The sequence below is a fragment of the Xenopus laevis genome, chromosome 2L (genome assembly GCF_017654675.1).
Source record: "Xenopus laevis strain J_2021 chromosome 2L, Xenopus_laevis_v10.1, whole genome shotgun sequence".
In the NCBI taxonomy this organism is placed as follows: domain Eukaryota; kingdom Metazoa; phylum Chordata; class Amphibia; order Anura; family Pipidae; genus Xenopus; species Xenopus laevis.
This window is the reverse complement of record NC_054373.1, coordinates 95,423,053-95,711,410: the sequence shown is the minus strand read 5'-3', so window position 1 is coordinate 95,711,410 and position 288,358 is coordinate 95,423,053. Positions and strand designations below refer to the sequence as shown.

General features: G+C 37.5%; 4 protein-coding genes and 1 long non-coding RNA gene across 16 annotated transcripts; 2 read left to right on the top strand and 3 right to left on the bottom strand.

Moving 5' to 3' along the window:
• Window positions 1-51,046: 51,046 nt before the first annotated feature.
• Window positions 51,047-180,466, bottom strand: brip1.L (BRCA1 interacting helicase 1 L homeolog). Of its 6 annotated transcripts, XM_041580919.1 has the most exons (21): window positions 180,286-180,404; window positions 178,350-178,447; window positions 176,598-176,709; window positions 174,171-174,332; window positions 172,791-172,924; window positions 172,079-172,231; window positions 147,333-147,614; window positions 142,580-142,801; window positions 142,180-142,379; window positions 141,172-141,304; window positions 140,468-140,622; window positions 139,483-139,648; window positions 137,115-137,255; window positions 134,580-134,741; window positions 88,759-88,918; window positions 86,997-87,118; window positions 63,604-63,716; window positions 55,385-55,464; window positions 53,087-53,422; window positions 52,174-52,356; window positions 51,047-51,195 (listed from the first exon to the last, which is right to left on the bottom strand). In XM_041580919.1, exons 1-21 carry the CDS (start codon window positions 180,350-180,352, stop codon window positions 51,167-51,169), a joined length of 3,210 nt encoding a protein of 1,069 aa, XP_041436853.1. In that variant the 5' UTR covers window positions 180,353-180,404; the 3' UTR covers window positions 51,047-51,166.
• A 15-nt stretch (window positions 180,467-180,481) lies between these two features.
• On the top strand, window positions 180,482-186,507 carry LOC108708287. 3 transcript variants are annotated; one of them, XR_001934433.2, is made up of 5 exons: window positions 180,482-180,559; window positions 180,889-181,002; window positions 181,796-181,921; window positions 183,203-183,301; window positions 184,884-186,507. It is a non-coding gene; the product is annotated as an uncharacterized LOC108708287 (long non-coding RNA). The 3 variants fall into 3 exon arrangements; XR_001934432.2 differs by having other exon boundaries at window positions 180,526-181,002; window positions 183,203-183,297; XR_001934431.2 differs by having other exon boundaries at window positions 180,527-181,002.
• A 4,583-nt stretch (window positions 186,508-191,090) lies between these two features.
• LOC108708286 (Fanconi anemia group J protein homolog) lies at window positions 191,091-209,719 on the top strand. 3 transcript variants are annotated; one of them, XR_005965461.1, is made up of 6 exons: window positions 191,095-191,250; window positions 192,883-192,987; window positions 193,082-193,179; window positions 194,449-194,560; window positions 200,006-200,171; window positions 209,581-209,719. XR_005965461.1 is itself a non-coding variant. In XM_041582220.1 (4 exons), the coding sequence occupies exons 2-4, from the start codon at window positions 193,087-193,089 to the stop codon at window positions 195,586-195,588; spliced, it is 279 nt and encodes a 92-aa protein (XP_041438154.1). In that variant the 5' UTR covers window positions 191,091-191,250; window positions 193,082-193,086; the 3' UTR covers window positions 195,589-195,950. The 3 variants fall into 3 exon arrangements, 1 of the variants encoding a protein (XP_041438154.1); XR_005965460.1 differs by having other exon boundaries at window positions 192,859-192,987; XM_041582220.1 differs by lacking the exons at window positions 192,883-192,987; window positions 200,006-200,171; window positions 209,581-209,719 and adding an exon at window positions 195,515-195,950 and having other exon boundaries at window positions 191,091-191,250.
• Window positions 209,426-210,659, bottom strand: LOC121400001 (DNA-dependent metalloprotease SPRTN-like). The gene is made up of 3 exons (XM_041582219.1): window positions 210,534-210,659; window positions 210,275-210,397; window positions 209,426-209,752 (listed from the first exon to the last, which is right to left on the bottom strand). The coding sequence occupies exons 1-3, from the start codon at window positions 210,657-210,659 to the stop codon at window positions 209,555-209,557; spliced, it is 447 nt and encodes a 148-aa protein (XP_041438153.1). The 3' UTR covers window positions 209,426-209,554.
• Window positions 210,660-223,730: 13,071 nt separating this feature from the next.
• Window positions 223,731-285,230, bottom strand: med13.L (mediator complex subunit 13 L homeolog). Of its 3 annotated transcripts, none has more exons than XM_018246834.2 (30): window positions 284,149-285,230; window positions 281,060-281,294; window positions 267,868-268,036; window positions 260,252-260,397; window positions 259,934-260,131; window positions 257,564-257,761; window positions 256,184-256,346; window positions 255,121-255,225; window positions 254,322-255,005; window positions 250,716-250,926; window positions 250,216-250,300; window positions 249,561-249,682; window positions 248,163-248,250; window positions 242,238-242,449; window positions 241,620-241,816; window positions 239,706-240,631; window positions 236,954-237,121; window positions 235,480-235,703; window positions 234,095-234,284; window positions 232,938-233,373; window positions 232,588-232,807; window positions 230,933-231,124; window positions 229,897-230,120; window positions 229,664-229,806; window positions 229,380-229,538; window positions 229,107-229,292; window positions 227,482-227,630; window positions 226,925-227,098; window positions 226,719-226,819; window positions 223,731-225,025 (listed from the first exon to the last, which is right to left on the bottom strand). In XM_018246834.2, exons 1-30 carry the CDS (start codon window positions 284,212-284,214, stop codon window positions 224,893-224,895), a joined length of 6,504 nt encoding a protein of 2,167 aa, XP_018102323.1. In that variant the 5' UTR covers window positions 284,215-285,230; the 3' UTR covers window positions 223,731-224,892. The 3 variants fall into 3 exon arrangements, with proteins under 3 accessions (XP_018102323.1, XP_041438152.1, XP_018102324.1); XM_041582218.1 differs by having other exon boundaries at window positions 257,567-257,761; XM_018246835.2 differs by having other exon boundaries at window positions 257,570-257,761; window positions 284,149-285,229.
• Window positions 285,231-288,358: the final 3,128 nt, after the last annotated feature.

The window sequence follows — 288,358 nt, the reverse complement described above, 5'->3', positions numbered from 1 at the left end:
GTAAATTTGCCCCTAAGTAAGCATCAAAACTATTGACCATTTAGCGGCCGCTAACATCCTCTCCTCTAACAAAACATATGGTTACAGGTATGAGATCTATTATCTGGAATGCCTGGGACCCAGAGTTTTTTGTTTAATGGATTTTATAAATTCAGGCTACTAAAAACATACAAATGATTAAATAAACCGAGTTGGGGTTGCCACCAATATGGATTTATGTTATTGTTATTTAATGAGCGCCAACATTTTTTGCAGCACTTTTCAGAGATTATACAGTGAATCTTATAATAGGAACCAATGAACTTTTTTAAAAAGTTAAAAATGGTCCACTCCTAGGCTACCCGCACCGATCGCATAGGCCCTAATGATGACTGGGTCTCCTATAGCTGTACCTTAGAAAGGGATTCTAGCCAGCGGGAGGTAGTTCAGGGAGATTAGTCGCCCTTAAGAAGAGGCGATTTGTCGCTGGGTGACTAATCTCCTCGAATCTGAGCTTGTGTCTTTGCCCTTAAATTGCAAAGTGGAATTTCATTTTTTGGGGGGGGGGCACAGCACTCAGTATCTCAATGTATATGAACTCAGCATGAAAAGTACTTGTTTTATTATTTTATTGATCCATTTGATATATATATTTACTTAAACACTTTAAGCACTTTTTTGGGATATAGTCCCAAATATAAATTGTATAAAGTTCCAGTTTTGTTAGGTACAGGTGTGGGACCTGCTATCCAGGATGCTTGGGACTTGGGGTTTTCCGGATAATGGATCTTTCTTTAATTTGGATCTTCATACCTTAAGTCTAAGATCAATTACAAGGTACTGTTTTATTATTACAGACAAAAAGGAAATCATTTTTAAAAAATGTGGATTATTTTGATCATATAGGGGCAGATTTACTAAGCCTGAGTGAAGAATTCAAATGGAAAAAAATTCGAATTTTGAAGTATTTTTTTGGGTACTTCGACCATCGAATTGGTCAAATTCGATCGAATCGAATGATTTGAACGATTCGAAGTAAAAATCGTTCGACTATTCGACCATTCGATAGTCTAAGTACTGTCTCTTTAAAAAATACTTCGACTTCATCCTTCGCCACTTTAAACCTATCGAGATGCAATGTTAGACTATGGGGACCTTCCCCATCAATTTTCTAAGCTTTTTTTGATCGAATAAAAATCCTTCAATCGATCGCTTAAAATCGTTCGATTCGAACAATTTTATCGTTCGATGGAACGATTTTTAGTTTGAAGCATTTGCGCTAAAATCCTTCGAATTCGATATTCCAATTCGAAGGATTTTACTTCAAGGGTCAAATTTGAAGGTTTATTAACCCTTGAAATTCGACCCTTGATAAATCTGCCCCATAGTGTCTATGGGAGATGGCCTTTCTGTAATTTGGAACTTTCTGGATAACAGATCCCACACCTGTATTATCTTTTGCACATGAGTGAAATGCCTTTCTCTTGCTCTTACTTCTGGACATGGCTTTACTCTCCTTTTGGTGGATGCCATAGATAAATAAATATGCATCTAACCCCTTAAAGATATTGAGATATGAGTACAAAGTAAAGTACATCTGGAGTGGAATATACACATGGTATGTTGTATTAATACATGGAATATCTATACATAAAGTAATTTGAATTGCTGGCTCAAACATGGATTCCTGAAGTTCCATTTTTTTCATTAATAAGGTTTAATCCAACAACATCTCACATTACATTACTTGACCTGATTTCACCATTTCCTCTGGAAGCAAATGCTATATCATGGTTTAATTACCTTCTGAATAAATCATAAAGCTTTTTTTGTCACCAGCTCCAGACTTTTGGAAACCAGTATATTTTCCAGGCTGATATCACTATATATTATACATATACACATTTAGATATACATATTTAAAATAAATAGCATAGATGGGACACATTTCATGGGTTTGCAGTAAGACATTTTTGGGAAATACAATGTCTAAACACTGGGGCTCATTTATAAACACTGGGCAAATTTGCACCTGGGCAGTAACCCGTAGCAACCAATCAGTGATTTTTTCAGCCAGCTGCACGTTGAACACTGAAAGCAAGCTTCTCATTGGTTGCCATGGGTTACTGCCCAGGTGCAAATTTGCCCAGTGTTTATAAAAGACCCCCACGGAATGAGCAGAACCCAAGTGGCATTAACTCCTTAAAAACTTTAGGGCCTATTTATTATGCCGGAAAAACATTGTAAAAAGCTGTGTAAAATAAATGGTGAATTTATCAAGTTGTGTGATATTTTGCGCCATGCAAACGCCAGATTTTCCTGCAATATTTTACACTGCTTTAGACTTTTGAAAGTATGTTCTGGTGGCAGTTGCTCAAAAAAAAAAGCTTGTAAAAAAATTGAGCCATTGTTATGCTTTTTTCGTTACACCACATAAATATAATAATAAAGCTCCCCCTTTAAGTAAAGGGTATACAATACAACTATAACGTACATTTCAGGATTGCACTAGATTTGTTAACAATTACAATACAATACTGCACAACTGAATGTGAATCCTAAAATTCAGGTGACAGCTCTGGATAATAAACCCAGAAAACTTTTTGTTCACAATTGATGTCATTTTTTTTTTTATGCAGATTGGGGTTCAGAATCAGTTCAGTATTTGGTGAAAACTTTTATGGTGTATTTAGCACAAATGCAAACATTCTGGCTTTTGGCAGAGAGCCCAGAACAGCCACCAGGTGCAACTAAGATACTTTTGTAACAATTTTGAGATAAGCAAATAAGTAATTGTAACAATTTAGATAAACAGGTCTCTTGGGAGAAGTTAGACTCACAGCTTAAAGGACAATTCACCTTCATTAGGAAAACTGTAATAACTGAAAACAAACAGAAATATGTCCAAACTTTCATAACCTGCCAAATTTTGTAAAATGAAGATGGTAATTAGGGGGTGTGGCTACAAAAATAGGAGTGGCCAAAAAAATCATTACGTTACTTGTGGCCACTTTTTTTGTCCCTCTTTTTAGTTCCGAAATGTTGGGAGGTATGCAATATTAGACATTCCATGACCATATAAATACACAAGGCCACAGGATGAGAACTTTTACACAGGCCATGGAACTGTACTGTGCGTGCAGCTGGTTTGCCCTCTGCATACTTTGCTTATCCTGTCCTGGTGGAGTAAATTAGGAAATGGTTTTGTACCAAATACCTCTTACTATACTTTACTACATGTATGGGACCCCTTATCCGGGGAAATCTCAGAATTGCAGGAAGGCATATCCCATCTCCCATAGAGTCCAGTTTAAGCAAATAATTCAAATTTTTTAAAGTTATTTAATTTTTCTCTGCAATAAAACAGTACCAGTAACTAAGCTAAGCTGCATATTAATGGTTTTCTTTAACAATTAATGGGGGGGAATGTAATAAAAGTCAGTAACGGACAAAATATTCCCGATGCGAAAAGTTATGCCTTTGTGCGAACAAATTTGCCTTTGCGCGAATTTAATATAGCTTTTACGAACCCGGAAACTGTTTAGCGACCACTTCCGACAGTGGAAGAAGGTTTGCGAATTTTATAGTTAGCATCAGTGTGCAGTGAATGTAATAAAACTTCTTACTGAAAAAGTTGTTACATTTGCTCCAAAAGATTAGGACACTTCAAGCACTTCTTAAGTGGGCAATGCGCAATTAAACTTCGCAATGCAATTACAGTTTAAGGAAGAGTATTACATTGCAAAATGCAAATTTTAATTCTTATTTGTGCAAATTGTTTTGCTCTTTGCAACTTTTATTACATAACCCCATAAATCTTTTTTAGCAGACTTCGGGGCCGATTTATTAAGGGTCGAATATAATATTCGAATTTTGGAATGTTTTATGGTCAAAACTGACAAATTATCCAAATTATCGATTAGAATTTTTTAAAAAAATATTTTACATTTATCATACTCTGGCCCTTTAGATTTAGAATTTGACTATTCGCCACCTAAAACCTGCCGAATTCATGAATACGTTAATGGGAGAGGTGCAGTGACCAATTTAAAGATGTTTGTAGCCTTCCTGACATTTGGGTTTTTTTCTGAGAAAAAACTCGAATTGAGTTGGGTCGAATTCATATCGAATTCGAGTTTTGGGGTCTGTAAAATTAGTCTGAGTATTCGATATTTGATTTTTTTTCTTAAATAACCCCCAGTCGAATTTTTAGTATATTCGAAATTTAAGGAAGTTTAAAAAAAACTCACATGAATTCGATCGAAATCTGGGAAACTCCAGATCCCAAGTGTTCAGTATAACAGATCCTATACCTGTTGTTTTACCAACATATTTTTATTTATTTTTATTCTGTTCTTTTTCATAGTTCAACTATATTTGTTTTATATTGTGTCTTTTTCTCTACGTTTCTTTTTAGTTCACACTGTTTTTATTATCATAGCATTACTGACTGACAATGTAAATAAGTTAGTTAAACTGCAGTTAGGTTCAACTGCAATTATTGTGCGATGAAAGAACAGAGGGTGTGCTGCTCTCAAGTTTTTGCAGGAGGCTGCAAGAGTTATTATTTTAATGTGCATTATTCAGAAATATGGCTTTTTAGTTGATCGTGGAGCTGGCTTTTATTGGAGATGTGCACAGAGCGTTTTATTAGAGAGATGGCAATTCAGGAGGATGCTAATTGCTGAGATAGCAGTTGGGGTAGAAGGCTGTTTGGAAGGAAGTATATTATGAGAATATGCAATTGAAGAAGAAGCACATCTATTTCTACTTGCTTTCATTCATGTAATGTAGCAAATGAATTTGCATGAGTTATAGCTAAAAGAATAAATATATTTGGGGTCATTTACATCCACACATGCACTGTGAAAAGTGCAATTTCAGATGAAATTCGGCCTGTTTTCTACCCAAAATGTAGTGTTCTCCTTCCACAGTTGCAGTGTCATTGTGGATGAGAGCAGAGTTTTGTCTGCAACAGTGTGTCAGAATGGTGCAAGAGCACTTGTTTTCATGGAGATCAGATGCAAGAGCCAAATTTTCTTCCCTACCTTATAACTTAAAGGAGAAGGAAACCCTGTACCCCCCACCCCACGTAGAACCCCCACCTTCCCCAGGCTAACTCCCCCCCAGAGAAATGCCCCATACTTTATATTTACCCTGGGAGATCGGTATGTCGGCGCATGCGCAGTTGGAGCAATTTGCCGGTTTTCGACAACTGCACATGCGACGAAATTGATGGAGATTGCCAATCTCCCAGTCATCTTACCGAGGACCCGGAAGATGGATGCCGTGAAGTCTGCGGCCAGAATCTGCGACGAGGGGTAAGTATAAAGTATGGGGCATTTCCCCAGGGGGGGCAGTTAGCCTGGGGGGAGGAGGGAGGGAGGTCTACGTGGGTTGGGAGGAACGGGGTTTTTCTCAAGGGGTTCCTTCTCCTTTAATAAGGTCTGTCATTTGCCATCAGTTGCAGACATAAATCCCAGCATTCCTCATTGAATATGCTAGATACAGCACAATTGAAATGGCTGGAGAATTTAGAAACATATTGGCTACTGAGGTTGGGAAGGTCCATTTATCATTATTCTCAGTTTAGTGGCTTTAGAGGTTCTTGAAACCATGAATAATCTCAATTTCTCTAAAACCATGAAGACCATGTCATTTATTAAAGGAGTCGAATATAAAGAGAATGAATTTAAAAAAAGATTGCTGATTCGCTAAAAAAAATGCGAAAACCTCTTTTTTTAGACAATTTTAGACAATTACTAGCAAAACAAAATCCAAAAAACCTCCGAATAGCTAAATAAAAGATCCAATAGGATTGACCATTGACTTCTATGGGACCTTGACTGCTTTTACTTGGAGAACTTTTGCAGCAGATTTTTGTTGTGGTTTCTACTCTTTAGAAATCTTGATTTTTAGTTTTTGTTTTTAAATTAATTTTTAAATTAATTTTCAGAGAAAAAATACCATTTGTGAAAAAAAATTGAATTCCACATTTTAGTAAATCAGCCCCTGGTGATAAATGCAAAGTTACCCTCTTCTGTAGAAATAACAACTAGGGATTTTGGATTCAGTTGAATCCCCGAATCCTTTGTGAAAGATTCTCCAAATACTGACTCTGAATCCTAATTTATTTCTGCAAACTGAGGCAGAAAAGGAAAATGTGGAAATAATTTTTACTTCATTGTTTTGTGACGAAAAGTCATGTGATTTCCCTTCCCACCACTAATTTAAATATGCAAGCACCCATTGGTAACCCTATGCATTTCTGTATTTTGGATTGGGGTTAAGAGTGTGACTGTTTATGTCAAGAATTCAATGATAAGCCTCATGGAGGGTAATATAATAAAAGATGAATCCTTTTTACCTTTTTGTCTAGTAACTTATAACAACCAGACAATGGTTTTCAAACAGGCTACATATGTTGTATGTTCTTTTACATTAGTTCCTAAGTACAGGTATGGGACCTGTTATCCAGAATACACAGGACCTGGGAATTTATGGAGAAAGGATCTTTCTGTAATTTGGATCTTCATACCTTAATTCAACTAGAAAATCCTGTAAACATTACATTACCCCAATAGGCTGGTATTGTTTCCATTAAGGATTAATTATATCTTAGTTTGTATCAAGTACAAGGTACTGTTTTATTATTACAGAGTAAAAGGTAATACTTTTTGAAAATTTGGATTATTTGGAAAAAATAGAGTCTATGGGAGACAGCCTTTCCGTAATTCTGAGCTTTGTAGATAACAGGTTTCTAGTTAACGGATCCCATACTTGTATTATTCTACAAGCAACATCTACTACAAACAGAGGATTGGGGTGATGAGTATTTCAGTTCTAGAACATACTAAGGAATGGGGATCAAAATAACACTTATAGAATATGTTTATGTTATTTTTTTGTAGTCGATTCGTTCCACATCTATAACCTCCAAAAAACACTGGGAAATTATGAGTCCTCATATAAATTTGCTTTTTACCCCTTTTCATTGATAATTAATGTGAATTGCTTCTGCAGTGCCGTAGTGAAGATTTTGCTGTAAAATAAACAATAGCAATACAGCCGCATTCTAATAATATGAATTTATATATTACATAACCACTTCTGTTCATTTATTTTTCTTCTTGGCTTGATGAGTGATCGTGACACAGTAACGTGAAGGGGAAAACAACTTAATGCATTAAAGCCAGATGACATCTGATAGTTTGCTGTTTTCAGCCATATGTATGTACTTTCTATCATTACCTTCTTCCAGGCTCTATTATTTTTCTTTGGGGAGTTAGCAATAGGGAAACATTTAGAAAGGGCATCAGCTGTTCTGGAATATTTGATATACTGCTAGTCATTCCAGCCTGCTAATAACATCCAAAACATCCACTAATTGAACCACTGAAGACAGGAAAATATTTTTATTAAGAGAAATGCTCCCTTTGGACAGATACAAATTTTCTAGGCTAAAAAGGAATTATATTCGGCGCAAGAGCGTAGGACACCTCACATTTGCTTCAATAACATAGGTTTATATTTAATTTGTTATCCACAGAAAGCTTTTCACCCACCATGCACATACTCTGGCAAGTGATTTTACTGCAGAATAACTGGAATTACTTATATTAATCATAAATATAGAGATGGGACTTTAAAAAGCACACTCAATAAATTGTTCAGCTATAGATTAAGAAGCCTGGTTTTTCAAATGATTTTTTAATAAGAGAAATGATACAAACATATAACGTTTGTGAAATGATTTGCATTGCCTGTTTTGCCTTGGTGTGTTTCCATGTGTCCAGGCAATTCCTTCCTTCATTGATTTGGTGATATGGGAATCCTAAAATCAGACTGATGCTTTCCAGATCTGAATGCTGTGCCCAGCAGCGTTAAATTGCTGTCACAATCTCTTACATTCTTACTGTAAGAAGAACGCAGCATAATGAGACTAATTAGGATGTCATTTGGGATTAATAGAGGCTAAGCATCTTGTTAAAGTTTTACCGGCCAAATGCTATTACGAATGGAACTGATTTATCATACAGAGCAACTTACTGCATAGGACCTAGTACTGTACTAGTAAAAGTCCTATCATATATCTGCAAAACTCAGAATCCATATGATTTTTAGTTGCCTGAAGCCAATAGACCCCCTAGGAAACCATCTTAGAAAAGCTTACGCTCAGGGATGACCAAATAAATAGTAATAAGAGGTGTGGTAAATAAATGACACATGTGGTAAGTAAATGACCGCATAGAGATCGTATCCCACCATAGCCAGCCTTTCTTCATAAACTAAATTATTTTTATTATTATCCTTAAGTAAAACATAAAAGTGGCTTGCCCATTACAATTGCAGCTCCAGTCACTGCACTATAATACGAATGATATGTTCATAGAAATATTAACAATACTAATATAGTAGGCACATACAGGGTAACACAACATGGCAAGTTTGAACATATTTCTGTGTTTTTTTTCCAGTTATTACAGTTTTGCTAATGAAGGTGAAATGCCTTTTAAGCTGTGAGTCTAACTTCTCCCAAGAGAGCTGTTTATCTAAATTGTTAAAATTACTTATTTGCTTATCTCAAAATTGTTACAAAAGTATCTTAGTTGCACCTGGTGGCTGTTCTGGGCTCTCTGCCAATTGAGTTGGAAATTTTATATCTTTTTCTGACTGTTCAGTGCAGAGAAAGTTTTAGTACAAATGCGGGACTGCGGGTTCAGCTGTCCTGCTGAAAACGGGACAGTTGGGAGGTATGCCATTATCCCAAGTCTCAGTTTTAATATTATTGTTTTTAAACTTATAACCTCTATCATCTTGCACAGCACTCTTACTAAAGGGGAAACATACCATAATATTTTTCACTATTTGGGAGTATATGATTGTATACAGTACTCTTGATTTTAAAGAAATGTTGTTTTGACCTTATCACAGAATGATTTCATACAGGCCACTGCCATAAAGCCATTGCTGCTGCATTTTAATTTAATCCGTCTATTTCGTTGGGAAGCTTGTAGACATTTTTAGAACCTTATATTTCTTTAAATGTGAACTAAACCCTAAAAATGTATTTGACTAAAATGCTGTATTTTGTATACTGAACTTATTGCACCAGCCTAAAGTTTCAGCTTCTCAATAGCAGCAATGATCCAGGACTTCAAACTTGTCACAGGGGGTCACCATCTTGGAAAGTGTCTGTGACACTCACATGCTCATTTGGTTCTGAGCAGCTGTTGAGAAGCTAAGCTTAGGGTTCATCATAAATTATCAAGCAGAAAATTAGGTGTGTCTGTAATATAACTGATGCTACAGGGCTGATTATTAAGTTCTAATGCTAATTGCACTGTTTTCTGTGCTGCCATGTAGTAATTATCTGTATTAATTACTTATCAGTCTTATATTTGTATTCTTTATGTACTGTATATTGTGAGTGGGTCCCTGAGCTCAGTAAGTGACAGCAGCACAGAACATGTGCACTGAATCAGCAGAAAAGATTGGGAGCTACTGGGGCATCTTTGGAGACACAGATCTTTACTGCTAAAGGGCTGTGGGTTGCCTTGGGCTGGTACAGATTCCCAAAACAAAATTCATAACAGACGCAGGTGCAAGTTCCTATTTTGAACAATGCGCCAGGCGCAAATGCGCCTACTGTATATCAAAGTAGACATCTAATTGTTTGCTATAGGTTACTGCTGCACATGGGCAAATATGGGGGTAAGGGCTATACCAGGACTTTAGCCTATCCCTTCCCACCTCTACCCAACCTCAACCCATCCTTTATGTTCAAATGTAATTATATATATGGGTCCCATTATTCTTAGCCTTTCAACATGGTTGTGTAACCTCCAAGAGTTCTACCAACAGAGTACTGGCTAAGAATATATTTATTTCAAGAGGACACTGCTAAAAGCATGCACACAAGAAGAACTCCATTGCAGACAAACATGCACTTCTAATTCCTGGGTCTCATGAGCACTGCTAACAGAAAGAAACAAAACCATAAAAAAGGGAAAAAGAAAGACATGCTAACAGTCTAATATGAAACCCTAAAGCTTTGTAGAAACTGGAGCAAGTTGCTATTCAGTTAAAGAAAGGCACACCTGCTGAAATATCATCTCATTGTTTGTCAGCAACAACGGGCCTATTAAAAAAAATGTTCCATGACAACATTTTATTACATTTAGGCTTTTAAAATGCTCAGTGTTCCTCTATTGACCAATGCTTGCTCAGGGCCTATTGTTCTATTGCTTACAAGAAAAGCGCCCTTTATTAGTGATGTACTATTGGTTCAAGCTGCGAAAAGTTCACTAGAACTGCCAATTCCCACAAAACATTGCAACTTTTGTGTTAATGGGTGTAACCCTGAGCAAGTATGATCTTTAATGTATTATGTCTGCATCCCATTAAGTACAAAAGCAAACATCAAAAGTAGGCTCACACAAATCCAACATCCCTTTAATGTTCCAGGTATTATACATTAAAAAAAATCTGCACAATAAAAATAACAACAATGGTAAAAACAATGCAGGGACTGAATAAACCAGCACAAAGGAATGGCGCTTCAGAACTCAGCCTCCTTGTGTCTGAATGATCTGGAGGGTTTCCAAAGGGCAAGGTTCACCATTCTTTAATCATCCTGATTCTTTTTTATTTGTTGTTATTTCCTTTGTACAGAGTTGTCCCTTAATGCACCATTTAAAGTACAACATGGTAGTTTTCCAGCTTTCTGTGTTAGTGGGATAATCACCTGAAAAATATTTGTTTTGTTATGTAGGATAAAGTAATCGAAGCAGCTTTACAGCTGGTCTCTATGTTGTTTGTTTTACTGATACTGTTCAGTTGAAGGCTTGAACTAAATATGTGTGTCCTTTTTTGAAGCTCAGCTACTATGTCCCAAATTTTTCTCTCTCCAAACTAAAATCGGAAACATATTCAAGACTGCTATTCCGAGCCCACTTGTCAGATCCTAGCAGAAAAACATGTATTTTACTAAAGCGCAAATTAAAATTAAAAAATTAAAACAATACTTAAAAATTCATTAAACACCCCAAAATAATAGATAAGTCAGTAAATAAATAATGGTAAAATGTTGTACTTTTCTACAATGTTGTAAAAGGCAGGTTAGAACACTTCTGCCTAGATTTTTATACAGCCGATCACTATTAAAAATATTAGGATGCTGCGTGTAACAAAAAACCAGAGCGCATCTAGTATAGCATAGAAATCAGCGTAGCTCTTCCTGTACACTTCAATGGACTTTTCCAAATACAATCTTGCTTAGCACTGGTGTGCACCAAAAGGAGAAGCTAAGGGGCGGATTTATCAACATTTCAGTTCTACTTTTTACAGCAGCTGTTTTGCTGCACAAAATGCACAGATGAGTTTCTGAAATCAGCATTTTTGTCATTTAATAAGTGTAAAAAAACTGAAATGTAAATATCTGCAATCTACATCCTGCCAAATTTATGTAGAAGTCAATGAGATTTGTAATAGCAAAATTCTAGCTATTTTTTGATTACTTTTTTGAGATGAATTTAAAATCTAGCAGACACATTTTATGAAGGGTAGAGTGTGATTGCACTTCATTCCAGTTGTTTTATAAATAAGTGGTTTTTTATTAGAAAAAAAAAACTTGAAAATATGGTTTTTGTTGCTATAAACTCCAAAGCTTTATAAATAAGGGTTTTAATGTTACACAATATTTTTGGTGTAAAATTGTATAAATATTTTTAGTATTCTGATTACTTTGAACTGTTCACCATTTACTTTGAAACATAATGACGGCAAAGCAATGGATGGCAAGGGCACACTACAGCGGCATTTGGGGGCGGATGCTCTTTGCTTATACTGTATATTCTCACAACCATAACAGGGTAAGTGCCATGATTATGTTTTCAAAACTAGTCCTGAGCTATATATAACCTTGGCCACATTTTTGACCGCAGAGGGAGACTTAAAGCCAAGAAGTCTATAAAGCTTTTGCAGAGAATATCAACCCCAAGAATGAGTCCTAAAAGCCAAATACAGATATGGGATCAGTTATCCAGAAACCAGTTATCCAGAAAGCTCAGAATTAGGGATAGGCAATCTCCCATGGACTCCAGTCTATGCAAAATACTCCACATTTTTAAAATGATTTCCTATTTCTCTGTAATAATAATAATAAAACAGCACCTTGTACTCGATCCAAACTAAATTAAATTATTATTGGAAGCAAAACCAGCTGATTGGGTTAATTTAATGTCTACATGATTTTCTAGTAGACTTAGGATATAAAGATCATAATTACAGAAAGATCTGTTATCTAGAAAACCCCAGGTCCTGAGCATTCTGGATAACAGGTTCCATACAGCTAACAAATACAGGCCCGAAAGTCCCATACACAAAATTCTATACTTTTCAATGTTTCTTAAATTCCAGAACAATTATAACAGCCTTCCTGCAGAGGAACATAGAGAAGAAGGAAAGAAATTCGCATTGCCTCTATACATCCAAGTTCAGAAAACAAATAAACAAGTTAGCAATTATGCAGGTTTCTGACCAAAGAGTAACCTTTAAAAAAGAAATGGAAAGCCACGGATTTGTGGTAAAACAGACTCCAATAAAATGCTGTGAAACGCATATTCTTGTTAAAAGAAAACATTTTCCATGCAATAAATCAAAACACATGCAGGAACAGAATAGATCCTTGGTAACATAATGCAGGATAAAAGAAAATACAGGGGATCAAAATAACAAGCATTGTGCCAGAAAGTAAAACATGACAAAATTAAAAAATCAGATGCTGGACAGTTTTCTTCGTTTAAAACATATTTTCACAATAAGGGGTATTAATGTCCATACATATAATGCTGATTTAAAGTCATTTCATTGTAACGTTAACCTTATTTCCCAAAATCCTCCAGCAATGAATCCCAGTAAAGGAAATCAATGCAATATTTCTATGTATAAGCCCAACCCATAGTTAAACAAAGCAGTGCCCAAAAACAAAATTGACAAGGACTTCAACATTTTATAAATATATTTATATATATAAATTGTTATATATGCTAGCATGATTAATATACCAAAGAACCAATGGTTTTGTGTTCTAGTCAGCTGTACAACCAGGTATGGAATTATTTGTGTTCTACTGCCACCTACAGTCACATATTTTACATGACAGGAATGTATTTGCAAAATCTGTAAATTCATTATACAATGAGCACTTTCCCAGTTTAAGATTTGTTTTCAGATTGTTCCTAAAAATATCACATTTTGGGTCTTTTATTAGCAGTAACATAAGTATTTGTGAGAGGTTCACCTTGTCTATAATAACATGGGATATGGCACATGTGTATTTATTTATATAAAGGGGCGAATAAGTAATGAATTTCCTATCCCAATAGCTTGAAAAACACACACATATATATTTATATATATTATTTTCTTTATATATATTTCCCATGCTTCCCATTTTGGGTTTTGGCAACTTTGACCAGGAGAAAGCCATTCTATCCTATAGGCCACATCCTTGCAATTCTGCTACAAATTCAGCCGAAAGAAGTAAAAACCTTTTATCACCACAGGGAAGTTTATGGCAGTGCGAGTATATAGGAAACAAAGACAAATTAAAAATATTTTAAGATTTATTGAGCATTTCTTTATAACTTTTCTTTTTCCATTTTAATAACAGATCTTTAAACCACATAAAGTTACAAGTAACAACATTTTGAGCATTTTTTAAAATATCCCTTTTTCACAGAATCAGTAGCAAGCATTATTTTCTTTTACATTTTCTTTGCCTCATACTGTATGGTTTTTATCTGTAAAGACATTTCTTGGAATTGAATTTAAAAAATGACTTTTGCATTTGAGATATGGGGAATAACACTTTTATTGCTACTAACATCAGTGGTGGGTGGTACTGCTCCAGGAAATAATAGAACTACGGATTTTATGTCCCCTGGTTATGAAAAGTTAATAAAGGCTGCTAAATCCCATGCTATTATAAGCCTTGTACTTTGATAAATAAATAGATTTAGAAAAGAGCATTATTAGCTACTTTATGTCAGCTCATAGAGCCCCGTGAACCTGACAATGACATGTTTTTTCTAACACTGTAAAGACACTTGTCACATTTGTTAATGGGCTGTTCTGTCTTCACAAACTATTTAAGTATACAGACTGTTAATTCTAACAAAGGCAGATTGCTCCTCTCCCCCCCCCCCCCCGCAGTTCTCCTTCAGGGCTGTTGGTTTTAAACCTCTATTAGGATCTATAAGGAATGCATTTTCTTCAAGTGACCCAAGCAGAGCAAAACAAATACTCCTAAGGATTATATGAACTCTTCCCAACCTCCGTCTCTTTCAGTGCGCTGATCTTTTTTTTCTAGCACTGTTTCTGCAAACACAAACTAGCTAAATATGGAGATTGGAGACTAATGAAATAAATGAAAGTCTCTTATCCGTAAAATAACCGTCACTGAAGCTACTCGTTATTATTGTTCACAAAATGATCCAAGCCCCTCTTAAAGGAGAAACAAACTCCTTATTAGAAAAAAACCCTCCCCACATAGACCCCCTCCCTCCCCGGCATAGCTGCTACCCCAGGCAAACGACCCTAACTTTTTACTTACCCCTCGGTGCAGATTCAGGGATCAGAGTTCATGGCAGCTATCGTCTGGGTTCTTTGTGTCTTCTTCTGGCGCTTCAGCGAAATTTTGGGGGCATGCGATGTTGTCACAAACTGGGAAATTTCTCCAACTGCGCATGGCTACCCTAGGCCCACTGCCATTCATTGCCCCCCTCCCCATTTATTCGCACAAATTTTTATCTGGACCGGACCAATGGGGATTGGTGCATGGGAAATTCTAAAAACGATTGTATCTCCTGCCTATCCCCATTGTTTCTGAACCAATGTGGGTGTGGTTGGGCAGCATGCGGCCCCCTAAAAGTCTGCTGCCCTAGGCCCAGGCCGTGGTGGCTTTTCAACAAATGTGGGCCTGCAACTGCGCATGCGCCGTCACGCCTGTCTCATTTTCAGATTACTGAAGACCTGGAAGATGGCTGCCGTGAACTCCGATCACGAGGTTATTGAAAGTTTGAACACATTTCTGGGGATTTTACAGGAATTACAAGAGGTTGCATAAGAATGTTTTGAATTCTGGACTTGAATGAAATTGAGGCAATCTTTGGAGACTCTCTAACTGAGTGTCTATAGGTCATATAATGCAATTCTCCTGTGATACCCTAAGGGTCCCCATAGACGCAAAGATTTCTCTTGCCGAACGACTGATTTTAGCGAAGTCCGACCAATCGGTTAGTGGGATTCGAACGATCGTACATGTTACGATTTTCCGGCCGACATCTGTCGGTCTCAGTGCAATCTATCTATGTTTGCAGGGCCAAGCAGGCAGTTACACTTTGTTTTCCTGGCAAATTGGTCTTTTTAGTTGATGGACAATTAGTTTCGAGATAATCGTGGTCTCACGATGACGATCGGATCTTTTAAAAATCTTTACATCTATTGCCAGCTTTACCCCATCAGTTAAAACAGATTGTATTTACAAGGATTGAAGGATTTACAAGCACACTTGTAAATGTATGTGTATACATTTTTTTATTGTAATAATTGTGTAATTGAAAGGAAAACATGATAATCTAACCATTTCCCAACATCCTTTAGAATCATAATTTAATGAAACCCTTCCCTCACCTTGTTCCACTGATGGATTCTGGGATTTGAAGTCCCTCTGCATTCAGTAGAGTGTGGTGCCCATATCAAAATGGAGAAAGGTAAGGTTGGAGTTGTATCAAGCTAGGAGGGGGATTAGGCACTAATCATGGACTCATCATAAACTATCATGGTTTCTTTTCAGCCTATGAAATCATGAAAATCAGGTATGTTTATGTGAAAAAAATATATTTTTATACTTAATTTTAGAAATTCAGGTGGTGTTTATGCACCTTTTCTGCCTAGGCCCAACTGAATAAGATCATGTCAAAAAGAGGGGTATATTTTCCCCATTTTTGGCACAAAATGCAAAATTATCTTCCCAGAAGATAGGCATTGGGGTTTTTTTTATAGATAATTAATTTAGAATCACTCAAAAAAACAAAGTCTTTAATTGCTTGAATGTATACCTTTTTATGATTTAAGTTGCATGTGATTCCCATATACCCATGTTTCTAGTTGAGTAGAGAACTGCCTTCAATAAATATCCACCTAAAACTGAAGCATGCTACCATAAATATACCCAATAGCTTTATCCCTCAGAGACTGCCACCATAAAAACTGAACCTTTATTCATAAATGACCAAGCCCAAAAACAACAGTCACCGTTAAACTCAGTGTTGAGTGTCCTACCCATAGCTGTACTTGCATTTATATTGTTTGCAACTCTCTAGTATGTGAGCTCATGCCTTCCATAATCCTCCGTCCATAAATGACACAGCATACAGCCAATGTGTCTGGTTTCCAGCAATGACTTACTTTTTTTTCCATTTTTCCAGCTCTTAAGATAACAATAAGTGCACAATGGGGAATTAAACAGACCTTGTTTTTGTCAAGTAAAATCTGTAACAGCAAAAATTACACTCCAACAGGATGGAAATGGATTAAATGTATTTGCTTAATAACCATCCCTGCAAAATATTGGGGCGTTAGGATACAAAGTCTGAGAAAGTAACTAACAAAGTAGTAATCGCCACTGTCTGTTTCTGCAGATGAGACAATGTATCCGTTGCAAGTCCAAGCCCATGAATCCAGCAGGGAGCCCTTCAATCATAAAGAATGTATTTCCTAGAATAAAGATGGGTGTGTCTAAAGCCACAGTCTCACTAACCCATATTGACATTTTTCCATTTCTTTTTACCATGTATTCCCACGAAAAATGACAGTGTTTTTCTTGGCCTTTTTCTTACTGACTTCAATATATGAGATTTTTTCAACATGACTGAAGAACTGAATCTTGGGTCTAAAATGGCTAAAAAAAAAAACATTCTGAATATATAAGTAGGCATTTAATTTTTTTCCTAGATAATGCACTTTACCAATGTAATTTACTTTACAAAAGCCTATCTACATGGCATCAAATTGTTGATTGTGTGGCATAGCCAGGGCTGGAACGAGGGGTAGACAGAAGAGGTATGGGCCTAGGGTGCAGAGGTGGAGAGGGGCACTAGGCATGCACTTCATAGGCATGTACTTCATACTTGCAAGTATGCACAATCACGGGGTGGGTGTTGGGAGAAGAGGCCAGCCAGGTCACTTAAAGGGGAACTAAAGTCTAAAACAGAATAAGGCTAGTAATGCTGTATTTTGAATACTAAACATAAACTTGAACTTATTGCATCAGAAGCCTAATTAAACAAATAATTTATGCTTTCAAAGTTGGCCACAGGTGGTCACCATCTTGTAACTGTTAAAATTTTTGCAAAACCAAGACTGTGCACATGCTCAGTGTGGTCTGGGCTTCTTTTGGGAGGTTAAGCTTAGGGATCATCATAAATTATCAAAACAGCACAAGTCAAATAATATCTGCCATAGAAGCCGATACAGCAAGACTGATTAGTAATCAAAATATGCAGACTGCATTGAGTCTGTGGATACAATTCTCTGCACAGTCGCCAGCTGCTCTTCAGGGAAACAAACAAAGCTGCTCCTAGTCAGGGTATGGTAGGGCTCCCTCCTGCTGTTTGAAAGTATGACGGTTTCCCTGCAGAGCAGTTAGGCACCGTCTGAAGTTTCCTATCTGCAGCAGTCAGAGCAAGTAAACGAGAGGGGAATATCACTGCATACAGTCAGGTTTATTATAAAAACAGTATACATTTTTTATTTAAAGTATATTGGAGATAGATTCCTTTTTCATTAAAGAAAGTTAAAATGGGATTTTATTTTTTTGCCTTTACATGTCTTTTAAGGCTCCTAGCCAGCTCGACCAACCACTGGGCATAGTTGTGTTACTGTAGGGAGTGCTGTGGTATCTCATTTGAACAAAAAGTTGAATGCAAAGGACAGCTGGAAAGGCTAGTAAAAGCATATACAATATTCTTCTTGCAGGGGCCGAGACAAAAAGTTATTTAAGTGGTCATGTACTATTGCTAATGCAGTTGCAGAGGCACACAACCTCTCTGCACCTCTATAGTGTTGTACTTGTTGCCTTGTGGCTGCACTGCAAAAAAAATATCTCCACGACTTTAGATGCAGAAGTGACTTCTCCATAAATTCACAACAAAACACACTGGACATCGCTGGTGACGCTTTTGTACATCTTCATCTAATAACAATTCTAAAGTGTTCTTCGGGTCTGGTAACCCACATCACAACCAGTGAACCCTACTTGTTCATTGGTTGCCATGGGATACAAAAAATGCATCAGGAGAAAAATGAGAAATGATTTACCCCTCAGGTTATAGACTCCTTTACTTATGAATTAGCCTCAGCCATTAGTACTGCTCAGCAAGATACTATATAGAAATTGTTCCTCTAAATCAGGGTATTTCATTTCAGAATTGTATGCAGTGTTAAGTAGACTTGTGGAGTTCTCTGTTACTATCTAAATAAATCGAATATGCGGGTTTTCTTTTGTCCTGCATAGCTGTCATCTTAGGGCTCAGTATTCTGCAAATCATGAAAACAAGGGGATTCAGAAAGAATAAACAACTGTTTATAAATATGTTCCAGTGGTGGAACTACCAGGGATGTTGGGGTTGTGACAACAAATGGTACCCCCCCTCATGAAGTCCACCAGGAATACTATGGAGGTGCTGTGAAGCACAGTAAGCAGGATGGCAGGTGCAGGCCCATAGGGGTTTAATTACTTTACTGAAACAGGTATATGATTCATTATCAGGAAACCTATTATCCAGAAAATTCCAAATTACTGGAAGGCCATCTCCCATAGACATTATAATTCAATATTTTACAACATATTTTCATTCTATAATAATAAAACATTACCTTGTACTTGATTCCAAGATATAATCAATTCTTTTTGGAAATAAAACAATCTTATTGTGTTCATTACATGTTTAAATTATTTATAGAAGGAGATCAAAATTATGGCAAGACCCTTATCAAGAAAACCCAAGATCCCGAACATCCTGGATAACAGGTCCCACACCTGTACTGATATTGTTAGAAATATAGTTACATTCCCTATGCAAGTGATTGTAGCATTAGCAACGTGCAAATTATTAAATCATTTAAAAAACAGCTCTTGTTTTCGGGTTGAAATACAAACTTTTGATGTTTTTATGAAACTTCCTTCAGTGCTGCAATTTACCCAATGTATTTGAAAATGGAATAACACAGACATTTGGACTTAGCTATAGGCAGCTCCAATATATTTCATGCATATTTTAAATGTACACAGAGCCTGTTTTACAGGTACCCATTTCCTGAAGTAATAGCCCATTTACAGACATATGCAATAGGCATGTTCAGCAAATGCATTTGGGCAGCTGTGGTGGCTATTTATTGGCAAAACAAAGACATGGCAGATTTTATTAAATACAAAATTTATGGATTGCATTAATTTTTATGCTCATTTTTACAGCTAAGATAAAGAGACCAGGTCAACAGCCAAGGTTTCTCCCAACTTAATAAAAGTACTAAACCTATATAACACATGGCCTTTGCAAATATTAATAAATGACAGTGTAAAAATGTAATATAGCAAGTTCTGTGTCTTAATAACCTTCGATGGCTGGCATAATATAATATGGGAAAGTGTGATACTGAAGCAGAAATTTTACCATGCTTGGAAGATACATGTGGATCGCAAGCAAGTGTGCTATATATATAAGGGGATATTTGGAAATCATTTATTCTTTTATACTTGGGTGGCCTGGCAGCAGTACAACCCAAAAGCAGTGCCAGAAACAAGATTGACAACACTTGCAGGCCTGGATAGGAAAGAAAGCCCGGAAGTTTAAACACAGGAGATGTTTAAACAGAATCTCATCATAACCGAGCAAAAGAAAAATATAAACAGGTTGGATGTTATCACTGCACAAAGCAGCACACATATACAGTCTATTTGCATTCACTTTATTCACTTTCAAATGTAATTTGATTCAGGAAAATTGCTGAATCTGATTTCAAAAGTCCAAAAGGGGTCTGTGTATAAACTGGCTGATCAGATTAACATATTGAGGGGGAAGTATAGTAAAGTATACAAGATCAATGGAGGGCACATTAATATAGCAAATGTAAATATATACAGTATAGATCAAAACAAGGTGCAATTAGCCCAAAAAGCAAAAAAAATATTAGAATTATCAGACGTTTCCACATAAAAAGGCAAATTCACTGAAGGGTGAATTTTCAGCAGTGAAGGCTTCGCCACACCTCATGCCACTTTTCAAATTAAACATGAAATCCTAATTATTTTATTTATTTAAGCATTCATAGATATATTAATGTTTTTAAACAATTTATTACAAAAGTATTTTTAATCTTAACAGGTGGGCATTTATGCGTTGCCATGGACTTTATACATTACATTTTTGGCTAACTAACTATATTAGAAACATGTTTTATTTTGCACATCCGATCCATTTACACAGTTTTATTTTTACACTGAACTGTTCCTTTAATAGTTAGAACTTTTTAAGGCAATCCTGCTTTCTTTAAAATATGAAAAAACGAAGCATTTCTTAGAACTTTTAGGACTTTTTTTTTAGCATACAGGATATGATGTCACGGACATAAGATTGAGGAGGATGTAGCTTCATCTTATCAGATTGCCTGGTCTAAGGTGGCAAAGGAAACTCTGGCGAAAGAGGTAACGTTCTATAAAATTCGCACTTCAGTGAATTTGCAGAGTAACGATCATTCACCTGGCAATAGGGCACGAAGCTGCACTATCAACGGTCTATTTCACTAGTGAATTGTCCTCTACGCCTGTTAGAAAATTGGCAATGTGCCTATGGATTGGATTTTCAATAGCAATGGCCACTTCGCCCTTTAGTAAATCTGCCCCAAAGCCTTTTTCAAGGAAAAGAACTAAAGTGTATTAAAGAATAAGGCTATAAATGCTACTGGACTGGTCCCAGACTACCACAGCTTTAGCAGTGAATCTCCACCTCCATAGATGCCCACAGCAGTTAAACATCTTTTTTGTGTCTGTGTCACACCAGCTGTCAGTTTTTTCAGGTTTCAAAATAATTTCTACTTGAACATCTACTAAAAACACTGATTTTACTCTAAATAAGTGTACAATAACACAGCATTTCTGTTTTTATGGTGGCCTACACACAATAGACAGGTTCCTGCGTAGCAATCCGGAACACCTAATTGCACTTCTCTGGCAAAATCCAAGATCTCCAGCAGTCTGGAGAAGCTGTAGATCAAAGTATATGTACTTTTCATGCATCTAGCTTTAAAAAAAAATATTTACAGTTTAAGTCATGACATTTTTATTGTATTTAATCATCCTCATTTGCATCCTGTAAGATTCAGTTGGAGCACAAGATAAAAGACCTTTTTTTATTGCTAAAAACAGAATAAGGCTATTTAACAGCAATAGATGTGTCATAATACCTCTTACAAGCTAAGGCATAGGAAAGTGCGAAGGGGTTGAAATACCACCCAGATTTATAAGCATATTCATTGTTTCCTTAAATCTTCTTTGTATTGTTCCATCTGCTAAGAGCTCAACTGTTATTTTATGATATTGTGATCGTGTGAAATCAAGCAAGCTCCCTGCTCAAAACAACAGAGCACTTGGCATGGAAAGTTACGAGGTATTAGGTATTAAGCATCCCTGCTTAACTCTGCTAAAAGGCATCTTTCATCATAACCTTAGTATGACTTCTCATTTAAAAACACTTGAATGAATAGATCAAGGAGCAGGCATGGCAAGCCTGGGCGACAATCATATTTAGTAAATTTATTTTGTTCTTACTGTTTTTTGAGTTTAAAATCCATCTACAGTCAGCCCTGCTGTATGCATGCCAAATCTAATCCTACACAAACAACGTAGTAACAGATACAAAAGGCACATCTCCATCAAGTTCAAACTTTTGCTGTTATAATTCTAATTCCTTTTTATTTAATCCTGAAGTAGACAAAAAAAGTATTTTAAAGTAGTCTCCTATTTGCATCAAAGGATTATAAAAAAACAATACTCCTGCCTACAAAGTGACCATAATACAGATGGCTGGTTGAACACACAGCAACATATTTTTAAATCACATAAAATAATTGTGGTAAATTTTTGGAGAATGGCTTGATCTATGCCAGTGTTTTTCAACCTGTGTGCCGCGGCACACTGGTGTGCCGCAAACTAATGTTAGGTGTGCCGCTATCAATTTGAAGGCCGAAGTGCGCGGACCTTTCACGTGACGTCACGTGACCTGAGCGGGCAGAAGAGCCGTGCCTGGGTTGGCTGATCAGGGAGGTCGCTGGCTGCACTGCGCGCAGCTTCGATGTGAAGGCAGAATGCAGAAGTGCACGGACTGACAGGTGAACGGCTAGTGCTGTTATCAAAATATTAAGGAAGCAGACCCTGCGGCTTAGCCATGCTGTAATAAGGAGAACCATATTTCTAGCTGTCTGGCTGCAATGCATGAGGCAGAAGGTTGTCAGTAAGAAAGTAGAAGGAAACATATATGAAAAGGCCAATTGAACTTTTACCTGATAAGATTTTCCAAAGCAGGGTAGCGCTGCCCTCTATTTAAGATGGTAGGGGCAATAGCGTGGGTACCCGGCATAGCAAGCTTACCCTGGCCTTGAATGATGAATGTGAGAATTCTCTCACGAACACAGAGATTAAATTATTTTGTTATTGTGTTTTTTTGTAATAACAAAATAATAATAAGTGACCTGCTTCTCCCTTTGCACAGTTGCTAGCTGAAGCACCAGATCTAGTTAGTTAGATTTGAGATTTGATTATCAGTATTGTTTATTTATAAAACCCCAACGGTCTTGGCAGCAATTATAAAATATTTGGGGGAGTGTTATTACAAAAAAACACAATAACAAAATAATTTAATCTCTGTGTTCGTGAGAGAACTATTGCCCCAACCATCTTAAATAGAGGGCAGCGCTACCCTGCTTTGGAAAATCTTATCAGGTAAAAAGACTGCAGATGATATAATAAAGTTCAATTGGCCTTTTCATATATGTTTCCTTCTACTTTCTTACTGACAACTTTCTGCCTCATGCATCAATGTTTAAAAAAAAGCTTACATTAACAATAGCACTTATATTGTTAATATAAGCTTTTTTTCACATTTTCAGCTGGTGGTGTGCCGCGGGATTTTTTCAATGAAAGAAATGTGCCTTGGCTCAAAAAAGGTTGAAAAACACTGATCTATGCAATGTCAAGCCATTTGAAAAGTCAGGAGACATCACAATTTTCAAGATAAAAACACATACCCTGAAAGCAAGCCCAAGCCCAAGAAACGAACACTAATTTACGCCATTTAGGACAACAGGGTGAAGTCAATCTATACACATTAAACTCTATGGGTTTGATTTATTAATGTTTGGGTTTTTTCTTTAACGATTCAAACTTTTTGAAGCTAAAATCATGCATGTGAAGAATGGATTGAAAACTACAATTTTTTATTATTTCTTGAGTGTAAAAAACATTATAAATGACACGGCATCTAAAAGCTGCTACGGTCATGTAGAAGTCAATGGGCCCTGTCCTAAGCAAACTGTAAAATTTTTATTCACTTTTCGAGTTTCTTTTCGCTTGTAAATGCAAAAATTCTGTGTAAATGCTGATTTTGAGGTATTTGTAATGCTATTCCGATTCATTCCACACTATTATTTCTTTTTGCTTTTTATATTTCATACCTCCCAATTTTTTTGACCACACCTCTTTCTGTGGCCACTCCCCTAATTACCATGTTTGTTTTACAAAATTTGGCAGGTTATGAAAGTTTGAAAATATTTCTCCTTATCTAAATTGTGTTTTTGTGTCTCAAAATTGTTACAAAGTATCTTATTTGCACCTGTTACCTGTTCTGGGCTCTCTGCTAAAAGCCAATTAAGTGAGAAACTTTGTTTCTTTTTCTGGCTGTTCAGTGCAGAGAAAAGAGGGACTTTCCAGTACAAATGAGGGACTGCGGGTTGAGCTGTCAAAAGAGTGGCTGTCCCTCCGAAAAAGGGACAGTTGGGAGGTATGTATATTTGGATTTTTTGATATATAAGGAAACAGTCTAGTTCCCAATATACCCCCATGTGCCATTGCCCTAATACTGTTTATTTAGATCTTACATTGTAGCAATGGAGGTCACCATGCTGATGACATATTTAGAAAATAATGTTTTTTTATACTGGTGACAAACAGGTGATAAATGCCCTTTTTGTACAATATATATATATATATATATCCGGAAACCCGTTATCCAGAAAGATCAGAATAACGGAACGGTGGTCTCCCATAGACTCCATGATACTCCCATAATTCAAATTTTTAAAAATGATTTAATTTTTCCTTGTTGTAATAAAACAGCACCTTGTACATGATCCCAACTAAGAAATAACATACGGTAATTATTATAGGGTGCAAAACAGTCCTATTGGGTTTAAGATGTTTAAATTATTATTTAGTAGATTTGAGGTATAGAGATCCAGATTACGGAAAGATCCCTTATCCAGGAAGCCCCAGGTCCTGAGGATTCTGGATATATATTATATAGAATATATATAACACTCCTGAAGAAGGCTCGCGTGTTAGAGCCGAAACGTCGGAATAAACCCACTTTGTTTGCACTAACAAAAGTCCTGTGAGTGTGTTTTTTTGTTTTTGATTTTTGATTATATAGAATATATATATTATTCAAAATAGGACTGTTGCTACCATGACACTGCTTTATTCATAGGCTTTATTCAGACAAAAATAATTTAAAAATGTAGATATCATTTACCCTTTAATGAGATATAGTAGGAAAATACGGAACATTTGCAGACACCTGATATTTAGTACAACCTGTTTATATAATGTTTATGTACATCAGTCCATTTGTGTAAATATACATTACGTATACGGCAAGCATTTGTGGCAGCTCTTGAGATTATTCAAGATATTGCAAAGGTTGAACTTTTCTACAAGAAATAATAATAAAATAAAGCTGGAAGGATTACAGTAAGCTTGTATCACTAATCTCACATCTGGCTGGTAAAGGGCAAGGCCTTACCACTGGGACCCTTGCGTCAGGAATTCTTATAGGCTTGTCATTACCAATACAGGCACCATCTTAACCAAGACAATGCAAAGGGAACACTGAGGAAAAGAGAATGAAAACATGATTTATTGTCTTCAATTATCATCTTATTCCTCTAGGGCACAATCACATCATTATATTGCATGTTTCATTACCTGCAGCAAATAGAAAATATATCTGAAATATGTAATTCCTCCATCTTGCTTACTAAAATAACAGCTAGCATGTCAAGACAATCATTTGATGGATTAAGTGTGCTTTGACAATGTAAAAAAGATATTAAGTTTAGTACCTGGTTCCTAGCAATACTATTGTGTTTTATAAAGCCGCACTTCCATGGATGGATGGAAAACGGACATGTTCCCGCCACTCATATTCCAATTTAGGACAAGTGAACAACATAATAAGATTAAAGTAATACCGACACGTTCCTATAAAAATCATAGGAATGTGTCCATATCGAGGAGAGTATGAAACAGTTTTATCTTGGCCTGAGATAATTAAGTTTGGACCATAAAATATTTGCCAGCAAACCTCAAAATTTATATCCAAAAGTTTTTGCATATGTTCCTGGATATTAATATTAAGGGCTCCTAAATTTTATAAATTTAATGGGGTTATTTATCAAAGGTCGAAATTTACAGCTTTGTCAGGTTTTTTTTTATACCTTGAATGAACTCACAATTCGTATTTTTCCGATTTAAGAAAAAACTCCAATGGAAAAAACTTGGATCAGTGAATTCAAGGTGAACACCCCAAAAACACAAATGAATCAAGTTTTTCGTGGGGAAAATAAACTAGAATTGCTCAAATTAATCCAGTTTTTGAGCAAAACCCACTGTAAAAACTCGAACGTCATGATGGCTATTAGCATCTTCAAATGGTTCAAAGGAACTCTGCCATTCTACATGACGTTGACAGGTTTTAGCTAGAGTCTTTTCAGATTCAAGTTATTTCTAGTGTCACAGTATAATAAATCTCAAAAAAATTGAGTTGTTTTTTTTATTACAAAACCTCCAAAAATTTAAATTTTTTAACAGGTAGAGTATGGCACACACAGGCAGAGTAGGACACACACACAGTCAAAGTAGGGCAGGTAGAGTATGGCACGCACAGGCAGAGTATGGCACACAATGGTAGGGTAGAGCAGGCACAGGCAGAGCGGGGTATGAGACAGGGAAAACTATCAGGACCACTCTCATATGATTTTTTTCTAGCTTTTTTCATGTTCTTTTTTCTAAGATCGCAGGAGTCCATGCATAACACAGGGTTGGGAAAAATAGGACCTCTTGGTAAGTTTGACACTAGCCACAGAAGAAACCTTTATAGCACACACTTTTTTTTATAAACAATAATGATTAAGTTGGGTTGGATATTTCATACTTCTCTGAATGAACTCTCAAATGCTTAAAGGAAAACTATACCCCCCAAACAATGTAGGTCTCTATTAAAAGATACTGAGTAAAACAGCTCATGTGTAAAACCCAGCTTCATGTAAATGAACCATTATCATAATAATATACTTTTGTAGTAGTATGTGCCATTGGGTAATCATAAATAGAAAATTGCCATTTTAAAAAATAAGGGCCGCCCCCTGAGATCGTAAGATTCACTGTGCACACATACAAACCACATGTAAGGTCACATGAGCCAATTAACAGACAGAGTTGTGTCTTTTGCTTCCTCACTTCTTCCTGTTACAGTTAGTGTTGTAGTATTTCTGGTCAGGTGATCTCTGAGGCAGCACAGATAGAGTCACGAAATGGTGGTTCAAGGCAAGAGATGTAAAAGGGCAATATTTATGTAAATATATATTCCAGTTTGGTAAGATTCTTTAATATGTCATTCAATTTGATATAAACTATCTGTTGCTTAAGTATTCATTTTGGGGGTATAGTTTTCCTTTAAGGAAACATCATTATGTTAACTGATCTAACTGTCAAAAGTCTAGAGAGATTGCTGTTACATGGTTTTATCCTTACCTACTAATGCGGATTACAAGCTATTATCTGGTAGTGATCACTTTATCTGTTGAATGTCATTGCTAATATTAATCATGTCTAATACCTAACATTGCACTTTTCAGTAAGAAGTTTGACTAAAAATTGTATTATTTTTGTATTATGAAATATAAAATTATACAATTTTATCATAAAATGTGTTATTTATTATTATTCCAATTGTTTGAAAATAACTACTTTCATCGACTTTGCACCTGCAATCTACATAAAGGGCAGATTTATCAGATGTCAAAGTTCAATATAGTTTTTTTCCCTTCTTTCTTACTTTTTAATCCTTCTAAATTAATTGTTTGCTTCACTTGACTTGTGTTGTTTATTTTGCATTTGAAAATCGTTTAATAGAATGCTTTTCAAAATTCGGTGTTTCTCCTGCAGGTCCACTTATTTCACATTGATGAAAATGTTTAATTTCCCAAAAGTTACACACATTTAAACAATCTGATTTTCCCCACTTCTCCCAGTTGGTTTTAAACTAAAATTTGTTTCACAGGGTTGACCTGTGAAAAACATTCTATCTTGTCTGTGCCAAATTCAGTCAACTGAGGTGAAAATACAGAGAGTTTATGGTAAAGCGGGCCAAAAGGAGCGCCAAAAAAATCCCAATAAAATGCAGGTCGTTGTAAATTTAATACAGTGAAAACCTGTATTCCTATGTCTGAATTATTCAGAACGAAATGTTAATGCAACTTTTCATACTACAATTTTATACTACAAATACACATATAATCAGAGCCAAAGCCAGGCCAAAAGCTAGAAGCATCCAAGACAAACCCACAACCATCCTCACCTCCCCCCACCCAATTTGAGTGCTTAAACTAAATTAACATACATTAAGGGGCAGATTTATCAAGGGTCGAATAAAAAATTCAAATTTTTAAATTCGAATTTCGAGTTTATTTTAGTGTAATTCGACTAGAAAATAGTGCAAATTTGATTTGAGTTAAAAAAAAAAAATTAATTATGACATGTACTATATCTTTAAGAATTTGCATTTGACTATTCTTCATCTAAAACATACCGAATTGGTATTTTAGCCTATGGAGGGCCTTCTACAATCAATCTGGAGTCGTTTGGTGGACTTTTAAAAAAAAATATATATTTAATATAAAAACATTTTTTTGGTGAAAAAACACGAATCGACTCAAATTTGATTTGAGTTTGCAGGTCGCTCATTGTCACCCTAATTTAAAAAATTCAAATTTTTTTTATAAATTTAAAGTTTCGAGTTTATGGGAGTTTTTATAAACTCCCATAAACTCTAATTTCGACCCTTGATAAATATGCCCGTAAATTTGTTAAACTATTGCCTGGCTGCAAAGTGTCAGAAAAGTGTTATTAAATTCGGAAGCTCACTTGTTTTTTAAAATTGAAAATAAAAACACTATAGTAAATATTTGTGACCCATGAAATACTGAGGCAAATAATTCAAAGTCCTAATGTATTTAATTGTGTCTTGCAGTCAGCTTTGGTTTCAGGCTCACTACTCCACTTGTTAATGACAAAGAGTGCTTTGTTGCCTTTGATTAAAAGTTCAGTGACATTGGCAGATGTGCTTAGTGTAAGAGACAATCACTATTTAGTACTGACTTCCAACAATAGCTATAACAAAGGAATGCTCAATGCTTGCTTCAGCAGCTGCCGTTCTCCACTTAACTAATATTTGAGAGTAAATTGCTGGAATAATAAGATGGGGATCAGGTGTCAAACCCATAAAGAGTTTACAGTAGAAAAAAAAATTTTCAGGGAAAATCAAGTGGATCAAATATTATATTGTATATTAAAAACCCAACTGTACCCAAGGTGTAACCATTCTGAAAGCTCCAAATTACGAAATGTTTGTCTCCCATAGACTCTATTATAATAAAATAATCCACATTTTTTTAAATGATTTCCTTTTTCTTTGTAATAATAAAACAGTACCTTGTACTTGATTCAAACTTTGCTTACTGGAAGCAAAACCTTTGGGTCTATTCAATGTTTACATGATATTTTTTGTAGACTTAAGTTACAAAGATCAAAATTACAGAAAGATCCATTATCTGAAAACCCCATGTCCAGAGCATTCTGAATAACAGATCCCATACCTGTACTTTTAAAACATTGTTTTGGGAACCAACTGTAAAACAGGTTTTGTCATCAGAATGTTTTTCGTTTTTTTTAAACCTGGAAAACTGTGTTTACATTTATTGAAACAGAGCAGGGCTGGAAAACGTTCACATTTGTGTTTCCATGAGGGAAGTGTTTTTCATGGTTCTTGTGCTGGTACATCTACATGTTGTCATAAAATGGTAATATGTGTATGGTTTATTTCTAAAGTTCTAGTTATAATGGGGCATAAATTGAAATAAAAATGAATGTACAGATTTATTAAATATGTGAACCGGGGAATGGAAAAGTGTTTGAACTAATTGGTACATGTATAAATGCGTCGACTTTTAGGGGCAGATTTATCAAGGGTCAAAGTGAAAATTCAAATTTGAATTTCAAATTTTGAAATTCAAATTTTCGAGTTTATTTTAGTGAAATTAGACTAGAGAATTCGACTTAAACCTGCCGAATTTCTGTTTTAGCCTATGGGGGATGTCCTGGTATCAATTTGGAGTTGTTTGCAGCCTTCCTGAAATTAGACCCTTGATAAAGATGCCCCTAATTGAATTATTCAACATTTACTGAATATATATGAAACCTGAAAAAAGAAAGTGCATTGCATTAATAATAAAAACCTAAACTGGTATGTTGAAAAACTGCTGGTCCCATTAGATGGCTATTTAAGGGTGTGACACTGTAAACGCAGATAGAGATAAAGAGACAAGTTCCATTTTTCAGTGTATGAAAAATAATTGTGGTTAACAAAATAGCTGACCTATAATTACCTGCAGATTGATATGTAGTATTATACCCTATATCATAAAGCCACTCCTTTTTTAAATATATAAATATATATATATATATATATATATATATATATATATATATATATATATATACACACTTATTCAATGATATTATTTAATTTCAGCTAGGTAAAGAAAAAAGTTTAAAAAAAATCAGATGTAGAAAAAACATTCCCTGCGCAGATTATATCTTAGAATAAATCGGTGGTATCCATATGCAGTTGCCCTTGGGTAACTTTTGTCCTTGATGTGACTATGTTAAGTGAAGATTTATAACAATCCAGTTAAAAGGCATAGAGGCAGGAGTGTATGAACTGGATTAGCTTTACGTGCTACAGATCTATCATCGGGAATCCTTTAAGCTTTCTAAATCAACAATCAATGTTTTAGCAACATTACTCATTCCAGTGAGAATATAATACAATAAATGATGGCACACATTTAAGGTAAACTCATTGCATAAGCTTATATGGCATATTAAAGATGCTTTACCGCTTTACCCCTTTTTAAGAAGACTTTTAATAACTAAAGTTTCACATTACTTTGTCAATGACTGTTGGGCGACTGATGTAATTAGCACAAGAGTTAATAACAACCTGCAAGGGACAAAGTATATGTAGAAGAAAAAGTCAGCTGCAGCAACGCTAAGAGCACCAAAGCTGATCCAAGGATAAATGCCGTCTCCTTTATCTGTCTGCTCACATTTCCTAAACCAAATGTTAGGAAGTAATCCCACAAGACCCTTACTGGATCAATACTGTGGTCTGAGTTTTGCAAAAACATCAGTTGTGGCCAAGTTTTATCAGCTATAGTGGCAGACAGATTACGGAAGATGTGCGATGGATAATCTTGGAGCTTCTTTGTCTCAGACCAATTATGAGATTAAAGAAGAGTTGTCAAACCTTACATCAGTGCCAAAGGAACATGTCTTTTTTTTTCTTTAACCACAGATTAAGTGAAGAAGAAGGAATGGTAGTTGTTTTTAGCGCCAGTTGACATTACATTTAATTAGCTCATGAACGAGGGTGGCCGCGACTGCTTAATCACTGTAGCGTTAATGTTGCTTTACTGTTATATAGGGAAATTGAAGTCTAAGAGCTTCTGTGACCATATAAAGGCACCAGGCTGCAGGCTGAGTTATACAGGGAACTCTGAATATCACTCATTTATTATAAGGGATAATGTACCCACCTACTGTAAATGATAAGGATATTAGAAGTCACTGATGGGTTGTTCTGTGACCATATAAAGGCACAAGGCTGCATGCTGAGTTATACAGGGAACTCTGAGTATCACTCTTATATTATAAGGAATAATGCACCCCCTATTGTAAATGATATGGAGATAAGGAGAAGTCTGAGGGATTCCGTGACCATATAAAGGAACAAGGCTGCAGAATCTTTAACATATTTTACATAAATTACACTTAAATGAGAAAGGCAGCACATCATTTTTTGCAGTTTTACCCCGATATACTGTATGAGTGGATGTGTACAAGATCATTGCGTGTTTACATGTGGTCGGCTTTTTTTTGCCCCGGCTGCTTTTTAACCCCAGTCTGGCCCTGTCTGTATATACTGTGTATATTCAAATGTGGATTTAATATTTAATCAAGAACATATATGCATATTAGTGATGAGCCAAATTGTCCTGTTTGGCTTTGTTAAATAAAATTGCAAAATCAAAAAACCCCCGCAAAATTGTGACATTTTGCCAAAATGTCACCATATACATTAGCCAATGGATCCTTTTTCATCTCCAATGCATTGGTGTTAATGGGTGTTTTTTTACCAGCAAAATAAAAAAAGAACAATGCAAAACTCTAATACTGCCTTTTCTGTAAAAAAAAAATTGCAAATATTTTGACAAAACCGTGAATTTCCCGCTAATCAGAATCAGGTGAAAAAATTTGATCATCCCTACTGCCTTCATATATTTATGTATACAATCTGCTCATTAATGCATACATTCATTTAATTACATATAAGCAAAATAATATCTAGAATTTGGAAAAGGTATCTGAGCACAAAATAGCAGTAAAGGAATAAAGTCTTGGTTGAAAACACCTGTCTGTACAACACTAATATATTTCAGAGCAAATATTCCATTTCACGAGGAAACTTCGGGAGACTTCGGAAAATGAATCGCCGCGTGTGCTTAGCGCCGGCAATTTTTTTTTTCATTTTAGCCAGCGCAAGAGTGAGGGAAGATTGGTTGCCGCAAAGACGAGGAGATTAGTCGCCAGGCGTCTAAATCGCCCCGAAAACGCCCGGTGTGACCTTACCCTTAGGATCCCATCCCCTATTGTTGCGTTGTATTTGACACAGAGATCTGTATCTATTGCTGTGCTAATGGATATCTTCCTTTAAGTAGATTCAGTACTTAGTGAGAGGTCCAGTGTTTTTTTTAAACGACAGGCTCTACATTGTGTTAGTTAAATGACAAGCAATCATATCCCACTTGTGCAATGGAGTGAAACGGAGAATTACTGTCTTGTCACAACAGTTGGTTGTGAGACGGAGAAAAAAATGTTCCTGTGAACGAGTCTCGTCCTTGACATTGCAGCTTGTTTGTAACTCACAGTTTTCCAATGGCAAATTCATGCTACAAAAATACCCATTGAAAAGTAAGCAAAAGAAGGACACTATGTTCAGTTTACTGAATTTGCTGTAATTAGCAATTGTTTGGTGAACTTTTGACAATCTGTAGCAATTATTAACCTGGAGCAAGAAGAAGCAATAATGAGCTTCTTTTAGTGCAGCCGTGTGTATCGTGTTTGCATAATAATAACAAAAGACAATAGTCTGCTGGAAAATACATAAATGGTAAATTAATAAAGGTTGGCATTTTTTTGTTTAGACGCGCCTGATGGAGTTTTAGCAGTCTGCTCAAGACAAAAGACAGTCACTCAGACACAGTCGATTATGTATTCGCGTGGCAGATGAATCTTTATTGGATAGAATGAGGAGTCAGATAAACATGCGACAACCAACATACAGTCTGTGGACATCACCATGCCCATCTCCCGCCACCAAGAAAGCCTTTTTAAAGATTGAGGTCAGAATGTTATTCCCAAAAAGAGCATTAAGGAGGATGCAACACCTCAATGAACAAAAGCCATCCTGCCTATAAAGCCACTGATTGACTAATCAATACTTTGTATTAACAAAACCTTAATCGGGAAGTAGACTGAAAGAAAGCACTGCTCAAGACTGCAGATTAACTGCTAATTACACAACATGCACTGCAAGTTTAAAAGGATGCCACTTTGCTCAGAGACTAAGAAATACAATTCTAAATTAGAGTCTTTAGTCGTATATATTGATTTTTAACAGAGCGGTGATAATCTATTGATCGTATGTGTTTAGCCACTTAATTCCTTTTGCTTATTTCAAATTAATTAATTTGGTTAAACCAAATTAAAGCTGAATTAACTTTATCTCAGACCAAAATTCAGTGTTGGAATATGAGAGGGGAAATCATTAATATTATATAAGCCTTCCATAGTCACTTGATGTTTTAAAACATTAACTTAACCATGAGAATTCAGTAACATTTTGCTACTTTCTATTGTTACATCTACATGTCAACATGTCCTAATTTTCATGAGATTTTTTGTTGTTTTTAAAATAGACAAAGTATTTCAAAGTAGTAAATATTAATACTTTGATGCAACTTTAGAATTAAAGACCTTACTGTCATTATAGAAGCTTAGCTCTTGACAGTTTTTAGACTCTGAACTGAATGTTGCTTTAAAGGTATACTGCCATGTACTTTATTACCCTAGTTTTAGCTCCATTCTATATTTACCAAAGTTACTCAAATCATTTTTATTTTTAAAATAGTTTATTTTAAAAATGCTTAAAATACTAGTACTGAAAGTGCTTAGCTTAGCTAAATCCATGCTTTGCTATCCTCAGACAAATAATGATATTTACTGGAAAAAAATATATAAAAATATAGATATATAAACAACTAAACCCTAAAAATTAATATGGTTAAATACTGAACTTATTGTACCAGCTCAAAAGCAGCAATGATCCAGGACATCAAACTTGTCACAGGGGGTCACCAATCATAAATTTACAAGCAGTAAATGAGGTTGGTCCGTAATATACAGTAAGATGATGTACAAGACTGATTATTGAATTCTGGTTCTAATTGCACTGGATTATGTGCTGCCATGTAGTAATTATCTGTATTAATTACTAATCAGCCTTATATTGTGACATTTATATTCTATGTGTACTGTATATTGTGAGTTGGTCCCTAAGCTCAGTAAGTGCCAACAACACTGAGCAGAAAAGAAGATGGGAAGCTACTGGGGCATCTTTGGAGGCACATATCTTTACTGCTAAAGGGCTTTGGTTGCCTTGGGCTGGTACAGAAGCACAAAACATAATGTACAACATTTCTAGCTACTTCTTTAGTCAGGCTTTAATTCTTCTTTAAGAAAGGTGCCATTATAGTGTCAATAATACAACAGAAGCAGAAGATGAGAGGTTACTTATGGAAAGTCTGCTACAGGGAATTAGAGGAAAGGGTCAGGTTGGGCTAACGTTATCATTGATTTCAGTTCAGTGGCTGGGCTAGGTGGTTATGGTTTGTTGCTGATAACTGAACAGATCCTGGGAAGTAAAGGGCTGTTAATAAAAATCAGAGAAAATCCTAGGGTGCTGGTCAGGTTAACAGTTTAATTTCAGTAATGGTGACCAGAGACAGGAAGCAGGTGCCACAGGTTGTAGACAGGGCAGCAAGGATGACATACAAAGTTCGACGCTGGTCTGAAAAATCTAAACTTTCTTAGGGGTCGCAACTCCTGTCTTTTATAGCTCTGGCTATCATAGGGCTGGCAGAATATGGCAATGTTTGTCCCTGCTTGGACTTTGACCTGAGTGACAGTGGAATTACTTATACTTACGAGTTTTGGAGGTTTTCTGAAGCCTTCCCCACCGGGCACCGGGCATTCACGTTACGGAGAGCCAGGGTGTGCAAGCTGGTAATACTACGTTATTATACACACACAGGGAGCATAGGACAGGCAAGTATGGAAAAGTTTGGATTTGAGCTATTTCCAGGGTCAGTTTATAAAAAAATGTTGACAAATTCTATTTTTTTTTTAAAAAAACTCCAGAAATATGAGTTTTTTAACCCGAAAAATGTATTTTGACCAAAAAGATAACCTCGAAAAACTTGAATTTTCATGGAAAGCACAATTCAATCTTTAATAAATCTGCCCCAAATGTCTATTATACACTTTGTGCACTTTGCATTACTGTAATGTGTTTTCTAGACCCTAATTCTTCATTCAGCATGCCACATATAAATACATTTCATGGATGGCTCATCAAGTACGGTCATATTTTCCCAAGAGTTCTACACTGTAAATTTAATGCATCAAATAAACCTCTGAAAACAAGGTTTGTTATGGTTTCCTACGCCAGTGTAACTCTCCTGAATTCATATTATTATTATTAATATAAATAATTTAAATCATGTATTGAGTTTTATAATTTCTAATAATAGTTCATTTAAACCTGTCAGAGTTCTGGTCCAGACTCTAAAAAAGTCCTATTATTTCAGACCTGTTCAAACATATTTTTCTTTCAGAAACTGTATTTCTTTTGAAAAGTCAGCAAAATAAGAAAGTTTTTTTTTATGTTACAAAATATATTAGATGGCATTGTGGAATTGCAGTCTCTAAAGCCATAAAATTGGAATAAAGCATAGTTTGTATTCTAGGTAATTGCAGTCAAATATGTAGACCGGGATGCTGAAGATGTAAGTTAATGTATGCAGCATCACATGCTACATATATTATTATTACATTTATTTATAAAGAGACATAATGTTCCACAGTGATATACATAAGGCTAATTAATGACGGACATACATGCAAACTGATACATTAGGTAATGAAGGATCTGCCCACAGGGGCTTACAATCTATAGGCAAGATAATTGAGATACAAGGTTATAGAATATCATAGGAATAAACGCTTAAGTGGGACTGTGGTAAGGAACAGCAGAACTAAATTGTTGCAAATAATTACACTTTGGGGTTAACTGTCTCAGCAGAAATAACATACATGTGTCTAGGTATATTACAATTTTAACATTCTTGGCATGTAATAAATCTTAAGCTATTAAAAATACCTTAAAGCCAAATGTGAACTACCTAAAAAAAGCCACCAGGTGCATCGGCACATTTCACTAGAATTCTGGGACTGTGGTTTGAGCTGTCAAAATCGCAACTGTCCCTTGAAAAACGTGACAGTTGGGAGCTATGTACATATGATAAACAAACCTTTAAGGCTTGCATAAATACTGGATGCTAACATAGTACGTTAGGTTGAAAAAAAACCACATCCATCATGTTCAAACTTTTATGTTTATATAAAATGCGTCTAACGCAGAGGGGGAATAAATTCCTTCCTGACTCCAAAATGGCAATCGGACTAGTCCCTGGATCAACTTGTACTATGAGCTATCTCCCATAACCCTGTATTCCTTCACTTGCTAAAAAGCCATCCAACCCCTTCTTAAAGCTATCTAATGTATTAGCCAGTACAACTGATTCAGGGATGAAATCACTATAAAAAAAATCCCTTTCTGAATACTCTCCAATTAAATAATAACCAATCCACAGTGCTCTGGACTCAATTATGAATATTTGCTCATGTGCACATATAAATGGTAGGGGACAGGGGCAAATAACATGTGGCAGGGGGCCTAGGGGTGCCCACTATGTAAATTCGGCCTTGTTTCCCCTTAATGGATTTACCTAGTGCAGTCCGATTAAGGGTATAAGTGGCTTGGATATTTTTACATCCCAGGTGCATGACTTTACATTTATCAATATTGAATCTCATTTGCCCCTTAGCTGCCCAGATTGCCAGTTTGTCAAGATCATGTTGCAAGGATGCCACATCCTGGATGGAATTAATTGGGCTGGATAGTTTTGTGTCATCTGCAAACTCTCATACATTACTTACAATACCCTCCCCTAAGTCATTATTGAAGTGGGCCTCAATGCAGAGCCCTGAGGGACCCCACTAAGAACCTTACTCCAAGTAGAGTATATACCATTAACAACCACCCTCTGTACCCATCTATCTATGTGCAAACAACTTCATTCAGCCCAACAGCCCTTGGTTTAGAAATGTGTCTGATATGACCTACTGTATTTAACACTGAATAGCACAAGAATTGTTTCTTAACCCTTCAGAGCAGAAAGCCTTTTGCAAACGCATGATTTTTTTTCTTACCAAGTCCTATAAGTTTAATTAGTGGTTAAAAATATCATTGCCATAAGAACCAGGCCTTTTATCCTGTATTCAGCTTTATTATAAGGACAGTTTCTCGAATGGTCTGATCCTTATCTATATAACACTTTATTGGCTGGTTACATGTTCATAACATATGGCAGACACTGACAATTTTAAATGGTGATTGCATGGGCATGGTTACCACTGAATGGAAATGCCTTTTAACCATAGGGCACCTGACATGGTCAAAACCCCACACGTGCCACAGGCCTAACTTTTCTATGAGATTGTAACAGTGGGGTCCTGTGTAATGTTTGACCCTTATGGGGAACTAATGAACAATGGATACTGTTAATTAATGGCTTCTTGGAAAACAGATAACATATTGCTATTCTCCCTCTTAGGGCTCTTACACACGGCCGTGTTTTCCTTCGCTCCCCTGCATTGCACTTTCTGCCGTTCAGCTGCAGGGGAGCGCAGTAGTAGATGCACTCAATTATTGTGAAGTGTGCTGTACTCAAACAGACGCATGTATGCGCCAAACGCAGATGAAATGCTTCCCACCTGCGTTTGGCGCTTACATGCGTCTGTGTGAGTACAGCACACTTCACAATAATTGAGTGCATCTACTCCTGCGCTCCCCTGCGGCTGAACGGCAGAAAGTGCAATGCAGGGGAGTGAAGGAAAAAACGGCCGTGTGTAAGAGCCCTTACCGGGAAAAGTAAACATGCACGAGCCAATGTTGCTTTAGCCTTCTTTGTATAAAGGCTCCTTCCATGTATTTTTTATTTTACTGTAGCCTTAAAATGTTACACTTTGCAGTTTGTTTCCTCAGTCACCTGAGAAGTAATTAAAAAGTAATTAGCAGCTCTAATTGCCCACCACTAAGCAGCTAATAGTTCTAGACTTTCCATCATCTTACTATGTGGCGACTGATACTGCACAATATCAAGGCCTTGACAGCTGAACCTTCGCTAGACAGAGTATGCGCTAAATCACTAGAAATATTTGTATAATTTCAAACTCACACTTTTAGCTAAGAAAGCACTCCAGGCCCAATTTAAACATTTTTTGAAATCCATGACGACACAAAGAAATGGAAAGAAAATACACGTTTATTCTGCAAGGTGTCTCTGCATTTAAGATTCCTGTTCTTTTTCTGCTCTCTTACCACCTGTTTGGTTTTCCATCCATGAGTAATGAGTACCACTTGTGGTGTGAAAATGTTCATGCAAGTGTAATATGTTCTTTTTGTATGATAATGAACGTTAATGACAGTTTTACGGAGATACTCCATTTCAGTCCAGTGTCTGCTAAACTACAGCTCCCAGATAGCTACGGGGGAGTCATCCATGCTCATTGTAAACTAAAACAAAGCTCAGTTTCAAAATCAGCATTTGCAATTGCTCTCTGATATATAAATATAAAACTGAACCTGGTTAGGGTGAGATGGGCTAAAAGGAGCCAAAAAGCCCTTCAAAAGCAATTACATGCAAAGTGAAACCTTCTGAAAACAGGAGGCATTTACTGGTCTCATGCAATACACACAGCACTGCCTCGATACCAAAAATTTGAGTTTTAATTCTCCCATAAGGCATTATGGTTGGAGACATGCAAATCACTCCTTTATGTCCCTTTGACCAACTATGCAGCCAGAATTGCTGGTTTATAGCACAGATACAGCCTAATGGTTCAGATACCATATATCGTTCTGGATGCATAGTTGGCCATTATATACAGTATATATATATATATATATATATATATATATATATATATATATATATATATATATATACACATACAGTATAAATATATACATATATACACACACACACACACAATATTATCAAACCAGACATCCACCTATAGTGCAGATGTTCAATGCAGAACAGCAGATTTGCTGAACGTTATTCTGACTGTTCCATGCCCACTTATCCACTGTCTTAAAATCTCTGGTATAATGTACTCAAAAAAAAAAAATCACAGTTTAATATATAAGATTTATGGGCCACAGGGGCTGACAATAATGGTCAGGGATGTCCAGGAAAGACAGAAACTAGCCTTCCTTCTTTAAAGGGGTAGTTCCCCTTTAAGTTAACATTTAGTATGTTGTAGAATGGCCAATTCTTAGCAACTTTCCAACTGGTCTTGTTGTTATATATTTTTTATTGTATTTGAAATATTTTCCTTCTTCTTCTTCTGACTCTTTCCAGCTTCCAAATGGGGGTCAACCCATCTAAAACAAATTCTCTGTGAGGCTACAAATTTATTGTTATTGCTACTTTTTATTATTTATCTTTCTATTCAGAGTGCCTTGCATTCATATTCCAGTCTCTTATTCAAATAAATGCATGGTTGCTAGGGTAATGTGGACCGTAGCTACCAGAATGCTGAAATTGTACAAATAATAAAAAAAATTTGCCCAAATAATAAAACCCAATTGTGTCAGAGTATCACTCTCATATTAAAAGTTAATTTAAAGGTGAACAACCCTTTTAACATTAACAGTGTCTGCCATAGGCACAAAATATCTTATGATTGTGAAACAAGAGGGAAGGGAATTTTGATTGAATCTGTTCTCTTTTGAAAGCACTGTTGCAGTGGCAGTCAGGAAGTGTGCAAAAAAAAAATATTATATAATATGACTGAATTGGAAATATTTGGTTTTGGTCGATATTCCTCTAGAAATAACTGGTTAATATTTCACTCAACAAAATCTCCTGCATATATGTACCAAAAGCTTGTGAGTATATCAACTTATTTCTGTGCAGACATAACCATGTAAATAGTTCAATACTGTTCCTTCTCTTCCAGGAAGAATAACCTTTAGCAAGTAAGTTTACTGATGTCCTACTTCATTCAAAAGAAACTACAATTTAACAAGAGAGAGACCAGCCATGCATATCATTTATGAGAGAATCGGTGGGGCAAATAAGCAAATGAAATCATACAAATAAAGATCTTTCAGCAGCTCCAGCGTAGCCAAGAAGGTAAGAACCTGGAGTAAAGAGGTGTTTGAAAGGCTGTGATTAGTAATGGGAATCTACAGGAAAAAAAACTTGTCAGCATTGCATGCCAAGGTGTTGGAATGAATTTCTGTACTCACGGTGGATGTAAATATTTTGAATGTAAAACAAACAATTGTCCCCTTTTTCCAAGAAGGCTTATTCATACAAGTATTGTTTGTAGACCACTTAGCCTTACATTTGAATTGTAGGAACTCTTTAATGCAAGATTTCCCTTTTACTGAGGTCATTGTAAGAGTCTCTGCTATTTTTTTTTTACAGGAAAGTTGAATGTATCACAGTCACTATGTACGACTTTCCGGATGCTCTCTAGTATATGTCCACTATGTAGCTGCAATAGTCCTTTTTGCTAACTACTCTTTTCTGCTTATTTGGCCACAAGAAGAGACTCATGTGTACAATCTATGGAACTTCAAGGTTTTTGATCTCTGTTACCTGTAGCAGTGATAAAAATGTTATATTGCTTAGCCTGTCCCATCAATGGAAATCACTGGTGCCTTATTACAAGCACCGGCATGCTTTCCCTGTGACAATTTTGAGTTTTGAATTGTATTATTGTCAGTCTGCTCAAAAAAAAAACAAAATATTTGCCTGTTTATTTTGTAATTTATGATTCAACCACAAAGTCTAATTGTGCATCACATTCTGTGGCTGAAAATTAAATAGGTTCAAATAATCAATTATAAAAACCCTCCTTGTAAACCACCACATCATTGTTTTTTTTTCTGTCCTTCCAGACAAATAGGATAGTTAGAAGAAAGAAGAGCATTCTCTCTGTGGTCCCTTGTGGAAGCTAAAACAGGTGAATGTTGTGCTTCGGAGAAAAAAAAAAGGCCTGAAGGATTGTCAGGTTTGTTTTTATTACACAATTAAAGACAATACAGGGTATGTAAATCTAGTGGCAGCTGATCACACAATCCATGCATCATGCACCTGGCGCAGCAACAATCAGCACCTCTTGCACTCATCAGCTTTTCTTTGCAAAACCACATAAAGATTGCTGACATTAGCTATACAAACTGAACTCTCACTGGTAATAATACAAAGATGAAATGGCACTTTTCTTTACACACATAATACTTCAGATCTTCCTTAAGAGAACATCACAGAACATAAGAGTGATTTGTCACAGGATAGACAGCAAAGAGAAAGTAAGGAAACCTTCTAAATAAATAGAAAAACAAAACAACTAAAGCTGCCTACAACCTCACCCATATGTAAGATATCCATACACTTACTGTGAACTAAATATAATCCATTTAGTTTTTTGCACACATGAGAAGCACCAGTCACAGTTGTTTTGACACTTTGGGCCCAGTTGAAGCAATGAAAGCAGCAAGATCATTAAAATGCATTGGACTACATTGTACAGACTGCAGATTTCCTTGCTAGACATCTAAATAGGAGTAGGACTGGGACAGTTGTTTTAATTAAAACAAGTACATCTATCTAAGGCACCCAATGGGTTAATAAGTGTCCATTGTTAGATCTGAAGCCTCACACTAATTTGTAATTTAGGTATGGGAAATCTTTTCTCCATGAGACTTCCCAGAACACAGTGTGGTTAAGCCTCAAGGCTTGTAGCAAACTCCACCAGTGAAAGAATACCCTTTTTAAAGCATGTTGTATTGAACAATAGTGGATTCTGAAAACAGGAGTATACATGCTTTTTCATGATAATGTAAAATACATTTTTAATCAAGTTACTGCTTCATGAAATCAGATCTTTTTTTTTGATAATTTGGCCGCTGGGGCTCAGCAATTAAGCTTAAGACCCTGGGAAATACAATATTAACGGTCAGTTACTTTGAAAAACTCATGCATTCATGTTTGCACCGCAAGATTTTCGGAGACATATAGTGTGTTTTCTGGTGCCTTTTCCCATTGTCCCAGCGTAATAGAAGAAAAACCGGCACTCAGAGCTCAATGCATGCGGGCAAAGCCCTGCGTGTTTATTACAACGTAACGTTTCGGGGGCGGGCCCCTTCGTCAGACAAACACGCAGGGCTTTGCCCGCATGCATTGAGCTCTGAGTGCCGGTTTTTCTTCTATTACGCTTACTACAATTAGAGTTGCCGATCCCCTACAACTGTGCACCGGGCAGCTTGTGCTTGAGAGGCCAGGGTGTGCTGGTGGGTTCTGGAATTTTTTCCCATTGTCCCACCATCCCTTAGAGTGATTCTACTATAAGTTACGCACAGGGGCGGTCCTAGCCCCTCCACTGTCTGAGGCAGCTTGCTGTTGCTGCCGCCCCCTCCCCCATGGGCTCACCTTTTTCATGCCAGAGGGGGTTTGGGGGGGTCCACGAGGGCGGTGGATAGGGCCAGAACGCTAGCGCAGATAGCATAATTAAGCTCTCTGAGCTAGGAGATCCGAATTTCTGAAAACCGTAAATTCGCCTCTTAAAGTACCCGGAGCAGCATTTTTGCCGCCGCTGGAACCTAGAGGGGCGCTGTCGCCTGAGACGAGCTTCTCAACTCACCTTATTGGCGCAGCCCCCCTGGTTACCCAGGGTAAGTCAGTTCCACTTTGCAACATAGGACGCAAGGGTCAAGTAATATAAGGCACTAAGTTTGCCCAGGAGCAGTAACCATAGCAACCAATCAGCAGGTAGAATTTACTGGTCACCTGTTTAAAAACACATCTTATTTGTTGCTATGGGTTACTACTACTGGGCAAACGTAGTACCTTATATTACATACGGGGTATATTTTGTACATATTTACAGCAAAGTGGCTATATTCCCTGCATGCAATTGCATTTCAGTTCCAGCCCTCAATTTCTTCCTTGCGGTTGAAAGCTCATATATAACAATTGCACAAGGGTCTAAAGCTGGCCATAGACGCAAAGATCTGATCGTACGAATCGAGGATTCGTACGATTTTCGGAACGTGTGTGTAGAGTCCTGACATTTTTCGTCCGGCGGAGATCGGTCGTTTGGTCGATTGGACAGGTTAGAAAATTTCTGTCGCCTGCTGATAATATCTCTGCGTGTATTGCCGATCGTACGATTTTCAGTGGGAGACTGTCACTAGCTTTGGTTGGACATAGATATCGTACGATTGCTGTCAGGGGCAGAACATTGCTGATCTGTTCTTTAACTAATCTGACTGGTAAGACTTTGATCTGAATGGTTAGTGGCGGGTCGGGAGATGGGAAAGTCCGATCATACGATGATTCGTACGATCGGATCTTTGCATCTATGGCCAGCTTAAGGGCCCTGATTTGCAGATTCCTTTCTTTTGGGGCAGGGAATTCTACTTAAATTGTCTTGCTACCCAACGGGTAATTTCTCCCTTAATGAGTTATTCCCAAAGGTACCAATTGTGTAAGAGATGGATACCATCCCATCAGCTCCACATTTATAAAATACCACCAGCATATGCTGCAGCTCTTTCGCATAGATCATTCACATCAGTTAACCAACTGGAGTTTACAATGTAATATTCACACACATTATGGTAAATTTTATCAGGAGGCACTTATCCCCCCCGTATGTTTTTGGAGTGTGGGAGGAAACTGGAGTACCTGGAGGGAATACACACAAGAACATTTGTGTGTTTGGCTTTGCACACCTCCCATTTTCATTCATATGTAAATTCAAAAAAGTCCACTGGAAAGTTCTCGATCTGTGAAGAAGGTGCCCTGGGCATTGTATTAAACTACACATGTATCAAGTCACAGACACAAAGCTGTGTATTTTTAACAGCTAATTAAATAATTTACCTTTCAGGTTTTTAATATTTTACTAATGTAAGGACGACAAGATCAAGCTATAAGTTATTAACCAAGATATGTCTACCTTGTTTAACAATCACAACTGTCGGCTCTAGAAAGGTTTAAAGGAACTCAAATTCGGAAATTCTAGAAAACAAAACAATGAAAAACAGGGAGACAATATTTGATTCAACCTAGATCATACAGGTATAAGATCCGTTATTTGGAAACCCGTTATTCAGAAAGCTCTGAATTGTGGAAAGGCCATCTCCCATAGTAAAAATGATTTCCTTTTTCTCTGTAATAATAAAACAGTAGCTTGTACTTGATCCAAACTAAGATATAATTAATCCTTATTGGAAGAAAAACCAGCCTATTGGGTTTAATGTTTACACGATCTTCTAGTAGAAAAAAGATCTGTTATACGGAAAACCTCAAGTCCCGAGCATTCTGGATAACAGGTCTCATACCTGTATAACAATTTAGCAGTTGGGTTATTTAATTGAGTTAAAATGTATCAGGCTACAATTGTCTAAAATGAATATGCTGTAATAAAATATTAGTTTAATCTTACATAAACTAGAGGTGATTGTTTGTACCCAGTTAAATAATAATCTAATCATCTGCACTGGCTCAGATTTGCCCAACATTGGTGAATAAGCTCCACTAAGTTTTTACCACTTAAATCGGTATATGCAAATACAATGTAGTTAGTTAGTTCCAAATCTCCATGAAGGAACCTTTTTTACTGACACTCACTTTCAGCACTGAGAAATGTCACCTTTATTGTATGCCTTCTTTGAAAAGAATCAGCCTAACATTCAGCTCCTAAATTGTGTTCCCCATGTTGTATCATGGATACATGTAGGTGTATATAATTCTTTTCAATATAGAAGGAATGTGCTTTAAAAAGTAGTGTTTCTGGCTGATTTATTGAATATTTCTGCATAAACCCTAATAATCCCTCCCTTCTCTTCCTGTACCCTGAATTCTCTGGCTGTGCAGGGGAGCCGGTGGCACTGTAGGATAGGAACCAATCAGCAGCTAGCATGACCTGATAAGGAACTAAAGCCTTTCTTTGCTTATGTGACTGCAGGCCTGTGATTGACTGTACCTCTCCTACTTTGCTTTTGGCAGGTACCTTTGGGACACACCCACCCCTCATTTGAAACTAGTACAGAGACCAGAGAGCTCCAATAAAGGGGCAATTTTCGAAGACAAATTAATTTACAGCCAAAAGTAAAACCAACACCATATAGTATACATTATTGCCTACAAAATTAGGGGGGGGGGGGTTTCCTTTTATCCTATAGGTCTCCTTTAACACCAAACAAATATTAAAACTCCAAGGCTGAAATTGGAACTTGCACTGCAAAATAATATTAATACAAAAGCCAACACATATAAAATGTTATTCTTAAGCATCATAACAATTAGTAGAGACAGAAACTTAAGGGGTTTTGCAACAGTACCTGCTGCTGCTCTTGTATAGTACTTGTTCTTTAATGTTTTGACATTATTTAAATATTTTCAGTGGCATACATCATCTAATGCATCATACAATTAGATTTATACAGTTTTTTTTCTTTAGAATATTGCATTTAATACTAACACAGCATGGACTTTGAAGGCTTCTTATAGCTAACTATTTGCAGTTGCCAACTTTCTCTGTTTTTTTTTTTGAATAACATTCAGGGGGTAGTTATTTATCAATGGTCGAGTGTTAGTTCCCCCCCCCCCCCCCCCCGAATATACTTGAAACTTGAATGGTATCTTATTTAAAGGGGTGGTTCACCTTTAAAGTAACTCGCATTATGTTATAGAACGACTAATTCTAAGCAACTTTTCAATTGTTTTTCATTATTAATTTTTTATAGTTTTATAGTTGTTTTTTTCTTCTGACTCATTGCAGCTTTCAAATGGGCGTCACTGTCCCCTTCTAAAAAAACAAATGCCCTGTAAGGCTTCAAATGTATTGTTATTGTTACTTTTTATTACTGATCCTTCTATTCAGGCCTTTTATATTCCAGTCTCTTCTTCAAATCAATGCATGGTTGCTAATGTAATTTGGACCCTAGTTACCTGATTGCTTAAGATGCAAATTGAGGAGCTATAAAAGAGAATAAAAAGCTAAATAACTCAAAAACCACAAACAATAAAAAATGAAAACCAATTGCAAATTGTCTCAGAATATCATTCTATACATCATACTAAAAGTTATCTCAAAGGTGAACAACCCCTTTAAGAAAAACTCGAATGTGAAAAACCAGATTCTGCAAGTCCAAGTCCCGCAACCTGAGAACTCGAATTGATCGAGTTTGCGGCGAAAAAAAAAACGTCATATCACTTCAAAACCCTCAGAAAAAACCACGAACATTAAGCAGGTTCATCAAATGGTTCAAGCGACCTCTGCCATTGACTTCTACATGACCTTGACAAGTTTTAGAGGATGTATTTTTTGGATTCAAGTAATTTCAAGGGTAGGGTTATAATTAATCTCGAAAAACTGAGTTTGTTTTTAACCTGATATGAATTTTGACCAAAAATACAACACAAAAAACAAATTTTTGAGGAAAACACAACCGAACTTTAAAGGACAACGAAAGTGAAAAAATATATCAATCTCCGTAAATAACACTTATTGTTCAAACACTCTGTAAATCTGTTGTCCCTGGTCTCTAGTAGTAGGTAACGTGGGCTGCCGAGAAAGTAATCACAGGACGTGGGCGACGTCACGGATTTTGCACTGTACTTCCTGCTGGCTGCCAAATACAGGCTTGAATTGCATTACACTCAATTAGTTTCCATTGCGCATGTTTGTAAGACACTTCGTTTCTCCTTCTAAATTTGAGCTGCAATGACAAAAGTGGGCGGGTATTTTGCGCATGCGCATTACCAATCGGGGGGAGAAGGGAGCAGTTAATCCTTAAAGGGATACTGTCATGGGAAAAAACATTTTTTTCAAAATGAATCGGTTAATAGTGCTGCTCCAGCAGAATTTTGCGCTGAAATCCATTTCTCAAAAGAGCAAACAGATTTTTTTAATATTCAATTTTGAAATCTGACATGGGGCTAGACATATTGTCCATTTCCCAGCTGCCCCAAATCATGTGACTTGTGCTCTGATAAACTTCAATCACTCTTTACTGCTGTACTGCAAGTTGGAGTGATATCACCCCCTCCGTTTTCCCCCCCAGCAGCCAAACAAAAGAACAATGGGAAGGTAACCAGATAGCAGCTCCCTAACACAAGATAACAGCTGCCTGGTGGATCTAAGAACAAAACTCAATAGTAAAAAACCATGTCCCACTGAGACACATTCAGTTACATTGAGAAGGAAAAACAGCAGCCTGCCAGAAAGCATTTCTCTCCTAAAGTGCAGGCACAAGTCATGACCAGGGGCAGCTGGGAAATTGACAAACTGTCTAGCCCCATGTCAGAATTCAAAATTCAATATAAAAAAAATCTGTTTGCTCTTTTGAGAAATGGATTTTAGTGCAGAATTCTGCTGGAGTAGCACTATTAACTCATGCGTTTTGAAAAAAACATGTTTTCCGATGACAGGATCCCTTTAAGCAATATGGTGTGGACGTTCTGATAAGGCAGCTGCTATTATGAGACATGAAAAGCTGCTTGATGGTAGATTTAGGTGAGCAGTACTGCAAGTTGGAGTGATATCACCTCCTCCCCCCCCAGTAGCCCAACGACAGAACAATGGCAAGGTAATAAGATAGCAACTCCCTAACACAAGATAACAGCTCCCTGGCAGATCTAAGAACAGCACTCAGTAGTAAAATCCAGGTCCCACTGTGACACATTCAGTTACATTAGTAGGAGAAACAACAGCCTGCCATAAAGCAGTTCCATCCTAAAGTGCTGGCTCTTTATGAAAGCACATGACCAGGCAAAATGAACTGAGATGGCTGCCTACATAACATTATTGCAACTAAAAAAAAATAAGTTTGCTGGTTCAGAAATTAAATTTTATATGGTAGAGTGAATTATTTGCAGTATAAACAGTGTAATTTTGAAATAAAAACGACATCATAAAAATCATAACAGAATCCCTTTAATAAATCTACCCCCAATATTTCCTAACCATTGGAAACCATTCTTTCAACAGTGAACAAGGGTTTATACTATGATATTCTTATGAATTTTAAAGAATGTGTCTTTCTATCCTGCCTCTCTCTCTCTCTCTAGCCTAACTGGTTGATGGGGTAACTGACCCCAGATGATGGTTAGAATTTATTATAATACCCTATTGTTCTGTTTGTGCCCTCTCCCCTATATGTGCCAGTCTATCACATAAACCACTGCCTGGTTGGTATGGTATTTGCAGCTATATGGCCTGTACCACATCATAAGCTTAAAAGAGACATATAGCATAAGTGAAAACCCTCCAGTCTTGTATGCAGTAATACTATATGGTGCTAGTTTCTCTCTGGGCTAAAAATTATTATCTTTAAAAATGAAACCTTAGGAGGGGGCAGCCATTCACATACAAAGACAGGCTTCAGCTCCCTATGAGGTCAGCCTAGTTTCTGCACAGCCTGGAAAGGAGGCAGCAGAAGTGGAACGGATGGGTGAGACTAGACTAGACATTTTCAATAAAGCAAAAAAAAAAACAAAACACTACTTTAAGCACATTCTTTCTACATTTAAGAGAGTATAATGCACTGGCACATTCTAAGTTTTTTGTCAAGGGTAAGTTTGCAGGCAAATCTATAAGCACCTGCCTACACAATATAAGTTAGGGGTTTTTCTTAGCTTTTCACTTATTGTGTTCTACTATTGCAACACAGATAAACGCCATGTTTCGACATTTGTAAGTCAGAAAAAAGTTTAAAAAGGCATTTATTCAGGGTGTGGCACTGCAAAAAATGGAGACACAGATGCAACAGATGCTTCACATTTGCACTTTAGTTTATGAATGCCAGTTTGTTATTTGTAAAAAGATATTAGCATTAATAGGCCGATAGATGTGGTTCAATATATAAATGTGGTTCACTGCAAAAATGTCCAGCTCTTCATTTGTGATGTGAAACTATTTCTGAAACAGAAAAAGTTCAACAGGAAACACTTTAAAACAGTTGATGGAACAATTATGAGCCAAAAACTTACATATAGTTTTTGTGGGCATCCGAAATATATGTTACTATAAAGCTCTGAGTGAGACAATAAACTTAGTGCAGAAAAATCAATAGTCAGAATAAGGAAATCAGCTTATGAGCAAAGATTAGTCAGATTAGTTTTGTTCAGGGAAAAAAAGGCATGCAAGGTCATTGATTTAATTCCAAGGACAACCCAAGACATCAAATATTATGTCGTTTTAGTGTTAGAAATGGATTCACAATGAGTTATACATTTTTTTAAAGGATGGTATGTTATGTGCATTACTACAATTCTAACCTCTTCCCAAGTTCTATGAACATATTCTGCTGCACTGTACATAAGGGTACATCACATTTGACAAACAAACCAACAAAGCAGGTAGTAAGGGTCCTTCCAGCAAGGGCTTAGACTATATAAAAAATGGGAGACACAAGGTATTAATATATTTATCTGTATTGGGAACGGGGGGCTTTTGTAAGGTAGCTGTTAAAGGTTTACAGGTTAGTGTGTAAGCTTGAAGGAAGAGCTGAGCTTTATTAAACTATCAATCCCTTCTTTGGTACAGGTACGATTTTAAGCAGATCATAGCATATAGCAAATAATGCCTTGTGATTATAGGGCACCTATCATAGTAAAAAATGTAACCCTGTCGGAGTCACTGGTCAATAGTCTAAGCTCAGGTTGGGGGAAACAAATTTTATTTTGGCAAAAAAATGCTTCTAGCGTGTCTTAGATCGATCTGCATTGGAAGGGAGCTTCCCAACATGTCTAAAGTCCCAACATGGCCACCCAAACTGGGAGATCCCTCATGGTGCAGGCAGCATAGCATTTGCTAGGGGTATTTTCTGGCCAAATTATATGTTCCAATGTTCTATATGTTTCCCATGCATGTTTGCATTTATTATTCAATACCAAATCTGTAAGAAGGCTATCCAATGTATTTATAACTTGTGATGATCAAATGTTACTGTTTTGCTTATATGAAAAATTTGTGAAATGCATTGGTCAATGGGCATTTTTCCCAAATGCATAAATTAAAAAGAAAAAAAACCAATAACTTTACAGTCTATGGGGGATTTTTCGCAGCAGAACTTGGCAAACAATTTTGTTCATCACTATTGTAACCCATTCTGTAAAGAAGTGTTTCTTTATTTTACCTCTAAGTTCATCTTTTATCCCTTAAAGGAGAAGGAACAACTTTTTGCACTTGATGGTTCCAAATGTTAGCACCCCCCAAGTGATTATATTTACTTACCTGAAACCCCGGGCCGGTGCTCCTATCAGCAGAAATCTGCACTGGCCTGGGGTTATTCCAGCGAGCACCACCGAGTGATCCTCTTCCAGCTTTTTCTTTCTTCAAATTTCCCGAGGGCAGAAGCATGCGCAGTAGAACAAAATAGTTGACTTTTTAGTTAAAGTTTGGCTTTTTATTCTACTGTGCATGCTCAGCTGCGCGAAGAAGGAGGAAGACAGAAGAGGATCGCTCTGTGGTGCTAGCTGGAATAACCCTGGGCCAGTGCAGTTTTCGGCTGATAGGAGCACCGGCCCGGGGTTTCAGGTAAGTAAATACAATCACTTGGGGTGCCAAATGTTAGGCAACCCCAAGTGATTGTATTGACTTACCTGAAACCCGGGCCGGTGCTCCCATTTGCAAGTCCCCTTCCCCTATTTACATATATCAGGGTAATAATTGCATTCAGGAGTAATCACTTGTATTGTACTACCTCATTATTTTAATATATTTATAAAAGAAAGTGTGAAAGTTTTGTAAGTCATATCCCATTAACCAATATAAAAAGGTATATGTATGAACTCAAGTATGTGTGGAGAACACAAGAAAAACAAGAACAAAGTTGTGTTTATTAGAAACAAGTTTTATAATTCAAAAGATCGAAAATATAATATCCATTTTTATTTACAGTCAACAATATCTTGTTTTACAGTAAGAGCTACATGAAAAGTTTGCTGTAGCGTGCCATTAAACAATGTCCAGGCACTCATTTATATCTAAAAAAACAATAAAAGAATTGTAAAATAAAACAAAAATATCTGTCACTGACATATATAATGGTGAAACAAACATGATTTAAGAACTGTTTATTATCAAAGAGGACGTGTTATTTAAGAAATGTTTATATTTTAAGGTTATTTTATGTACATGACGCCTTAGATTCCCGTTAGTGAAATAAATGTATTATAATAACTGAATATAATGTTTTATACTGAAAGATCTTTAACTTGCGGCATATAGTGCTGCCAAACTGTCAAAAAATGGAACATAGTGGCTTAGAGAAACATAACTTTGGTCTAAGAAGTGACCAAACAAGGTGAAACGTCACTTACTTAAGCAACACAAGTGTATTTTTACTTGTATGTTATTTTAACTAATCTCATACACTTAGTCTAAAAAAAAGGAGGACACTCCTTTATTTCTAGACCGCGAAAGCCTGTTTTCTCTGTTCTTTTGCTCTGTTCCTTTATTTCTGCCTATATTAAATGCGTTTTCATTGCCTGAAACATTTAGATATTCCTCTTTGTGGAACAGATTCTCTCTTTTAACAGATGTGTCAAGAGCACATGCATTTGTATCTTTGTCTGCTCTGCCGCTGTCTATTTTGTTCTCTTTTTCTTCATTACATTTGTCTTCCTCATCAGAAACAAGATTCTCTTGGCCATCATCATCGTACAGTTCAGGAGTACAATGTATTGTAATATCAGTGTCAGTGTTATCCTCAGGTAGCATAGAAACTGAGGGTTCCACATATTTACGCGGTGGACTAACACTTGCATGTGTTTCTTTATTTGTGCAATGGAACAGGGGTACAGCATTGCACAGGATTTCTTGACAACTTTCATTAAGGCCTTCATCCTGCTTTCTAGAAACATTATTTTCTCTACCAAATCCCTGTGATAAGGAGCCTGAATTTGCGGAGGCACTATAACCACTTGCAAGTTCATTACAACAGATCTCTAAGTTAGACTCACGTGTTTTTGAAGAGGATTGCCGTGGGGTTGAAGTGTGTGCGTTGCTTTTAAAATAATTATAGAAAGACGTTCTCTGTTTGGAGTAATTCGATTTAGATTTCTCAAATGATTTCATCAAGTTTGTTTTGATTGATGTGTTGCTTTTGCGTCTTTGCTCTTCTTTCCAATGAGATAAAACTTCTGCTGCAGGGGAAAAAAAACATAAGTGAAGCATAAACATCTGTACGTTTTTATCGTATCTGAAAGCTAACATAAGTAATACAGAATCATAGTATTTACAATTATTATGGGAGGGCACATTTTTCTGTCCGCACTTATAGTAATGACAGTCACAAATGCACAAACAATTTGTTCAATGGGACTTTTTTTTATAGAAAGAATAATGTCAAGAAACATAGGGGCTGGAATAGGCTGCTCCATATACACATTACTATTTGAACTGAACTGTTGGTATAGTTGCCAAACTTCCAAACTTTACATACACTAACTGTCCATGGAAATGTTCCTAGTTTTTAGAACTGATCAACTGCCACTGATTGGCCTCACTCATTCATTTAGGCAACTGAAAACGGCATGCAGAATATATAATAGAACCATACATATGGCCATTAAAATAATGCAATTTATGGCAAGAGTAGCAATCTCACAGTAGCTCAGCACAGGGTATGTCACATGGAACTGTTAAAAGAACACAACCCTACTTAAGACTAATGTCAGATGTGTTTGGCAGAAACACTTCAAAAGCAGATTAAATCCTCAGACTGTCATGATCCATAACTAAACACTAAAATTTAACTAAACACTAAAATTTAAGATGCAGGAGCATTGTTACTTCCAAATATTGTGACAAATGACGCGCATATATTTGTCTACATTTCTGCTCAACAACATGCATAGAACTTTGTATACTTACCATTATCTCTTGGAGCAGTACCACCAAGAGATGCTTGAATCGGACTAAAGGGAATTGCAATCTCTGGAGGTGAGGTTACTGAACTCTGGGTTGAAGATGTTGGTTGTGTGAATTCACTGACACTTTGTGTAGGATGAACTGTGAACTCCAACAATGAGGAGGTTGGAGAGGTGTTCTTGGAAGAAGAAGACGTTCCCTGGGAAGGCTCGTCATCACAGTTTGTGCTGGACATTTGCATTCTCTGTTGCTGATTCTTTGAGAATTCAGTTAATGACTCAAGTGCTCCATTAAAGGTGGAGTGGTGCTGCACAAGCTGGCGTACCCATTTTGATAGCCCTATTAAAAGCAAGACAATTAAACAAATGAGAACAGAAATGATAGACTCATGGACATAAGATACAGTAGCTTCCACAATTACATAGAGTTGCATGGAAGTATTTCTGTATGCAAATTATTTCTGACTTTATTGGCCCTTACCATATTGTTCTTCACTTGACATAGAATACAGAGAACATGATTACAATCTTTTTTAATCATGGGTTTTCTATGATTGCTTTTTAAAAAATATCACCACCTAAAACCAGCTGAGATTTTTTTAAATTTTATCACAAACCCAAAACTATAACCATGGAAAAAATATCCATATTCCTAACCCTCTATATACAGTGAAACCTAAATTTTACATCGCTTGATTTTAAGCTCTCCTCAGTTTACACTCTTTTTGTGGTCCCAGCAACATAGAACACATAACACATGATTTTAAATTTTCCTGGATTTTACACCAATTTTTTTTTTCTCCTGAAACACATAAAATGGGGGTTTCTACTGTGTCTATATATCTCTGAGTGTAAAAGCACAAGGCTTGTTAATTGACATAGAAGTGCTGACTTCTATCTTATAAATGATTAGATGGTGATTACATAGGCAGGTATGGGGGAATTACAAAAAAAAGTATGGAAGTGACCGTTTAAAACATGAATATTAGTATTCTGCAATATTATTTGTTGCACTAGCACATACTAATACCGACATCTATACGTATATAGCAGTGTGTGCCTCTTTTGCAAGTGTACAAGACAAAGATACCACTATGGGAAACAGCTATTGTAAATCTCTCTACCCACGTACAAATTGTATGGCATTTCTTTTCTCACAGTGGAACTTGAGCTCCCCCTGCTGAATTCTAAAGCAAAGGCCAGCTTTGTTTGCTATTCTTTTTCATTTTTGTTAAGCTTTCTACCCGCTTTTTAAAAGAACAAACGCAAGTATCCAGCATTTTAAATGGTCAGTTTAGGGAAGTATTCCACATGGTTTTTGGATACTGATGTGTGCATATTGTAACACCCAAGGAAAATTCAAAGTGAATGTGTCTTTCATAACCAATAGCAATAAAGAGGATTAACTCAAAGTTGTCTTTAATATTTATAAAATAATTTTACTACTATGATTTTATTGTTACCTTTAAGAAATATGTAGCCAGATTTTGTCAGCAAGAGGGTTTTTGATCACAGCAGTTCCCTGTCCAGTTCAGACCTAATCTAACTAAGCTGCTTTGAGACCTTCCTTTGCAGTTTAGCCCTGGACTAAGCCTGATAACTGGATTTTAAGGTTTGCTTTTTACTGCTTTTTAGGGGTGTGGTTGAAGAGAGTGAAGTGGGAATCAAGTAAATTAATTTGTAAAGGGGTTGTTCAACTTTAAAGTTAACTTTTAGTATGTTACAGGTTGGTTAATTCTAAGTAACTTATTTTGAACTATTTGCCATCTTCTTCTGACTCTTTACTGCTTTCAAATGGAGATCACTGACCCCATCTAAAACACAATGCTCTGTAATGAAACAAATGGATTGTTATTGCCACTTTTTATTACTCGTCTTTCTATTCCGACCCTCATCTATTTATATTCCAGCATGGTTGCTAGGGTAATTTGTACCGTAGCAACCAGACTGCTGAAATTGCAAACTGGAGAGCTGCTGATTAAAAAGTTAAATATCTCAAAGACCACAAATGATAAAAAAACATTTTAAAACCAATTGCAATTGTCTTAGAATATCACTATCTACATCATATTATATGTTAATTAAAAGGCAAACAACACCTTTCAAGAACTTCCACCACTCAAGTATAAAATTAAGACCAGAAGACATTTAACTATTTAAATGACTCTGCAATGTTAGAACTGTTCTCCAGAAAGACAAAGCACTGCTTTTAAGGAAACATGTATGTGAATACATTCCAATCCCTCTGCACTATTTTCTAGCTTAACTAATGAAAAACACAATGTAGATTTTCTTTCCCTACCAGTGATGTATTTAGGATTGCTGCGGAAACGATCATCAACCAGAATTAAGGCACCCCAATCATTCTTATGGCGGATACACCTGAAAAGAGAATTGAGATTGTTTACTCCAAAGAGCTTCTCAGTAACAAGCCTTCATTGTATTTTCTTTCCATCTCTGAATGAAAACATTTAATATCAATTTGTTTATAATATCAATTAGTTTTTTTCTTTTTGCTTTTTGTATCTGCTGCATGCTGCCACTGTATAAAAGCTTTAGTATCAGAGTGGGTGAGCTGCTCAGATCTAATGCACTTTGTATCGAGGTAATGGGCCTGTTAAAGAAAGTTTTTTTCAATAAAGAGAATCAGACAAAATAAAAGATTCTCTAATGTCAGAACAGGTTTTTAAAATGTTTCAGTAACCTTAATGCATGGCTTTTACTTTTTTTTGTCAGGAAACACATTGTAAGCATTAGGTCCCATACATATAAATTTCCCTTTAAAATGTCTAAAAAAAAAACATTAGCAGGAACTTTCAAGATTCCAAATAAAGGCTTTTGTGAAATATTAACTTCAATAATCGCAAGCACAAAATTCTAAAGTGGATGCAAAATAGAGCATGTATTAATTCCATTAACAATGCTACCCAAAGGACATGATTTGTGACCAAAAAAAGGCTAGAAATGTGCATCTAAAATCACTTAAATAGATGGAGTGTCAAAAGCAAATATAAGGCCTGCACCCCATGTGTATGAAGCTGTATTTATATGGAGCTACATGTATACTATTTTATGATACATTAGAGGGTTACGGTAATAAAGTGGGTGGGTATGAATTTTCTAAGTGAAAGCAGTCATATTGATAGTAATAGTGGGGAAATGAATGTTACTCAGATGCTACTGGTACACACTAATGAAACAGTGCCTTGAAGCAAAATGCTTAGATGGCTTTACCAAGCAACGGCATTTGAACGTGCTGCCGACAACCTGGAATGGATCAATGCAGTAAGCTAAACCACAAGCTTTTACATTGCTTTTGCAGCAGATACACCATTCTAACTTATGACCACCATGGAGATATTGTTGTGCAAGAGCAGAGTACACAAGCAAATATCTTGTCACAGTGGAGTATTTAAATGTCATGCAAAAGTCACGCCTCCGGCATCCTGCATAGAGATATTGAATGTTCACTAACTGAGCTTAACATTATAATGGGCTGTAAAAGCAAAAATAAAACTTTACATAATGAAATAACCAGTCATTATAAGCAACTTTTCAATCTACATTCATGAAACATTTTTATTGGTTTTAAAGTTATTTGTAAATGTAACTGAATCTGATCGGATTCTTTGACTGTAAGCTCCAAGTATTGGAGCAGACTTTCCTTTTAAATGCTACTTTAAATAGTAAAGGTACTGTATGGGATCCCTTACCCAGAAACCCGTTATCCAGAAAGCTCAGAATTACAGAAAGGCCATATTCGATAGTTGCATAGTTAGTTACAAAGTTGAATCAGATTGAAAAAAGACCATCAAGTTCAACCACTCCAAATGAAAACCCAGCATCCATACACACACCCCTCCATACTTTCACATAAATTCTATATACCCATATCTATAATAACTATAGAGTCTAGTATCACAATAGCCTTTGATATTAAGTCTGTCCAAGAAATCATCCAAGCCATTCTTAAAGGCATTAACAGAATCAGCCACCACATCACCCAGCAGTGCATTCCACAACCTCACTGATAGGCTCCATTTTATCCAAATAATCCGAATTTTTAAAAATAGTTTTCTTTGGTAATAATAAAACAATACCTTGTACTTAATCTATACAAAGATTTAATTAATCCTTATTGAAGCAAAGGCAGACTATTGGGTTTATTTAATATTTACACAATTTTCTAGTAGATTTAAGGTACGAAGATCCAAATTAAGGAAAGATCAGTTATCTGGACAATGCCAGGTTACAAGCATTCTGGATAACAGGTCCCATACCTGTATAAGTATGACATCATGTTCAGTGTAATAGGCAGCAAGGTGCCGTTAACAGGACAAGTCATTATAGAAGCTTCCAAAAAAAAAAATTAAAAGATTTAAAAACTTTTTTCTGTTGTTGAATGATTCAGCCTTGCGGTCATCACAGGAAAGTGGCAGATTTAAGCCTTTTCTGCTTCTGTTGCCATTAATGTCCGTAGTACACAATTGCCATCTAAAATGCGACCACTCTCAGTCACTGTCACATCTATGATATATTGGTGATGGAAATCTTCATGTAAAAGGTCACTTGTCTGCACTGACTTTCTTTCCCTTTTCATGGCCTTTAAGTGATGTTTTAAGGGAGGGGGCAAATTGCAATAAAAAAAGACCAACAAAGTTTCCATTTTCTTGGACTCTGCAAGTGCCTCCAGCCAAAGCAAATACAATATATAAATAAAAACAGAAAACATTTTATGTGCTGTTGCAACTGCACTGATCAGTAATTCCAAGTTACATTTTACTACCTTATAATGAGCAAATGGAATCTATTTAAAATTTGTGTAAATCAAGATATGCTCCATTTTCAAGCATCACGATAATGGTTTTCTTGTTAACTCATACCAGTACAGTTTTATTTTTATAGAAAGTGTTATGTTTTGGGTAGCCGGGAATGAGTAGAGTATAACAGTGCTTTATTACCAGACTCATGCAGCATTACACAACAGTAACTTTCACTTTTAAGCTGACCGGAAGTATGCACAGATAAGTCTGAGCACAGTGACATCTACAGGCCATTTGTAAAAACACCACATATTCCCCCTATAGCAGGAAAGCATTTGGATGACTATAATAAACAACAACAATGCATCTTAAAGCAATAATATACATTATTCACATCACATAGTGCTGGGTCCATGCAGATAGTTTTCTGATTCTCTCAATACGCCTCATAGGCTCACTTTCTTCAGGCCTATTGCAGTGGACATCAGGTGTAGGAAAATGTCCTTCATCAAATGGAGCTTCTCCAAAGTCATATCTAACAGGAGCAAGACGACTTGCATTCCAAATGCGTCCATCAGACAGTTCATATGTGTATGGTCCTTGCTGGCGTCTCACTTCAAGTGGTGTAGTAAATTTAGATTGTCCTTGTTTAAGTATTCCTGGTTTCTTAATTCTGACTAAAGATCCAGGCTGAAAGTGCACTTCACTTACACCACATTTTCTGTCAGTACAAGCCTTGCATTTGGCTTGTTGACATTTCACAATGTTAGCAGTAGATGATTTTGTAGGCACAGTATTTTGTAGAAGTTTGATGTCTGCAAAATGTAACGTAGTGTGCACCTGTCTGCCATGTAATAATTCAGCTGGAGATGGCACGTTGCTCTGTAGTTATGTAGGAACTCTGTTGTAAATACTTTCCAAGATTTCCCAGTAAGATTTGCTGTCTGTAGTGCTTCGTTCAGACTTGTTGAATCACTCGATTTCTCCATTTGCTTGTGGGTAATACACTGAAGATTGCACAAAATTCCTCTCTCTCGGAAAGGATTCAAACTCCGATGAGACAAACTGTGGTCCATGTCTGATATTAACTCCTTTGGATTACCTTCTCTGCTGAAGACTGTAGACAGAAATGTTATCACTGTAGCTGATGTTATATGAGAAACAAATGCAATTGCAGGCCATTTACTGTAATAGTCCATCAAGGTTATAGCAAATCTGCAGTCTATAGGAGCATCTGTAAAAGGACCGACAATATCAATAGCAAGTTTTTCCCATGCTGAATCAGGAAATGGTACTGGTTTTACATCTGGTCTCATCTTAACTTTATGTACTCTTTGCACAGCCCAGTGAAGTGTTGCTTTGTGGTGAAATTTTAGACACTGGCTGTGTGGCAGGCACTGGTGCTGTAGTAATGAGACCATCAACTAATTGTAGGTTTAATGCAGCAAAGAGATCCCTTTCAAGTATAGTAGTACCCTTATTCACAATGTAAAAGTCACATTTTGCAGTATTTGATTCAAATTGTACAGTCACTGGCAAGCAACCAAGCACAGGGATTGGATCCTTTAAGTAACTGACCAGTTTCATGGCAGATGCAACAAGCGGATATTTTGCAAAGTATTTCAAGAAAATATCCTTCGGTAGTATAGAAACAGCTGAACCTGTATGAAGCATCAGGTTAATGGAGTGTCCCTTGTCAGCAGAAGCAGTACTGACACTGACATGTAAACTTGCCTGGAATAATGTACCAGCTTTATCCACACTTAATACTGTAACATTTGTAGTAGTGACTTCATGAAATCTTTAGCAGAACTACGTCAGATCTTAGCAAAATGTCCTACTTTTGTGCAGTTGCGGCACCGTTTAGCTTTTGAAGGACATGTAACATGATTTGCAGTGTGTTGTGTTGAACCACAGCGAAAGCAGTATTTTCTATTTGCACTGTATTTTGCCTGTGACTGAGCATTATTAGGCCACAGTGTTAAATTTACAATCTGTACATTCCCAGCAGTTCCCTGACTGAGAGTTTTAGCCTCTGCCACTGCTGTTTCAATTTGGCTAGCAACTGTAATAGCCTTTGCAAGGGTTAAATCCTGCTCTAGGAGCAGTCTCTCTCTAATGCGAGGTGAGTTTGTTTTTTCCACTATTTGGTCTCGTAGCATTTCATCTGTTAGATTCCCAAACTCACAGATAACAACCAGCTCTCTCAAAGCTGCTACAAATTGTTCCGTGGATTCACCATTATGTTGTCCACATTGGCGGACATTTATATCTTTCAGCGCAGTGGCGTAACTAGACCCCTAAGGGCCCTGGTACGGAAATTTAAAACTGGCCCCCCCCCCACGCATTGGGCTGGAATACAGCATTACTGGGTTGGGAGAGCAAGTAGTAGGGTGAGGATAAGTGTTGCAGGTGCTCGGTCAGCTCCAGTTCTGTAAAGAGGGACTTGGTGGCATTGCGAAGAGGAGCTGTGCACCTTCTACATAGATACGCTTAATGGGGACAGCAAGGTGTGACTATTGTCCTACTGCTACTATAGGCACCATCTCTCCCTACTATACCTGCTATCCCACAGTCACACTCCCTTCCCAGAGACTATTATCCACTGTTACTATAGGTACCATCTCTCCCTACTATACCTGCTATCCCACAGTCACACTCCCTTCCCAGAGACTATTATCCACTGTTACTATAGGCACCATCTCTCCCTACTATACCTGCTATCCCACAGTCACACTCCCTTCCCAGAGACTATTATCCACTGTTACTATAGACATCATCTCTCCCTACTATACCTGCTATCCCACAGTCACACTCCCTTCCCAGAGACTATTACCCCACTGTTAGTATAGGCACATCTCTCCCTACTATACCTGCTATCCCACAGTCACACTCCCTTCCCAGAGACTATTATCAACTGTTACTATAGGCACCATCTCTCCCTACTATACCTGCTATCCCACAGTCACACTCCCTTCCCAGAGACAGTCATCCGAGTCAGCCATGTCTTACCTCTGCTGATAACAGACTATTCACATGATTCCTATGACAACATGCCAAGTGAAAATATGGGCAGATGGGCAGTGTGTAAACAGAACATTTATGATGCCCCTGGTGTTTATATAGTTTTATATCACCCTGTAGCACTTGAAATGTTCTGCACTTTTAGCTGATGCTTATAGAGGGCAATCAGAGCTTTTTAGGCATTTTTAACAACACATTTTAAGTGAGGAGCAAATGCTGGGAAAACAATTGGAATCGTGGTTACCTTTTTGTATCATAGGCCTAAGAGTATTTGTCAGATGCTGCTTGCTTTGGCAATATTAGCTGCTGCTTGGTCCAGTGAGGCAGGAATGCAGACAGAGCTGCCTGTATATTCCTTGGGGCCCTTAAATTAAACTAGGAAAATTACTTCCCAGGAAGAATAGGTGACAAACTGCCGTAAAGCACGTTCTTCGTATGTTTTACACACTGGAATCATAGGGGGTTGTGCAACATATATGAAGTCACATACGTTGTTTAGCCCCAAAGTTGGTCTAATTGCTGATCAGCAATTCAGAAACCAAGATGCTGTTTTGGCTAAGCAGATGAACCCCCCCCCCAAGTCAGGTAATGCATTGGGTGCCCCAAATCTTCAGGACGATTGGCCAAACTGGCATAAAACATCTGACAAGTGAGAAACTGTATAAAAGAGTCAATGGCCTGGTTAAGTGGGTTGAAACAATTTCCAACTCAGGCCTGTCCTTAGTGATGCGATGGTCCCGAATATTTATAAAGCGCCCCTGCATTTATAAAGTTGTTGCTCAACTAAAACTTTATTGAGGCTGAATGCTGGCAGTTGCAGTAGAATGAAAGAATAACAGACAGAGAAATGTAGACTGGACAGCTCTGATGAAAACCTGTGGGGTTGCAATGTACAGTCTCTACCTGCCCCTACATTTGCAGCTCAGTTTCAGCTCACCATATTCATTCCCATTATCATGGGAATCATCAAGTGTTTCTGCAGCAGCTCAGTCTGACAGGCACTTACCTCATCTATAGCTACGACCGTGTTCCTGCACTGGCTCAGCCTGTTGGTGAAATTGGAGGCAGTGGGGGACTTGTAATCCTTATTGGTCTCACACACGAAGTCCCACACACACACACTGATCAGATCTGGCATAGTTAGGAGGAAGTGGCAGCCTGGCAAGTCAGACCGTGAGTGACCTGGGAAGTGAAGGGTTGGTGCGCCGCTCCTCTAGTCCACGCGATACTCTGTCCTCTTCCAGGCAGACGCAGACTGCGGCAGGCGGGGCTTCCTTTCCCTCGCTGGCCACTTCCACTTCAATGGCTGGGGGGGTGCAAAGTGGATCAGACGGGGGAGGAAGCCCCGCCCAGACACACCAGCGCAAAAAAAAAAAAAAAAAATTCAGTGGAGGAAGAAAATTCTAGAGGTGTCACGGCCTGGGGGCACACGGCGCAGGATGTGGAGTGATCTCTGGGCTCAGGCGGGCCCCGAGGGGGAGCAGGCCCTGGTGCAATTGCACCTCCTGCTCCCCTGGTAGTTACGCCACTGTTTCAGTGACCACATTTACTCTTGGCACGAAAAAGTTCTTTATAGCAGTAAAAGCAGTTTCATAAGTATCATCAGGTAATGGTAATGTATAGAATATACGCTGTCCCTCTGCTCCCAGGCAGTGAATAAGTAAAGCACATTTTCTAGCAGCAGAAATCTCCCCTTGGTCAGCACCAATAATGTAATTTTCAAACATACGGATCCCAAGCAGTAAAAGGTATGGTAGGCTCACCAGGGTTTGGAAGAAAAGCTGCAGGCTGCTGCAGAGGAAGAAGAGCCATCCTTGTCGCCATTTGTTATGTCTTAGGTAGCCGAGGATGAGCAGAGTATAACAGTGCTTTATTAGCAGACTCTTGCAGCATTACACAACAGTAACTTTCACTTTTAAGCTGACAGGAAGTATGCACAGATAAGTCTGAGCTCAGTGACATCTACAGGCCATTTGTATAAACACCACAGAAAGACTATATCAGCAATTAAATTATAAACTCATCCCAGATGCCAGCTCAATTTCCAAAGCGAACAGATGAAGAACAAATTGTTAACAAAATTAAGTACAAATTATTTACAAAAAAATTTACATTGTACAGGTATGGGATTGTTATCCAGAATGTGAGGGACCCGGGGTTTTCTGGATAACGGATCTTTCCGTAATTTGGATCTCCATACCAACATATCAACTAGAAAAACAGACTGGTTTTGCTTCTAATAAGAATTAATTATATCTTATTTGAATCAAGTAAAAGGCACTGCTTTATTATTACAGATATAAGGGAAAACATTTTTAAAAATTTGGCTTATTTGGATAAAATTTAGTCTATGGGAGACGGCCTTTCCGTAATTCTGAGCTTTCTGGATAGATACAGGTATCCAGATAACGGATCCGATACCTATACCATCATTTTATGGTGCGCATCCCTTAGAACAAAAATTAGAATTAAACATATCAACATTCAAAAATATTTCAATAAATCATCAGATTCTAACTAATTTTAAAACAGAAATTACTCTGACCTTATGTAAAGGGTACTATATCTAAACAAAAAACTTCCAGTATATAAACTTGTATACGTGCCTTAGATTTAATCTATCATCAATACAATATGATGGGAAACAAGTATGATACAGATAAAAATTTTCATAAACACATTGCATTCTCACTGACATGATTCATCGCTGTATGGTTCTTAATGGAGATCTTACCTTCCCAAGGCTTGGTTGAGAGCTCTGTATGCTTGAATTTCATACCACTGGCTGCCAGGTAAAAGCCCCCTGTTTTTTGCATGTTGATCATTATACTTTCGCTTTAGCTCAACCTAAGATGGAAAAAGGATATCAAACTATAACAAAATCTATTGGTGTAAAAATGACCGTGCGCAGGCATTGAGATCTTTTTATGGACGTCATATTATAGAAGAAAGGAGCATGGGATTAAAGCTGTTGTTACTGGTAAAAACTACAATCCAGGCAGTGCTCTGCATTAATTTACGGACACCTAATAAGGGGAGGGGGTTAAGTGACCAACAAAAACTTCAGTAAAAATCCTGTAACAGTTGCTTGCTTACATTGGCATGTTTCCTAGCTGCAAAGAACGTAATATTAATAAAATGCTATGTCTGGTACTCATATTATTTGGAATGGCTAAGCAGACTTAACATCATGGTAATGTACTTTATATTAGCACTCAGAAGATCTAAAGGAAAGATTTTGCACTATTCAATCTGGCACGTTGGCACCGTGGTTTAGTTTCTTAGCCTGTGACATTTTTAATTGGGTTTGTGAGAACTAGGTCATATAACATACAGAATTCATTTTCCCCTTTTATTGCAATTCGAAAGATGTCACTAAGCTTATGTGAGGGAAATAACTCATTCAAGCACACAGTAAGCTGAGAAATGAATATGAAGCTCAAAACTATGTTTTGGGGTGACCTACTTTGTGGTGGACAGCATGCATAGCTTATAAAATGGCACTTTAGAAAAGTTCATAACATATCAAGATTTTTTTTTACTAATTTAAAGGGGTGGTTTACCTTTAAGTTACCTTTTAGTATGTTAAAGACTGGCCTACTCTAAGCAACTTTTCAACTGGTCCTCATAGTTTTTTAATTATTTACCTTTCTTTTCTGACTCTTTCCAGCTTTTAAATGGGGGTCACTGACCCCATCTAAAAAACAAATGCTCTGCAAGGCTACACATGTATTGTTATTGTTACTTTCAATTACTCATCTTTCTATTCAGGCCTCTCCTATTCATTTTTCAGTCTCTTATTCAAAAAAGGGTAACTTGGACCCTAGCAACCAGACTGCTGAAATGGCAAACTGGCAAACTGCTGAATAAAAAGCTAAATAACTAAAAAAAAAACACAAATGATAAAAAATGAAAAGCAATTGCAAATTGTCTCAGAATAACACTTTCTACATCATACTAAAAGTTAACAAAAAGGTGAACAACCCCTTTAATGATACATAATATTCATAAAGACCCAGCACGCATAATATAATGTTATTAAAATGTATCATAGAAAAAATAGTTTGGACACAAATGATATGTGATATAATAAAAAAGTTTCTCTCTATATTCATGCTGTTATAAAAATATGTTTATTGCATCATATTTAAATACATATCCATAACCACACATTAAGCCTAATGCGTTTCATGCTTACCCAGCACTTAATCATAGGCAATCCAAATTATATGTGAAACATTATGGTAAACATCACGAGCTTGGACAAATGCGATACTTAGGGGCATGCTTGACATAGACTAGTGATGTGTGGGTCAAGAGAAACCCGTACCCAACCCATGCCTGCCGGCACCCGCCTCCTCCCCTCTATTTATAGGCCAGCGCCACCTTGCGGTTGACGTCACAAAAGGGGTGGGGTGTCTATAAAACTAGAAGCCGGCATGTAAACCCGCAGGTCCAGTAGGTATCGAGCCGGCCCGCACATCACTAGCGTAGACATTATTTTAAAAGCAAATAATTTTATTTTCTAATTGTAGCAGTCACTCAATTTAGGGAATAATGGAGAGCCATCTTAACGAACATGGGGACTGGTTTTTGAATGCCTGTATACAGGATAAGAATATACATAAGATATTTATCAATGAAAGACTTGTATTTTTCTCTTTATAGTCCAAAAGCGGAAATATTTTGGACTACAATTTTGTACAGGGTTAACCTTTTTTAAACTGAGAGATGATGGGTCACGCTTCAGGAGATAAAGAGCAGGCTTCTAACTATTTTTGACAGGTAACTTTTAACATGGGTAGGGGTAAAAAATATATATTTTTTTTGTTCCTCTGCCCTTTACAACAAACTGTCAAATTAACAAATTCCAACTTTAAATCCAGACAGCAAATTGAATTTGATTCTGTAGATTTAATATTTGCTCCAGACAGTTAAGGAGAGCATGATGGAAAAGAAGTGGCACATTTCTTTTTGCAAACAGAGTTTTCCTGTGACATTTCAGGCCATGTGAGATAGATGAAAGTTTTAAAGAGCAAACACATTTAACTCAATCTAGATATAACAATTCTAAATAGCTGTATCTTCGCACCACATTATTTTGCAACTACTTCAAAAATGTGGCATTTTAAAATGTTATACAGTGGCCTATTGTGAATGCCTCTGTCAAGGGAAGCAATAAACCAGCAACCTCTTGGGGGTGGTTTCCTAAAGTAGCAGAGGGAATCTGGCAGTCAAAGCTTGGAAACCTACAAAGAACATCTCAGATTCACTGCAAGTAGCTACCCCAAGGCTTGCTTTGTGAGATCAAGGTACATTAAGATTGTATCTGTTTTTCATACCATATTAAAGACTTGCAGAGAATAAAAAATAAAATTAAATATAAGAAAATTAAAGAAACATTCACAATTGACCTTTTTTAGCCACATTATGAGAAACAGAAAAAAACCCAGACTCACCAGAAAATAGGTGGGGTTTTAAGATAGACTGGGGTATGCCTAGAATGGATTTGGGGCACTGCCCGGAATGTCTGGATTTTCCATTTGGTGGCATGCAGCATAAAGTGGATGCCTGTGTACAGATTGGTGGATCCCAAACTGTAGAGCTGACCCCCTGGGGGAGCTTGAGGAGTGGTGGGGTTTTCTGAACTGTAACATCAAAAAACTAAAGTGTTTTGAAGGAATGATAATATAATGTACTGGTGCCTTGCATTGGTAACAACGGCGTGTTTGCTTCAGAAACACGACTATAGTTTATATAAACAAGCTGCTTTGTAGCTATGGGGGCAGCCATTCAAGCACAGGACACAGTAAATATGATATGTTTGAAAGAATCCCATTGAATACAATGCTTTTAAGAGTGGCTTGGATGATTTCTTGGACAGGCATACAATATTCAAGGCTTTTGTGATAATAAATTCTATAGTTAGTATAGATATGGGTGTATATATAATTTATGTGAGGTTATGGAGGGGTGTGGGTATGGATGCTGGGTTTCATTTGAAGGGGTTGAACTTGGACTTTTTTCAACCCAATTTAACTATGTAACAGAGCTTATCCAATATCTGCTGTGTATCCTGTGCCTCTTCTTTTTCAGCATTAAATGGCTGCTCCCATGACTACACAGCAGCTTATTTATATAAACTATGATAGAGTTTCTGAAGCAGACCCAGAAGTTTTGCCATTGCAGCACACAACAGTATATTATATATTCTTTACTTTAAGACATTTTAATTTTTTGGTGTTACTGTTCCTTTAATGTAAGATCCAGCAAAAAAAAAAAAACTATTTGTACACCCAAAAGCCCAGTTTCATGATTAATTAGGGTGAGATTAAGGGTGAAGACTTATTTGATCCCTAGATATTGTTGAAACTGTGGCTGAATGGCCGATGCACACATTGGTTCATACAACTATAACCATGTTATGAGCGAGGGGGTCCTAAACAAAGCTTGGAGCTCCAAGGGAAACTTGAACTGAAAGTTCAACAACCACTAGTATACAGGGGCGCTTCGTCAATGAGGCGAGTTGAGGCTGTCGCCTCAGGCGGCAGCACCCCACTGAGTACCAGGGGCCGACAAATTTTCGGTTTTCAAACCGGAAATTCGGTTCTTCTAACGCAGAGAGCACAGTTGGGCTCTCTGCGCTAGCGTACTGGCCCTCTCTGCCGCCCTCGTGGACCCAAAAAGTTAAGCGCACAGGGGAGGGGAGGCGGCAGCAACCCAAGGATTGCCCCTGCTAGTATAGTTTGCACATTTGTGTTTCAACAATAATGCCAATTCCGAAAAAGGTTTGATTCATTTTAATGCATTACTTTACTATGTCTAGAAACAATAATGCACCATTAGTTGAAGCTGAAACAGGTTCTGTTTAAATATGAGAGACTTTTCGTATATAAATCACATTTTTTAGCTACTAGTTAGCAACAAGTGGACATACTTTGGGAAACAAGCATTAGACCATTGTAGCTCAGTAATAAGACTATCAAGCAACAACTACAGGTGTGGGGCCTGTTGAATGCTTGGGACTTGGGGTTTCCAGATAACAGATCCGTAATTTGGATCTTCATACCCTAAATCTACTAGAAAATCATGTAAACATTAAAATAAACAATAGCCTGATTTTGTTTCCAGTAAGGATTAATTATATCTTATTTTGGGTCAAATCAAGTACAAGGTACTGTTTCATTATTAGAGTGTAAAAGGAGATAATTAAAAAAAAAATTGGGTAAAAAATTATTTGGATAAAAAGGGGTCTATGGGAGACGGCCTTTCTGTAATTCAGAGCTTTCTGTATACCAGATCCCATACCTGTATATACATTTTTAATTTAATGTGTAATGAAATATTAGAATTACTTTTCTGCTCAGACTAATAGAAGTACTTTTGTGACAGATCATGAAGTTATAAGTAATAAAAAGAAAATCAAAACAAAAGAGTGATTAGCAGAAAAATATACTAATCACTTTTTCACAGCAACAAATTTAAGGAATAGAACAGTTGTGTCAGAAAACAAGCTATCCAGTGCACAGATATGTCATTTTTAATTTGCCCATAAAAAAAAAAAAGAAGAAAAGTGCAGGCAGAGGAATTAACAGGAGTGCCAATAAAAGAAGCGTGTCTAACTACGTTGTTTAATGATTATCTGTAGTAAATGCATTCTGTAAGTGAAGAATAAAATGGAATAAAATGATTTAATAGAAATTCTATTACCCACAAACAGTGAGCGATGATTGTGCTCTAAACTCACTTGCCATTCATAATTATAGCTTTAGGTAGATTTGTCTCTTTATAGAGTCCCCTAAACACCAGATCCCAGAAATTAGCACTATTCATTTAAGATCCAGTCTGTAAGCATGCTAATTATTGCAGACTGACATGACACAGACAGGTTAGCAGACACATGTTGGTACTTAAATACTGGGGAATGGATGTTGCACCTAACACGGATCATGTTTCTGCACGATATGACTGCTTGGGTTGCCGTGGGTTAAACATGCATCAGAAGTCTGGCAAAAGGTTAAAAATGTCTCATGTCAGTTTAATGCAATCAGAGTCCATTTCATCACATAACTACACATTAGCAGCCATCAAATAAAGGTGCAATTCAACATGACAGGTTGCATATGTGAAAAAGCCACTTGGCCCTGCTAGCAAATATCCTCAATGTGCAATAAACCACGGGCTAGAAGGGATTAGTTAAAATGTCAGAAGGCAGGCTTTTACCTGATCATCCTTAAAATATAATCTTAGCCATCAGGCATGCTTTACAGACAAAGTGAATCAAGGAACGGCAGCGGAAAGCCTGTAGCAATGTCTGCCATCTTGTAGCTGTCACAGAGACTTAGACTGATCTTTCTAGGAGTAAGGGAACAAGCTGTATTTATATTAGCGTAGTCTAATACCTGTTAGCCTTTGGATCCTTTTATGCATAATTAGACAAATATCTCAAGCATGTGGAAAGAATACTAAAGCCACCCAAAGCCATCCATAGAAATGTTAGTCATTTTTTTATTAACTGGTATTAAAAAATAGAATAAACAAAGTTGCATGAACTATGGATATAAATAACAAAATCTTAGAAATAATGGTGTTTTAGTTAAAGCAATGTCAGCTCAGTATTTGGAATGGTTATTAATTGACCCTGGTACAAAGCAATTCAGGCTCTGCTATGTACAGGTACAGGATCAGTTATCTGGAAACTAGTTATCCAGAAAGCTCAGAATTATGGGAAAGCCATCTCCCTAGACTCCATTTTATCCTAATATTTAAAATTGATTTCTTTTTTTTCCTCTGGAATAATAAAACAGTAGCTTGTACTTGATCCAAACTAAGATATAATTAATCCTTATTGGATGCAAAATCAGCCTGTTTATTTAATATTTACATGATTTTCTAGTAGGAAGATCCAAATTAGGGAAAGATCTGTTATCTGGAAAACCCCAGGTCCCGGGCATTCTGCCTAACAGGTCACATACCAGTATTTAGGAGAAAAAAAAGGGTACAGTGTAGGCAGTGTGTTGTATCACTATTCAAAATGCAAATCCTTCTATTAAGGAGAATAGACATTGCCTACATATCCTGGTTATACAGTGAATTCTTACTCAACATTAGCAGCAGAACACTTCTGGAACATTATTAAGTTTATTTAGACCTCATTAATACAATTAAGATTTGACTTGAAAGAGCAAATTATTCATTTTATAATTCTGTTTCTTGTGGAAGAAGACATTGTTTATCCTATGAATGTAAAAATAGATTTGTTTAACTCAATGACTCAGTTACAGTACATGAAAGTTGTCCTTAGGTCACTGTCAGAATGACACCACTCTCCTCAAATTGGTGCAAGGCAATTAAACTCTAAACAAACCACAACATATCTAATGTGTATTGCCTCAGTATGAAACATGGGGGATTTCTAAAAACTCTCTGTCGCTGCTCTTTGGAGATAATTAAAATGTTAAGTATTATGGTAAAAACTATTCAAAGAAACCACAAAACATGGCATTTGTTATGTTTTGGGTAGCCGAGTATGAGTAGAGTATAACAGTGCTTTATTAGCAGGCTCATGCAGGCATTAAACAACAGTAACCTTCACTTTTAAGCTGTCAGGAAGTATGCACAGTATAAGTCTGGGCACAGTGACATCTACAGGCCATTTGTATAAATAAAACATTTTCCCCCTATAGTAGGAAAGCATTTGGGCAAATGTAATAAACAACAACAATGCATCTTAAAGCAATAATATACATTATTCACATCACATAGTCCTGGGTCCATGCAGGTAGTTTTCTGATTCTCTCAGTACGCCTTATAGGTTCACTTTCTTCAGGCCTATTGCAGTTGACATCAGGAGTAGGAAAATTTCGTTCATCAAGCGGAGCTTCTCTAAAGTCATATCTAACAGGAGCAAGACTACTTGCATTCCATATGCGTCCATCAGACAGTTCATATGTGTATGGTCCTCGCTGGCGTCTCAATTCAAGTGGTGTAGTAAATTTAGATTGTCCTTGTTTAAGTATTCCTGGTTTCTTAATTCTGACTAAAGATCCAGGCTGAAAGTGTACTTCTCTGGCACCACGTTTTCTGTCAATATAAGCCTTGCATTTGGCTTGTTGATGTTTCACAATGTCAGCAGTAGATGATTTTGCAGGCACAGGATTTTGTGGAAGTTTGATGTCTGCAACATGTAACTTAGTGCGCATCTGTCTGCCATGTGATAATTCAGCTAGAGAGGATTGAGTTGTTCAAATTGTACAGTCACTGGCAAGCAACCAAGCACAGGGATTGGATCCTTTAAGTAACTGACCAGTTTCAGGGCAGGTGCAACAAGCGGATATTTTGCAAAGTATTTCAAGAAAACATCCTTTGGTAGTATAGAAACAGCTGAACCTGTATCAAGCATCAGGATAATGGAGTGTCCCTTGTCAGCAGAAGCAGTGCATATAAACTTGTCTGGAATAAATGTACCAGTTTTATCCACACTTAATACTGTGACATTTGTAGTAGAGACTTTTGTGCATTTGCGGCACCGTTTAGCTTTTGCAGGACATGTAACACGATTTGTGTTGAACCACAGTGAAAACAGTATTTTCTATTTGTATTTACTGTATGGTTTTGCAGTGTAGGTGAATCCCTTTCCTTAGCACTGTATTTTGCCTGTGACTGTGCATTATTAGGCCACAGTGCTGAATTCACAATCTGTACATTCCCAGCAGTTCCCTGACTGAGAGTTTTAGCCTCTGCTACAGCCGTTTCAATTTGGCTAGCAACTGTAATAGCCTTTGCAAGGGTTAAATCCTGCTCTAGGAGCAGTCTCTCTCTAATGCGAGGTGAGTGTTTTTTCCACTTTGGTCTCGTAGCATCAGGGGCGATCCTGGCTCCTCCGCCACCTGAGGCAGCAGCAGTTGCTGCTGCCCCCCCTCCCCTGGAAATTCGCTCTTAAAGTACCAGTAGCAGCATTTTTGCTGCCCCTGGTGCCTAGTGGGGCGCTGCCACCTGAGGCAAGAGCCTCAACTCGCCTCATTGGCGAAGCACCCCTGCGTAGCATTTCATCTGTTAGATTCCCAAACTCACAGGTAACAACCAGCAATCTCAAAGCTGCTACAAATTGTTCTGTGGATTCACCATTATGCTGTCCACGTTGGCAGAATTTATATCTTTCAGCAACCCCATTTAATCTTGGCACGAAAAATTTCTTTATAGCAGTAAGAGCAGTTTCATAAGTATCATCAGGTAATGGTAATGTACAGAATATAGCTGTCCCTCTGCTCTCAGGCAGTGAATAAGTAAAAGTGCTTTCTAGCAGCTGAAATCTCCCCTTGGTCAGCAGCAATAATGTAAATTTCAAACATACGGATCCAAGCAGTAAAAGGTATGGTAGGCTCACCAGGGTTTGGCTGCTGCAGAAGTAGAAGAGCCATCTCGTCATCAATCTGTTATGTTTTGGGTAGCCGAATATGAGTAGAGTATAACAGTGCTTTATTAGCAGGCTCTCATGCAGGCATTACACAACAGTAACTTTCACTTTTAAGCTGTCAGGAAGTATGCACAGTATTCAGGCCATTTGTATAAACACCACAGCATTTTACAGCAGTGTTAAAATGCCATTCTAAGCACAGAAGGCAGCCAGGAAAGAAAAGCATATACTTTTAGGGGCATATTTATTATCCTGTGTAAAAAGTTGTGTTAAATAAATGGCAAATTTATCAAGGTTTGGGTGATTTTACTCCATGTGAATGCCAGATTTGTCTCCGTTATTTAACATTGCTTGCGGGGGATGTGTCGTGTATTATCCCGCAGTTTTTTTACACAGCATAATGAATATGCCCCTAATAGTAGTTTCTGCATGGAGAAAACGCACTCCTGTTACATCCCACATTCCTACATTTGGCCACACAGCCTCTTTAAAATAAGAGCTTTACATATAGCCTCATAATAACTTCCCTTTTACCACATTAAAGGGGATGTACACAATCACCATATTTTTCACCTCCACAATGCACTGTTTTTTCCCCAGAATTGCAGTGTCATTGTAGTTGCGGCATAGCTTCCAGTATTGTGCAAGTGACGTCTGTGCCCTTTCTGTAGGTGCAAGTGTGCAGCACCTATTGACACTGGGAGTGAAAGGAACCCTGGGGCTTTCACCTGGTCAGGAGATGGTGGTAGCTTCCCCTGCTTCAATAGTCACCACAGCGCTTAACTGAGCGCAACTACATGAAAGTGCAAGGATCACATTTTGACACAAAGTACCTTTAATAATAGGGCTTTAAATGAGAACTAAACCCTAAAAATTATTGCGGATTAAAATATAATTTTATATACTGATCTTATTGCACCAGCGTAAACTTTCAACTTCTTAATAGCAACTATGATCCAGGACTTCAAACTTGTTGCAGGGGGTCACCATCTTGGAGAGTGTCTGCAACACTCACATGCTCAGTGGGCTCTGAGCAGCTGTTGAGAAGCTAAGCTTAGAGGTTGTCACAAATTATCAAGCAGAAAATTAGGTTGGTCTGTAATATAAGCTGAATCCACAAAGCTTCCTTTTTTTCAAGTATATCAATCACAGGATATACAAGTCTTTGTGGGGATTGGAAATATGGCTGTATGAGATCTGAGTACGGATGCAAGGAACAAGTAGTCAGAAAAACATGGAGAGAATAGTAAGAGACTGCAAGCCATTAAATGTAAAAAGCACTTAAAAAAATCACTGAAAATGCTAAGCGTATATTGAAAATTTCTAGGCTACTTTTTAGGAAAATATAAATATTGTTAGGGCATCTGATTCAAATGTATTTTTTTTTCCCACGCAGACTAGAGAGATAACATTTGTAAGTAAACTCCCTTTGAAAAAAGAATGCCAGGATTTCCCTAAGCCCAATCTCGAAATAGAAACAAGGCAGATGGGCAATGGGAGGAGACTGATAAGATCACAGGGCTGTTCTGCACGTATTTTTTATTCTGGGTGTAAAAATTAGGTTTAGTGCCTGGAATTAGTATTATTAACATGTATTTTACAAAGCGCCAACATTTTTGGCAGCCCTGTATGATAAATGGGATACAGAATTACATACATACTGACCAATAACCGATGCAAGAGGTGAAAAGGGCCTCCCCAAAAGAGTTTACAATCTAAAAGAAGAAGAGGTTGAGCCACAAGGTGTGGGAATCTGAGGATGTCAGTACAGCTTACATTACTGATACCATTTATGGGATCACAAACATCTCGCCTCAAATTCTAGCTGCTTTAAATTAGATATGTGGAGACCATGTGTAAAGCTAGAACAGGAGAAAATTTGTAGCAGACAGAAAAAGTGAGCAACTTATTTGTAGAATTAGCTTTACAGCTAATTACCAAATGCATTAATATTCTCTTACTGAACTAGTTAACTATGCAAATCTGGGAAACTAATTAGCTACTTACAGTTGTCTCATGTCAGCCATTTGTTTCCGGAGCGGTTGTTAAAAACACATGGAATAAGAAGGCGTGTAGACTGGAAAGGGTTAACAGTTATGGGAAACCAACAAACTAGTCTAAGGTCAAGTTCAGGGTCTCTAGGAGCCACATTATAGAAAAACTACTCATTTGTACTAACTTGGAGAATATTCATATTGCGTTAAAATCAAAGTGAAATCTACATAAAATGTCTCCAGCACTCACTATTGCTATATTATTTGGGACACAGCAACCTCTGGGCACCACAATTAGTAAAAAAAACCAAAAAAAAAAACCAAAATAAATTTTAAAATATAAAAGTATATTTAAAAAGGAAACTTTATTTCATCATTCTACATTCTTAATTTTTTGCCAGACAAAATGGTTTTAAACTTAAACAGTTTATAAAGTGACACAGTCCGTGAATGTATGTTAAAATGACATACTGCCTAATCTAAAAATGTAAACAAAATATGTACCGTTTTTATGTTTTTCGAAATCCAGACAGAGTATAAAACACTAATTTGTTTGCCGATAAGGCTTTTTTTTCCTAATAGAAACGCACCAATAACCATTATAGAGTGAATTCAGTGAGTGATCTAACATTTTAAGGAATTGCTAAACAAAATAGTTACTGGGATATAAGCAACGCAAAAATGGTAGTTTGAGATGAAATGCTTAAATTCTAGTACAAGGTCTAGTTTATTATTCACATTTACATCAAAACCATGCTCTTGTGTGGACAAGTTATTCAATTATTCAATTGAAAAACAGAAATATATTGGCATTAACCATCCCCTGTTGGGTTAGCTATACAGAGGGGTATAAAAAAACCCAAAAAAACCATACAATCAGTTCTCATTGTCTGCCTTAAGCTCCCAAAATGTGAGGTGAAGCAAATGAGGAATAATGACGTCTTGTATTCTAGAGGAGGTTAAATATCACTGGTAAAGCAGTGGCTATACAGTCTGTAGCACTTCTCCATTGCACTGTATGAATAAATTAGTGTTACTACTACAAGCTATTTAAAGGGGTTGTTCACCTTTGAGTTAATGTTTAGTTTGAGTTAGAGTGATATTTTTAGACCATTTGCAATTTGTTTTCAATTTTTATTATTTATGTTTTTTGAGTTATTTAGCTTTTTTCCAGCAGCTCTACAATTTGCAATCTAGCTCTACAATTTGCAATCTGGTTGCTGGGGCCCAAATTACCATAGCAACTATGCACGGATTTGATACTGCAATATGAATAGTAGAAGCCCTGGATAGGAAAAGGAGTAATAAAAAGTAGCAATTACAATACATCTGTAGTCTTACAAAGCATTTGTTTTTTAGATGGGGGGTCAGAGACCCAAATTTCAAAGCTGGAAAGAGTCAGAAGCAGGCAGCAAATAATTAAAAACTATAACAAATAAATAATAAAGACCAGTTGAAAAGTTGCTTAGAAGGGACAATTATATCCCATACTAAAGGTGAACTACATGTTTAATACAAGTGGATTTTTAAATGTTATCCTTTTTATGGACATGATTAGACCATAAAAATAGAGCAGAACAATTTTCACACATATTTTCTAGTATATATCATATTTAGCATTTGAGCTCTCTGGGTAAGTGATTAACTGTAAGGAATTGTGCAAAGCATTGTGGGAAGTGTTGGCTGGAACAGTGCTGGCATCTGCTACATCAACAGCAATTATGTATATAAATACCTTTTAAATAACTTAAATTCCTTATATCAAATTCCTTATATACTTTCTCAATAGAGGTACAAATGAATACATAGCTGAAAACTTAATGAAACAAATTATCTAGTAATAGCTTTACAAGGAGAGAGAGAGGGAGAGAAAGTACATGTATTTATATAGTGGATAATGTACCTAATATTGTAATTTATAAAGATATTAGAAGTCACTCAGAAATTGTGTAGCCATATAAAAGCACAAGGCCAAGTTCTTTTAAACAGGTCACGTAAGTCTTTATAAATTTAAGTAGGGGGTTACATTATTCATTATCAGCTACAGCTTTGTGGGGGTCTGGTAAAAACATGCAAGATCTTCTATCACTCAGAGCACAACCTCAGAGGAGGTGCAGTGGTTAACAGACTTGTGCAGAGCCAACAACCTGTCTCTCAATGTAGACAAAACAAAGGAGATGGTTGTTGACTTTAGGAATACTAGGAGTGACCACCTGCTGCCACTGTACATCGACGGCTCTAATGTGCAGATCGTCAAAAGCACCAAATTCCTTGGTGTCCACCTGGCGGAGAACCTCATCTGGTTCCACAACACCAGCTACTTAGCCAAGAAAGCCCAACAGCGCCTCTACTTCCTGCGCAAGCTGAGGAAATCCCATCTCCCACCATCCATACTCAAAACCTTCTACAGAGGGACTATCGAGAGCATCCTGAGCTGCTGTATCACTGTCTGGGCTGGGAACTGCACTGTCATGGAGCGCAAGACCCTACAGAGGATAGTAAAGACAGCATAGAAGATCATAGGTGTCTCTCTTCCTTCCATCACGTTGCATATTTCTGCACTTGCACTTTTTGCCTGTTGTCCGGTACATCTAAGTTGTGTGTAGCACCATAGTCCTAGAGGAACGTTGTTTCATTCCACTGTGTACTGTACAAACGTATATGGCTGAAATTACATTAAACTCACTCTTGACCTGTGTCAGCTCATCGACAGCAAACACACTGGACAGGAAACTTATGTGTAAGGTCATACAGGTATAGGATCCATTATTCGGAACCCTGCTATCCAGAAAAGCTCCAAATAGACTCCATTTTATCCAAGTATTTAAACATTATCTCCTTTTTCTCTGTAATAATAAAACAGTAGCTTGTACTTGATCCAAACTAAGATATAAGTAATCCTTATTGGAAGCACAACCAGCCTATTGGGTTTATGTAATGTTTACATGATTTTCTAGTAGACTTAAAGGGATACTGTCATGGGAAAAAAAAAATTTTTCAAAATGAATCAGTTAATAGTGCTGCTCCAGCAGAATTCTGCACTGAAATCCATTTCTCAAAAGAGCAAACAGATTTTTTTATATTCAATTTTGAAATCTGACATGGGGCTAGACATATTGTCAATTTCCCAGCTGCCCCAAGTCATGTGACTTGTGCTCTGATAAACTTCAATCACTCTTTACTGCTGTACTGCAAGTTGGGAGTGATATCACCCCCCTCCCTCCCCCCCCAGTAGCGAAACAAAAGAACAATGGGAAGGTAACCAGATAGCAGCTCCCAAACACAAGATAACAGCTGCCTGGTCGATCTAAGAACAGCACTCAATCGTAAAAACCCATGTCCCACTGAGACACATTCAGTTACATTAAGAAGGAAAAACAGCAGCCTGCCAGAAAGCATTTCCCTCCTAAAGTGCAGGCACAAGTCACATGACCAGGGGCAGCTGGGAAATTAACAAAATGTCTAGCCCCATGTCAGATTTCAAAATTGAATATAAAAAAACCTGTTTGCTCTTTTGAGAAATGGATTTCAGTGCAGAATTCTGCTGGAGCAGCACTATTAACTGATTCTTTTTGAAAACAAATTTTTTTCCCATGACAGTATCCCTTTAAGGTATGAAGATCCAAATTACAGAAAGATCTGTTATCCGGAAAACCCCAGGTCCCCGGCATTCTGGATAACAGGTCCAATACCTGTATATGAAAACGGAAAGATCTTTAGGTGTTCTCTTTTTAAATAGTTTACATGTGCTCACACTTTCACCCCAAACTATATGCCCATGACAAGGGCTCCTTTACAATATATTCAGTTGACATTTTTAAAAGCTGTCCTTTTATTTCTTGAACTACTGACTGGCTACAAGATTTCAGCTGTTCTTAAACATTAAATACAATGTATATATTTCCCCATAAGTTAGACGACATTCTGGTAACGACATAAAGAAACAGGAAGCAGCAATGTAACCATTCTTTCTAATGAGGTGGCTGAATAAAGAACATTTCAAAAAAGATGGTTGCTGACAGACGTGCTACTCCTCTGAGCAGAGTCCTTTCACACTTCATTAGTTCCTATCTACATCCAAATATTGATAACAAAATGCAATAATATCAAACGTTCAAAGAAAGTTCTAGTTCAAAGCACATTCTGGAAATACTCATGTAAAGTAAATTAATGTTAATTTGCTGTCTTGAGTGAATAATAATTAAAAAAAAAGTCTACAGGAATGGGTTGTTTTATGCAATTGCACTTGAAATGTAAACACACTTAGTTTGGGATTTTAATAAGCAAAAGATTGGGTACATATTTGAAGGCAGAATCTGCACATAATTCTGCATTATTTGAAAACCTTTTCAAAAAAATTATGAAAAGTATTTACTGTTATGTTATGCTTCGTGAATATACTACATGGTTTCCTCAACTCCATACAATTGCTATGAAGGTTTTACAGGCTCAGTATCCAGTTTTACTCTTGCTTCGGCTGCTACTGTCTCCTGTGCTAGTTAGTCAAAGGCTTTCTCATCACTGCCATCAACAATTGTAATATAGAATGTTACTGGTAGGCAAAATGGACAAGGTTTAGCCAAGAAGGAGGTGCATTAAATCAATGAAGCAGCTGAACTGTGATGAAAATCTCTCTATAGCTTCCATAGAGACTTTCACTTTGCTAACATACTCATGCTGTAGGAATAATTTAGAGTGTAAAATGGATGTAAATGAATGGCTGCAGTTTACATACTGTAAATGTCAAATACCAGCAATATGACATCTTACAAAAGTAAGCACAAAACATGAAATTAACCAAAGTAGCATACACTTGAACACACATATTTCCCTGTCATTTATTTTACCCATGCAGGCAAATTCCATATCTCTATATTGTAATATTGTACATGCCATTTTCAGCTGCTTATAATTGGGTGCATATATGAAGCTGCGTGATATATTGATTATGTATTTCTACTGGGCTCTACATTTTTCTGTGCTTAAAGAAATTGTTCAGTGTAAAAATAAAAACTGGGTAAATAGATAGGCTGTGCAAAATAAAAAACATTTTCAATATAGTTAGTTAGCCAAAAATGTAATGTATAAAGGCTGGAGTGACTGGATGTCTAACATAATAGCCTGAACACTACTTCCTGCTTTTCAACTCTCTTGGTTTACACTGACTTGTTACCCTGGTTACCAGGCAGTAACCAATCAGAGACTTGAGGGGGGTCACATGGGTCATATCTGTTGCTTTTGAATCTGAGCTGAATGCTGAGGATCAATTGCAAACTCACTGAACAGATATGTCCCATGTGGCCCCCCTTCAAGTCGCTGACTAACTCAGAGCTGGAAAGCAGGAAGTAGTGTTCTGGCTTTTATGTTACACATTCAGCCACTCCAGCCTTTATACATTACATTTTGGCTAACTAACTATATTAAAAAATGTTTTATTTTGCACAGCTTATCAAGTTATTAAGTTTTTATTTTCACAATGAACTGTTGCTTTAATGCAGCACATGCCCGGAAAGGTACTATAATCAAATAACTTGGCCTTTGGCAAAAAAAGAACCACTTTCTTTACTGTAATTATATGACATGCCATGACCCCCAAATGAGTATTTTGTTATCCAGAAAGCTCCAAATTACAGAAAGACAGTCTCTCATAGACTCCATTATGATCAAATAATTCAGATTTTTAAAAATGATTTCCTTTTTCTCTGTAATAATAAAACAATAGCTTGTACTTGATCCAAACCAAGATATAATTAGTCCTTACTGGAACCAAAACGAACCTTTTGGGTTTATTTAATGTTTAAATGATTTTCTAATAGACTTAAGGTATGAAGATCCAAGTTATAGAAAGATACATTACCCAGAACACCCCAGGCCCTAAGCATTCTGGATAGCAAGTCCCATACCTGTACTACCTTTTCATAAAATGTAGTCCTTTATTTTTTTTAATAAAAGGAAAATTTTACGTTGACTTACCCCTCTGATAAGTATGTACAGTATATGTGTTAGTGCCTTAAAGGATAAACAAAGCCATAATTATAAAAAAAAAAAAATTACCCCCCATAGACCCATCCTACCTCCCCCCCAGCCTAGCTGCCCCCCCCAGGCAAATGCCCCTAACTCTTTACTTACCCCTCCGTGCAGATTCTGTGAAGCGGAGTTCACAGCAGCCATCTTCTTCTGTAATCTTCGGAATGAGACCAGCGAATCAGTGCATGCGCAGTTGATGAATTTTCTGTTTTGCGACAACTGTGCATGTGCCGAAACTCACAAAAATTGCGAAGCAACTATAACATTTCGAAGATTACTGAAGTGGCTGAAGATGGTGCCCATGAACTCCGCTGGACAGAATCTGCACGGAGGGGTAAGTAAAGAGTTAGGGGCATTTGCCCAGTTCGGCAGCTAGGCTGGGGGGAGGAGGGAGGGTTGTCTATGTAGGGTAGGGTTTTTTTTTTTATTAAGGGTTTAGTTTCACCTTTAAGGACAGTTAAACCTAGCCTATGGGCTAAGACCCAAAACTGTGTTCCCATTCTGTTTGCAGCAAGCAAAGCTTCATGTGGGGACTGTATCTTTGTAGTAAAGAACAATTAATAGATTTGAAAACAGGAATACACACCTTACTGAAAGGGTCAGGAATTCTGTAGCTAAAAGCAGTACACTCCCTGTGTCCAGTTCTTGACATCAAGGTATATCCCAATGAGAGGGGAAAGTGAAAACTGTTGGCAAAAGTATTATGTAAACTATGTTTCATACTTTTTTTCATACAAAAGGCCCTATAAGGGTAATAGAAAAATATGGCTAAATTTGTGAGAATAAACTTGGATCCAGTTCTACTAGAAAGATTGCGGTTTTCATAAACATACACTTTATTAAAGTGGACCCGTCACCCAGACACAAAAATCTGTATAATAAAAGTCCTTTTCAAATTAAACATGAAATCCAATTTTGATTTTTTATTAAAGCATTCATAACTGTTGTAAACTCATTTAAAAATCTCAGCTGTCAATCAAATATTGTCTGCCCCACCTCTATGCCTAGGCATAGAGGCGGGGCAGACAACTGCTTTCACTTTCCATTCAGCACTTTCTAGATGTCACTGCTCTCCCCACATTCCCCCGTTCTCTTCACCGTTTAATTGTGTAGCCAGGGCATGGGGATGGACTTCAGGTCCCCTATTCTGGTGCACAAACAAGATTCTGAGATGATACAAGGCTTGTCTTAATAACAGTGTCCACAAAATGGCTCCTGCCTGCTTGTTATAATTATGAATTCCCAGACTGAAGGAAACAAGATTCTAATAATTTATATAGTGTAATTAAAGTTCATTTTGCTTGACTAATGTGATAAAATAGGATTTTGAATAATTTTTTTGGGTGACGGGTCCACTTTAAGCCAACTTTCTATTGGTTAACTACCATTTATGATCTAGGGCCAGCAACCCATGGCATTCACCTTTTACCATATGTACTGCATTTTGCAAATAATAATGCAGGGTCCATGTCTGTGATTCTATATACTGTATATGGCTATTCAACTACTGCTTAAAAATGCATGGGATCCCAATAGGGTTATCTTTATCCCTACCAGAGAGTAAATATACAGGTGACCATGTTTATTTTTACTTCCATTAATTATCTATGTTACAGTTGTTAGTACCACAATAAGGTTATACTGCGATTAATCTGCCACTCCCCCCTTTATTTTTTTAAAAAAAAGCCAGATTTGCCATTAGTGGGGATTGTAGCTTCCAGTGAGACACGTAGCAGCTTGATTATACAGTTACAATGGCCATGTTGTTTCATTGAAACACTCAATGTGGACTTTTGGCTATGATCACCTCTTGTCACAAAGTGCTGTGCTGTTTTCCAGGGGCTCAGGGAAAAAAAGTGTTACTGCTAACATTTCTCCTTAATCTGTCAATTATGGAGTAAGAGTATTACCATGCTTGAATGTTACAAGCTGCCATATGAGCTAAACAGTTTTTCCTTTTTTTTCTGTCACTGTTTTCAAAGCATACTATACTATAGAGAGAATGAAACAACAGAGGCAGTAGACCCTGCAGTTGCTGGGAGGCCCAGGAATGTCCATGTCACTGTATAATGAATACTAGGTAGAAATAGCAGGCTATGTCAGTAAAACAGCCCTGATAATCATATATGGCAATTGTATGCTTTATTCACATGTTTTGGCACACAGTTGTAAGGAATGGCTTCCTATTCTGCCTTTCTGAACTGAAAATGCTTTCTACAGTAACTGACCTCAAACCTTAAATTCATTTTTAATTTTTCAAATTTCTCAGCTGTTCTAAATATTTATCTTTCTTTCTGAGTGCAGCATCATTGCTAGGGTATTTAAACCGAGAAAGCAGATAGATGTCAAAATGCCAAGTTTGAACATCCCTGAGACAAGTGTAATATTGCGTGTTTGCTTTACATGTCTAAAACTAATAAAAAATTATTACCTATAAAATGCCAAACTTGACAGATAAAGGGTAAACTACCCCTTTAAAGGACAAGTCAACTCCAAAATAAAAAAAGAAACAGTTTTTAGCACTAAACATTTTCAGTGCTTTTAAAGTTATTTGTTGATACCAAAAGCAGAATTTTCGTGGTTGTTACTTTTTAAACAATGTTGCAAAAGTCTTAGTTCACCAGCAAAGAGCTTTTCTTTTAATCGGCTGGTTTGCCTTACATTGTATCTGAGTCTGATACCACCAGGGCAAAATAGAAAGGGTCAGACAAACACTGCTTTCAATAGCAATACATATCCAAATACCTTTAAAAAAAAATTATATTGCAAAGTTGCTTAGAATTATTTCTTTAATGAGGCAATTTTTTTGGGTTCACATTCCCTTTACGGTATAGGATCCCTTATCCGGAAACCCGATATCCAGAAAGCTCCGAAATACGGAGACACCATTTTATCAACATTTTTAAAAATGATTTCCTTTTTTCCTCTGTAATAATAAAACTAGCCTGTACTTGATCCCAACTAAGATATAATTAATCCTTATTGGAAGCAAAACCAGCCTATTGGGTTTATTTAATGTTTAAATGAATTTATGGTAGACTTAAGGATCAATAATATTGCAAAGTGTTTACAAAACCAGCACCAAACACAGCAATTTTGAAAATGTATTAAAGAAATCAAAACGCTAACTTCCATATGTAATAAAAGACATTAAGTTTGCTCAGTAGCAGTAACCAATAGCAACCAATAAGATGTTTGCTTTTAACCAGGTGACCAGTATAGTCTACCTGGTTGCTGTGGGTTACTGCTCCTGGGCAATATATATTTATACTACATAACACCATTTGTAATTTGATTTTAGGAACTGTTGCCCCTTTAAGATTATCTGCACAGAAGGGCTTTGTCAGTTGGGCAGAAACTAAAGGAAAAACACACACACACACACACATATATATTTATATATATATATATATATATATATATACATATACATATACATATACATATACATATACATATACATACACATACACATATATATATATATATATATATACACACACACACACACACACACACACATATACATATATATACATTTTTATATTTGTATGCATTTTCACCAATTTCTGGGTGCTGTTGGTAAGGAGTGATGTTCCCGTGTCCTGCAATCCCCCCTTGCATATAAAGGTTATTTAGTGGGAAGAACAAGGGCGATTAAAACCAGAATTTTATCTCTCAAAGTTACCACGAGCAGCTTTATGTCGCAGTGCACGTCTACTAGAAAATCATGTTAAATAAACCCAATAGGCTGGTTTTAGTTCCAATAAGGATTAATTATATCTTGGATTAAATCAAGTACAAGGTATAATTTTATTATTATAAAAAGGAAATCATTTTTACAAATTTAGATTATGTGGGTAAATTGCAGTCTATGGGAGATGGCCTTTCCATAATTTGGAGCTTTCTGCAGAACAAAATAAACCATCTTGTTACATGGAAAACATTTTTTTTTATTATTATCCAGTTTATAGCTTTTAAAAATGAATAAGGTAAAAAATGAATGCATATTGCACATCTAGAATGTACTTCAAGATGCGCTTTTTTATTGGTTAAAACGTGCTTTTTATCACTTATTTTATGCATTTTTGTTTTAATACAGCTAATATTGAACAAACTGCAAAAAAATGCTCTCTCACTTTAGTTAGGACTTATAAAATGTTCACGTACGAGATTGGTCACAGTGCACAAACTCCCTCCTTTGCACAGAACTTTAGCTGAAAATCCCTGACAAGCAGGACATAAATGGCTTACATGATAACAGAACAACTGCACAGTTTGAGTGATGTCAATTTCAGCATGTGGCATCTAAGAAAGCTTTACAGTTCAACAAGTCGTGTATCAGATTCACCCCAAGCCCATCTACTCATCTCTGAATTATAAGCTTTGAGGGACTGTGAACAAGTGACTTGATTAAAACCTAATGTGACCAAAAATTGTACTCTAAAGAGAATATTCAATCCATGTCCTGCGAGGCAGAAGGAAAAATAAGAGAGAGAGCTTCCCTTGAGGTCCAACACTGCTCCATACGTTCACTGCCACTGCGGTTTAGGTAAACTACTAAGTGTCACTCAAACTGACAAATCCCCAAGGTGATTGCTTCACTTTTAAAGCCTTCAACATACTTTGACAGTGTTGTAAAAACTTAAAGGTCAGAACTGCTTGCTGAGGACAGGGAAAAGCTAACACAAATCACTCAGGAATGTTTTATGGATTGGAAAGGGAAGCTAATAAAGGAAAACAAAAAAAAATGTTCAGCTATCAAGAACAGCCATTTAAACTGCCTTAATAAAAAGAATTCTGATTAAAATCTGGCTTTGGTAGATGAATAACACATGCAAGCAGCTAATTTTTCACCTGAACTGAAACAAAAATGACTAAATACATAAATATGCATTTTGTGAATGGATTGATTCAGTTACATACCATGGAACTTTTTTTTAATAAAATATTTTTTTGTTTTAGATAGTCGATACTTGATTATTTTGCGCTTTGAGGTGGCAAAAAAACATTGGGGAGATAAGTTTCAAATGCAAACTGATTAACCCATTTGGAAACCAATCAGCAACAGAGAGGTTGATTCAAAACAGGCATTTCCAGAAGAAGAAAGCAGCTCCTTGTGTCAAATGAACAGCAAACAGAATGCTTTGGTGCCTTTACTAACTGAGAAGATTGTGTATTTGACCCCAATTCACGAGTAGTGGGTTTACTGAAAAAATATAATTTGGAACTCTGGATTGGTGATTAGTAAAACTGTTCTATTGATTTTGTCCTATAGCTGCCTGTGGAGGAAATGGAAGCGCTGTCCTACTTTATGCATGATAGAAGCTCAATAAACGATATGCAATGTATTTCTGTCCTTGATTATACAATGCTAATGCTATGAGGCACATAGCAATTCTGGGGGCCTAGGAATGTTGTGGAGGGAGCACTGACTTCCATTTGGACAGCCCTACTATAAGGCTATTGTTTGCTGTTCAATATACATGTTGCAGCAGATGCTGCTGAACAGAGAGCTGTCATACGGCAGAATGACACAGGTTTCAGCTTTGAATTGAAAGACTGGATAAATATTAAAATAGAATAAACCACTTTAAACCAACAATATTAAAATAGAATAAACCACTGGGAAGCCTTCCAGAACAATAATAAACCTGTCCCATATTTTGTGTTCCCCTTTAAGCAATCCAAACACTAAAATCTTGCATTGTTTTATTGAGGATCTATAACATATCTTTTTGAAAATATGCCATAAAAAGTGAGGTAGATTTCTTCAAATATGTGTCAGAGATAGCTTCCATAGATTTCCCACTAAAGTAGTCTTCTACTGTATGTCCATTTTCATAGTGTAGGCAATATACATCTCTATTAGGAGAAACACATCACACCTGGTTCTCTATAGAAATCACACTTGCCTAGCTATATTTTTAGATCCCGGAGGCAGCCTGAGCAGGAAATCCCAGGCAGAGCCAAACCCAGTAATTTATACTTCTTTTTTTTAGTTTAAAAGGATGCATTTGTCACATAATTTTCTCCTTTTAAAAACTATTGTACATAATTTTTGATAATTTTAGATTTCATGTAGTCAGAGCTCTTTTTCTTTTTTTAATTGAATTGAGAATATGAGTACCTAAATTGTATACTGGGTAAGGGCTTTGCGGTCAGATGAGACCAAGGTAGAGCTTTTTGCCCATAACTACATTAAAATATGATAGTGGAGGTGGCAGCATCATGATATGAGGATGTTTTTCATGAGAAGGGATTAGCAACTTGTTAAAATAAAGGGAAGAATGGATGTAGCAAAATAAAGGAAAACACTGCAAAACAAAAATAAGCTTTCAGCAAATAAGAGAATTGACAATGAAATGGGGAAATCGAGAGAAATTCTCAGAAAACAAAATTTTGGTATAATGAAAGAAACCCCCACATTCATTGCACACTTCTGCAATTCTTCTTTACAGCTCAGTATTTCACAGAACACAAGGAATTGTGGGAAATATGTCCTGCAGGAGGCGATCTCATTTTAAATTTCAAAACAAGCATTGCAGAGAAAAGCAAATGGTAGATACAGTACATTCAAGCAGGATGAAACTTGCCCAGACATTTAATCTGTTGGCACATATTAGAAATCAGATTAAAATTGTATCATTTAAAAATGTATAATTTATCATTTAGTTTTTTGAAATTTACCTGTAAATCTTTTATGTTTGGGAATGGAATGCCTACAGTAACAACAGCACGTGCATTGTTATCAGAGAAATCCAGTCCTTCACTCACTTTCCCTCTGCACACAGCAATTAGAAGAGCCCCATCTGTAAAAATAAACAATTACTAGTGCTCAAAAGAATTTATATTCAACCACATTGATACATTGAAAATCAAGTGGATGGGGGAAGGGGTCTAAATTGTTAGAGGCACCCCAGTGGTTCTAGTTGCTTTCCTGCTTCCCCAGGCCAATAATCTTCTATGGAAGATTTATCATTGCCAGTTTGAATCTGCACCTTAATTTGCAGTTTAAAAAAATTGATCAGGCAGGTTTGATTTTTCCTGCGATTGAGGACAGCATCAGCTAGTTGATGTGATGATGACCCGTCGGCACCCATTCTCAGATTAACCCTACCGTTAGTGTGCATATCGTGTTAAGATTTGCTCATTTGGCGACCTTGCCAAACGAGCGGATCATATTGTGTATGGCCGCCTTTAGTCTTCTGTGAAAAGAGCCAACTTGTTACTTTCCTCCTATTCTTTACACGTGGGCTTGGTGTCAGATTTCCTTTTCACTGCTCAAGCCTTATGCTTTTGGCAGTGGTACCTGCACAGTTCCTCAATACCCCTCCCTTCTCCCTCGCTCCTTCTCCCATCCTTTGCACTAAACTGAGCCTAGAGAGGACCCAGTAGCTAGACGCAGGCATGGAAGTATCGTCACACAAAACTGATATGTCGGCTGCAATCTTAAGCAAACAGAGAGAACTTCTATGGCTGGTTACTCAGTAGGATGGAGCATTCTGCAGAATAATGCCCCATATAAAAAAAATATATCACTGGTATAAATATATTTTGGTTTGTGCAAAATTTGCCAAAATCCAAATTCAATAAAAGGTGCTGGGATTGTTCTGAATCCTGGATTTTGAGCACCCCTAAAAAGTAGTAAGAGGTTAGCTACCCCTACAACTAGATAGCATCATTATACATCATAGGAATGATGTAAAATAAATCTAATAAATATCAACTGCAATTGGCTGAGAATGATTTCATCTGTAACATACTAAAAGTAGGTATAAAATGAAAATTCCGATCTGTTGTCTAAGGTACATTGGAGCAAAGTTTTAATACCTTTTGGCAAATAAGGAATTATAAAACAATGCCACAGCAATAGGGTACGGATGCCTACTTTTGATATTTTAGACAGACTTCATTGGTTTCTTCACAAGAAGTAAAGGTAAATGCCTTGTGTCTGTTTTATCTGGTGGGAATTAATTTAATATCTGTAAACCAAAGTTTGTCATGTTCAGTTATCCAGTTTTGAAGTTTAAACCTGATCCTGCAAAACATTTTAATTGTGCTTGAAACCCTGAACAGAATCAGCACCATGGATTTGGTGCATCCCTGCTTGCAGTAAATAAGCACTGCATTGAGCAAAAATATTAAATGCAATGGCAGTTTACTGGGAAAGACGTTTTAAATCTAAAAGCCACATACACATAGGCCAGCTTGCTCATACAAATACTAAACAATTTATACTGTATGATCACTGTTCTGTGTGGGGGTATCCACAGAAAGCATTTTGGTTTGGCTGGTGAAACTCCTGTACAATTATACAATATAATTAACTCATAGCAACTAGTGAACTCACATCTCACTGCATTACTTGGGGAAAAATAATTAGAACCATGTTTAGTGTGTTCTTTTTTTATAAATGGACTTTATGGCAATGTTTGTTTGCTACATTTACCTTTCTCGCCCTTATAACGAATTGCATCGTAGTACATTTGCAGCAATTTGTCAAAGTCAGTTTTATCCCCTCCTTGCGGTTCCTTAATGACGGTCTTGATCCTCTCCAGATTTTCCCATAACCCAGTGTGCATCCACCTGTCTTTCAGTTTCTCCAACATCTAAAATAAATATCAAACAAATAGTTTCATATTTATTATAAAGCATACACATTAGTTATTGCAACATAATTGTAGGCAAAAACTGATTTACTAAATAACTGCACTTTTTGGTAAAAATACCTTATTCATCTGGAAATGTGTGACTAGCAGGCCTGGACTGGCCATCTTTGAGTTCGGGCAAACGCCTGAGTTTCATTTGCCATTGAATTTGACAGACTTTGATCTCTTTTCATGCCAACGTAATTATGCAACTATATACCTCTGTGCATAATGCACCCAGGCAGTTTGTTATAAAAGTGAGTGCAGCTATTTTTGTTCGTGTGTGTGTGTACACACACACACACACACACACACAAATATATATACTTATACAAATATATATTTATACTTTGAAAGACCTAGTGAGGGTTGAAACGTCAGTCCTTTTGCTCTACAATAAAGTGACGTTTTTTTTAAGTCCTGTGAGTGCAGATCTTTCTGTGGAGGTATGGATAAGTTATGATGATTTTGCACCCAGGCACATCAATGAACTTTATCGAGAGTGTCGGTACCACTATGGAATATATATATATATATATATATTTAAGGGGAAATAGCTCAATGAAATAGCTCAATGATTGGGAAGGTTAAATAGCAGATGTGTGGCACTGACGCAAAGGACAATGCCCTGACAGGGCGCGTCGGCTTATGTTTGTACAAACAATGTGACAAAATGTGTGGCTTTTTGCAAATGTTTAGCACTATTTTCATTATTAAAATCATTTGCTGGCAAATATTACACCTGCTCTTGAGTTTAGTTAAATATTTCGTCCCCAAGTGAGCTTTGTGATTGCAAATTTTTATTACATACACTGCGAATGTTCCCAAAAGCCATTTGGTCACAAACTTTGCGAGGAAGTGTTGAGGTCTGTAATCAGTCAAAAAGGATGCAAACATGGTCACTAACATTTATAATGGTCTTTGTGAAATTTTTCGTGCTAGAGAAACACATTACATTTCTCCATGTAAGTTTTTTCAAATGCTGAGAAAGTTGAAATTGCATATAGTTTAGCAAAATTTGCTTTTATACTACTACAAGATGAGCGAATGGCATTACTGCTGAGTGAGTATATATATATATATATATATATATATATATAGTGAAAAAGGATTGCGGCACTCACAGGGTTTTAGTGAAAAAACAAAAAATGTTTTATTATTAAGGCTTAATAATAAAATTTTTTTTGTTTTTTCACTAAAACCCTGTGAGTGCCGCAATCCTTTTTCACTGCTTATTTCCCATGCTGGCACCCAGGTATTAATTTTGTCTACGGAGTGCACCATTCCTTTGGTTTTATATATATATATATATATATATATATATATATATATATATATATATATATATATATATATATATAAAATATATGGAAGTGGTTTCTCCTTTTAATGTTAGCTCTCCCGTTTAATGTTAGCTCTCCCGTTAATTCTGCCCCTTTGAGGGTTGTCCAACAGAAAGGACACTGCCTTGACTGGACGACTGTGTCTCTTTTTAACTTGAAAGCAGGTATTTCCCCTCTTTGCCTGTATCACTGGCAATTCACCTTTCTCTCAACATGCATATATGCCACTTGACGTGTGAAAAGTAGTGATGTGCAGGTTGAGAAATACTCAACCCGCGCCAGTCTTCCCCCTTCCATTTCCAGACCCACCTTGCCGATGACTTCACAAAAGGGGTCAGTGGGGCAGAAGTCAGCCTATAAAACAGAAAGCCGGTAGTCGGTAAGCCGGCAGTCTAAGGTCGCAGTTGGGGAGACCCGCCAGAGGAGCATCAAGGTTGGCCCAAACCCACAAGTCCCGCACCAGGCCGAACATTAGTAGTGAGAAGCTCTAGCTGTTAAAATGTATCAAACTGTCCAGCCTGAGCCTGCTGAGGAGGGGAGTGGGCCAGAATAAAAGAACAGAACAGTAGGGAAGAAGCAAAACTTTCACAAAATGTAGTGTCAGGCAAAATGCTTCCCATTTCTATGCCACTGTTGGCATAGACCCTTGCTGTGTTTGTCTATAGTTTTCATAGGGCTAGTAATGTATACTTACTTTTACTGATCACACTTTCTAATCAAACAGACTTTGCAGTTGCTTCTGTTGGTTTAATTATGAAAACTATTAGTTTGTTAGCCTTTGTCTCTAACTGGCAGTTGGTTTCAATTCCCAGCATTTTAGTAACATGTGAGAGCTTTTTTGCAGTATTGCTCATCAATTTACTGTACTCAATAGGCTGCTTATCCTTTTTTTTAGACAAGTGTTAATGAAATTGACTACTATTTATATAGCCACTTATGCAGGTTGATGGCGAAGGCTTCATAATTTAAAAAAAATATTACATTTTGTTGAACATGCAGACCTATGCAGGCCTGGACTGGGAATCAAAATAGGCCCTGCCATTCCAAGTACACAGAGGCCCTAAACAGCCCCCTACCGGCCCACTATATGGTGACTTTCTATGGAACCATACAGCAGCCCCTCTGGCATTTGTCAGAACCCACAGATTGCCAGTCCGAGCCTGGACCTATGAATAAACTGAGGCTTATCTATTTGTATAGTGTCATGTGTAAATGTATTGCCATTTCAAACCCATGTAAATAGACACTGAGTGCAGGCTTGTGCATGCGGCCTGCTTAGAATTTTTTGCCAGGGCTGCTTTTAACTCTCAGTCTGGTACTGGCAGTAATAAAAGAAAATGGACATGTGCAAATTTTAATGCATTTAAATTTAGGTGCAGGTTTATTAAAATTTAAATTGGTGAATCCTAACTGATCACAGCTTTTCACACTTTCTGGGACATATTCGTTAAGCCATGAAGATTAGAAAGTGTTGTTAAAGCATGTAAATGGGAAGTTTAATGATTTGGGAAAGATCTTTTCTGCACTGTAACAAATCGTGACAGAATTTTTTTTAAAATCCTAATGTATTTGTATTTTGGTACAGAGTATTACCGCCATTTGCTCCTGGTAATAGAATACAGACTTTTAATAAATTTTTATAAAGACAAAAAATTTATAGATCTAATCAAAAGCAATGCTTAAAAAAGCTCAAGAATTATTACCAGACCTCTGTAGTTTTCTATGATCAATACTAGAAACATAGCAACCAATATTGGTGGTAAAGGGGTGGTTCACCTTTAAAGTTACTTTTATTATGTTATAGAACAACCAATTCAAGCAACTTTTCAATTGGTTTTCATTATTTATTGTTTTATAGTTATTTGTCTTTTTCTTCTGATTCTTTCAAATGGGCTGTAAGGCTACAAATGTATTGCTACTTTTTATTCCTGATCCTTCTATTCAGACCCTCTCCTATTCATATGCCAGTCTCTTTTTCAAATCAATGCATGGTTGCTAGGGTAATTTAGGCCCTAGTTACCAGATTGCTTAAAATGCAAATTGAAGAGATGCTGAATAAAAAGCTAAATAACAAAAACCTTCAATAATAAAAAAATGAAAACAAATTCCAAATTATCTCAGTATATCACTCTCTACATAATACTAAAAGTTATCTCAAAGGTGAAAATCCCTTTAACTACAATAGGCAGAATGCATTTTTAACCAGCCTGCCACATTACTCCGCCCCCAGGCATGGGCAAGCAAATGTGCGCATGTATGAGTAAATGAGCAAGCGTGCATGTGTGAAGAATCGTGCACTTGTTTTGCCGATGGGGGTGGTGGGAGAGAAAAATTTGGACTGGGGTAGGCTACATATGAGGTATGTGTCTGTCACCCCACCAATCAGCAGAAAACTGCACCGGCCCGGGGTTATTCCAGTGAGCATTACAGAGCGATCTTCTTCCGTCTTCTTCTGTCTTCGCACGCCTGCGCAGTAGAACGAAAAGCCGAACTTTAACTAAACAGTCAGCTATTTCGTACAACTGCGTATGTGTTTGCCCCATGAAATTTGAAGAAAGAAGAAGCCGGAAGTGGATCGCTCCGTGGTGCTCAATGGTATAAACTTGGGCCGGTGCAGTTTTCTGCACCGGCCCAGGGTTTCAGATAAGTCAATACAATCACTTGGGGGTGCCTAAAATTTACCACCTCCAAGTACACCAAGCCTTTCCTTCTCCTTTAAAGTGGGTTCTACTAGGGTTATTTGTCTGGAAGTGGTGTTATTCTGTAAAATGAAAAAAATATTTTTAACTGCACCTTCAAAACAGAAATCAAATCAGTTACATTAATATTAGCCTCAATAATTTCAAGTTCAGCAATCTGCACAACTACCCCCCCCCCCAGCTACCTTTTTCACTTACCAAATGTAGTTTTTCATCTGTAGCTTACAGGTCTTGTATGACTATAAGTTATAAAGTGTGACATACAACAGACCTGCATTTAAAAAGCAAAGGGTAATAAAATGTTTCTGGAAATTATATTCTCGACTACATGCTTGCTAAGCTGCCAATGAAGCTGTTGTAGCACTAATCATTCAGAGAATTTTATGTTTGCTGTGAGACTACAAAATTAGCACTTAAAATAGGCTACAAACATATTAATATCTAATACCACAATGGTAGGAAAGCTGTGAAACCAATGAACCATTTCTGTTTTGTTGTGAAGGATGGTAAAACGAGTTACTGATGGGCATGTTCTGAAGTATATTTTTATTTTGTTTTGCCTAGAAAAAACATCTGGGATTTTTTACCAAATTTCAGTGTACATAATTGACTCCAATTTTAACAAAAAAGATAACAGTGGTATGTCTTTAATTTCCCAGGAACATCTGATTAATGGGGTGTTTTCTGAACTAAGATTTTTAGTGAAGCATATTCAGTAGTATGCTAATTTGAATGCATGTAACTGTTCAATACTGATTACTGACAACACCAAATTGGTTGCATTAGCTAGTTACACCTTGAACTTCATAGGCAGGCGTGTCCAATCATGAGAAAAGGTATTTAAGGTGGCCAATTGCACGTTGTGCTTCTGTCTGACTCTCCTCTGAAGAGTGACAGCATGGGGTCCTCAACAAAAACTCAAAAGAACTGAAAACACATATTGTTCAGTATCATGGTTTAGGGGAAGGCTACAAATCAGTTTTTGTCAGTTTTAACTATAAGGAATGTAATCAGGAAATGGAAGGCCACAGGCACAGTTGCTGTAGAACCCAGGTCCGGCAGGCCAAGAAAAATACAGGAGCAGCATATGCGGAGGATTGTGAGAATGGTTACAGACAACCAAAGATCACCTCAAAAGACCTGCAAGAAAATCTTGCTGCAGATGGTGTATCTGTACATTGTTCTACAATTCAACACAATTTGCACAAAGAACATCTGTATGGCAGGGTGATGAGAAAGAAGCCCTTTCTGCACTTACGCCACAAACAGAGTCGCTTGTTGTATGCAAAAGCTCATTTAGACAAGCCACAGTCATTTTGGAACAAAGTGCTTTGGACTGATGAGACAAAAATGGAGTCATTTGGTCATAACAAAAAGCACTTTGCATGGCAGAAGAAGAACACACAATTCCAAGAAAAACATCTGCTACCTACTGTCAAATTTGGAGGAGGTTCTATCATGCTGCGAGGGCTGTGTGGCTAGCTCACGGACTGGGGTCCTTGTTAAAGTTGAGGGTCGGATGAATTCAACCCAATATCAACAAATTCTTCAGGATAATGTTCAAGCATTAGTCACAAAGTTACACAGGGGTTGGATATTCCAACAATACAATGACCCTAAACGTACTTCAAAATCTACAAAGGCATTTATGCAGAGGGAGAAGTACAATATTCTGGAATGGCCGTAATAGTCCCATGGGATGATTTGAATCCATAACAAACAAAGAAAAGTTGTTCTCACCACTAAATTTTAAAACCATTAGGCGGGGGTGCAATGAAGCTGTGACCACAAAATACATATAGACAAATACAAGAGGTTGCAGGTAAAACTTAGTCCCTTAGTAAAATGTATAATGAAGCAATAGAATTCTTAATGAATCAGATGAAGATTGAGCGTAGGACTGCCCAGATATGGGATGACTTTGATGCAGTTGGCCAGCTTAAATATATTGCAATTTATGGACAAACAATCCCTGTTTTGTTTAAAGGGCAAGTAACACAAACTTTTTAAGTAAAAAATCCATTCCTCCCCCCTACAATAATACTGCTATCCTGGACAAAGTTAACTCTCTTTAATATCTAATACATAAATAAAGCAACGAAATCTCACTTCCGGTTTGTTGTAAAACGCTGATGTGGCGACCTGCACTTACGTGCGTGCTCCAATGTCCTGCTAACCGCCTTCTTTCTAAAACCGGAAGTTACTGGTGATGCTGATGTTCAGCCGGTGACTTTTTATTAGCTTGTCTCCTTTGCTGTCGAGCTTGGTAGCTGCTCACTCCCCCCTCCCCTCTTCTTTCCCAGCCACCTCGTTCCCCACACGGACTAACACAGAGCAGGCTCCGCCACAGCACCACATATCGACTCGCTGCCGGAAGTTGCTGGGTTAGCTGCTGTTCTGCCTCTCTCTCTGCACACACACCACGTAGCGGGCAAAGTTCATCACAGACTGTTCTGTGGCGCCATTCTGTGCACTGAGCAGAGGCTGAACAGCAGCTGCCCTGGGAACTTCCGTCACTATGTGATATGTAATACTGTGGCGGAGCCCGTTCTGCTCTGTGTGAGTCTTTGTGGAGAACAAGGTGGCTGGGAAAGGAGAGGGAAGGATACCAAGGGAAGGTTTTACCAAGCTTGATAGAGAATGAGACAAGCTAATAAAAAGTCACCGGCTGAACAGCAGCAACACCAGTAACTTCCGGTTTTAGAAAGAAGCCGGCTAGCAGGACATTGGAGCGTGCACGTAAGTGCAGGTCGCCACATCGCCGTTTTAAAACAAACCGGAAATAAGATTTTGTTACTCTATTTATGTATTAAATATTAAAGAGAGTTAACTTTGTCCAGGATAGGGGTAATATTGGAAGGGGGAGGAATGGATTTTTAGTGTTACTTGTCCTTTAAAGGGTAAGGCATTTTTCAGTCTCTGTTTTAAATATATTGATAATTGGTTGAGTGCAGAGGAACTCTTGTATTTGTCTATATGATTTGAATCCAGACACTCATCAAAGGCTATAGGAGGCATCTAGAGGCTGTTAAATTTGCAAAAGGAGGCTCAATTAAGTATTGATCTAATATCTCTGTTGGGGTGCCCAAATTTATGGACCTGCCTAATTTTATGATGCATATTTTCTGTTAATCCAATAAATTTATGGAACTGCTGAAATACTAATGTTTATATATTAAAATTAAGTTTCTACTATCTATCTATATATCCTTTCAAATGAGTATCCGCACTCCAAGGCCAATAGCTTCAGCAAAGGGAGGGGTGCACGGTAATTTTGTATACACCAATTATTTTCAGACCAGCACTCACTGTTTAATAAGATGAAGCAATTGGTTTCCGGGTATCCATAGAGTGCTGAGAAACGTTTCGGAAACCAATTGCTTCATCTTATTAAACAGGGAGTGCTGGTCTGAAAATAATTGGTGTATATATATATATATATATATATATATATATATATATATATATATATATATATATATATATATATATATATATATATAAAAAGACCGACCGCACTCCAAGGACTTTATAAGTGAAACAAATAAAGTGATTTATTTCTACGTTTCGGCTCTTTTACTTAGGTCGTCATCAGGATGTTTTGTTAACTGTATGCATACTATTTGTTGACCTGCACCCAGGCAGTTGAAATCCGAGTGTCGTGAGTGCACCAGGTTGGACTGATATATATATAGCACAAGGGGATTACCAACACTCAAGTCTGATAGAGTTCTCAGTGCCTGGATGCAGTGTCAAAAAAGTCGGAATGTAGAAGGAGAGTCCGCACACACAGGACTTAAAAATCAATAAATGGTGTTTTATTCAAATGAAGTTAGACCTGATGTTTTGATCAGCAATCTGACCTTTATCAAAACTTTTGATAAAGGTCAGATTGCTGACCAAAATGTCAGGTCTCCCTTCATTTTAATAAAACACCATTTATTGATTTTTAAGTCCTGTGTGTGCAGACTCTCTCCGCACTCGCAGATCTTACTAATTAAAATGTAATTTTTATTTTTAAAACGCGGTCTGACGTTTCGGCCGACCCACGGCCTTTCTCAAAGTGTCACATAAACAATGAACAATGCCGTAAATCTGTGTATTTGGCGGGAAACAGCAGCATCATCAGTGACATATAGGCATCATCATAATGGAGCGACCACCCATTCAGCCTGTCATTGTGAATACAATAAATCCCCAAGAATTAAAAAGATATCAGTCAATAATAATTTAATATAATTCATCCATTAGTAACATTTGTTTGAAAACAAGACAAAATAGCAAACTCAGATGTTTCTATATTATAACTTTTCTAAACATTGTTGCTACTTAGTCACTCTCTGAGTAGTTGTTTCTTAATTTACAAAGCTCAGCCATTCAGTTGAGTTTCTCTTTACTATGATTCAGGACATCCTAATCCCTTTTCTTTACCATGGTTTTGTATCCAATTAATTTACTTTATATAGACTTTAACTAATAGTGTTTTTCTAAGTTACCTTTAATTTAACATATCTAAACCCTCTATGTGTTTCTCATGGGGCCAAAATAGTGTTATTTTAAACTCTGGGGTTCTGTCTCGTTCTAATTTTCCAGTTAGAATGAGACAGAACCCCGGAGTTTAAATTAACATACATTCATCTTAAATGGTACCTAAAAGTTGTCACAGGTTTATCAGGATGTGCTATGTAAAAGTTTGATATAACATGCATTATTGATTAGGCAGAACATTATGAAGGCCAGGAGAGGCAACTAGGTGCTGACATAATAATAATGTGATTTCTGCACAGAATGGCTACTGTTTTTCAGTGTAGGCTGAAAATCTTATAAATTAGTTATTTAATCTGGGCAGTGTTTCAGGATGAGTTTTCAGGAAGAATTCTACATGGTAGTCTAACGTCTTTTTGTTTTTTTATGGAGTGAGTTAGCCTTACTGGGAGTATTATGGTTTTGCTTTTTGGGGTTACCCCAGCAGACCTTTTCCTTTTAAAGATTTATTTTTATATCCAGGAATAATTTCAGTGTCTTTTTTTAACTTTGCATTTATTAAAGTTTTTACACATCATCTGACAGTATGTATTTTTCATTTGCATGTCAATACAATGAATTAAGTTCATTTCTGTTATATATTCTTTGCCTGTTTTTTGTATATTGTGTAAAATTGTATTTTGTTTCAACCTGGACTGTAGGCCAAACTTGTAAATGGGGGGGGGGGGAGGTTTCAGTGGTTGAGATTTTATCTAGACATATCCTTACAGCATATGTTTCAGTGCATTTTTTAAGAGCAGTTTGTGTATTTAAAACCATTAACGTGTGGGCTGGCACGAATGGCATAAATATTACAGTTATAAATAAATCTAAAAAAAAGTTAGCTTATTTTTTAGCTTTTTTGGTATTAACTGCAGCTGTAGGTTTTTCACAGAGGTTAGAAATTTGGTGAAATATACATAATCTATAACAAATGCCTCTGATTCACTGGCATGGTGCATTGTGTAAACATATCTCTTTATCAGAGGTGCAATGATAAAAGTATAAGCTTCTCTATTCTGCTCCCATCCCACCTTCCCCTTATCATATACTCTGTCTCTTTTCATTGTGGCATCCCTTTTGACTTACTGTAAATCTTCATTTTTACTCTGCTTCCTAAAACACACGATTGCACCAAGAAGAGAGCCACAAGATGAATAACGCTTAGATGCAACATAGTCATATACTTAACACCAGTTGCCACCACTTTTACTGCTAGGCCATTTACTAACTGCTGAAAATTTTTGCATGTAAGTTATGCTTGACTTCTGGGGGAAAACATTGTACTGTGAGTAGAAACCTATTTTTGAACATACACTAAGGCCCCATATGTGTTATAAGTTGGCCAATGTAGTATAAAGTAATATAATTTTATACATACTTAGTCCTAACAAAATAATAGCTATAAATTTTGTAGGATTATCCAGTTTGTGGAATGTTTGTTTTTTTAATTAATAATTTTGGCCAAACAATTACTACTGTCTTGACAGCAAACAAATTTCTTAATGTCTCATCAGAATAAGAAATGTTTAAAACATATACTATGATACTTGCTGTGCACCAGACTTCAAAAATCACCATATAGTTATAGAATATTAGATCAAATTTTATTATTTTGACAGAAAATTCTCGAACCCCATTTACAAAATGATCAGCCTAGTATCTTTGCTAGGCAACAACCCTATGCAGGCAATCACCAATGCTGTGTAGAAAACCAAAAATTCAGTGAGCTCATTAAGTTGAATGGAAAAAGATTGTACAGGTATGGGACCTGTTATCCAGAATGCTTAAATCCTGGGATTTTACAGATAAGGGATCCTTCAGTAATTTGGATCTCCATCCCTTATGCCTACTAAAAAATAATTGAAACATTAAAACCAATAGGATTGTTTTGCCTTCAATAAGGATTAAATATATCTTAGTTTGCAGCAAGTATAAGCTATTGTTTTATTATTACAGAGAAAAAGAAAACACTCTTCAAAAGTCTGAGTCTATAGGAGATTGTCTTCAGAGCTATTCTCGATAATGGATTTTCAGATTATGAATGCTATATACCTGTTCATAAATGAGATACAGAAATACTTTCTTGAAGCATAAATGGGGGTTTCATGGGAGCAAAACCCCTAAAACCTAACCTTAGACACACAGGAAGTAGGGTATTGCATGGTCTTAATTCTCCCTTAATGTCAGAAGAGACAAGGGGAAATGTACTAAGAAAAAATATTCCCAATGCGAAAAGTCATAGCTTTGAGATAAATTTTCCTTTGCGTGGTTTAATATAGCTGTTGCGAACCCGGAAAACTTTTAGCGACCTCTTCCGACAGTGGAAGAGAGTTTGCAATATTTTTAAGTTTGTGCCAGTGTGCAGTTTATAAAACTTCTTCCTGAAAAAGTTATGTTTGCTCCAAAAGATTACACCTTAAAGCACTTAAGTGTGCACAAATGCACAAACAGTTTAAGGAAGAATGCTATTTTTTCTTCTTTGTGCAAATTGTTACTCTATTTGTGACTTTTATTACATTCCCAAAGGAGTTTTTGTTCCAGAACATATTTCATTTATTAGCAGGAAAACGGCCTGTTAAACAGTAGTAGTATGGTGTTTCATAACTATTGCAAAGGAATAAACCATTAGGATAAGTATTGCCATTTTCATAAACCAAATTGTTTTTTATTTAAAAATTCCATGAGTGGGGCAGGGTTAATATATCATGTTTAGGGAACAGCAACAGGTTTACGGTCATAGTCCCCACCTACCCAAAAACTACAACTTATGAACACTGTAAAGCCCATAATGGCAATCCTTATCCTATACAGACCTTGACCTAACAAGCGATTTTGTGACAAACATTAATAGTTTGTAAAGTTTGTTTAAATAATGTGCAAAGAATACATGACAGCTTTTGTTTCTGACAACGGTGAACTGACTTGACCTGCAGGTTTGAAAGAACTGGTATGAATTATAAAAAATAAAATGGTGATTAAAATTAAAAAACATTGAGTGAGGATAAAGCATAGTATTATGAACAACATTATACACACTTTATGAGCACAAAAAACACAATAAAAGGTAAATCATTTATTTTCACATTTTGAAGACAGTTTGCATCAGTATGTTCCCAGAGCAGAGGACTTTTCTGGTATGATTTCTCTTCTGGGAAAATGACAAAGTGCCTTCCATCAGCAGAACACAGAAGCAATGAACTGTGTCCTCACTGCCATAAATCAACACTGTGGCCTACAGGATGTCTCCCTGGTATAAACATGCCATCAATTTTTCAAAAACCTTGTTAAATAATGGAGAGTCTGAACAGTGACAACAATAATGAAATATGAAATATTTTGCATGCCGATGGCTACAAAAAAACAATGTTCTTATATTTCACCTAGAAAAAGATCGTAAAGGGAATAAAAAAAAATATTACAGTTTGTAGGTGTGTATAAAACGAACATGGAATAAAAAAAGACCAACCTATTTTCTCTGTTCGGTTACCGTATGAAGCATCACTGGAAGTAACTTACAGTATGTTTATGCAACCATAAGAACCATACTAAGCTACTTATCTTTTCAAATTTATTGTTGGGCTATAGTAGCCCTGTAGCTCCCTTCTGAAAATGTGCCCTTTAACATTTTATATAAAAATAATCTTTGGTTTGCTATTTCCCTTTCTACTGTGATATTTGACTATACAAAATGAAGCCTGCTTGCTGTTTTATATTGCTTAGTTCTTTGCTCCAATTTAAATGTGCATCATATTCCTACATTCAATGTTAATCCTATGATTAGAGATTGGTTTTAAAAATTATACTGACTATAAAGCACATTAGACTCAATAAAGAGTGTTAACAAGATGTGAAGTACAATAAGCCCAAAATCACAATGGCCAAAGCTAATTGTTGACGGACTGCTATGGCTATACAGGTAGGGGACCTGTTCTCCAAAATGTTTGGAACCTGGGATTTTGGGAATTAAACCCAATATAATAGTTTTTCAGAAGGATTCATTATATCTTCGTTAGAATCAAGTATGAGGTAACAATTTTATTATTACAGAGAAGGGAAATATTTTTTAAACACTTGAATTATTAATTAAAGTAGAGTCTATGGCAGATGCCTTTCTGTAATTCAGAGCTTTATGGATAACGGGTTTCTGGATAACATATCCCATGCCTGTATATAGGCTAAGTTTTATGAAAACCACACAGAACAATACAATTGAATGGTCATAGATCTGAATAAATGAATGAAAAGGTGTGAGGGATTGAATACATTTTTTTAATAATTGCTTGCCCTCCCAACAAGAACACTTGGGGACAACACAAAACGACCATAGCTTACTGCTCACATACATATTTAGTCAAGAGAGTAAAATACTTCATCTCAAATGCAGAGATAAATCTTCTGCAACTGCTGCTTAAGCTGTGGGGAAAATGGCTACAGCAAAACTTATTAAAAGTAATCAAGGTGGAATTCAAACCATGTGTTAAAATAAAGTGCAGCAACTACAAACAGCCTCACAAGGAAGTGAGCAGCAACAATGGAATTTGTCTTCATTTCCCCAACTTGCTGTAAATTAAGGTATCAATATGAAATAATGGAAAATTATATCTTCCATGTGCAAACCCAATGAAATATAGTGATGTTTTACAGCAGCTCTGCAAAATGACCTGCAAATGCTAAAAAATAATAATAACGTAATACATAAATAGATCCGTTATTTTATGCACAGGTCATGTGTTCCAACCTCAAAGTCACAAGTAACACTGGACTGCATCACAGCCCAATGCAATCTAGTTAGGGGTATTAATGTCTGTGTGTACAACACATTTGATAAAGTGCTTTATTGATCATTTTACAGTAGAAAACTTTGTAGTGTGCAAATAAATTTCAGAATTGTAGGTTCTGAAATATCACTTCGGAATTGTAGGTCCAATGAGAGGAAAAACTGCAGCAAAGCTGCCTTTTGCCAAGGAAATTCTTATCAGATTTCAGTGTGTCTCTAAGAACCATTACAAGATAAACAATAGAATGTCATGAAATGGGTAAATATGTACTATGTTTTCATAAACAAACAATTCTTAATTTTTGGCATTTTTCACTGCAGTAAGAAGACAATACAGCTATGGGACTTTTTATTCAGAATGCTCGAGACCTGGAGTTTTTCGGATAAAGGAGTTTTTAGTAAAATAGATCACCATATATTTAGAGGCCCATTTACTAAAGGTTAAATTTTAGTGGTATTAGAGTTTCTGAAACCACGATTAAACTCTATTTCTGTAAAATGAAGATCTGAATAAAAAAGTCTTAACAAAAATGGATGTTGAAAAAAAAAATTGTTAACGCCGAATTTTAACTAAAAAGTTGTACAACAAAACATTCTGATCTCCAAAAACCTCAAAAACCATGAACGAAAGGCTGATCTTTGCAAGAAAAGAAAGGGAACGTGTATTGACTTTGACAGCTTTTAATTGCTGTCCTTTTGTATTCATAGATTTTATGATTTTTACGCTTTATAAATTACAAAAAAATTGTGGATTAAGCAAATATAAAATGTGTTTGTTTGCGCTAAGAAGTACGACTGAGAAACGAACATTCAATAACTTTCATAAAATGGCCCCTTAGTCTGCTAAAAAATAATTTAAATATTAAATAAACCCAGTAGAATTGTTTTGACTTCAATAAAAATGAATTAGTCATTATGTGAATGATTTCTTTAAAATGTAACTATGGAAGATGGCAGTGCCATCATTTGGGGCTTTCTGGATAATGGATCTGATACTGGCACATAAATCCATGTAGATATATCCTGTTTCTTTTTAATGTTTAATTCTTAGTATCCTAGTGCTCTACATTATCCAGGAATAAATCAACTTGTGTTTCTTTAGAAGAAACAAAAATAAGACATCAGTCCTAATAAAGTAGTAAAAAACATGGCATGGAATTTAATGCATAGTGTGGACATCTTGTGTAGGATTTCCAAGGATATCTTGCATCTTTGACATCATGAACTCTTGCATATATTTCAGCAACTTTTAAGTCTGTAGGCACAACCTTTTGGTAAAGGAGCAGTTAAAACTGCTCTTAAAGAAGGAAAGGTTAAAAAGTAAGCTTTATCAGAAAGGTCTAGATAAATACACCAGTAAACCCTCAAAGTAATGCTGCTCTGAGTCCTCTGCAAAAGAAACACAACATTTCTTTCCTTCTATTGTGTACACATGGGCTTCTGTATCAGACTTCCTCCTTTCAGCTTAAACCTCCAAGGCAGGGCTTGAGCATGCTCAGTTTGTCCTCTCTCCCTCCCTGCTGTAATCGGAGCCCAGAGCTATGAGTGAGCAAGAAGTGATGTCACACCAAGCTAATATGGCAGCTCATATCCTAAACAACCAGATAGAGCTTCTAGAGCTGTTTACTAGGGTATGGTAAAGCATTCAGCAGAATAAATATGATATAGCTTGCACTATTGTGGCTAATATATTGGCAATAAACTGCCTCAGTAACTTTCCTTCTTCTTTAAGAGACTTTGCTACTAGATTAGGCTTAACTGAGCTTGTATTGATACATCCACATTTCTATTATTTAATGCCAGAAACTGGAACAGAGAACCACTAGTCTCAGTCTTGCTCTTGTCAGGTTTTACATGCTTACACATACGATTAGGTCTGGGAGTAAAGTAACACACATAGGAACATCTTAAATACAGTACTGGCCATCCTAAACCAAACATTAGCACAGGGTTGCACATTTTTGTGCCATTCTTCTATGGGCTCTATAGACCTTTTGTATGACACACAGTTTAGGAAACACTACAGTTGGACACACAGTCAGACTGTAATTTTGTGTTTTAGCAGGTGGGTTAAGACTGCAGTCAAGTTGAACAGCACTGCACGAGGTGAATTTAAATTTTTTCCACTACATATAGTATTGAGTCCATAACCAAAACACATTTCCTCATATGCATTACTGTTAATATACATTTACTAAATCATTACATTACATTATTAATCATTTTCAGAATTCAAACCCAGTAAACATTCTATAACTGCCTTTCAGTTCACCCCTCAGAACCCCTTCCTGCTTTGTAATACACTCAAAGTTATTAGGCATTCGGAACATTTTTGGGCAGCAGCAACTTGACAGAGGAAACTATATTTTATCTTAGAATGGATTAAGGCTTTACACGAAAGGAAAAGAGGGATGCATAACAGATAATGCTCTTACATTCCTTGCGTTTCTGCATTTGGGAAATAAGTAAAATGTAGATTTAGGGACTGATAGCAAATAAAAGGTTTCATACAGCAAATAACTGCACAAGGGGACAAAAAAAAAATACACAACCCTCTGAGCTCCTATAAAACATAGCTTTTATTGTAATAAAAATTGTTGATAAATACCAGGATGTGAAGATCTGGAGATATCCAATTCCCAGGTAAGGATAGTACAAATCAGCTGTCAGGTTTATAAATTATATGGTAATTGGCAAAACACAGTGAGATTCCGATTAAGGATGCAAAGAAGGATTTTATAGTGGACAATACATGTTCATAAAGAGTAATAACCAGATATAGAAAATATTGCATATGTACTTAGTTTGTAGTTGCAGCAACCTAGAAAAGCACCAAAAGCAAGATATACTAAACTGGCCAAATGTGCACCTGGATAGTAACCCATGGCAACCAATGAGAGAGTTTAACTTGCATCTTGCCATGGTACTACCCAACTGCCAAATGCAAATTTGACCAGTGTTAGTTAGTACATGGGTTATGTGTTAAAATGCAAATGCAAATCTAGCCAACCAATCAGTAGTAAGCTTTTAGCAAAATTTCACTGGTTGCTATTAGTTACTAAGCCAAACTTTGTGGCTTTTATTAACCAGCAGATGAGCAAATACAATAATTAAATAATAGTGTATCGAAAGACAATAAGTTGGATTTCACATGTCATTCACTTAAGTCTAATAGCAATTATATCAGCTGCCTGTCTAAGCCTTAATGGGAAACAGCATAAATATAAGTCATATAGTTGCTATAGTGGAACATATTGAAAACACTGAATACAATAGCATATATTTCAACCGCCGTTGACTGAAAAAAAAGATATTGAAATCTTGATAGCTTTATTCTAATAAGAAATTTGTTCTCGATATTAAAGGCCTTAAAGAGTAACAAATTCAAGCTTTCAGTCACATTCAGTCTTAACCCACCTGCTAAAACACAAAATTAGTCTGTTACATCTCATCTGACTACAACGAACACCTGACTGTGTGTCCAAGACAAAAGTTATGCTTCTGTAGCATAGCAGCCATAACACAGATTTTATAGGACAAAAATCCTAGAGCTGTCAGCAAGCAGAGAAATTACTCTGCACAGAGATATATAAGGGCCATAAAAAAATAAAGATGGAAAATCAGGAATGCAGAAATAAGACATAATGGTCCCAAAGGCCTAAGTTTCTAGCATTTGTTATGCTCTCATTATTATGCAGCTGGTTGACTGAGAGCATTAAGCTTGTACTTCCTATGGAAGAGAAAGAACCCTCCCACTGGAGTAATGAACGAAAAGTAATACAGAAACTCAACACCATCATATCATTTTACTCTTTGTTTATTAGTCTATTTGGTGCACTTTCTTGAAAAGTCACCCACTTGTAACTGAGCACCTTGAGTGAATTCAACAGTTAACAATGGTACTTAGCATCCAGTATACAGTTATAACCTTTAAAAAGACTGTGAGATAGCCACATGCAAATATAATTTGCTGAATTTTCAGATGGTTGATTTAACAGCAGACCCTGAGGGTGCTTCTTGTAGGACATGTTGATAACTTTAGTCCTGGCATAGGGCCCTAATAACAATCCTATTTCTATCTACATAAGGAAAAGTGTCAAAAGGAAGTTGTTCTGGGGGCAACCAATTTTAATGAAGTTATTAACCCTGCTTAGGACATGCAATGACCCAGGCATCCAAGAACACTCCAGAAACAACTCACCACTGAGATCAAGCTTTTTTCCATTCAGATGGAAGCCAAATTATTTTCTAGTTATAGGATCACCAAATAAAAAAAAAATACAGATTGATGATGATCTTCCTAATGATTCCAAAATAACGAATACTCTGTTGTAAATAAACAGAATATTCTACTAACACAAGTATATATTGTATACACAAGTATATATGGTATATTATATTATGGTATATTATATTTGCATTGACAAATTATTTACTACAATTTAGTAAATTTATTCCCTAGCCTCCAATATCTGCAATGCATTGTATAATCTGGCATTAACTGGCATGTAAAGACCAAAAATTACAGAAGTGCCTAAGATATTGTGGAATTTAAGTCTTGGTCAGAGAGAAGCTGACAAATACTGTACGTTTCAAAAGGTTCCTGTAGTCAAAAGGCAGGAGTGCAGGGGATATAAAATGACAGATACAGGTTTACATTAAAAGTTTGTAACTGATCTATAAAGCTGGCCATAGACGCAAAGATATAGTCGTACAAAGCAAAGGTTCATCTGGAGTCAAAATAATTGTCCAGAGATTTTTCAGACCATGGCGATCAGTCATTTAATCAACTGGACAGGTTAGAAGATTTGTGTGGGCCAACGATAATATCTCTGCATGAATTGCCTGAAGATATCAGTGGGTGACTGTCATTACTTTTTCTCTGACATAGCTTTCCTATGATTGCCGTCTGTCAATTAATGGCATCGTCTGATTTGTTTTTTTTACTACTTTTATTTTATATCTAGAGGCGGTTACATTTGCAAAAGGAGGCTCAGCTAAGTATTGATGTAATTTCTCTGTTGGGGTACTCACATTTATGCACCTAATTTTGTTATGATGCATATTGCATATTTTCTGTTAATCCAATAAACTTTATGTCACTTCTGAAATACTGTTTCCATAAGGCATATTATATATTAAAAGGAAGTTGCTACTTTGAAAGCTCAGCCAATGATAAACAAAACTCCAAAGAATTCAGAGGGGTTCCCAAACTTTTTCATATAACTGTATATGGTAAGTGTTTCCTAAAATCAATTGCTTTTGACAAGGGTATGTACATATACTTAGAGCTTACTTCTGTTATGCCTGCTAAAATGGCGGAAGCTTTACTAAACAAACATTTAATAGAACTTGACATATAAAAACACAGGTCATATATTTTCATTGCCCTCAAGCAATGTATAGCCCGAAGTCACTGAATTTCTGATTGATTAACAAAGACTTAAAAACTTTCTGGAGAAACAAACATACCTGTCAGCTGACCAAAAGCCTTTAATGTCTGGGACCCTTGAATAAGTAACAGGGTTGCAGAGAACCACCGACCAACTGTGTTTTATGAGCATCTTAATTTATTTGTAATTGTCTTGATTTGATGTACTAGCTTAATGGTCATCCCCATCTTGTCACACCTGGCTCTTTTACTCTTCCTCCCACCCCCACACTTATGTTTTTATTCGTGACTCTTTTTTTTTTTTATGTACTGATGTTATTCACTTTCATTATGGCAGTTGCTTATTTTAGCAGTGCCTTAGAAAATATCTGTAATCTCGGGGGAGGTTGCAGAACTGAATTTTTCCCTGAAGTCTCAAGAACTGTTAACAAAGATGAGCGAAATGTATGGGTTGTCTTCTAGATGTTTACAATGTTTCTTATTTGCAAATCCTAATAAAAGATTTATGTCAGGAAAAATAGGGTACAGAATTTGGGGAATTGGCTTTTTGCAGAATTCAGAGAAAACAATGTTGTATGATTTTAAGGATAAATTAATGCGAAAATGTTAAAATGGAAAGGTCTCTTTGGAAAAGTTCTAACCATGCATTTGTACACTTACATAAGGATGACAGTTTAAGGTGGCCATAGACTCCAAGATCCGCTCGTTTGGCGACATCGCCAAACGAGCGGATCTTTCCCCGATATGCCACTAAACTGCGTGGCTATATCGGGGGTAATTCGAACGTTCGGCCGTACGGCCGAACGATCGAATTACGATGCGCCAAGCGGCTCAGACGGGTCAGTCGGGTAAAAATCCAACCTTCCCGATCGATATCGTGGCCAGATATCGATCGGGAAGACCCGTCGGAAGCCCCCATACACGGGCAGATAAGCTGTCAAATCGGTCCAAACGACCGATATCGGCAGCTTTATCTGCCCGTGTATGGCCACCATTAGTAATCCCTGGGCCTACAAAACACAGTACATAGCCTGCATCTTGCACCCAACTAGGGTGTTCATATTCCAAGATAAAGCATTGAAACCTAACTTCAGATAAAACAATCATCAGAAGAATTTGCCAAAGCATCATTTTGTAACAAGTTGAGGTGAGCAAATGAAATTAAAACATGAATACACACTACATTTATGCTAACAAAATGGAATACCACTTTTTAAAAAAAGATTTCACAGTCTCTTTATATGGTTTTTATGCAAACAGCATCTTGTGCTATTGCACTTATGGATGTCTTCAGTGTAGAATATGTACAAACTATCTGGATATTGTCATTGTGCTGTCTAAAGGCTTCTGAAAACAAGCATTTCGCTAGGGAGGAGAGAAAGGCAGGCCTAGTGGGGAAACACTGCACTTGCTCAATGTCTATGGCTTTTACACACTTCCAGATGTGCAGCCCATTAATAATGCACTAACTGAAAACCTCTTTTTGAAACTTAAGAATGTGCAAATTGCATTAAAACCTCTTTGCCCTCATTAATGGCATTGTTACAATCCCAGTCCTCTGGAAAATGTTTTTTGGCATTTGTTTAACTTTTTTAATATTGCCACTTACTCATTTTAACTGCCATTCTTTCAAAACCTTATGTTTTTAATAGGTCAGGAAAAGCAGCATGCCATCTTTGTGATCATTTGAAACAATTCCTAAAACAAAAGAATGCTGAAACATTTTGGTAGCAAGTATTTTAGCTTGGTCGTTTTGTTGTGCAGATTGGAGTACGGCAGCAGATGCAGATTGGCTTTTAGGACTTTTGTGGTTTCAGCGTTAAAGCTAAAAACATAAATCTGTAACATCCTGTCCACCAAACAATGCTACAGTAATATGGTTATTATGTTTAATGTTATCATGAAAAGAACAATAAAATCACCAACATATGTGCATAAGCATTACAAACAGTGGCGTAACTAGATGTTGCTGGGCCCCACAGCAAATTAATTTTAGGGCCCCCAACATATCCAGTGTATGTTCAAACTGCTCATCAATGAGAGCCTCATGGGGCCCCCTGTACCTCCTGGGCCCCCCTGCAGCCGCAGGGTCTGCTTCCTCTGTAGTTACGCCCCTGATCACAAAGTAAAACAGCAAAAGTAACTTTATAGCTACTTGTATTCCCCTTAGCATTAGGCGGCATCTACAAGAGTGTCTCCTCAGAGTCTCTAAGCACAATGGGGCAAATATTTTCACCAGGTCTGGTAAGCCATCTAGTATCTGATAAGATATTTCCCTGTGCTTCTAAGAGTAAACAGTGGCCAACACTCGGCACACAGAGGTTATTAAATGCACTGCTTGTGCTGCATGCCTGTGCAAGATAGTAAGCAGCACTGCATGCTCTGGCTTCTGTGTCTAGAGCAGGCACCTGGTTCACAACGTGAATGCACTGTGCTTACAACATTCCCCACATACAAAATGCACACAGCAGTGAAATAACCTGACGGGCCACCTGTGAGCTAACAGTTGGGAGGCATTCATAAGAATGTGCCAATATACACATCATACTATAGGCACAGCCAGAGACATGGTACTGTGTGTTCATATGTATTGGATTTCTGTCTGTAAACTCAAAAATAAAGAAAAAGTAAATGGAGGCAAAAAGGCTGAAGGGTCACTGTTCTTTTTTCTTCAAGATGAGAAAATAGGTTATACATAATAAGGCTTTCCCAATGGTATAGTGCTTCAATTCAATCGCACACATTCCCTTTCTCAAAAGTTGCTTGATAAACTATTGCAAGCCAAAAAACTGAAAAAATAAAAGAGGAAATTCAAAAGCGTATCTCTTTTTAGTTTGCTTTTTCCCATGACAACCAACTACTTACAACACCACTGCAACATTTTTAAGGATGAATTGTCCCTTGTAAGCAGTTATATATGTATGTATAACTTAGTTTAACTTATTTTGTAAAGTGCTGTTAAGGAGCTGCAGCACTGTACAGTGTATAAAAGTACAATATATATATATATATATATATATATATATATATATATATATATATATATATATATATATATATATATATATATATATATATATATATATATATATATATATATATATATAAAAGTATAGTATCCAGCCAGATCGCAACACCTTGGTAAAACGTAGCATTTATTGTTGCTATTAAAACATTCAAATGTGTACTTCCATTTGCAACATTATTTCAACTTATCTGTACAAAGTCCAGCATTTTTTAAGTCCAGCAATCTCGCCACATATTCAAGCGCCCATGCGACGTTTCGAAAGTCTCCAAGTAAGATGATGTTTTGGGGCCCCAAAAAAGAAGGTATGTACAGATGTAAAGGTTGTGCGCAATGTCGATATGTCCTCACAGGTCCAGAATTCGAGCATCCATGTACAAACAAGAAATTTAAAATCAGGGGATACAACACATGTGACACCAATTATATGGTGTACATGTTGGTGTGTCCATGTAACTTGATCTACGTTGGGGAAACCACACAAAAGGTGAGAGATAGGTTTTCCCAAGATAGATCAACTATAAATACAGGTAATCGATCATTGCCTGTATCAAGACATTGTTTAGATTATGGACATTCATCTGAGGATCTAAAATATAGCGTTATTCAACATATTCCACCACTCAAAAGAGGGGGAGATCGAACCCTTATATTGAAAAGAGCAGAAGTAAAGTGGATCGATAGATTGGGGACCCTGATCCCACAGGGATTAAATCGTGATTTTGATCTACATTTATTCTTGTGATATGTTTATGGTTAATTGTAAATTGAAATGCTGGCTTAGTATAGTTGTCCATATAGAATGTAATAAGTTCCATATAACACGAAATTAATACTTTTACAAATGTTCTTTCTAAATATTTCGTAGTTAAGGAATCTTCATAGCAACCAAGAGGTGGGGGGCATGTGTCCGCTTATGTGCAGACCCGTCTCCAATATGAAGACGCGTCATCACAGTGATCGGCCACGTTACTTCCGCCTCGCATAGAGATGCATTGGATGCAACAATGGAGTCCTAGATGCCACTGCACGCTGTAAACGCTTGAGAAAGGGAAGGAGTATTTCCCGAAACGTCGCGTGGGCGCTTGAATATGTGGCGATATTGCTGGACTTAAAAAATGCTGGACTTTGTACAGATAAGTTGAAATAATGTTGCAAATGGAAGTACACATTTGAATGTTTTAATAGCAACAATAAATGCTACGTTTTACCAAGGTGTTGCGATCTGGCTGGATACTATATATTTATTGAAAGCGGAATTACTCACCGCTACACGGATCAGCACCCGATGTACATTGTAATTCAGTTTAATTGATTGGTGCATCATAATTGTTGGATACAATATATATAAAAGTATACATGGGGGAGACATACAGAATCATAGGACAAAGAGCTTAAGTGCTATGTGGTAAGAGACATAGTGGGAAGGAGATCCCTGCCCCGTAGAACTTACAGTCTAAGTGGATGGGAGGCCAACATACAGGTACAAATTGGAGATAAAAAAGTGCACATAGTCAGTAGGGACAGGACTAGGCTAATGTTCTAGTTGTCCAAAAGGTAGACACTTAGTTTGTTCTTGAAGAGATTAAGATAGGATTCCTTACAGAGGAATTTAGGGACGGAATTCCAGAGGTAAGGAGCAGCAAGATAGAAGGGTTTGAGATGGGAGATGGCAGTGGATGTGGAAGAGAAGGTGGCTCTGAGAAGAGTGGAGAAGACGACCAGGAAGTGTAGTGAGGAGCAGAGGAGTGAAGGGCTTAGAAAGTTAGTAGAAGGGTTTTATATGCTATCCTTTGCTTAACAGGCAGCCACGCTAAGGATTTTAGTTGGGGTTGAGCAGGTTCCCTTTTAGGAGAGAGCAGAAGGATCCTGGTAGCAAAGTTTAAGATTGATTGGAGGCAGGCCCGGACTGGCAATCTGTGGGTTCTGGCAAATGCCAGAGGGGCTGCTATAAGATGCCATAGAAAGTCAGTATTTAGTGGGCTGGTGGAGGCTGTTTGGGCCTATATGTGAGCTGATTGGGCCTCTGTGTACCTGAAATGCCAGGGCCTATTCTAATTCTCAGTCCGGACCTGATTGGAGGGGAGAGAAATGGGAGTCAGGAAGACCAGTTAGGTGACCAGTGTAAATGTGTAAAAGGAAACTAATCTGTGTATTCAAGTAGAAAGCAAACCCTACTCCATGCAGTCTTGTACCATACGGAGCTATATAGACCACCTATTTTAAAAAGCTATCCGAAATGGAAATAATTCATATTTCATTGTGCCAAGGCATCTGTGCATTTATGATTGCACATAACCTGTAATATATACTTCATATTAAAGTCAGCCACAACTTTCTTAAATGAATGATAATCGAATTGTAATTATCATAAAAACCTTATTTTACAATTAATAAACCGCCATGTTTATGGTGTTCTTTGCAAAAATTGTTCATCATTTCCTAGTGTACCTTACAGTCTAAAGTCCCTCATATTTACACACACCTGTATGTTTTAGGAGTAGAGGAGAAAACCTATGCTGCCACAATATTGATAAAGTCAGAATCAAACTTATGGGCCCCAGTTGTACACGTTTTTATCTCAAAAATGTTTGTTAGAAAAATGAATAGGATTGATTCGCTGCCAATATTGTTGCTAGCTTAGTTACCATCATATAAAAGGTACTTAATTATTACAGAGAAAGGGGAAATCATTCACTGAACTCATTGTCCTGTCATTTGTATATTTTCAAGCTCTCTCTGATATTCAGGATATTTGATCTAATATCTGTAATACGATTTTCAACGTGTTGTCCTTTATTTGTCCTAAAGCAGGGTTGCTTGATTTGTAATAAAATAATGTAACACAGAAAAAAAATCTGTGTGTACCTAGTATTTATTGACATGGAATGGAAGTATAAGCCTTTCCATTCTCCTATTCGAAAATAGAGACAGAGGGGCCCGGACCAAGGGGTCTGCTGAACTGAAACACTGTGTGCGGCGACCAAGATTGTCGCTTGCCACAAGTAATTTAGCGGCGGAGCGGATCTGAGGCTTTCCGAAGGGACAGGAGATGTGCGAGCGCTGAAGGAGGTCAGCGGATGCGTGTATGCGCATGCAGGTGTACGTGCGTGCAGCTAAGCTGGGGCCCCTGAAGATTTTTTTGCAGGGGGACCCGGTAAGCTGTAGTTACGCCGCTGGGCGTAACTTTAGAGCCCACACATTGGCGTCTCCTTCCTCTGCAGTTACGTGGAACCCCCCTCCCCAGCCACACCCTCCCCTTTTGCCGGGGAAGGGGGATGCAAGGTGCTCTAGCACTGGGTGAGGAGTAGGTGGGCATGAGGCTGGAGTAGGCAGCCATGGGGTTTTGGGTGGATTGGTGCAGAAAGCTTGGGAAGTGCAGTGCGTCAGGCCCCCAAAGATATTTTTTTTTTTGCAGGGAGCCCTGCGCAATGTATTTACGCCACTGTGTATCACTAGAATAATTATGTTTCCATTTAGTAAATTTTGCAACATTACTAGACGAATTAGATATCGATTTAAGGCACTTTTAATTAACAAATTTTGTGTGAAGATGGTAAATACCAATTTATTGAGCCAAGGAACAGCAGTTTTGCGTTGCTGTAAATACTGTGTCTTGGACACATGCTTCATCCATGATAAAGGCCATAATCATGCCTTGACACACAAAGACATTATGTCTAAAGTTAATGGGGGCGCCTGGGGAAAGAAATTAGAATTTTTTTACATTATTTTAATTTTACTTTAAAATAAAACTATGTTCTCCTGCTTGTTTAGTCATTTAATTGGCCATCAAACGTAATTTCCTTAACAATCCCTTTCATTTCTCTTGTATTTTGGAATATTACATTAAAGCTAATAACATGTTGCTCAACAGCGGTACAAAAAAAAAAAAAAACAATTTTAAAAAATGTATGTCATCCATCATGTGCTTTTAATTTACAATAAGACTTTTGTTTTGAAGTTTACAAGATATAATGGAATAAATGAAAAATAGATGTGGGCTGTGTGTCATTAATGCTTACAACAATGAAAATGAAGTTAGCATCTTTAAATATGGCTAAAAAGCCAAAATAACACATATTCTAAATTCATATATTTAATATAAGATTTAAAGACAGACATCATATGTTTTCATGCTGTATCATAGACGGTATAAAAGTGTCATTTTTAAGACACAATTGGGAAAATATGGAATAACGGATCCCATGGGCTTAAGTGGATAGGCCATGGGGTGGAACAAAGGGTGTTACAAATTTACTGTCAAGTACATTGCTGGTAAATATACAATAGAGGCCCTTGCAAATTTACCGGTATTGTTCTTAAAAATACATTTGATTTACCCGCTAGGCTGGTAAAATAGTGGCCAGATGCCAACCCTAATCTTAAACTACAGCCCCCAAACTCTTGCCACCAATATTTCCAGTTGCAGTGCTTGGTCTCCTTACTTCAGCATGGGTATGAATTCAGCAGAACTTAGTCTTGTGCATCATGACTATGCAGGCAGTTTACAACAAACTAGAAAAAAAGGCAGATCCAGTTACACAGAAGATATAAAAAGGAGAGGTAGGTGTAACTTAAGCTGCATAAGTCTGAACTGGTTAGAAGTAAAGACTACTTTTAAAATAAAGCAAGCAAACCCAAGCAAGTGTTTGCTATTCAAAGTGTACTTTGCTCCTATAAATGCTCTTTATAATTTACCACTGATTTACCAGGTGGACAGTAATTTGCATCTGTATTGCTAAATTATGTGCAGATTGCATTGCATGCTATTTCTGGGCGCTTGCTGCAGTGTGGGTAAAGTAAACTTGGCAATTTGTATAATTTTGAGTACTTGGAACTTGCAAATTAGCCTTTTATTATATATTGTGCTATTCAAATACGAATAGGGTTGTATTACTGTATAGCAACAGTATATAGCCTGAATTTCTATTATACGGCTCTTACATCCTTTGTCTAAAAACTCACATAGGTAATAGATAATGTCCAACCCAATGAAAAAGTGTTCTCAGTCGTTCTGGATAGAAATCTATCCTAAATAAAATACTTTGTATAACAGATGGAAAACAACTTGGATGAAATGTTGCTGTGTGTACCAGTTTATGGCACCCTATAGATTTCTTAGTTTGCAAGCTTTGCACTGCATAGGTAAGTGCTTTTATGACAGTATACATCAAGACAAATTAGATACTTATGTTAGGAACATTTACACTTCTACTTCGCTGATAGTAAAAACTTGTAGTAGAACTCAGACTTTTATTCCTGAGATAAATGTATTTTTCAAATGCTTTTTTTCCCCCCAAACTTGTTTTTTTAGTGAAGTCAGAAAATGTTCCATTATCCTAAATGGCCTTTAAGCTATTTCATTATGTATGTAAATAACGTATACAATATTGTAAACATGTAAACTTTGCATCTCCTTTCTATATTTGGTAAATAACATTGAATTTATCTCTCATGAAACTATATTTATTTTATAGACCTATTTGAACAAAATTTCCCAGTTTTCTGAACATAAGCCCAACATAGAGACAATCCGCCCAGTGCCGGGCCAAGCCGGCTGGGCGCCCTAGGCAACCCAGTCGGCTACATCTCCCCCTTCTCAGGCGCAAGGTGCATGCACGTGTGCAAAGGTGCGTGCTCACACACGCACCAAGGACACCATAGTTGCTGCCGGGGAGTATAAGCACAGGTAGAGCACAGGCACGCGCTGAAGAGATACAGGGAGCTGAGAGAGAGAGAAACAGAAGCGCCACTCCTTTTGCGCCCTAGGCACTTGCTTCTTCTGCCTACCCCTAGTTCCGGTCCTGATTCCACCACAAAGAAATATTCCTTATTTACCAGGATCAATAAACTTTGGTCACACTAAAGACATAAACCTTTTAGCCTCCCAATGGCAGCCTTGTGAAAGAATATTTATAAGATGGAGAGCCATATTGATTTAACTTGTTCAAATTGCAAGGTATACAAGCTGAAATTAAAAAAACATAACTTAAGAAAAGTAAACACAATTTCAAGCTTTTGCAATATACATCATTTGTAATGGTTTGGAATAGTTTCCTAAGCCTATCCCCCCTGCCTGACTACTTTGCTGAGCTGGCTGACTACTGTTACTTTGTATCAACAGCAAGCCAGGCCCAGATTTGTGGCGAGGCCACAAAGGCCCGGGCCTAGGGCGGCAGAATAATAGGGGCGGCATGCCACCCAGCCGCTTACCGGGAAGCACAGCTCCTCAGTGCAGGCACCAGAGGGGGGTATACAGGCGGGCCGCCCACTAAATCTGGCCCTGCAGCCAGCTGTCCTCAGCCTGCATCCTTCAAACCACACAATTCCCTGCACCTGTGATTTCAATAACATCACTGTGCAATGCATTGTGGGTTATGTAGTTCCTGCATGCTGTCTGTAAGCTGTGGAGAAGATGTTACAATTTGCAACATCAGTGTTTTAGTCCCTTCTTCCCTGCCAGGATTTCAAATGATGCAGAAAGAGAACTGTTAAACAGCTGGATTGCAGCATAGAAAATGGCATTTATTCATACTTTTTGATGAAACAGGTGCTGTGTGGGCCTCTTTATCAAATTTTGGTTGGAAGCCGGAGTTACTATAATTACTACACTATACTATAATATATATACAAATATATAAATATATATATATACACACACACACACACACATATATTACACACATACACAAATATATATATATATATATATATACACAAATATATTATTTTATATAATATATATTATAGATGTTGTTGAATTCAGCATTGTTTAGCTCTTCAGAAATGGTAATATTTATTTTTCTGAGCTAGAAAACAAAGGTCAGATAGATCGGAAGAAGAGACATCGCTCTCTTAAACAAATAAGCATTAGCATTTCACTCCACACTGGACTGGTTGACTTTGATATGACACATATTGAATGAATCATCTGTTATCAGGCGCCAAGCAAGATACATCTTAATGCAGACAGGTCGGCGACATGAACCCTAATGATCCTAATCTTAATCTTGTTTAAAAGCATCTTGGATTTCTATGCAATCTTTTTTACTTTTTGACATTTATTTTCAATGCCTTTGTTTTATTTTCAGATTGAATGAGCATCAATTGTCCAAGGCATCTTTGCACTTAAACGTTTATGTCTTTAGGCTAACATTAAATTTATAATACTACAATAGTGATATTTAATATTATTGCGAAAAGTTGGTATATATTGTCAGAAAAACACAATTTACGCCTGTAATACACTTTTGGACAAAACAGTGGATTTAAGGTAAAGGTCAAAATTAGAAAAAGTATTGCTTTCTTACATTTCCTGTTCTATTTTTATTGCTAGTATGTTTACTGAAGTTTGCAGGCTGTCACCCTATTTGCCCTTTTCCTTTAATGTTCTAATGAGGGAAGAATACATGTGGGAAGGTTGTTTATAATAAAACAACCAATAATAGTAAGGATGTAGCGGACATGTACTTTTCAATGGTATCCATGGCATGTTCCTTTAAGCCAAGGTGTGTTAGCGTGACATGTGAAGCATATCAGTCTGAGGAGAAGACAATCTGAATGAAGATCCAGCATTAGCTGGGCCTAGATTTGTTTTTCGTTAATTGTGAAGGCACATCAGAACTATGCATGATTTCAATTGTTTGAAATTAACATATTACAAAACTGCTGTGCCAGTTGCATAAAGCCCAAATGTTTTCCCCCATAGCCTCCTCTTAACCAGTAATAAAATATTTTTCGGGAAATGGGTTTATGTTAGGTTTGAATGGAGTCCTATGGAAGAATTACTCTATTCACACAGCAAAGTAGACATCTAACATTGAGTTGCATTATACATTCATCAAACATTACATCAGATTTTTTTCCAAGATGTAAAACATCAACCACTTTTAAAAGGCCTTTTTCTGTCCGTTAACAGAGTGTATCAAATTCACGTCAGTTACTTTAGAAAGCTGGAGCAATTCTCAGAAGGTTACTGGTGATACAAAGGACATCAATAATTCATACAAAGTACATACCACTGTATTTATCAGTGAGATAACAAGGACATATGATCTAGAGAAAGCCCAGGTTGAACACAGAGAATGCTGTGATCCTACAGAAGTATAGATACAAACAAGAAACACAGAAGACAGGTGGCCTAGACGCACAGTATATAATGGCGGCCAAGCCAACAATAAAACATGTGCGTGCTATAAAATGATCAGCTCTTAAAATTAACATTTCAATGGTTAAAAGGCGAGAAATAGTAACAGCACCGATTGATTTGGTGATAATCCTGCAGTACAAACAAGCAGCTGGATTTTTTTAAATCCTCACTGGTATACAAGAAAATATTAATAAGCACTGGTAATATACACAGTTAAGACTGTTGATGCTGCTTCATACATATTTTCTAAATAGTTGCTGATTCAGAATGCAACACATTTTATTATAGTGAAGTGCAGAATTTTTGAAGCTCTTTGAAATAACTTTGGGACAGAAAAGAGACTTCTGTTTTGAATAGGCACCTGCTGCCATGCTGGACCAGTGTTGTTAGTGAGTACCACAGGGGTTTGTTCATGACCATTTGCATACTGTATTAATGATCTTGAGGTGGGCATTCTAAGTGCTGCCTCTATATTTGCTGATGATATGCAGAAAACTATTATTTCCATGCAGGATGCTGCCACTTTGCAGAGCGATTTGACCAATATGAAAAACTGGGAAGCAAACTGGAAAATGAGGGTCAGTGATAATGCTAGGTTATACAGTAACCTAAGTGGTAGTGTGTTGGGGGGTTTCCTTAATTGTGGGGATTATTGTGGTTACCAAGCTGTAACTCTAGGCAGTGTCATTTAGTGGCTGCTAAAGCAAATAAAAGTACTGTCTTGCATAAAAGAAGACATTAACTCAAAGGATGAAAACAAAGGATCGTTATTACTGGCATACTTTACCATCAATATTATCAACAATAACGACTGATGGGAAATATATCCAAGCCATGGGTGTGACACAAGGCTCAAGGTCTTTTTACTTGTCATTTGTCAGAAATTGTACAGTGTGTTTCATATAACTGTTATACAAAAGGCAGAATAACGCAGACGCTGAAATAAAAAGTCCATGAGATACCAAAAATTATAAATTAACTCCAAGATGAAGTTACTGCTTGCTGGAGAAGTGGATGAAAGTTATTAGGAAATTATATTTTAAAATGCTACAGTTAATATCATCCAATAAGACCAGGAGAAAGGCAGATACAATGTATATATTCAAAATGTAAATTTTGTTTTTAACATGGAAAAATATTGCTATGGTACGGAAGATATTTGTATGTTTTTGAGAGATCATACAGAGAAGTAATTGAAGTATAAAAAATGTACACCATTGGCTTACTAAACTGTGTATTTGTCAGAAATCTGACTGTTTTGCAAGAACACCTTATACTGATAAGTATTTAAATGAGAAACATACGTAAAAAAAAATAGCTATTGTAAACTCTTAAAGGAAAAAAATGAAAGCTCATCAAAAATGAATTAATATCCTAGTTTTAAGTGCAGTTTACATTCATTCGCAATCATATTGACATACAAAGAGTTGTCTAAACCTAAAATGCTTTGTATGTTTGACTTTTTTAGGTTTTTAATTATGGTGTAAAAAGTACAAATCAAAACACAAAGAGCTATATATATATATATATATATATATATATATATATATATATATATATAGATATAGATATAGATATAGATATAGATATATAGATATAGATATATAGATATATATATCTATATATCTATATCTATATATATCTTTATATATATATATAATATACAAAAGCCATGAATATCTTGTAAATTATATCCTTATAAACGGTGAGTTCTGATGTCATCAGTTATAAACGGTGAGTTCTGATGTCATTTCTGTCACATGACTCACCGAAATTTGTGTATTATAATAAATAAAGTACCCCCAGTTGCAAATATGAGGATATTAGAAGTTACCTTGGAGTTCCATGACCTGTATAAAAACACTCGGCCTTCGGCCTCGTGTTTTTATATGGTCATGAAACTCCTCGGTAACTTATAATATCCTTATATTTTACAAAAGGGGGTACTTTATTCACTATATATATATATACATATATATATATATATATATATAGTGTACAGCTGGAGCTGAAACTCAGTCTCACAGTCTCCTACCTCAACTGCCCCTTCCTTCACCGTCTTAAATTGGAATACATGTGCTACCGACCTCCCAGCCCAAGTTCACTCCCCCTAGGCATTTATCCAATCATGATACCCTGCGCAATGAGTTTAACCACATTCTCTCTTTCTTCCAATTTTTGCGACCGCTGACCTGTTGCTTCTTCCTACACAAATAGTGGCAAAATCCTTCACAAGCAACACTTATCCATGCCCTCATCCTATCCCACCTAGCAACTTGCTATTAACTGGTCTCCATAACTCATCTCTGCCCACTACAGCCTGTATTAAATTCTGTTATTAGAATCTCCTCCTCATCTGAAAGAGAACAGGCCCCACCACTGCTGAATTGTTATCTTACAAAGAATAAATTATACTTAAACTTCTTTTCATGACTCTTAAAAGCACCTGCACCTGCACCTCACTGCATCTCTTCTCTTAAATCTCCATATGTTCCTGTCCTACTCCTCATTTACTCTCAGAGCAATTTCTTGGTTGCACCACCCACTACCACTGTTGTCATTTCAAAAACAAATACAAAAACTCCATATTGGAGCACTGGTATAACATCCAAATCAGTCACTTGTGAGGCAGTAACAACCTCTGTAAACTGCAGCACATACGGTATTAGGCTCCTATGTGTGTGTCTTTAAGTTCTACTCACCTACTTAGATTGTCAGCTCGACAGGGCAGAGACTCCCTCTCATCTCTTTCACAATTAGCACACAGTTTTGAATTTAACTGTGTTTTGTATTTTATTAATATACGGACCCCTATTTTTCTATTAATATTTTGTTATACTGTATACTGCTAGAAACAGCCTATACTTTTTTCAATAATTTGAGCCCAGTTGTATTTGCATTAGTAACTAATGATATTAATGTTATTTTAATATAAGTATGTATATATAACATTATTTATAAAACACAACAGAGCAGCAACCTAACATAGGTTAACAAAGAAATAAGGAAAGTAACAAGACAGTGAAGTTCCTGCCCCAAATTGCTTTAATCTTTTTAATCAGCTTTTCATACAAAAATATATGTGTATAGGTACTACGATAATTAAATGCACTTTAAAAACTTGGCTATAAAAACAAAGGCATCACAAATTTACACACAATGAAAAAGGATCTGAATTCACAGCATATCCCCTTTTCTAATACAAATGGTATATTTTAGAAAACATGCTCTTCTGGAAAAGCATAGTGAAAGGGAAAAAAAATGGCAATAAAAAATGTTCTGTTGAATGAAAAGAGTCAGCATCTTTAAAGTTTACTTTGGCAACTGCCCAGGTATCGTTCACCGGTTGTTAAAGAGATCTTAAAATGTATCCTTTGCTCCACAGGAAAACCCTTCAATGTCTTGCAACCAAGAAAGAAACATGATCTCAAAATCAGACCAAGAATGAGCCGGTTTTGGACCACAATACAGAATTTACATGTCTAGCCCAATTTATAAAATAAAAGTCACACTTTTTTTGTTTGTAAGAATCTCCGCAGAAAGCTCTACCACGAACAATATATGCTTAAATACAAAGGATTATTTTACAGCAAGTTGCCTCCTATTTATTCCAAACTTTTTAAAATGTATTTTATTTTTTATTGAATGCTTTTTTCTTTTGAAATGTGGTCCATTCATTTTTAACTCCCATAAGATAAAACTGCTATAACAGCTACTTACCAGACATAAAGAAAAAAAGGCCATTCTGTGTACCGGAGGGTCTAACAGCATTTTAGCTAATTGTACAAGGGGTGGGGGTTGCTTGATTAAGTGCTAATTTACAGCCACTGTTAATTCTGAACACAGTATATTATGAGACAATTCTTGTTTTGGTCGTATATAGCATACACAGCAGCAACATAAAAGAAACTGATTGTCATGAAGGACACTAAAACATTACATTACTGTGCTTTACAAAAAAAGTGTCTTTCTTTGCTTCAATGTGAAAACATACATTGTTAGATTATCAAATGTTTTATGCATTTTTCATTTAAACAATAAGTATTTGGGAATCATTTAAATGGTTGGATACAGATGAATGCAATGTTCAAACAGAAAAATTACTCTTACATCCAATACTCTGTCCTCTTTTACCAACAGTATATAAAAGCATGCATTTTGTTGGTAACCGAGGACATTGTTCTCCCTTCTTCTTTTAATGTGATCGTCGGAAATTGCTGCAATAAATTAAAATCACGCAAAGTACAATTTACAAATGACATTTAGGATCTGCAAGTATACTTTTTGGTAACTGCTTCTAGACAACAACTACCAGCATCCTCTAGCAACTTAATGATGTCAAGGGGAGGTGGGAAGTTTAGCAAAATGCAAACAGTCACAGACCGACAACCCCTACATTACAGGAAAAAAGTTCACTTTCCAGTTATGAACCGGATTCTGCCTCTCAACTTACTTTTTTGTAGATTCATCTTTTGACAGAGACACTATGATTTCACCTCCTCTTAACAATCCATCACATTGCCTTGAAAAGCACTTAATCTGCCATAGTCAATGCACTTACACTTACTCCAGCTGTCTTAGGCTGTCCCTATACTGCCTTCAACAATTCCCTGAAAAAATATTGTGCAGTGGGCATCTTTCATTCTTGCAGCAAGTAGAAATCCTATAAATATTTCCATATTTCACCCTTAACTTAAGTCATTATGAATTTAATGACTATGGATATAAACATCAATATAAATAAATATTAAAAAAATATATATCGATAAGAATACACACAAGGCCCACGGAGAAAAAAATAAATACATACATGTGTGTAGTATCCCTTATCCAGAAACCCATTAACCAGAAAGCTCCAAATTACAGAATAACCATCTCTGATAGAGGATACTTTTAAGAAGGTAATTCTAATCTTTAATTACAGGTTTGGGACCCATTATCCATAATGCTCGGGACCTGGTGTTTTCCAGATAATGGATCTTTCTGTAATTTGGAGTTTCATACTTTTAACCCTACTAAAAAAATCATGTACACATTAAATAAACCCAATAGGCTGGTTTTGCTTCCAATAAGTACTAGGTACTGTTTTATTATTACAGAGAAAAAGGAAATCATTTTTAAAAATGTGGATTACCTAGATAAAATTGGGTCTACGGGAGACAGCCTTACTTCCATAATTCAGAGCTTTCTGGATAATGGATCCCATTCCTATTTTCTCTGTAATAATAAAACGGTACCTTGAACTTGTTCCTTGCTAAGCTGCACAAATCTATGTTGGTTGCAAAACAATCCCATTAGGTTTATGCAATGCTTAAATGATTTTTAGCAGACTTAAGGTATGATGACTGAAATTATAGAAAGATCTCCCAAGTCTCAAAAATTCTGCTTAAATAATAGATCAACACCTGTAATACCCAAAAGAATTTATTAAAAAGTGGCAAGTTAAACACACCATGAAAGGTGCTGTTTGAGAATGAAGGAATGAGGCAGACCGTATTGCTAAATGAGTTAATACTTTCTAATTCCTTTGCTGCTATGGCATTATTTAACACTTCTGTTGCTTTCACATACTGTATGTTTCTGCACTATTCACATCATGCTTTATTATATATAGCCCTTAATATCAGAATAAATATATCTGCCTATCTCAGGGTAAGAGGCCATAGGAGGAGAAGGGGTTTAAAAGTCTTTGCTGCAAACAAAGAACACAAACATTTCACTAAACTTTATCCACTGTCATTACCATAATATTAAGCTCAGAACATTTGCTGGTCTAATTTCCGCAGATTGCACAAGTCATTGGCACTGTATTACACAATGCTTACATGCATCCATTTTTAAAATTGCCAGGATACACGAATGGTGGCTTAATGAAGTTAGAAAAACCAAAGGGAAATAAAGGATACAAATATAAAGGGGACAGTGACATAGTGATATAGGGAGTCCTAGAATTGAGCTTCTTCCCCAAGGCCTGCACAGATACATTTACAGGTTACTTTTGAAAAGTTACTCTGGAGAGTTAAAAGTAGGGATGCACCGAATCCACTATTTTGGATTTGGCTGAACCCATGAATTCTGTGCGAAAGATTCGGCCGAATACCAAACCAAATCTGAATTTGCATATGCAAATTAGGGGTGGGAAGGGGAAACATTTTTGTCTTCCTTGTTTTGTGACAAAAAGTAATGTGATTTCCTTCCCAACCCCTAATTTTCATATGCAAATTAGGATTTGGTTTGGCCGGGCAGAAGGATTCGGCCGAATCCTGCTGAAAAAGGCCGAATCCCAAACCGAATCCTGGATTCGGTGCATCCATAGTTAAAAGTTACTCTGCAGCACAAATGTTTCTTTGTGCAGTCCTATTTAACCCTTTCCCTGCCAGCCGTTTTGTCCTAGATGCGAACATCTACTGCCAAGCAGTTTTTAGATATTTTGCACTCTTTCACTTTTAGGCCCCTTCCTGGGGCGGTCTTTTAGTTTACCCAGGAAAACAATATATTGTTTTTTTCAGGACAACCTGAACTTTCAAAATATGCAAGAATTTTGGTGTAATTCTACTTCTGTAAAAAAATATAGGCTTCTAAGTGTCCAATAAAATGAAAAAAATCATGTTTCACAAAGAACAATCACATATATCAGAAACATTATTTACTTTATGTATGAGAAAACAGCTGATTTGGAAAGGTCTGTGTCTCCTGAACGCGGCAATACCAAATATATATAGTTTTATGGAGATTTCTCACTTGTATAGATCAAAATCTAAAAGCAGTACACTAGCAAATGTCCAAAGCACCGCTCCCCAAACGGCATACTTCTGATTTCAAGGCCAAACATTCCACTAACAGTAGGTTTACCCTAGAAAACTACCCATTATTAGAAAGAACAGATTCTGGTGAATCAAAAATGGGTAAACATATCGTTGTACTCCAAACTCCCAAGTTGCAATTGTTTCCTAAAGTTATAATGTTTTATAGAAATTGGTGAATTTTTTGAAAAATGACCTCAAAGCTTCCAATCTACAGAATCGTATCTCCCACACATCATTAGGTATCAATGTAAAACACCCCAAATATGAAAGCCTGGGATCCACTGAACAGTTTGATGCCCAATATGTATAGGTGTACCCAAGCACGTGACATATAGGGGCCCTAAACTGTAGACACCTCATTTGAGCTATCAGTTCTGTAATTCCAGATACTGCAAAATCAGCACATTTGCATCGTTTTGGGGTGGGGTAAAAGTAAAAAAAAATAAGTTCATCCCAGAAAACCATATATTTTCGGAAAGTACACATTCCCACGAATCTAAATTGGGTATGCATGTCTTTGTACTACAAAGTACCAAGCCGCAAACGATTCCTAAATTTGGTGATTTTGGCGACATTTCCAAAAATCACCTCAAAATTTCTACCCTGCAGCATCGTATTACCCACATACTTTTAGGTATCAAGAGAAATCACCCCAAATATGAAAGCCTAGGGTCCTCTGAACAGTTTGATGCCCAATATGTATAGGTGTACCCAAGCACGTGGCAGACAGGGGCCCCAAAAGGAAGACCCCCATATGGTCTGTCATTTCAGGTACTGCAAAATCAACACATTTACATCGTTTTGGGGGGGTCAAAAGTAGAAAAAAGTGGGTTCACCCCAGAAAACCATATATTTTCGGAAAGTACACATTCCCATGAATCTAAATTGGGTATGCATGTGTTTGTACTCCAAAGTACCAAGCCGCAAATCATTCCTAAATTTGGTGATTTTGGTGATACTTCCAAAAATCACCTCAAAATTTCTACCCTGCAGCATCGTATTACCCACATACTTTTAGGTATCAAGCAAAATCACCCCAAATATGAAAGCCTAGGGTCCTCTGAACAGTTTGATGCCCAATATGTATAGGTGTACCCAAGCATGTGGCATACAGGGGCCCCAAAAGGAAGACCCCCATATGGTCTGTCATTTCAGGTACAGCAAAAGCAACACATTTACATCGTTTTGGGGGGGTCAAAAGTAAAAAAAAGCAAGTTCACCCCAGCAAACCATATATTTTTGGAAAGTACACATTCCCACGAATCTAAATTGGGTATGCATGTCTTTTTACGCCAAAGTACAAAGCTGCAAACCATTCCTAAATTTGGTGATTTTGGTGATATTTCCAAAAATCACCTCAAAATTTCTACCCTGCAGCATCGTATTACCCACATACTTTTAGGTATCAAGAGATATCACCCCAAATATGAAAGCCTAGGGTCCTCTGAACAGTTTGATGCCCAATATGTATAGGTGTACCCAAGCACGTGGCATACAGGGGCCCCAAAAGGAAGGCCCCCATATGGTCTGTCATTTCAGGTACTGCAAAATCAACACATTTACATCGTTTTGGGGGGGTCAAAAGTAGGAAAAAGTGGGTTCACCCCAGATAACCATATATTTTCGGAAAGTACACATTCCCATGAATCTAAATTGGGTATGCATGTGTTTGTACTCCAAAGTACCAAGCCACAAATCATTCCTAAATTTGGTGATTTTGGTGATACTTCCAAAAATCACCTCAAAATTTCTACCCTGCAGCATCGTATTACCCACATACTTTTAGGTATCAAGAGATATCACCCCAAATATGAAAGCCTAGGGTCCTCTGAACAGTTTGATGCCCAATATGTATAGGTGTACCCAAGCACGTGGCATACAGGGGCCCCAAAAGGAAGGCCCCCATATGGTCTGTCATTTCAGGTACTGCAAAATCAACACATTTACATCGTTTTGGGGGGGTCAAAAGTAGAAAAAAGCAAGTTCACCCCAGAAAACCATATATTTTTGGAAAGTACACATTCCCACGAATCTAAATTGGGTATGCATGTCTTTCTACGCCAAAGTACAAAGCTGCAAACCATTCCTAAATTTGGTGATTTTGGTGATATTTCCAAAAATCACCTCAAAATTTCTACCCTGCAGCATCGTATTACCCACATACTTTTAGGTATCAAGAGATATCACCCCAAATATGAAAGCCTAGGGTCCTCTGAACAGTTTGATGCCCAATATGTATAGGTGTACCCAAGCACGTGGCATACAGGGGCCCCAAAAGGAAGGCCCCCATATGGTCTGTCATTTCAGGTACTGCAAAATCAACACATTTACATCGTTTTGGGGGGGTCAAAAGTAGGAAAAAGTGGGTTCACCCCAGATAACCATATATTTTCGGAAAGTACACATTCCCATGAATCTAAATTGGGTATGCATGTGTTTGTACTCCAAAGTACCAAGCCACAAACGATTCCTAAATTTGGAGATTTTGGTGATACTTCCAAAAATCACCTCAAAATTTCTACCCTGCAGCATCGTATTACCCACATACTTTTAGGTATCAAGAGATATCACCCCAAATATGAAAGCCTAGGGTCCTCTGAACAGTTTGATGCCCAATATGTATAGGTGTACCCAAGCACGTGGCAGACAGGGGCCCCAAAAGGAAGACCCCCATTTGGTCTGTCATTTCAGATACTGCAAAATCAACACATTTACATTGTTTGGGGGGGGGGACAAAGGTAGAAAAAAGTAAGTTCACCCCAGAAAACCATATATTTTCGTAAAGTACACATTCCCCTGAATCCAATTTGGGTATGCATGTCTTTCTACTCCAAAGTACCAAGCCACAAACCATTCCTAAATGTGGTGATTTTGGTGACATTTCCAAAAATCACCTCAAAATTTCCACCCTGCAGCATCGTATTACCCACATACTTTTAGGTATCAAGACAAATCACCCCAAATATGAAAGCCTAGGGTCCTCTGAACAGTTTGATGCCCAATATGTATAGGTGTACCCAAGCACGTGGCAGACAGGGGCCCCAAAAGGAAGACCCCCATTTGGTCTGTCATTTCAGATACTGCAAAATCAACACATTTACATTGTTTGGGGGGGGGACAAAGGTAGAAAAAAGTAAGTTCACCCCAGAAAACCATATATTTTCGGAAAGTACACATTCCCACGAATCTAAATTGGGTATGCATGTCTTTGTACTCCAAAGTACAATGCCGCAAATCATTCCTAAATTTGGGGATTTTGGTGACATTTCCAAAAATCACCTCAAAATTTCCAACCTGCAGCATCATATTTCCCACATACTTTTAGGTATCAAGATAAATCACCCCAAATATGAAAGCCTAGGGTCCTCTGAACAGTTTGATGCCCAATATGTATAGGTGTACCCAAGCACGTGGCATATAGGGGCCCCAAAAGGAAGACCCCCATATGGTCTGTCAATTCAGATACTGCAAAATCAACACATTTACATCGTTTTGGGGGGGGGGCAAAGGCAGAAAAAAGTAATTTCAACCCAGAAAACCATATATTTTCGGAAAGTACACATTCCGACGAATCTAAATTGGGTATGGATGTCTTTGTACTCCAAAGTACCAAGCCGCAAACCATTCCTAAATTTGATGATTTTGGCGACATTTCCAAAAATCACCTCAAAATTTCTACCCTGCAGCATCGTATAAGCCACATACTTTTAGGTATCAAGAGATATCACCCCAAATATGAAAGCCTAGGGTCCTCTGAACAGTTTGATGCCCAATATGTATAGGTGTACCCAAGCACGTGGCATATAGGGCCCCAAAAGGAAGACCCCCATATGGTCTGTCATTTCAGGTACTGCAAAATCAACACATTTACATAGTTTTGGGGGGGGCAAAGTAAGAAAAAAGTATGTTCGCCCCAGAAAACCATATATTTTTGGAAATTACACATTCCCGCGAATCCAAATTGGGTATGCATGTCTTTGTACTCCAAAGTACCAAGTCGCAAGCCTTTCCTAAATTTGGCGATAAAAGCAACGGTTTTTACATTTCTGAAAATCGCCTAAAAATATTGCAATTGGCCGCATTTATCTCACCCAACTTCTTACATACAATTGTAAAACACCATAAATACTGATGCCAAGGGTCTACTGAACAGTTTTATGCCCAATATGCATTGATATACCAAGGCAGCTGGCATGTGCGGACCCCAAATGTAAATAGTGAATATGAGTTTTCTCTGCTGCCGATTCGCCTTCTGTAAACATAGACCATTGACTTCATATTATGTGCCTCAAGACCCTCCTAACAGCAAAGACCCCCCAAAACCATATGTTTTTGGAAAGTACACATTCTGACGAAAACAACCAAGATAAAGACGTCTTTCTACAGCAAAGTACCAAACTGCAAAACTTTTATAAACATAGAGATTTTTACATTTCTGAAAATCGCCTAAAAATGTTGAAGTATGCCACATTTATCTCACACAATGTTTTACGTACAAAGAAAAATCACCCCAAATATGGACATCAGAGGTCTACTGAATAGTTTGATGCCCAATATGTATAGATTTACCAAAGTATATGGTGTGTACGGCCGCAAATGAAAAATGTGCATATGAATTTTCACACTGGCCAACTAAGCTGCTGAAAAGAGAACCCCAACTGTGCGTTATGTGCCGTAAGACCCCCAAACTGTAAAAAGACCCCAGAAAACCATATATTTTTGGAAAGCATATATTCTGACGGATCAATCTAAGTAAAATAATATACCAAAGCACCAAACAGCAAAACTATACTAAAGATACATAAGGAACAATAATCCAGGGATAAAATTGCAATAAAACCACAAAAATTGTGCAAATCAATGAAATAACAAAATAACTGCACCGACAGCATAATTAGTGGCCGAAATCGATTATCCAATAGTCACGCTGCTGAAATAAACAGTTTTTATGGGTAAAAAAAACACAAATTGGTGAAATGAAAAAGTAAAAAAAATAAAATGTGTATACATGTGTGTACACTTCCAAGAATTGTGTGACAGTGTATAAGTGTGTATATAAGTCCATATAAGTGTATATAAATGCATATAAGTGCATATAAGTGGAAAATGAAAAATTAAAAAAAACGTTTTTTTTTTTTTTTTTTTTTACTACTAAAATATGTGTGTATGTGTGTATAAGGTAGGTAGGTGTATGCAAGTGTGTAAAATAAAGGGCACTTACCGTTTTTGGCTGATCTAAGAGCTGGAGAAGAGAGATCTGCAGAGTTACAGCAAGCAGGAAGTGTGTGGGCGTCGCTGGAACACGAGGTGAGCAGGAGGAAGCAGTGCAGCAAGGCAGACACGCGATTTGCTGTGTCTGCCTCTTTTAGGTCGGCCCTGCGACAATCCAGTCGCAGGACCGACATGACAGCCCCCCAGCCTCGTTGCCCAGGGGGCTGTCAATGCTGCTAAACCTCTGCAGAGGCGGCTAAAGCCGCTGATGCAGAGTACAGCATGTAAAACTGCAAGCACGTACAATGTACGTGCTTGGCAGTTAAAGCCCTTGCCTGCCAGAACGTACGGTGTACGTGCTTGGCAGGCAAAGGGTTAAAGGGAAACAGTTCCTATTACTATAAAAATAGCAGAAGATATTTTAAAAAAAAGATATTTTAATAGACTTCTAATTACACAGTTGCTGATCATGTTGCAGCATAGAACAAAAAAACTAACATTTTGCAAGAACTGCTACCCAAAAATGTATGCACTTGCCTTTTGTGGTTAAAGATACTGCTGTACAATATAAGACGGTGCTCTTCTACACAAGCACAAAGTTAGAGACATTAGCAAACACAACAAATTGTTGTGCGCATGGAAAATTTTGCATGATGGCATATTCAGCTATTGGGTCCTATCTGCAACCTCATTTTCCAGAAAGCTCTGGATTATAGGAAGGCTATTTCCCACAGATTGCCACAGAAGGTACAAAAGGACATTTCTGCATGAAAAGCCTATGAGATATTAGCAGGAACATTGTAAAATAAATGTTAAGGCAGCTGTATTTCAATGGTTATTTCCCAATCTGTGGCCTCTAATGGCATCTAGTGGCCATCTAGGAAACCAACATGAAGAGTGAAACTAGAAATCGAGGAAAGTGAATTTGTGTAAACTTTATTGTATTATTTCCTTTCAAGAAAGCCGTAAAACATGCTATACCTTAATTTAACTTTACTAGTCACTTCTAATCCAGCTAGTTAGTATAAGCATATTTAAAGGAGAAGGAAAGCTACAGAGGCATTTTATTGCCAATAGATTAGCTGCAACAGTGCAAGCTAGAATGCTATATTTATTGTGTAGAATGTTTTACCATACCTGAGTAAAAAGCTCTAGAAACTCTCTGTTTGTTTAGGATAGGAGCTGCAGTATTAATGTGGTGTGACATCACTTCCTGCCTGAGTCTCTCCCTGCTCTGGGCTCAGATTACAGTAGAGAAGGGAGAGAGGGGGGAAGAGGAGCAAACTGAGCATGCTCTTGCCCAGGGCAATGAGGTTTAAGCTGAAGGCAGGAAGTCTGATACAGAAGCCCATGAGTACACAATAGAAGGAAAGAAATGCAGTGTTTCTTTAGACAGGGGACTCAGAGCAACATTACTTTGGGGATTTACTGGTATAGTTAAATGGACCTTTCTGATAAGGCTTACTTAGTTTTAACCTTTCCTTCTCCTTTAAATAGCCACTATTATCTTCCTCATTAAAACCAATGCAAACTTGACACAAAATGAAATATGAAAGCCCAGAGGTATAATCTTGCCATGTAAGAAGAATGGCAATAAATGATTACAACTTCCATGGTCAACATACATGGTCACAAATTCCCACATAAATATAGCTATCAAAAATGCAACCATTGCGATCTAGCATCCATGCATTAGACCTAAAACAAACTTTGCCTTACAGTATATCAATACACAGTATTAAGCAGAACTTACAGGTTGATTAAGTAAGGCAACATCCATAAATACTTTCTTAAAACTTCAAAACTGTGTTAAATATTCAACTGGAAAAGGAATTTTAAAAAATCAGTTTATATTAGATATTGAATATAAAATGATTGTTGCACAAGGGAATAGGCTTGTGGCTCCTGTCATTAATATGAGTGGAAGCCACTAGTGACAGGCAGTTTTCAGCATGAGATGCAGATTTGAGCATTTTCGGTCTAAGCTTCTTTCACATGACAGAGGGTAGACCATTAGCTTTAGGTTAATGATACACGAGACACAGTCGATACACTCCCATCTGCTCCCCCTCTGTCTCAGAATATGGAATATTAATAGGGGAGGGTCGGAACCGAAAGATGAGTAATAAAAAGTAGCAATAAAAATAAATGTGTAGCTTTACAGAGGATTTGTTTTAAGATGGGGTCAGAATAAATGTGTAGCTTTACAGAGGATTTGTTTTAAGATGGGGTCAGAGACCCTCTTTTGAAAGTTAGTAAGTTAACCTGAAGGTGAACCGCCCTTTAAAGGAGAACTTAAGCCCTCTAAGAATAACAGAACCTTTTTACTGACTTCCATTGGCCACTTCATCTCTTCCTTGTTAATTCTTGAGTTAAGCAGGGCAAATAGGGAAAATGTAGCTACTCCATGTTTGATCCATGAGTCAGATCTGTCCCTATTTTTATCCCGTAGTGAAGCAGTTGGCAGAACAGTGCATTCAATGGTTCTCTTACAGGAGCAATATACCGTATGTCTGCATACATGGGACTTGTGTTTCATACACGGGACTTGTGTTTCATACACGGGACTTGTGTTTCATACACGGGACTTGTGTTTCATACACGGGACTTGTGTTTCATACACGGGACTTGTGTTTCATACACGGGACTTGTGTTTCATACACGGGACTTGTGTTTCATACACGGGACTTGTGTTTCATACACGGGACTTGTGTTTCATACACGGGACTTGTGTTTCATACACGGGACTTGTGTTTCATACACGGGACTTGTGTTTCATACACGGGACTTGTGTTTCATACACGGGACTTGTGTTTCATACACGGGACTTGTGTTTCATACACGGGACTTGTGTTTCATACACGGGACTTGTGTTTCATACACGGGACTTGTGTTTCATACACGGGACTTGTGTTTCATACACGGGACTTGTGTTTCATACACGGGACTTGTGTTTCATACATGGGACTTGCATTCTGCCTAAGAATTCTTGTTTTCCTTTTACTTGTACTTTTTACCCATCATGTCAATTCATTTGTTTAAATAAAAAATGAGTTCTGAATAAACAAAGCCAAATCTTTTGCTATAAGATTTAAATATAGTAATAGTGAACATAATGAAAGCAAGAAGAGACAAGTATATAAATAAAAGACATAATGGAGATTTTAATTATATTGAATTCCAAGGTATAGAAGATGTAAGAATTGGTTTAAGAGGTGAAGACATTAATAAGCTCCGGGACCTGAGATAGGTATTTTGGATAAATACTTTAAACATTAGAATGGCAGACGGTATCATCTCTGAAAATTGAATATAATAATCTGTGTATTTATGGTGGTTATCGCTAATAGAAAATTCTGCTAACTTAGTTACATGTGGTGCATTATAGGTATACATGGATAAGAGAGAGGAAACACGTCACCTCTGATGAAGTGCACCCAAGATGGGCATGAAAGGTGTCAGGATTTGTTGTACATGTATCACCAATCTGCTCTGATTAAGATTGCAGTGAAGTACTGCCTAAGTGCCTTTAATATAAAGTAATGCTGTTTTTAAGAAAATCCAGCTTTATCAGAAATTAATCCATGATTAACTTGATCAAATATAAAAATTCAAGAAAACTTGAATAAGGAAACTTGAAACATGATAAGCATAATATTGTACATGAGCTTAATTTTGTCAATTTCTTACCTTGTAAGATGGCAGAAAGCACAGTATTCCATGGCTCACTGTCTGGCACACAGAGAGAAGGAGGGCCCCAATCTCATCCTGAAAATCAAAGGTCTCTGTGTGCTGAAATGTTGCACAAAGCTTTCGACCCTTAGGACCAGCCCCGACAGTACCAACCCACACCTATGATATTGAAATGTCACATATAAGTAGAAAGGAATAAAAAGAATCACAAAAATGTTAAATGAGAGTTCAAATTCAGATTTCCTGAAAAACATTGCAAAATTAGTTAAAAAGGATGGCCAATTCTAATTCCAATGTTTGCACTCAGCCAGGTTAAACCAGCGCTTACACATATAGGAAAGGTGACCTTACTTAGACCTTGATTCTGATTCTCTGCCTGATGACTTATATATCTTGTGCCTTACCAATCTGTAATTTGTGATATGGAATGACATTGCTCACTCCCCTTGACTATCTTCCTTTTTGTTGTTGTTTCTGTTTTGTTTGTTTGTTTTTTTTTGTCATCTCATTTAAATGTTAAATTAAGCCTTAAAAAAAAAAAAAAAAAAGAAAGAAAGGATGGCCAATTCTAGCAGTAACCTCAGTAACCTTATAAAAGGGTAATATATTATTTTATATATCTAAAATATATTCGTAGACTGCTAATGGAATAAATCATTCGAAAATCTGCAAGCACTTACGGGCCGTTATTATGACCCTTTGTAAATTGTGTTGAAAGAACTTTAAGACAAGAGAAATCTATCACATAGGAAGGGGGGGAACTGGTGTACTAGGCAAAAATGTATAATAACTCCAAAACCATTTTATGTTCATTTAAAATCATAACACATCAGATGAAGAGAGAGGGTAATGTCCCAGATGAGACCATTCACTTTACTCATTTATTTTCAGCCTACTTCCGCAAAAGAGTTTTTATTATAAATTTGTCCATAGAGCACAATTTGTTCTTTGTTTCTCTATGAAACAAAGTATATATTGTAGCAGAAATGCTGGGAAATTGGTTGAAGGGGTGTATGTATCATCCAGATTTTTGTCATACTGTTTTTAAGCAACCAGGTAAATGTACATTTTTTAACGGGTCTGTGGCTAGCTGTAATAGCCGGAAAAAGGTCTCGGTTTACGAGAGTGTTGGGCGTGATCCGATTCCAGATGGACAGTCCGGGTTTCCCCAACACCTGAGAGAGGAACAGGTGTTTTCTCTCCTTAAGTAGGGAAGGGATTGTGTGTGTCTCTCTCTCAATCCTGGGGAAAAAAAAGCAGGCAGTTCAGGCCTGTTAGAGAGCCAGATTCATGTGAGTACGTGCTGTGCCACAAATACTGTTTTCTGTTAGGTGCTGGATGTTGTATCCTCACTTAGTTAGAAGCTAATTGTTTAGTTAGTGCCGGACAGGCAAGGTTTTATTTTCGTTTTTGTTTGTTTTGATTCATGTCTTCCTGCCAACCAGACAAATAAAACTGGTTGCAGCCAGTTGCACATTACCAGCCAGTTTTGTGTTGTTTGCGTGGACTCCAATACTGCTGTGCACCCGTCTACCCCCAGGAGACGACGACCCTGTTACCTCAAACGGTTACAATATATATATGCGTGTATTTCTATAAGTGTGAGGTTCCAATCTACATCTAATAAAAAAAAAAAAACGTTCAAATTGATAACTTTATACTTATATTATCAAAGAAAACCCATCATTTTTACAGGCCTGGGTAGCTAGAGTTTTCTATACTGATGACATGATCAGGAAAAAAACATTATATTTGCTGTATCAGTTCAATATTCTTAGATTTACTTGTTTATGAGCATAGGTATTGTCCTGTTACTAGGTGGGCTTTTCAGGGGGACTCCAAAACCCCTTAGTAGAGATGAGCAAAAACAGAAAGATACTTATCTATAAAATATTGAATGCTGCTATGTCTGAAAGGGTATGACTGGAAGCCTGATCTTTCAAAGATTAGCACTAGTGATGAGCGAATTTTTTCTCAGAGTTTCGCCACAATAATGACACATATAGACTCTAATGGATGAAAAAAATTGTCACGCAATTTGTCGCCCATAGACTTTATTGCATTTCTGCAAATTTTCGGCAAAGCAAATGGGTCAGATTCGACCCATTACTAATTATCACCAACTTGGCAAGTTTTACTATACTATAAAACTCAAATCATTTTTACAGGTTTCTTAAGCAGACTTATTTAAAGAATTCCAAAGGGTCAATGTAAAGTATATGTACAAAGTTTGCTTCAGCTCTTAACACTCTTAGGAGCCAAGTATAATTTCAGTATGAAGCATTTTTTGGGCTGCTGTTTGAAAAAAGTCAGCTGACTGGTTTGTGTTTCACAAGACCTGGAGTAATCTGTATTTATGTTTATTATTAATTTATAAGTGTAACGTGTGTTCGAGAAAAAATCTCAGCCATAGTGAAGCAGACTCTAGGAAAACTCCAATTCCATTTAGTTGTTTTCATATATTTGCATTAACATGTGCATGTCGTCTGGGTAACGTCACAGTAAATCTACAACGAGAGAGAGAGGGTTCACCTGGGATTTATGAATCACGTGGTTTGCCTCAAGCTGTATTGAAAACTTAACTCCAAGTTCAGATGAAAATGATCCCATTGGAGACAAAGTTCCTGATGTTAAGACAATAGTGCGAGCATTGCTGCTTAGATCTGAGAATGCCTGAAATAATAAGAACAGAACTGTTATTGCTGCACATTTTACAGTACCTATACGGCTATCATTTGCACAATGGGCACATAAACATACATATTTAAAGGAAATATTTATTGGAAAATGCAGCTATAAGAAAATGTATATACAAAGGCATTATTGTTAAGAACCATTGAAGCATTTGTAGCACACCAAAAAAAACAAGTGGTTGGTGCTCACTGCAGGGATATTACTTATCACTCATATATGAAAAAAGTTGTCACATTAAGACATACCTTTAATTATATATGCCTTATACTCTCCTGTGGACAACACAGCATCCCTCCACCCCAGCACATGATTAAACACCTTAGGGGCCCCTAACAGCAATTTTCAAATGCTAACAAACCCCAGAACCTACCAGGCTTATGTTCCACAGGCAGAGTTTGGCACACATGGAGCATAGGGCAGGCAGAGTATGGTACACACAGGGAGCATAGGGCAGGCAGAGTATGGCACACATAGGGAAGGCAGAACATAGCAGGAGACAGGGAAATCTATCATGACCACTCTAAGACGTACTACATACAATGCCTTGCAAAAGTATTTTCCCCCTTGGCTTTTTACCTATTTTGTTACATGATCTGTCAGTATAAACACACCTTTTCTGAAAGGCCCCAGAGGCTGCAACACCACTAAGCAAGAGGCATCACACCATGAAGACCAATGAGCTCTCCTAACAAGTCAGGGACAAAGTTGCTGAGAAGTACAAGTCAGGGTTGGACTATAAAAAAATATCAAAATCTTTGATGCTCCCCCAGAGCACCATCAAATCCATCATCTTCAAATGGAAAGAACATGGTACCACAAAAAAACTGCCAAGAGAGGGCCACCCACCAAAACTCACAGACCAGGCAAGGAGAGAGGCAACCGAGACCAAAGGTAATGCTGAAGGAGTTGCAGAGTTCCACAGCAGAGACTGGAGTATCTGTCCATAGGACCACAATAAGCCATATACTCCATAGAGCTGGGCTTTATGAAATAGTGGCCAGAAAAAAGCCATTACTTAAAGTTGAAAATAAGAAGGCACGTTTTGAGTTTGCCAAATGCATGTGGTCGACTCCCCAAATGTATGGAGAAAGGTGCTCTGGTCAGATGACACTAAAATGTAACTTTTCGGCCACCAAGGAAAATGCTATGTCTGGTGCAAACCCAACACATTCCATCACCCCAAGAACACCATCACCAGAGTGAAAAATGGTGGTGGCAGCATCATGCTGTGGGGATGTTTTTCAGCAGTAGGAACTGGGAAAAACTGGTCCGAGCCAAGGGAAAGATGGACGGTGGTAAATACAGGGATATTCTTGAGCAAAACCTGTGTCAGTCTGCCTGTGATTGGAGACTGGTACAGAGGTTTACCTTGAAGCAGGACAATGACCCAAAGAATACCGCTAAAGCAACACTCGAATGGTTTAAGGGGAAACATTTAAATGTGTTGGAATGGCCTAGTCAAAGTTCAGACCTCGATCCAATTGAGAATCTATGAAAACCATAATGTTGGATGGTTTTCATGAGCGAAAACCATCCAACATGAAGAGCTGGAGCAGTTTTGCCTTAAGAAATGGGCAAAGATCCCAGTGGCAAGCTCATAGAGACTTATCCAAAGCAACTTGCAGCTGTAATTGCAGCAAAAGGTCGCTCTACAATGTACTAACTTTAAGGGGGTGAACAGTTATGCACGCTGAAGATTTCTGTTATTTGATGTTTGCTTCACAATAAAAAAAAAAAAAACATCAAAGTTGTAGGCATGTTCTCTAAATGAAATGGTGCAAACCCTCAAACAATCCATTTTAATTCCAGGTTGTGAGGTAACAAAACATGAAAAATGCCAAGGGTGAATACTTTTGCAAGGCACTGTACAGTGACACAATGTGAACCCTAGGGAAACATCCCTACAGTCCTAAAGTTCAGAGCTGTTAACTGGATGTGACTCTCGAAGAATTTTTGATCATGGGTGCTATAGGCTGCTGTGCACAACATCATCATATCAATATAATCCAGTCCATAAACATGTAGAATGTTAGTGGGCCAACAGAGAAAGAGCTAGACAGTGACTTGTGTACTGTAGTATATTCACGCATCCTTTGGAGAAAAATACTCCATAAATTGACATCTGTCAAAAACTTTACTGTTGTTTATGTACAGACATCTTAAAGAATCAACCTAAGAGTCTTTGTTTTAATGAAGTACACATTACCACAGCTGGATTTAGACACCAGAAATTCAGAGTGTAGACCATAATCTTTTGTCGAATACTTCTCCTGCTTCTAGGTCTTGCAAAAAATCCATTTTCATCTGGAATATCTGGTCTGTTTGTCCATGTATATGATTGCTGAAGGGCAACTCTATAATCTTCTGCAAACCTGGACAATAAGGAAAAACAAATAGATTTTACTTTATTTTAAAAAAAAATATTAATAAAAGGTCTTTTATATAGGAGTCAATTTTATATTATTTTTCTGTAATGTGTTACAAAATGTAGGTATAATTCTTTCTAGTATTTTTGACTGTCCAGCTTCTACAACTTGTAATTGATAAAATTGTATTAGCCAGCTGTATTTTGAGCGACGGAGCCGCAATGCTGTGTATCAACTTTTATGGGAAACGTTACCCTAGAAATGGTAGTCAAGGCAGTTGTCCACAATCCTATTAAATAATTTTATTTTCAGTTAATAATAATCTCTATGAAAATATCGATACTGTTTTTTTGATAGCCTTTTTGCAGGCAAATTCTTTTGACTTAATATTGTCAGCACTGCACCTTGGTAGAGTAGGAGACTATTCCATGTGGAAATGTAAACTTTGTAAAATACGTCTTTTTACTTGTCCCCTGTAGTGCAGCACCCTAGCTTTTCTGCCAAATAATTTTGGTAGGTTTTCCAAACTAAAAAGGACAGTTTACAAAGAGGTTAACAGAAATTTGAATTATAAGAGCAAATAATCGAATGGTTTAAACATTGTTGATTACACTTTACCGTGTTTTACCTCCCATCTAACTCTGCTTAGAAACAGGATTTCACGGGTTACCAAAAGGTTACCATGTATAATCTAGCTAAGAACATTTTTAGATTCACAAGCTTTGTGCAACTAAGTGTATACTGTTGTGGGACTGTTGTACTGTATGCAGAATAATATAATAAGTGTACGTTACTCATAGATGACTTCTGCAATCTTTTACAAACCTGTTATTCTGACGAAAGAGGTAGTCCAAAACCAGAAACAGGCCCTTTAAAACCATCTGTGATTGTGGACTGAGTGTAGGAATTTTAATTACATTTTCCTGCCCATGGAACATAGTTATCTTCTCTTCTTTTTCAACCACAGCAGCAAGATTAACCTATTTAAAAAAAAAGCCAGTAAGCTACACAGCAGAAAAATAAAATTCAGCTTCAATTGTTTGCCATTGGAATACAGACAAAATGGAATGGATATAATCATATAATTAACACCAACACCCACTAATCCCTGTACAGGGTACAATAATATAAAATTAAAATTACGTTGATACAATTTTTTAATTTTAGATTCTGAAATATAGTTAACAGCACTCCAGGGCACAAGTTCATTCTTTCAGATCCAGTCAAGAGTTTGTTTCATACATTAAAAAAAAAAAAAAATGTTTGTCTGTAGTTTGTAATGACCCCTCCTGCAAGGTATGCACAATTATTGATGTGCACCTATTGTGTACATAAGGACTTTGTTCTGTATGTGCACTCCTACATCTGTGGCATACGCTCAACCGTGCCATTTTCCTCTGTCAGCTCTCCATGTAGTCTCAGCCGCCAAAGTCTATTGTCGTACAAGGTTTATCTTAACTAGCTCATAATGTAATGTATTTGTCACCAAATGTTTCATATGATTTTTTCATAAATAAATGCATACTTACTTTCAGCAGAGGAAAGGTTGCATTTGTTATGCCCATGTCATGAAAAATTGAGAGAATTTCTTTACCATTCCACACTTTGCAGGATGCTTCATATTCTCTTTCTACTAGCTGATCAGAACATTGTCTTATCCAGCTGCAAAATAAGTCAGTTACAGGTTAATAAGAAGCATGCCATTGTATAAAACAATGTAATAGTTCTAGAAATTGTAGAAGTGCTAGAAATGGCAGCGTTAATGGACACTTGGCATTCCTTTTCCCTGGTTTTGAAAGGTTTGTGAAAAGAAAATGTCACTATTCAAAACCTCCTTTACTTAATGTAATAACTTTAAAAAGTAGTACCTGTGCAGTTACTTATGCAATCAACCAATGTTGCATTTATTGTTTGTTTGCAGATGGCTAAACAAACCTAATCACGGACTGGTTTACATGCCCTACTAGCCCAGTATTACTAAAGGATCCCTTAATCTGACATGTACATTTCAAGAGTTAGAGCAGGGGTGCTTCGCCAATGAGGCGAGTTGAGGCTGTCGCCTCAGGCAGCAGCGCCCCACTAGGTACCAGGGGCAGCAAAATTGCTGCTCCTGGTACTTTAAGAGCAAATTTCCGGGGGATGGGGGGCAGCAGCAACTGCTGCTGCCTCAGGCGGCGGAGGGGCCAGGATCGCCCCTGAGTTAGAGTAATCTGTCCAGGTTTAACGTGAATATGTGTATGGGCATTAACTAATCAGAAGTTACAGAAAATTCTGTAGGACAACATATGTAACAGTTAAACCTGCTGTTTGACAGAGTGCAACTGAGTGTTTGTAGGCCAATTGGAAATTGTGATTGCTGTGGATGTTTCATGGAAAAAGAAATCCTCTGCAGGCAATAACCTTCGATTCACTTATGTAAAATGCACACAACTAACATACTAGTGTTGGCAGAAAAGAGAAATCTGTTTTAGTGTGTTTGAGGTAAACATTATGAATGTGCCATTCATTTGTCAGTATGAAATCAATAGCATACATACTTGGTTAAACTGTAGCACACAGCCCTTAGAGGCTCGTGGTCACTAACTCGGATGCCATGATTCACCATGCTATCAATCTCATCTCGAGCATACATCAGCTGCTCATCACTGCAGCTAAAACTTGCCGATTCACGGGCACAGTCTTCAATATTGTGGGCTTCGTCTAGGATAACCACTTGATTCTCCAAGCAAATTTCCATCTAAGTCAAAAATTGAAAATGCTATACATGAAACGCTATACATTCATTTTTATCAGCTGAGTAAGCAGTGGAACAAGACCATTCACAGTTTAAATAGGGATATTTACAAATATGAAAATAACTGTAAAATCAATATAAAACATATAAGAAAAATTGGTTCATTATATAATAGAGGTAGAAGAGGAACTCAAAATACTTACGCTCTCCCTGATTTGAGAATCTAAAAGGTAATTGTATGGGCAGAAAACAATATCAGCACCCTGCATCAACTCCCGGGCAGCAAAGTAAGCACATGCACGTAGCCTTTTGCCCAATCCAACCAGTTCTTCTATGTCCCAAGCCTTATCAATGCCATGTCTGTATTGCAGCAAACTTTGCTCATTCATTTTGTGAACTCCATGATAAAAGCGACATGAGTGCCCCTTAAAAAAATAAAAAGAAAGGAAAAAAACGCTCATTTTAGAAAACCATATCCAAGATACATAATTTCCACACTGAAAACTTGAAATTTTCAGAGAACTATTGTGCGGTTTCTCAAAGAAATGTTATCTATGTATAAAACATAGTTCAGATGATGAATATGGTTAAGATGATCTTTTTTATTTATGCTGTTCAATCTGTCAAAGCTTTCTATGAATACACCATTAAAAACTAGAATTACTGTGTTGAAACACATTTGCTATTCAAGCTTGAGCAAAGTTATACAGCAGGATGTACTTGATCAGATCTAAGATATAATTAATCCTTATTGGAAGCAAAACCAGCCTGTTGGATTTATTTAATTTTTACATAATTTTCTAGTAGACTTAAGTTATGAAGATCCAAATTACGGAAACATCCACGATCCGGAAAACCACAGGTCCCGAGCATTCTGGATAACAGGTACCATATCTGTATGACTTGAATTTCCAGTTGGACACTGAAGTAATCTTGATCTTGGAGTACTTGGCATTTGGAGTAGTATAGGCCTATTTCAAATAGGCGAGTAAAGTAACATTAGAATAGATTACTTCAATTGTGAAAGTTCTAGTCATTTTCTTGCTTGCTTAGAGGAGGCATTCATAGTTATTCATTACAGTGTCTTCTACTTGCTTTATAAAATAGCAGTTCAACCATGCTATATACGGTCTATTTTATAGACTCTATAACCATCAACTCACAGCCTGTCTTTTTACAAGGAAGAAGGAAATCAGAAGAATGGTTAAAGGAAGAGTTCTGATCACCAGTCTGTCAGAAACAAGTAGCAGGACAGCTGGGAGAAGAGAGAAGAAAAGTTTGGAAAGCGTAGACAACTTGGAGGAAAGCATTTTTTGACTATATTCATGAACACGCATTGATCTGTACAAGTGTGCACTGACTGATAGTAAAGAAGCATGCTATGTGGCCTAAGTTCCAGCTGTTAAGCAATGTCAGTAAACTTTGCATCAAATAAACAGCTGAAGGATATCTGTACGGGTAAACCACCCCTCGTTGTTCTTCAAAAGGCAATTTTCATACAAAAATATCTTCTATTATCTCATTCAGCTAGGGAAAAGGATATTCAGATTTGTATCCATGCCAAAACAAGAAAACTCATCACTCATGCCTCTGTAACACCACCTTGCTGAACAGATGTCAGCTCAGCTATCACACTTTATCATGCGGCTTTTCTCCGCTATCAGTTTATCAACTCACTTGATTACCATAGTCCTGTTAAAGGCAGACACCTAATTCGACAGCTTAATTACCTCTCATTAAAAATACATCCAATTCCAAGATCTTGAGATTGTAGAAGTTAAATATTCGAATAAAACGTGTGCTCCATAAAAACAGGCAAGTGCGAAAAGATATTTTATTCACAAAAAATATCTTTTATATGTTGTTGTAGACCTGATATTTAAGAGCACAAAAGTAGGCCGCATATATTTGCGTGTAGCCGAATCATTTCTTAATTCCCAGAATAAACAGCCTTGAGGTCTCACGTGGTGTTTTTATGTTGCATTTTTTAAAATGTGCAGTCCAGTGTTAATACGCCAATGAATTTCAGCCTTTGTTTTTCTTTTTCCAGCATGCATTTGTTTTTTTTCTTTACCCACTATTCCATCATAAGAATTTTAGTAAACTTTTGTGAAAAAAAGCCTAGCAGAAAATCTATTTACATGCAAAATGTAGCTGTACTGATCGTCAATTTGCAACATAATTACGTCTCCAGCATAAATATTATTATACCATTACTTCCAAATAAGGTTGGAGATCACCTCACACCTTACACACCCTAAATTTCTTCTCTTGGTGCTCAGTGGTAGAGGGATCAGACACCTCACTTACAGGATAAGAAGGAATTCACCGGCTTGCCCTGCTAAAGCACATCTTGTGTGCCGGTGAATTCCTCCTTTTTAACCATTACTTAACATTTGTTTTAAACCATTAACACTTTAACCTATTACACTTCACCCTCCTGAAAACCAGACACGTCCCCATGTCTGCCAATTAAACCATTACTCCACATCTTCACATGCATGGATATCCAGATCCTGAGTTGATATGCAGTAGAAATATGGGGCTGTGTAACTTGCTTACTCTCAAATTAACCACCCAGTGCAGTAGTCATCAATCAAATGTACTCACGCCGAGTTCCCCACTTGAAAAGACAAATCAAGAGGGGGAATAAAGAACAGTCAATTTTGCTCATAACTGAAGCATTTAAAGATCACAGGAATGGTTGTAAAACAAGCCAACGTGCACAATAGTAGCCAGGGCTCAGAGTTAACAGCATTGAGCTCTGCACTTTACAGGAATAGGTAACTTGCAAGGTAGTCACCACATGGGCAGTGGAACTAGAAGGACCAAAAAACCATAATGGTGGCCATTACACAGTCTTACAATGTTAGATCTCTTAAGTGCTGAAAGCACCAAGGCACTAGTCAGCTGACTAATAGCAAAGATCTCAATATCTACCGCCAATTCACTATGTGCTGAGTGAGGCTGAATACTCTGCCCTTTGGAAAAAGTAATAAGCTGCCACAGCTAGAAGGACTGGTATGTGCTATTTTAAGGTCAGTATCTAACGTTAAAACATGGAGATCTCCTCTAACATGCAAACACAGTCTTAACATGACCCCTTTAAACAAGGCCAAGCTAGTTGCCTGTGTCTGATATAAGTCATTTGCTCTATTGTTTTCCCATAGGCATTTTCCGATAGTGGCCATACGCTGGTCAAAGAGTGTATCAGATTAGCCAATCAAAAGGGACAGAGAGTTTAATGGATGCAACAGTTTGGATAGACTGGCTCCTATTCACTTTTTCACCTGGCACTTTTTTACCTGGCTCTGGCCAATTTCATAGCAGGTTAAGTAAGAGGTAAAATAGCTAATGGCATAGCAGTAGAAACTGTCTGGAATATTATTTATATGTAACAAAACATACACAAGTCTCATTTGAAGGCCCAGATTATCTTAATGCCACTGAACTGTGTTCACATGTTATCCATTAACCAATGCCCTCCTACATAAATTCTGATTCAGAATAAATAGTTGACCATTTTTGAGCTAAAAAATGTTTTCATTCTCATTTATAAATTATACTTTGTGGTAAAACATTTCAATACATTACCGTTCAACAATAAAGATAGTTGATATCAGTTTTACAAATTTACTGCATTCATACACTTATATTTGCTTTATTAGTAGTTGTTGTTTAACGTGCAGCTGCATTTTCCAACCGTTTTCCCTCACTGACAGAGATACAAGTGTATTAACTAGCACCGTATAGTACAATGCTGATGCCAGATGACCATAAGATGGCTTCACATGAAAACTGATGCCAGCTGGAATGGAGAACATGGGCAGGTGGAAATTATTACTTGATGGCCGGCATAAGATTCTTCAGAGGTGAGATTACAAATGTAAAATGTATTAGCATTGACACATGAGCATCCACCAAGGAGGCTATCTGACACCCTTGCTACAGATGTAACTGGATCTAACTTGTACCGAAAGGGATGAAATAAAAACCTGCTAAAGCTGCAGTTCCCCTTTGTGTGTATAGAGGTAACACTTAAAAACAACTTCTAAAGCAATGAAAAGAAAGAAAACATCTTTTCCTATCCTTGGCACAAATGCACTTCCATAAACCATAACTGCATTTATGCATAAATATTGCTAACATGCATATAATTATACATTGTACCTAATTTAGTTCATATTGTACAGTATTTAATGTGTTGGCCTTTCAGGTTATGTGTTCAAATACAACTAAAAAAATATGATCATTTGCAAACAAAAGTTCAAGTGTAAAATACTAAAATTAATATAAAATCTTTTTTTTAATTGGGTGCTGCGCATTCCTTTCAAACACTGAGAAGAATGAAACCAGTGGTATGTAAGCTAAAACAATGCTAATTACAGAATAAGAGAACCTTGACATTCGCTCTATTATCGATATGCGAGTCTTCATTACGTGTATACAAAGCCCAAACACATTTAACTAAATGACAGACTGTTCGGGCACTTACAGGTGCTTTTCAGTTGGCAAGGAATATGCCCTATATGCCACAGGGATTATTCTGCTGCATTTCTTGTGTTACCAAAGCTGTAAAACATCTAGTCAGACACTTGCTTTAGTTATTCCTACGGCACCAACCTGATTACTGAAAATTTCAGTTTAGTTCTAATGTAACCAAATCTGCATTTCTGCAAGATGAACATGTGAATTCAGTTGGAATTAACACCCAGGAGATGCATAGCACCCTTAAGAGAATGTTTATAGCCTCCAGCCTACCTAGGGCCCCCAGCAACTTCTTTGTATGGCATGATTTAATATAATTCAGTTTGCAAAGGTATTTCAGATAACCAGCCTACTACATGGGCAGCATTATGCAGATAAGTATGTATTTGCCAGTTTGGAAAGTGATATTTAAGGCATCAATACACAAATAAAGGATCGGTCACATTTCAAAATGAACAGTTAACTTACATCCTTTGCTTCTAGAAGTTCCTTGCACCTTTCATTCCTGTTTGAGTGAATATCCGGGTGAACACAGGTGTGTTCCCTACTTGACAGTATGGTCATGCGAACACTTGAGTAAGCTGTCCTCCTTAGTTCTCTTGTTATCTGGGCGATCTGCTTATGTGTACGTGTACCGAAAAATATTTTGGGCACTTTTGGCTTCTCTCCGTTTTCCTTCTTGCACTTTTCAGTAGCTTTATCCTCTTCTTTGGTCTGACCACAAAAACACAGACTGCAAGGCCCAGCAGACTGCAACAAAATACATTACAATAATGAGAAATACATAAATTCGTATTTATACCCAATAAATTGAAATTTTAGTTATTTTATACTGATCACTGGAAAGAGGGAGAGAGATAAGCACATCCTGCATACAACCCTTCTTTATAGATGAGAGTAGATGCAGGAATGTGAATGCAAAAAATGCAGAACTGCAATATGCACAATATGTAACCAACTGCATAAAATATAATACATTAACACATAATATATACATAACACTTAATATAGTGAATAAAGTAAACCCTCATGTAAAATATAAGGATATTATAAGTTACCGAGGAGTTCCATGACCATATAAAAGCACAAGGCAGAAAGACGTTTTTATACAGGTCATGGAACTCCAAGGCGACTTTGAATATCCCCATATATTGCAAGAGAGAGATTAGAGATTTGAGATTACGATTAGAGATTGAGATTACGATTAGAGATTGAGATTACGATTAGAGATTGAGAGAGAGAGAGAGAGAGAGAGAGAGAGAGAGAGAGAGAGAGAGAGAGAGAGAGATATAGAGATAGATATATAGATACAATATCATACAGAATAAGGTCCGCACTCTCAGGATTTAAGAAACTAAAAAATTTTATTCACAAAGGAGACTGACGTTTCGACCTCTACAGAGGCCTTTCTCAAAGTACTGAGGGATATTACAGAAATGTCTTAAATACACAGAATGGCGGGAAAAGGTCAGATTGGGAAAGACGTGTCAGCACAATCGTCAGTATGCGTAACATAATTAGCATACACATATTTAAAAACTATACACTCATTCGGTATATCACTTTTAATAATAACAAAAACTCACTAACATTTAAACTCAACCTCTCCTACAATATACATTGTTAATCAAAATAGTTAAAAAATAAAATACTAAGTAACATTCTGTTGCTATTTTGGCTATTAACTGCTACCATAGGTGGAGCTAATCATTTAAAAGTTTAATGTTACAATTAGTATCTAAAACAGAGATAAGATTATAGGTCTTTGTTAAAGTGAACACCCTCAATTTTCATACATAAAGCCCTTATGAAATGTAATATAACTGATATAACCCACACTTTAGGACAGAAACATGCAACAGGCCCCACCCTTTGGATAAGAAACATTAACTCCTCTCATATGGTAATTAACCCCCACAAACTGGTATTAACCCTTCAAAAACAAACTTGATGGTCAACTCTATTCATGGTGTTAGGACAACCCAGTCAGGGCATATTTGAGCCAAGCTGTATTGGAACCCAATACTGGTATAAATCATTTATTAAATATAACCCAAGGTTGGTGTATAAAAGAATTTAGTGTATATATACAAATTAGTTGTCTATAAGGTTTAACCATAAAAGGTCATATTAGCTAAATCAATATTAATTATTTATGTGAATAACCCCAACCCCCCATGTGGCCATATACCCACTAAGCATTCACGTATAAATCGTGCTCACGTCATGTAATTAAAGTCCAATATCGCGTGCATAAAAATAGCTAAACCACAAGCACGTATAAACATAAAAAGATATAGATATATAGATAGATATATACATACACACACACACACACACACATCCCCACCCAAAGATGGAGATGGATGAATATTAAGGTACGAGATCCATTATTCGGAAACATGTTATACAGAAAGCTCCGAATTTCACGAAGGCCGTATCCCATAGCCTTCATTTTAAACAAATACGTTATATTTAAAAAAATAATCATTTTCTTTTTCTCTGTATTAATAAAACACTAGTTAAGATATAATTAATCTTACTGGAGGCAAAATAATCCTATTGGGTTTAATTAATGTTTGATAGATTTTTTTTAGTAGACTGGTGATCCAAATTACATATCCATAAAACCCAGGTCCCATACCTTTAATCATTTGAAACAATAAACAGCTAAAGTCAAATAGATTTTTTAGGCTGATTTTTGCTCACAAATGAGTATGTAAAGAAACCTTTGAATTCAGTTAACTGTTTGGCCAAAACTTTAGTGGAAAATTTGAATAATTTCAAAAACGGTAGATTCAGAGCATATCAATTTGAATAAATGTAACTTATCAGTTTAAAATAAATCACTAAGTATTATGGATGCACCGAATTCACTTTTTTGGATTCGGCCGAATCCTTTGTGAAAGAATCCGAACCCTAATCTACATATGCAAATCAGGGAGCGGGAGGGAAAAAGAGAGGCGTGCACAAAGTGCACAGCTAAAAATCTTTTACTTCCTTGTTTTGTAAAGAAAAGTCACATGATTTTAAGGATTCGGTTTGGCCAGGCACAAGGATTCTGCCGAATCCTGTTTAAAATGGTCGAATACCAAACCGAATCCTGGATTCGGTGCATCCCTACTAAGTATTTCTATAAAGTTGATCAATGAACATACATTCTAGCAATGGTGTCTTTAGAAGCCTTTTATCTCCAAAGAGAAATCTCTATTCCTGTATCAGTGAGCACATTGATTAAGCATTGTTAAACGTTCAGCCTTGCCTCAAGGGAATTCTTCATTCACTGATTAAATCCCTAGACTTAATCAAAAAAAAACATCTACTGTATTTGTTTAAAGCAAAGCACTAGGTTAAAGTGCCCTAGAACAAATTCTTTAACAAAAGAATAGTGCTATCGTGTAGGAAGCAGAGCCCTGGACATTGGACATAAATCTGAGGAAACATTCCTAGCTTTTATATTTAAGACAAAAGCTAATGAAAAACAAAAGCTAATGAAAAATGACTACTGTTTATTTCAGCAAAAAGGATATGTAATTCTACTCCAACCAGTTTGACATTACACAGGGAATAACATAACCTTTGTGGTGAAATATAGACATATTATTAATTCAAACTCATTATTATTTTCCTTTATTTACATTGTGCTAACAGATTCCGCAGTGCTTTACAGAGACTATACATCAGTTTACAGTTTGTAACGGAGGCAATCTCCTATGCCTTGCCCGTACTAACCAACAACATACCGCCGACCTTTGGTGTGGGGGAAAGCCTCCAGTAAATACATATGATGCAGAAAGTTATAGTCAAAAACATTCTCTTTATTTGTCACGGCCTTCAACGGAACAGCAGCACATTCACAGGGCCCAATCTCCTGGCTTTACTCATATGACTCTTCCCGTAACTGCACCCTGCCAGGGGGACTCACGATCGCAGGAACCCCCTCTTGGGCCCTGGACAGCTCTATCTGGATCAGCCTCTCCTCTTCAGCCCTGCCTGGCGGGTTTCCGGCTGGGAAGACTATACCCACTCCTAGTTGTTGCCATAGCTGTCCATGCTAGTCACCTAGCTATCTTACATATCCTTGAGCATACGGTTATACCAATAGACCGCACTCTATCTAGGCTCAGTAGCTCTTCCAAGAGATGACTCTACTGTTGCAGAGCCTGCTGCTCATTTCTCTTCCCATGACACCTCAATCCCTGCCTGAAACCTCCTTTTTTATAACTTACTATTCTCCACCCACTAGGGCATTTCCCTTACAACTGTTATCCGAATTAAATATCTGCATTAACTATTACTAAACATTTATATTACAACATTTTACCATATTAAAAGTTGCTGCCCCAGTGAAGCCTACAGGGGAAATGTAATAAAAGGTTGAACAGTCATTACAAGTCTACTCACCTATAGCAACCATTCAGCACACATACATTTATTGGTCAATAGTTAAACACATACCTGTATTTTTTACCTGTATGTTATGGGGGTGGGTTGCTCCTGGCACAAGTGCCCAACCTTCACCAGTGGTCAAATTCCAGTCATGATAACACTGGATACATTTAATTAATTTCTGCTTGCAATTTAATGCACTGAATAGCTAAAATAAATTAGAATTATGTCTCTAACAACACAGCAGAATAGTTACACCGATGACACATTCATTTTCTTGCATTTCATTCCACTAAAGAGAACAGGAATAGCCAACCTGGAATCTTTGTTGGAAACAGTAGTGTAAATAGAGGGAAGCAGACCCATGGTTAGGACCCATACCTACCCCGCCACCCCTTTGAAACATCATCCAGATATGTAAAAAAATGGTTGTGGTCCAAACTCAGACTATACTGACTATATATTAAGAGTGTCAAAGTGAAGTTCAGGCTTATATGTCTGTCTTCTGGTAACTATTGTTGAGATTTATCCCAATCAGGAAAGCAATCAACTTTTCTTGCTTGAGTGAGTATCGAGGGGGAAGTCACCTTAGGCTGTTTTGAATATCCTATAAATGGCATCTAAATATACATGGAGAAATAATATAAAGACACCATCCCATTTAAACATTAACAAAACCACATATTTTTGGGATGTTAGAGCTCTTGTTGGGGACATTTCAAGCTACTAAATATAAGGACCTTGTCTTTTTCTTTTGAATTCAGTACAAAGTAAATAATTGTAACTGTCATGTGAATTGCTGCAAATGGCAGAGATTTAAATCTGCACTGAACACTCATATTACTACCTTTTTCTGCGGACTAAGACAGAGAGATGGTACACTGAGATAGTTGTGGATAAACTGCAAGCCAGCAATGAAATAGATCTTAAGATGATAACATTTGCACAGATCCAGTAGCAGAGTAAAAGACTCCAGCAAAAACTAGGTAAAACTAATTATAACTGAACCATAAATGTCCAACAAAAACAAAAATACATTAAATTATGGACAATGGATGGTGAGTTTCATTTTATTAATAATTCATCTAAATATAATTCTTGCTTGAAATAAGAAAATATGATAATAATAAAATCTGAAGAATGAAAGGATTTAAAGGGGTAGTTCAACTTTAAGTGAATTTAGCATGCTTTAGAATGGCCAGTTTGAAGCAACATTTCAATTGGTCTTCATTATTTATTTTCTATAGTTTTTATCATTTTACCTTTTGTTTTTCTTCTGGCTTATTCCTGCTTTTAATTGGGAGTCATCTTAAAATTGGAAGGATTTAAAGGGGTAATTCAACTTTAAGGGGCCGATTCACTAAGCTCGAGTGAAGGATTCGAATGAAAAAAATTCGAATTTCGAAGTATTTTTTTGGTACTTCGACCATCGAATTGGTTAAATTCGTTCGAATACGAACGAAATCGAACGAATCGAACGAAAAATCGTTCGACTATTCGACCATTCGATAGTCGAAGTACTTTCCCTTTAAAAAAAACTTCGACCCCCTACTTCGGCAGGTAAAACCTACCGAAGTCAATGTTAGCCTATGGGGAAGGTCCCCATAGGTTTGCTAACCTTTTTTTGATCGAAGGATTTTCCTTCGATCGTTGGATTAAAATCCTTCGAATCGTTCGATTCGAAGGATTTAATCGTTCGATCGTTCGATCGAACGTTTAGCGCTAAATCCTTCGACTTCGATATTCGAAGTCGAAGGATTTCAATTCGAGGGTCGAATTTCGAAGTATTTTTTACTTCTCCAATTCATATTCCAATCTCTTATAGAAATCAATGCATGGTTGCTAGGGTAATTTGGACCCTAGCAACCAGATTGCTAAAACTGCAAACAGGAGAGCTGCTGAATAAAAAGGTAATAACTTAAAAACCACAAATTATGAAAACCAATTGAAAATATCACTCTCTACATTATACTAAAAGCTATCTCAAAGGTAAATAATGCATTTATCCAAAGTTCCAAAATATACAGTTTCCACAAACCAAAGTTTCATAATAATGTCATTATCAGATGATGGAGAATCTATCTATGCCATCTGATTGAAGTAAACCTGGCTGTTAAAAAGGCAGTTTTTAGCCTGAAAATCCACATTTGAGCATTCTTGGGTCTGAAATTGGCAGTCAAGTATACAGATGTGTGTGCTTCAACCACCTCATATAAGTTCCTTTCGGTCAGAGTGCAAAGCAGCGTACAGGCCCTTGCCGTGGGCCAAATATACAGCAGAAGAGAAAAACTGCAGCACCTCTTGTTTGCAAATTGTGAAAATTTATTACAATTGGTCAGTAACAGGCAACGTTTCGGGCCTGGTCTTGCCCTTTCTCAAGGCTTGAGAAAGGGCAAGACCAGGCCCGAAATGTTGCCTGTTACATTGTAATAAATTTTCACAATTTGCAAACAAGAGGTGCTGCAGTTTTTCTCTTCTGCTGAAATTGGCAGTCAAGGCTAGTAGCTATGGCCAATGACAAATAAGAGGAGTGGCTTCAGGAATTGTTCTACTGCCATTTTATGTCCTATGTGTCATAAGACCTCATAAATTTTACATCAGCCAGGCTCGGAACTAGGCCTCCATCAAGTGCTGACAGCCAGGGCTGTTTAGGGGCCAAGGCAGCCCCCGTGGGGCATGTTACTTGGCAGTAGAGGGACCTCTGGCCTCCCTCATGGATAGAGGCTTATTTCAAGAAGAAAGTTTAGGGCTACGAGAGCAACAGTTCATACAATTACAAACAAGACAGGTGCACTGCAGTTCACTGGAAGGCTCAACAGCTATTTGTTTATTAATAAAACTAAAACGATAATTTTTTGTTTAACTTTTGCAGTGGGAATTGTTTGCAACTATCAGCAAAAGACGGTGACTAAGCTAGTGGCAAAACACGGCTATTGGGCTTTTTTTTACATTTTTGTATGTTTTTAAGTAGACAGCAGGTATGGCATCCAGATTACAAAAAGACCTCTTATTCGGCTGTTGACATACCATAACTGCCTTTCTCAGGTAAGGCAGTCATAAAGGCTAATGTACTGAACAATTATTCTGTACAATGTTTAATATATCTATTGCCTTATAATAAAGATGTAAACTACCATAACCCCACTAAAACTATAGAAGTATGCAGTGTTATATCTATAAGTAAGGACTTATGCATAACACATAAATACCTGACAAATCTATAAAACAAGATGGGTTCTTCTAAAGATTCAGTAAACAGACAGCATATTACAATTCTTTCTTAATTGTAAGCAGTAAGATTATCCTCTATGAATAAATGCTAAGCCACAGCATGCGTTACACCACAATACTGGGGATCAAGCTGTCTTTTAGCCTCCACACTGTGGAAAAGCAAGTTCAGATTACCCTCAGCCCCACTCAACCTTGTCCACCATTAAATATTACAATAAGTGATAGAAAGGAGGTGAATGTGACCCTTCTGGAGCTGTCAGTCACAGGGATAAAAGGTTCACTGATGTGCCAAAGAAACAGTCCGTCAAACCGGATAAAGTTTCCTTCTTGCTGGAATAGTTACATTCCCCTCTCAAGTTGCGAGGAAAGGCAGGTTTCATTACGATGTGCTGCCACATCATAGAGCCAGTTCCAAATATCCTGCCTTCTATATTGAATAATTACTTATTCACTCCGAGGGATAAAAAGGACACATTATGAATGGAGTACTTGTAAGTGAAGGAGGAAACAGCTGACCTGACGGTGTCCTTTACATACAATCCAATATCTGCCTAGCAGGAAAGTAGAGAGCAAATTATATAATTATTATTTCAATCAGAAAGTTTGAGGCGGCATTTCATGAACTAAAGAAATTCATGGAGAGAGACAAATATAGTTGGCTCAGCTTTCACTTGCAAAAAGGAAAAAAAAAAAGTTTCATTGTATCCTCCATGATGAAAGTAAAATACAGCAGTAAACAGAGAACTAATTCACTGTGAATACTACAACTTTCAAAGTGATTGATGGAATATATTTAATTCAGACTTTGCACCAGAATTACTCTCGCTCTCCATGTTCATGCCTAACAATCACCACTGTACTGGAGAATCATTTAAATTGTATAATATATATACACTACCAGATGCAAACCTTGCTGTTGGCAAATACTGAGGTTAGCACTCACAAGCTAAAAGAGATGGGTGCTCATTTGTGTGCTTTACACTTGTGGTTGCATTTGTAATTTATATGACAAAGGTAAGTATGCATTAGAATAGTAAGTATCATATTTGCCTCCTTGTGATTTTACTGTGTATTACCACATATGGGATACTGGGGTAGGTATGCTGCTCTTCTCCAGAAAGTAAAGTAGTAAAGCAAGGGCATCCACAGTCTATGCCAACAGGCTATAGTTCCAGCACTCATAAGGGAGTGGATGTGGTGAATCCGGAAAGTGTCTAAGTCTGACCCACGGGCCAACCGGTTGGATACAGTGTAGCATCAGACAGAGTACAGCTGACTTAAAGGTTGTACAATGTAAACCTTTTGTTGTATTCATGCAAGAACATTTTCCTCATCACCAACTTTCCCTTGAAAACTTGTAATGCTGTTAATGTTCTTATAAACAGAAGCACTGTTGTTAAAAGATGTTTTTTTATTTCCAATGCTATCAACAGGTGATTTTCTTGAAATTCCAATTATATGGGCTGTTGTCCAGAAACAAATGAAAAACTAGCTTTTGGCCATCCCACCATTATCTGTTTATAGACTGACCAATTAGACAATTTTTAGGTCAGCTTGTGCACAGCCACCTTAAAGATAATGCCACATACATCTTGTGTTTTTTTAAACACAAACATAATAAGTTGTTTGCAGCACTGTTCCCCCCAGAAACCATCAAAAGGATGTACTAAAAGAATAGCACCCCGAATAAACTGAAGAGCGGAGTACAAATGTTTATCTTAAAAGTACCTGTAAAATGTCTCTGGCCAAGCTGTAAAATTGGAATAACAGAGGTCTTTTCACAAGAACTTTGCTCAGTGCACTACCTCTAAAAAGTTCACATGTATTGGAGCCAAAGGGAACAATCAAGCTATAAATGTAGTCAATTTTATGGTAGCCTGTAAAATCCTGGAATTCAACAGCACTTGTTATATGTGGAGAGAGGAAAAGCTTTCCATATTCAACATTTACCGCAGAAAACACATTGGTCTGTTGTTGGGCTTTTGGAATCCAGACAATATGAAAGAGAGCATATTGTCTGACCTTCAGTTACGGTAATAATATTGTTTATTTACCAAACTCTTATTTTTAGGGAACTCTTAAAAATTTGTATCACTTCATCTATTTTAAGAGGTCTAAAAATACCTATAATTCTGGTTTGTTTTGCTTTTGGTACGCCTGTTTATAGGTCTTGCCAGACAATGAACGATTACAAACTGTAGAAATTATATGCTTACACAGTCACTTGTGCTGTTGTGTTATACCTTAAAGTTACATATTTATATGATTTTCTTTTTGTTAACTGCATGTTAACAGAATACTACTATGGAACTTCCGACAGTCAAGGCTGAACTTCAGAGTCTAGTGTGTCTAAAATATAGACAGTGGGCAGACACAGGCAGATTTAAGCTCCTTTCGACCATGTCAGCAGGTTATCTAACATTGTGTGAGCTCCACTGACAGGCCTCTGACAGATGTCTCGACAAATATTGTTCAGATATCAATCGGGCAGGTTTAAAAATGGTTGGACATGGAGCTCATTGGCAAGTTGCAGTCCTCATCCGACAGATCTCTGAAGGCCCCAATAGATGGAAGTTCGTCCAATAGCACTGCCACCATTCAAGAATGGTTTTTACAATGGTTTTCCTGCAAATAAATGAACAGTTCTACTGATGTGATAAGGACACTTTTTAACTTCTTACTGCGTGCTGTCCCTCTATCCATAGCCCTTATATAAAGGATGAACCAAACACCAGCAGTATTCAGCCAAATCCTTAGGCTCAGCCTTCTCTAAATAACTAAAAGAACAATTTTTTGCTCACAAGTGATGAACGTTTTAAAAAATTTTCTGAAATTTCAATATGCAAAATATGGTTTAAAGGAAAACTATACCCCCCAAACAATGTAGGTCTCTATTAAAAGATACTGAGTAAAACAGCTCATGTGTAAAACCCTGCTTCATGTAAATGAACCATTATCATAATAATATACTTTTTTAGTAGTATGTGCCATTGGGTAATCATAAATAGAAAATTGCCATTTTAAAAAAATAAGAGCCACCCCCTGAGATCGTAAGATTCACTGTGTACACATACAATCCACATGTAAGGTCACATGAGCCAATTAACAGACAGAGTTCTGCCTTTTGCTTCCTCACTTCTTCCTGTTACAGTTAGTGTTGTAGTATTTCTGGTCAGGTGATCTCTGAGGCAGCACAGATAGAGTCACGAAATGGTGGTTCAAGGCAAGAGATGTAAAAGGGCAATATTTATGTAAATATATATTCCAGTTTGGTAAGATTCTTTAATATGTCATTCAATTTGATATAAACTATCAGTTGCTTAAGTATTCATTTTGGGGGTATAGTTTTCCTTTAAAACAGAATTGCAGCCAAACCCAAAAATTACAGATTCAAGGTACCCTTTTAAAACTATTCAGAAGAAAGAAGGAGGACTAATGACATTGGTCCACATTTTGTAACCAACTCATTTATTAGGTAAAACAACCATTTCAGACTCCTACAGGAGCTTCAGACATTGACCCAGATTCTCTAGATACCATCAATACAATTTAGGGATGCACCGAATCCAGGATTCGGTTGTGGATTCAGCCAGTGGATTCCTTCCTCCCGGCTGAACTAAATTCGAATCATAATTTGCATATGCAAATTAGGGGCGGGGAGGGAAATTGCGTGACTATTGTCATAAAACAAGGAAGTAAAAAATGTTTTCCCCTTCCCATCCCTAATTTGCATATGCATATTAGCAATCAGATTCAGTTCGGTATTCTGCAGAATCTTTTGGGAAAATTCAGGGGGTTAGCTGGAATCAAAAATAGTGGATTCGGTGCATCCCTAATTCAATTGCATGTGCCTTCATGTTATTCCTCTAAAGTCCATGTGTGTGGCTGCATATTTTAACTATTCTTTCCATCTGTCAAATGTTCAGATACAGAGTGCTATTTTTAATGCCAGTATGCTTAACCATGGGATAAGTAGTTAAAGGAGCAGTTATGGGTTACATGTGAACTGCCAGAACAAGTATTTATTCATGCAGAGAATTAGCTATTTTGTCTTTAATGTGACTCAGGTCAAGTCTTCCTACATGGAAAAAATCTTGAATCAGTGGCTTGGCAAAAGCCTGATTAGACAGTTTGAAGTGTTTCATTGCAATAATTTTAAATGTGTTACTACTTCCTGCACCTAGTGTATTCCCTCAACTCACCTAACCTCTTAATATAAGTCTATGTCCATAGCTACAGATTGCAGTGGGAACCCACATGTACTTTATATGGAAATCTTGGGATTCCAACCAACCGCGAAACAGATATGCAGATTATTTCATTATACCGGCCCCAAAGTGCAGAAATCTGATAGCAACCCATCAATGTGGCTGGTCATTGACCATGTAATCAGACAGATGCTGTACTTGGAAAACCGCTAATTCAATGCAGCCTAACGGATAAATATCTAATTATTTAGTGGATACTGATTTGACAATGCTCTGGGGGTTATGATTTTTCAGAAATAAACTACTGTAAAGCAAAGTGAAGCATGACGTTTTTAAGCTTATAAAATCACAAATGCACTTTTTCTAAATCTGATGAAACAAACCTACAAAGAAAGAGACAAGTAACAGCCACAGACATGCACTGAAAAAGTGCAGGTCATTGCCATGGCTCTACAGATCTCTACAAGGGTCCAGCAAAGCAGTGGTACAACCAGTGGGACAATAACAGACAGTTGCCTGGCTAACTGCAACTAAAATAGTCATATTGATGAAAAGCTGCACAATTTAGACTGCATGATCCAAGCCTTATATAAATCAATTATGCCATATAAAAATGAAAAATGTGTGTGCGCGCGCGCATGTACATACATATATATGTGTATGTGTGTGTGTGTGCGCGCGCATGTACATACGTGTGTGTGTGTGATCCCTTATTCAGAAAACTGTTATCTAGTAAGATCTAAATTACAGGAAGGTCATATTCCATAGACCATTTTAAGCGAATAATGTTTTCTCTGTAATAAAAGTACAGTAGCTTGTCCTTGATGGTGCGTAAGCTGCATGAATCCATACTGATGGCAAAACCATTCTATTGGGTTTAATGTTTAAATTAATTTTTAGTTTAAACGAAAACTATACTCCCCCCCTGAACAATGTAGGTCTCTATAAAAAAAATATTTTACACAGCTTGTATGTAAAATCCTGCTTTATGTAAATAAACCATTTTCATAATAATATACTTTTTTAGTAATATGGGTCATTGGGTGATCACAAGAACCCACCAGCACACCCTGGTCTATCGATCCCAAATAGGTCCGGTACACAGTGACAGGGGTCGGCACCCTCAATTATGAGTAGTAAAAAGAAAAGGAACCGGCACTACGGACTCCGACCGGTCAGACCGGTCTGACGAAGGGGCACGCCCCCGAAACGTTACCTTGAATAAACATGCAGGGCTTGTCCCGCTTGCATGGAGTCTGTAGTGCCGATTCATTTTCTTTTTACTACCCATTGGGTAATCATACATATAAAATTGTCAATTTAAAAACTAAGTGCCGCCCCCGGAGATCCTACGATTCACGGTGCACACAAACATACCAAACAAACAAACCATACATGTTAGGTCACATGAGCCAATTAACAGACAGAGTTCTGTCTTTTGCTTCCCACACTTCTTCCCGTTACAGGTAAAGCTGCATTATTTCTGATCAGGTGATCGCTGAGGCAGCACGCAGACCATCACAAAATGGTGGTTCAAGGCAAGACATGTAAATACTACTTAAATATATATAACAGTTTGGTAAGATTCTTTAATATAAACTATCTGTTGCTTAAGTATTCATTTGGGGTGTATAGCTTTCCTTTAAGTTATGTTGATCTAAATTATGGAAACACCTTATTCAGAAAGAACCAAATCCCAAATATTCTGGATAAACACTTCCCAACTAAAAGATATATAAAGAAGACAAAAATATAAGAAATAAGACAAATGAAAAAAATTGGCACAAGTTCACATGTTCTCAGGTATCCAGATACTTCTCTAATTAAATACTAACAGTTGACCGATCTTAGCTCTTTTAGAACAAAAAGTATCAACTACAGACCATCAGAATAATAATATGGCAGAATGGGAACTGGGCAGAAAAACAATGGCACGATAAGAAAAATCAATTTGAAAAAGTCTTTGATCACCCATGGAAGGCAGCAGTTGTATAAGATAAAAGAGGGCTATTATAATCTGGAAAATAATTTGGTCACAAAACCCATCTCAGTGTTACACTGCTCAATACTGTGTTGTGTGAAATCTCACACGAGGGCACCCTGCTGCGATATGAGAAGTGACATTACTAAAGCTTCTCAACTACTCTTTAACTCTTTTAACAGAGGTAGATCTCCATTGCCACAATTCCATGATTAAGCCGCACAAAGCAGCTGTTTATCCACTCACAGTAACCAGCAGGTGAACCCGATTCAATATTTATCATAGGCTTTTACAGATCACTGCAAGCCGAGCAAACGTTTTAATTAAGCTGGAACTCGCTTCAAAGAACTTATTCAAGATGTCAATCAGCGGGATAGAGATCGGATACGGTGTCAGGTGAGAGTGTGTAATACAAATCCGTAACTTTCTTCATCCCATCTCTGTAAATTAGACTGGTATAAAGTTGGGGCTCTGATTGTAACAGACTGCCAGTCTCCTGGAATGTGTAACTCAAGTCACTCAAACTCTATTGTGCAGGTTGTAAGCAATATGTTAAACTGCAGTGGGCTAGCACATTAAGACAGATCCTTTTCACAGCAGGTTTCTTCATATGGCAAGTGTTTGTTACACTACTCTCCATTTACTGTTTACTTTCTTAGCTGGTGTAAAAGGGGATTCCTTAGCACTGCTGTCCCCATTTCTCAAAGTCACCACAACACTAAAATTAATCAAGAGTGTGCTGTGAGCGATACAGTTTCACTACTATAACATTCAGCTATAGAATGTGGACACACTTCATACTTCTGCTAAACTGTCAGCTCTAAAAGGCAAAAGGCAAGGCTCATAACTTCAAAAAGAACTTGGATATACAAATCCTCTACAATTCATAAAACCTACTTAAAAATAATCCTTCATTGCAATTTTTTAGAAAGCGTATGTGTATAATGCATGTTAAATTGTTTGGTAGGTTGTTTGAATCCTCATCAATTATGGTAATGAGAATTACTATACATTTCCAAGCTTTCACTAAAACCTGGGTAGGCAGATTCCTGGAGGGTCCGCATAAAGGAGTCACATCCAGACCTGGGACACCTGTTGGGAATAATTGATCTTTAAAAAAAAAAAAAAGTTTTATATAGTGAATAATTATCTAAAGAATGAAGTCATAGTGCAAAAACATTTTATGATGTCAAAAGTAACATAACAAATACACAAAGTAAAACCAGACATTTATGTGAAGGACTGGATGATAAATTGACTGCTCTCAGAGAAAAAAAGCAAAAAACCTTAACCCACATGACCCTAACATGAAAAATGTCGCCATTGTAAGTCCTGCACCTAACACATACCAGCATCTTCATCAAAAAACACGGAAGTAAAAAATGTCTCCACTTTTTCCTTTCCTTTCTCGACCCTAATTTGCATTTTTGGATTCTGTATTTGGTCGAATCCCAAACAGCGGATTCAGTGCATCCTTAGTTTATAAGGTTCAGCTAGGGTTGGAAAATGACTCTTAATGACAAGTACAAACAATAAAACACTGGATGGTATTTCTTACCACAACATGACACTAGGTAGTGCTGTTTCAGGTAAAGGTTTTGCAACACATTTCTTCAAAACGGATTACCTTTGAATCAGCTTTGAAGATGGAATGCACATGTACTGAAAGCTTGCTGTAATTACTATCTTAGTTAGCCAATAAAGTTATAACCTTTAAACCGCTTTGTTTTATATCAAAAGTTTTATCCTATAGGATGGGCCAAATATCATATATACTGTTTGTTAAAGGGTGCCGATTTAAAAATGTTGATATCACTAAAAGATGTAACATGGACGTACAAATATATTTGGGAGTTCTTATTTATATTCTGTAATATATTCTGTATGCTAATGATATCCACATATATTTATTGCTGTACTGAAGGAATTCTGCACTCATATGTCTTATCTTGGTCAAAAAAATAATTGAATGTAAAGCCAATATCTTAATTTAATGTAAAGGCAATGATTTCGCTGTTACACCAGTCTTTATCAATGTTAATCAATGCCATTCATTAAAGGAAAACTATACCCCCGAACAATATAGGTCTCTATAAAAAATTATTGCATAAAACAGCTCATTTGTAAAACCCTGCTTCATGTAAATAAACCATTTTCATAATAATATACTTTTTAGCATTATGTGCCACTGGGTAATCATAAATAGAAAATTCCATTTCAAAAAATAAGGGCAGCCCGCTGGAATCGTAGGATTCACAGTGCACACAAACAAAGCAAACAAACTATACAGGTTAGGTCACATGAGCCAAATAACAGACAGAATTGTCTTTTGCTTCTACACTTCTTACTGTTACAGTTGTAGTATTTCTGGTCAGGTGATCTCTGGGGTAGCACAGGGACCATCAGATATGGTGGTTCAAGGCAAGAGATGTAAAAGGGCAATTTTTACTTAAATATATACACCAGTTTGGTGAGATTCTTTAATATGCCACTTAATATGTTATAAACTGTTGCTTTAGTATTCCCTTTGGGGGTATAGTTTTCCTTTAACAGCTGAAACAGAGAGTAAAATCCTAGCAACACTTGGATGAATCAATGCCATCTCAAACTCAAACTAACAAAAACGGAATTAATCATCTTTCCACCTAATCCCCCTTAAAGGGATACTGTCATGGGAATTTTTTTTTTTTTTCAAATGAATCAGTTAATAGTGCTGCTGCAGCAGAATTCTGCACTGAAATACATTTCTCAAAAGAGCAAACAGATTTTTTTATATTCAATTTTGAAATCTGACATGGGGCTAGACATATTGTCAATTTCCCAGGGAGTTTTTACATGCAGTTGGCTAATTATTTGTCATACAAATACATTGAAGAGCAGGGTTACATTAAAATGTCTAAGCCCCTATCAGTTGGAATGCTTTGGATCTGGAAGAGGGCACAATTTCCCATTGGAAGCTGTATCGGAATATTAGATTGCTAGCTTCAGTTGGGCTGAGGCATTTGTGAATCATGAAAAATCTCTGTAAAGCATTGCATAGGGTGGCTGCGCTATATAATTACAGAAAAACAATTATATTCCCTTCTTTCGCTATATTTTTTCCAGGACAGTGACTTTACTCAAAAAAAAAAAAAAGCATAACTGGAGCTTGTATTATATGAGTCAATTACTAACACTGTGTTCCAGCTTCTTTATTTAATAATCTTCAATAATGGTATTTCTTTCCAATACATTCTGGAATGTGCCGGGTCAAAAACAAATAAGCATTAGAAAAGTAATTTTCTGTTGGCCGCGCCGTGAAAATGGATTATTGGCAAGTAAATGTAAATTTGTTCACTGGGTTATTTTCCTTGAAGTCTGTACTTCTAAACTAGACATAAAATTTATAGCTTATTATTTTATCATGTCCTCTTATTTTATAGCCAAAATGTAGACTGTAGATCATAGAAAAAGAGACAACATAGCAAGCATCCACAAAGCCTCTTTATTTTGTTAAATGTACAACCTACATTTATTGTTCACTCAACTGACTACTATTGACTTTTCAGTGGTCAGGTTAGCAAATTTATATCTTCAAAGTAATGTGCAAGTTACAAAGTATGGCACCAGTATTAAGGTTACTTGCAAATAATATGAAGACGACATTTAAAGAAGCCACCTGTTTATTTTTTTGATGTAAGCAGTGAAATAGAAACAAATGCTTCCTAAATTACCAAGACTTTCTACATTATCAGTGACATAGCCATGAAGGTTTGCATATTAAAGTGGACCTGTCACCTACACATAAAAAGCTGCATAATGAAAGTCCTTTGCAAATTAAATATGAAACCCCCCAAAAAAAATTCATTAAAACATCCATACCTGTTATAAAGGTGTTTAAATATCTAAACTGTCAATCAAATAATACCTGCCCCGCCTCTATGCCCGTGGCATAGAGGAGGGGCAGTCAATTACTTTCACTTTCCATTCAGCACTTCCTACATGTCACTGCTCTCCCCACATTCCCCCTTCCCTCATCAGACTCTATAATTGTGTAGGGCACTGCACATGGACATTAGGTCCCCCATTCTGGTGCATACACAAGATTTTGGGGTGATACACAATTTCCCTTAATAACAGTGTCCACAAAATGGCTGCTGCCTGCTTGCTGTGATTGTATAATTCCAAGACAGAAGGAAACAAAATTTAAATAATAAATATAGTGTAAGTAAAGTTTATTTTGCTCAACTAACATGATAGAAAAGAATTTGAAATTATTTCTTAGGGTGACAGTTCCCCTTTAAATTAGACTCATCCTTTACTGGAGCGTGCAGACCCTTTCTGGCAGCATCACAATGATTCTGTGGTGCTGGCTCCTGCATGTTGAGGGCGCAGACAGATGATAACTCAGGTGTCTACTTGGGCCACCACAAGGTCACCTGAGTAAGCCTTAGACAGAGGTGTGAGGATAGTATAAGAGATAGTATCAATTAAGTCACTCTATTGCAGTGTTTACCAAACTGTGGGACTCAGGGCCTTGGCAGGGTATATTTGTCTGAAGGCTAGTTAGGGACATTTGTTTCGAATTGTCATTTTCAGTATAATATACTCCGACAAGTTTAATAACATCAAGATTTTGGTTGAAAACGTATGATGTAACTATGGCAAAATGGCTGATAGAACAAATGTTTTAAAGGGAAGCACGCTCACAAAATGTAAGCTAAAGCTGCAAATGGTGAATCACATAAGCAAAGTCAAGAATGGGTCTTACACCGCAAAAGTTGAGTTGCTTTATGAAATAATATAACTTACGCAACGTTCCAACATACATGCATATTCAATGGTGTTTATTAAACTAGCACCTTTGAACTCTGCAGATGTATTGTAGGTCGGCACAAAGGGGGACTTTTCAACAGTATGGATGTTGCGGGGAGGGAGCTTGGAGGGGGCTTGAAAATGGGCTAGGGTTTAGCTACCCTTTAACTTATACTGCCCATGCGCCAGCCTTTCCTGCTTCAGAGATTACGCGAGTGTTGCTTGCAATGCAAATGGCTCTTATAATTGCCCAATCAGATTTAAACTACATTGATGATGGTTTGCCCAATTGACAATATACAAAGGAAGTTTATTTAAATGGTGCCGACCTATATAGGTGACTAGCTGCAGCAAGTAAAGTAAGCTCTGGCCCCAGGTTTGCTTTTAGTGTTGACCTGCAGAGGTGTCATTGACTGAAAGGTTTGCCATGTAAACTAGGGAAGGAAATATTTTTGGGCTGTATGTTGGGAAGGGATGTTACGTTTGGACATTTTTCAGTAATCAAACTCTCAGATTCATGAGGTATCTGCAACAACCACCCCATTTATGGGGTACAAGGTACTGTTTCATTATTACAGAGAAAAAGGAAATAATATTTAAAAATTTAGATTATTTGAATAAAATGTAGTCTATGGGAGACAGCCATCCCGTAATTCAAAGCTTTCTGGATAACCGGTTTCCGGATAACGGATCTCTATACCTGTATAATATAATATTCAAGTAATCTATAAAATATACCCTTATTATCAGTGGTGTATACTACACCCACTGCACTGTGATTTGAGGGAATGCTGAAGAATATATGAAAAATGTGCTGTTTTTCTGTACCATGGTAATTAAAAAAAAAATTAAGTTTAAAAAAGTACTTTTTCATACTACAACATGCAACTACAAATGTAAATCATTATCGTTGAAAAACTATGCAATTTATTGTTGTCATTAATCACTTTTGAATACCAGGCCTTGCAAGAGGGTGAATTAATGCATTCATTTACAATACAATTATTTTCTTTTTAATTGGCAAAAATAATAAGATCTTATAAAATTATTATTTAGTTACACTGCATTTTTAAAATATTACAGCACTGTTTTGAAAAAAATAATTGCATTTAAATGGGAACTCCACAAAAAAATAACAAGCTTTTTGAAACGTAAACATAAATTTCATGCTCGGGACCTTGGGTTTTCCGGATAACAGATCTTTCCGTAATTTGGATCTTCATACCTTAAGTCTACTAGTAAATCATGCAAACATTAGATAAACCCAACAAGCTTGCTTTGCTTCTGATAAGGATTAATTATATATTAGTTTGGATCAAATACATGGTACTGTTTTTTAATTACAGAGAAAAAGGAAATCGTTTTTAAAAATTTTATTATTTGGATAAAATTGAGTCAATGTGAGATGGCCTTTTCGTAATTCAGAGCTTTCTGGATATTGGGTTTTTGTATAACGGATTCCATACCTGTATGATATAGAATGGTAACTTTTCAACTGGGCTTTATTTTTTCTTTTAAATAGTTTTTGAATTATTTGCCTTCTACTTCTGATTTTTTTTTTTGTTACAATTTGCTACACTAGTTGATGCATTTTACAGCTGCCATTAAATGAGAACTAAACCCTAAAAATGAATATGGTTAAACATGCCATTTTTAACATACTGAACTTATTTTAGATACCTGAACAGGGTTGTAACTCATAAAGGGTGGTTTTATCATTTAGAACAGTTTACAGAGTTGGTGACCCCTTCCTCCTACAACTGCTTTAGAAAGAAATAAGAAGGTGAGAAATTCAACTTTAAACTTCAATATTAGAAAAACATTAAAAAATACATAATAAAAAGTAATTGAAAAAAGTATTTCTGGTGAACCATCTAAAAATACCGTAACTGAAAAAGTGTTGGAAAATGGATAACCACCTTTAATTATGTACAACAAAATACATACAATGTATTTCAAATATTAATTCTACATAAAAATAAAATCATAATTAGTTTAAAATAATAAGTGCATTTCATGTGTTCTTAATGCTGGCTGTGTTTGTGGTTATACAAATTGTGCAAGTGGTCTGCGGCACCCTCTTGTGCCACAAAGGAGTAACTTCAAGATTTGAACTTGTTAAATGCACTTCTTTTTTTCAAAACAGTGCTGTAATATTTTAAAAATGCAGTGAAACTAAATAATAATTTTACAAGATCTTATTATTTTTGCCAAAAGAATTGTACATGAATGCATTAATTCACCCTGTTGCAAGGCCTGGTATTCAAAATTGATTAATGACAACAATAAATTGCATAGGTTTTCAACCATTTTTTACATTTGCAGTTGCATGCTGTAGTATTAAAAAGTACTTTTTTCACCATGATACAGGAAAAAACACATTTACCATATATTCTTCAGAATGCCCTCAAATCACAGTACAATGGGTATAGTATACACCACTGATAATAATGGTATATTTTATAGATTACTTGAATATTATATTATACAGGTATGGGATCCGTTATCCGGAAACCCATTAACCAGAAAGCATTGAATAGCAGGATGGCCGTCTCCCAAAGACTCCATTTTATTCAAATAATCAAAATTTTTTAATATGATTTCCTTTCTCTCTGTAATAATAAAACAGTAGCTTGTACTTGATCCAAAATAAGATACAGGTATGGGACCTATTATCCAGAATGCTTGGGACCTGGGACTTTCCAGATAACGGGTCTTTCCATAATTTGGATCTTCACACCTTAAGAATACTAGAAAATCATATAAACATTAAATAAACCCAATAGGCTGGTTTGCTTCCAATATGGATTAATTATATCTTAGTTTGGATCAAGTACAAGCTACTGTTTTATTAGTACACAGAAAAAGGGAATCATTTTTAAAAATTTGGATTATTTGATTATAATGGAGTCTATGGGAAACAACCTTTCCGTAAGTCGGAACTTTCTGGATAACGGGTTTCCGGATAATGGATCCCATACCTGTATAATTAATACTTATTGGAGATAAAACCAGCCTTTTGGGTGTATTTAATTATTACATGATTTTCTAGAAGACTTTAGTTACAAAGACTCAAATTAGAGAAAGATCCATTACCCGGAATAACCCAGGTCCCAAGCATTCTGGATAATAGGTCCCATATCTGTATTAAAATATATATTGTTAATGTATTATTGTAATTTTTGAAACTTCACTCCTTAAAAACGCTCCTTAAAGGGGAACTCCGGCTTCCAAACCAAAATTTGATAACACAGAAACCCCTCATATACCCATCACAGTTACCGGTTTCTTCAAAAAGTATGAATAAATGCCATTTTCTATGCTGAAATCCAGCTGTTTTAACAGTCCTTCTCTTTCTGCATCATTTAATCCTGGCAGTGAAGGAGGGACTAAAACACTGATGTTACAAATTGTTAACAACTTATTCACAGCTTACAGACAGCATGCAGGAACTACATAACCCTCAATGCATTGCACTGCCATGTTCTGTTAGTTATTGAAATCACGTGTGCAGGGAATTGGGGGGTTTGGAGGATGCAGGCTGAGGACTGATGGCTGTTGATACAAAGTAACAGTAGTCAGTCAGCTCAGCAAAGTAGTCAAAGAGATCAGCAGAAGAGGAGGGGGCTAGGCTTAGGGTACTGTCCAAACCATTAAAAATCATGAAAAGTCTGCATATTTTTTAATTGATGAATATTGCAATGTTGCTTGAAATTAGGTTTACTTTTCAAAAAGCATAAGTTATGTTTTTGTGGATTTCCCCATTAAGTAAAGTTCTTGTTTATAAAAATGTGAAGACCTGGGGGTTAGCAGTGGTCGCAGGTAAAGCCAATATTAGTTGGTGTTAAATAAGCCCTCCAGCATCCCCTCCACACTCATCAGTTCAAATGATTAATATGCCCCATTGAAGAAATGTCAATTCAAACAAAAAATATGCCCAATCAGAAACACTTAGGTTAAAAGCTGGGAGTAGACAAACGCCAGGTATTGGAATGCAGCACTCTGGAAATCTGCGCAATGTACTTTCTAAACAATGCTAAAGATTGACAGCAATAACCGCTAACTATTTACTTAATAACAGTTGTTGGGCCTGGGTGAAATATTGGCTAACAAGCTGTTTATCAGTGAATTGGAAACTGAGTTTTAGCCACCCCCTTTTAGATTTGCCTTTTAGTTCTGCAAAACATGTGGATGTGCAAATGAAATCTACAAACTATCAACAGACTACAGAGAAGCAAAGGCTGGCTGCAAAGGGTTTATGTATTGAAATCAAGTAAAAAGTCTGGAGTATACCAAGTTCCTGTGTGTCTACTAATCAGGGGTCTTGAAGTGATTGTAAATAGATGTGGCCACAATGAATTGGCGACAAACAAAAGAAAGATTTAAATTCTGCATGAATTAAAAGGTTTTTAGGTGTTTTAGGTGTTTTTTTCACAGTCAAGAGCACTTTTAGATTTGGTGTGATTTTCTAGTACTAATGAAGCTTTTCAGATACAAAACCTCAAACAATAGTGATAACTGACGACTGCACTATAAAGGCAATTACATAACAGGGACTTGTAACATTTTTACCTGTATCCAATTGTAACTTTTACCAGATACAAGCTATTGATATTGTATCAAATCAAATTCAATACGCTATTTCGGCTAGAATACTAAAAGCTGCACACAAAAGGGAACCCTTGTATAAGTTTTGAATTCCTTGGTCTCCCTATGTTAGATTTATATCCACAGACACCAATTACTGTACTCCTGAAATTGTAACACCCTTGATTTTAAAATTCTTAATTCAATAACAGTTGTTTTGGTTCAAAATTCAATTCACAGGGGGGTTAATTACCTTGGTTTGTGAGAAACGTTTCTCCTTCTGTCGTACTTTTGAGTTACCCCTATCATTTACTTTTACATAATCTTATAAAAGCGAATTTATATTTTAAATGCTTTATATATCAAATGTGGGCCAAGCTGGCCAGCCACCTCGCGCCCATCCTCCTGGGCTGGTGACAAGGGGCAAGAGAGCCAGGACTAGAGGCAGACTTAAGAGGTACCTGTCTGGCACCTCACATTGTGTAGCCCTAAGCAGGTGCCTCTTCGGCCTACACCTAGGTCTGGCCCTCAGGGGTAGCCTGGTGTGCAAGTAAGTATGCTACACCTATTGCCAAGACATGCTTGAAAAAAAAAACCCTACATTTTTTCAGTGAAAACACAAGACACAAAAGTATAATAATCCAAAACATATATTATAAATGGGTACAACAACCTGTTTTGGCTTTGATGAAAACTACCCGGTATTTAACCAACAGCAGCTCATTTAAACCTTTAATTAACCCTTTCCCTGCAAACCGATTTGTCCTAAATACGAACATATACTTCCAAGCAGTTTTTAGACATTTTCATTTTAAGGGCCTTTCCTGGGGGGGGGGGGGTCTTTTGGTTTACCCAGAAAAACAGTATATTAGGTTTTTTTTTCATTTCTGAAAATCATCTAAAAATGTTGCAGTTTGCCGCAATTATCTCACACAATGTTTTACGTACAAAGAAAAATCACCCTAAATATGGATGTCAGAGGTTAACTGAATATTGTGATGCTTAATATGCATAGATTCACCAAAGTATGTGGTATATATGGATGAAAAATTAAAATACATGCATATGAATGTTCACGCTGGTCAACAGAGCCTAGACTGTGCGTTATGTGCCCAAACTGTAAAAAGACACCCAGAAAACCATATATTTTGGAAAGTACATATTCTGTCGGATCAAACATGATAAAATACATCTTTCAATACCAAAGCACCAAACAGCAATACTATACTAAATATATATAAGGAACAATAATGCAGGGATAAAATTACAATAAAACCACAAAAATTGTGTTAATCATTGAAATAACAAAATAACAGTGTAATTGATGCCAAAATAAACAGTTTTTAGGGGTAAAAAAAAAAAAAATTGGTAAAATGAAAGTAAAAAAAATTTAAAATATAACCCTCTTTGTGGGCCGACTTGGCCCAGCAGTGTAGGCACGTGCTTGCCAGCTAAAGCCCTTGCCTGCCAGCACGTACGCATACGTGCATGGCAGGAAAAGGGTTAAAATTAATCTCATTTTGGTTTTTTTGGAGGCTGGCTTTTTGTTTTAGTTAAGAAGTACTCCTTTCAGAAAAACTATGCACACACAAATAATCATGCCCAGATTGGCAATCTATAGATTTTGGCAGACACGAGTGGTAAAATACCAGACAGACACTATTTATTGGACCTGTAGGGTGCTATTTGGGCCTCTTTGCACTTGAAAAGGCAGGGCCTATTTAAAATATCTGCCCGAATCTGCACATACAACATACTTCACAATGAAGTATGTGCTTGTTTCTGTCTAGTTTACTTATCAGCACCGAAAGTTCTTGTTTGCTTTAAGATGGGTGGAGTCTACATTGTCCAAACCAGACATGCTAGTTTAAGTGCAGCTTTCAAATTACAAATATATCAGGAATAGTACTTTTTGTTTTTTGTTTTTCCTGTGGGAAATGAATTACGGTTTAAATCATAGCAAATAAAGATCAAACTATAGATAGTTTTAGATTCACTATTAATCTAATTCAAAAGAAACTCACATGATTGGAAGAAGCAGCAATAGCTTCCTCTGCACAACTATCCATGCTAGCTCTTCTTTGATTGTAACTATCAAACTTCACATGATCCCGATCATCATCATCATCATCATCAATAAACTGCACACCTTTTTCATAACAACGACGTTTTCTTGCCTGCAACACAATTATGTGCGTTAGCAATCTAAAAGCTAGAGACAATTTGAACAGTTCTTCAGTTTAATTTTGTACAGTTCAACATTGAGGACTTCATTAATATGGGTACCTTTCTCTAAATTAAAATGTTATGGGTTCTCTTATTAACAAACTTCTCAAGAGTACATCTGAACATTATGCTATGGTAAAGGTTTTTTGGTATTCACCGTTAAATACATTTATTTCCAGCCTTCAGGGTGGAGAGGGGGAAATGAAGACAAGAATAATGAGGTTTCCATTAATGCTATAGCCCCTCAGCAGTTCTGCTTAGACAAGCAGTAGAATATCATCCAATGTTAAACTGTTACATAAAAAGAAAACTGTTTAAAACCAGATTATATTGATTATATTGATATGTAAAGGCACTTTGAAGGGTAAGGAAGCCATATGGGACCCCCCCCAAAAAAAAGAAAAGATGGAGAGAAAAATATTTAGGGATCTGACACAAGGTGCTCTCAGAGAGAACAGTGCTAGCTAGTTTGTTTTTTATCTGCACGCAGGTTAATGGGATTTTTATTACCTGCAGTTGTTCATCATGAGACTGGCGAATCCTTTTCCTGTCAGTTTGAAAATCATCATCTTGATCTGTTGTAAAAGATGCTTGCTTCTTTGCACACAGCTTTGAAGCTAATGTAGTTTTGTTACTAGAAGCTCCTGAAAGTATCAAAACCAAACTTATTCACCAAACAACATACAGGACCCAATTTAATACACTGGCAAGGTACTTTATAAACAAGCCATTTTAATTTTGAAGTAAAGATAGAAAGATAGATTCCACAATGGAACCTGGGAATATACATGACGTGGCCAAAATAGGTAGCCAAGAGCAGTGTGAAGCTCTGAAGTTTGGGATCAGGTACCAGGGGACAGCAGTGGAGACGTGATTGGGGAAGTGACAGAGGAAAATGTGTACTGGGGCCAACAGTTGAAAAAAATATTGGAAGTTGGTTCCCCTTTATCAGTTGTAATTTAATAATGGCAAATGTTTTTTTACTTGTACCCTTACTTTCTCCCTCTGAAATAATGATTCTTGCCCCCATCCCTTATGGCTTCCAGTTCAGTCCTACAAATAAAGAGCATGGCATGACCAATTTGTTGGGTACACGCTGAGCACAGGTGCATATGACCCAGGGATGTTTCCTGGATTATGTCTGAATGAACAAAGACATAGATCAGGTTAAGTACCTTGGCCAAACAGGAACTCAGCTGCAAATTCTCTATACAGGTATTAGATCCATTATCTGGAAATCCATTATCAAAAATGCTCCGAATTACAGAAAGTCTGTCGCCCATAGACTGCATTATAATAAAATAATCTGAATTTTGAAAAAGTATTCCTCTTTTCTCTGTAATAATAAAACAGTACCTTGTACATGATCCAAACTAAGATATAATTAATCCTTACTGGAAGCAAAACCAGGCTATTGGGTTTATTTAATGTTTACATGATTTTCTAGTAGACAAGGTATGAAGATCCAAATTATGGAAAGATCCATTAGCTGGAAAACCCCAGGTCCAGAGCATTCTGAATAGCTCCCAAACCTGTATTCTCTAGCCAATAGAAGCAGAGAGATCATCCAAGGAAAAAAGTAAAGTTTACTGAAAATTCTTATTCAAGTGTCCATAACAGCTAAAACAGGTCATGCATATGTACTAAAGTCTATGGCACACGGACTCTTTCTTGCCTGACACTACTTCCCAATCAAAGTATCAGAAACAGGCTGTGTATAGCAGACACTGGAGATCTCAGCAGGGACCACTCACTTCAGAGCTCCTGAGAGATCCCTGCCTGGTATTAACAGCATTTTCCATAGCCAGCATGTGTCTGTCCTCTGTAAATTGGCAAGAAGATTAGCTCACTTTGTAAGTTACTCTTCATAAAGGAATATAATATTATTACCGGAAATATTTGATGGTGCGTTATCTGTAGAATTCATTTGTCTATCACTGGAGAAAGTAGTTTGATCAGAATTTTTCAAATGACATGAACAGCAGCATGGAGTAACTCTCTCCATTTTTTTCCACTCTTTCTCATCTGATTTTTCATCCACCAACTGCTTTCCTGAAAAAAAAAAAGGGGAAGAAGCACAACATTTCAATGAAATGATGCCTTGTTTTGTTGTGCTATAAACTGAGGTTGAATAAGTTGTAACCAATAAAAACAAACAAAACTAAAAATGTGATTTCACTAAATATTCTTAAAGGGATCCTGTCATCGGAAAACATGTTATTTTCAAATGCATCAGTTAATAGTGCTACTCCAGCAGAATTCTGAACTGAAATTCATTTCTCACAAGAGCAAACAGATTTTTTTATATTCAATTTTGAAATCTGACATGGGGCTAGACATTTTGTCAATTTCCCAGCTGCCCCTGGTCATGTGACTTGTGCCTGCACTTTAGGAGAGAAATGCTTTCTGGCAGGCTGCTGTTTTTCCTTCTCAATATAACAATGTGTCTCAGTGGGACATGGGTTTTTACTATTGAGTGTTGTTCTTAGATCTATCAAGCAGCTGTTATCTTGTGTTAGGGAGCTGTTATCTGGTTACCTTCCCATTGTTCTTTTGTTTGGCTGCTGGGGGGAAAAGGGAGGGGGTGATATCACTCCAACTTGCAGTATAGCAGTAAAGAGTAATTGAAGTATATCAGAGCACAAGTCACATGACTTGGGGCAGCTGGGAAATTGACAATATGTCTAGCCCCATGTCAGATTTCAAAATTGAATATAATAAAAACTGTTTGCTCTTTTGAAAAATGGATTTCAGTGCAGCACTATTAACTGATTCAATGACAGTATCCCTTTAAAGGATATGCATAATCCCAAGTAAAGTTCTTTGTTACATACAAATTCTATATTAATGTAGTCTCAAGTCTTAAAAGGGTTGTTCACCTTTCAACTAACTTTTAGTATGATGTAGAGAATGATATTCTGAGACAATTTGCAATGAGTTTTCGTTTTTTTATTACTTGCGGATTTTGAATTACTTAACTTATAATTCTGCAAATCTCCAGTTTACAATTTCACCAATCTCGTCACTAGAGTCCAAATTACCCCAGCAACCATACATTGATTTGAATATGAATATGAGAGAACCGGAATAGAAAGATGAATAATAAAAAAATGGCAATAACAATTCATTTGCATGCTTACATAGCATTTGTTTTTAGAGAGATCAGTGACCCCCATTTAAAAAACGGAAAGAGTCAGAATAAGAAGACAAATAATTAAAAAAAATATTAAAAAAAAATGAAGGCCATTGAAAAGTTGCTTAGAATTAGAGGCAGGTGCACTTAATTTTCAAATACCCTTGTCTGGCCAGTGACAACATTTGCATATCTAGTTTGTCACTAGTGCGTGCACACAGGACATTTTTCTGCTTAAACTGATAAACAGAACTGGGCTGGCCAAACAAGTGCTCCCAGGGTAATCCAAAGGTTACATCTTGCTAAAGTAAGGATGACACACATACACAGGCTGTCTGCAACAAAATTATACGTTTTAACCTGTGCCTTTTATACAGAAAAAAAGAAAAAACTATTTGCATGCCCTAAGTAGGCAGTTTTTGTCCCTTCAACAGAAATATCCTCTTTGTGGCCCTACAGCTCAAGCTTTTGTCTGCAAGATAAAAAGATTTCAGTAAAAGTTTCACCCCTGACAAATTGTTAATTAACTATAAGCAGCCAATTGCCTTAATTTTGTGCATAGCATAACCATTTGAGGCTGAATCTACAAGATATATGTTTAATTTTGTGTTGAGTCTGCAAATCCACTGCACTATATTTTCAGGGGGTAGATTATATTATAATGGTAATATTATTTGTAATGGTTCAGCAAAACAATTCAGACTCACATCACTAAATATCACAGATGAGCTGCAGAGGATTCAGTGTACCCACACACATGCAGAGCTCCTAAAATTGTGACTATCCAAGACCAAAAAAGAAAAAAATTGAGGGCACACCGCCACGTAAAAACCACTTTTCTATTGTAACATTAAAAAACAGGTGGCTGCTGTGAAATGGGCACCTAATGCATTTCGAGAAAAACCTTGAAACATAGGCTGATGATTAAGGGGTGTTCCTTAAAAGCGTTATGCGTCCATTTTACAGCAGCCACCTGTTTTTTAAAATTACAGAAAAAATAGTTTTTTACTTCATGCGGCGATGTGCCCTCAATGTTTTGGTAATGGTAATATCATATAAAGTTTTTTTGAGACGGCTATCGCCGAAATCTGGTGGGGCAAAATATGATTGTTTTGGAAAGCACTGAAATGTGAAAAAAAGAAAACTATCAATTCTAAGCACTCTTAAACCAATCAATGTCTTACCATATAAAGACTGCTGCCATGCAAGTGCAGAACATAACAAGGCTAAGCTTTTTCCACTTCCAGTTGGACTTTCTAACAAGCAGTGCTGTTTACAATTCAGGCCTCTCATAATCTGCAGAATAAATAAGAGAAATTTTAATAATCTAGTAATTAAACAGATGCAAGGAAGTCTAAACCTGAAATATTGGCTGAATTTAACTAAACTCTTTTTTTTATTTAAAGGGGAGTTTCACCTTTAAGTTAACTTTTTGCAAGTTATAGAATGCCCTATTACTAGCAACATTACAATTGGTTTTTATTTCACATATGTTAACTTTATTTATAAATTGCTGTAAGGACCCACAGAACTGTACAATATATATTTTTTACAGTTACTTTAATTATTTGCCTTCCTCTTCTGGCTCTTTCCAGCTGTTTCTCACAAAACAAGGAAGTAAAAAATGTTTTCTCCTTCACACCCCTAATTTGCATATGCAAATTAGGATGCGGATTCTGTTTGGTATTCGGCCGAATCTTTCGCAAAGGATTCGGGGGTTCGGCCGAATCCAAAATAGTGGATTCGTTGCATCCCTACTACAAAATACCAAAAGTTAAATTACAAGTGAATATACCCCTATAAGCCCACATTGTATGATCTAATCAGATGCATATACACACCAATCACCTATATGTTGCATTTCACTTTTTTTTTTTTTTCAAACTCTCTTTAAAATAATTTTTTCAAACTCTCTTTAAAATTTTTAATAATTCAGCAGCAAAGTTTCAAATAAACAATATTTGCCAAGATACTATGTGAATCATACAAATAAATTAATTTAACATTAACAGGTATTAACTAACAAGTGACCAGAGATCTACTTCTTTTTGCTCAACGCATTTAAAAACACAGCATCATATTTTTGCTCAACATATTTAAAAACACAGCAAACATTTTCTCCAATATAATATGTGAATGGTACAGTCAAGTTCAAAATAGGTAGCAAAGGATTTTCCAGACCTCATGGGGATTTTCTCCCATAAATAAATTGCCTTTTTGTTGTTTCTGATGTTTCCAAATAAATAGACCATTTTGCATTTCACTTTTAAATAATCTTAATCTACTTTATACGGTTTCTGGCAGATGGGATGCTTTGTCACCTGCTAATAAATCTGCACTACCACAGGTGACAAAACTTTCCAAGTTTCTTTCCCATCAGCAGACATGAAAATCATCAGTGGGAAAGACATGTTGTGCAAAGTAGTTCAAAGCTTCCTCGTAAGGCAACTTTGGCCTACTTTGGAAACAGGAAGCCATGCATATGTCATCTTGCTGGTGATTTACATTTCCGCCAATAGGAAGGAAACTAGGAACGTTTTGTCACCTGTAGTAGGTCAGGCTTATTGTGGGCAACAAAACGTCCTGTGTGCGATCACCCTAATGTACTGTATGTTTATACATTTGGTTGGGTTGGATCACGGATAACAATAAAGGCACTAATGACAGGCTATCTTATTACCAATATCAGGATTTGTACTACTTACCTCTTTATTTAGGTCGTTTATATGTCTATATGTTTATGTGTCTAGCTATGAGAAAGCAACTGAACATTAAAATAAAAAAAATAAAAAAACAAAAACAATAATTTAAAACTGTAACTTGCTATAAAAGGGTGGTTTATACCATATATAACGTATGAAAAGCCAGGTGCATTATATGCTTAGTCTTGGAACTTCACCAAAAACAGCTATACAAACTTGCTTGAGGGTACTTACTGAATTCATCATTGCAAGCTGGGAAGGATACGCTCTACATGGGAAGAGGATTTTCACCCCACCAATTGTATATTCTGAAAGTACGGATGACATTTTATCTGACAAGAAGGAAAAAAACATATTGGAATTACAGTTAATAACAATATAAAGCTTAAACTAAAACCCCATCTTTATTGGAAAATCAAATCCTTGCCAACAAGGACTGGGTCTCTAGCCAAAAAAACGCTCCATGCTATTTTGCTTGTTTTTTACCAGAAAGAACCCAGAGATGTACAGGGATCCGTTATCTAGAATAAAAGAAAGATGCTACTCTAAAATATAGAATAGCACAACTCTGATTAACTGGCTGATAGAGGCAATAGTCGTAGAAATAAAACCATCATCTCCTCTGCTTCCTCTTCACTTCCATTCTACAATGGTAGGGTAAAGTGGATAATGGATGCAATGCAACCCACTCCCACATCAGGCAAAATCACAGCTTTTAGGCTAGGGATAAATAAGTGAAGATCTCTTATAAGAAATATCTTCCCACAAAAAGTACAAATAAAATCCTCTACCCTGTTGGGTGAAGCTCCAAAAAATGTTTACACCCATGTCAAATGCATTTGGACATAACTGACAACGTTCAAAGGGGTCTAAAGCTGGCAAAGCATTTTTTAATGTGAAAAATATACTAATTTGCAAGAGCAGTTTCCAAAAATCAGGGCAGTGTTTTGATCCAGTGCCACCCAAGGACCTCAGCCCTCAATCGTCCCATGCACAGAAGGACTTGCTGTACGGATGCTTCAGGCGCCCCATTTCCCCTCAGCTACCAGATTTAGCTGGCAAGTATCTGGCAGTGGCCAGAGATGTTTTTATGTATATTTATATTAACCATATAGACACGCAAAGCTGCCCCCCTAGTCTTGGGTCATCGTTGGGTCCCTATATAGTACATATGGCCCTGTCAAGAATCCATAGAGGGGAGGTACCTCGCTGTTGGGGATAGGGTTTCCACCTTTTCTGGAAAAAAATACAGGCCTTCCTATATATTTATCTTTTTTCCCTATTAATAACATTGGGATCATCCATCATTTTTATGGGCCAGGCCAGTAAAATACTGGCCAGGTGGCAACCGTAGTTGGGGATAAGACATAATACAGACACTGTGTACTGTATGCAGATGAGAAGGTTGAAGCCATACAAATGTGTATTACACTATTCATATCTTCAGCTCTCTACATTCTACACAGGTTGGGTAAATACATGCATTTGTGGCATTCTGAAGAACCGTGGAACCCATATTTCTCATGCTTTGTCAATGTGCCCATGACTAGGAAATTTAGCAAATGGTTTGCATTTTGGTAGCCTCAAAGTGACACAGATTTGGAAAGCTTGTAATTGTGAAACAAAGCCAATACATTGTTTATCTAGTTAATTCTTAAGCTGTGGCTCAGAAACCCCCAAAAGCACAGAGATTGTTTAGGGAGGGTTCCCCTTGAACACAGTGGGGGTCATTTATAAATGCTGATCCTATTTGCACCTGGGCAGTAAACCATGGCAACCAATCAGATGATTGCTTTCGGGTTTTAACCTGCAGCTGGCCGCAAAAAAAAGATAGTCACTGATTGGTTGCTATGGTTTACAGCCCAGGAGCAAATTTGCCCAGTGTTTATAAATGAACCCTAGTGACGTTTCATTGAGCGCCAGACAATACTCGTGCTAACCAAATTGTCAGGTTGGAAAGATAACTACTAGCAGACTTCATCCTGGCACCACTAGGTAGAAACTGCCCAAGCTAAATAAGCGAATACCTTCACCTCGGAACGGACTCCTAAAGTAAATAAAACTGCGTGGCATTCCGCGACGATTTTCTTTTTTTAAGGGGGGGGGGAGCATGAGCTAGCAGTGAAAGGGTTAAGAAACAGAAATACCCACACAAGAGCACCCTACATACCCGAGCACCCTACATACCCGGGCTGCAGTCTCACCTTCTTGTGTGTAGTGTTGCACCGCTCTGACATTAAACTCCGCCTAATAACAGCACTGTTCTACATTCACAACTCCCGCTCTTTCCTGTGGATGGGCCGCAGCAGCAGCTCCATAGACAGGCTTTCAGGAGGTGTGACGTCACTAACATGTGACCGACTTGTGGGCGGGATGTGACCTAGGGAAGTGTGTAGCTCCTGTATGTTAGTCACAGCAGAGCAGGACAGCAGCTAAACGTAGAGGTTATAAAGAGCTTATTAAAGATAAAGGGGAGAAAAGATTGCTGAAAGAGAAGAAGTGTAGGAGAGCTAAGCTATAAAGCTGAGGAAGGTTGAGGCATCGGCTTGCTTGTTTAGGCAGTTTTTATTACACAGCAGTTATCTATTAGACATAAACAGTGTTGCATTTAGTTCTCTTTTTTTTGCTCTGTATTTCAGTAGCTGTGGAAAGGGAATAATCAGTTACAGTAAAATTTGTCTTAAGACATTACAGTGGGTAAATACTTGATAATATGAAACTGTGTTCCAATGAACTGATAATACAAGTAATGTATATCATTACTCATTCACAGAATTACACAATCTTTTACCCATTACTGCCATGGCTGAAGCACTCCCCCACGAACGCAATGGAGCTTGGTTTCTTTGTTTGTTAGTGGCTAATGTCCCTGACAGCTTCAGTGAAGGTAATATGATTTAATTCACTAGAGATTGCACCTATCTAGTTATAAAATAATCCACTAATTCGGGGGTTTTCAGGATATTTTGTGTTCTTGATTCTTGGCCTGTGAAGTTCAAGCTACATGGGATCATGATGTAGTTATATAATATAATTATATTATAAAGAATTTCAAAGACTGCAAAACAAATAATAAACTGAGCCAAAACTGTATTGTATTTTGTCATGGAGGCCTGCCCCAGAGTTTGGGAACCTTTGGGTTAATTGATAAATTAGAGACTTTTTTTCTAAAGTTAGGTTTCATAGTGCTAATTTGTTGTGGTGATTTTGATCCTTGCTGGCTTTCCATTATTTATATGTGTTTTTAATCCTCAAGCAAGTTCAATATCTGCATATTTCTATGTGGCTAGTTGGACAGGGAAGAATGGGGTTTGGATGTCACTACGGTAAAATAAGATTTGCAGTTAAAATGCTGCAAACTACAAAGTGTCCGATCCCTGTGAATATTTTGTATATCTGGCCTTTACCTTTTTAAGATATGGGGTCAGACATTTGATCTAACGTTTCTCCTTGAGCTGCTGGTAGTTAAAGGGTTCTGTTCCTAGAATAGGTTACTAAACCTGTGCCCATGCCATAAGTAGTGCAGAAGTAATTCTGCATGTTTTCTTCTTGAATTTAAAATGACGGATTTTCATTTCAAATAGTAAAAGCAAGTTAAAAGGTAGTATACATGCTTGAAAAGTTTTGTACCTGACGCAGGAACATTTTGACAACTGTAAACTTTCTTTTTTCTGATTAAGAAAAGTCTGATTAAGAATGGAGAGCGTCAAGATGAGGAGAGTGTTGGTGGGAGGCATAGAACAGAAGCCTTGCGACAGCTGTGTAAAATGAATCTGTCTCAGGCCCTCAAAGTGCGCAGCATGGTGGTAAGATGATGTTCTATATATGTATTTTTTTATACTTCACACCCCATCCATAGCTTTATGGAACACCACGGGTCTGATTTATTAATGTTCAGTTCCTGTATCACATAACCTTGGCTTTCCCCAAATGGGTTTAAAAAAAATTCTTACCTTTTTTTTATTAAAAAAAATGATTGTGAGCGAGTATTTCATGCACGTATAGTCCCTGAGGCCACTACAACTCTTTTAGCCTGCCCATCCAAAGTCCTCACGAAGCTCCAGAATACTTTGATGGGGCAAATCTTAGCTGCCGCACGAACCAATTTAGCGAAACACTGGCTGCGGAATACTATAGATGTTCATGCTGTAATTGCAAAAATTACCCAGACGCAGAATCTGTTGTATTTAACGGCTTTATTAGCAGACAGGGTAGAGAAACATACACAAATTTGGGCCCCATGGAATGTGTTTCTACAATCTTGAGTGAAAATATACCTTGATATACTGTATGTTATACTGAACGAAGTTGTACTGATGAGAACCATTTGAAGACTTTTGTACTGAAAATGATGTTTGCATTATTCTCTGTCTATGCATCTGTTTTTGAAAAATAAAAGAGATTTAAAAAAAAAAAAAAAATGATTGGCAGTAATGCGACCCGTCGGCGCCCATTCGCAGCATTGCAATCCGAACATTTGGCCCCACGTTTGGATACACCTGATATCGCACCCCAGCCGTTAGTGGCCATATTGGGTTAAGATCTGCTCGTTTGGCGACCTCGCCAAACAAGCGTATCTAATAGTGGATGGCCAACTTTAGAAAACAAAAGCAAAGATCTGATTGGTTGCTATGAGCAACATCACCAGTGATGTTTTCCTCGAATGTTAATAAATACACCCTCAAATGTTCACCTGAACTATTATTTCAACTGGATTCTAAAATCCACTTCTAGGGGTGTGCAGTTCTAAAGTGATCTCCTAAAATGGTGTGAGTGTCATCTGGGTGGGATTGGCAAAAGAAGTTTATTGGATTAAAATGTTGGATACTGTGGCCCCACGGGGATTAAATGAATACTGCTCTTTCACTCCCTTTCTTGATATCGGATAAAAACAGCTGACCTTTATGCTAATATGTAATATAACCCTGTTGATTTAGGCTTCTTTAAACAGATATCTATGGTTATTATGATTGTTTTTTAACATTTATATAACGTGTTTTATATGTTTTTAATCAATTTTATAAGTTTTGTATACAACATTTCAAAATATTTATACAGTATTATGTATTTTTTGTATTTTCTTTCAGACCATAGTTTTGGAGACACATCAATTGATTGGATGTTCACTTATTGATTAATTCACACACCTATGATAGGGGCATGGTTTGGTGGTGGTTGTTTGGTGGGTGAGTCTATAAATTATTTTCACTTGTCTATTGTTATATCTTGATAAAGGTCCATGGTGAGGACCGAAACGTCGATCAAATAATTCATTAACTTTTTTCATGATAAATCCTGGTGTGCAGCAGCATTCTTCTCGAGTGTATGGATAGATATATATATATATATATATATATATATATATATATATATATATATATATATATATATATATATATATATATATATATATATATATATATATATATATATATATATATATATATAGTAATGTAGGTAGTACCCGCACTCTGTCCCGTATTTTCACTTCCCAGGTGCTCGGCCAAATCAATGTATATAAATATTCAAAAGGGACCCCCACTCTGGTTGTTTATTTCAACATCACAGTGCTTCCAACGTTTCGACCCCCCTCGGGGTCTTTATCGAGGGGGGTTGAAACGTTGGAAGCACTGTGATGTTTAAATAAACAACTTTTTGTTTTTGAAGAAACCACAGTACGGGTCCCTTTAGAATATATATATATATATATATATATATATATATATATATATATATATATATATATATATATATATATATATATATATATATATATATATATATATATATATATACACACACACATATACACATATGTTACAGATTTTTGCTATCCAGCTCCTTTCTCATTTGTGCATCCAATATGCTTTGCAAAACTCTCTTAGCACGGCTCTCTTGGCCATTAATGTAATGGGGACTCTGCTGACAGGTAACTATTAATATTAAAGTAGCTGCATAGACTTGTGTGCCTGTCTCTGCACAGTTCTGGTGCTTTTATGGTTTACTCAAAGGCATATGTTCTCTACTACTATTTCTTTAATAGAATTTGCACTTTCAAAGTACAATGAATATATGTATAGCAGCAGAATTAAACTAAAATACACAGTTCTAACCTTACGTTATGTCTGTAAAACTAAGTTTAAAAACTAAACTAAGTTTTTGTTACATTTAAAACTAAACTGTAAACTAAGTTTTAGTTTTAATATGAAAAAGTTAAATTTTTAAGCCAGGTTAACAAAAGCTGTAACACACATGTAGGGCTAACGTTATAGAGGCTTGAGACTGTTATATCTTCAGTATAAAATATGGATTTGGCTTTTACACTGGCAATAGTGTAACTGATTAGACATCTGATTTTATTCGATTGTATGCAGGAAAAAATAGTATTGTATTTTGTCAACTAAAGGCCTATGATCAAGAGAGACACTGCCTCTCCGTTTCTGAATAATGGATCCCATACCTGTACCTTGAAATAGACATTTTGTTGTGGATTATTACCTATAAAAATAAACTGACATATGGTATTTCTTCACAGTTCTTACCGAAGCCAAGCGGTTTTCGTTTTTCATGCCTACACTGCCATGTTTGGTATCCTTCTGCCAAACTAGAGATGTCGACCCAGACATTACACTTAAGTGCTTTTGTTTCAGCTTTAGAATGTTATGTATTCTGAATGACAGCATCTAGAAAATGGGAGTAGAGAAAGGAGAAGTATATACCAATCTTGTCTATTAGGTGAATATTTATTCATGCTGCTTTCTTATCCAGGTCTCCAAAAGCTTAAAGAAAACCCAAAGGAGCGGTCATGAACATACATACCTTCACCAATGCCAGTTAGTGCACTGAAAGACACTGAGAGTTTAGACTCTGATGAACAACTGTGCCAGCGTGTTGAAAGCACCATCATTGAAATCATTAACATGAGCGTCACAGGAGTGTAGAAATATTTGTGTATATCATCCTTTTTTCTGCTGTATAAATGTGCAGAGTGGAAGAGGCAGAGAGAGAGAGGCTTGCAGTTGGGATCTTCTGAGACCCTGAGGTTGTATTTCTTTATAATGACTTGATAATAAGAAAGCTTTAAAATAAAGCTTAAACCTGTTTAGTGCTATTACTCAAAGCATTGGTCAAGTTGGTTATAAGTTGGGTTATGGCATTTTCATCTTGATTTTGGAAGGTGAAAGATACAGCAGTGTCTGTACAGACCATGGAGTTATTATTGGCATCTGCTGAATTGTGGGAATGAATGAAGATCTGATGCACAAAAATGTTTCACTGGTAATATGCTAATATTTAACATACACCACATCTCATGCTTTGGATTACTGGAAATACTCACAGGAGAGAGGCTTAAATATTTGGTTATGTACATTTTTAAAGAAATAAAAGTGACAAATGTGGTGTATGTTCACAATCTTCGGGCAAAATAGATATAATTCTAAATGGTGGATTTCACAGTGTTGTTTCAAGCCCTATTAAATTGGACAGCATACCTGCCTCGTGGAATACAGTTTTCTATTTAGCCAACATCTTTAGAAGCTGACTGTTGCTTTTCTTAGGGGACTTAGCTTTCAACACTAAACCAAAAACACTTGTGTGCTGGTAAATCCATTATCTTGTACAAAGGGACATTACCCTTACTGTATCTAATGTAAGAAAATCATTCACCATAAATATCACCCTGCTGATCTATGAGCTTGGCTTCCAGTTGTATCTAGGAAAGCAAACAAGCATTCATCCCTAAATCTCTTTAATTGGCCTTTCAGTCTGAGCCCCAGTGGGGAGCAGGTATACAGTTTTAGAAACTATTGCTCAAAGTATAAAACATTGGCCAGTGATCTTCTTTGCTGTTATAGAAGGAGAAAAAGCAATAGAAATGACGGCTCTAAAACAAGTAATGATTAAAAGGGAAAGGAACAGAACATAGAAAAAGAAGGCAAGAGAAAGGGATACTATGAGATTGGGATCTTATTTAATGTCCATAGAATTATTACATCAGCTCTGACTGCGCAGGATACAGTTTTTACTGAAGCTTCTAAATCTAATTTTAGATGTCCAAGTTTATCTCAAGGCAAACTTTATATGATGGCAATGCAATTTTTTTTTTTTTTAATTTATGTAAAATTAGTTTTTTCTTATAGGTAATTCTGCACAAGGAGCATTATTTATTTGCATATTTGTATTTTGTATATGAGCTGGAGCAGCCACAAATTCTCTTGTTCATACCCTTCACCCAAAGGCTCAGATCTGCCATTCAACTGTCAGATTACTGTGCAGAATGATATTTGAGCAGTGTTTTCAAGCTTTTCAAACAACTTTTAGACTAAGCATCATGTGGAATTATTCACCCTTGTTTTTTTCTACTCAAGGAATTAATAAAATGTTCCTTTAATATTGCTTCATGTTTCCTTTATTATTTATTAGCCAGAGTGTTTCTATATGCATTCCTCCAATCTTCTGCACATATAACCAGCATTTGGACAGTAAGGAGCTTGGTTACAAATGCACACAAATATGGGTACAGCACCCTAGGATTTCGCGTTACACCACCAATTATTTTTCAACTGGTTTGCAACTGTGCTTTGGACTTTGCTGGAAATATGTGGAGAAAACGGCCACGTTGTGGAGGGAATTTCTGCTTGGCTGGGCAAAGTAGTTATAACAGTGGGAAAATAGAAACAGTGGGAAATACTGAAGATTCCTATACATTTACTTTTTTGTTAACTACTCTTCTTGTTGGCACCTCTATGACTGTGCAGAACGTAGAGTGTTTTAAAGTGCAAATGTTTAAATGGTTGACATTAAAAACACTTGATTAATTTCTTAGCATGCATTCTATGTACCTTTTGTCATTTTGAATATCCACAGGAACAATCAATTTTAGCTTAACTATTGCATTTAAGAAAAGGGGTCCTAAACATTATTTAAGACCCTAGCAACCAGATAGCTGTTGAAATAGCAAACTGAAGAGCAGCTGAACAAAAATAATTGAAAACCCACAAAAAATATATGTATGGCACACAGGCAGCATAAGACAGGCAGGGTATGGAACACACAGGGAGCTAGAGTCCTGCGCGGGTCCATTTTTTGGGACCCGCAACCTGCAATCCGCAACCCACATTCTTACCTGCTTGGAAACGCTACCTGACCCTACCCGCAAGTACCTTATCCGCAACCCGGACCCACTGACCATCAAGAATCAGGAAGTGCTGTCATTGTAAACTGGAAGTGAAGTCATTGGAAGTAGACGTGATCAGAAAAAAGGAGTAAAACAGGAAGTGCTGTCATTGTAAACCGGAAGTGACGTCATCGGAAGTAGACATGACCAGAAAAAAAGGAGTAAATATCGCTATTGAGAAGTCCCGCGGCCCGACCCGCGTCTTTACCCGTACTTGGAACTTCTACCTGCGGGTACCCGACCTGCTGCAGGACTCTACAGGGAGCATAGGGCAGGCAGAGTATGGCACACACAGGGAGCATAGGGCAGGTAGAGTATGGCCCACACAGGGAGCATAGGGCAGGCAGAGTATCGCACACACAGGGAGCATAGGGCAGGCAGACTTATGGCGCACACAGGGAGCATAGGGCAGGCAGACTATGGCGCACACAGGGAGCATAGGGCAGGCAGACTATGGCGCACACAGGGAGCATAGGACAGGCAGAGTATGGCACACACAGGAAGTGCTGTCATTGTAAACCGGAAGTGACGTCATCGGAAGTAGACATGATCAAAAAAAGGAGTAAAACAGGAAATGCTGTCATTGTAAACCGGAAGTGACGTCATCGGAAGTAGACGTGACCAGAAAAAAGGAGTAAATATCGCTATTGAGAAGACCCATGGCCCGACCCGCCTCTATACCCGTACGTGGAACTTCTACCCACAAACCGCAGGTTTTTGTGGGTACCGACATGCTGCAGGACTCTACAGGGAGCATAGGGCAGGCAGAGTATGGCCCACACAGGGAGCATAGGGCAGGCAGAGTATGGCACACACAGGGAGCATAGGGCAGGCAGACTTATGGTGCACACAGGGAGCATAGGGCAGGCAGACTATGACGCACAAAGGGAGCATAGGGCAGGCAGAGTATGGCACACACAGGGAGCATAGGGCAGGCAGAGTATGGCCCACACAGGGAGCATAGGGCAGGCAGACTTATGGCGCACACAGGGAGCATAGGGCAGGCAGACTATGGCGCACACAGGGAGCATAGGGCAGGCAGACTATGGCGCACACAGGGAGCATAGGACAGGCAGAGTATGGCACACACAGGGAGCATAGGGTAGGCAGAGTATGGCACACACGGAGCATAGGGCAGGCAGACTATGGTGCACACAGGGAGCATAGGACAGGCAGAGTATGGCACACACAGGAAGCAATTGGGCAGGCAGAGTATGGCACACACAGGGAGCATAGGGCAGGCAGACTTATGACGCACACAGGGAGCATAGGGCAGGCAGAGTATGACACACACAGGGAGCATAGGGCAGGTAGAGTATGGCACACACAGGGAGCATATGGAAGACAGAGTAGAGCAGAAGACAGGGAAACCTATCAGGACTTAAGATGAATAGTTCATACTGTGCTACAAACAGTGACAGTGCTGGTGCAACTTCAGCAGTTTGTATGACTGCGAACAGGTAAACAATGTAGGCAGTTTCAGTTTGGGTCTCAGGTGTGAACAGTACAGGGCTTTAGGGGTATGAATAATAGAGGTTTTACAGTTATGAACAATGCAGGGGCCAGTTAATCTCTGTAGTGATACCTTTTAAATCTTACACAAGGTAAGCGCTAACAGCAGGCAGACTTTCATATGAAAAAGAGGGCACACTAAGGGGGGGGTGCTGGGCCACCAGTTGGATAGCACTGGTCTTCATACTAAAAGCTAATTCAAAGGTGAACAACCCCTTTAATAGATGTATTTCATTACATATCATTCTTAATATATTTAATCATTGCATAATATAATGTTAATAACAGGCTGAAAAGTTATTAATGAAATTGTGTATTTAATATTTTTTTCTCTGAGATGACCCCAATTTCCAGTCATCTGAAGCATTAGGCCTCCAATACGGGTGAGATATTTGACACAATTTGGGATAGCATACAAGTCCAAATGGTTAGATATTTGTACAGTTCTTCCCTACATAGATTTTTAAATTGCATTGATTTAGCCCAATAATTCACAGCTGGAGGCCCAAGAGACGTTCATAGCCCTCAGACTGCTCAAGAACATCATGGACAGATATCTGTTAAATGTATGGGCCTAGGACATCGTTTTTTAATACATGGGCTGCCATTTTGTGGGAATACTTACTAGTAATTTTAGAAGCACCAAAGACTTCTCAACAACTTCCCTTACTGATTTATTCCCATTGGTGGCCTTGCAGCTCAGCCTTCCAATGAATTAGTTGTGCATAATACTTACCATTTACTGTCATGATCCATGCCCACCAATGGAGAAGACACTGCCAGACGCTAGGTCTCCCTAGTGCTCTGGAGCATGCAGTTGGCAGTCAAACTGTGTCGATGTACATGCACAATAAAGTTGTAGATAAAATACTGCTAAGAGGACTTATGTAAATTGTCAGGGCTTGCAATGAATTCTGACTAATCTCAGCAGAAAAGAAGTAAGATTCAGCCAAACTTGGGGTACATCAGGGCTTAAGTGGATGGCCATAGGCAGAAGAAGAGGGTGTTAATAAAAATAAAATACATGCATGGATTGGGGCATACATGGATCATGTGCCTGAACTGCCCAGACCAAGTCATAATTATGCAGAATAGCTGCCTACTCCATGTAAGCCCTGCCCATTTCTAACCTAATAATGCATTTTCATCTTTGCCATGAAGCCCTGACTGCAGTACCCCCTCTACTTACCTTATGGTGGCAGTGAAAATAGAAGTCCACCCACATAAACTTCACAAACAGTCCACTTCAGTTATCGTATGGAATAGCCTTCCCTGCACAATGCAGTTTTCTAGTGGTCTGCAGCCCTCCATCCTAAATAACCCCCCATTACTGTGGCCCTCTCTTGTACTAAATGCTTGAATTAGGGTGAAAATTGTGACACTTGCTCTGTGGAGCCATCGGACAGGCTTCACTTTATCAACCTTTCGACCAGATCTCGATCGGGCAGGTTAAAAAATCCTGTCGGATCACGGCCGTATCTGTGCGTCTATGTGGTCCCGCAAACCGTATCCGCCCGTATCGGATCCATTATGATCTAATCTTTGGCCCTAGGGCCCATGATCGTATCAGCCCGATATCGCCCACTTCAATGTGGGCATATCGGGGAGAGTCCCGCTCGTTTGGCTACACAGTTTGAAGCCAAATTTGCATATATTTACCCAAGTATGTGACATATATGGACCATAAATGTATATATGTGTTTGAATTTCCTCAGCTGCCAACTGCACTAAGCTCCGCACCTTGCCTGCGTATTGTCACCTAAAATGACTGCATTTATCACACACAATTTATTACATACAAAAATAAAACACCTTACATTTGAAGAGGGCGATGTGACTAAAATGAAAATTGTGCTTATGACTTTTCTTGGCTGAAAATTCAGCTGAACACAAAGCAGCCTGTGTATTGTGTGTTTGTGTAATATTATATATTAACCCACATTTTTAAAATGTATTATCCTCCCACCATTATCCTGCTACCAAATCCTTCATTCTCTTGTGTTCTACATTCATTTTCTTTCTGTGTTCTGTCTTCAACTGTCCTGTTCCCTATATCCCTCTCTGATGCCTCAACCTTCCTCAGCTTTATAGCTTAGCTCTCCTACACGTCTTCTCTTTCAGCAATCTTTTCTCCCCTTTATCTTTAATAAGCTCTTTATACCCTCTACGTTTTACTTTGTTAATTCTTCATTTAAAGCTGCTGTCCTGCTCTGCTGTGACTAACATTCAGGAGCTACACACTTCCCTAGGTCACATCCCGCCCACAAGTCGGTCACGTGGTAGTAACGTCACACTTCCTGAAAGCCTGTCTATGGAGCTGCTACTGCTGCGGCCCATCCACTGGAAAGAGCGGGAGTTGTCAATATAGAACAGTGCTGTTACTAGGCGGGGTTTAATGTCAGAGCGGTGTAACACTACACACAAGAAGGTGGGGCTGCAGCCCGGGTATGTAGGGTGCTCTTGTGTGGGCATTTCTGTTTCTTAACCCTTTCACTGCTAGCTCATGCTTCCCCCCCCCAAAAGAAAATCGTCGCGGAATGCCACGCAGTTTTATTTACTTTAGGAGTCCGTTCCGAGGTGAAGGTATTCGCTTATTTAGCTTGGGCAGTTGCTACCTAGTGGTGCCAGGATGAAGTCTGCTAGTAGTTATCTTTCCAACCTGACAATTGGGTCAGCACGAGTATTGTCTGGCGCTCAATGAAACGTCACTAGGGTTCAATTATAAACACTGGGCAAATTTGCTCCTGGGCTGTAAACCATAGCAACCAATCAGTGACTATCTTTTTTTTTTCCAGCCAGCTGCAGGTTAAAACCCGAAAGCAATCTGGTTGCCATGGGTTACTGCCCAGGTGCAAATAGGCTCAGCTTTTATAAATGACCCCCACTGTATTCAAGGGGAACCCTCCCTAAACAATCTGTGCTTTTGGGGGTTTCTGAGCCACAGCTTAAGAATTAACTAGATAAACAATGTATTGGCTTTGTTTCACAATTACAAGCTTTCCAAATCTGTCTAACTTTGAGGCTACCAAAATGCAAATAATTTGCTAAATTTACTAGTCATGGGCACATTGACAAAGCATGAGAAATATGGGTTTCCCCGGTTCTTCAGAATGCCACAAATGCATGTATTTACCCAACCTGTGTAAAATGTAGAGAGCTGAAGATATGAATAGTGTAATACACATTTGTATGGCTTCAACCTTCTCATCTGCATACAGTACACAGTGTCTGTATTATGTCTTATCCCCTATCCCCAACTAAGGTTGCCACCTGGCCGGTATTTTACTGGCCTGGCCCGTAAAAATGATGGATGATCCCAATGTTATTAATAGGGAAAAAAGATAAATATATAGGAAGGCCGGTATTTTTTTCCAGAAAAGGTGGCAACCCTATCCCCAACAGCGAGGTACCTCCCCTCTATGGATTCTTGACAGGGCCATATGTACTATATAGGGACCCAAACGAGGACCCAAGACTAGGGGGGCAGCTTTGCGTGTCTATATGGTTTAATAAAAATATACATAAAAACATCTCTGGCCACTGCCAGATACTTGCCAGCTAAATCTGGTAGCTGAGGGGAAATGGGGCGCCTGAAGTATCCGTACAGCAAGTCCTTCTGTGCATGGGACGATTGAGGGCTGAGGTCCTTGGGTGGCACTGAATCAAAACACTGCCCTGATTTTTGGAAACTGCTCTTGCAAATTAGTATATATTTCACATTAAAAAAATGCTTTACCAGCTTTAGACCCATTTGACCGATGCCAGTTATGTCCAAATGCATTTGACATGGGTGTAAACATTTTTTGGAGCTTCACCCAACAGGGGAGGGGATTTTATTTGTAATTTTTGTGGGAAGATATTTATTATAAGAGATATTCACTTATTTATCCCTAGCCTAAAAGTTGTGATTTTGCCTGATGTGGGAGTGGGTTGCATTGCATCCATTATCCACTTTACCCTACCATTGTAGAATGGAAGTTGATGATGGTTTTATTTCTACGACTATTGCCTCTATCAGCCAGTTAATCAGAGTTGTGCTATTCTATATTTTAGAGTAGCATCTTTCTTTTATTCTAGATAACGGATCCCTGTACATTTGCCTATCTCTGGGTTCTTTCTGGTAAAAAAACAAGCAAAATAGCATGGAGCATTTTTTTGGCTAGAGAGACCCAGTCCTTGTTGGTAAGGATTTGATTTTCCAATAAAGATGGGGTTTTAGTTTAAACTTTATGTTGTTATTAACTGTAATTCCAATATGTTTTTACCTTCTTTTCAGATAAAATGTCACCCGTACTTTCAGAATATACAATTGGTGGGGTGAAAATCCTCTTCCCATGTAGAGCGTATCCTTCCCAGTTTGCAATGATGAATTCAGTAAGTTCCCCTTAAGCAAGTTTTTATAGCTGTTTTTAGTGAAGTTCCAAGACTTAGCATATAATACACCTGGTTTTTCATACGTTATATATGGTATAAACCACCCTTTTAAAGCAAGTTACAGTTTTAAATTATCGTTTTTATTTTTTTTATTTTTAATGTTCAGTTGCTTTCTCATAGCTAGACACATAAACATATAGACATATAAACGACCTAAATAAAGAGGTAAGTAGTACAAATCCTAATATTGGTAATAAGCTAGCCTGTCATTAGTGCCTTTATTATCTATTTATTTATCTTGGCAAATATTGTTTATTTGAAACTTTTCTGCTGAATTATTAAAAATTTAATAAAGAGAGTTAAAAAAAAATACAAAAAGTGAAATGCAACATAAAGTCGAATGGTGTGTATATGCATCTGATTAGATCATACAATGTGGGCTTATAGGGGTATAGTCACTTGTAATTTAACTTTTGGTATTATGTAGTAGGGATGCACCGAATCCACTATTTTGGATTTGGCCAAACCCCCGAATCCTTCGCGAAAGATTCGGCCGAATACCGAACAGAAGCCGCATCCTAATTTTCATATCCAAATTAGGGGTGGGAAGGAGAAAACATTTTTTACTTCCTTGATTTGTGAGAAAAAGTCATGCGATTTCCCTCCCCGCCCCTGATTTGCATATGCAAATTTGGATTCGGTTCGGCCTGGCAGAAGGATTCAGCTGAATCCTGGATTCAGTGCATCCCTTTTATGTAGACATTTGTCTAGGATTTTTCAGTTATTTCGTTTTTTGTTTAGCAGCTCTCCAGTTTAGTATTTAGCTACTGGATGCTATGATCTTATTGACCATAGCAACCAGATAATTATTTAAAGAGTGCCTGCATAGAAAGATAAGTAATGACTATGAATTTGCAGCCTTACAGAGTTAAAGTTTTTAGCTGCCGGGTCAGTGACACACATTGGACAGCTGGAAAAAGCCAGAAGAGGAAGGCAAATAATTAAAATAACTATAAAAAATATATATTGTTCAGTTCTGTGGGTCCTTACAGCAATTTATAAATAAAGTTAACATTTGTAAAATAAAAACCAATTGTAATGTTGCTAGTAATAGGGCATTCTATAACATGCAAAAAGTTAACTTAAAGGTGAAACTCCCCTTTAAATAAAAAAAAGAGTTTAGTTAAATTCAGCCAATATTTCAGGTTTAGACTTCCTTGCATCTGTTTAATTACTAGATTATTAAAATTTCTCTTATTTATTCTGCAGATTATGAGAGGCCTGAATTGTAAACAGCACTGCTTGCTAGAAAGTCCAACTGGAAGTGGAAAAAGCTTAGCCTTGTTATGTTCTGCACTTGCATGGCAGCAGTCTTTATATGGTAAGACATTGATTGGTTTAAGAGTGCTTAGAATAGATAGGTTTCTTTTTTTTCACATTTCTGTGCTTTCCAAAACGATCATATTTGGCCCTACCAGAGTTTGTCCATAGCCGTCTCAAAAAAACTTTATATGATATTACCATTACCAAAAAAAGAAACATTGAGGGCACATCGCCATGTAAAGTAACTTTAAGAAACAGGTGGCTGCTGTAAAATGGGCGCATAATGCTTTTCAGGAATACCCCTTAATCATCAGCTTATGTTTCAAGGGTTTTCTCGAAATGCGTTGGTGCCCATTTGATATTTATAGGAATACTATACTCCTTTTCAACAGGAGTTCAATGAACAGGGCTTCGGCTGAATATACTTTTCGCCTGTTGGTTAAACCATGAGAATGTAGGTGATATTTTTAAATTTAAATAAATTCAGAAAGATGTTGCTCCATGTCTGGTTTTTGTTAGGTAAATAATTACATTACCAGTGCACAGACATCCCCCCTGCATAATGGACACCTACTACAAGGACATTAACCACCCTGTTTCAATTATCTAAAATGTCACATGTTCACAAGCTGGATAATATTAAAATGATGATGTTGTCCTGGACCCAATGGGGACCTTAAAGATGGCCATAGACGCAAAGATCCTCTCGTTTGGCAACATCGCCAAACGAGCGGATCTTTCCCCGATATGCCATTAACAGTCATGGCTCCGGCGGGATCGGTCGGTCAAAATCAAACCTGACTGATCGACCAAACGAACGATCTCCGCCGGACAAAAGATGGCATACGCCACACACGATCCGAAAATCGTACGAATCCTCGATTCGTAAGATGGGATCTGTGTGTCTATGGCCACCTTAAGAATACCTTGAACCCTAAATTAGACAGTGTATTGGTTTATATTAAGAATCCAACTAAAACGTACACATTTTACCTTTTCCCTGTATTTGCAGAAGGTCTGTATTTAGGTCTGGTGCTGCCCTACGAAACAGACCTCAAGCTGTCCCCCACCTATCCTGATGAATAAAGGGTTACATCACAACCATACCCCCTGCTCGTTTTTTTACAATTGTATTTATTGGAGTTTTGCATTAACAAAAGGACAAATGAAGAAATAAAAATTAAAGAAAAGAAGTTGACCAAAGGGTACAGTTCTCAAGTACATAGAAATGTACAGACATGTATTGTCCACACTCATGTGATGTAGAACATGTCAAGTGCAATCTTGTAATTGAAAAAATCAACAGCAGTATACTGAATTGTTACATTTTGTAAATTCTTAACAACATCCTTAATAAACAGAGTTATTTCTAACAAGTGCCATCCCTGTTAACCTGCAGGGGGAGAATCTTATTAAAGGGATACTGTCATGGGGAAAACATTTTTTTTCAAAATGAATCAGTTAATAGTGCTGCTTCAGCAGAATTCTGCACTGAAATCCATTTCTCAAAAGAGCAAATTTTTTTATATTCAATTTTGAAATCTGACATGGGGCTAGACATTTTGTCAATTTTCCAGCTGCCCCTGGTCATGTGACTTGTGTCTGCACTTTAGGAGAGAAATGCTTTCTGGCAGGCTGCTGTTTTTCCTTTTCAATGTAACTGAATGTGTCTCAGTGGGACATGGGTTTTTACTATTGAGTGTTGTTCTTAGATCTACCAGGCAGCTGTTATCTTGTGTTAGGGAGCTGTTATCTGGTTACCTTCCCATTGTTCTTTTGTTTGGCTGCTGGGGGGGAAAGGGAGGGGGTGATATCACTCCAACTTGCAGTACAGCAGTAAAGAGTGATTGAAGTTTATCAGAGCACAAGTCACATGACTGGGGGCAGCTGGAAAATTGACAAAATGTCTAGCCCCATGTCAGATTTCAAAATTGAATATAAACAAATCTGTTTGCACTGCCCCATGGCTCCCTATCTTATTTTTATTACATAACTATATACCTTCCAATGGTCCTGTTTTTTGCCAAAGAGTCCCACTGTATAATGTATTTATAAAATGTATAATGTACATAAATCAAATAGTTTGCTCCGGTTAGGTTGCTGGGGTTCAAAAGAAAGGGAGAGAGATGCCCATTATGACAGATGCAAAAGTACAGGAATTAAGAACAAATAATTTGTTGAGGGGTACTTGTGTAAAATAATAAAGATCTGATAAAGCAGACCAGGTATTATAAGAAGGGCCTTATTTCACAAAAAAAGTGTGTACTATTCAGGGAAGAAATTTGATTATCCTATAGGTATAAAACTCCTTCATAGCATGATTAGTTTAAGCGGACTATCATCCACTTAAACATAACGAATGTAAGCAGGGAGATACATCTACCATGGAAGATGTTAAATGGTCGAACATACAAAAACTGTTTTTGTTTTTTTTTCATAATAAAAGAAAATGTAATTCGAGGCAACTTTGCATTTTGCTTCATTCATTTCAATTGTTTTGAACTTATTAGTAAGTTTAGTACTTATTAGTAAACTTATTAGTAAATGTAACTGGAGTCGAAGGAAGTGTTTGGAACAGGAGTCAGGAGTTTATTCAGCAGGTTTGCAGCATTGTTTCAGGAGTCAGAGCCTGCAGTGCAGAACATAAATAGCCAGATGGGCACTTCTTTCAATAACATTTACATTTACAACCATTCGACATTTCTAATGAGTGCATGTTGAAAAATTTCTTATCCAAAAATAATAGCTTTTGTATTCAACACCCCCTAAACCTGAAGTGATAGAATGAACTTCTCACATGGCACAGGAATGTACCATTCTATTGCTTTCATTGAGAACACAAAAACTAATTCGCTCATTTCAATCACATACTGCCCAGCAGCCCCGTCTTCCAGGAAACAGACACAATTTTATCACAACACACAATCCCGATTTAAAAGTCCTGCAGCGCTAATGTCGAGCTCCTCGGCTCCTGCCGGAAAGATAGTCCGGACATCACAAGTCCTGTGTCGCAAGATCATGACTGCAAGGGAAACAACTCATCAACGCCATTCCTCGATCCAAGATGGATCAAGGAATGGCCTTTTTAAAGGAGCCTAAAGACTGCAACATTGCCCAAATATAGCTTTCACTTTGTGCATTCCTGGGTGTGACTCTAGCCTTGTTATTTTGATTCTTGTGTACCGACTTCTGCCTGTTAAACTGTATTGACCCTATTCTGCCTGGATTGACCCCTTTGCCTGGACTTTGACCATATTGTTGAACCCTTTTGTACCGTGAACTTGGTGTTACGAACTGCTTCCTCCTTGGTCCTCACTACTAACTGAGCCTTCGGCCCTTACAATGACGTCACACCGCATGTCTATAAATGGATTAAACGCAGTAACCCTGCATGTAGCCGCATTGAGGGAGTGATGAGCTAGGGTAAAATGAATGTGTGTGGTATAAGGATTTTGCTGTGGGCGTCCGCGCACTATTTAACTTTTCTCTGCTTGTAGCTTCTACTTTTGTCTGAAAAAAAGGTACCCATTATTTCTATATTGGTTGGACTCCATGTTTGCTTCCAATAGAGCCTCAGCTTCCAGTGTTTGGACTGGTCTAAGTAATTCATTGTTTTCCCTACTTTGTCACTAAGTAGGGAAACTCTGGGGGAGCCACGGCTCCCCTTGCCACTCAAGTTACAATGCTTATGGTACAACGGAGTTATTTTGCAGCTCTCGAACCTTCAGTTTCAGCAATCTAGTTGCTATGGTCTAAATTACCCTAGCAACCATGCATTGACATTAATAAGAAATTGGAATATGAGTGGAACTCATACTTGGCAATTGCTGACAGTAACTTGAAGCTAGCCGTACACTTAAACGGCCAGCTTCAAGTTACTGTCAGCACCCTCCAAGGCTGGCCATACACTTAAACGAAATTCAGAATGGAAGAGCACCGCTTGTCCTTGTAGAATAAAAATAGCTTTATTGCAAAACTTTTTAGGGCATTACAGCAATGTTTCGGGCCACATTTATCACATACACTAAAAACTATCCCTCGTTTGGTGAGGTGAGATTTAGGGGGGGAATGGCTATCTTAGGAGCAGCGGCGTTTAAGGGGTTGCTGCCGTCCCCCTCCCGCTCGCCGATTTCAACTTTTAGCATCTGAGCTGTTTGGGGGGGCATCTAGGGTTGCCACCTGCCTGGTATTTTATTGGCCTGATTTCAATGTTATTAATAGGGAAAAAAGATAAATATATAGGAAGGCCAGTATTTTTTTTCGAGAAAAGGTGGCAACCCTAGGGGCATCACTAGTGCAGGTAGGGTTGCCACCTTTTCCGGAAAAAAATACCGGCCTTCCTATATATTTATCTTTTTCCCCTATTAATAACATTGGGATTAACCATCATTTTTACCAGCCAGGCAAATGCAAGAGGGGCAGCTGTAAAATGCCAAAGACAGTCACAATTTAGTGGGACTGTTTGGCCTGTTTTGAATCTCAGTCCGGACATGGGCAGGTTAATTGGGATTGCGCAGGTCCAATTTTTTTAAACCCACAACCTGCATTTTTACCTGCTTAGACTGGCTACCTAACCTGCTAGTCAGAGGGTTGCCAGATTTACATTTCATAAACAGCCAAAGACTATCAAAAAAGTAGCCAAAACTCATTTTAAAAGTAGACCAAAAACAGCCCAATTAGTACACTGAACAATCAATATGACAACAGCCTATAGAAGAAGAACTATAATTCTACTTGTATGGCACATGTGATTATCACATACCAGGTGGAGCGGGCTGCAGTCTGTACTACAGACAGGTTGGGACTGATAGGTTAGAACTGCAGCAAAGAGAAATTTCTACACCTTCCTACTCCAATTGCATTCTGGGTATTGTAGTTTTACATAAACCTTGGCTGTAGGCATTTGCAAAAAAAAAAAAAAAAAAAAAAACTATTACCCAACATACACTGGGATGGTACACTAGGGGGGAAACTTTGGCTAGTTATTAAAGTACAAACCCAGCAAAAGACACTTGTGTGTGTCTTTTACAAAAGCTTCACTGCAGCCACTGCTAAGTGGGGACAAGACTTACAACTGTCTTTGGATCCACAGACTTGGAAACTGCTTTGTGCCTCCCCTACCAAATACTTCAAATGTCTGTAACACTGAAAAGAATGCATTGTATCCTTCCTGCTCCAACCTACACTGGAGATGCTGTGGACATACAGGGTCTGGTTAATTCTGCTGCTCTGACCCAGTTAGTTACATATATTTTGCACCTTACCAATACTCATTAAAAGAAGACAACAAAAACATGCAGTTTAAGTTGATCAAAAGTTTATTTGATAAAAAATGATTTGTTAAAAACAATACATATAATTAATAGACAGTTGAAAAACTGTTCTCTGTAAATGTACAACGGCAGTTCTAGTCTTCTGCATTCTGGTTCATTTCAGTAGTCAAGAGCCTTTCTGTTTTTGAAACAATATTCTGTAGTTCATATTTTCCTTTTCTTCTTTGCAGGACTTTCATTTGGCTCTTGAATCTTTACAAAATCTCCTCCACATTTCCGTTTATGTGCTTTTGTGCATGGTGGCCGGTTCATAGTTCTTTTTACGAGTTCTCCACATGGTCCCTGGCATATCCACCAATGGCGCTTCAGTTCATCATATTCTTTATGAAACTGGTGGTAGGTCTATAATATGAGAAAGCATATAACTTATATATAATATAGCATCTTGTAATTGCATTTTATAAATTCATTTAATATGTTTACTTTGCCTTAGCTCTCATTCTTAAATCAGACACAGGTATTTCTGTGACAAAAAATTATAAAAAAAAAAATATAGGGACCATTTTTTTACAGTACAGAAACAAAATATATCACAGCTTTATGTTTCTTGGCCAATGAATTATAAGCATAGAAGACTGGAGTACAAACGCAGCATTACTATATGGGGTTGGGGAACTAATCAACTGGCCCTTACTATTGTCACATATAATGACATTTAACTAATATGTCCTCTATCTGTGCTTTCTCTGATGGAGGTATTGTAGCAGAGTAAACTTATTTCCAGAACTGCTAGGCCTTCATTTGTACCGCATATAAAATATTAATCTAATGAATATATACAGTATCACCCCAGTATAAGCTTAACTGAGGGGATTTTCAGCTAGACTGTGTAATTGTAAAACTGTATGGTGTGCAATCACTTACTGTAATTTTGACTCCAGTCAGTTTTTTAATGCGTCTTACAATGGTATTGAAATGATGCCCCATGATCCAAGTCACCGAGCACAAGTGACAAACTGATACACGTGAATCATTTCATGCAGGAGGATCTGTTGAGTAAAGAAAGATCTAGTTACTTAAATACTATTCATTTAAGAAAGGGAAAAACCTTTATTGTCTCGAACGATTTTTTACAAAACATATAAAATAACTTTCGAAATGTAAAAAAAATACAAAGTTCTTACTTCTGCTGTATTTCTTCGTGGTCGCTGTTCAAGGAGGGGTTTATTCAAGCGGACTATATAGTTTCCGTTACCATCTGGCAAACATAACCCAGCAGCTCTAGAAGACAAAATATGAAGCTTTAACATCCAAGGATTATTGATATATTTCTTGAGTGTAATTTAAGTTTTAGTTTTTACTTGTGTCATATATTATATATGTGAATTTGCCTATAATATGAACTCCCAGCATCCTCTATCAAAGGTTTGCTGTTCTATAAGATTACATGTGTTTTTTTAACCAGGATCTATCAGCCTCTAACCATTATGTTCTCATATATTTTAGTTCATGACTTACGTAGAAATCCTGTAGGTCCATTTTAAGTTAACTTGAGGCAACTTTCCATAAAAGTATTCGCTATTAAATTCATTAAACAGGCCCTGAATATCTGGTTCAATCCCCACTTTGTCCCAGTAGGAATTTTTAACTGAATCATTCTTGAAGGGTGGACGAGTCATTGAGCGTTGTCGAGTTCTTGCTTTTAAACGATGTCTAGTGATGTTTTTCGATGTTGATGTATCCATATTTATTCTCAATTAATTTCTAGTGTTTCTCTTGTGATGTTGCTTTTGCAAATGCAGCTCAAGTGTGAGCGCTTTGAATGATGCTGTCAGTTGCATTGTGATGTCACAATGCAATTGCTTCCTCCTCACTGTGATGTCATCAACTTGTTGGCCACAAGCCATACTATTGTTAACTGAAGGCAACTGTAATTTTTAATCAGGCAACTATTTAAAAATGAACTTTTAATATGTTTTGAAAGTAACTTTGTTATTATTTTGTCTTTTTTTATTAGATTTAGTTATATATATATTTAGGTACATAAATATGTGACTAGGAAAATGAAACTAATCCTCATTTTCATAACCATCATACTATCCCATTCAGTACATACAAAGAAGTACATAATAAGAATACATAAGACTTCAATCTTCATGGGCTTTTATGATTCATTCTGATTTTGGTTAACTTTGATAACTATAAGCCTCTTACAATACAACTGTTCAGAATGTTTTACTGATCTGCTATAATGAGAAGGATGGTGCAGGCAGAGGAGGCAGCCTAGAAAATACCACTGGCCCAGTAATTTAAAGGGGTGGTTCATCTTTTAGCTAACTTTTGGTATGTTATAGAATGGCCAATTCTAGACATCTTCTGTGCCCACCTGTTATACAAGTCAGTAGGTGACTACAGCAAATATGTTGATCTTTTAAGTGTTGAAAATGGCATGACACTCATGGTTTTATACCTGCACTAATACCCTTATAGACGTATTGACTACAAAAGTGAAACCGTTACTAAAAACTGCCTTACTAGGATGGATACTCCAAACCAACTGAAGAGAGGACAGTGGACAAATTCTGAGCTATGTTTATATACTGTTCATATGCAGGAACATATTAGCTCAGAACTGGAAACAAACCACCCTACCAAACATAAAGCTACTTATCTTAACTTAGAAAAACCTTTTGCTATTATACTTGAATTTTCAATATGAAACCCCCTCTAAGAGGCAATGGCACTTATGGGGAAAATATTAATTAACCATACCTTTGTGGTTGAAATCTCAACCATAGAGACATTGGGGGGCAGATTTATTAAGGATTGAGTGTGTTTTACACAAAATTTTGAAATTTCTTACGGTTAAAATAGCCCCACGATTTTGTTTTTAAAGATTTATTAATCCCTGACCCTGGAAATAGTTTGAATCCGAAACTACACTCAATGTAAAAGCTGTCCAGTTCATGTAGGAGTCAAATGGCAGAGGTCCCCTTGAACCATTTGAAGATGTTAATAGCCTTTATGATGATCAAGTTTTTTTCAGAGGGTTTTGCCCTCTAGTCGATAACTTGATCAATTTGAGGTTTTTATTGGGGGGGGGTTTCGCCAAAAACTTGATCAATTTGAGTTTTTGGGTTGCTAACCCCAAACTTGCTGATTCGAGTTTTTTCCATTCAAGCTATAAAAAAACCTCTAAGATTCGACATTTGATTAATGTCCCCCTTGGTGTCTATATGTCAAACCCTCCAGTGCATAAGTCCCCTAACTCTCCCCCTCTTCTTTCATTCCCTATTCTTTTTCCCTTTCTCTGTACTCTCTATCCACTCAATAAGTTGTCTTGAAAAATTATAGATGGAGTAAAACATATCATCCAATGGAAACTAGCCACCCCCTTCTGATTCCGTTGTGTACAGGTGTCCTTTCCTTTTTATTATTTAGATATTTCACACTGACAAATCCTTAGGAAGGGCAACTGAAAAATGCCTTACCCTTTAAACAAAACAGGGATTCTTAATAAATCAGATGAAAATTGATCGTAGGACTGGCCAGATATGGGATGACTTTTGACGTAGTTGGCCAGCTTAAATATATTGCAAATATATAGACAAAGGATCCCTGTTTTGTTTAAAGGGTAAGGCATTTTTCCTTAGCAGCATGCACAAAATGTCTCTGTCTTAAATATATTGATAATGGGTTGAGTTTAGTGTCTATATGTATTTTGTGGTCACAGCCAAATTTCACCCCCGCTTAATGGTTTTAAAAATTAGTGGTGAGCACAACTTTGCCTTGTTTTTTTATAGTTATACAGGCGCAGTGACCAGCTCCATGTTGTAGCTCCCACCCTTCCCAGCTATAGTCAGGTGATCCCACTGGTGTCTAATAAAAGGGCAGGCAAGTTTGGGAGTTTTACTTTGAAAGCAGCTAGTAAGTTGCAGGTAAAACTTAGTCCCTTTTGTAAAATGTATAATGAAGCAAGTAAGTTCTTAATGAATCAGATGAAAATGAGCATAGGACTGGCCAGATATGGGATGACTTTGACGTAGTTGGCCAGCTAAATATATTGCAATATAAGACAAACCAATCCCTGTTTGTTTAAAGGGTAAGGCATTTTTTAGTAGCAGTATGCACAAAATGTCTCTGTCTTAAATATACTGATAATGGGTTGAGTACAGAGGACTCTTGTATTTGTCTATATGTATTTTGTGGTCACAGCCTTATTCACCCCCGCCTAATGGTTTTAAAAAGTAATATATTGATAATGGGTTGAGTTTAGTGTCTATATGTATTTTGTGGTCACAGCCAAATTTCACCCCCGCTTAATGGTTTTTAAAAATTAGTGGTGAGCACAACTTTGCCTTGTTTGTTATAGTTATACAGGCGCAGTGACCAGCTCCATGTTGTAGCTCCCACCCTTCCCAGCTATAGTCAGGTGATCCCACTGGTGTCTAATAAAAGGGCAGGCAAGTTTGGGAGTTTTACTTTGAAAGCAGCTAGTAAGTTGCAGGTAAAACTTAGTCCCTTTGTAAAATGTATAATGAAGCAATAGAATTCTTAATGAATCAGATGAAAATTGAGCATAGGACTGGCCAGATATGGGATGACTTTGACGTAGTTGGCCAGCTTAAATATATTGCAATATATAGACAAACAATCCCTGTTTTGTTTAAAGGGTAAGGCATTTTTTAGTAGCAGTATGCACAAAATGTCTCTGTCTTAAATATACTGATAATGGGTTGAGTACAGAGGACTCTTGTATTTGTCTACATGTATTTTGTGGTCACAGCCTTATTCACCCCCGCCTAATGGTTTTAAAAAGTATATAGAGACAACTGGTTAAAAAGTATATAGAGACAACTGGTTTAGAGACAACAAAACCACTAAACCAGTGGCCAAACATTTTTTGGAGATGGGACACGGGCTACCCACTTTTAAATATTTAGCAATTGACCATGTCCCGGCACCTCGTCGGGGTGGAAACCGTTCCCGGCTATTACTGCAACGTGAATCCTTTTGGATCAAAACTCTTGGTACCATTTCTCCTAATGGACTTAATGAGTATTGCTCACTTAATTGTTTTCTTGACCAGCGTTAAATTCTGTAAAATCATAAGATCTGACTCCACTTGAGCCATTTGACAAATTTTTGTGTTTTTTTCCCCTTTCTTTATAAGTTTGATATTGTATATATATTTAATGTTATATTGCTTTATTTGTAATAATTGATATAGTGGAATTCACCAATCATTTGCCGTGGTGTCACTGGATGGGCGGGACTTTGTTTGGTTTAAATTCTGTAACTTGATTGCTAATTTATATGGTATAGCATCTTGAGAAAGGTTCAAGACCATGAACCGAAACGTCGATGCGGATGCATTAATGTGCTAATAAATAATTTATTATTTTTCAATACGGTGTGCGTGTAACTCTGGAACGCTGTCTACTACAATCTATACACTGCACCCGAAATAATACATGAAGTGACGAGTGCGGACTTACACGGAAGCTGTTTTGTCTTATTCCGGGATTGGATAACCAAGTCCAGCACCGTCGTGATTTCTAACTCCAAATTTGTACCGAAACAGTCCATTCCACCATGGAGGATTTTGCGGAACGAGCGGGTCTTCTGTCAGACTATGCCGAGACGTGGCATGTATCTGAAGCCGACGCTGATCGTGTACTGTGGGCAGGGACACAATCTGAATTGCCGTCCAGTACCAATATCAAAGATGTCGGTAAGGAACTCTCGCGATTAAAAACAACGCGTGACTGATCTGGACCTGCACGGCCTGTTTCTTTCCGACTATTATCGGGCCAAGAAAATTTCCGCGAGGTTTCCGCATTCGTAATATGCCCACTATAGGCAGATGGAACCCGGATTTTTGCAGGAAATGGACCGGCGTCCTTAATCGGTGCTCGCTGGACCTCATGGTTCTTGTCATCGAGGAGGTGTCAATTGAACTTACCAAGGCACGTAAGTCTCTTTTATCATTTGAACTTGAACACCATGATTTACTTACAGCTGATTCTGCTAAGGACATTCTGGCTGCCACAAATGCGCAAGTAGAAACTTACAAAGCAGATATTCTTCGCTTTAAGCGAGATAAATTACGCAAAGTCAACGAAGATTATTCCACACACAAAGTATATCGGTGGTTGAGTGGGGATAAGACACAGCCCTATAAATTTACATCACGCCGTTTTAAGGAACGCCAGAATCGCCCACGCTCTTTACTAACAGTTGACTCTAGTTCCGGGGACTCTGACCCTGATGACAATATAAAAAAAACCCCTAATGCCACACAGGATGGGGCAGCATTGGGCACACAAATTCCTGCATCTAATTTTTAGAAACAGATACGTTGCAAACGCGTCCACCAATTCCCCCTTCATCAAATCGAGGAAAAGATACCCCACGAGGAGGGGTAAGAAGAGGACGATCGCGCCAATAACAACCACGACAGTGTTTAATCTTTCAGCACATACATTGACAGAAGCTGAGCTTTCCCTATTACAAAAAGGCTTAAGTTTTGTGCCCTCCACCAAGTTTGACAGATTTAAATGGGACATTGACTTTTTTAGATTCATTAGGACTTTGAATTTGAAAGATCATTTCGGTGGAGATAATCGGGAAAGCTCTGAACCAGTGAACAATTTGAGACTCAAGAGCACATTCTGTCCACCTACACAGAATGTTGCAATTAAACTCTTTAAACAGGCTATGGACCGCGAGGTTGACCAATTTTGTACCAAGCAGCATAGAATTCACAATAATCTAACAAGGGCAGAAACCTTAGCCATTGATATTCTACGTCAAGATACTTCTATTGTCATTCGCCCTGCCGATAAGGGTGGGGGGATAGTGATCCTTAATTATAGTGATTATAGAGCGGAAATTTTTTCTCAATTATCGGATGTAAGGGTTTATGAACGGCTTAAGGGAGATCCTGTTAAGATATTCAAAATGCATATTGATACTTCATTGCAATCAGCTTTAAATAATGGTTGGATCAACCAGACATTACATGAATATCTAAAACAGGACTTTCCTATATGCCAGATTTTATATGCCCTTCCTAAAATCCACAAAAGCCTTATTGCACCACCAGGCAGGCCTATTGTGTCTGCCAGGGATGGCTTGCTACATCCATTGGGTATTTATATTGATCAAGTGCTCCAACCAGTGGTTCAAACCACACAATCCTATTTAAGGGACACTCCCCACTTCTTAGATTGTATAAAAAATCTTATTCTTCCAGAGGACGACACTTTATTGTTGGCTACTATTGACGTAGTCAGCTTATATACCAGCATCCCACACTGTGATGGTTTGATGGCTGTAGAGAAATCACTTTTGGAATTTTCTGACTATGAGGGACCTCCCATTGGTTTTCTAATTGAATTATTAACCATGTGTCTCAATTTCAATTATTTCCGTTTTGAAGACCAATTTTTTAAACAAATTTCGGGGACAGCGATGGGGGCGCCAATGGCCCCCTCTTATGCAAATTTATACATGCATCAATTTGAACAAACCCATATTTTGCCTAAATTCCACCATCATATTGTGATGTATAAACGGTTCATTGATGATATTGTATTAATTTGGAAGGGTACGATTGAGAGCTTTGAAGGCATGATGACAGAACTGAACCAAAGTTCAGGTTCAATTAAGTTTACATCTAAATGTGGCATTGAATTAGAATTTTTAGACCTTAATTTAAAAATCAATGGGTCAAAATTGGAATATACTTTGTTCCGTAAGAAAACAGACCGCAACACCCTTTTACATGCTTCAAGTTGTCATGCTCCTGCCCTGAAACGATCATTACCAATATCACAGTATTGCAGGGTGTTGAGAAATAACTCTAGTCCATCCAATTGCGCAACACAACTCACACAAATGACCACACGCTTTTTGGAGCGTGGTTATCACAAAAAAGATTTAGATAAGGCACTTAATATAGCAAGAAATAGAATTGTGTCGCCATCAAAACAAAACAGTAATTCCTGCCCTTTAATACTTTCTACACAGTTTAATTATTTATCCCCTTCCATCCAACAAGCGGTTCGATCGAACTGGAAGATCATTAAAGCTGATCCACGGTTGGATATGATTAGTCCCAACCCCCCTATGTTTGGATTTCGTAGGGGTCAAAATTTGAGAGATCTATTAGTTGTGGGAGATCCCGTCAATAGTTATGTACCTCCTAAACCAGACCCAACATGGCTATCTTCAAACAAGTGTGGTTGTTTTAGATGCCCTTCTTGTCTGTCTTGCCGATATGACACCTGGGACAAGTTTTGTACATCCTCGAACAGGACACCGATTTTTGATTAGACATCATATCACGTGTACAACTACACACGTCATTTATTTGATTACTTGTCCTATTACTTGTCGTATGTCGGCAAGACAGACATGATGCTTAGATTACGCATTGATGGCCACAGATCGGCAATTAATACTGCTTTTAGAGACAACAAAACCACTAAACCAGTGGCCAAACATTTTTTGGAGATGGGACACGGGCTACCCACTTTTAAATATTTAGCAATTGACCATGTCCCGGCACCTCGTCGGGGTGGAAACCGTTCCCGGCTATTACTGCAACGTGAATCCTTTTGGATCAAAACTCTTGGTACCATTTCTCCTAATGGACTTAATGAGTATTGCTCACTTAATTGTTTTCTTGACCAGCGTTAAATTCTGTAAAATCATAAGATCTGACTCCACTTGAGCCATTTGACAAATTTTTGTGTTTTTTTTCCCTTTCTTTATAAGTTTGATATTGTATATATATTTAATGTTATATTGCTTTATTTGTAATAATTGATATAGTGGAATTCACCAATCATTTGCCGTGGTGTCACTGGATGGGCGGGACTTTGTTTGGTTTAAATTCTGTAACTTGATTGCTAATTTATATGGTATAGCATCTTGAGAAAGGTTCAAGACCATGAACCGAAACGTCGATGCGGATGCATTAATGTCTGGAACGCTGTCTACTACAATCTATACACTGCACCCGAAATAATACATGAAGTGACGAGTGCGGACTTACACGGAAGCTATATATATATATATATATATATATATATATATATATATATATATATATATATATATATATATATATATATATATGGCACAATGTAATGAGGGCAATTGGCGTGGGTGAAATAGTTGATATGACTTATGGTTAACAGCTGACCAAATGATGGCAGGTGTCTTGTTTATCTTATACTGTTGAAATGTGACATAAATATGTGACTAAGACAATGAAACTAATCATCATTTTTGTAACCATCATACTATCCCATTCAGTACATACTAAGAATGCATAAGAAGACATAACTACCAGTTATGCCCTAACGCTGGAGTGCCCAAAAGCTAGATCGGGATCTACCAGTAGACCTTTAGCAGGTGATCAGTAGATCTAAAGACTGGCCCTGGGGAGACTGGAAGGGTATAGCCCTGTTTGAGGGAAGTGACAAGGCTACATTTTTAAGGTTTGTTAATTCTGCTGCTCTAACCCAGTTTGTTACATATATTTTGCACCTTACCAATACTCATTAAAAGAAGACAACAAAAACATGCAGTTTAAGTTGATCAAAAGTTTATTTGATAAAAAATGATTTGTTAAAAACAATACATATAATTAATAGACAGTTGAAAAACGGTTCTCTGTAAATGTACAACGGCAGTTCTAGTCTTCTGCATTCTGGTTCATTTCAGTAGTCAAGAGCCTTTCTGTTTTTGAAACAATATTCTGTAGTTCATATTTTCCTTTTCTTCTTTGCAGGACTTTCATTTGGCTCTTGAATCTTTACAAAATCTCCTCCACATTTCCGTTTATGTGCTTTTGTGCATGGTGGCCGGTTCATAGTTCTTCTTACGAGTTCTCCACATGGTCCCTGGCATATCCACCAATGGCGCTTCAGTTCATCATATTCTTTATGAAACTGGTGGTAGGTCTATAATATGAGAAAGCATATAACTTATATATAATATAGCATCTTGTAATTGCATTTTATAAATTCATTTAATATGTTTACTTTGCCTTAGCTCTCATTCTTAAATCAGACACAGGTATTTCTGTGACAAAAAATTATAAAAAAAAAAATATAGGGACCATTTTTTTACAGTACAGAAACAAAATATATCACAGCTTTATGTTTCTTGGCCAATGAATTATAAGCATAGAAGACTGGAGTACAAACGCAGCATTACTATATGGGGTTGGGGAACTAATCAACTGGCCCTTACTATTGTCACATATAATGACATTTAACTAATATCTCCTCTATCTGTGCTTTCTCTGATGGAGGTATTGTAGCAGAGTCAACTTATTTCCAGAACTGCTAGGCCTTCATTTGTACCGCATATAAAATATTAATCTAATGAATATATACAGTATCACCCCAGTATAAGCTTAACTGAGGGGATTTTCAGCTAGACTGTGTAATTGTAAAACTGTATGGTGTGCAATCACTTACTGTAATTTTGACTCCAGTCAGTTTTTTAATGCGCCTACAATGGTATTGAAATGATGCCCCATGATCCAAGTCACGAGCACAAGTGACAAACTGATACACGTGAATCATTTCATGCAGGAGGATCTGTTGAGTAAAGAAAGATCTAGTTACTTAAATACTATTCATTTAAGAAAGGGAAAAACCTTTATTGTCTCGAACGATTTTTACAAACATATAAAATAACTTTCGAAATGTAAAAAAAAAAATACAAAGTTCTTACTTCTGCTGTATTTCTTCGTGGTCGCTGTTCAAGGAGGGGTTTATTCAAGCGGACTATATAGTTTCCGTTACCATCTGGCCAACATAACCCAGCAGCTCTAGAAGACAAAATATGAAGCTTTAACATCCAAGGATTATTGATATATTTCCTGAGTGTAATTTAAGTTTTAGTTTTTACTTGTGTCATATATTATATATGTGAATTTGCCTATAATATGAACTCCCAGCATCCTCTATCAAAGGTTTGCTGTTCTATAAGATTACATGTGTTTTTTAACCAGGATCTATCAGCCTCTAACCATTATGTTATCATATATTTTAGTTCATGACTTACGTAGAAATCCTGTAGGTCCATTTTAAGTTAACTTGAGGCAACTTTCCATAAAAGTATTCGCTATTAAATTCATTAAACAGGCCCTGAATATCTGGTTCAATCCCCACTTTGTCCCAGTAGGAATTTTTAACTGAATCATTCTTGAAGGGTGGACGAGTCATTGAGCGTTGTCGAGTTCTTGCTTTTAAACGATGTCTAGTGATGTTTTTCGATGTTGATGTATCCATATTTATTCTCAATTAATTTCTGGTGTTTCTCTTGTGATGTTGCTTTTGCAAATGCAGCTCAAGTGTGAGCGCTTTGAATGATGCTGTCAGTTGCATTGTGATGTCACAATTCAATTGCTTCCTCCTCACTGTGATGTCATCAACTTGTTGGCCACAAGCCATACTATTGTTAACTAAAGGCAACTGTAATTTTTAATCAGGCAACTATTTAAAAATGAACTTTTAATATGTTTTGAAAGTAACTCGTCCAAAGACCTTTGTTATTATTTTGTCTTTTTTATTAGATTTAGGTATATATATATTTAGGTACATAAATATGTGACTAGGAAAATGAAACTAATCCTCATTTTCATAACCATCATACTATCCCATTCAGTACATACAAAGAAGTACATAATAAGAATACATAAGACTTCAATCTTCATGGGCTTTTATGATTCATTCTGATTTTGGTTAACTGTGATAACTATAAGCCTCTTACAATACAACTGTTCAGAATGTTTTACTGATCTGCTATAATGAGAGGATGGTGCAGGCAGAGGAGGCAGCCTAGAAAATACCACTGGCCCAGTAATTTAAAGGGGTGGTTCATCTTTTAGCTAACTTTTGGTATGTTATAGAATGGCCAATTCTAGGACATCTTCTGTGCCCACCTGTTATACAAGTCAGTAGGTGACTACAGCAAATATGTTGATCTTTTAAGTGTTGAAAATGGCATGACACTCATGGTTTTATACCTGCACTAATACCCTTATAGACGTATTGACTACAAAAGTGAAACCGTTACTAAAAACTGCCTTACTAGGATGGATACTCCAACCACTGAAGAGAGGACAGTGGACAAATTCTGAGCTATGTTATATACTGTTCATATGCAGGAACATATTAGCTCAGAACTGGACACAAACCACCCTACCAAACATAAAGCTACTTATCTTAACTTAGAAAAACCTTTTGCTATTATACTTGAATTTCAATATGAAAATCCCTCTAAGAGGGCAATGGCACTTATGGGGAAATATTAATTAACCATACCTTTGTGGTTGAATCTCAACCATAGAGACATTGGGGGGCAGATTTATTAAGGATTGAGTGTGTTTTACACAAAATTTGAATTTCTACGGTTAAAAAAAACCCACGATTTTGTTTTAAAGATTTATTAATCCCTGACCCTGGAAATAGCTTGAATCCGAAACTACACCATGTAAAAGCTGTCCAGTTCATGTAGGAGTCAATGGCAGAGGTCCCTTGAACCATTTGAAGATGTTAATAGCCTTTATGATGATCAAGTTTTTTTCAGAGGGTTTTGCCCTCTAGTCCATAACTTGATCAATTTGAGGTTTTTATTGGGGGGGGGTTTCGCCAAAAACTTGATCAATTTGAGTTTTCGGGTTGCTCACCCCAAACTTGCTGATTCGAGTTTTTTCCATTCAAGCTATAAAAAAACCTCTAAGATTCGACATTTGATTAATGTCCCCCTTGGTGTCTATATGTCAAACCCTCCAGTGCATAAGTCCCCTAACTCTCCCCCTCTTCTTTCATTCCCTATTCTTCTTCCCTTTCTCTGTACTCTCTATCCACTCAAGAAGTTGTCTTGAAAAATTCTAAATGGAGTAAAACATATCATCCAATGGAAACTAGCCACCCCCTTCTGATTCCGTTGTGTACAGGTGTCCTTTCCTTTTTATTATTTAGATATTTCACACTGACAAATCCTTAGCAAGGGCAACATGCATTGCAGGTCATCACTTTGTTTTTGTATAGAGTCAATAACAAACACATTGACGACCTGCAGGTCATGTATTAGCAGTGTTATTTGCCAGACATTTGTCAATTCCCGATCTTAAAGGGATTCTGTCATGATTTTAATGATGTAGTTTTTATTTCTAAATTACACTGTGTACACTGCAAATAATTCATTCTACAATATAACATTTCATTCCCGAACCAGCAATTATTAGTTGTAATATTGGTGTGTAGGCAGCCATCTCAGGTCATTTTGCCTGGTCATGTGCTTTCATAAAGAGACTGCTTTCTGGCAGGCTGTTGTTTCTCCAATGTAACTGAATGTGTCTCAGTAGGACCTGGATTTTACTTTTGAGTGCTGTACTCAGGTCTACCAGGCAGCTGTTATCTTGTGTTAGGGAGCGGCTATCTGGTTACCTTCCCATTGTTCTGTTGTTAGGCCCTGAACACATGCGGATATCTGTATCGTTTTTGGCACGCTCCGCGCCATAGTTTTTATAAAAAGTCGACAGCTGCATAAATACGCTAGTGGTTTCATCCTTCGGCTACGATAGCATATTTATTTTTTTCATAAATTCTTTTTTATTGAGATTTTTGGTTTTCTCCCAGTAAAATGAAGAAACAAAAAAGAAAAGGAAATACATAGCAAATATACATTTACAAAATTATAGCATGTATCAAGGACTTTGTAACAGTTATTCCTATATGTATCATAAATAAGGCAAGCACATTTTTCTTACAAATATGATATTTTAAATGTGTGCCTTATTCACAGAGTGTATGTCCTATCCGATACCAGGTGTACAAGTATTTATTTTCATTTGTATATTGAACTTGTAACAATAAACAACTGCTATTTTCCCAAATTAATAAGTGTTACTGTCATTCCTCAAAACTTGGAGGGGGCTATTCCTTGTCTGTAAATCATTTTGGGGTAGTAAGGTTAGTATGTGCTCAGAGAGCCATTGTGACCAATGTTTATTTAATTTTAGGGTCAGCCTCTACTCCAGTATGTTAGCTGATATGAAGGGATTGAGTGCCCTTTCTGCTGGGTTGGGGGCGGTTTCTTCTACTTAATTTAGTATGAGTATTGCTGAGTCAAGAGGAATTATTAGTGCCAGAAAACTATTTTGGAATATCCCGACATTTCCATACCATGTGAATATAATCTGCAGGTGAGTGATTGCTTTTAGGGCAACTATCAGGTATCATTGGGTTCATGAGAAGGAGACTGTGAGGAGTGACATAGGATCTGTGTATATACCTAAATTATACAATTTTGTCCTTGGAGCTGATTAACATTGTACTGTGGGTTTCTAGTATATCTGTCCATATTTCTGGGGTAATTTGTGGGCTATCGTGAGTCCATTTCTCAAATAGACAAATACAAGATTCCTCTGCACTCAACCCATTATCAATATATTTAAGACAGACATTTTGTGCATACTGCTACTAAAAAATGCCTTACCCTTTAAACAAAACAGGGATTCTTAATGAATCCGATGAAAATTGAGCATAGGACTGGCCAGATATGGGATGACTTTGACGTAGTTGGCCAGCTTAAATATATTGTAATATATAGACAAACAATCCCTGTTTTGTTTAAAGGGTAAGGCATTTTTTAGTAGCAGTATGCACAAAATGTCTGTCTTAAAAACAGGGTGTTGGAGGTTTGTAAGAGATGTCCGGGGTGCTGATGAAGCCCAGTACATCGTAGAGAGCGGAGATTTCAATTTACTTAAATACTTGCTGGGTATGTGGATAGGTGCTTGGCGAAACAGGTATGTAAACTTAGGAAGTAGAATCATTTTAAAGAGGTTTATCCTCCCAAGCAGTGTTAGTGGAAGGGAACTCCAGGCCTTGGTTTTGGTGTCTAGTAGTGAAAGTAATGGCTGTAGGTTTCATTCTAGGAATTTGTTCAGGTCCCAATGGATATGGACTCCCAGATATTTAAATGTGAATGCCCATTGTTAAGGGGTCCGGTAGACTTGTGTGTCTAGGCTAAGGTAAAGGTGTCAATTGGAAAAATGATGCTAGCATATTTACATAATCCTATCTATCATTTCTTGAGTTGGCAGCTCACTAGCACATATGCAGGGCCAAAATCTCAGTCAAATCTCAGCCAAAATCTCAGTCTCCCTGGCTAATATCAGGCAGACATCGACTAAGGTTAAATGAAAGCCTAGTTGGAGCGAGGACCTCATAGAACAATGAATACCGTCATCTCCTAATGAATTTGCACAGGATTCCTAATGATATTCAATCATCGGACCTGATTGGTTCTTACGTTGCTCTTAAACCCTCCAATAACCTTCATTTCACATATGAAGCAAACAAAAATAAATGTCACTGTTCACTTACCAACAGGATTTTTTTTTTTGTAATATCTTTATTTAAGTTTTTAAATTATAAGACATTATAGATGGGGGAAGGGGATACAGAAAGAAAAAAAAAAGGGTATAGAGGAGGGGGGGTCACATAGATTCCTTACAATTTATACTTGGCATAGCAATTGGTCCAACAGTACTATGATATTTAAATTTTGTTTCCATACAGTTAGCCGTTCTCTAAATATTCAATCAACGGCTGCCTAATAGTCCAATAATTGTTGCTGCTATTTTGTAAATGTGAGTTAGCTCTTCTAGGCGTCTGATTTCTTCTACTTTATTTAACCACTTGGAAAGCGTTGGGGGATTAATAGATTTCCATTTTTGAGGAATCATTGCCCTAGCCACATGGAATAAATGTAGAGTGAGAGGGTCAGTCAAAACAGAACCCGGGTGGATATTCAACAGAATTAAAGCATGATTTTCTATTCGAAAATCGCTATTAGTAACTTTATTTACCACTTTAATAATTTTTTCCCAATATGGGATTAAGTATGGGCATGTCAGCCATAAATGATCATGTGTACCTTTATTTACCTTACATCTCCAACAATTAACTGGGAAATTGGGAGATATTTTATTTAATTTGGCGGGAGTAAGGTGACCAATTTATAAAATGCCTCCCTAGTCTTTGAGGCTCTTGATGATTTATGAATTGATTTAAATATAGATTCCCACATGTAGTCTGATGTATTAATATTTAACTCTTTATCCCATGTAATACAGAAGGTAGTTTTCTGAGATAGGGGTGGCCACTGAGCTTAAAAGAATTTTATAAGCTTTGGCGAGTATTTTATCAACCTCTGGTGGTGCCATGAGTATTTTTTCCCAACTAGTTGCTGATCTATTCCAATTCAATGATTTATTGACTTGAGTGAACCCAAGAAGTTCATTATAATCCCCGATATCTCTCGGGTGGGATCCCCAGCGCTTCTGAATGTCAACTAAGGGTATCAGTTTGTTGTCTATGCACAAATCTCTAATTCTAGTATTTCTATTTTCCCAATCATTCCACCTATTGAAGGAGCCCCTTTCCATACTAGGCAGAAATTCCGGATTATACATTAACGGCTGAAGTAGGTAAGGGGCACGTGTAAGTTTATATCTTCCTTTGTTCTTTAACCATACATTCAACATGGCCCCTATCAAGGGATGTTTTAATGGTTCTTTAAGCAAAGTCTGATTTTCAACCCACAAGGTATTTTCAATAGGATAAGAGAAAAAGGCCTGTTCCAAAGTGCACCAGTCCTTCTTTTCCTTTACGCTAAACCAACTGCGGATTCGTTCTAAGTGAACTGATATATAATATAAATGCATATCCGGTAATCCTAACCATCCTTTGTTTTTGGGCTGCATTAAAAGGTTGTATTTCAATCTTGGGTTTTTGCCTCTCCATATAAATCTTATTAGCATAGTCTGTATAGAGGAAAAGAAGGACTGGGGAAGAAATATTGGTAATACCTGAAATAGGTACAATATTTTTGGTAATAATATCATTTTAATGGCTTGTATCCTGCCAAACCAAGAAAGTTGTAATTTATCCCATTTTTCTTAATTTTTGTAGAGTTGGCACTAAGGGAACATAATTCTCCTCGTACAGTTTACTTAGATCAGAATGAATTTGTACACCTACGTACTTGATGCTACTATTTGCCCATTTAAATATAAAATTTTGTTTTATTGAGGAGAATACTCTATCTGAGGTATTGATATTTAAAATTTCAGACTTGGAATAATTAACTTTAAAGTTGGAGACATCTCCAAAGGTTTTCAAAAGGGCCACTATATTAGGGAGAGATATTAGGGGATTTGTAATACACATTAACAAGTCATCTGCAAAAGCTATACACTTATATTCTTTACCATCTACCTTTAGACCTAGTATGTTTGAATTTTTCCTTATATGAGCTAGGAGGGATTCCATTATAAAGATAAACAAAATTGGGGAAAGTGGACACCCTTGCCTCGTCCCATTAAGTATTGTAACCTTGGCTGATAACGATCCATTAACTTTTAATTTTGCAGACAGGTTGCCGTATAATGCTAAAATTCTCTGTCTAATTTTTTCTCCCAGACCAAATCCCATTAGTACTTTTTCTAGAAACATCCAAGAAACTCTGTCAAAAGCCTTCTCCGCATCTGTAGTAAGTAACACTGTAGGTAAATTTTTTATCTGTGAGTACCTTATTAGTGAAATGACTTTGGCCGCATTCTCTTTTCCCCGTCTTTTCGGTACAAAACCCGCTTGGTCCTGATGGATTAACTCTGGTAAGTGTTCTTTTAATCTAGTGCTTAAGATCTTTGCATAAATTTTTAGATCCACATTTATCAGAGAAATCGGTCTATAACTCGTACATAACTGTGGGTCTTTCTCTGGTTTAGGAATTAAAGTAATATGGGCTTCTTGTGCCTGTGGATGAAATCTGTTGATATTATCAATGGAATTGAAGTATTCCAATAAGTAAGGAGAAATATCTTTTTTTAAAAACTTTATAGAATAATACTGTATAACCCTCAGGTCCCGGGCTTTTCCCATTTGGTGGTAACATTATGCAATTTTCAATCTCGGCCAAGGAGTAACAAATAATCATTCAATCTCCAATTAAACTCATGTTTAAGAGTGTGTGGTATTGTAAAATTCGTTATTACAGGGGAGTGGTCCCAGTATGTAAAAATCCCTATTTCTGATCTGGCAAACAGGATTTTCAAGTGCCCTAGAGACAGAGCTGCAGTATAATATACTGAATGCCAGACTTTAGAACGTATGGGAACTTTTATTTAGAAATCAGTTATCCAGAAAGCTCTGAAATACGGGAAGGCCATTTTAATTAATTCTTCATTTAATCTGTAATAATAAAACAGTACATTGTACTTGATCCTAACCAAGCTATGAATACTGGAGGCAAAACAATTGGGTTTAAAGGACTAGTAACATCAAAAAATGAAAGTGATTTAAAGTAATAAAAATATAATGCAGTGTTGTCCTGCACTGGTAAAACTGCTGTGTTTACTTCACAAACACTACTATTGTTTATATAAATAAGCTGCTGTGTAGCAATGGGGACAGCTGTTCAAAGGAGAAAAGGCTCAAGTTACACAGCAGATAAGCTCTGTAGAACATAATGTTATCTGTTATCCTTTATTTATCCTGTGCCATTTAGCCGTTTTTCAATTTCCGCCATTGCTACTCAGCAGCTTGTTTATATGAACTATAGTAGTGTTTCTGAAGCAAACACATCAGTTTTACCAGTGCAGGGCAACACTACATGATATTTTCATTACTTTAAAACACTTTTAGTTTTTGGTGTTACTGTTCCTTTAATACAGTAGAACCTCAATTTTACATCCCCTGCTTTTAGGTTGCCCCTCATTTTACATTGTTGTGGTCCCACCTATATATTATGCAGAATACAATTCCCTGATTTTACACCTTCTTGGATTTTACACTAATTTTTTTCTGGTCCCCTGAAAAATGTAAAATGGGGGTTTACTGTATTTAAAAATACTCTTTTTTAGTAGACATAAAGCATGAAGATCCAAAGTCTGGAAAACCCCAGGTACCAAGGTAGTACAGGTATTCCTGTACTAATTCTTCAAACACATTCTCCTTGCTATTTTTTGTAGGTTATATAATTATCAGACTATTATTGTTCAGTCGAGTACCCATTGATTACTAGATATATGTCCTACCAGGAGTTACTTTTGCCTTCTTCTGGAACAGCTCAAATGTAAACATTCACTTGGACAAAAGGTTTGACTTGATGTAGGTTTCCTTTTCCAGCCTTATCTACTCTGTAAGAGTGAATTGCTAGCAGCAGGTTTTCTTGAGGAAGGTCTTCCTGATGCAGATTCATTCACGAAGGAACTAAAGGTTATCACTCTAAAAGCATAACGGTTGTTGTTTTTAATTAAGAGACAACGCAAGGAAGGCTTCATGAATAATTTATTTTCTTTTATGTATAAACTTTTCAATTCCATAACCACATTCTGTACAATTCTATTTATGGCACTTGGCAGCAAAAATATTTGTTCTTCGTTTTGCATTTAGGTGGGAAAAGAAAACAAAATAACACTTGGACCATTAACCATTGCAGTGGAAGAAACCTTAATCCACTGAATATAATCTATTATGGTCCTAACGTAGGGACCAGCTACCTGCACTGAAATGCTAAGATATTTAATCTCTTAATACCATTGTCTTGGCCACCCTCCTCTTTAGAAATAAAATAGATTTAATATGTTTTCATCTTATGAGTATAGAAATTTCTTGCCATACACTATGAGAAATCAAGGATGGATGTGCTTCAAGGCAGCAGGAACACCAATCATGGATCAAAACAAAAATTGCACCCAAGAAGATATTTGCTCAATTTAAGGGCATAAAATGGCTAATTTCAATAAAAAAAATGTTTTCCTTGTTGATTGCTTGTGGCCATAGTCTTCTGTAAAGTCCTAAAAAATATATTCAATAAAATTCCGTGACATGGAAAGGAGGGTAGGGATATCGTTTGTAAGAAATTCAAATGTCATTGGCATTATCAGCTTTGCCTTACATATAAGATATTTAATTATATGTTAAACGGCAATCATTTCACGTGTTAATGAAGGAAAATGCTGTTGGTGCATAAAAAGCCCAAAATAAAGATATAAAACTTAATTTAAAATATATTAAATAAATGAAAATTAGCCCTTTAGTAAAATTAAACATACAAAAGGGGAAGTAAAAAAAAAAAAAGGTATTCTGCATTTTCAGAGAGGGTTTTTTTTTCATGGTGAAAGCATTTTATATACCAGCAATACCTTTTAGGAAATCCATCATTGGGGGGAAAAAAAATGGATTTCCCCCCAAAACAAACTCTTCTCAGTCCGTTAGTGTGACTGATCGAGCAATGTAAGTTGTAAAAGTTACCCAAAGGGAAAGGAAAAACTGACAAAAAAATAGTGGCGGTGTGTTTAATTCACATGGAACCAAGAGAGACACAATAACCGTCATTTCATCGATGGAAAGGTTTTATTCCACTGCACCATAACACAAGGTTGTGTCTTCTAGCATGTCTCTTAATTGTATCAGTCTCACTTCTGATCTCCCATGAAACACAGAGAGAATTGTGAATTGAATTGATACAAAGACTCATTCTCCTGGAAAACGGTTAACCTGACTAAATGCTCCAATACTTCAAGGACAAGTAAATTTAAAGGGACAACCAATGAATTAACAATCGCCTGACATCAAGTAGACCAGTGATCCCCAACCAGTAACTCGCGAGCAACATGTTGCTCACCAATCCCGTGGATGTTGCTCCTAGTGGCATCAAAGAAAGTGATAATCCCTGGCTTGGAGGCAAGTTTTAATTGCATAAAAAAGCAGATGTACTGCCAAACCGAGCCTCCTGTAAGCTACCAGTCCATATAGGGGCTACCAAACCGCCAATAGCAGCCCTTATTTGGCATCCCCATGGACTTTTTCATGTTTATGTTTCTCTCCAACTGTTGTTTACATTTGAATGTGGCTCACAAGTACAAAATGTTGGGGACCCCTGAAGTAGACCATGAAGTTCAGGAGACTGCTGTTTCAAAGCAAGGGCCAGTGATTCCCATCACAACATTTTCCATTGCTAAATCATACTTTGTTTGCCAATATTAAGCTGTAAACAAACTTCAGAAGGGCCGATATCATGCGGTTTAGGTGCTAAATAGAGCAGGCGGGTTCTCCAGCATGGATACTCTGACATCTGGAGGCTCTGTTATTATTGCATTGTTGTTTTAAGAATCCATCTCTGTGGTTGTGACAATATACTACTGCCAATACTAAGGTTGTATTTTTTTTTGGAGCAATATTCCCTCTCTCTCTTCAGAGTTTAAAATTGCAAGATTCTCCAGTAAGAAACCCATCTGACCTGTGTAAAGCTATTCTTTGTTCCTGACACTGGAGCTAGAAGCTTTTCTATCATAGAGCAGCCAAACAAAACTCACATCTCTGTCTGAGAGCAAGACGACCAAAGAGTAGATTTTCTTTGTCCTGAAATTTCAGTTTTGGACAACTGGGGGGTGCAATGGTTTTAACCCAAATAAATTATTTTAATTTTTATTATTTTAAAGTGTTTTTATCACAATTATTCCTTAGCACTCTTCATTCTCTAAGCATCTCCGTGCTCTGGTCACAAAGTGCACAGACAATAAGTGCAAAGGTGCAAAGCAATAAAGGCATGTGATCTAGGTACCATATGTCAAGGTTCTATATTCTACCGTTGGCTGAACTATGGAGGAAACACTCGTCCTGCAGTATCTACATCAGTGATCCACAACCAGCTGCTCATGAATAACTTGTCTCTCCAACCAATCACCTGCTTTGGTCTCAAAGCAGGTGATTATTTTTGAATTCCAAGTTTTAGTTATATAAAATCCAGCTGTATTGCCAAACAGAGCTTCAATGTAGGTTGACAATCCACATAGTTGCTACCAAATGACCAATCACAGCACTTATTTGACACCCCAAGAACATTTCTCTTGCTTGTGCTGCTCCCCAACTCTTTCTTCTGAATGTTGCTCACGGTTCTAAAGGATGGGGACCCCTGATCTAGATGGTCAAATATTGCTTATTCTTGTATACATAATAAATGTTTTCCAAATGACGACTATTTCAGATATCTGCTGGTCCTTGGAACAAACCAGGCCTGGAGTTCAGTCATAGCTGAATGTTCACTATCCCACTGAAATATGGATGGTCACATTTATCGGCATTAAATTGCTTGGATTTCAAACCATTTAAAGGATTAGTACCACCAAAAAAAAATTAAAATGTTTTAATGGAATGATAATATAATGTAGTGTTGCTCTTCCCTGACAAAACTGGTGTGTATGCTTCAGAAACAAAACTATAGTTTATATAAACAAGCTGCTGTGTAGCCATGGGGGCAGCCATTCAAGCACAGGGTAAATAGTAGATACTACAGGGCTTATCTGTTATGCGCTGTGTATCCTGTGCCTTTTTCTCTTTTCCAGCTTGAACGGCTGCCCCCATGGCTACATCAGCTTGTTTATATAAACTATAGTAGTGTTTCTAAAGTAAACATGGCAGTTGTACCAGTGCAAAACTACAGTACATTATATTCTTATTACTTCTACACACTTTCATTTTTGGTGTTATTGTCCCTTTAAGGCTGAAGTGGTTAAAATAAAAATGCAGGTGGGAAAGGAGCTTGAGGTCTCAGCTGAGAGAGACCATAACAGCCTTCTCCTATCTGATGTGCCAACATTGTGGAGTATAAAGAAAATAAACAAGAACAAATAGCAATAGTGTTAAAAATAAAATGCTATTAATGGTAGCAAGCGCAATATATATTAACGCCTAAAAAGTGGCCTAATTTAAGAGGGAGATGGCCAAAATGTTGTAGGGCGGTAGCACAGAGCCACACAGAAGCTGGAGGGCTTTAAATCTAGTGGTTGAATGGGGAAAAAAGGAGGGGGAAGAGACATTGGGGAGGAGAAACACAACTGCCAGGAAAATACACAAACGTGATCATTTTACGTTTCCAAAAGCAGAACACAAAGTCTCTCTCGTTCCAGTCAGTAATGCTTCTACATTAGGCAAACCCCACACATGGAATGGTTATGCTGCCATTTTATAAAATGCACCGTGTCGCATGTGACATTATTACAACCAAGGGAACGTTTCTAAAAGCACAAACATTTGTTGCTTGAGTAAAAGCCACATTATTAAAGCGAGAGAATGTAGAAATGGCTCAGTTAAAGGGGTTGTTCATCTTGGAGATAACTTTTAGTATAATGTAGAGAGTGATATTCTGGTAACTAGGCTCCAAGTTACCCTAGCAACCATGCATTAATTTGAATGGAATATGAATAGGGGAGGCCTGAATAGAAGGATCAGGAATAAAAAGTAACAATAACAATACATGTGTAGCCTTACAGAGCATTTGTTTTTTAGAAGGGAGTCAGTGACGCCCATTTGAAAGCTGCAAAGAGTCAAAAGAAAAGGGGCAAATAACTATAAAAAGTAAATAATGAAGACCAATTGAAAAGTGGCTTAGAAATGGCCATTTATAACATAATAAAAGTTACCTTAAAGGTGAACCACCCCTTTAAGAGAGTGTATCCTTATCGCAAACACTTAGAGGCGCATTTATCAAGGGTCGAATTAAAACTCCCATGAACTCGAAAATTTGACCAATCGAAATTTACATCTGGGGACTTTTCTTTGTCACCAAGTATTTCATTTTAAAGAAAACAAAACGATACTTTCTTAAATATTTATATATTTCTCTATGTATAATTATATATACATATAATGCAAACTTGGTGGTTTTTTTCTCTGTATGTTAAAGTAAATACTCTGTATTTACAAAACTTGCATTTCTTTATCTGAACACAATTGAATTCCTTTCCAAGTAGGTCTGCAAATAGAGGAAATTGCCAAGACGATTTTTCTTTAGACCACACAAAAAAAATAAAAAAAGTCATAGAAAAAAAAAAAAAAAAAGCCAGAATGCCATCAATAAGATAATGTATTTACATAACACAGAAAAAATAAAATGGAAAAAAAAATACTCCAGATGGACTGCTTCTCATTAAAGGGGGGGGGGTTGATTTTCATTAGGTATTTAATGTTATCTAAATGTCATTTTAGGGCATACAAGTATTTTCCCCACACCATTTAGAACTGATAAAAAAAAAAAATAGTATCCCATAGCAACGGGCCTCACGACATTGCCGTGGAGCAATATTTTTAAAGAAATTCAACCAGAGTTTATTTGTCACTACAGGTTAAACCACCACCTAAATATTCAATGATATATTGCCATCAGGTTACTCTGTTTGCGGAGGTGCGATTATAAAAACGTAAGACCCGGTACCTTTTTTTTTTCTTTTCAAATTTATAAACACAGTGAAGTTCATTACTGTACAAGTTCTCTGCAGCTTAGCGGTAAAACCCCCGCACACAATGGTATGGACATTAACGCTCCTAAACTGCCAACATTCTGTACATCGAGACGATACAAATTTTTTAAGTTCCTCCTGCCCACCCCCCTTACAAAAAATAATACTCTAAAAGCAACCTACTGCAACTTTTAATTAAGACGAGTACATATATTTTAGACCAATTGCTTTAAAGCAAGAAGGCAGTATAAACCTTCTAGGAAAAAAGTTTTTTTTTTTTATAAAAGAGATTAAGAAATATAAGACAATTTATACATTTAAAAACTTACAATAAATAAGAGATGCAGGCATTTTTTTTCTATTGATAATAGGTTTTGAATCCATAGAACTTCCTCAGGATGTTTAAAAGTCATGTGATGAAACTCCTCATTGTTCCACATTATCCCCGAGCTTTTAGATACACTTTATGCCAGAGAGGATCCTATTCGTAACAAATACTGAGACTGGAGATGATTGTGAAAGTGTCATTGAGACTTTCAAAGAATAGATTTTGTGTGTGTGTCTGTGTTTAAAGCAATAATCCAAAATGGTTTATAACATTGAAAATGGTTTGATAGGTGGGAGGTCAGTAATAAATGGTCTGCTTGAAAGCAACAGGCGCTGTCAGCAATCAACAAAGCAAATCCATGAATATGGGGTGAAGGGTGGACCAAAATTCGGAAAGAAATAGAAATCCTCTTCTTGTGTAATCTTCCACTTTGCTCCAAAAGATCAGAGCGTGTTCATGATAAAATTATACAACTGGTTCAGCACCACAAAGTGAACTGGCAGACATGAGCGTCTGTCTTGAGTTGCAGGATCACAGGTTAGCCAGGAGAGGGCGTTGTACTGTTCCAAAACAAACCTGATTGGGGGGGATAAAAAACACACGGTCAATAGAGCAAAGTAAACAGGTTTTATTTCTTTTTTTCCTGCCCTTGTTTATAATTTAAAAGGCACATTTCCAGATTGACAAGAATAGGTGAAGCCAATTCTACTTAAAGGGGTTGTTCAACTTTACATCATACTAAAAGTTCATTTAGAGAGTGGTATTCGGAAACCTTTTTATATTGGTTTTCATTTTTTTATGAAGCTGCTGCGGTTGATGAAAAGGGAGGGGGTGAGATTACTGCTGTGCTGGAAATTTGAGTGAAGAGTGAGTGAAATTGTATCAGAGTCACATGACTGGGGGCTACTGGGAAACTGACAATATGTAGCCACGTGTCAGATTTCAAAATGAAATATAAACAAAAATCAGTTTGCTCTTTTGATAAAAAGATTTCAATGCAGAAGTCTGCTGGAGCAGCACTATTAAATGATGTGTTTGCAGAAAAATATGTTTTCCCATGACAATGTCCCTTTAAAGGTGAACCGCTCATTTAACAAACAGCCACAATTTTCTCAGGAGAAGGAAACACAATGTTAACATTTGATATTCAATAGAAAAATATAATTGGAGAATCCATCCAGGAGCTTCATTCTACAACTCCCAATACCCTATATAAAGCCTTTGCGGGAGGACTGAGAACATGAGAAACAAGACTTCTGTTATAGTAATAATGTGACAGCCACTGTGGACATGTCTAAAGAATGAGTGAGAGACCTGCTGCTCATCAGGGGATCTGAATTCAAATATAAAGTGCAATCCAAAGCTAACTGCCAGGTGTTTTTACACTAAAGCCAACATTATAATAATTTACTGGAAGAGCCTCTAAATAAAAAGAACCTTCATTTTAAAAATCCATGTTAAATGTTTTCCTACACTTAATGGGTTATTTACTAAAACTCTCATTTATCTCATCTTTTTATTAAAGCATGCGACCAAACTCACGATTCACGATTTTATCTTATTAAAAAAAAAAATCCTATTGCTATTTTAAAAATCCATTTATTGCATCATATTAAAAAAAACATCAAGCCCACATGGAGCTTAGGCTGGGGTCATGTTTTTTTAAAATGATACAATAAATGGATTTTTAAAATAGCATGAACATAGAGAAACATTTTTTCGATCAGTGTATTGCCTCTTTTTGGTCACTAGAGGTCTCTGTCATGCTTAATTTATGCACCTTACATTTATGGATTCTGTAGCCAATACATTTTTTTGGTGGCTATTTTAGTTGCCCTGAAGGGCAGAGACACATGATCAGATTTGGGGAGATTGGTTGCCCAGCAACAAACCTCCTCTTCTTCGGGGCGACTAATCTCTCCAAGCCTTCCCGCCAGCTAGAATGTAAATTGCCAGTGGGATGACACTTAGAAACGCTTCGTTTTCCAAAGTCGCCTGAAGTTTTCTAGTGAGGCAACTTTGGAAAACAAAGTGCTCCGAGTGCCACCCCGCTGGCCATTTAGATTCTAGCGGGCGGGGAGGTTAGTCGCCCGAAGAAGAGTTGATTTGTCACGAGACGACTAATCTCTGTCTCTGCCCTTAAACACATCTGTGTTTTACTACATGCAAGGCCAACAAGTGACTCATTATCAGATTAATCAGTCATAACATGTCCTTAACCTCCAGCTATTTTTAACATGCCATTTAAAAAGACACAGCTCTGCATTACCTGAGCACATCTGATGTCTGATTGGAGTCCAGTGGGTGGGAGTGTTTGCTATGAAGCAGCTCATCGGATTGCACTGAAGGCACATGGAGGTGCAAAGAGGCCTGATCAGAAGAAAACATGATCATGACCATCATTCATCATAAAAATAATTCAGAGAAAATGTATGAATATTCTTTATTCTAGGAAATTTGAACGTTTTTGTTTACCTTAAGAAAGAGCGGGCACTGATTTTGTGCTTGAGGACATGCTGACCAGAACCAGTCAGGCAAAGGACCAGCTTTAGCAGTTGATATAAAGTAACCAAGTGCCAAAGGTTGCTGCAGAATATAAGTCACTTCATCATGGGACTCTGTGGACAGTAGCCGGTCTGTACCTTGACCCTTCAATAAAAGGACAGAAGATGGTCATTAAATCAAAGTCATTGTACGATATACCAGAATGAGGTTCTTAAATATGGGCTTTGTTCAGAGTTATCCTAGCCGTTATTGTAGTATAAGCATTATAAACACGTCCTATAATAAACATGACAAATGAAACCGCTCAAGAGCTGGTTAAGCATTAACTTGACCCATACATTTAAAATCCGGAAATGAAAGTTTTAATAGGTGCTTGCACAGTGTTCTACTAAATACCACTGGTGTGGTTTCCCATAGCGACTAATCACCAATTAGATTTGAATAGTTGCCTACAAGTTAAAAAACAAAAATCTGAATACAAGTTATTAAAAAAATACATAAATAAATCAAGACACAAATTATAATACCTTTCCAGCATCACCTCCGTGTGGGTAATGGGATCCAGGTGAATGTCCTTGGGATCCAGTTGGAGATGTAGGAAGATTGTTAATGATATCAGGATCCAAATCATCCCCAGTGTCTAATAAATCAAAAATTCCCATTCCATCTGCACCATCTTTAAAAAAAAAAAGGGGAACATGTTTTAGTCTGTGTGCCATTAAGCAAGGATGTGGTTAATAAATGTCAGTATCTGGCAAAAACCGAAACCTCAGCACTCACCTATATTTATATAAGAAAAGAAAGACATTTTGTGCAATAGCGAACAACTGCCAAATACAGGGATTGACATGGTAGGACAAGTTAAATACTGTGCTATGATTACGTGTGTTAACACACGAAGCGCGTTAGGACGATTTATGTTTGTGTAATAAAGTGAAGTGAATTTTACAGCTGCCTGGAGTCCTGCTGAGTGTGTGCCAAACTGCCGGTTTCAAGTCTTATTGTCAGATGCATACTGTGTAGAAAGATTATAAACTTGCGTTTGTGTGTATAAATGAGAACGGGTGATTCTCTGGTTGGAAAATGACTAATTTAAAGGGGAACTAAAGTCTAAAATAGACTACTACTACAAATGTTTATGTTTAAACATAAACATGAATGAACTGCACCAGAAGCCTAATAAAACAAATGATTTATGCTTTCAAAGTTGGCCACAGGGGGTCACCATCTTGTAACTTTGTTATACATCTCTGCAAGACCATGCACATGCTCAGTGTGGTCTGAGCTGCTGCTTAGGGATTGTCATAAATTATCAAAAGAGCACAAGTCAAATAATAGATACAGCAAGTGTGATTAATAATCAGAATATGCAGACTGTACTGGGTCCTGTGTTGTCATGTAATCTAACTTTCTCCAACACCCCAAAACCAGTGGCTGCAGAAAAAAAAAAATCCTCCAAATAGAATCCCAGTTAATCTTTTTACATCTGGCTCCATGATCTTTGTCCCTGCAGTTGGAAACGGATGTAACCGCAAAAATAAAATCCAATTTTTACTTTATTAACTGAAAAAGAAACCTATCACCAATATAGTTCAATTAAAAAATCTGTACAGTTTTATATAAGAAACCTGATTGTATGCAGCGAAATTCCCCCTTCATTTACTTGCTCTGACTGCTGCAGATATGAATCTCTACATGGTCCCTGGCTGTTCTACAGGGAAACAAACAAAGCTGCTCCAGTTTTGAGAAGTAAGGTGAGTGGCTACCCCTGCTATTCGTAAGTATGATTGTTTCCCTGCAGAGCAGTTAGGGACCTTCTGAAGTTTCCTATCTGCAACAGTCAGAGCAAATAGAAATTTCACTGCATACACTCACATTTTTTAATTAAAGTATATTGGAGATAATTCATTAAAGAAAGTAAAAACTGGATTTTATTTTTTGCATTTACATCCCCTTTAACACAATGGAGCCCTTAAAACACCAATAAGGTTAACAAATGACAAGGCACTGTTAATGCTGAAATTTACTAAATTCTCTCAAATTTTAAATTTCTTTTTTTCTTTCAAAACTTTGCCAAATGCTCAAAGATGAAATAAATGGCTTTACAGCTTTTGTATGTATCAGAATAGCTTCCATCTGTATGATAACTTACCATTGTTTGTATTGAAAGCCAGATCTATGTTCTCAGTGGTGTATGTAGCAGAAGCTACCTGAACAGATGCTGATGTAGGGAAAACTAAAATGTGAGTGCATGATGTATCTTGTGGTGTGTTCAGCTGAGATGTCTGCATGGTCAGTGTCGTACTACGGCCAAATACTGAACCTGTTGATACAGAATCTACAAAAGAAGAAATATAAGATGTTTGCACTGGACACATAACTTTTAATCAGAGGACAGTATAGGTGAGACGTGAAATGCACATACCAGGCATGATCACAAATGAACCTTGTGGCTCCATTGCGACTAAACAAGCACTTAGAATGGTGGGAGAATCTGATGCAGATATACCACACATGCGGCACATGTCTTTTAACCTCTTGCTGAGTGACTGAAGATTGCGGCGGCTCAACAAACAGCTCCAGTCTGTAGCACAGTTTAAAAAAAAAAAATTGAAGGCTTTAAAGTCTGTTTACAAAATGACCATTAAAATGCAAATGAAATTCAAAAGTTTAATACATGTTCTGAAGCCATTATAGTAGAACACTTACCCTTTAACTCCCCATGGCCTATCCTTCCTAAGCGCCCTATCACCACCCTCCACGGAAGTGAACTCATTTGCACAAGCCCTTGGCACCACTCCCATAACTTCTGAAGACCACAACGGCGAGCAGAACCTTTTTTCCGTCGTGCTCTACAAACATAATGAGGAGACAAATATGTTTATTAACATTCTTGAAAACAAAAACGATTGAACCAGTTATAAACTGCATATTTAACTTGCCTGTTTGGCACATCAATATTAATGATGCAGGTCTCCAAGAGCTCCCCATAAAGGTCTGTACAGGAAGCCAAAACCCATCGCTGATCATGTGATAAGCAGTACCCAACAAACAAAACATTGTATTTTTGGCCAGCCTCTCCAAATGTTTCACCAAGCTCAGTCTGTTTATCCTTCACAGGAGCCAGAATAAATGGTGGTGTGTACAGACGGATACAGTCAGGTCTCTGTAAGTAAAAAAAGATTTTTAGGAAACTTACATGGAGAATTCATTAACAATGGCAACACATTTTACCTCTTTGTAGTATATTTTATAGTTAATAATATATTCCAGTCTCTTATTAAAATAAATGCACGATTGCTAGGGTAATTTGGATCCTAGCAACCAGATTGCTGAAATTGCAAACTGCAGAGCTGCAGAATTAAAAGCTAAATAACTTAAACCACAAATAATAAAAACCAATTGCAAATTGTCTAAGAATAGAACTCTCTATGGCATATTAAAAGTTAACTCAAAGGTGAACAACCTCTTTAATAAAGTTGTATGATTTTGCCAGCTTTTAGATGACCACGTGCTGTACACAAATTTTATAAATATGACCCTTAAGGGGTTATTTATTAAAGAAGAAGGAAAGTCCTTTTTACTTGGGGGCACCCCGAAGTGATTGTATTAACTTACCCGACACCCCTGGCCGGTGCATTGAACTGGAGAAAACTGCACCAGCCCGGGATTCCTGCACCAAGCACCACAGATCGATCGTTTTCCTGCTTCTTCTTTCAAATTTTCTGGGGCAGAAACATGCACAGTAGAACAAAATAGCCGACTTTTCGGCTAAAGTTCAGCTTTTTGCTCTATTGTGCATGCGCAGTAGCGAGAAGAAAGAAGAAGCGGGAAGACTATAGCTCTGTGGTGCTGGCTGGACACCGGTCTGGGGTGTCAGGTAAGTAAATGCCATCACTTGGGGGTGTCTAACTTTTGTTACAAGTCTTTTGCACTGTGGAGCTGCATATGTACAAAATGTATTCAAATAGAACTTACTTCTGGGCTCTTTAAAGCATTTTCAATAGCTAAACCTGGTCCAAATCCAGTTAAGGTCTTCACGTTTGTTGAAGCTGGAAGTGGTCTTCGGCACTGGGTAAACACTGAAAATGCTAATGATTTTAAGTGCTGTGTATATATTTGCCGATCCTCTTGTCGGACAGGCTGCAGAAAATACTGGCATGGGACAATCTGTAGAGAAATAAGTGTACAAATGTTTGATAATTATTGGGAAATTACTTCTAAATAAGTAGATACAGAACAAATAACACATGATAGAAAACGGTCTCCTACTTATGTAAGGAAAAGGACAGATCTAACCCTCTGCTGGCCTTCACCCAACATACATTTTGTTAAAGGACAAGGAAAGTCTATTAAACATTATAAATTATTAGACTGGCATATCTCCAGTCAGTTCTGCAGTACTCTGCAGCCTCCTCTATTAACAACCATTTAGCTTCGCAAGCGCCACACTTTTTAAAATAGCAGCCAGAAATAAAGACGTTTAGTAATTACTTTCCATCTTTTATTTTTTACTGTTTTACAAAATATTAGTTTCAGTTCGGTAGATCAGTAATTCAGGTGCAGACTCTAAAGTGTTCCTAAAATGTTACTTTGCAACATTTAGTGGATACATTTCAAACAGCATTTCTAAAGTATTAGCAACTATTGTATCAAAACGGTTTACAGTGTCAGCTACCCTCCCCCATCCCAGAACTGCTTTAGAAGGTGAAAAATGACACTTCAATATTAGAAAAACAGTTACACGGAAAACAGAAAGTACTTAGAAAAACTTTATTTCTGGTGAACTATCTGAAACCACCTGAACTGAAAGATAACTTTTTAAAAGTACATATGGTATTTAGCACATCCAAGAATTCTACACATCAGTCCATATTAAGCAAGGTTGCAAAATGGGCTCTTTAGGTTATATCGTTTGCAGACTACACCAATGCCCCTGACTAAGCCGATGGAGTGGCGAAACACGTAGGGCAGCATAGGTGGACGGTGGGGAAAGCTCCCATCCGGTCCCAATGTACCTAGGTAGAATTGCACCTTAGGAAATCGGATCTGAGAAGGGTGCGGGCCAATAATGTACGCACTATAGCGGATGTAACTTTTTACACTTTTCAGTGTCTCATACTAATGGGCACGAGATACCCCTGAAACCTCCACTTACAGTGGCTTTTTAATTTATATGTTTTTTAAGGCAATAGTCCTGCACTGCATAATTGTGAATATGCAGTGAGTTTGGTGTGGTTTGTAAATGGGCTTCTCCCTAGCAACTAGTTTTATTCTTTATTAATTAAAAGTTACGTTTTAAGTTACCAAGCAGTCAGCTGCTCTAATTGATATCACCTGAACTGAAGTCGAGGCCTGTACCCCAGATTCTTTTGGGTTACTCATGATTTTTCTTGTGGTGTATTTAACAATTACAAACGTGCGGGTGTAATACTGTTGTGTTTAAGTTGCTCTAATAGTACCATTTATACTACACTAATTATTCAGCAAAGGTATGCTTCAATATTCAGGCAGGATACAGCAGGGTTAGAAGACATTAATGGCCAGCACTCCCTACCCGTTATTTGACTGCTGATGTTAACCACTAGATTACAGGTAGCCGATGATAACACATTTGTCTAGAATGCCATTACCTGCACAGAAACTGTATTTCTGAGGTGGGGTGGGAGGATGTGCAACATTTCTAGAAAACAGCGTAGAAGTCCAAGCATCCACACACTAGATGCATTAGAGTCCTCATCTTTACTTTCATATGTAAAAGGATCAACAATATAAACCACTATGGCAGGTGGATATGTGATTGCGTGAGATTCTCCATCAGTAGGGACACCAACTTTATCCCGGTCCATTGTACTGAAAAATACAGAAATGATGCATGGTTTGTCAATTATTGTCAGCAAACCAGGAAACAAATGAGAAAAAAAAAAGACCACTCATTGAGCATTTAACAAAGACATCTAAGGCAGCAAAACACCCCACTTACCTCTCAGTGATCTCTGCTGCGGCCGCTGCTGCAGCTGCAGACTGTTCACTCGACATTCCAGTGTTTTGTTGCAACGTTGTTTGTTGCGTTTGCTGCCCTGCTTGATTGTTTTGAACAGAATTAACTTGTGCTGGAATGGAATTAGTGGTACTGTTTATACTCCCATAAGGAGGAAATGATGTTGGCTTGTTTCCTGCCATGCCACCAGTCACATTTGAAGTAGATGAGGCCCCTGTGGCAGTTGCTTGAGGCAGAGTGTTAGGAGTCACAGTAGAGGCGCTGATTGCTGCAGAAGAGTTTAAAGAGGATGGAGTGCTTGGATTTCCAGGTGTGGATGATGATGCCGGCTGAACTGAAACAGCCTGACTAACAGGGGGAGCAAGGTTTGGCTGGCATAACAGAGAATTATCTAGTGGCTGGGATGCAAGATATGGACCTTAATGGAAACATAAAGAGACAGATATTAAAGCCACGAATGCATACATATATACTGCACAAAAACAGTCACACAATAGCAATAAAAGCAATTAAAAACGTCAGTCTACCCCAAATGTAGGAAGGGGAGGCAGCTTTCTACCACATGACTTGGAATTGCCCACATATTACCCAATACTAAAAGAAAAGAATACACGATGAGCTAGCCTATCAGGGCCCCTGCTCCCCAGAGGTAGGCTTACTGGGACTGGTGGATGACATACTGCCTTTAAACAAAACCAGGTGGCTAATCTGAGTGCCATTATTCTACACCAAGAAGCTACAGATGATCAGATGGATGGCACCCAACCCCCCACAGTACCAGCCTAGATAACTGATCAATAAAACCTTCCCACTGATCAAACTCACATACGAAGGGCGAGGCTGTCCAGAGAAATTTGAAAGGGTCTGGGACCCCTGGTTAAAAGTTAATCCTGAAATACAACTTTAATAATCAATTGCGAGTGGTATCCCCCTGGGAAGCAACAAAAACAGGATCCTAACATACATAGCCCCTCTAATGATGCCAGCTGAACTATGCCTGATAAATGCTTATATGTAATGCTATATGTGAATATACCTTGCAGAACTGATCGATATAGGATGTGCTTATTCACACTTGTTGGTTTCTATCAACTCTTGCAATGTAAAAGCATAAATCAAAAAAGAAATAACAGTCTTACCTAGTTCATATCGGCAAACTTGTGCATACAATCGGAGTTTGCAATATGCTTCACTGTTGCCATTTGATGCCTGAGAAAACCATTCTGCAACAGGCTTCTCAGACAGCTTTTTAGCAGCAGTAGACCCAACCTTCATGATGCCATCTGTTAACTGTTTGCAGATAGCTCTATGCTGACCAAGCCTACAGGACTGTTACAAGAGAAAGATATGAAAATGTGTAAATGTCTGGGATGGCCTTTGTGATCAGTCACTATAAGGTCAATCATGTTATGCTGGCTGCTTGCTGGGGGATAAATAAAGAGTGACATTCAGATACAGTTCAACAAAAACGGGCAGCTTTCTACTTGCAGATGTAATTGCAACTAAACGGAGTCAGATCTCCTGCAGATCAGTTGGCTTCTGCTGAATTGTTTCAGCAGTCAGATCCAGCAGTGCAGAGAATATAAACAGTAATACTGCTTTTGAACACTGTGCATTTGTTAATAATGCATAATTAAAGGTTACTTAGAATTAAATTGTATTTAATTACACAAAAATGAAATAATTAAATGGAAGTGCACCTCTGCTAAATAATTTAAGATTAGAGAGAATCCAAGTAAGCAAGTTTCCTGCTTTTAATCCATTAAGTCTTAACATATTTCTGGTTTTCTGGTAATGCTGAAACAGAAATCCTGGCGATTTCTAATTCTTACTTCCACTAGACATTAAAATGACTGTTCTTGAGTTCAGAACAAGTCAAAAATCATTCAATGGACATGACAACGTCTGCGATCAGGTAAAGACATTTTCCAAGAAATAGAAAAGAATTACACCTTATTTTCTTCTTTGAGGCTTTTAAAGGAAAACTATACCCCCAAAATGAATACTTAAGCAACAGATCGTTTATATCAAATTGAATGACATATTAAAGAATCTTACCAAACTGTAATATATAATTACATAAATATTGCCCTTTTACATCTCTTGCCTTGAACCACCATTTCGTGACTCTATCTGTGCTGCCTCAGAGATCACCTGACCAGAAATACTACAACACTAACTGTAACAGGAAGAAGTGAGGAAGCAAAAGGCAGAACTCTGTCTGTTAATTGGCTCATGTGACCTTACATGTGGTTTGTATGTGTACACAGTGAATCTTACGATCTCAGGGGGCGGCCCTTATTTTTTAAAATGGCAATTTTCTATTTATGATTACCCAATGGCACATACTACTAGAAAAGTATGTTATTATGATAATGGTTCATTTACATGAAGCAGGGTTTTACACATGAGCTGTTTTACTCAGTATCTTTTAATAGAGACCTACTAAAACTTTAAAGAGCAGTATGGTGGCTCCTGCGTTTAGAAACATGTATGCCAAAAGTTTAGGTTTAGGTTTCTTTACCTCATACATTGCAGTGAGATCCCGAAAAAAACTTTTGGCTCCGTTGAGCAAAGCCTCATTTTCTGGGCACACAACAACATAAGCAATGTCCCTTTGTGACCCATAGGGTTCCAACATTAGTCTCTCCCAATAAGGCAGTGCAAATGGAGACAGCACCAAAAAATCATAATCGTAGCCCACAAGAAAGGTAGGGATTGGCAGTGGCTCTGGTGATTCATCTGTTCCTATTTAAATTAAACAAAATAAACAAAAGGATTACACCAAGAGCCAGTATACTAGTTAAACAAAAAGAAAACACACTTTACAAGAAATACTTTTTATTATACAAACTAGAAAGAAAAAATTATGCAGGCAAAATGTGATGTACAGTTTGAATGATCACTCTACAGGTGCACTGCTGACACCAGACAGGAACATTCTGAGCAATGATATTTACTAATAATGCACTGTACATGTCATACGTGTATACGGAAAAAACATTTTCATGCCTATAGACTATTACCTCATTTTGGTAAGCCACAAACCTCTCATAAGTGAACCTAGTTATTGGAATCTTCCCAGTGTTTTGATCCAAGTAGAGACCCTTTTGGTTAAAACACTGCTGCCTCACCCAAATCTCATTGAAATGGATGTGAACAATGCTCTATAGCCAACACTTTTGATAACGGTAGACCCTTTTAGGAATGCTTGCTTCTGCGAGTATGTAAAGAGTGTTTTGACAGATTCAGTCCTGTCAAAACATCCAGTGTAATATTAACTAATCTTACATTAAAGAATAAAAATAAAAAAAAGTAAATATCTGCAACATATTAGCGGCTTTACTGCATTAAGACAAAAATAATGCAATTAAACGCTCAGCTTAGACTCACTAAAACAAAGTAATCTTCATCAGAAAGGTCTATATAAATATACCAGTAAATCCTCAAAGTAATGCAGCTCTGAGTTATCTGTCAAAAGAAACACTGCATTTCTTTCCTTCTATTGTGTACACATGGGCTTCTGTATCAGACTTCCTTCAGCTTAAACCTCCAGGGCTAGGGCTTGAGCATGCTCAGTTTGTTCCTCTCCCCTCCCTGCTGTAATCTGAGGCCAGAGCTATAAGCAAGCAGGGAGTAAGTGATGTAAAACCAAGCTAATATGGCAGCTGCTATCCTAAACAAACTGGGAGAGCTTCTACAGCTGTTTACTCAGGTTTGGTAAAGCACAATAAATATAGTGTAATAGTTTGAACTATTGTGACTAATCTATTGGCAAAAAGCTGCTTCAGTAACTTTCCTTCTCCTTTAAGTGAGGCTCTGGAAGGTAGAGGAGGCCCATACAGGCCAGCATCCCCTCCACCATGTCACTATATAGGTCTAGACATGGGAAGATCATGAGTGGGGATGGACATGCAAGAATACATTTTGCTGTGTGTGTGTGTGGGGGGGGGGGGCTGGGGAGGATAATGTATTTTATAAATAGAAAGCTGCATTACCATAAGAGCCACGTCCGGCCATTTTGTGAAACTGTTGCCATGTTAAGGGTCCCTGCACACCCCATGACCGAACGGTCCTTTTTTTCTGAACTGCATCTTGCAACACGGGCTGTAATGAAAGAAGCATGCGAAGGATATCCTGGGAACACTGCATACTGGCATCTACAGCTGAAAATAAAGGGAGAAATCATAAAACAATTAGGGACGGTGAACACAGCACCATTTGTAAAAAAAAAAAAAAAAAAAAGTACTTTACGAAAAGAAACACCTGGAAAACTGTATATCATTCCTTCTCAAATAAGTTTTAAATGAAGTATCAAAGTCTGAATGCAAATATTTGTAGTACAATGAGCATTTATTCATATTGAGTTTAGCCATCCAATCCCCATCTACATAATCAAACCTGTCATTTTGTTTCCCTTCTTAATTATGATTGGCTTGACAATTGTGGCACAAAAAAAAAAAAAAACAGGCAACCCTGTAACACTACGAAGTGCCTAGAGGTGACTGCAGATGGTAAATGATTTGTATGCAAGTTGCACGATTATGTGATGTGGGATGGGTCAGAGAATTTGTTTCTGTATAGAGCTCATGTAAAACAAACTTATGTACTGGTTTAAATACATACATGATCAATAGGAAGCTCTTGCTTTATTCTCAGCGGCCTGGACTATAACAGTAACACTAAGGAAGGCCAAACTACCTTTAAAAGCAAAGATTTGCTAAAAGTATTCATAACTTTGAGTGTTTCTTATACTGGAAGCCCTATACATTTCTAAAAACACCAAGTTCTGGTCCATTAGGAATTCCAGCATATCATTATGCACTGGGACTGTTTTAGCTACAACTTGCTTTCCCAATGATACATTTCTCAGAAATAAACCGCCCAAACCTTAAAGGGATACTGTCACAGAAAAACATGTTTTTTCCAAAACACATCAGTTAATAGTGCTGCTCCAGCAGAATTCTGTACTGAAATCCATTTCTCAAAAGAACAAACAGATTTTTTTATATTCAATTTTGAAATCTGACATGGGGCTAGACACATTGGGGCTAGACATTATTTCCCAGCTGCCCCAAGTCATGTGACTTGTGCTCTGATAAACTTCAATCACTCTTTACTGCTGTACTGCAAGTTGACGTGATATCACCCCCCTCCCTTTTCCCCCCCAGCAGCCAAACAAAAGAACAATGGGAAGGTAACCAGATAACAGCTCCCTGACACATGATAACAGCTGCCTGGTAGATCTAAGAACAACACTCAATAGTAAAAACCCATGTCTCACTGAGACACATTCAGTTACATTGAGAAGGAAAAACAGCAGCCTGCCAGAAAGCATTTCTCTCCTAAAGTGCAGGCACAAGTCACATGACCAGGGGCAGCTGGGAAATTGACAATATGTCTAGCCCCATGTCAGAATTCAAAATTAAATCTAACAAAATCTGTTTGCTCTTTTGAAAAATGGATTTCAGTGCAGAATTCTGCTGGAGCAGCACTATTAACTGATGTGTTTTGCAATAAACATGTTTTCCCATGACAGTATCCCTTTAAAGGGCCGTTCACCTTTGAGTTAACCGTTAGTATGATGTAAAGAGTGATATTCCGAGAATTTGCAATTGGTTTTCCTTTTTTATTATTTGTGGTTTTTGAGTTATTTAGCTTTTTATTCAGCAGCTCTTTCAGCACTGTGGTTGCTAAGGTCCAAATGACCCTAGAAACCATGCACGGATATGAATAAGAAACTGAAATATGAATAGGAGAGGACCTGAATAGAAAGAGGAGTAACAAAAATTAACAATAAAAATAAATGTGAAGCTTTACATAGAACTTGTATTTTAGAAGGGGGACAAATCTATTAAAGCAATAAAGTATAAATAAATTAGTGTAAACCTATTCAGAGTACTTTTATTAACAGTGTCCAGTCCAGTGTAACCAGACAATAAAAACACCTGAAACATACTGTAGTTCTTACACCCCAAAAAAAAAAAACAAAAAAAAAAGTGTTGAGCAGCAATAAAGCAACTTTTAGCTTTATTTTCTTGATTCTCTGTATATTACTGCAAAGGGGACAGTTAGATCAAGAAAAAGAATCCCTGGTAGACAAACTTTTAAAGGTGATTCTGGTGGGGTTTTTTTTTCTAGATTACTTAGTAATGTTTTGTTTTTCTTAAAATAACCAATTAACTACTGCTAAGTAAAGTGGCATTCGGAAACTTTGGCCATCTGACTTCACATGTAGGACAAAAGTCAGAAGCAGCACTAGACTAGACTGCAATGCATGTCAGTTAATGATTCCTTAATACAAACAACCTCACCAGCTGGATCAGAATCCATTCTGAAAAAGAAAAACCAGGGACTAAAACATGATCTAATTCATAAATACTTTAAATATTATATACTGGAGTAAAAGAAACGGGAAAAATATATAAATGGGTTTTATCATTCATAGGGACATTCAGCGTAATGCCCCTTTATAAACTCTTCATATGTTACAGATGGACCTATTCTATGCAACTTCAGTTTTCTGGGGGGGTTTAACCATTATTTCTGAATTATAAATCCTTCATACCCTTCCTCTTTTTGCCCTGCAATAGAAAAAAACACTGCCTATAAAGGCCGGTGACTCCTACGACGACAATAGACACATTATGATATTAGTGATAACACTTTTTGTAAAGGTTTCTGAGAACAAAGGATGAACAACGCTAGAATGCAGGTTTAGAAAATATAAACAGAAATCATGTTAATTACCATTTCTTTTAGACCAGCGATGTAAGCAAGTACTTTTCACAAGTGCTTCATCGACTTTGCCTCCAGACATATTATCCATGAACTGACGCCCATGCTCCAATGCAAGGTAACAATCATTACAACAGTCCTGCTCTTCAACACGAGCCGAGTAACATACTGTGCCGGTTTTTGTGATAGGCTCCTGATCCGATGTCCCAAATGGAGAGAACAAATTAGTGCACTGATCATGGAGGAGTAGTATTAACTCATCAGGCATTTTCTCTGGGTCTCTTAAAACACCATGATCTCCTCCAGCAGCTCGGAGAGCTTCAAATCGTTTTTCTACTTCTTTCCCACCGTCTGTTTGTCTACCAATAATATCCAACTCATCTTCTAAAAACAGACCAGAATTGTTGCCAAACTTGCGGTTCATCACTGCACTAAAGCCACAGGTACATCGGTACTGCACCTCTTGTGTGGGGTCTGGAATGTAGACTCCAACATCAGCTCCTTTAATGTTCATATTGCATACACAGATGCAGCAGCTGTCAAAATTGCAATCTTTAAAGAGGTTCATCACAGACTCGGAGAGAATGAGGTTTACATAGAGGCTATGAGCTTCTGGAATTGATGGAACAGTTGCTGGCTCAACAGAATTCAGAGGCCTGCACGTTGATGGTGTTGACGCTGGAGAATACAAGTCTGAATTGTCGTATTTCACGGAACCTTGGACACTAGCTGGACCACCACCTCCCCGTGGTGTACGAGGCGTTCTTGGAGTTCGTGGAGTGGGAGCAGAAAAACGAGGGGTTGCAGGAGAAGGAAGGATTCCTGCTCCACCGTTACTGGGTGGAGCACTGCTTGACATCCCAAAAGGTGTGTGGGTTTGAGGTGTGTATGTCTGAACATAGTCTTGATCCATAGCACTTCCAACACTGGGAATATTCCTAAAAGGTCAAGGGTAACATTTTTAGAATAAGCGCAGTTTAGCAAAGAACTAGGGATGCAACAAATCCACTATTTTAGGATTCGTTTGAATCCTCTGTGAAAGATTCGGCAGAATACAAGTCAAACCCTAATTTACATATGTAAATAAGGGGGGGGAGAGAACTGCGCGCTATGCAAACGGCTAAAAATTCTTTGACTTTTTTTTGTGAAAAGCCACGTAATTGTTTGGATTCGGTTTGGCCGAATCAAAATCCTGCTGAAAATGGCCAATTCTTGGCTGATTTCCAAACTGGATTCAGTGCATCCCTAGAAATACATTGTTTATTCTAATTAGGTGAAACGTTTCCATTTTAAACCAAAAATAAAAATCAAATACTGTAGCAGTGATATCTATATTGGCTAACAATAAAAATACATTGCAAGCTTTCGGAGCAGCAAGGCCCGTTCGTCAGGTAAAATACAAACGAAAGCTAAAAAGGCACAGCATATATACATTGAAAAGTATTCATGGGCAATAAATTAGAAAGTTACAGATAAAGACAGATAAAATAAATTACTTTTTAATGATCAGTATATATGCTGTGCCTTTCCAGCTTTCTTTTGTATTTTGCCTGACAAAGGGTCCTTGGTGCTCTAAAAGCTTGCAATGTATTTTTATTGTTAGCCAATATAGGTATCACTTTTACCAATACATTTATATGTGTGTTTTGTTTTTTTGCTACTGGCTAACATGGTACCACAGTTTTTGTTTTACATTTTAAGCCAAATTGTTAAAAAAAAAAAAGAATAATAGTTTGATTTTTCTCTGTAATAAAAATGCATAAATAAATGGTAGCAAAGCAATCCTATTGTGTTTATTTATTTAAAAGGTAACCTTTTTTTCCCTGTTTTGCCAAATAAAAACTAAAATAAGCCCGTATACATATTTTATCATCAAAGAGATACATACCACAAGTAATAAAGTATAATAAACTTACAAACACCTACCCATCTTTGATGAAGGGCATACTCGGTACAGGAGGTATCAACTCCAGTTTTCCAACTGTCCAACTGGGGCGATAAATGCACTCATCTGGTAATTTAATTGCTGGCACACACTGACTGGGCAGAGTTCTTAAAGGAGCAAACATGGAGCATCCTACTAGGACCTGACAAGTTTCAGGTTTGTATACATAGGAAAAGTCCTATAACAAAATAAATTATATTAAAATAAAAAACGCAATCGTTTAACCTAAACAGACAAATGCTCCCTAAATTATTCAACATTCCCTAAACAAAAACAATTTTAACCATAATTTCATTTCCTATTTTAAATGTCTAAAGAGATCAGTCTCTAAAAGAATACAAGAATAGACATCACAGAGCAAATGAGGTTCTTGCTTGGTATGTTTTCTTCAAATCACTGGGCCGTTTACCCAATATACTGCTTGGGAGCAGAAGTGACATTAAAAACTATGAAATGCATGTTTATGGAGCGAGAAATTTAAAAATTTCTTTGAAAAGCTGTATCTGCGATAAACTCTACTCTAATTCTTGTTCTTTGAGGCATTCTGGCTCCTGCATGAAATCTGTTACACAAACTAGCTGAAAGGATGATGACGTTACCTTTATTTCAGAAGGCTTCGGACTGCAGAAACCTTCATCAACTTCTATTTTAAATTGAGCACCTATACAGAAATTGCTTCCATCAAGCAGTGATCCTGGTGTAGTGTCCATATTACCATAATCTTTGCTGTTCATGTTCATGGGAGAAAAACCCATAAAATGCTGTTCCAGAGAAGGTGGTGTTGGATACATTTTATGAAGATCTGCTGTACCTATAAAACATTTATCATTTATTTATACAGATCCAACATATCTAGTCAAGAATCTTTTAAGAACCCGGTTAGAACAACCTAATTGAAGAATACAAAATGCTAGCCCCTAAAAAACCCAGGCTGAAATGCAATCTACAGAGGCAGCTAAAAAAAAAAGGAGAGCAGGAGGACAATCTATGATTATTACATTAACTATAGTTTACATTTCGGCAAGAGTTTCTACTCTTCGATTGACCCTGGGGCTCAACAAGAGACATGTGCCCCCCTGCTTTCTCAATAGTTATGCCACTATCTTTCACTAACAATGGTACATGGTTACTTAGAAAATGTACAGGAGAAATTAATTACATTCCTGTTAAGCCTAAACTGGGGCTAACCAAGTCATTATTTATATAAATAAATCCAAACAATGTTTTCTCGGTGGCAAACCCCTTTTTGATGTATAAGATACAAGAACAAAGTTTATTACACATTTATACATCCCGATGCACAAACATACATTACAGGTACTCCCTTCAAAGCATGGTATTGCAGGCCTTAAGTTTGTATGTTACGTTATCCTTAAAGTGGTGACTTATAAAAGACAACACTAAACCATGTATGGTGAGAGTGTGTGCAAATGTTTCACAAAAGTAAGTGGCATAGAAAGCAAGAAGCTAAGTGTAGAGTCAGGGAAGAAACAAGACAGCATTATATGTTTGAATTTCTCTGTCGTCTTAGGGGGACACAGGGAATGATGGGGTAAAGCTCCATCCTCCAGAGGCAGGATACTTGAATATTAATTTAAGTGGGCGTGACCATCAGGCTTACCCCCACACACCATACATTACTATTCAGTTTTTTAAGTGTCCTGCTCACAGGACGATGGCCATGCAAGAGACAAAGTCTACAGTCAGCTCTAGCTGACAATCCTGGGTGATACCCAAAACAGGGCTGCCTGTTTTTGACATGGTTAACCCCCCTACGAGGCGCAGAAAACCGGGGTACATTTCTAGCCTTGGCTATAACAATCACCCAGATGGTTCCTGCATTGTCTACCTCAAGGCAGATGGTCTAGCCGGTGTGGAGGGGTAAGTGTACGGGCCCTCTTAAGGGACATAGCCAAAAAGTCTGTGGAGCTCTCCCCCCTCCCTCCTTTTTCCCTTCTCACTCAAGCCCCACTCCTCTCCGTCACTCATACTGACTGACTAACAAAGGGAAGAGCTACACACACGTTTACAAAAACAGAAGACCCGCGTCGGTAGGAGCTGGGGAACAAGCCAGACCACTCAGTGGAACGCAGGATGTGTTCCACCTGTGGCCCTCTTAAGGGACATTGCCAAAAAGTCTGTGGGGCTCTCCCCCCCTCCCTCCTTTTTCCCTACTCACTCCCGCCCCACCCCTCTCCGTCCCTCATACTGACTGACTAACAAAGGGATTATTGCCAGGGCAGGTGGAAAAGTCCCCTGTCGCGCAGGGGAAATATTGGCCTGTATCTAGTTTCAGCAGAGGCAGAAGGTGCCAGCTGTACCTCAGGGCAGATATCAGAAACCTCCTCTATGGGCAGTGCAGCCTTCCCACTTCTATCCCTTCTGCAGGGATTACCAGCTATTGCGGACTAATTCGGGGAAAGCCCTAGCCAAATTTGGCCACTAACAGAGTGGTTAGCGCAAACGGGCAGAGCAAAAGGCTGATACTGCATAACCCTTCTAACTCTGATGAGTCATTACCTGTTCACCCCCTCATCTCATAAGAGGGTGATGGAGCCCTCCTGAATAGCCGAGTCATTAGAGCTTGTGCCTTGTTCCAAAAGGTTGTAGGTTCATCTCCCACCACTGCTAAAAACTCCGCAGATGAGCATCAGGAGGCGGGCAGATAACCTCCATGATGTTAATAGCGTCATTAATGGGGTATAAGAGGGATTGCAAAACAGTTTAAGCTTGTCTACAGTTGTTTCCCAGAACAGGAACAATTACTCAGTTTCATTCAGGTTAATGGCACTCGCCTGAACGCAAATTTAGGCGACTATGAAATTCACCAAATCATACCCTTGTCCCGAGAAACTGGCTGATAAATGTTCAAAATCCCTTAGCAGCAGATGCGCCAGTGTCAAGGCTTCTAAATCTTCCACTCTGCCAGTCCATGATGCAGCTGTGTTCAAGGATCCTTCAGATAGGCAAGAGGGCTTTCTACAAGCTATCTACGTATTCGGGGTCAGCTATGCGCCCCTGCCTAGCTTCTGCTTGGGTGCCCAGAACCATATAGGCATGGTCTGAATCATTTATCAAAGACATAAGAGGGGATTTCCTGGACAGGACCTTTTATCATCTGCACAATAAAATGCGGAGACCGAGTTATTACTGTGACACCATATTAAACTCATCACAGACCATGGCACGCACTTTTGTATTATCTATAGCGGCAATCAGTACTCAGAGGCTCGAAAGTTGGGCGGCGTTTCTGAGCTCTAAGAAGACGCTAAATTATCTCCCCTTCAAAGACCAACGGTTATTCGGGGAGAGCTGGAGAAAATCTTTTCCCAAGCAACGGGGGGCAAGAGTACCTTCATCCCACAAAACAAGAGCAGAGCTGCCACAAGAAACGGAAGGGGAAAAGTTTATTTTTCCGTGGTCAAAGTGAAAGGTTTACAGGGTGGAGCAACTTTCCACAAGGGTCTCACCTTTGAATCAAGGGAAGTAAAAGGAACCTTACCCCATAGAAGACCAAAAGGCCTCACAACAAGCCTTCAGCACTGAAGGCCGCTTCAGCCTGACGGGGCACTCCCTCCGTCACAATGGATCGGAGGAAAACTACTAAGATCCCATAAGGATGTTTTTCTTCAAACACCTGGATCAATGAGATCATTACAGAAGGTTATCATCTGGACCTTATTCCCATCCTACCCAGGAAAATCCTTATGTCCAGGATTCCCTCCTATCCCAGAAGGGCACCAGCTTTCCTAGATTGTATGGAAAGGAGGGAGTGTACCAAGGTAATTGTGCCAGTACCTCCTGCAGAGAGATCCCCAGGTGTGTACTCAAATCTATTCACAGTCCTCAAGAAAAACGGTGCAGTCAGACCAGCATTTGACCTTAAGGGTCTCAACAAATGTATTTGTTCAGGGGGGACACAATGGAGACCTTGCGCTCAGTGATTTGAAGGATGGAGCAGGGACAGCTAATGATGTCCTTGGACATCAAGGACGCATATCTCCATGTCCCAATATGGCCTCCTTGTCCTTGTTACTTTTGCTTGTTACAGGCACTCTCATTGTGGCACCCCCGTTTGGACTATCATCCACTACCAGGGTATTGACCAAGTTAATGGAGGGGACATCAGCCATACTCAGACTACAGGGTATCTTCGTGATACCTTACAATAACAACCTGTTCCTCTAGTCCGGATCGGAAGTGAGAGCCAAAGAGGAACTGAAGAGGGCAATTTCACTTCTTCAGACTTCGGTTGGACCATCAAATGGTCGAAATCCAACTTGAACCCCGGTCACAAGATGACATTCCTAGGATAAGATTTGGAAACAACAACTCAGACTGTAAGCCTGCCCTGGGACAAACAGAGCAGAGATCAAGTCAGCTCTTTACTCAACAGCCACAAGACGACAACAAACAGGGCAATGCAAGTGCTGGAAACAATGGGGTCTGCTATAGAGGCAGTTCCATTTGCACACATACATTTCCGCCCACTGCAAGTCAGCATTCTAGCGACATAGTAAGGAGGATCGCTGTCTCGACCTCTTACCTTACCTCAACTGACAGTGGCGGCTTTGCAGTGGTGGATGAGGCCCAACATTTTGGACATGGGCCAGTCATGGGCAATCCCAGAGTGGAACGTGATTTCCACAAACATCAGTCTGGCTGGGGTGCAATATGTTAACATCGCTTGCACAAGGGCAATGGTCAGTAAACATACTGGAACTAGTGCCGGAAAATTAGCGCTAGCCCAGTGGACGCAGTGGCTCACAGGACAGCCGGTATGCATCCAGAGATACAACGCCAACACAGTGGCATACATAAATAGCCAGCAAGGAACGTAAAGGTAAAGGAACGCTGGCAGAGGACAGACAGATTCTACACTGGGCAGAGATGAATCTTGACAGGTTGCCTACAATACACATCCCGAGTGTGTCCAACATGAAAGCGGACTCCCTCAGTCGGAATCAGCTAGATCCGGGGGAATGGGAGCTTCACCCAGAAGCACGCGGAGATCATTGGGGACAGTCAAGCATAGATCTAATGGCATCCAGATCCAATGGTAAGGTAGCCAGATTTTTGTTTATTCCAAGACCCAATAGCAGAAAGAGTGGACGCCATGACACAGCATTGGCTCTTCGACCTAGCATATTTTCTCTCCCAAATCCCCATGTTACCACGGGGTGGTCCTCTAAAAAAGATTAAGCAGTCTCTATTGACATGTTTCACCAATCTTCAGTAGTTGTCACAGACCAAACCTTCTCCAACAGGGACCAATAGTACATCACAATCCCTGACCATTCACGTTGACGGGATGGCTGTTGAGGCATCCATCTGGTGGAGTCGAGGACGAACGGAAGAGGTTATTGCTATATTGAAAGCTCACAAGCCTTCATAATCTAAATTATATTGTAGGGTGTGTCATTCGTATTTACAGGTTGTAACAAACTTGATTTTCCTTCCTTTAACCGGACATTCCACGGATATAGTTTTTTTTACAACAAGGGCTACAGTTGGAACTTAAACTTAGCTCTCTCAAGCTTCAGGTATCGGCCCTGTCTGTTTTCAGTCTTGGGGCAAATGTGAACTTAATACGCTCATCTTACAAGCAGTAGCCCACATCGCTCCTCCCTTCCGCCACCCGGTAGCTGGGTGTGACATCAACTTGGTGTTTGAAGCCTTGATGGACTCGCCATTTGAACCGCTGAATTGGTTGATGATACATGTACAACATGGAAGGTGGTGTTCCTCATGGCAATATCTTCCACCAGGAAAGTGTCTGAACTTAGTGCTCGGTCATGTGAGCCTTCATACTTAATCCTCCATAAGGATAAAGCTGTATTCTGCACAGTTCCGAGTTTTCTACCCAAGGTGGTATCAACACGCAAAACTAGAGATCATTGTCCTTCCCTATGTCCAGAACCATAAAATGACAAGGAACACCAACTACACAAGCTGGATGTAGTCAGGGCTCTACGGTGGTACATAAAATGGTCAAGATCCTTCTGAACATCACAGTCTCTGTTTGATCTTCCATTGGCCCTCGCAGAGTTCAGGCAGCCTACAAATCTAGATGGATTAAAAGGAGTCAATCAATCAAACCCCGGTGTGGGAATCAAAGACCTCTTCACTAGGGCGGTGGGAGCTTCCGGGGCATGATGTAACTCAGTTTCCTTGAAACAGATCTGCAATTCAGCCACCACGTCGACTGTTCGCACGTTTACAATATCTACAGGGTTGACACATTCTCTTCCGCCGAGGCCTCCCTCGGACGGAAGGTGTTGCAAGCCGTACTGAAAAATTCAAACACTCTAATAAGCTCGCTCCCACCTTGCTGTGGTTGGGACTGCTTGTTAAGTCCCCATCGTTCCTGTGTCCCCCTAAGACTACAGAGAAACAGATTTAATGGTGATTATCAAAAATCTTATTAGCTAGCTTTAGTGAGCCTCCAACAACAACTTTCACATCAGCTGGCACAAAACAAACTCACTCGATGTAATTAGAACAAAATGATAAATAATCCTTACTTATGCAAGACAGTGGATCTAAATTTCCAGGTTTTGACTCTTTGCTGTTGGCTTTGTCATCAGCATTAAGGGCCCTCTTGGATCCAGGCTGTAAATAAAATATAAACAAATGAAATATATACACTTTTTTCCCTCCAAAGGGTTGCATGCTGTAAAGGAGAACTAAACCCTAAAAATGGATGTGGCTAAAAATTGCATATTTCACATACTGAACGTATTGCACCAGTACAAAGTTTAAGCATCTCAATAGCAGCAATGATCCAGGACTTCAAACTTGTCACAGGGGGTCACCATCTTAAAAATTGTCTGCGACATGTTCAGTTGGCTCTAAGCAGCTGAGCTAAGATTAGGGGTTGTCTTCAATTATCAAGCAGAAAATGAGGTTGGTCTGTAATATAAGCTGATGCTATAGGGCTGATTATTAAATTCCGATGCTGTTGCACTGGTTTCTGTGCTGCTATGTAGTAATTGTCTGAATTAATTACTATTCAGCCTTATATTATGACATTTATATTCTATGTGCACTATATATCGTAAGTGGGTCCCTAAGCTCAGTAAGTGGCAGCAGCACAGAGCATGTGCAACGAACCAGCAGAAAAGAAGATGGGGAGCTACTGGGGCATCTTTGGAGACACCAATCTTTGCTGCTAAAGGCCTGTGGTTGCCTTGGAATGGTTCAGAAGCCCAAAACTTAATGTACAACGTTTCTAGCCACATCATCTGGTCGATGGTTGCTGGGGAGGTATTGCATCAGGGGCAAGAAGGGTCAAGCCGTCTTCCCATGGCATTCAACTTGATTGGGGTTAAGTACAGTTGATGGATTATCTTGTATTGTTACAAAGTCAGTTCAGGGGATGAAGGTATATGGCACTGGCCTAGCCACATGCCAGTGGTAAATCCAAATAGAGAAGAAAGTCAATACTTGTGGTTGCAGCAAACGGGGTGATCCCAAATTTATTCAATGGTGCTATACAACACTTTTCAAACGATCAAAAGTTTTGGAAGGGCCATGCGGTCCCGAAACATTTGATCATTTGAAAAGTGTTGTATAGCACCATTGAATAAATTTGGGATCACCCTGTTTGCTGCAAGTACAGGTATCGGCATTCTTCTCTATTTGGATTTATCTTGTATTGTAACAGCCTCTATATTGTTGAAAATAGGTAATTAGGCAGTTTTTGGTGGCTTTCTCCCAGTCCTTGAGGGGGCGGGAACGTCAGTTAGCTATCTGGCTTTTGTTGTCTCAAAGGGGCTTGGATCCCATGGAGAGAATGGTTTGGTATAATTGGAAAACTAATTTAGGAGCGGCAGGTGCATGGAGGATGTTCCAAGGTCAGGAAGTGATTGAAATGTATTTAATATCATTTCAAAAGAAGTTAGAAAGAAGTTTTAACTTACTGTGAGCTCATCCTCATCCGAATTAAAGAGATTATCCAGGTCAGTGTAAGAAACCACAAGGTCGGTTTCGTGAAAAAGACTTGTTGATGCAGTTCGTGCATGAGCTTCAGATCTTTGTTCATCTGCAATGGCATTAGTTGACAATTATACAGACTTTTTTAACTTTTATGGCATTTAAAATATGGACTGGTATAGTTCTATATCTTATATGGTTCCTATGGCATGGCCATTCAAAGTATTAGCATTAATTTATACTGGAGCCATGCAGAGATATTCTGATTGCACCTGCCTGGGTGAATAGATCAAGTAGCAATTCCGTGGTCCACTTTTACTGTTGTGATAATAAATACTCCTACTTATGCCATTTGAATCATATGTAAATGTTTTCCACTGCAAGTATTATGGCCCAACTGCTAAATCTAAGTCAATACAGCAAGATTTACACGTGAACATCTATTAGGAAACAGAAGATGGTAGCTTTGGATAATGTTCTGAAATTGTGTGATGGCAAACAAGCATGCCTAACAGGCCTTTTACCTTTATTTATTTTTTTTAAATACACAAAGAAAGCAAATGTCTCTCTAATTTCAATGTCATTAAAACTGAAGGAAACATTGAATGGCTATTTTATGACATTTTTTGCGATCTAACAAACCTGATTTGACGGATGGACTAAAAAGTGACATTGCATCTTCACCTTCTTGCGGTAACACTGAAACACTAGATATCACATCTTCTGGCTGCACAATCGAAATATTAACAAGTTTAAACTTTATAAAGGAAGCTGAATATAAACAAAACAGGTACAATATACAATTAATTGATGTTCCAAATAGATATAGTATGAGGACACTTTACTGCTTGAGTAAAAATCCATGTACGGCAAATTTACAAGATTCAAAGACACTAATTTGCATACATCAAATGGGAACTCTATTTTTAAACATGATAAATGCTTAACCAGTAATATATTCATAAAAGATTAAAATGGTATTGCTGACGAGACAAAATGAATCAGTAAAGGTAAGTTATGCTGCAATTTGCTGCTAAGGAGTCAGTAAAGCATGCAAAGGAGATCTGTGTACAGTGAATCTGTGCTTCAATTAACTCAGACTGAAGAAACACAATGCCAGCACAGAATTAAGAATTACTGACCTTTTGTTTTTTTCCAACATCTCGATCACTGATTTGTCTTTCCTTCTTTGTGTCAGAAAATGTAAATTCTACATCGTCATCTACAAACGTATATGGATCAGATTCTTGATCAGTGTCGTATACAGCTGCTGGTATGTATTGATTTTTGCTTTGATACTTGTGAAGTAATTCCTCTGAGATCTTCAACGGCTTTTTACCATGCACCATTAACCTGTTTACAAAATAAAACTGTATTGTCAGATAACAGAACAAAAGCCATTATTTAAAAAATTATTATTTGGTTTAAAATTATTATGAAATGTGTATGTCAAATGTTGACTAAGGAGTTGGCAGGGTCAGGTGGCCAGATTTAATTGTTACCAAATCAAGTCCTTCAACACCTTGTTTACTGTAGAATGTTGAAAAAAAATACTCCGCATAGGCAGCATCTCCTAACTTATTCCAAGCAGCTGTTGTTACTGTGATATGCAATTTAGTTAGCAAATTATGACATCTTACTGGCCAGCCTTGCTGTATACTGTGGAAGCCAACAATGCCTAACATTGTTTTTTGAACAATACATAACATTATTTGAACTAATACATTTGCTTATTTCAAATATTGCTAGCAAAAGATGGCACTAAAACAAAACAAACAATGATACAATTATGAACTATGCAAATATTATTAATTAAGGTACAGTAGAAACAACTGTGTGAATGGTTTTAGATGTGTCCACATGGTCATTAGCCAATATCTCACCTCAGCGACAACTCCCAGTTATATCAAAAACTACTATCTATCTCCAATATACTTTAAGGGGGGGGGGGGGTTCACCTTCAAACAACTAGTTGTTTTCAGATAGATCACCAGAAATAAGACTTTTTCCAATGACTTTCACCTTTCCATGTGTGATCATTTTTCTAATATTGAAGTGTAAAGTGTCATTTTTCACTGTCTGAAGCAGCTCTGGGAGGAGGGGGTCGCTGACCCTGTAAACTGTTCTAAATGGATACATTTAGTTGATACACAATTGTAACAGTTTAGAGCAGGGATCCCCAACCTTTTGAACCCATGACCAGTATTCAGAAGTAAAAGGAGTTGGGGAGTAACACTAGCATGAAAAATGTTCCTGTGGTGCAAAATAAGGGCTGTGATTGGCCATTTGGTAGCCCCTATGTGGGTTGTGCGGGGAGATTAGTCGCCCCAGCGACAAATCAACTCTTCTTCAGGGCAAGAATCTTCCCGAACTACCTTCCCCCTGCCCTCCGCTGGAGTTTCCTCGCGAGACCCCCAAAACAGGGTCCTGCCTTCTGAGGACAACTAAAACTGGTATAAACTGGGCTAAGCTCCATCTGCTGGGGGTATAGCCAGTGGGGGGGAGGAACCAGTTTTCCCCTACTGTTGTGTCTTGCCTCCTAATGGTACTAGCTATACCCCACGGTCCCTGTGTCCCTCAAGCTGTTTTTTAAAAACGCATCAGTTAAAAGTGCTGCTCCAGCAGAATTCTGCACTGAAATCAGTTTCTCAAAAGAGCAAACAGCTTTTTTTTTATATTTAATTTTGAAATCAGACATGGGGTGCTAGACATATTGTCAGTTTCCCAGCTGCCCCCAGTCATGTGACTTGTGCTCTGATAAACTTCAGTCACTCTTTACTGCAAGTTGGAGTGATATAACTCCTATCCCTTTCCCTCCCAGCAGCCTAACAAAAGAACAATGGGAAGGTAACCAGATAGCAGCTCCTAACACAATATAATAGCTCCCTGGTAGATCTGAGAACAGCACTCAATAGTAAAATCCAGGTCCCACTGCAACACATTCAATTACATTGCGTAGGAGAAAGCAGCCTGCCAGAAAGCAGTTCCATCCTCAAAGGAGAAGGAAAGGTTAAAACTAAGTAAGCCTTATCAGAAAGGATTTCTTTCCTTCTATTGTGTACTCATGGGCTTCTGTATCAGACTTCCTGCCTTCAGCTTAAACCTCATTGCCCTGGGCAAGAGCATGCTCAGTTTGCTCCTCTCCCCCCACCCTCCCTTCTCTGCTGTAATCTGAGCCCAGAGCAGGGAGAGACTCAGGCAGGAAGTGATGTCACACCACATTAATACTGCAGCTCCTATCCTAAACAAACAGAGAGTTTCTAGAGCTTTTTACTCAGGTATGGTAAAACATTCTACAGAATAAATATAGCATTCTAGCTTGCACTATTGCAGCTAATCTATTGGCAATAAAATGGCTCCATAGCTTTCCTTCTCCTTTAAGTGCTGGATATTTCTGAAAGCACATGACCAAGCAAATTACCTGAGATGACTTTACAACTAGAAAAAAAAAAACTGTTGCTGGTTCAGGAATGAAAATTTATATTGTAGAGTGAATTATTTGCAATGTAAACAGTATAATTTAGAAATAAAAACAACATCATAAAAATCATGACAGAATCTCTTTAAAGAATCGGTGCCAAGGTTTTCTAAAACTTCTGGTGGAAAAAGATGGTGAGTCTGAGCCAAACAAATTAATAAAAGTCACAAAAAAACTACATTATATTGTTTTTGTTTAGAGGTGTAATACAATATATAGTAAGAGCCTGATTTTTTGATAAGTATTCAGTAGTCTAGAATATGGAAAAGTTAAAGGTGGCCATACACAGGCAGATAAAGCTGCCGATATCGGTCGTTTGGACCAATTTGACAGCTTATCTGCCCGTGTATGGGGGCTTCCGACGGGTCTTCCCGATCGATATCTGGCCACTATATCGATCGGGAAGGTTTGATTTTTAACCGACCGACCCGTCGGAGCCCCTTGGCCAATCATAATTCGATCGTTCGGCCATGCCGTTAGTGGCATATCGGGGAAAGATCCGCTCGTTTGGCAATGTCGCCAAACAAGCGGATCTTTGAGTCTATGGCCACCTTTAGATACACTCACACTTCTTCACCTCTGGATTTCTTTACATCATGTGGTTATGTAGGGAACAATGTCAACACTTTGGAAATCCTAATGCAGGGGTGTCCAAACTTTTTGCAACGAGGGCCAGATTTGGTGAGGTGAAAATGTGTTGGGGTCGACCATTCAGCCTGACATTCTTTGAACCATTAACATCATTTAACTAATTTAAACAAGGAATTGCGTAGCCGTAGCAGTAATATTTGGGCATATTAGTGAAATGATCTGCCACTTTGTCTATACTGCTGCCTGTGTGCTGAAGGTGTTAGCAATAGACACATACTGGCACATAGTGATGCGCTGCTCTCGAAGACTTCTTTAGGTTACAGTACTGGCACGTCAGTACTTCTATTGACACCTTCAGCCCTAAAAGAGTATGCGAGAGCGGTGCGTCACTATGTGTCTATTGCCAACACCTTCAGAGGCAGAAGTATAGACCAAGTGGCAGATGATTTCACTAATGTGCCCAAATATTACGGCTACGTGATTTCTGATTGCACTGTGCTGGGGGGCCACATTATTATTAATTTCATGATGGAGGCTGAGGGCCAGTGTAAATTTGAAAACAGGCCGCATTTGGCCCCCGGGCCTGACTTTGGACATGCCTGTCCTAATGGATTATCATAACTGACCTTTACAAAGTCTAACAAAAGACAAGAAAAAAACCCAAAAACTTAATACTCACTCAGTTACAGATATATTTTCCTTTCCAAAAGATCCGCAATTATCTTCCCTAAATTTGTCATTTGGAAGTGGTGGGGGATTAAACTCTGATTCTTTCTTCTTTGGGACTTTATAATACTTCCAAGTGTTGTCAGTTTCACCGGCCTCTAGACGGACAGCAGTACCCACATACATAGTTGGCTCTAAAACCTCAGGGAATGCTGAAGCAAAGGCTTGCGGTAAACTATCTATCCGTTCATCAATAGCCTTTACTGGTATTAGTGGATCGGGCGTTGGCATTTGATAAAAATGCTGACTATGAGGAGTTGATGGATTTTTTATGGTTTCTGCCCCTTCATCCAAAACCTCACAGGGGTGAGGACTTAGGGGAGGTGGAGGTGGAGAGCTAGCCATCTCGTTATGCATTTGAGGAGTTTTTGCTATATCACTGGATCGAATATTTGAGAACCTTCCTCTAGTGTCTTGGGATCGAATTCCGAGTCTCTGGCTGGCACCGTCTGCCTCAATATTTACATCATCGCTGAGAGACGCACGGTGATGAAAAGGTGTTAGTGGGCGCTTCTGGGGTTTGTCACTCTTTTCCTGCTTATCATTTGTCTTGTGCTTCTGGGTTGCCTGTTGCTGCGTACTAGCAGTCACCGGCTGCCCTGGTTGATTTAAATTTCTCTGCTTTAGATTTTTGTGCCTGTAGAGAAGGCAAAATATATATATATATATATATGTTAAGTTACAACAATCTTGTATAAAAATTACATTTAAGTAGGTATGGAAGTCAATATGACATAGCAACTTAAAAGTACCTTGAACAGCCACAGTTTGTTCTCTGCGTGGATTCAACAAAATCCCAGGATGCTGTTTTTTCAGGAGACTCATCTTCACAAACGCCATTAGAAGAAAACTTCCTCCTAGACAGAAAAGAATAGATAAATCTCAGCTGAAACTATTCTATACATAATTAAATTTAACAGTATTGTTTAATTCAAAATGCTACAACATAAAACAAAAGTTAAAAAGGATGCCCCAAATGTAAAAGAAAAAGTGATACAGTGTGGCAAATGGCACTTTATAAAGCTTAGTAAAAAACAAAAAACAAAACAAAAAACAAATCAGTAGATTGTAGAACTACCTTATTTAGACTAGGGATGCACCGAATCCACTATTTTAGGATTCTGACAAATCCCCAATACTTAATGAAAGATTTAGCTGAACCCTATATTTCATATGTAAAGTCAAGTGATTTTTTTTGGATTTAAATTTGGCCAAGCACTTTGATTGGGCCGAATACTGGATTCAGTGTATCCCTAACATAGACTTTGCTTGATTGAAGTTATGCCAGTTACAGAATTAAAAAAACAACAACAAAGCTTGTCTCTTTTTATTTAAAGGAACAGTAACATCAAAAAAATAAAAGTGTTTTAAAGTAATGAAAATATAATGCAGTGTTGCCCTGCACTGGTAAAACTGCTGTGTTTGCTTCAGAAACACTACTATTATTTATATAAATAAGCTGCTGTGTAGCAATGGGGGGAGCCATTCAAAGGAGAAAAGACTCGGGTTACACAGCAGATAGCAAACAAGCTCTGTCTGTCTAATGGTGTTATCTGTTATCCATTAGTTAACCTGTGCCATATAGCAGTTTTTCAATTTCCGCCATTGCTCCACAGCAGCTTGTTTATATGAACTATAGTAGTGTTTCTGAAGCAAACACATCAGTTTTACCAGTACAGGGCAACAGTACATGATATTTTCATTACTTTAAAACACTTAAATTTTTTGGTGTTACTGTTCCTTTAACAGTCTGAATACTAAAGCGGAAACAAAATTTAGTCCAAGAAAAAAATACCTAAGAAACTGAATACTTACTTGTTCTGTGCTCTGTTCATATTGCATTCTTGCCATACTCTATCGACCACATGGTTAGCTAATTTGGTTGGAATCATGCCACCATGATGGCTAGTTATATCAGAGTTAAAGCAGTCTGACACAGCAGGAAACTTCACCCATTTTTGCGCTGACTGTGCATCAACTATTCAACAAAAAAAAAAAGTTTTTAAAAGTTGAGAAAGTATTTGGGAAAATAAAAAGATGTATCTATGGAGTTATTTTTATCATAATAAAGTAATTGAAAAATTATAAAAAAAGGCAATGATGGAATTGGAATTAATACTTTTTTCCCTTTCTATACTGCTGGTTCTGTCTATTAAAATAATGTAGCAGAAATCTTTTTCTGCTACACAACCACCAGGGAAGTGAAGAGAAAAGGACAAATCAGTGGGTTTTTATGAAAGCATTACCAAAATCTCATCTATTCATTAAGGGGCCGATTTACCTAGGGTCGAATATCGAGGGTTAATTAACCCTCGATATTAGACCGAAGTAAAACATTCCTACGATCGAAGGAATAATCGTTCGAAGGATTCGAAGGATTTTAATCCATCGATCGAAGGATATTCCTTTGATCAGGAAATTGTTAGGAAGCCTCCCCATAGGCTAACATTGGCCTCGGTAGGTTTTAGGTGGCGAACTAGGGGGTCGAAGAAATTTTTAAAGAGACAGTACTTCGACTATCGAATGGTAGAATAGTCGAACGATTTTTAGTTCGAATTGTTCGATTCGAAGGTCGTAGTCGAAGGTCGAAGTAGCCAATTCGAAGGTCGAAGTAGCCAATTCGAAGGTCGAAGTAGCCAATTCGAAGGTCGAAGTAGCCAATTCGAAGGTCGAAGTAGCCAATTCGAAGGTCGAAGTAGCCAATTCGAAGGTCGAAGTAGCCAATTCGAAGGTCGAAGTAGCCAATTCGAAGGTCGAAGTAGCCAATTCGAAGGTCGAAGTAGCCAATTCGAAGGTCGAAGTAGCCAATTCGATGGTCGAGGGAAGGATGGTCGATGGTCGAGGAAGGGGGGGGGGAGGAGCTAAGCTATAGAAAAAAATTTTTTGGATTAATAAACCCTTTTAAAGCAGCCAGTTTCTTTATTATTTGAGCATTATCAAAAGCGTGTAAAGAAAAAAAGTAAAAGGACAAAATCAATTTATTATCCCAGAGCGCAGCAGTTACAAACATTACAATTATACTAATTGAACCATCACAAACAACCAAGTAAGGACTTTAATATCTACATTTTATTATAATGATTGAAACAAGTTCAAGATTCTATTGAAATATTCATCATTAACTGATGCTCACATTGTTCTGTTAAGAAACCCTTATGTCAGGGCACGGATATAAAGTGGAAAGAATATACATACTGCTACCTGTTTGTACTTCTTCTGGGGATGTTGGAGGAGTGAGCGTTACAGAGGACATTGCTGGATCTCTGGAAGAAGCAGGCACTTGCACACCCAAGCAGGTGTTTGAACAGTGAGAAGACCCAACAGTGCTGGGAACAGGAAGGTCTGACTGAGGAACTAGGACAAAGCAGGCTGGATAGACCATTCTGACTCCAGCTAGAAGACAAATTTTTTTTTTATTGGCAAAAAGTCAAATTATAAAAACTATAGTTTGACATCCTACAAAGCCTGAAAACAACTTTTACAAGAAATTACCAAATATAATTTGCACAGGAAGGGCTAGACTAAACATCTAAAATTCAAAATTTTTTTCAACAAAGTAGCACCAATCAAAGTGAAAAAATGGTCAACAAGAGGAAGGCTGTTTTCATATACTTTAGTGGTGCATAGAAGTTTAAAAACACTACAAAATACAGTCATGAAAAAGTTTGGAGAGCTCTCTCAGCCTGCATATTAATTTACTCGACTTTCAACAAAAAAAAGATAACAGATGTTCTTGGGAAATGAAAGACATACCACTGAGTACTGGGGTGTTTTCTAAACAAAGATTTTTAGTGAAGCAGTAGTCAGTTGTACGAAATTAAATAAAATGTGAAAAACTGGTTGTGCAAAAACTTGGGTAGCCTTGTAGTTTTGCTAATTTGAATGCATGTAACTGCTCAATACCGATTAATGGCAACACCAAATTGGTTGGATTAGCTCGTTAAGCAGACGGGTGTGTCCAATCATGAGAAAGGGTATTTAAGGTGGCCAACTACAAATTGTGCTTCTGTTTGACTCTCCTCTGAAGAGTGACAGCATGGGATCCTCAAAAAAACTCTCATAAGATCTGAAAACACATTGTTCAGTATCATGGTTTAGTGGAAGGCTACAAAAAGCTATCTTAGAGGTTTAAACTGTCAGTTTCAACTGTATGGAATGTAATTAGGAAATGGAGGGCCACAGGCACAGTTGCTGTAAAACCAAGGTCTGGCAGGCCTAGAAAAATACAGGAGCAGCATATGTGGAGGATTGTGATAATTGTTAAAGACAACCAAAAGATCACCTCCAAAGACCAGCAAGAACATCTTGCTGCAGATGGTGTATCTGTACATCGTTCTAGAATTCAGCGCAATTTGCACAAAGACCATCTGTATGGCAGGGTGATGAGAAAGAAGCACTCATACCACAAACAGAGTCACTTGTTTGATGCAAAAGCTCATTTAGACAAGCCACAGTCATTTTGGAACAAAGTGCTTTGGCTGATGAGACAAAATTGAGTTATTTGGTGATAACAAAAAGCGCTTTGCATGGCGGAAGAAGTACACCGCATTCCAAGAAAAACACTTGCTACCTACTGTCAAATTTGGTGGAGGTTCCATCATGCTGTGGAGCTGTGTGGCTAGTTCAGGGACTGAGGCCCTTGTTAAAGTCGAGGGTCGGATGAATTCAACCCAACAAATTCTTCAGAATAATGTTCAAGCATCAGTCACAAAATTGAAGTTGCATTGGGGTTGGATATTCCAACAAGACAATGACCCTAAACACACGAAATCTACAAAGGCATTTAGCAGACGAAGAAGTACAATATTCTGGAATGGCCATCAAAATCCCCCGAATATCATCGAAAATCTATGGGATGATTTGAAGCAGGCTGTCCATGCTCAGCAGCCATCAAATTTAACTGAACTGGAGAGATTTTGTATGGATGAATGGTCAAAAATAAGGCCATACAGAATCCAGACACTTATCAAAGACTATAGGAGGCATCTAGAGGCTGTTTGGAGGCTCAACTAAGTATTGATGTAATATCTCTGTTGGGGTGCCAAAATGTATGCACCCGTCTAATTTTGATGCATATTGCATATTTTCGGTAATCCAACAAACTGTGTCACTGTTGAAATACTACGGTTTTCATTAGGCATGCTATTTATTAAAAGGAAGTTCAATCAATGATAAACAATACTACAAAGAATTAAGAGGGGTTTCCAAACTTTTTCATAGGTTTGTATATTTTATTAAGTTACTTGAATATTCCTACTTATTCAACAGCACTGTTTTGTTTACCTGTTTATACAGTGTTTAATGTAACCACAGGGAAGTGATACAAGTATGCATTAAAGAATACCCTACTGCTGCATAGTGTCACTGCCAACGTGTAAGACACTTAACTGATGTTTGTAATAGAAAGGGTTCAGCCAAATATGGCTGGTGTAATTATTAAGCACAGAAGCTGGAATATTTGTAACTACCTTATGTACGAAACCCCTGGAATAGCCTAAACAGTAAAGTACTTACATGACTGCTACATTTTGTAGTGCATTTGATGTATAGCAGTAATATTCTTACCAACTAATACTTCAACAGCAGCCAAAGAGTCATCTTCCCAATCCATTTCTTCATGCTTTTCCTCAGAGGACTCTTTTACACTAGATGAAATGGGATAAAACTGCTTCCATTCTCCAATCAGTTTCTTGGTAGACGAATCTGACATCTTGAAGGATTGTCCTGTCAAGGTGCCATTCAATCCAAATGGGCTAAGTATAACTAAGGTTTTAAAAAACAAAAATAAATATTAATGTAAAAGATATTAGTTTGTGACAGTGCAGAGTATTTTAAACATTCATTGAAATATCCATTTGAGTAAACAGTATTTTTCTACACTACCTTGAAATGGACTGTTCGATTGCTGGGCTAACGTAAGATGCTCCTCACTAAGAAGATATACTGGTTGGTGCTGATTAATTTCCACACTTGTGCAAACATTGCTGTCTCCATGAAGAAAAAAAGCAAAAGAGCAGGATAGGTGTTCACTGTAAAAAAAAAAAAAAAAAAGCATTAAATGATCATGAATCCTCTTCACAGCAATAAAGATTTCAGGCACTATTGAGATTAACGGCTTGCAAAACGGTTATGCTAGCAATTTAAAGCTCAAGAGCAACATTTAGGAACTAAAACAGAATTCTACAGAACTAGAGGTAGTTCTTTCAATTGACAACTAAAGAAAGTAAATGCCCAATCTAATTACTCTGCATGATTTGAGAGATTTTAAACATAATTTAGACTAATGACTTTTGTTCTGCCTTGTATACCACATAAAGTTCTATTAACACTGAAAGAACAGAAATGTATCCAGATAACCTTAGAGGTGGCTGTCATAATAAAGTCAGCTTTAACTGCACAGTTATTGGGGTTCACAAATGCCCTATTTATGTTAATTCTACCAAGCCAAAAGCATTTAAACTAGTGGTCAGAATCAGTCACGGATGAGGCTCAGGTTACACAGGAGATAGCAGATAAGCTTTGTAGAACATAATGTTATTGGTTATCCACTATTTAACCTGTGCCATATAGTCTTTCTTCAATTTCCACCATTGCTACACAGCAGCTTGTTTATATGAACTATAGTAGTGTTTCTGAAGCAAACACATGAGTTTTACCAGTGCAGGGCAACATTACATGATATTTTCATTACTTTAAAACAGTTTTTTTGGTGTTACAGTTACTTTTAACAGCTACATACAGTGCAACCGTAAAACAATAGCAATGACACATACAGTATGTTGGTTAAGCTCCTTGCCCTTTATTTCAAGCCACAGTATGACTGGCATAGTGAATTTGAGATAATCTGTGAATTGAAATAAAGGGCAAGAAGCCAGAGCTGTAGTCGGTAAATAAATCCTTCGACTCCTCAGTTTATAGTACCTGACTCCTTTGTAATGTATTTTCCATATTGATTGAAAGAAGTTAAGTACACAATATACAAGGCATTTTATCACTGCCAAAGTTCAAAAATATAAATCATGTACTTTGGTAACTCTAAATAAATATCCAAGTTAAAATACATAAAGCAAAAACATTTGGTAAACCTAATGCTCCTGCCATATCTTTCTTCATAGAAGCTCAACGAGCTGCTCCCGACTCCAACTCCGCAGCTCTGCAAGAAGTCTAAACGAATATAGGAACTCCTATCATTTTACGACTGCAATCTAATCTGCAATGCTTGTAAAGGGATATTGTCAGCATTACTAGAGAAACAGTGCTGAACTGCTATTATTTGAGCCATATCAATCACTCCACCAGTCAAGCAATTAATGCATCCCACGAACCTTCAACACACTTTATCAGAGTACCACACATGCACTGGATGCCAGTCAACTTGGAAGAGGCACACAGTAAAATCCTACTGTAGATAGGCTGAAGCCTGGTTTACATTTCCACTCCATTATTTTAATATCTGTACCATGCAGATTGGAGGATTACACCCAAACCAATCATGACGGACTGATCGATCGGGACCAATGCACCTGGGATTAACTGGGTGTATCTCACAAGGTTTAATTATTTGCAAGAACAATAGGATTGTTTTGAACCACTTCCAACGAAAATGTTTTAAATATTTTGTATTTATGGTTTGAACCTAATATTTCATGTTAAAACCATAAGCCTTTTCAAAATTCATTAGTAAATCACACATTTTCCCTAGAAATGTGTCCTGCTCAATGATAAATCAAAAACTACTAAACCAACAAATTGTTGAATTGCCACAGCCAACTGAATGGATTTCAGGAAAGCGTTTACATCATATAGATTCCTTAGCACATTGTCTTACACACTTTGGTATACCTAATTTTCAACATCACCAACAAATAGGGCTTGTAAAGAACATATTTTGTGCCTTTTTAATAAATATATATGAATTTTTGTATTTCTTTCACTTATTTTCACCGAAACTGAATGTAATGCTACAGTCTACTACAGGTATGGGACCTGTTATCCAGAATGCTCAGAACCTGGGTTTTTCCGGATAACGGATCTTTCCGTAATTTGGGTCTTCATGCCTTAAGTCTACTAGAAATTCATTTATATATTAAATAAACCCAATACGCTGGTTTCGATTCCAATGAGGATTAATTACATCTTAGTAAGGATCAAGTACAAGGTACTGTTTTATTATTACAGAGAAAAAGGAAATCATTTTTAAACATTTGGATTATTTGGATAAAATGGAGTCTATGGGAGACAGCCATTCCGTAATTCTGAGCTTTCTGGATATCGGGTTTCCAGATAAGGGATCCTATACATGTACATGTATGAGCATGTAGCACAACAAAACAAATCATCCATCCGTAGGTTTGTTTCTATAGCGGGCTTCTCAGTAGACTGCTAATTTGTTTTGATTCTGCTCTTAAAGATGTAACAACTATAGAATGTGACTACAGGTATTGGACCCGTTATCCAGAATGCTCGGGACCTGGGGTTTTCCGGATAATGGATCTTTCTGTAATTTGCATCTTCATACCTTAAGTCTACTAGAAAATCATGTAAACATTAAATAAACCCAATAGGCTGGTTCTGCTTCTAATAAGGATTAATTATATCTTAGTTTGGATCAAGTACAAGGTAGTGTTTCATTATTAGAGAGAAAAAGGAAATCATTTTTAAAAATTTGGATTATTTTGATAAAATTGAGTCTATTAGAGACGGCCTTTCCGTAATTCTGAGCTTTCTGGATAACGGGGTTATGGATAACGGATCTCATACCTGTATATTAAATTTCAGATTTTGCACTGGTCAGTTTAAGAACATAATTTCATAATTACAATAGGGAGTGTTCAGCACATGTCCTATTTAATGCTGAAAAGGGGAGTAAACTGCCTCTTTACCAACAATATCGAGACAGGCAATGGCAAGATATGTTAATGATTAAAACATTTTTATATTTTACAAAGAGGAATAAGGAAATGGGTGATATAATAAAGTTGCTGGGGTATATAAATGCTTTTAACTTTGGTTTAATTCTACTCATTGATAGCATAATCAATATAAATGCACATCCACTGGCAGGAAAATCAATGAAGAGTCGATGAGCTATGCACTGATATTTACAGCAGCATAAAAATGACACTAATGCACAAATATTTGGAAGACATTAAGCAGGACTCTGGTCCAGCAGCCCAAACACTACATTTAATCATGTAAACCCAACTACAGCTTCCTAAAAGAAAATACAACTGGGTCTAAAGGAGGATAGAGAACTACCCATATATGCATAAACTACAACATACACCTGAACCTACCAACTAATCCATACAGTATTTATCAACAAGGAGCACATTAAACTGGGCAATAACCTACAGCACCCAATATTTATTTTCTCTTAGTCATCTACTGTTAAATAGTACATGTGAACGTTTGATTGGTTGCCATATGTTACAAATAAATATTTTTTTTTATATCCAGTCTAACCTATTTTTATGGCTCCAAAGGTCTATTGGAAAACCACTGTTTAATAGGAAAAAAAAAAAACTATTGCATTTATGGTGCAAAGATCCTTCGAAACCAATAACCTATAATAATCAGACATTTTATTCTAGCTGCCTGAACCGATTGAAGCGGAGGATGAGCACTTTGTACTTCGCTTTCAAAGTTATTTGCAGAGACGTAAATATGAGCCAAGACCAAACTAACTAAATGGACAAAGATTTTTATTCCAACTATGAATCAAATTTAATAAGTGAGGATATACAAAAAGGAACCCAATATATGGCAGTGCTCATAGCAAATACAGTTTTACTTTAGCTCTGCTACATTTCTACGTGAAGTAGCTTATGACCACTATGGAAGTAGCAACCAATGCAAAATCCATCTACACAGCCGCTCCCACAATTCTGATTTCCGTAACTGTAGGATAACGGTAAATCATATGAAGTCCATTTTGCGTGAGCGTGCGCAACTGGGTCTTTAATTTTTTAGTACAGGTATGGGACCTGTTATCCAGAATGCTTGGGGTTTTCCGGATAAGGGATCTTTCTGCATTTTGGATCTTCATTCCCAAGTCTACTAGAAAATCATGTAAACATTAAGGGGCAGATTTATCAAAGGTCGAGGTGAAATTTCAAATGAAAAAAATTTAAATTTAGAGTTATTTTTGCGTACTTCGACTAGGGAAGTCCAAATTCAATTCAAATTTGCAAAAAAAATTAATTTTAAAATTTATCATGTACTGTCTTTAAAAATTCGAATTCGACCATCTAAAAACTGCTGAATTACTGTTTTAGCCTATTGGGGACCTTCTAGAACCTATTTGGAGTCAATTGGTGGACTATGAAAAAAAATCAACGTTTTTTTTCGGAAAAACTTCTAATCTAATTCGATCTAATGTGCTATTAATTCGAATTCGGTCAACTACGGACCTATTCGATCGAAAACTGACCAATTCAGCCAAAAAAAAAAAAAAACACGACTTAATTTTAGTTGGTCTTTTTGAATTTTGAAGTTTTTCAAATTCGAAATTTCAACCCTTGATAAATATGCCCCTAAATAAACCCAACAGATTGGTTTTGCTTCCAATATGAATTAATCATATTTTAGTTTGGATCAAGTACAAGTTACTGCTTTATTATTACAGAGAAAAAAAGCAAATTTTTTTGGATAAAATGGAGTCTATGGGAGATGGCCTTTCTGTAATTCAGAGCTTTCTGGATAATGGATTACCAGATGACGGATCAGATACCTATAATTACTTTCAGTTTGTTTCTGCCATGTTATTTTGTCACATACCTGTTTAATAAACTCACCTAAAACCCTTAAATACTGTGGCTATTATTTTTATGTGCATCGACAACACATTTTGTGTTGAGAACTTTTGTGGTGCCTGTATTACATTCAATCATTTATCCTCATCTCTAAATAGTCATCTGGGTTTTGGGCAGACAGCCAGATCAGCTGCCAGGCGTTTCTTAGATTATTTTGTCTGGAAGTGGTTTGTTAGAGGATGCTTGGCAGGCAGGTACCTCGGGCTGGAGGCAGAAGTAGCCTACTGTGTAGCACTGTGTTTATGTTGGGATTGTCATGAAGCAATAGCACAGAGCAGGGGGCTGTAAGAGATTAGAGGAACGCTGCTTCTTCCCTATAGCCAGCAGGTCTGCAGGCGCAAGCAGAAGCCAATTCAAACATTTCTGTGAGCAGAGAAGATTCATGCATAGGGAATTAACCTCTGCTGCAGTAAGAGCTGAGAGTGGATAACAATTAAAAGGTAGTGCTTCTGGCAAAAACACACCTATCAGGAAGCTATTCTGAAGTTGATACAATATTTATGAAGCACTTAACAGCACTGAATTAAAATTAGCGTTTAGGCGCACATGGGGAAAACAATTTTGTACTGTTCCACGACTAAACAAAATGACCAAAAAAAAATATCAAAAAGCTTTTTTTTACTCAAGCCATCGTCTAGCAATATTTTAACATGAAATTGTGAGCTGAAACCCCATCTGTGGCTTAACGCATGCCTGTCTGCAACAAATAATTTAGCATGCAAAACTGCAAGTGATCTTGAGATTGATACCTCCCGCCGTGTATTGTTTGCTTACATCCTGCAGCCCACAGGTCCTGCAGTGCATGAAGAGTTCTTGTTAAAAATTTGTTCCAGGAAATTAAGCATGGTTGATGGAACTGAGCTAACTTATCTAACAAATCTGAAACTATGTTTCCAGAATACACCATTGTGTTTTCAAGAGAAAAAGATCTGAAAAGGCAATCACTGTAAACTTTGACAGAAGCAAGATACAGTGAATAACATACCCCCTCTTGTAAAATATAAGGATATTATAAGTTACCGAGGAGTTCCATGGCCATATAAAAGCATGAGGCTGAAGGTCATGTAACCCTGAGATTCGAATATGCTCAAATTTTGCAACAGGGGGTACTTTATTATAATGCACAAGTTCAGTGAGTCATAAATCCCTGCTTTGATTATAACCAATGACTGCACTTAGCACAGTTTATATAGTGAATAAAGTACCCCCTCTGGTAAAATATAAGGATATAAGTTACCGAGGAGTTTCATGACCATATAAAAACACGAGGCCGAATACACATGTGATATCATTAGCAGCAATAACAAAACATGGACTATGTCTATAGCTGACGCTAGGGAGCACTGGGTCAGGGAAAATACATTTTTATCATAACTCAAATACAAATTACATTTTGGTGTTAAAAACTACTTGGTGTCTGTCTACAACATTTCAGGACTACAACTCCTGGCATCCTCCTTGATATGGATACTATCTATAAATATTTAGTAAAGCATGTTGGCATTTATAAATATAGTGGACTATTGGTGGAACTGGCATATAGGTTGCAATTACATCTATATTTAAAATAAACCTCCCAACTATTTTTGAAATAAAAATAAGGAAAAAAAGTTGCGTGTATTTTTGTGGCCACACCCCCAATTACCATGTTCATTTTACAAAATTTCGCAGGTTATAAAAGTTTGAACATAATTCTGTTTCTCATATTTTTTTCTAAAGCTGGCCATAGACGCAAAGATCCGATCGTACGATGATTCTCATCTCCCGACCTGCCACTAACCATTCAGATCAGATAAAGCACAAAAGAACAGATCCGCCGATGTTCTGCCCCTGACAGCAATCGTACGAAAGTTATGTCCGACCAAAGCTAGAGACAGTCTCCCTCTGAAAATCGTACGATCGGCAATACATGCAGAGATATCAGCAGGCGACAGAAATCTTTTAACCTGTCCGATCGACCGATCTCCCCCAGACGAAAAATGTCGGGACTCTCCACACACGGTCCAAAAATTGTATGAATCCTCGATTTGTACGATCAGATCTTTGTGTCTATGGCCAGCTTAACTTTTCCCAAGGGACCTGTTTTCTTATATTGCTACAATTACTTATTTGCTTATCTAGATTGCTTATTTAGATGCATTTGAATTGTTACAAATGTATCTTATCTTCTGTTCTGCTCTGGGCTTTCTGCCAAAAGCCAATTAAGTTAGAAACTTTGTTTCTTTTTCTGGCTGTTCAGTGCAGAGAAAAACTGAACTTTCCAGTACAAATGTGGGACTGCAGGTTGAGCTATCAAAAGAGAGTGGACTTTCCCTCTAAAAACGGGACAGTTGGGAGGTATATTTAAAAGACTTGGAGTGCCCAGTCTCTTATCAACGTTGTTTTGGAACACACAGATGAAATAACATGTGTTATACAACATTGATATTTTATTTACCACAGCTGGAAGATTAAATCATAACAGTATTATTAAACAGCAAATGTAGATGGCAACAGTTTCGTAATTACTCTGATCGCTGAAATGCATATTTTTCCTAAACAGATGAATGCTAAAATGGCTAGAACTCCAGCTTTCATTTTGCCTGTTACAATAGAAACATAACAGGAAAAACAAAAAATTAAGCAGTTATTGGCTTTAAAACAATTTCATATTTTTTTGTTAAAAAAAATATTTTTAAAGTTTACCTTTTATTAACTGGTTTCTCATCCTTCTCATAAGGTTTAACAAACCATTTCCCGATGCGCACAAAGTTACGGTTCATGAGGCATCTTTCCAGAAGGTTGTGTATAGCCTTAAAGAGCAAGGTGCGACACTCGTAGGAAAGCCCATTGTCCCAAATGCCATCTTCCTCATCTGTGAAAACAAAAGACATCTGCACTTTTAATTTTCAGAGGCCCATTTCAATATTCTTACCTCATCACGGAGGGATTTGTTTTCTTTGCAACAAATGAGAAATAGGTTTATGAGATTATAAAAAAATAAATAAATAAAAATTGCATGAAGATACAATTTGTTGGAAATATATGGTCTCATCTATAACAGTTGTAAAGCAGAATTGGCCCATGAAATATGTGGAAGCAGGGACGTGCTGAACAGTTTCTGAATGAATATTAAAAATGTTTTGCATTTTATACTCGCTGGACATGTAAAGAGATTAATTTATAATATTATAACGGAGTTTCATTATTGGCCAAAGACCCCACCTGCCATTTCTACAAAATGCTTTCACATTCAGTAAAAGAGGAAACATACAACTTTCCATTAAAAAAAAAAAAAGGAATGAACAATTAACTACAATTTTCTTTACAAACAGTAGCATACACAATTAACATTTGCTAGAACAGGGCATGATATTACAGAGTGTGACAGCTGACTGACAGCTAGGCCAAGTGTTTGATTAGAGTCATCCACGTACACGAACTTTTAGATAAAACATGCCATAATACCATGCTACCATTTTCTCACTATTAAGCAACCAAATTAGTCAGGAATGCCAAATTGTGGCCATCCTGTTTCAGTTGTGAAAACTACAGTATTACAAGAGCAGTTCACAACAGCTGGAGGGCAGCAACTTTGAAAGTAAATTCCCTTCAAGAGATCTATTTTTTTTTTTTTTTTTTTTTTACACCACAAACCAGTCCAGCTGTTGTGCGGGAGGTAGGGTTGTGACCTAACCGGCCTGGCCGGTTAAAATGATGGTTGATCCCAATGTTATTAATAGGGGAAAAAAAAAAGCATACAGCAAGTTGAATTCCACAGAATGATTTACCATTTTCAGAATCGTATAACATCTACCAACAGTGAACCCAAACAATGTCTTGCAATACATTATTAAAGTATATCTTAAAGGGCAGTTTATGGGTCCACTGCCTACCTTGCTATAAAAAAGTAAATAATTCAGGCTTGGGAAGAACCTCAGCCTATAGGTCTAGGTAACTATAACAAAATACAAGTATTCTTCTCTACCAGACATATATGAAAAGAACAAGCTTACAATTTAGGTGCTTTATGTATGAAGCAATACAAATGTCAGACAATAAAAAAAATAGAGCACCAGCACAAGCCATTATCTATCAACAGGTGTTTTAACGGCTGTACATGTGGTTTGCATTTTCTGTATGAGAAGTCATTTAACCGCAGGCACAATTCTTTTGCTTAGCTGTTCACTTGAAGTTCAGAAAGGGATACCATAAACATCCACTTGCCAGCAGTGCTCATGGTTGCAGGTCTCACCATTAGAACGAAGGAGCACAAAAGCCAAGCATACAAACTGTTTCTTTTCATGTAACATATACTGTATACATATTATATTCATAACAAAATGCACACTCTATCCTGAACCTTCATTTAGTATTACCCTGACAGATTATGCACGGCTATTTTCGTGTTGCTTAGAGGCCCTCCATTAAAAAGAAAATCAATGTGAATTCTGCAGTGTTCTCTCTATTAAGTGCAGTGCTGCACTAATCACTTCCTAGATGACTGCAGCTCCTAAAAATAACCATTTAGGAGGAACGTCTGCTGCTACATTAAATAGGTCAAACATGCAACCGCTCTACACAATGCACTGCGACAACTGTATTCGATTTGAGCAAGATTAAAAATCAAAGTTAATTACAAATATGACAACCATATATTGAATAAGCATAGTAACCACAAATTAAAACATCGGGTTTGTAGTGATGGCAGAAGAGAGAGCGCTTAATACAGGAAGGAACCTTTGGGAGCAAATAATTTGAAGAACAATTGTTTTAGGGTAAGGATATGAGGTGGGTATTGAAAAGCCAATCATAGTGTCATCGACACTTAAATCAATAACAAAAGGAACTGGCCATACATAGCAAGACAGGCAACTGATTTAATATAGATATAGAAATTATTTTTATTTGGGACAAAGACAAATCCTCTAGTAGTATCTTGTTAAGCGAGTTTATTTATTCACACTTTATTCATACTTAACTATAGATGTGAACAGCCATACAATCTCTTACACAGCTAGCTAGCAGGGACATGTTTGTTCTCTCTAATTCATGCACCAGGATGTCTCTAGATGGCACAGATTGGGCATCGAGTAAATATTAGAACACACACCCACTGGTGAAAAAGTCAAGATAAGAGGGGGGAGAACACAGCGAGAGTAGTGGTGGACGGTCTGACACATATTAGTAGCCACTAGTATTAGGAATCACTAGCATGAGCTTCAATGAGCAGCAAAAGCCCCTGCTCAGCATTTGTCACAGGAGAATTCAGATGGCTAAAAATAGCTATTCTAAAGTATCAAGCTTGCTTCTCTGTTTAAAGATAAGCATGTAAGGGACTACCAAGTCTTCTTAAAAGGAGTGGAGGGGATCTCCTCCCAAAAGAACATGTTTTTGTATAATGATGCCATTTTAAGGATATTACCAGTACATTAAATATTTCCAGTGGTTTTAAAGTTATGTTTAAATGCAATTGCTACTGAAAGAAGTATGTGTTTCTGGTTGTTTATATTCTATATTTTTATATCCCGACGACTCAAACAAGAAGAAAATACAAATTACAAATACTTCTAAAATCACTAAAAATCAAATCACTTTAACCAATATTTCAGCCTAAGGTGGATAATATCAAGCTTTAACCCGATTGTTGGCCCTAAGGACAAATGATTACAGCGGTAATAGGAGCCATCAGAGCAAGGATTGCATCTACTAGCCAATGCGTTCCCCAATCCATCTGGAAAAATACAACCAGCCCAATCGACATCCGCCTCATTTTTTGGTCAGATTGTTGGACGGGCCTGTCAAAGGCCCCATACACAGACAGTAGTGATGTGCGGGCCGGCTACTGCATGAAATCTTTGGGCCATGAGCAGGTTTTGGGTTGAATTTCGCCCCGTCTCTGTGTGCCTCAATTTATATAATTGCAGAAACCCTGTCCCCATTTGTGCCATCCAGCGAGCTTTGCTCAGCCCGAACATCACTAATGGGCAGATAAACTGCCAAATCGGACTAAAAGGGCCAGAATTGGTAAATTAAATCTGCCTGTGTATGGCCACTTTAATACTGTCTGCACACAACAGTCAAATCTCTATTGTACATTCATCTTAACTTTACACCCTATTAAGTCCACAAAATATATATTTTCCACAATTGTATATGCTGTATACATTGGCTCCTTTATAAGTGTAAAATGTTCGCTCTTCTCAAATACATTTTACCAGTGCTAGTGTACTTAACTAAACATGCACCAAGTTTGCATAATAATGTTGGTGCTATATAAACATAAGATAACAAATAACACATTCAGATCAATCTAAAAAGCTTGTAATGTAATTACCCCAACAGAGATATGCATGCACATACACTAGAGTGAATGGCATCAGAAAGCAATTAAAAGACACTAGAAACCAGTGTTTGGTTGGTGCGCAACATGCATAGTTTAGTGTGAATAATGCTGGAAAACCACAATGCCTCTTCACCATGTGTTGAAGAACACAGAAAGAGGTCAATTCTCAGCCCTCAACAGATGATAAATCTAAAGCTGGCCACAGCCGCAAAGATAAAGATAATTTTTTTGCTGAGAGGTTAGTGCATCCAAGTTATTGTTAGTTGAAGTTTCTAAACTTGACTGTCCCATCTCAGCCTGTCAAAGTTTCTAATGCTAATGGACTACTGCTGTACAAATATGGCAGCCCCCTCATACAGGAACATCAGACAGGTAATGTAAAAGCATTGTGCAAATACTTTATGGCAAAGTTATATGTTTTCAAATGCAATATTATGACAGATGTAAGAAAAGTTTAATTTCTAGTGTCAGTATCTCTTTAAAAGCTCCAAAAACCCACCAACCCCTAACAAAGTACTAGATAAACAATCTGAATAGGAATACAAGGAAACATCATAACTTTGAGTTATTAGATCTAGCGGGGACTAAAGACTAACCAATACAGTGTAATCTGCAAGTTTGCATAATAATGTTGGTGCTATATAAACATAAGATAACAAATAACACATTCAGATCAATCTAAAAAGCTTGTAATGTAATTACCCCAACAGAGATATGCATGCACATACACTAGAGTGAATGGCATCAGAAAGCAATTAAAAGACACTAGAAACCAGTGTTTGGTTGGTGCGCAACATGCATAGTTTAGTGTGAATAATGCTGGAAAACCACAATGCCTCTTCACCATGTGTTGAAGAACACAGAAAGAGGTCAATTCTCAGCCCTCAACAGATGATAAATCTAAAGCTGGCCACAGCCGCAAAGATAAAGATAATTTTTTTGCTGAGAGGTTAGTGCATCCAAGTTATTGTTAGTTGAAGTTTCTAAACTTGACTGTCCCATCTCAGCCTGTCAAAGTTTCTAATGCTAATGGACTACTGCTGTACAAATATGGCAGCCCCCTCATACAGGAACATCAGACAGGTAATGTAAAAGCATTGTGCAAATACTTTATGGCAAAGTTATATGTTTTCAAATGCAATATTATGACAGATGTAAGAAAAGTTTAATTTCTAGTGTCAGTATCTCTTTAAAAGCTCCAAAAACCCACCAACCCCTAACAAAGTACTAGATAAACAATCTGAATAGGAATACAAGGAAACATCATAACTGAGTTATTAGATCTAGCGGGGACTAAAGACTAACCAATACAGTGTAATCTGCACTTCATTGGTGGCCATTACTAACAGTAAACAAACCTGTGCCCTTGGCAATAACCTTTGGAAGATGCATGTGATCTGAGTGGGGTTGGGCACGACTGCTAGCCAACCTGCACTTTGAACCACCATTGTAAACTTCATTAACTCATTTAATATTTACCAAAATATATATTACTGGAGATGCAGAAGGATATTTTTTTAGATTTAAGGTGTTTTTTTTTTTTCTTTTTTTAAAATAATTGATTAACTCATGAAAGGCTGATTGGGGCCAATGAGTTGTTTTACTGACCAAGTTACGGAGTAACTAAAGTGCTGTTAGCTGTATATGATATTTTAGATTATAAATTGCATAAGTGACCAGAAATTCAGTGTTTTGTTTTTTTTAACACATTATAAATGATCATAAGCTCTATTCATTATATTTTTGGTTGGTTATATTATAAGCCAGTGCCACAGGGTTAAAAAGAGAGGGAAATAACCTCTAAAGTTACAGCCATTGTTCCAAGCGATGTCAATTAAAGAGATAATTAGAAGCAATCTGCACTATGCAAGGTTTTCTGAATGTTGATGTTTGTATCTATATGAACCTATAGCAATGCTTTCAACATGTAAATATTGTTGTTTTTGGTCAGTTTAGGGACATTACAACATAAGCAGACATAACTTTCACACAGATGTAAAAGCGGAGACAAAATTGTGTTCCCTTTGATTCTATACATAGCAAGCAATTAAGCACTTTGTAATGTACATTAAAATGTGTTCTATTTACATTGTGCATAATAAAAAGGCTGTTTCTTTCAATCCTCAGAGACTGTGCTAGTTGCGACCCCTTGCTAGCAAAATAATAGGCTAATCTATAGCGCAACTGAGCAGTCAACTGTCACACCTACTTGTTTTTTGAGCGCTGTATTCCATATAAAACAAGCTTGTTTCCAACCACTGCATAGCCTTAAAAATGCACCCACTGACTAGTTAATAGTCTGTATCCATTGCAGCAATTATTTTACACTGCAAAGAGCATTAATTTAAAAAAAAAAAACGATATATTTTAGAAAAAACTGGGGGAAAACCAAAGCACAAGGCAGATACACTGAAAATGCATGCAGTGCAAAAATGAAGGGGAGGAAAGAGAAATCTCTGAGCATGTAACCAGACACCTGAGAAAGCTAGCGAGCATATGGCACAGACTAACCAAGCTGCAAGGCATTCCAAAATACAGCAGCTCTTTAATTTAGGGGAGGATCAGATTGCAACACTTCTACACGATTAGTGAAAATCAAGGTACCTGTCATTGTGAAACGTGTATTTAAGCATTTAGCACATGCTCTATTAAACGGCTTTCTTGTTTTTCCCTAAGTAAAAAGGTTGGTTTGAAAGTGAAAGGAGTACATTTTAATTCTCAGTGGCAAGAGAAAACTGTAAGCAACTTTAAACTTTAAGCAAACATTTGGTTTCATTCTGTTACAGAAAGTGGCCATTTAAAAAGCAAACTTTTAGCAGGAAAACATAAATCTTTTGGATCTTGTTATACTTAAAAACTACAATTTCAATGGGAGGAGGGGGGTCATGCAAAATTTGTTTCCAATAAAACCAAAATGATTTGGATATTTGGATAAAACACTTACTCATATACCCCATCTGGTGATTCACTGAAGAGGACAATTGCCAGCTGTCTGCAACACTTGCATAGGCAGAATGTGTTTATGGGGTCGGTACATCGATGAAATGGTTCCAATATAAATGTTTTTGGTCAATATGGCCAGTCTAGGCCCAAAGTAAACTCTAAGATCTATATGCCTGTATGCTAAGTGTTTCATGCAAATTTGCCATCAAATCTTAATTTTCTCATTGGGTTTCAGATGAAAAGAGTTGAATGGAAGAACAGATTTGGCTAGCTTTAGGCCAATGGCACAAGCACTGGATCTGCTGTCATATACATCAGCCTGTGTGGAGCTACATGGAGCAAACACCATCAATGAAACAGTCAAGCTGGTCAATAACCCCACCACCTGCACCAGCCCAAATTTTTAAAACAAGGGGTTGAAAGCACCTGTGCAGTTTTGCTAAATATTTCAGTGTTTTAAAATAGGGAGATTTAAGAGAGAATCAGGCACAACTGCTTTTCCAGTGGTCACATGCAGTAATCATGAGATTTACATTTTCTATATAAATATATATCATTTGAAAATTATTGTAACTTAATGTTACAATGTAAGTAATAGGAACGTCGGATGTTGTTGCAGCGTGCATCCGACAACATGTATCGGTCACATCAGACAGTCGTGTTGTATGCACGCTACGACAATGTCTGACATTCCTATTACTTACCTTAGATTCGGCACATCTGAAGCGGAAGGTATCGAATGTCAAAACTCCAGTGTAGTTCTACCCTAAAAGGTAAGGAGAACAGGGGGTGGGCAGAAGTGGCAAAAAAAAACATACAAGAATACTGGGAAGAGTAAGCAGACAATTAATACAGAAAATGTGCAAATGATGGGCAAGTTGCACGAGAATGTTACAAGTAGCAATAAGGCACACATATGCACGCACACACAGAAAAAAAAAAAAAGCTTACTCGTAATAAAATAATTTACTTTTAAAACAATTTCTATTTTGGTGTTAAATATATGGAATCATGGGAATATTCAGCGTTCAGCAAATCAAAGAGTAACATGAAAAGGCCTTCCATCAGTTGATCTGAGATAGGAAACAGGAAATGATTGAAAACTGCTCTAGTAACAGCTGCAAAAGTGGTTCTTTTGCATATCAAGAAACTCATGTTGTTTCAGTAATTATACATGGCAATTTTAATTTGCACTCGTCACTCTGTTCAAGCAGATGCACCATTAAGTGTTTATGAAGTAGTCAAACTGTATACTTGAGAAAAATGCACTAGCAGTTTATAAAGTAGCCAGTAAATGGACATTAGAAATAAGTCAAAATTGCCTCCAAATATTTAAATGGCTTCAACCTCTAATGCCTGCTGGGCCTGTCTGGATTGCTTTTTATATGTGATTTCCTTGTTCATGTACCCTCTAAGGTAAGCTTTAAATGAGCCCCAAATTACATTAATATCGGCAGAATACTAACTGAAAAAACTTGCTTTATTGTGGCACCATGTTCCTTGTCATTGTTAAGGATTGAGCCACAAAAGGTGTAAAGAGCATCTAGAGTTGGGCTGATCCTTCACTACATCTACTGTTATCTCCAGGGGAGCATGGTCTATAATACCCCTGTGATCTAGCCATTCGCCCAAATCTTTTGGCAAATTGAAGAAGTGAGTGGAGCCATTCAATATTACTCTCATCCTGGCAGGGTATAGCATTGCGTATTGTATGTTCCTCTGTCGCATACGCTTCTTGCAGTCGAACTGAGGCCTTTGCTTTTGTACTTCTGCTGAGAAGTAGGCATAGATAGAGATTGTACAGTCCTGAAAGGTAATCGGGCCCTTCTGCCTAGCCAACTTAAGTAGCCCATCCCGGTCACGGGCGTTCATAATTCTGGCGATAAGTGGTCTAGAGGGAATCCCAGGTGGTTCACACCTAGTGGGGACCCTATGTGCACGCTCAATAGCAAAGGACTGAGACAAGGATCGTTGCCCAAAGGTGTCTCTTAGCCAGTTTTCTAGGAAAAGCTCAGGGGCTTCACCTTCAGCATTCTCCGGGAAGCCAACAAAATGCAGGTTAATTCTACGGAGTCTATTTTCCAGGTCATCTGCTTTTTGTTGTGCCAATTGCAGAGATTTTTTGTAGATCTTGCACACTGCCCTGGAGCGGCAGGATGGAATCCTCAAGGGTACTTATCAGTTACTCAGCCGCCATTGCTCTCTCACGCATTTTTTTGCATGTCATGCCTTATGATGGAGAGATCAATTTTAATTTCATCTGTTGTGGCACTGATGAGTGAAGTGCAGGTATCTCTAGTTGAACAGATCTCTGATAGGGGTTCCACTACCTCTTGGGAGCTTGGGTCGCTTTCGGCAAGTGGAGAGCTAGGCCCTGATGTAGAGGTGCCATTTTGCTGATCGTGGCCTTACCTGGCAAACTTCTCCAACTTTGCGGCCGCTTCCTATGCCCTTTTTTGTGCCCGATTCTGCCCCATTAGGTATCGTGGTAGAAGAGGATCCCAGATTTGATCCACTTTTTAGGGTTATGTTGGGTCTACCGACCTAAATGAGGATATTTATGTGAGCGAAGGACGGAGCACGACAGAAGTGCGACCGCTCACATCAGGTTGGTAACCACATCCCAATGAGTGCTGTTCTTAGATCTACCAGGGAGCTGCTATCTGGTTACCTTCCCATTGTTTTGCTGATAGGCTGCTTGGGGTGGGGGGGACGAGGGAGGAGGGTGATATCACTCCTACTTGCAGAGCAACAGTAAAAGGTTTATCAAAGCACAAGTCACATGACTGGGGGCTCCTGGGAAATGGACAATATGTCTAGCCGCATGTCAGATTAAAAAATTAAATATAAAAAATGTATTTCAGTGCAGAAGTCTATTGAGTACTCCCATTACACCAATATTGAGTACTCCCATTACACCCATGTTACATATCTGAAACTTTACATCTGTGTTTTTATTTATAAGCTTGCCGTACATGGGCTTACAATAGCTGGCCACTCTTGACAAAATTCCAAAGAATTTGCAAAGAATTTACTCTTGATAAAATGGTCAGCTTTTTTGGTCCATGTATGGAGTCTAAACATCAGCCTGTTCAACAGATATTTGGATCAAAGAATCAGGCAGGTATAAAATTGGTCAGAAGAGGACGTAGCTGTAAAAGCAGTTCAATTGTACAATCCGCTACTTTGATCCATTTGGTGGCCCAGGGGCTAAACAACAGAAATCAGACAAATTTGGTGAACCACGTTATTGGTCAAATTGTGCCAAGATCCACTATCTTTTTTCCTATAGTCAAGTTTGACAGCAATCAACTTGGCAAATCAAAATATGAGCTGCTTATTTTATGAAATGTGCCTTTCTCCATAGAAAGTCTGCACAAGTAAGCTTACCAAATTTGACAACTTTTGCAAATTGGTCTATTTTTGCACCTTTTTGGGACTTTTTTCTAACCTTAAAAATATAATCTGTCTGCAATGCTCAGCAATCAGATGTAAAACTCATAACACTCGATTTTGTTTGTTATTGCACTTTCTTTTCAGACCCACTGCTATTTATCTCTCAGCCTGTCATTCAAACCACTGCCTGGATGTGAGGATCAGATTACAGATTGGATTCCAAACAAGAGAGCTGCAGAAAAAAAAAAAAAGCAAGCACAAATGCACACTAGGCTAACTTCATATATTACAATATAACTCTCTATAGCAATCCAACACTTAATATAATAAATAAAGTAGAAAAATACTCTAACAATTACATTTCAAAAGGGATGCAGAAACACAAAAAAAAAACATAGTGCAAAAAAACCCTCAAAGTGCCCTTCTGCGCATTTCAGAGGTGCATTTTTTTTTAGTAATAGCAGTTTTATACTGCTAATATCATGCTTTTGATAAATCAGCTTCAAGCTGCAAGCCAGAGTTAAATTGCTGGTGCAGGTGGCTTCTCTGGTCATATGTCTGCATAAAGTGGCCATACACTGTATATAATTGTTTTGCAAAAATCAATGGTTGCAAATATATTCATCCCTCCATATAAAAGCCAATTAATAATTTGATGCAGTAATGAAGCATATATGCCAGTGCAGTGAAACAAGTAGAAGTGGACAGTCAAGCATAATGTAAAGGTGGACTGTATTCACCAGAGAGACAAGTTTAAAACTTAAAACTACACAGGGCTGCTGTACAACAGTTTAATGTTTTGACACAGTCTCAAAAGAGCACATTTTTTCCAGTTAACTCTTGTGGCAAACTATGCAGATTTTCCTCTGGCGTATTTGAGCTGCGGGAGAAAAGCACAAAAACTGAACCAGTCGCCGCACATGGAGTTCAGTGGAAACTGCCTGCCACTGCTAAAAGACATTGCTGGAGAAAAGGTTCTGCATGTAGAAGCCCTAAAGGGAAAAGATTTGTGGGAATAAGATGCTACACAGTACCTAGGATTTAAAGAAGACCCAATAACACTACTGCTATAGGCATGGGACCGGTTATCCAGAATGCTCGGGACCTGTGGTTTCCAAATGGTTCTGTAATTGGGATCCTCATACTTTATGGCTAGTGCCAAACTAAGCGGACATTGGCCTGGGGAGATACGCAGGTAGAGAATCCACTCCTTATTTTCTGCTGCTCTGTCTACACCCGGAATCATTGCCTCCGCTTGGGTGCAGGCTGGCGCAAAAAACGCACAGTTTTCTACTTTGTATCTGAAGTATCTGCCTGCACCTGAGCAGATGCAATGTTTTCGGGTGGTAGATCGGACGTCTGGATTCCCTGCCTGTGTTTCTCCACAGGCCGAGGTCATCTTAGTATGGCACTAGCCTCAGTTTAGTAAAAATCATTTAAACATAAAACCCTATAGGATTGGGCTGCCTGTAGGGTTATAGCTCAATATCTTAATTATATCTTAGTTGTGATCAAGAACAAGGCTCTGTCTTATTAGAATTGTTCTTATACAATTTTGAATTATTTGATTAAAATGAGTCTATGGGAGAAGGCCTTCCCGTAATTTGAATTTTTCAAGATGGCTGATCCCATACCTGCGTCCAAAGGTTAACAAGGCTTGTGATTAAACTGCCCATATTGTATATATACTTATATATTGTAAGAACCACTGAGGATAGGATTGATTTAAATGAAGTATAACCTCTGAAATATGTTGATATATAAAGAATAGCAATAGACAACCACCAGCCCAGACTGCAGAATGATAACACCCATTTAGCCCTTTGCTACAAGGAAGCAAATACTAGGTCTGAAACAGTTTTGAATTATAATCTAAATACAATCCAGACACAATTACAAATAAAACTTTAAACATACACACAGTACACTACAGCATTGTAAAATATGACTGTTAAGCTGAGGGCAGAATACTTATATACTTCTATCTCAGAAAAAAAATCCTCAAACTTCTTCAGAAAAAAACACTAATAGTGAGCACAGCACATTGAATAAATAATGCCAATTGCACAGAAACTAGTAAAAATTATATGAAGTAGCATTTTGCAAAAATAAATAAATTTAAAAAATGGGCAGTAGCAGACACTGAACAACCCTGCATTGATATAGGCAATAACTTAAGAACAATTCTATAGCAATATTTCTAGAAGAATATTGTTTTTTGGTGTAATAAAGTTACAATAATTCTCTTTTTCTCTATGACTGGTGAAAGTTGTGAATTTGTACAGGGAGTTTAGTAAGGGTCACTCAAAATGCTTGCAATTTTGTGATGCCAAAATCACATCTTCTAGATTTGTCATACTGTAAAAAGTGACATAACAGCAGATTTCAGACCAATAATGTTTGAGTGAGATTAGAGACATCTTGATACTAAATATAAATATACTAATTCTTTTCAATTTTAATGAATCAATTTCATATTTTAGTTTTACAGGTCCTCTAAAGGCAACTTGCTAGACCCTAAAATTTGCATTACTACCAAGGCAGCTGGAGTGGAGTTACAAATGAAAACAAGTAAACAATTAGCTTTGCTCTGACAACATTAAAGGAACAGTAACGTCAAAAAAATAAGTCTTTTAAAGTAATAATAATGCAGTGTTGCCCTGCACTGGTAAGACTGATGTGTTTGCTTAAGAAACACTACTATTGTTTATATAAATAAGCTGCTGTGTAGCAATGGGGCAGCCATTCAAAAGAGAAAAGGCTCAGGTTACACAGCAGATAGCAAATAAGCTCTGTCTGTCTAATGGTGTTATCTGTTATCCATTAGTTAGCCTGTGCCATATAGCCGTTTTTCAATTTCCGCCATTGCTCCACAGCAGCTTGTTTATATGAACTATAGTAGTTTATCTGAAGCAAACACATCAGTTTTACCAGTGCAGGGCAACAGTACGTGATATTTTCATTACTTTAAAACACTTAAATTTTTTGGTGTTACTGTTCCTTTAAAATCAAAAATTCTAATCTAAGGGGCAAGTAATGTACATTTCTAATTTTCCTGTGTGCGTGTTTACATAATTTTTTGGCAACCTCAAAAAAGGCGGACAACTAGAACACGCCATGGAAAAACTTGGAAAACACTAATAACACTGCAGTAATCAGTTAAGACATGTTTTGAAGATTACCCAATAAGCTCAGGTTAGTTGGTTTTCTTACCAGCAAGATCATGGTGGATTAAATCAGCAAAATTTGGATCTTCTCCCCACCAGAAAATCCACAGCTCCCTTCGCCCCGGACGCTCATCACGTCGCCAAACGCTCAGCACATCAGCTTTCAAACATCGACTGAAGCTGCTTAAAATAGGGTCCTCTTCCGTTACCGGGAAGAGGATTGGAGCGGAATTAGGGCCTTGCCAGATGTACCGCTTCCATTTGATCCCGGTAAGATCAGCCTAAACAAAAAAATATTTACAAGTAAATGATTTATTGAAGCATCTGTAACATCCTATTTTTGGAACAATCTGTATAACTGGAATTCCTGGCCAGAAAAAAAACCTTTTGAATGCTAGATCCTTTACAAATTGGTTGTATCCATTTAAGGTTAACCCGAGTTTCTCAACTACAGGTCAAGCTTGTACGAAGATGATGTTGATTCCCTGGAGTACACTGAAGAAAACCTTAAAGAAAAAAAGGTACATATATATATTGCCTATAGCCTACAATGAGAATCTACACTTCAGACCAGTCAGCCTTTTGGTTGTTGGGTCAATCAATTCCCTTCAAGGCTTCAATCAATCAATCAAATATTTGCAATTTCTTCAGAGAGTTTGTTTCAGTTAAAATTACTTGAAGAAATATGAATGCTGTAAGAAACTTGTATAAAGGATAAATCTGGTCTAATTGCTCTAAGCACTAATACTTCCTATCAAATATTGCAGCCGCCAGTGTGAATTGTTCCACAGTAGGAGTTAAAAAACTAGAGCCACTTGAAACAGCAAGTGCCTCCCTGCCAGAATGAAAATCGCCGGCAGGATGGCAGTTTGAGCTCTTCGTTTCCTGAAGTTTCCTCGTGAGGCAACTTCAGAAAACGAAACGCTCAGAGTGCCATCCCGCCGACGATTTTCATTCTGGCGGGAAGGCAGTTCGGGGAGATTAGTCGCCCCAAAGAAGAGTAGATTTGTTGCCGGGCGAGTAAGCTCCCTGAATTGCAGAGTGTATCTCTGCCCTTGAAAGCAGGAAGTTGGCTATTATAATAGACATCCAGTCACTCCAGCCTTTATATATATGCTAACTTACTATATTAGAAAGATTTTTTATTTTGCACAGCCTATTTGTCCAGTTTTAATTTTTACACTGAACTGTTCCTTTAAGAGGATTCATAAAAAGCATTAATTCTAGGAGAGAGATCTTTTAACATTCAAAAACAAAAAACCCTCCATATTTAAAATTTGGCAATATACGAGAACCAATGCAGACCACAGGACAAAAACAAAAGAAAGAGAACAAGATATAGTACTATTAAAAGATGAGGAAGAAAAAAAAAAACTATTTTTACACAAACAGCTTACTGGTTAGAAAGATGAGCTGTCTAGCTGGGAGAAGCACATTCCTGACTATAATTACTTGGAAGGCAACAATACAAAGATTTTATGGTTTAACACTGTAATCACTTAGTGAGAGCTTGAATTCTCTCCTGAAAACAAAAATAGAAAACTTACCTTCCAAGAACATGATACAAGTAATGAGTTAGGAATGACCCAAAAGTCTTACAAAAAAAAGTTTCCACTTATCTTACAAAATGTAAGACTTATGTTTCAAGCATTAGAATGCCTATTTAAACAAGTTTGTTCTCTAGTCTAGGTAGCATCTGATGCAGAATATTTAACATGCCTGTAATTATAAATGTTGTTATAATTACATGAGCATTTATAATGAATGTATTATTACCAGTGATGAAAGGGAGTGTCAATGACAGTCAGGAAATAAATCTAAATCTGAATGTTTATCCTACTTGAGTTTTTGATAGAACTATCACTTTTAGAGAAAATTAAGAAAAAGTGGGCACAATAAAGAAGATAAGACATCTGTTAGAATGTTAGGTGGATTTTGTGTGGTGCATAGAAATGGGGGATGAGAAAGCTGTGGGCAGGACACAAAACTGGTGGGACACACACTGAAAAAAGAAAACACAATAATGGGAGTGGGGGATGTGCCTAAAGCAGAAAGCTATGGATACTAAAGCAAAGGCCTAACCCAGCTAGGAAGCCATGAAAATGGCTGCTTCCTTCCTCCTCCTTCATTCCACTCCCACAGAAAGGAACATAGGGAGGGCTAACTACATTTATCAGAGGATAGGTCTACAGACAAACAAAAAAAAAGTAACAGACTGTTAACTGCATAGAAAGTTCGCCAGCAGGTCATTACAGGATAGCAATTCCACCCTATCCAATTAGTGTAACAAAAACTTTAGCCAATAAAACTTGTACACAGAATATGCATAAAGCCCACATGTTCCTCCTGGTAAGGGGTGTGTGCAAAAATATAAAAATGAGGGAAATACATTGCAAAAAGTGACTGTCTATGTTAGTACAGAGGAAGGATTTGTTTCTAAAGGATTGAAGGGGCATGAGTAATGCTGAAATAAATTCCTAACACATGACAACAGCTGAACTAAACACAGACAGGACAGGACAGGGTCCAACAGTGAAAGGAAAAAGAACATAAGCGGAAGGGGCAACATACACAAACAGAACAAGAAGGGAGACAGTCAGATATTTGATCATTTTCAGTTTAGTTTAGTCATACCTAGCAACAAGTCCCACATAACCGTCAAGATAAAAGTGAAATCTGCCAGCCGACCCCGACAGATTGTGCCGTGTAGATAGAAATTAAAATACCTAGTGGGTCGCAACTGTTTCTAAGTGAATGCCAACCTGTAGCTTTGTAATGGATTAACTAGAATGCCCAGCATGCACCAGCAGTCAGGTTAAGTTCAACAGCAGCCGTCACAGTTTGGATATTGGTCTCTTAAGTGTAGTTTAATGCTGGCTAAACTAGTATTGGCACTGTGATGGTGACCGTGCATTGGTTGTCACTCTGCATAGCATAGAGGGCTTGGAGTTTGCACAGACTGACTTCAAGCCCCACATACTGTACATGTGCAACAAGAGACAATCATGATGAGAGTGTGATGTACACCCACACAGTGGAGTCTGCACTGTCAATCTATTCACATGTGTACAAGCAGCAGCAGCAGTAGTAGCAGTAGCCAGTGGAGGCTGTACACATGGATAGAGCCATACTCACCAGACAGAAGAGGTTGGAGTGGCAATCCTCCAGACTGGCCCCGTTCGGCACAAAGCATGAACTCATCCTCACAGCCAGAAAACACACGCCATTATCCCATCCCGAACAAGAAAAAGAGATAGGAAACAGCTACGGCTGCTGCAATAAAACACCTCAGCGTTCCTTTAAAAGAAAAAAAAAAACAACCAGCCAGAAAACGAGATCCAGGTATATGTGCAAGTTTGGGAGAGGATCAGACGCCAATAGAACTGGTCTAACCAGTCATGAATGTGGTTTTAGGGTACAATCCAACTGGAAGGGAATCTATGGGGAGTGAATGAGGTGCCCACCCTTGTCCGTGGGGTTGCAAAGGGGGTGGTAACACAGGCAGGTTCCCTTGGGCTGTACAGAGTCCTGGTGTCGCTAACTCGGGAGAGGGGAGGGGGGTCAGGAATTCTACGAGGTATGCGGTGTCCTGGAGTTAAACGAAGCAATTTTCGGCGCTGTACCAAAAGCAGCTGGTCCTGGTGCTACAACACAGCTCTAGGCAATGTGTCCCGGGGCTCACAAGCGTCGGTATCCGGGCGGTGTCTCGGTCCTCCCTCCCCCGGCGCTGGTGGCCCGGCTTGGAGCGCAGTGCATGGCGGGAACCGCCCGGCCACCGGAGCGCAAAGAGGCCTCAGGGCCCGCCGGGGAAGGGGCCAATGGAACGAGTCCCCAGACAGCCACTGAAGAGAAAGAAATCCACGGTCTGTGAAAGAGCAAAAGCAAGACTCCGACTGTTTGGCCGCTTCTCCTCTCACAGGTTCGCCATTTTCCTCTCCCCCTCCTCCTCCTCTGCCTCCCCTCCTGCGTACACACAGCCTGTTACTGGCGCTGCTGCGGGGATTCCGGCCTTAGACACCCCGGCCTTCCTCACACAAATCCGACCCAGCGAAAGCGCAAGGGGATAATAATAAATAAAAGAATTAAGGTGGAGGCAGGTTTTCCATTTGAATTCACAGATTCCTTTCTTTAATGGCGGCCGAGGTGCCTGCTCGGCCTCTCATCTGTGGTAGGCCGGAGTGGGGTCATGTGACAATAAGTTAGCCATCCTAATTGGCTGATCCAAGCTGTGGACTGGCGACGAGGTGAGAAGGGGAGGAGCAGGAAGGTCATTTTGGGAATGGCCAGAAGGTGGCGCGACGGAGCTGCATACATTGTTCTCAGATGCTGCGCCGCTCTTTGGTGAGATTAAGGTATTGCTGCTTAGACTTTACACAGTTCTCGCCACCCTTATCTCACTTGACGGTATAAACAGCTGATTTAGTAACACGTGCTGATTTACAGGCTGTAGCCCCAAGTGCGCTCTCTGCTTTTCTATTGAACAAGCGGTATTGTATGGTGTGTAGGCACTGAACCGGCTTCATATGGGGCTGTTACATATTCCCGCTTTAGTATTCAGTAGGGGAGTTGCCTCAAGGCTTATTTACAAACACAGGTGCAAAGTGCTAAAAATGAACGCAAAACAAAGTGCAATTGGTTGTGAGACAGTGCCCCTCAGCTCATTCCTTGGAGCCTGTCATTTCCACCAGTGCTGTATTCATGAAGAGTGGTCAATGGGATCTTTTACTTGGGCCGACCCTTTTTGCATCCTCATTCACATATGCAAGAAGAAACAGCAGGGGCAAGTAACTTACCCTCTTCCCATAGCGGCCATTACATACACAACACCCAGGGTGCCATCACTTGCCCATTGCATTGGCTTCCACACAAGGTGCAAAGGGCAGGCTACATTTAAATGTCACTGGTAGAAGTACTTCATATACAGTTAGGCCCATAAATAGTTGGACACGACTTTTTTCTAATTTTGGTTCTGTATATTAGCACAATGAATTTTAAATGAAACAACTCAGATGCAGTTGAACTGCAGACTTTCAGCTTTAATTCAGTGGGTTGAACGAAAAGATTGCATAAAAATGTGAGGAACTAAAGCCTTTTTTAACACAGTCACTTCATTTCAGGGGCTCAGAAGTAGTTGGACAATTGACTCAAAGGCTGTTTCATGGGCGGTTGTGGGAAATTCCTTTGTTATGTCTATCAATGAAGCAGATGAAAGCCCTGGAGTTGATTTATGGGGGGGTGTTTGTATGTGGAAGATTTAGCTGTAAACAGACAACATGTGGTCAAAGGAGCTCTCCATGCAGGTGAAACAAGCCATCCTTAAAGGGATACTGTCATGGGAAAAAAAAAAATTCAAAATGAATCAGTTAATAGTGCTGCTCTAGCAGAATTCTGCACTGAAATCCATTTCTCAAAAGAGCAAACAGATTTTTTTTAAATTCAATTTTAAAATCTGACATGGTGCTAGACATTTTGTCAATTTCCCAGCTGCCCCATGTTTTTTGAATATAAAAAAATCTGTTTGCTCTTTTGAGAAATGGATTTCAGTGCAGAATTCTGCTGGAGCAGCACTATTAACTGATTCATTTTGAAAAAAAATTTTTTTCCCATGACAGTATCCCTTTAAAGTGGACCCGTCACCCAGACATAAAAATCTGTATAATAAAAGTCCTTTTTAAATTAAATATGTAATCCAATTTTTTTTTTTTTTAAACCATTCATAGCTGTTGTAAACGCATTTAAAAATATCAGCTGTCAATCAAATATTGCCTACCCCGCCTCTATGCCTAGGCATAGAGGCGGGGCAAGCAATTACTTTCACTTTACATTCAGCACTTCCTAGATGTCACTGCTCTCCCTACATTCCCCCAGTTCTCTTAACGATTTAATTGTGTAACCAGGGCACGGGGATGGACATTGGGTCCCTGTCCCCTGGTGCACAAACAAGATTCTAAGATGATACAAGATGTCTTAATAACAGTGTCCACAAAATGGCTCCTTCCTGGTTGCTATAATTATGAGTTCCCAGACTGATGGAAACAATATTGAAATAATTTATACAGTGTAACTAAAGTTAATTTTGCTTGACTAACGTGATAAAATAGGATTTGGAATAATTTTGTTTGGTTGACAGGTCCCCTTTAAGCTGCAAAAACAGAAAAAAAACATCAGAGAAATTGCTCTAATATTAGGAGTGGCAAAATCGACAGTTTGGTACATCCTGAGAAAGAAAGAAAGCACTGGTGAACTGAGCAACGCAAAAACACCTGGATGTCCACGTAGGGTTGCCACCTTTTCTGGAAAAAAATACCGGCCTTGATATATTCTTGTCATTTTTTCCTATTAATAACATTGGCATCAAGTATAATTTTTACCGGCCAGGTGACAACCCTATGTCCATGGAAGACAACAGTGGTGGATGATCGCAGAATCATTTCCATGGTGAAGAGAAACCCCTTCACAACAGCCAAACAAGTGAACAACACTCTCCAGGAGGTAGGTGTATGGATATTCAAGTCTATCATAAAGAGAAGACTGCATGGAAGTAAATACAGAGGGTGCACTGTAAGGTGCAAGCCACTCATCAGCATCAAGAATAGAAAGGCTAGATTGGACTTTGCTAATAAAAAAAACATCTAAAAAAGCCAGAAAAGTTCTGGATAAACATTCTTTGGACATATGAAACCAAGATCAACCTCTGCCAGAATGATGGCAAGAAAAAAGTATGGAGAAGGCGTGGAACAGCTCATAATCCAGAGCATACCACATCATCTATAAAACATGGCGGAGGCAGTGTGATGGCTTGGGTGCGTGCAAGGCTGCCAGTAGCACTGGGACACTGGTGTTTATCCATGATGTGACACAGGACAGAAGCAGCTGATGAATTCAGAGGTGTTCAGAGACACACTGTCTGCTCAAATCCAGCTAAATGCAGTCAAATTAATTGGGAGGTGTTCCATAATACAGATGGACAATGACCCAAAACATAAAGCAAAAGCAACCCAGGAGTTTATTAAAGCTAAGAAGTGGAATATTCTTGACTGGCCAAGTTAGTCACCTGATCTGAACCCAATTGAGCATGCATTTGCCTTGTTGAAGACTAAACTTTAGACAGAAAGGCCCACAAGCAAACAGCAACTGAAAGCCGCTGCAGTAAAGGCCTGGCAGAGAATTAAAAAGTAGGAAACCCAGAATCTGGTGATGTCCATGAGTTCAAGACTTCAGACTGTCATTGGCAGCAAAGGGTTTTTAACCAAGTATTAGAAATGAACGTTTTATTTTCAGTTTTTTAATTTGTCCAATTACTTTTTAGCCCCTGAAATGAAGTGATTGTGTTAAAAAAAAAGCC

Bases quoted from the DNA above. Each gene is read 5' to 3' on its own strand.
- brip1.L (XM_041580917.1), bottom strand. From the start codon at position 180,352: ATGTCAGAGCGGTGCAACACTACACACAAGAAGGTGAGACTGCAGCCC. The intron at 176,710-178,349 runs GTAAGTACCCTC...TTTATTCTGCAG, and splicing joins AGCTTGCAATGATGAATTCA to ATTATGAGAGGCCTGAATTG. The intron at 55,465-63,603 runs GTAAGATCTCCA...TTCTCTTTTCAG, and splicing joins CTCAACCAAGCCTTGGGAAG to GTGTATCCGCCATAAGAATG.
- LOC108708286 (XM_041582220.1), top strand. From the start codon at position 193,087: ATGTCACCCGTACTTTCAGAATATACAATTGGTGGGGTGAAAATCCTC. The intron at 193,180-194,448 runs GTAAGTTCCCCT...TTTATTCTGCAG, and splicing joins AGTTTGCAATGATGAATTCA to ATTATGAGAGGCCTGAATTG. The intron at 194,561-195,514 runs GTAAGACATTGA...CTGTATTTGCAG, and splicing joins ATGGCAGCAGTCTTTATATG to AAGGTCTGTATTTAGGTCTG.
- LOC121400001 (XM_041582219.1), bottom strand. From the start codon at position 210,659: ATGTTAAAGCTTCATATTTTGTCTTCTAGAGCTGCTGGGTTATGTTGG. The intron at 210,398-210,533 runs GTAAGAACTTTG...TTTACTCAACAG, and splicing joins CACGAAGAAATACAGCAGAA to ATCCTCCTGCATGAAATGAT. The intron at 209,753-210,274 runs GTAAGTGATTGC...CTCATATTATAG, and splicing joins TGACTGGAGTCAAAATTACA to ACCTACCACCAGTTTCATAA.
- med13.L (XM_018246834.2), bottom strand. From the start codon at position 284,214: ATGAGTTCATGCTTTGTGCCGAACGGGGCCAGTCTGGAGGATTGCCAC. The intron at 250,927-254,321 runs GTGAGTATTAAG...TTTTGTAAACAG, and splicing joins GAAAATATATCTGTAACTGA to GTTAATGGTGCATGGTAAAA. The intron at 248,251-249,560 runs GTAAGTTAAAAC...TTTTATTTACAG, and splicing joins CGGATGAGGATGAGCTCACA to CCTGGATCCAAGAGGGCCCT.